Source organism: Pelodiscus sinensis, chromosome 23 (assembly GCF_052426305.1).
Source record: "Pelodiscus sinensis isolate ZL-2025 chromosome 23, ASM5242630v1, whole genome shotgun sequence".
Taxonomy (NCBI): domain Eukaryota; kingdom Metazoa; phylum Chordata; order Testudines; family Trionychidae; genus Pelodiscus; species Pelodiscus sinensis.
The window spans coordinates 14,100,025-14,383,658 of NC_143074.1; the positions used below are offsets into that span (position 1 = coordinate 14,100,025).

General features: G+C 48.2%; 5 protein-coding genes across 11 annotated transcripts; 3 read left to right on the forward strand and 2 right to left on the reverse strand.

Moving 5' to 3' along the window:
* The first annotated feature begins 1,225 nt into the window (after positions 1–1,225).
* Positions 1,226–20,339, forward strand: PRDM12 (PR/SET domain 12). Its single transcript, XM_006128361.5, has 5 exons — positions 1,226–1,571; positions 3,094–3,284; positions 6,955–7,110; positions 14,224–14,335; positions 18,447–20,339. The coding sequence occupies exons 1-5, from the start codon at positions 1,349–1,351 to the stop codon at positions 18,827–18,829; spliced, it is 1,065 nt and encodes a 354-aa protein (XP_006128423.2). The 5' UTR covers positions 1,226–1,348; the 3' UTR covers positions 18,830–20,339.
* Positions 20,340–25,096: 4,757 nt separating this feature from the next.
* On the forward strand, positions 25,097–37,027 carry EXOSC2 (exosome component 2). The gene is made up of 9 exons (XM_006128362.5): positions 25,097–25,329; positions 28,078–28,179; positions 28,747–28,792; positions 30,039–30,128; positions 31,588–31,653; positions 32,535–32,603; positions 33,945–34,121; positions 35,075–35,203; positions 36,162–37,027. The coding sequence occupies exons 1-9, from the start codon at positions 25,205–25,207 to the stop codon at positions 36,240–36,242; spliced, it is 885 nt and encodes a 294-aa protein (XP_006128424.1). The 5' UTR covers positions 25,097–25,204; the 3' UTR covers positions 36,243–37,027.
* Positions 37,028–46,658: 9,631 nt separating this feature from the next.
* ABL1 (ABL proto-oncogene 1, non-receptor tyrosine kinase) lies at positions 46,659–212,024 on the forward strand. 7 transcript variants are annotated; one of them, XM_006128367.5, is made up of 13 exons: positions 155,853–156,378; positions 179,152–179,284; positions 179,477–179,587; positions 181,338–181,511; positions 182,258–182,553; positions 192,900–193,172; positions 198,337–198,421; positions 198,779–198,956; positions 200,990–201,174; positions 203,351–203,503; positions 204,097–204,186; positions 204,529–204,693; positions 208,313–212,024. In XM_006128367.5, the coding sequence occupies exons 3-13, from the start codon at positions 179,557–179,559 to the stop codon at positions 210,010–210,012; spliced, it is 3,330 nt and encodes a 1,109-aa protein (XP_006128429.3). In that variant the 5' UTR covers positions 155,853–156,378; positions 179,152–179,284; positions 179,477–179,556; the 3' UTR covers positions 210,013–212,024. The 7 variants fall into 7 exon arrangements, with proteins under 7 accessions (XP_006128427.3, XP_075761869.2, XP_006128431.3 ...); XM_075905754.2 differs by lacking the exons at positions 155,853–156,378; positions 179,152–179,284 and adding an exon at positions 48,258–48,395; XM_006128369.5 differs by lacking the exons at positions 155,853–156,378; positions 179,152–179,284; positions 179,477–179,587 and adding exons at positions 48,264–48,395; positions 49,829–49,932.
* A 5,646-nt stretch (positions 212,025–217,670) lies between these two features.
* On the reverse strand, positions 217,671–218,805 carry QRFP (pyroglutamylated RFamide peptide). Its single transcript, XM_075905863.2, has one exon. The coding sequence runs from the start codon at positions 218,655–218,657 to the stop codon at positions 218,238–218,240; it is 420 nt and encodes a 139-aa protein (XP_075761978.2). The 5' UTR covers positions 218,658–218,805; the 3' UTR covers positions 217,671–218,237.
* Positions 218,806–225,595: 6,790 nt separating this feature from the next.
* On the reverse strand, positions 225,596–271,270 carry FIBCD1 (fibrinogen C domain containing 1). Its single transcript, XM_025187390.3, has 7 exons — positions 270,748–271,270; positions 256,939–257,415; positions 251,384–251,543; positions 246,979–247,115; positions 231,494–231,590; positions 229,510–229,689; positions 225,596–228,794 (listed from the first exon to the last, which is right to left on the reverse strand). The coding sequence occupies exons 1-7, from the start codon at positions 270,817–270,819 to the stop codon at positions 228,535–228,537; spliced, it is 1,383 nt and encodes a 460-aa protein (XP_025043175.3). The 5' UTR covers positions 270,820–271,270; the 3' UTR covers positions 225,596–228,534.
* Between the last annotated feature and the right edge of the window lie 12,364 nt (positions 271,271–283,634).

Consider the following 283,634-nt stretch of genomic DNA (forward strand, 5'->3'; position numbering starts at 1 on the left):
CCGACCTGCAAGTGGGAGACGGGAAAATGTCTGCGGCTTTGGCTTAGGTCTCGCTAATCAGAAACGCGGGGCTAACAACAAAAGCTTTGCCGGGGCTTGCCAGCTTTTCGGCCGGAAAGAGGAGAATCGAAAGGGGGAAAAAATCCCCCGTCCCCTGTTATAATATAAACCGCCCCCCACACACACCCCGCCGCCACCCATCTTCCGACCAGCCGGGTAAGATCGGCTTTGCAATGGAAGCTTTAAACCACGAGCCTGGGGCTACCATGTTAGCCCGAGCCCACGAGCCCCTGTCCGAGAACCCATGTGTCGGTCCCCATGCGGCTTTCCAAGGCCAGTCTAGGGCTTCGGGGCGCGGAATTGTTCCCGAGCTCGCTAAGCAAGGGGGAAGTTCGTTTGGGCTCGCCAGGAGGACACTGCTAGGCACAGCCGGGGCGGGGGGGCAGGGCAGGTTGTTTTCATGCCCCGGATGCTCTTGGGGAACCGGTTCCCCCCCCCCTCAGGGTTCGGCAGAACCAAACCAGTTCCCAGGACCCCGGATCCGTTTGGCCCGATTAGCGAAGGGACCCTGGCTCGCCCCGGGAGCGCAGGGCTGGGCTGTGATGTGGCCAATTGCGCTGCGAACCCTCCCGGACTGTTTCCCCCTGAAGGACGCTGGGCAGCGACCCGCTCGCAGAGCGCACCGCGTCCCGGGCCGCAGCGTCCCGAGCGGGGCGGGTTCGGCGCACAAGGGGCGTCGGGGCCACCCCGAGCCGTGTCTGGGGAGTGAAACTCCTTGGCTCGCCCCGGGCTTGGCCAGGTGAAGCCAGGTGGCTTCCCTCCGAAGCCGGGAGCCCAGCCCCTGCCCGGGTTCGCCTCTCTCCGCAGCACCCTCATTGCCTGGATGGGAAAGCAGCCCCGGCCGCCGGGTGGTGCATGTGAGGACTGTGGGGTTCCCTTTCCCCGCAGCCGGCTGGGCCGCGCTAGGGCTGGGCGGCGGCCGCAGGTGTCCCTCCGAGATGCGGCTCCCTCTCCCCACGGATGGGCTGCTAGTGGGATGTGAGTCGCTGCCTCCGCCTGTCTCTCCCTCCCTGCCTCTCCCCACCCTCTCCCCACCCCGGGGGAGGGAGGGGGGTCTCGGAAGGTTTGGCTCAGCCTGGCAGAACAAGTCTCTCTTACCACGTCGGGGGTCATTAATAACCAATTAGGAGGGTCACTGCCGCTCATATATAGCCCGGCGCCGCGGCTGTGCCAAGAGGAATCTGTCGGGGCTTTCGGCCGCCAGAGGCAAGGCGCCCACCGCCCCGGGCTACACAGCGCTCGGCCGCTCGACGTCCCCCGTGCCCGCCGCGCCCCCGGGTCTCCGCCCATGATGGGCTCCGTGCTCCCCGCCGAGGCGCTGGTGCTCAAGAGCGGGCTGAAGCCGCCGGGGCTGTCGCTGGCCGAGGTGATCACGTCGGACATCCTGCACAGCTTCCTCTACGGCCGCTGGCGGAACGTGCTGGGCGAGCAGCTCCTGGAGGAGAAGGGCAGCCACAGTAGCCCCAGGACGGCCTTCACGGCGGAGGTGCTGGCGCAGTCCTTCTCGGGGGGTGAGTCCCTGCGCTCCGGCGCGGCTGGGGAGGGACGGGGGCGGCCGGGACCCCCCCTCCAGGGAAGGAAGAAAGCGCCCGCCTGGTCCTGCTGCTGCGGGCATCACCCGCGCGGTCCCCGGGCCTCTGACACCCTGGTGGGGCCGCAGCCCCTCCGGGGCTCACACTGCAGACGCCAGGCTGGCTCGGAGGCCCGGCTGCGCCCACCCCCCGGAGGACAGTAGCCGGCTCTTTCCCAAGCCCCCCGGTCTCCTTCCCTGCCGCTCTTCTTGGCGTTTTGACTTTCCCACTCCTGCCTCCAGCCTTTCCCCACTAGGCTCCGCGTTTCCCCGCCGCCCATTGAAGCGCTAAGCCCCTGGCATTTAAGGTCTTATTAGGCGTGTAATAGCAGTTGACTGCGAAAGAAGAGGGGTTTAATTCATTTAGTTAACTTGGGCTTGACCTGAGAAAGTTCCCACTTAAACCAAGACCTTAAAAAGGGGGCAGGGGCGGGGACGGGGTGAAGTTTCCTTTCTTTAAGATGTCTCAAGTTCTTATGCCCCATTCATCAACTCGGGGACAAGCTATTTTCTCTCGCTTTTGGCATCTATGGGGCGTCCAGGCTCCCTTTCCCCCTCTAGGATTTCTGTTCCTCTCTTAATTTACCGTGAAGACTAATTCCATTGCCATTCACATTAGTCCAACCATCTAATCTCCCCATTTTGTAAGAGGAATTCCTGGGCCCTTTTAAACAAGCCCTCGCGCCTTTCAGGCGCAGTGTATCGCTACAGCATTCTTCGGGGGCTAATGAATTTAGAATTAGCCATTGCTTTCTAGTTGGGCGTAATGAATGCAGATCACTTTAACAGCGTGACAAATTGCTGGACCGGCTGCAATAGACACCATTTAACCTCCTTTCTCAGCCCGGCGCGCTCTCACATTGCTTTTCCCAGGTACCCCCCCATGCCTCATTGGGGGGGGGGGGCTTGTAAGGACTTGTAGGGTGCGAATGGGGCACTGCGGAGGCGCGGCGCTCGGAGCCGGCTTGCGCCGAAGTGGGGTTGCGATGTCCGAAGCAGGAGGGGAGGCGGGCGGGGAGGGAGCTGGTGAGTGCGGGAGAGGGGGGGTGTTGTGCGTTTAGCTGGGATCTTCACAGGGAGGGCGAGTGGGGCAATTCCTCGGCCATTTCCTCTGCCCCACAAAGCTCCCTCCCTGGCAGGAGGCCCTCTCCAGCCCCCATCGCCTCCCTGAAATGGACCGGGGAGAGGAGCTCAGCTTCGGAGCCCCTCGCTGGGCTGTGGTGCCTTGTCTCCAGGGAAGGGGAGCGCTCCTGCCTGCCCGCGGACGGGGGCGGATTCGGTCCCGAGCACAGACCCCTGGTGTCCGGCGCCGCTTGCGGGAAGGGGGGACGGCGGTGAGGGTTAGCGAGTGCGGGAGACGGTCACAGGTAGGGTCGGGGTTAGTTGGACGGGCGGGAGGGGCCAGAGGCGAGCCCGGATTCTCCCCCTTCTCCAACCCCCTCTTCTCTCTCCCCTCCCCGCAGAGGTGCAGAAGTTATCCAGCCTGGTCCTGCCCTCAGAAGTGATCATCGCCCAGAGCTCCATCCCCGGGGAAGGGCTGGGCATCTTCTCCAAGACCTGGATCAAAGCTGGCACCGAGATGGGCCCTTTCACCGGCAGGGTCATCTCGCCGGAGCACGTGGATCTGTGCAAGAACAACAACCTCATGTGGGAGGTAAAGAAGAGAGTGTGGGGGGGGGGGCGGGGGGGCACGAACGACCTCGCTCCTTCTGTGCGCTGCAGGGAGAAAAGCCCCTCCCCGCGAGGGAGAGCCCCTCGTGTCCAACTAGTCCCCGTCCTGCCCGCGCAATGTGTGCCTATGCGCGCAACTTGCCGCGCGCAAGCCTCGCTTCCCAGAACAATTCACCACCCTGCGGTGCGCTCCGGAACGCGGGGCAGGGAACCGGGACTCCCTGGCTCCTTGTGACCGAGTCATGTCCCTGTCCTTCGGCATGCCTCAGTTTCCCCACAGAATAAGGGGGGAGGGGCAATGGTGTGGATTTGGAGTGTCCCACAACGGCGCTGGCACTGCCCGTGAAGGGACAGGGTTTATTCCCAGCGGGGGGTGTTAAGTTCGCAGAATTCCCCTCGGAGGACAGACTCACATTTCCCTGTAGCCCTACTCAGGGCCCCGACGAGCGTGGGGAAAGGTTTCCTTGGAGCAACTTTCCCCGCACCAAGACAGGTAGCGGGAGCTGGAGGTGCCTCCCACGGGCCACGCCAGCCCCGGGCGCAGCGGCGACACAAGTCCCGCAACCGCTGGGCCTGAGTGAAAACCCGCAGTGAACGACGGCCCCGAAGGGAAAGCGGGTCTGTGGGCGCCTCTGGGCCAGCGGGAGGGAACTGAGCCGAACGGGCGCGCAGTTTGCAGCCCCCCCCCCCGACAGACGGTTTTCACCCCACGGGGGGTTTCAATCAAGCCTCAGCCGCTGCTGCAAAGCGCGCCAGGAACCGCTCCACGAACCCCCGTGAGAACAGCGGAGCCCTCGCGGCTCAGGCTGCGCTGGGCTCCGCCACATCGCTGTAGGTACGAGGCAGCTCGTGGGAACCCGCAGGGGCCGGGGCTGTAACTGCATAATTGGCTAGATAACCGTAGTCAGAGAGTGGTTGTTAACGGTTCTAAATCCTGCTGGAAAGGGATAACAAGTGGAGTTCCTCAAGGGTCTGTTTTGGGACCCGTACTGTTCAATATCTTCATCAATGATGTAGATATTGGGATAGAGAGTACGCTTATTAAGTTTGCAGATGATACCAAACTGGGTGGGGTTGCGACTTCTTTGGAGGATAGGGACATAATTCAGAATGACCTTAGCAAGTTAGAGAAATGGTCGGAGGTAAACAGGATGAGGTTTAATAGAGAGAAATGCAAAGTGCTCCACTTAGGAAGGAACAATCAGTTCCATACATACAAGATGGGAAGCGACTGTCTAGGAAGGAGCATGGCGGAAAGGGATCTAGGGGTCATAGTGGACCACAAGTTGAATATGAGTCAACAGTGTGATGCTGTTGCAAAAAAAGCAAATATGATTCTAGGTTGTATTAACAGGTGTGTTGTAAGCAAAACTCGTGAAGTCATTCTGCCGCTCTACTCTGCACTAGTTAGGCCTCAGCTGGAGTACTGTGTCCAGTTCTGGGCGCCACATTTCAAGAAAGATGTGGAAAAATTGGAAAGGGTACAGAGAAGAGCGACAAGAATGATTAAAGGTTTAGAGAACATGACCTATGAAGCCAGGCTTCATGAACTGGGCTTGTTTAGTTTGGAAAAAAGAAGATTAAGGGGGGACATGATAGCGGCTTTCAAATATCTAAAAGGGTGTCACAAGGAGGAAGGAGAAAATTTGTTCCTCTTGGTTTCTGAGGACAGGACAAGGAGTAATGGGCTTAAAGTGCAGCAGGGGAGGTTTAGATTGGACATTAGGAAAAAATTCCTAACTGTCAGGGTGGTCAAATATTGGAATAAATTGCCAAGGGAGGTGGTGGAATCTCCCTCTCTGGAGATATTTAAGAACAGGTTAGATAGACATCTGTCAGGGATGGTGTAGACGGAGCTTGATCCTGCCTTGAGGGCAGGGGGCTGGACTCGATGACCTCTCGAGGTCCCTTCCAGTCCTAGGATTCTATGATTCTATGATTCTAGGGGAATTACGGTAAGGGGAGAGGCGTGTTCATGCAGGATCCCCCTCCGCCTGGAACGGCCGGGCCCGATCCGACTCAGTGACTCCGATGAAGTTTTTCCATCAGTTTCGTTGGGAGCTGGGCGAGGCTCCAAATCCTCCTGCCCCGGCCCCAAACCTCTGCTGGCCTCTTTTTGTGCCTCTAGAGAGCTGGGGGGGGGGGGGGAAGGCAGATTTTGTTCCTGTTCCCAGGTAATCAGTGGAGCTCACCAGAGAGTTTGCCCATCTCCAGCACAGCCAGCTGATGTCCCTCCCCTTCTTCATGCCTCACTTTCCCCACAGTATAAGGCGGGGAGGATGCCCTGTGGTTCTGGGTTTTCCCTGCCAGGAATGCTGCTCAGGCCAGTTTGCTGCCTTTGTTGCACCTTCTTTACCCTCGGGTGGGTCTCCTAAGAGCACGGGGGCAGCCCTGGGTGTTGCAAGACCCACGGACAATAGACAAGAAGTTGACACATAACGTTGTCCCCTAGCAAAGTCTCCCGTCTCCCCCCCCCCCCCCCCCCGTTCCATCCTTCCAGCCTGCAAACTTCAGGCCTGGTGACTCTGGACGACTTGCTTGCCCAGTTTACATTGTGGCAGTGGGGCTGAGCCCAGAGGCTGCGGCAACAGAAACCGAGAATCATTCCTGTGAACGGACTTTAGGGCCGGGTACAAAGGACCCTGCTGTAAATCCGGAGTGACTCCGCTGAGGTCGTATGGGTGCAAAAGCAGCATGGGCGGGATCAGAATCAGGTGTCTTGATCCACACAGACAATATACCAGGCTGTGATTTGGTGTAGCCTGGGGCATTGCTGCTTCCCCAGGAGAGCCATGTGCTACAAGCGAGAGCCTTTGCTTAGATCCTGCTAATGTAGGACCTGGCCTTGGACCCATTGACACCAAAGGCCAATCTCCCACTGGCCTCCAAGACTCAGGACGTGCCACCCCCTCTGCTAGGTTTCCCCTTGGCATTAGGGTCATGTATTAAAGTTGAAATCCAAATGAGACAAGGGTCCCCTGATTCAGCTCCTCAGGTCCTGGCTGAGGTGGCTCCCTGGAGCAGAGGGAAGGAATAACAGGTCTTGAAGTGGAGCCGAGATGGCAGTTGCCATTCTCAGCTGGGCCACAGCCCATGGACTGTGGTGTTGCAGGGGAAGGCTGAGCCAAGGCAGGCTACCTCTGCTAGCCCGAGATGTGAGAGGGCCTTCTACGGCAGCCAGCAGCAGCCGGTGCCGGGCTCACTGCTTCCACTCTCCCCTGCCTACCCTAGCACACGGGGTTTCAGGACTACTTCCTGCCTCCTGCACTGGTCAGACACAGCTGTCTTGAGGAGGAGACTCCATGGGCCAGGTCTGCACTCAGCCCTGCCTGTCCATGCCCAGGATTTACCTTTCCTATGGCCCTCCCCGAGCCTCTCCACCTTGCAAGAGGAGCTACCGACACCTGACAACCTCTCCTAGCTATTGCCCCCTTAGCTAATTAACCCCATCCCCTGCCGTGACAAGTAACACACCCTCCCGCTGCTACAAACCTGCCACATTGCCCCAGGGTTGAGCATCTCCTGAGGCCTCTGACTTCTCCCAGCATCACACAAGACCCTGGGTCATCCCTGTGTGAGCTGGCTGGAAGGACTGGGGCAGTGCATTCAGCCACGAGGCTCTTCATGTACCACGCCCTTGCTCGTCACCCTAGGTCTTCAATGAAGACGGCACGGTTCGCTACTTCATCGACGCCAGCCAGGAAGACCACCGCAGCTGGATGACCTACATCAAGTGTGCCAGGAATGAGCAGGAGCAGAACTTGGAAGTGATCCAGATTGGGAACAGCATATTCTACAAGGCCATTGAGGTAAGTGAGGCTGGGGAGAAGCCGGGGAAGAGGAGCAGGGAAGTGGCATTCTCCATATCACGCGTCCTTCCTTGGTTGTCGGGACTCCGTCTTCCGGGGCTAGTTCAGGCAGCAGGGAAGAGGTTAGCGGCTTGCAGAGGGGGGATTTTGCCATCAGGGAGAAATGTTGGCATCAAGGCCTTCTGGAGAACAGCAGGGATCAATGTGGCATTGTTTGAGAATGACACGTGTGCCCGTGAGAACGGAGTTTGGCAGGCGGCTCGGTGCACTTGCCATTGCATGTGCTTGTGGGGGAGGGAGGGGGCGTTGGGATTTTTCTTTTCCTTCCATTTCAGTTCAGTCTTGATCCATAGTGCACGCGCGTATGTGTGCACACGTGTGTGAGAGTACATGTGGGTGTGCAGGAAATGCGGGGGAGAGAGAAAAGAAAGAAGACTTGGGCTTTCTTCCTGCTGGAGGACTGTGCCGAGGACTGAGATGTTAAACCTTAGGGGTCTGTTCCTTCTCCCACTAAAGTCCATGCGACTTTTGCCATTGCCTCTAATGGGGACACGATTCTGCCATTGCCTCTAATTGAGCCTGCTTCAGGGTCTGTGCCTGGGCCAATTCAGAATCAGGAAGGGTTAACCTAAAACGTATTGGTTACGTTCTTGTTAAAATTAAAGCATTGGGCATACAAGTTAACGAGGCAGATCTCTGCTCCTGCAAGTCCCGATTCAGCCAAAATACCCATTGACTTCAGTGGGCGTGTTGACTGGCTAAAGAGGTGCAGGATCAGGCTCCCAGAAGTGCAATTTACGGCATTGGGCAAGCCCAAATCTCTGGTTAGTGGAGGTCAGCCCTTTGAGGCAGGGATCGACTTTTCATCAGCAATAGTGCGGTGCCCAAAACAATGGGGCCCCGATCCTGCTTCCCGGAAGCACCACAATATACAGTGGCATGGAGAGATTAGGGCTATTCATCTTCTATCACAAAACCTGCCTGCAGGGTACAGCCTCACGAGCCAGGCTGCCCAAGCGACAGAACCAACCAGTGCTAGTGGGATGCACAGGCAGGCCTGTGAGCACTTAACAATATCAGAGCTGAAGGCAGCATGTCCCACACCCCCGGCCCAGTTTAGGTGCATTCCAAAGCCTTTGTAAGTCAGTTCCGCAAGCTGCTGGACTCCAAGGCTGCCACATTTAGGATGCTGGATGACGAAGAGCCCAATATGGGCCGTATTACAATTCAGATGGCAGAGCGGGGCAGAGGTGAGAATGTCTCTGAATCCACCTGCCCATCATGGCCAGATTGGCTCTGGCATGACTCTCCAGCTGTGGGTCTAGAAGAACAAATGCTCCAGGAACAGGAGTGCTGGCGCAGGAGACGAGGCTCTCTTAGCTGGGAGAGGAATATGAGCCTGCACTCACTGTGTTGCGCTTTGCCACATGTGGCCAACAAAGCCAGTGCCAGGGATCTGGGGTCGGACAGTCGCACGCTAGTGCAAGGGAACGTGCAAGGGGCTCCCTGTGTGCTGCCGAGCATTTTGGTTCCCAACCAGCAGAACACTTAAGTGCTATACGCCTGTGCACGGTACCTTTGAAGTTTTAGGGCCTTGAATGCTCCTAAAGTTGAGGCACATGCTTTGCTGGGTGGTGACCATCATCCCCAGCACCTTACAGATCATCCCCTGCAATGTGAAATAAAAAAAAATTATTGGGTCCCAATTCTGCACCCCATAGGCAGGTAAAACTCCCCCTGAGTTCTGATAGGAGTTCTGCCAACATAGGAATAGCACATTCTGGCCCGTAATTTGCCCAAGTCAAATAGGCTGGTACAGAAAGAGAAAAAATTGTTCCTTTTCTGTGGCAGGCACCTTGGGCATTTGTAACCCGCTTTCTGAAGTGAAGGCACTGCCCCATGCTAGGAACCGTACACAGCTCACCTGTGTAAATCCAGGACACATGAGTGCTAAGTGTTTTTATCACGTAACATTCCTTACACGAGGGTTTGTTTGCCTAATGGAAAAATTACAGATCAGGTTTTTACATAGAGCTGATCCAAAATTCCTTATTCCTCTGGACAAGCTGCAGGAAAGGTGGCTCACAGTAAAAGATATTTAATTGCTTTTAATCATTGTTTTTATACTGCAAGGTGAAATAGTATAATAGAATAATAATAATATAATACAGATAATCCTTAAAACAGAGATCTATTATATTTAGATTGTCTCTAATATGTTTGTGTGTGAATGAAGATAGTTACATGAGTATATAATGCCTAATACAGATATACAGTAAAACACAGTTCATGCTTCTCATATGTCTGAATCCATGATTCTACAAACATCAGAACGCTATTGTTCAGTTCTTTTAGATCACAAAAAAAAAAACCCTAAAAAACTAAGTTAAAATAATGGAAGAGTTTGTGATTCCAATTGACAAAGGAAATAAATGTCCCAGTTAAACCCAGCAGTCCATCCCACTGTGGCACCTGCCGGGATCCAGACATTGACTGGTATGTGAGGCAGGAGCTTGACATGAGTCTGTTCCTACTCCTAGTGAATTAAATAAAGCAGGATCACTAGGATCACTCAGCAGGGAGAGATGGAGATGGGGTTAATTATGAATTTTGTTTGGAGGGAGGGAAATCAAATATGTCCTGGAAATGTAAGAGAACAGATGTTAACAGCTGGGTCTTAGATCCCGATCCTGCATTCCTCCCTCACTCCAGCATCCCATGCCCAGTCACAATCCACACGCACAGCACCACAGGTGATCACGCTCTGAAATTGGCTCCTATTACTCTGTTTATTCTGCCTGAAATCATTAGGTGTTGGGGGGAAGGGTGTCACAAAGAATGTTGGATCAGCCTGCATTGGGGTCACTATTTACTGAGTATCGGTTTGTGGGAAGGGATATGAGAAATGGATTTTCACCCAGTGGGCCACATCTACTCTGATCTACTTATCTACATCCCTAGAATCCCTCTGAAGAACCCGCTAGAGGAGGGTGGATCTGCCATATCTTTTACAGCCATTGTCTCTATTCTGCCACCGTACCGAAGCCCATTTACTAAATATAGGTTATTTAGTGCAAACACTCTGTCCATGCATAGGTACTGAATGACCCTTGATACCTTGCCTGTTTTTTCCCCCTTTGAAATTCCAAATGCAGGTACAACTCACTCACCATACCCTTTACATCAAAGCTATGGTTGAGTTACTGAAGCACAAATAAAGTGTCTCAAAACAGTGACAAGTCTCAGAGGGGGTCGCTGGATTAGTCTGTACCTACAAAAACAACGAGGAGTCCTGCAGCACCTTAAAGATGAATGCAATCTGTATGCCTCTGATGAAGTGGGTTTCTGCTGAGCTTATGCTGAAATAAATCTATTTGCCTTTAAGGTGCCACAGGACTCCTTGTTTTTTCAGAGCAGTGAATCATTCGAACCCCTCTGGGAACATCACAAAATCCAATTGTGGGTTTAAAATAAAAATGAATTCCACGACTAAGGTTCTGAGTGATAATTTTCAGCACAGAGTGACTGTCTGGAGATGGTAGTAAGAGCCCAGTCTTGTAGATTTGACTCTCATGAATAGACCCTCGGGCTAATCCCATAAAGGCAGCAGGATTGGGCCCCTAATCCTTAATGATAGAGTTTCTGCTCTCTAAACGGTGATCTAATCTTTGCAATAGTACCATGGAGAGCAATGCTTTCATAGATGATTATGTGTCATTAAAAAAGAACATCCATTTCGCAGGAATCCAGCAGATGTGGGATGCGAGGCTAGAAAAAGCAGTGATATACTCAAAAATACAGCTAATTTCGCACACTGCATCTCTCTCATCTGTGTGCACGCATACTCTTTCCGTTCTCTCTCACCCCCACATCTTGTGCTCTTTCCATGGGTGTACACACACTAGGACACACTCGTGTTGTTGCTTTTTCCCAGCACACAGAGACATACAGTGTGTTTTCATGACAACTCCATTGCTGTATGCCTGAACATCTCCCACACAGTTAAACCAACTCCAGCAATGACCCAAAGCCTCTCTGTCCCTCCTCCTCTCTCCCAGGCAGGCTTATTGGTGGCATTTTTATAATTCATTACCTTTATTCTTAACATTTTTGTTTACCTCAGCTCCTGCTGCTTTTTCCCTTCCCCCGCCCTTTCTCATCCTTCATTATCTTCCTCAGCTGCAGAAACTGAGGCAGCACATTTTAACCTTCCAGCTGAAAGCTGTGAGATTCATGGGAGTGATCCTGATTGCCTCCGTGCACATATTTGCACACATTTCTCTGCACTAACACACACCTGTCAGCTCTCATCCACACCAGTGCATATGCACTGTGTAATACACACGCCCTTAAGTTCACCCCTTCTCTTTTATTTATTTTAATCTTCAATGGGATGGAAAATGATTGACTGCAAGCCAGAATGTGACACCTACACTTTATTTCCAAGTTCATACTATTCAACCCCTCTGAGAGACAGCTATTCATCATTAAGCAAGTGCATAAATTAAGGGCAACTCCCTTTATTTATAGAGTGATTCCTCATATGCTTAAAGTTAGAAGCCTGTTCAAGTACTTTGCTGAACTGGGGCCAATATGAGTAGGTCCCTGTGTATTCAGTGATTCTGTGGCTGCAAAATTGTGCTCCAGAATTAAATCTCTAACACACGATTTGCAAAGAAAACCTTAAAGCATGAAGCAGGTGCGATTCAGTGTAACAACGTCTGACAATCCGAACTAGCAGCTCTGACCAGTGTAAATTGCCTCATTCCACTCCGTTGGGTGTTGATTCTGAAACCTAACAACACCCCTATAAATGCCAAGCAGATTAATTAGTTCTTGATGGGTAATTTTAGCAGATTTGCTTACCCTACATTTTCAAACAGCTTCCCAGGTACAAAAATCCCCCATGGTCTCCTGAGCTCTACAATGCAGATTTACACTGTTCTCCCCCAAACCTGAGACACATTGGAAAAAATGAAGGATAAAGGAAAATAAACTGACGTAAACACCAAAATAAATAATGCAAGAAAGAAGCTTTCTAACCTTGCTTCTTAAATGTCCTTGTGGCTGCTGCCCAAGACTCCACTTGTTGCACTGACATGCTGTGGAAATCCAAGGCCTTGCTTTAGTGTTGTGTATTATTGCTGTAATGCCATGGTCCAGGAGCTCCTTGCGTTGGGTGCTGTATGAACATAGAACTAACAGCCTGCCCCTGTCCCCAAGAGTTTAGAATCTGAGGAGAATTTAGTCCAGGAGTGGGGAACCTAAGGCCTAGGGGCTGGATTTGGCCCCTGGCTTGCTTGGATCTGGCCCCCAAGACTCGGAATTCCTCCTCAGCATTGGGGAGCCCACGCTGGGGCTCCAAGCTGTCCCTGTGGGGCTGGAGCACACAAAATCTACTAGCCTGGGGCTGCCTAGGCTCCAGTGTCTGAGGGGAATGTGCGGAGCGTCTTTCTCCTTCTCAGTTGGGGCCCACGCCACTGAGGCTGTGTCTAGACTGCATCCCTTTTCCGTAAAAGGGATGCAAATCAGACACATCGCAATTGCAAATAAAGCAGGGATTTAAATCCCCCCCCCCGGTTCATTTGCATAAAAATGGCTGCCACTTTTTTCCGGCTCACAGCTTTGCCAAAAAAAAGCGCCAGTCTAGATGCGGCTCTTTCGGAAAATAAAGCCTTTTCCGAAAGATCCCTTATTCCTTATTTTAAAAGGGATGCAGTCTAGACACAGCCTGAGGGTTTGGTTTTTATTTTTATTTTTTTTGTTTCTCATTTGTGTGTGGCTCCCAACTGATTTTTCTGTGGGTCAGCGGCCCCTGACCCAAGAAAGGTTCCACCCCCCCGATTTAGACCCATCTTCCCACCAGACCTACTGCCCCTTAACAGATGCACAAGCCTTTTCTCTGGCCATGCCCTGGGCAGCCCAAGCACTTCCTATCTGAGCCACATCCTTGGTTAAAAAGCCCCAGCAGGTGTTTCTCTCCTCACCTCCCTCCCACCCACTGGCTCCTTTGGTGGTAGTTAGGGGGCTTGATGGGAGCAGAGAAGAGCTGTGCTCTGCCATAGCTCAGCTGATGTAAGATAGAGCAGCCCCTCAGCTCAGCCCAGCACAGAGCCAGACCTGATAGATCTCCCTCCTCCTCTCCCATAAGAGCAGATCTCAGCACGAGGGAGAATCTGGGGCAAAATGTTTAGGAGCAGCACTGGATCATGGCACCCTGCCTCAGTTTCCCCCCTCCGTTTGTGTTTCTTTCTCTATAGACTGTAAGCTCTTTGGGGCAAAGAGTGTCTTTTCTTTTGTGTAAGTACAGCACCTAGCACAATGGGGCTCTGGTCTCAGCCGAGGACACTAAGTTAAGGCCACCACTGTCCTGTTGCCAAAGCCAGAGGGAGGTGTCAGGTCAATGTGTCGCACTCAGTCTCGGTCTGTTTTGCTGTGGCTGCTGTCCAGTCTGTGGGCTGTGTGTCTGCCTCCACTAGGTGCACGGGCAGGATATTGGAACTAGGGATCTGAGTCACATACAGTTCCCATCATGTGCCATAATTCCTGTCTTTTACCTCTCAGTTCCAGGGATCCGCGTAGAGTCACTCTTGATTCCCCTGGTCAGATTCTCTTTGCTGTAACCCCCGAGTTACAGCAGAGATGAATTTTGCCCTAGTTGTCTAAGGGTACGTCTAGACTACCGCGTTTTGTCGACGGAAGTTTTGTTGACAGATACTGTCGACAAAATTTCCGTCGACAAAGAGCGTCCAGACACATTGAGTTCTGTCGACAAAGCGAGCTGCTTTGTCGACAGAACTCCGTAGTCTGGACGCAATGTTACAGGCAATAACACCTTCTGTCGACAGAGTTCTGTCGACAGAAGGTGTTATGCCTCGTAAAATGAGGTTTACCAGCATCGACAAAACTGCTGAGTTCTGTCGACGTTATGTCGACAGAACTCAGCGGTAGTGTAGACGCTGGTATAGTTTTGTCGACAAAAGTCCACTTTTGTCGACAAAACTAGGTAGTCTAGACACACCCTAAGGAAGCCTCTGGCCCCAGCATCATGGAGGCACCAAGCAGAACGATCTATTCTCACCCTCACCCTGTTTGTGTTTCTTTTCCCTGCAGATGATTCCACCAGACCAAGAACTGCTGGTCTGGTATGGGAACTCCCACAATACCTTCCTGGGGATTCCGGGTGTGCCGGGCTTGGAGGAGGAGCAGAAGAAGAACAAGCATGGTATGTAGCCCTTGATAGGACTATGACCTTCACAAATGCACATCTGCTGTCATTCCCTGGCCCGTCTATGCCCACCAGCTGAGCTGGCTGTCGCTTGGCTTGTGAGGGGGTGGGGGCTCACAAGACCTGGATCCTCTCCTGTTTGCCTCACCTGGGGGGCTGTGGGGAAGCTGGCACCTTTCTGTCCCCCCCCCTTTATTCCATGGAGGTCCTCAAAGCACCCACAGCGGACAGGGCGGGTGCTGTGCTTTTCTTCTTGGGATCCTCCTGAGCCCCACTATAGAATGAAGGCTTCTTAGCTCAGCAGGATCAAGAGGCTCCTCTGAAATTATGCCAGAGACATCAGTGAGTTTTAGCATTGCCTTCCCATGCTGACTTCCTAGGGCCATCACAGCTTTGCCTGCAGCGTTCCTAAGGCCAGCCATCCCGAATAGCCTGTGGCCCAAATCCAGCAGCAGGGCCTGCCTTACCCAGACACAGAATATGCAGCTGTGTGGGGCACCTTAAAACTGGGGGCACCATGGGGGTCATAGTGTCCATCCACCGGCCTCTTCCTATCCCTGTTCTGTGACTCTGCTTCCCCCCAGCGAGGATCTAGATAACTTAAAAGTAGCAAGGGGCTGCCAGAACTTGTGAAAGAGCCATTCAAGGGGCAACAAAGCCATTTAACGGGCATTTGCCAGCCCTGGGTACATACGGTCAGTTTCTGAAGTACTGTGTGTTGACAGGACCTTAGTTTAAAATTTGCTTTAAAAATATTTCCTTAGTGTGTTGCTGAAGATTATAAAATCACATCTCTAAAAAATCCCCCTCCCCCCGACTGCTATCCAGCATAGGGGCGTCTGTTTAATAGTACTGCATTGGGCCCCATAAAGCCGAAGGGCAGCCCCGTGCAGCAGTGAGAGAGGCCTTCGTTCATCGCTGCCATATGGGGGGGAGGCTCCCTGTCTGGGGAGTGGAGCAGCCAGGCAGCCGGGAAGAGAAAGTGCTGACTATAGCGGAGGCTCATTGCCAAGTCACTGATTTCCCAGAGCTATCCAGCCACCCCTTCGTTAATCCCACACAAACCCCTGTTCTCCCAAGATCCCGTGCCAGGGGGCCTTTAACTTGTCTGGGATTCCATTTCTACTTGTTCTGCCATTGCCTGTGGGACAGATGGAGAAGAGAACTGGAGCGAATGAACTAGAAATAAGGGATTTTAGAGTGCGTCTACACAGCGCCCTAAGGGTGTGTCTAAACTACATGGCTCCGTCGATGGAGCCATGTAGATTAGGCTGATCGGCAGAGGGAGATGAAGCTGCGATTTAAATAATCGTGGCTTCATTTAAATTTAAATGGCTGCTGCGCTGAGCCGACAAACAGCTGATCAGCTGTTTGTTGGCTCAGCGCGCTAGTCTGGACGCTCCCGCGCCGACCTGAAAGCCCTTTATCGACCTCCCCGTTATGCCTCGTAGGATGAGGTTTACCGGAGAGGTCGATGAAGGGCTTTTATGTCAATAGGGGAGCGTCCAGACTGCCCCGATCTGCCGACAAACAGCTGATTGGCAGAGTGGGGCAGCCATTTAAATTTAAATGAAGCTGCGATTATTTAAATCGCGGCTTCATTTCCCTTTGCCGAACAAACAAATCTACATGGCTCTGTCAACGGAGCCATGTAGTCTAGACGTACCCTTAGTGTGAAATAAGTTTTGCGATTTGCGCTATGTCGAGTGTATTTCGACATAGCTTCTTTTGTAATTTGGTGCCACATTTTGAAATAACTCTCTATTCTGAAATGCCCCTTAACCCGTGTGGAACGAGGGTTACCGGGACGCCAGAATAAGCCACCCGTTATTTCGAAATCTATTCCATGTTAAATCTATTTCGAAATAACGGGCTGCTTCAATAGACATGGAATAGCTATTTCGGGAGACTTCCAGTGTCCGGTAATAGCTCCGCAGTTTGGATGTACCCTTAGAGGTCCAGGTCCAACAGGCTGCAGAATGCAAGGGGTGGGAGGGCAACAGTTTCTAGAACATAGCACTGAGGAAAGGAGTGAGCTGCATGCAGCCTGCTCTGAGTGGCCTTAAAAAGGACGCTCCTGCCAGCTCTGCATTATAGATCCTGAGCAGAAGAGGCGGGTTTGCCCCACTTCCCCTCCTCACTCTCACCCTCCCATCCTGCAGCTCTGCTGCTTTTCACACCCTCCATATGTGCATGGGATCAGGGCTGCAGAAGAGCTCAGGCCACACAACCGCAACTTGATTGCCGATAGGGCTCAACCCGCACTGTGAGCCAGCCAGATTTTCCTAGAACCTCAGCTGCCTGTGTGCACCTAGCAGGAGCGTTTCTGAAAATCTGGCCCCAGCTGCAGGTGCAGAGCTCTTTAGACAGCCCTGGCCAGCATTGCTACGGTTCTGTGCAGTTTCCAGAGGAGGGGATGGCTGTGAATGATCTGAGTCCATGGGAGGAAGAGCAGGTCATGTGCAGCCATGGACTTGCTGTGAGGGAGAGCAGGGCTTGGATGGGCAGAGGAAGCGTTCTCCACCCATACAGAACGAGATCAAGGATTCCCCTAAGCTGGTGCGCTGGAAATTCCATGGGCAGCGGCTCCTTTCAAAGCCCTGCCCCCCAACAAGGCATTGGCATTGCTCTGTGAGTGTGGGAGGCTGGGGTGCACGCACCTTTGAAAGTGCTGCCAGGTGTGATGCAGGCTTGCTCCCTGCCCCCAGATCTGGCTTGCAACACCCGCTCCCTGCTGTTCTACCCGTGGACTCCTCCAGAGCAGCACCATGGAGGGGGCAGTGGCTCTGGGAAGTGAACAAACATCCTAAGAAGGGCGAGATGGAAACCACACATCTTATTTCCTTCTGACGCCCAGCCACGATTTGAATCTAAACTATTGTCTTAAGGCGTTGCCTGGCCCAGGCCTGGAGAGACAGCTTAGCACTGCACAGGCCCACGTCTCAAAGACAGGACACAGCTGCTTGCCTGCTTTGCTGACTCAACCCTCATGAAGGCAGGGCCAGATTAAGGGGGAGGCTAGGCGGGCAGCTGCCCAGGGCGCCAACCTGGGGGGCGCCTGATGGCAGCTGTAAGGGGCGCTGTGCGCCCGGGGCTGGGGTCTGCGCGGCGCCCCTTAAAACTGCTGTGCGCCCGATTGCAGCTGTAAGGTGTGCAGCGCGCCGGGAGGCGGGGCCACGCATGCGCCGTGCGCCCAGGGGCAGAGCCACGCATGAATCGTGCGCCCGCTGCCCGGGGTGCAGGAATGGCTCAAGCCGGCCCTGCATGAAGGAAGGCTTGTGGTTAAGACATTGGACACCTGGCTCCTATCCCCAAAGCACTCAGGGGGCTGAGAGATTTAACTGGTCAGTGCCTGCAAAGTGCTTGGCGATCTTTGGCTGGCAGATGCAGTGGGGTTGCACAGTGCTTGCTGTAACGATGGCTATTCATTATCAAGTCATTACCTGCTGCAGGGGCATTGCTACTGAGCTTGTCCCATCTTGCCACCATGCACCAAGGTGCCTCTCTCTTTATTGAAAGGCTATGTCTACACTACAGGGTTTTTGTTCAAAAACCCACAGAGCGCCCACACCTCAAGCACATTTTTGTGCAAGAAAATCTCCAATCAACAGAACAGAGGGCTTTTTGCGGTGTAGGTATACCTCCTTCTACGAGGCATACTCCTTTTAGTGTAAGAATTCTTGTGCAAAAAAGGTGTGTGTGGACACTCAACAGGGGTTTCTTGTGCAAAAAGAATCTATCACAAAAAGCACAGGGGCTCTGATGGCCATTTTGTGAATGGCCATCAGAACTTTCCTGTGCAAGCGTGTCCATGCAGTGTGGACGCTCTCTTGTGCAAAAGCACATCGCTTTTGCAATGCGCTTTTGAGGTGTGGACGTGCTTTTGCGCAAGAAGTTTTTGCAGAAGATCTCTTCCGCAAAAAGCTTCTTGCACAAAAACCCTGCAGTGTAGACAAAGCCATTGTGCCGTAACCATGAGAATGCCTAGTGCCATGAAGTCACCATACAGGCGCGAGGAAGGGGATGAATCACTCAGGCCAGGCAGTCCCATTCTGGCTGCAGAGCAGAGGGCAGTGGCTGACTGCTTGTGCCGCTCTTTGTTCCGCAGAGGACTTCCACACGGTGGAGACCGGCGCCAGCACGGCCGGCCGCATGCGGTGCGTGATCTGCCACCGCGGCTTCAACTCCCGCAGCAACCTGCGCTCCCACATGCGCATCCACACACTGGACAAACCCTTTGTCTGCCGCTTCTGCAACCGCCGCTTCAGTCAGTCCTCCACGCTCCGCAACCATGTGCGCCTGCACACCGGCGAGCGCCCCTACAAGTGCCAGGTGTGCCAAAGTGCTTACTCCCAGCTCGCTGGACTCCGGGCTCACCAGAAGAGCGCCAGGCACCGACCTCCCAACGCCTCCCTGCAGTCTCACTCCCCAGCCTTGCCCGGGCCCCACCCTGCCTCCCTGGCACATCACATACCTACCATGGTGCTGTGAGCTGCTCTTGAAATGCCAGCTCTCGGGCAGCCTTTTCCAGCTGTCAGAGACTGGCACTGATAACGCTGAGGAATTTGTTGGCTTCAGCCCTTCGGGAAGGGGGAGGGGGGCAGAGGCAGTGAGGGGGGCAGAGGCAGTGAGGACGGGGGTCAAGGCCAATTTCTTAATTAAACAGTTTGCTGACAAAGTGCCACCTCTGTTAGAGCATTGCCATTCCCTTGGGGCTTCGTGTGCGACATGGTCCCAGCCCCATGATCCATTCTCCCAGCTGATCAGTCTGGGGCAGGGAGCATCAGGGCTCCAGCCCTAGAGGAGGCTGTGTGATAAGCTTTGTTATCCCTGATGTTTGGCATCAGGCCATGAGTGGCATAAATGCATTTAGGAGGATAAACCCACCGAGAATTAAAAATAACATGAACTCTAATATGAAGACTCCAGTATATGCGGTGGGGGAGAAAGAGCCAAAATGCTGATTTGGGAAACATTTTCCAATGGATTTTGTGTTTCATTCAGTTGGATGGAGGGAACAAAAATGGCTTTCCTCTCTATTTAAGCTAGTACAGCTGGAAGGCTGGAGTCATTGCTTGTTGGGTGTGGGCACCATTCTGTTGAAGTCAATGCTGCTGTGCCTGCTTACACCAATGGAAATTTTGGCCTCCAAGCTGTGTCTGCACTGGGGAAATGTACAAACCCTATTCTGATGTAAGTGTTGGAGGAGGCAAAGTATGGATAAAGATCACGGGGCCAGGCTCCATTCTTGCCCCCATGTCTGTTTGGTTTGGCGTCCATGCTAGACCCCCAGCTGGTCCCCATGCCAGTTCAGCTGACCCACTATGTTCCATGCCCAGCTGGTCCACTGTGCCACAGTTAGCAGCACCAGTGGGCAGAATCTCTTGTAAATTTCCAGAGACTCAAGCAAATTAGTTCAAAATCTTCAAGAGGCTTCATCCCTGCCTGTAAAACCAAAGCCCCGGGTCTCATGGCTAAGCTGTGCACAAGTTTATTGCACACAGTCCACAGATCTGAGGTTCCGCCCAGGCAGCCATGTGGGCATGCAAAGTGGCAATTGCAGCATCAGGCTGTTGGTGAAAATTTGCCCCATTCTATGCTCGGGAAAGGGAGAATCAAGCAAGTCGCCAAGTGTCAACAAAAACAGTTTTCCAGGATACGTGTGAGTTGGGCTGGTTAGAAATGCCCCACACTCCGCTCACCCTGCCAAGGCCACCTTCCGCATTGCATGGATGGTCCTCCTCTGGATCTTCCGTATAGCCGTAGCTGTAGGGTCCATTAGACTCTTACCTCTACTGCCCTCTGGAGACCAGACAGAAGTAATTCCTTTGGTCAAACCCTACCCAGAATACAGTCCGGAGCGCCCCCTTGAGTCCTGTCACCATTATGAACCCAATAAGAGGGGTTTGTGAACTAAAATTTAAAAAGCCTATTATAATATTATTAATTATAAGTATAAGATGTATAGAGTTTTCACAAACCGTGTTTTACTTCCAGGAAACGATTGTCACTTTACCTTTGTAAATATTTATGTAAAATATTATTTACAAAACTTTGATATTATATATTATTTGATGGTATATGTACACAGCTGTAAATACATTTGTACCTCTCTCGCTTGTATTCTAAATAAAAATTACTTGGAACATTTATCATTTAGAAGGTTATTCGTTTGGGAGTTTTCTTTCTCTGTATGTGCTAGGAAAGAATAATGATGGTTTTGGGAAAGGGCTAGTGGAGCTTCTCCTAGTGGGTATAATTGATAATTTGCTTCTTTTACCCCTGTACGGTTTACAGGATCCTAGCTTGTAGCTGAGTGAAATGAACAAAAGATCCTGTTATACAGGAGGTCAGACTAGATGATCAAAATAGCCTCTCTCCTGGCCTTAAAATCTAGCATCGGTTTCATGCATTTTGGACAGAGCATACTGCTCAATCCAGATAAATTATTTTCAAGACCCATCATTGCATCTAGAAAGATGATGGTTTTAAAATATGGAAAAAACAATTTATGCATATGCATGTGCACAGAGCCAGAGACACAAGGCACTAATAGATATGCAAGCACAGTGTGTTGAACCCATTTTCTCCTTGCTTATGGTGTTGAATATGTGATAGGAGGGTGAGATCACCTGCGAAGATCAGGTCTTCAAGGGACGAGATGGGTGTCCATTTAATGCCTCTTGGCATATCTTCTGTTGTATGCTGCATTATCCAATTGTCTCCTCTTCAATTTTGTCTTCAGTAACAATATTGAAGGGAATTGCAGACATGACACATCCCAGATATAGTCCTGTTTTGATTTCAAACGGAGCTCTGTGATCAACATGTAACCCAGAGGCACTGAAATCATTGACCCGGGAGAGTGATGTCTGCTCTACAGCCTTCACTAAGCGCCAGATAGCTTTTTAGCTCATGTGGTCGAGCCCCAAGGCTTTAGCCCTTAATGTCTCTGGTTCAATCCTACAGACAACCTGGGCTCGTCAGCTCTACAAGCAGAGGCTCATCCGGGATTTGACTCGCCCTTCCCAGTGATCTCAGTGCTTCTGGGTTACATAAAGTTGGAACAGAAGTTTTTGATGATGTTGATTATATGGAGAGGGATTCCCTATGATTTTAGAATGCACCATAGGCTGGCCCTTTGCATTCCTTCAAGACGTGGACTTTGCAGATGATTTTGCTCTTTGATCGCATACCAACAAGAGAAAAACAACTCAACTCAACACATTCAGCCAGCAAATTGGACTGAAAATCAACTGCAATAAGACAAATATCATGACTTTTAATATTGCCACACCATCACCTGTACAGCTGGAGGATCATGTTCTCACCAATCTAGAATCATTCACATACTTGAGCAACACCATCAGCCAGGATGGTAGGAACAAGCCAGGGCATCTGAACAGACTCAGTTAAGCCAGGAACCCCTCCAGGAGTTTAAATACAGTCAGAAAATAATCAAAATGCCAACACCAAAATCAAACTCAAGAAGTGTCTACGCAGCGTCTTTTCACCATTACTTTAGCGGGAAGAATGCTGGGGGATGAGAAAGTATCACATGTCCAAACTGTCTTCATTCCATACAACCCACTGCCGAACAATCTTTCATATCTTCTGACCCAGAACAATCTCAAACCAAGGTCTATTCACACCGTGAAGCCAAGCACCATCATAGCCAGGAGGCTCTGGAGATGGATTGGCCATGTGCTTCAGATGGAAACTGATTCTATCACCAGAGTAGCAATAAGATGGACACTTGAAGGCAAGTGAAAATGTGGCTGTCTGAAAACAACATGGCAAAGGGCTGTGGAAGCTGAGCTGAAAAAAATGGGGCACAGCTTGGGAGCCATTGAAAGGCTTGCCAGAAACAGACAGGAGTGGAGGAGTTTTATCACTGCCCTAACTACCAGAGAGCTACGTCTACACTGGCATGATTTTCCAGAAATGCTTTTAACAGAAAAGTGTTCCGTTAAAAGCATTTTCGGAAAAGTGCGTCTAGATTGGCAGGACGCTTTTCTGGAAAAGCACTTTTTCCGGAAAAGTGTCCGTGGCCAATCTAGACGCGCTTTTCCGCAAAAAAGCCCTGATCGTCATTTTTGCGATCGGGGTTTTTTTGCGGAAAACACTACTGTGCTGTCTACACTGGCCCTTTTCCGGAACAGTTTTCCAGAAAAAGACTTTTGCCCGAACGGGAGCAGCATAGTTTTTCCGGAAAAGCACTGATGATTTTACATTAAATTGTCAGTGCTTTTCCGGAAATTCAAGCGGCCAGTTCAGACAGCTGGCAAGTTTTTCCAGAAAAGCGGCTGATTTTCCGGAATAACTTGCCAGTGTAGACACAGCCGAGGTGTAAAGGGAATATGACGATGAAGACAAATTCCTGCAGAGGTACACAGGACTATTCCCACCTCCTTCTGGAATTAACTAGCCTTTAAAGACAAACACAGCCATGGATCACAGATCAAGATTTGCTAGTGCCCTGCAATGCTGAACAGGGCCTGTTTGCAGCATACCATGTTCTAGAGGCAGTGCACAGCTGCTATCCTAATCAATTCCTGTCCACCGTGCTTAGGATACATGTGGGTATCACCAAATGGTTCTCTTTGCAAGATCAGGTCTACAAATCTTTTTAGCTTAACTTTGGAATGTGCGGACTTGATTCTTTCTCTCTAACAGCAGAGCTGTTAGGAGTAACACCGCTCTCAGGGTGAAAACAGAATCCCACTCTGTAATTCAGCACAGCAGCAGAATCGCAGAAAGAAATACCACAATCTCGTTCTTATGAACATGTACCAGTTTATGTTTACATAGTGCCTGGCCCCATGGTGACCTTATCCTGATTGGACCCTCGGGGTGCTATCACAGTGCAAATATTTAATCATAATAACAGCTGTTGTTTGATATAGCCCTCTACTCAAGTGGGGAAGATAATTTAGCTTACCAGATGGAAGCCTGTGCTGCATTTAAACTTAATGCAATGGGAAGCACTGGCTGATGACCATAGTATGATCTCTCTCTTAAATCCCTAAGGCCAGGTCTACACTTACCCTGAGATCGAGACTTTGGAGATGGATCTTCCAGGATTCAATTTAGCAAGTCTCCTAAGGACCTGCCTATTCAACTGCTGATAGCTTCCTTGTCGACCCCAGCACTCCACTGGGTCACAAGGAGTATGGGAAGTAAATGGGAGAGTTTCTCCCATCAACCATCTACACTGGGGATGCTGCAGAAATTTGACTTAAGGAATGTCAACTCCAGCTATGCTATTCTCGTAGCTGGAGTAGCGTATTTTAGGTTGACTTTCTGGAGTAGTGTAGACCTGGCCTAAGTGACAGTATGGCTAGGAAAATGAAAAGAGCTGATTTTTCTTAGTTGTAAAAATTAATTTCTTAATATTACATCCTTTTTCCTTTCTATATTATGTAGATAATACATTCTTGCAGTTTGAGTCAAACCAGTGGCGTTCACCCCATGGGCCACTTGCATCCCAATCTGTACACATCTGCCTCAAGGCCATACGGGTAGTATATACATCATGGATGTGGCTCATGTAGCACATGGAGAGCTGCATGTGTGGCCCACAATGGTAAATAGGTTGAGAACCACTGAGTCAGATACTTCCTGCCTTACATGGCCATTTAGCAGTGCTCTGAGCTGTTAAACAGCTGCTGTGTATCTGAGTAGACAGTGACAGCTCATGAAAGGGTTGTTGAGTGCTTGGGATCTGGTTTGAAGGAGCAGGGACTAGGGTTACCAGATGTCTACAAAAAAAATACCGGGCACACTTGATCTCAGATCGGAGGAGGGGATGGGACCAGCCGGGAAGGGGTGGGGGGGGAGCAGGGCTGGCTGGGGGAGCTGGGGGGTGGAGAACCGGCCAGCAGGAAGCAGGGCAGGCTGGGATGGGGGAGGAGGGGAAAGTGTGGGGGGGAGAGAATCGGCTGGCAGGGAGTGGGGCTGGCCCGGGCACATGCAGATCCCGGGGTGCTGCTCATCCCATGCACGGTCCCAGCGTGGTGCACGGGCGAGTTCGGCTCCGGAGATTCAACCCCGCTCCGGCCCTGACCCCTCTCTACTGCGTAGCTGCGTACTGCCTGGCTGCTAGACACACTCACGCAATGTGGACTCACGCAGTGTGAGTGTGTCGACCAGCCAGGCAGTACACAGCTACGTACTGATACTCATAATAATACAACTAACTTGATTAGAAAATACCGGACATTTATAGGTCTGGTATTTTCTCAATTTATTTACCAGACAGAAACCTCAAATTCTGGACTGTCCAGTTCAAAACCTGGCAACCCGAGCAGGGACTTTAAGGAAAACAATCATTAGCACGAGAATTGAGACGAGTGGCAAAAGCATGAGAGTTGGCAACACTGCTTTGCCGCTCCTCAAGGTTTGGCAGGCAGGCGCCTGCTTGCTGTTGGGCATGTGTATAGGGCCCGTGGGCTCCATAGGGATGTGGGGGGCGAATACACCCAATGCACAGAGTTCCTATGAAATACTGTCTCTGGGAAGTACCAACATGTGGCCTCTCTTAGGGGAGGAGGCATCTTCCTGTAGCCTTAACACCTCACCTCCAGCACTAGAGGGCACCACAGCCTAGGCAGCTTGCCAACACTAAACATGGCCCTACCCTCGTCCTGCCTACGCAGCGAAGACTATCCCCCCTCCCCTGCCAAGATCCAATATGGCCTCCCCAGCCTCATCGCTGCTGAGGCTCGTCCAGCCCTCATTCAAGATGGCGACGCCCCAAGCCAACAGGGCGGCTCCCCGCGCGGGCTGTTGCCAGTAACAGACATGGCGGAGGGCACGGCTGATTCGGACGGGCGCTGAAGCCGAAGGAAACGGCCAGGAGTTAAGATGGCGGCAATAGAGGTTCGGTTGCCGGTGGCCCGTAAGCTCGCGGGCCAGAGCCAGGCAAGAGGGAGCGACAAGCACCTGGTGGCTCCGGGGGACACGATCACCACAGACACGGGCTACATGAGGTGAGGGGCCTCCCCCAGGTTTCTTCTCCCTCCGGTGGGGCCCTTCCCTTATCTCAGAGACGGAGCCTATGGATGGGGCAGGGCCATAGGGTGTGGTACGCCCCCCCCCCCCCATTGCATGGGCTGTGGGGCAGAGCCCCTTATCCCCTCCCCGTGGTATGAGCTATGGGGCAGGGTCTCTTATCCCCCCGGACATGGGGCTGTGGCACGTCCCCCCCCCATTGCATGGGCTGTGGGGCAGAGCCCCTTATCCCCTCCCCGTGGTATGAGCTATGGGGCAGGGTCTCTTATCCCCCCGGACATGGGGCTGTGGCACGGCCCCCCCCCCCATTGCATGGGCTGTGGGGCAGAGCCCCTTATCCCCTCCCCGTGGTATGAGCTATGGGGCAGGGTCTCTTATCCCCCCGGACATGGGGCTGTGGCACAGCTCCCACCCCCATTGCATGGGCTGTGGGGCAGGGTCTCTTATCTCTCAACCAGGGGGCTAGGGTGCAGCCCGATCTCCGTCCTCAGGGTCTGGGGCAGGGTGTTTTGTCCCCCTGCATCCCTGTGGCAGCCCTTTGTCCCCACCCGTTCCAGCAGCTAAGGCTATGGGCATGGTCCCTGTATGATATGTGAACAAAAGTGGTTCTGAATCCCCAACATCCTGGACAAATGAGAGATTTCTGAACTCTGGGTTCTCTTGATCAAGTCATTTCACTTCTTTCTGCCTTAATTTCCTTACCTGTAAAAATGGGTTTTAGGAGAGGGTTTTTTTCCCTCACACCATCCTGGTGGCAGGGGTTGTTGGGAATTAACAGAGTTTTCCTTCAGTCCCAGGTTTTTTTTGAAGGGCTGCTCTTTCCAGTGCTGTAATTAGGTATTTTTGTGCCTGGGGCAAAATATTCATTATGCACCCCCCTCTTCCTTAAGTTAGCATGTGTTGCACTCTTTACTTTTGCAGTATATTATTTTTACGCTTTGTGCTAGGGATGTAAGCAACTAGTCGAATAGTTTACTACTTAGTAAGCCTAGGCTTCTCGGGTAGTCAAGTCATTAGTCACGTCTCTCTCCTCCCCCCCTTGCTGCCTCTATCAGTGGCAGCAAGGGGGGGAGCAGGAGCTAGCGCTGTGGAGGGGAGCCAGCTTAAAAGCTGGTTCCCCCAGCACCATCTCCGTGGAGGGCAGGGGAGGCAGAGATGCAGCGGGAGACCAGGCATGAGCCGGGACTCGGTTGTTCTGGCTTGTGCCCAGTCCCAGATGCTATGCCTCTGCCTCTTAAATGTAGTAAGAGCTGCAGCAGGCTAACCCTGCTGCAGCTCTGCAGTTTCCCCCTTATTGACCAATCAAGTAGTCGATGGAAATTCCATCAACTACTCTATTAACTGATTAAATGCAATTTAACATCCTTTCTTTGCGCTCTTGATTATGATGTGCCTGGGGTAAGCACCCTGCTTGCCCCATCTTTGTTATGGCTCTGGCTCTTTCTTCCCTGCCCCATTCTATCCCTAGGGTATGTCTACACTACATGCCTCTGTCGGCAGAGGCATGTAGATTTGTTTATTCAGCAAAGGTAAATGAAGCCGCGATTTAAATGATCGTGGCTTCATTTACATTTACATGGCTGCCACGCTGAACCGACAAACAGCTGATCAGCTGTTTGTCGGCTCGCCGCTAGTCTGGACGTTCCCCCTGTCGACATCAAAGCCCTTTGTCGGCAGCCCCGGTAAACCTCATTCCACGAGGAATAACGGGCTGCCGACAAAGGGCTTTGATGTCGACAGGGGGAATGTCCAGACTAGCGGCGAGCCGACAAACAGCTGATTAGCTGTTTGTCAGCTCAGCGCAGCAGCCATGTAAATGTAAATGAAGCCGCGATCATTTAAATTGCGGCTTCATTTACCTTTGCCTACAACCCTAATCTACATGCCTCTGCCGACAGAGGCATGTAGTGTAGACACAGCCCTAGAGTCCAGTTGCAGAAAATGACTTCTCCTCAGGGTTGGGGAATGGGGCCCCAAGGAAGAGTTCACACCGTGGGTCATTGTGGTTATTCTGGGGGGCCCTGAACAGTTGCTTGCCTTGCTAGGGTTTCCCCTCCAGTCCACCTGGCTGGTGAATGAAGCGTAGGGTTAGGCCAGGGCTAGACAATAAGCGGCTTGAGCATCTGCAGGTATGGCTGCTTGCAGCTTTTGTTGGCCACAGCACATTGTTCCCAGCCAATGGGAGCTGCAAGTGGCCTTACCCACGGACATGTAGGTAAATAAAGTGTCCGGCGACCTACCAGGGGTTAACCATGGTGAACTGCGCCTGGCTTGAGGGCCACTTATTGCCCACCCTGGATTAGGCCCTTTTAGACCTTAATGTAAACTTCTCAGTGTCCCAGACTGTTACTTGCCTTATGCTTAGAGCTGGTCCTAATCACTCTGTGTAGAGCTGTGTTGAGAACGGAACTGATCAGACTCACTAAAAGCTGCACCATTTGTGTACCTGAGGAAGGAGGCTAAGCGGTGTCACCACATGAAAGTATCTTTATTTCACAAACCCTTCACTGGGAATGGGGAAGAGAGAGACAGATCTCATCCCTCCCGTGGTGGAGAAATAGCTTCCTTTCTCTTTCCTGTTTTAATTTCAGAGAGCTTGGGAACTCTTTTCTCCTAATAACTCTGGGGCTACTTTAAGCCTGGGGTGTGAAAGCATGGATTGGCTAACCCCAGGGTGGTAGAGATGGCAGATGTGTGTGGATGTTTGATGTATCCTTTTACGGCAGGGGCCATGGCACGTATATGGGAGATGAGAAACTTATAGCATCTGTCGCAGGCGCTGTTGAGAGAGTGAACAAACTGATCTGTGTCAAAGCTCTGAAAACCAGGTGAGAACAGGCTTTGAGACCAAAGCCATTTTTTGAACCTATTTAAAAATCAAATGTTCCCTCTGTGTGGGATATTCCAATTCCTAGCAATGTGTTTCCCACTTAAAGACTTAGAGAAACAGGGCATAAGCCAACAGATGGTCTCAGTGTGTGTCCAACAGTGGGAGACATTTGGAAATGGGTTGGGGGTGAATGTAGAATTTGTCAAACTCTATCAGATCAATGCTTCTATCTACACCAGATCAGTGGATTGTGTAACCATATTATTCCTGGATTGTCAGACCAGAAGGGTCCATTGGACCATCTAATCTGACTTGTGTAACGTAGGTCAGAACATTTCATCCACTAACTCCTGTTTTGAGCCCAGTTATAAATAATAAATGTTAGTACTGGAAACGTTGATGCTGCAGTTTGCACAGACTCCAGTGCTGTGACTCTTGCCAGCTTGGCCCTGCTTGTGTTTTTAATCAGTGTCATGCTGATACGAGTACCCAAGTCAAGCAGTATCTGAGCTACTCCGGGAAGAGGTTTGCTTGAATAGAATTTCCCTTTTTCTCTTGCTCCCAGATATAACGGGGAAGTTGGTGACATTGTGGTTGGGAGAATCACAGAGGTAAGACGAAGGAGATCCTGGCTGCTGTTCCTTGTGGAAGACTCGTTTTCCCTGACAATGTACTAAAACTAGAATTACACTTGCCTGACATTTAAAACAAAAGAGGGTTAGTGAGAAGTACGGTTTCATAGTGACAACAGAGGACGGTCATTGGTGCATCTATATCTGATTTATGATGTTTCTAGTGCACCCAGCACTTTTGCATCCAGGCTTTTTAGGGCCTGCCACTGGGTATTGAGGGAATTTAGCACCGTACTGAATTGGGACTTTCCTATTTTAAGATCCTGATTTCTACTCCAGGCTGTGACATTCTGAGTTCTTAAGGCAGTCACTACCTATCTGTAGAATGGAGATGATACTAGCTTCTTTGACTAAAGGTGCACTGGTAATGTAACATTTAGTTGGAGTAGGGATGTTCAAATGCATTTATTTGTGTAAACACGTGTCTGCTGAAATTTTCAGTGAATACACATTTGCAGGCTGGGGCAGGGCAGGAGCCAGTTCCCCAGGGGCACCAGATCCCACATCCCCCCCTTCCTACCTCTGATACAGGCAGTAAGGGATGTGTGTGCATGTAGTCATTAGGATTAAACCGATAATCCTAGGTTTATCAGTTGTGTAAATGACTACACGCTAGCATCCCTAAGGGTGCATCTACATAGCACCCTAAACTCGAAATAAGATACGCAATTTGTGCTATGCAAATTGCGTATCTTATCTCGAATCTATTTTGAAATAGTTTATTTTGAAATTTGGTGCATCTACACAGCACCAGATTTCAAAATAATGCACTATTTTGAGCCATCCCTTAACCCTCGTGCAACAGGATGGTGAAAATTATGTGCCCGTTATTTTGAAAAAATATTTCAAAATAATGGGCAGCTTGTGTAGATGCGGGGTAGCTATTTTGGGATACCTCCAGTATCCTGAAATAGTCATGCAGTATAGACGTACCCTAAGTTGGGTCTAAAAATTAATTTAAAAGTGGTTTTATGTACTACATCTATGCTTGAGACTCCCTGTTAATGTTCTTAGTGGATGTATGTACCAGGTGCGGTATTCTCACTTAGAGAACAGAACAAATCTCATCACTTATACCCCTTCATTTCTCTATGAAGTTCTTTGGTTGGTGTGGATTGCTGGGGACTGTGGTCATACAGGCCATAGAAAGTCCTGCTCCACTGATCAGAACATGCTTGATGTTTCAAAATAACAAAGAGAGGAATTTCTCTCACCTCCGTCTCAGGTTCAACAGAAACGATGGAAGGTGGAGACCAATGCCCGGCTGGATTCAGTCTTGCTTCTCTCATCCATGAACCTACCAGGAGGGGAGCTAGTGAGTGAAATCCCAAGTAGTGTGCTTCTGGATCACTTTCTTGTTGCTCAGCAGCAGCAGAAGTGAGGAGCTAGGCACTGAGATGAGCTCCGAGGCTGTGTATCTCTTTCCACAGTTGCTGTTGCAAGAGTCCAGCTAATTCATTTATGCTTGCAAGTCTGCTGGTTAATTGCTGTACCCCTTTCCAGGACGTTCTGCACAGAGGCAGCTCATCCCATTAAGTGTCACATCTACATAACTGATACCCTCAGTGGGTTGGACTATGCTTTGAGCCAGAGGTGTAATTCCCAGCTAGAAGCCAGGGGGCCGACAATTGCCAGACCCCTGGGCAAGGTGGGGGGCTTGGCTCTGTGCTACTGGAAGGGGTGGGACCTCAGGCAGAAGGGGTAGACCTATGGGCAAGCCTTTCCCTGTGAGCCCTTCAGCACCACCTGGAGCACACTGCCCGGGGCTCCAGCAGCAATTTAAAGGGCCTGGAAATCAGTTGTTGCCACTGTCGCAGTAGCAGCTAGGCGTCCCAGGGCACTTGTCCCTTTTGCCCCCCCTTGGCAGGCCTGCTGGGAGGAGACCTACCCAGATTTGCCCTGATTGAGCTAGCATTCTAAAAATAGCGTGTAGCTGCAGCAGCGTTGAGTGCGTGCCTCCTAGAAGCAATAGCCATGTACTCAGCCAATTATTCCTGCTGCGTGAGCTGCATTTTTGGCATGCTAGCTCAATCAGTTCTAATATTGGTATGTCTGCTCAAGCTCAGGGTCCCGTTCCCAGCTTGGAGTGCAGACATACTCAGTGAAACCAACCACCTCAGATTGGTGCATCTGTTACTGTAGCTGCTGCATGTTGTGCACTTCTGGGTTATGGCACTCTGAGATAGAATGGGTGTCTGGCTGGTGAGTCTTGCCCACATGCTCAGGGTTTAGCTGATCGCCATATTTGGGGTCAGGAAGGAATTTTCCTCCAGGGTAGATTGGCAGAGGTCCTGGAGGTTTTTCGCCTTCCTCTGTAGCATGGGGTACAGATCACAGCTGGAGGATTCTCTGCATCTTGGGGTCTTCAAAGTATTTGAAGGCTTCAGTATCTGAGATATAGGTGAGAGGATTATTCTGGGAGGGGTGGGTGAGATTCTGTGGCCTGCACTGTGCAGGGGGTCAGACTAGATGATCACAATGGTCCCTTCTGACCTTAAAGTCTATGAGATGTGTTGGGTCCCGTCCAGGCAGATATCCTCATCCTTGCCAGGCAGGATCTTTCCTACAGCACATTCTCCAGTGCTTTATCCAATCAAAATGGAACAGCAGCAACGTATCCCTTAGAAGGCGGCAGGGCAGGTGCTCTTCGTGCTGATCTAATGAGGCTGTGCCCCATAGCTTGTGGTGGCAGAGCTTTGTGTGGTGGGCGGAAGAAAAATAGATGGGGTATCATTACTCTTTCACAGAACTTTTCCACCCTTTGTGCTTTTCAGAGGAGGAGATCAGCAGAGGATGAGCTTGCAATGAGGGACTATCTACAGGAAGGGGATCTTATCAGTGTATCCTTTCTTTGTTACCTGTTAGGCAGGAGATGCCTGTGGGTGTTGGGTGCATAGGCAGATGCCAGCAGATTAACACTCTGTGTTCATCAGAAAATGAGCCTTCCTTCTTCATATATTTGGCCTGATCCAAGAGTTCTCTCCACCACCACCGATTGCAATAGGTGGGACAGGGTTTTATACTCTCCTTCAGGGCTGCCAAGTTCTGTCTGACTTAAGGTCCCATTTTGCCTATAAAATAGGTGTATGATGGTCAGGGGCACTGGGCAGCCTCTTCATGAGGCTCACACCCTGTTCCGGGATGCTTGTTTGAAGAAGGCATCTGTCTTAGAATGGCTACCAGAGAGAAACAGCACGTACCCACCATCCCTGAAGGCAGAGATCATCTGCTGACCATTGTGGGAGACACTCAAACTTAGACTCCATATTTGTCTTTTGTGGCAGTCTCCCAGGCTGGTCTTACTCCTGGTCTGGATGCTGTTCCCTAAATCCTTCACCTGCAGTTTGCTTCTTCTGCACATTTGCCCTCCCTTCCCACTTTCTAGGGACTAATTGTTGGTGTACGAGCCAGGGGATGGACCTACGCTTGAGGGCTCGTGTTGTCTTAAGGGCAGAGATGCCGCTTTCTGACTCCATAGCCTGTATTGTACAGTCCTCTGTGAGGCCAAAAGAAAAGTTTGAGCTTTGAGCCCCTAATCTGGCCTAAAATGACAAGGAAAGTACCATCAGATGGCACTGCTGGGAATTGGTGGAGAGTTATGTGGTAAAGGGAAACTCCACATGAACATTTCATGTGTGGTTGCCCAGTGGAAGCAATGGGAGGTGGGGGAATGAAGGTTGGCCGGAGGCAGATGTCTCTTTTCCTCAAGCAGCCCTACCAGGCAGAAGTCCAGGCTGTATTTTCTGATGGGGCTGTGTCACTGCATACACGGAGCCTGAAATATGGGAAGGTGAGTTACCAAGCAGACTGCTGCTTTTCCTTGTCACCGCAATTTGTTTGGCTGTACACCAGTGTAAGTGAGAGCAGAGATGGCTCTCAAAGTGTTCTAGATAAGAACAGGATAATGTCATTAAACTATGTCTGCAGGCTGGGAAGATGAAGGGACCTGGGCCCAAAGTGAAACAAAATGCAGAGTCCCCTGGTGTGAAATGAATCTTGTCAATATGGCTTGTGACCGTCCCTAGCAGCAGTTAGTGTGAACTAAGGATGTTAATTTTCAGTCAGTTTACTAGTTGAATAGTAGATGGAATTTCCATCGACTAATCAATAGGCACTTCTGCATTCCTCTTTGAAATGTACAAGAGCCCCTGCTGGGGCTCTTGTACATTACAAAGGAGAAACGCGGTACAGCCCGAGGGCTAGCTGGAAGTCCTGCTGACTCCAGGCTGTACACAAGCGTGACAGCTTTGAAATGTACAAGAGTCCCCAGTCCATGTTGTGCTGCTGATTTGAAATGCCATGCGGAGCCCGGGGTCAGCTGGGGGCTCCAGAACCCGGGGTCAGTTGCGGAGTTCCCAGCTGACCCTGGGTTCCAGGCGGTGCTGCTGATCCTGGGTTCAGCTGGGAGCGCTGCCCCTTTGAAGTACCCTCTCTTCCCCCCCCTTTGCTGCCTCCATCTAGAGGCAGCAAGGTGGGGGGGAATCGACTAGTTGACTGACTATCCGATATGCTTCTGCTTATCGGATAGTTGACTAGTCTTTAACATACTTAGTGTGATCCCCCTGCTGGATATTGGACCCATGGGGAAAAAAAACACTCAGCTGAAACTTTTCAACAGCACTTCTTGTCCCAAGCTGCCTCTGACTTTTCCTTTTCTCTGTTGCCTTTCGGGAGGGTTGGGTGGCATGTCGGAATGATCAAGAACTTTCTCTCACTGAATGTTTCTATAGCACTCTGTCCTCAAAGCGCTGTTTGGGAATTAGTTCAATCTCCCATTAGGCTGTAGGCTGGCAGGGTTGATATCCCCATTTCCCAGATGGAGACAGTCAAACACCAGGCTGTATTTGGTTGGCTATTAGACAGGGCTGCTGGGTGGAGGGAGGAGTAAAAGAGGCAGCAATTTAAGAGGGGTGAGGGCTCCTGGCTGCTACTACCTCAACAGCAGCAGTGGACAGAGCCCCGGGCCCTTTTAAATCACCAGTGGAGCCCGCGCTTTATAGGCGCCTACCTTTCTTGGGGCCCTGAAGCCAGCTCCCCCTGGGGCACATTGTCAACCCTGCTCCCAAGCCACCAGTGGAATTGGTGTTGGTGGTCAGGCTGCACCCATCTCACATTGTGTCATGCTCTTCAGCTTGGCCAGGGTGTGCTGGTTCAGGTCTCCCCCTCCCTTGTGAAACGCCAGAAGACTCATTTCCATGATCTGCCCTGTGGCGCCTCCGTGATTCTTGGCAACAATGGCTTCATCTGGATCTACCCAACGCCTGAGCAGAAGGATGAAGAGGCAGGGGGCTTTGTCACCAATCTGGAGGTGAGGAGCCAGCATTTCAAAGGTGTTTGGGGTGGTTAGTTGCTCCTCAAAAGGCCACCTTCTCAAGCTGTGTTTCAGTAGCCTGGCACCAAGAAACAGGACCCTGGGTAAAGCAGGTGAAGCGCTTACCTAGGGGCTTGCAAACATGTGAATGAAATGTCACAGCAGCATCCCCCTCCTGTTCACGATTGCGGCATGTCCCGGGGGACACGGCAGCAGTTCCTTAAGTGGAACACGCGAAGGAAATATTTATATCTGTAGCTGTCTGCTAGTGTGAATTGGAAGTTGGAAACAAGGAAGGGAGCCAGCACCATGGGAGCAGGCAAGGCTCCAGGAACCGCCGTTAGACCACAGCTGGCTCAATAATCTCCTCCCCGCCTGTGATTTGTTCACATATCTAATGCACTGTGCACTGCAAGGTGATTTCCTCGCCCTTTTGACCAGTAAACCACATGCATCCTAGCAAAAACAATGACTGTTCCATTAGTACTGCCTATGTGGGGTGAATGGGCTTGTGTGTGGTGATTGCCAGGGACTTTTCCTTGCACAGAGACAGCTGCGTAGCTTCGTGGTGGGGGGTGGAGGAATCTTCAGACAAAGAATTGTCTGTTTGGACATCTAGGCTTCTTTTATAGTGGAGCATGTCATGGGCAGTAGAGTAGTTCTTTACCATAACTGATAGACCACATTCCTTCCCTGGCAGTGTGGAAAGAACCTAAGATTCCTGGCTTCCGGTCCTTGCTCTAATGACTATTATCCCCTGCCTCCTTAGACACTTGAATTCACTTTCTGGGACAAGTTATATGACATAGATGATACAAGTTACTGGATGTAGTTTTAGGCTTGGAGTGTGAAGCTTTCGTTGTCATAGATCTCTAGTGGTCCCCTGCAAATTCATCCCTTTCTTTTTCACATTCGGTCTCTTTTCCTTTTTGTCCTTGTTGCCCCCCTAGCCAGTCCCCTTACATGACCGGGAGGTAATCTCACGTCTTCGGAACTGTATCCTGGCTCTGGTTGCTCAGAAACTGATGCTCTACGATACCAGCATTGTGTACTGCTATGAGGCCTCCCTTCCCCATCAGGTATTGGGTCCAGTTGCTGCTTTCTTCACTCCCTTTCTTCACTTGCACAGACCACACATTTTATGGCAAAGGCAGTAGGCTAGTGCATGCCTTCATTTCCTGGGATGCAAGATCTTTGTCGGAAATCACAACATGATGTCTCCTGTCATGAACCAAATGGCTGTGGACGGATTGGGATGGGGATGGGTTGACGATTCCTGCATCTGGTAAGATTTATCATGAACTCCATAGAGACAGTTACCTCCTTCACTAGCAATGGCAAAGTTTTCTTTCCTGAGTGAAAGAGAAGCCCCTTCCTGTTTGATCCCTAGGTTTGGAATTGCACCAGGGTAGGGTGGGGTGAGGCGGAGATCACAGCCCTGTCTCTCATACAATGGATGGAAAGCCCAGAGTTTTGTTTTTTCTCTCCCATATTCATATCTCCTTCCAATATTGGAAGGTTGCTGGCTTTAGACTTTCTGTAGCTGGATGTGGTGCAGTCAACACCCCATGATTTGTTAATGATTTTCATGCCACATGCTATCACAACAATCTAATCAGCAAGCCTTTGTTGTTCTCCTGCCCTCCCTGAACAGACAAGAGACTTACCATGTCTCTTGCTTTCACGTCTGATGTCAGCCTCCCACCCCCAATAGGACATGCAGTCACGCTCCACTTCCAATACAATCCTCCCTCTTAAGTAATGAAGCATGTGGTGTCTCTGCCCTCAACTCCTCAGTAGGTATCTGACAAACCAGGCAAGACTCGCTGAGTTCCCTTCTTGTGCCCTTGAGTAAGTTGGCTGTCAGGACTTGGAGCATGTGTCATGATTGTTGCCAGTAGTCTACCTGGGCTACAGCCCCAGTGTTTCCATTAACATCTGTCTAAATGTCATTGCCCTTTGCACCTGGCATGTCCCTGTCCACTTCATTTGCAGGGGTTGCAACTGCAAACATTGCTCTTCTCCTTATCACTGCAGATCAAAGACATTCTCAAACCAGAGGTGATGCAGGAGATTGTGCTGGAGACTCGGCAGAGGCTGTTGGAACTGGAAGGATGAGGGAAGGAGCATTGACTCCCCAACTTTGTGCATTGCCCATATCCTCCAAACGTCATTCCAGAGCTCCCTTGTCCTGACTCCCCTTGTCTCACTTCCAGGATTCCTTCTGGCTTGTAGGGCGATGTAAACCCCTCAGCCTGCAGAATGGAGAAATGTGACGATTGGCTGTTATTGGGATGTCGCTCGCTAGATTATTTGCCCTGGTGGGGAATTGCCTCTCAAGTATCCCTAATATGGTCCACAGTGTTAGAGGACAGAAGAAACAGGGTATTTTGTTTTGCCTTATGGTCCTTTCCTTTCCTCCAGAAGTATCACATAGCCAGGCCTAGCAGTGTTTGATCTTGACAGTGATGGGAGCTCTACTAATATGTCCTTTATTCAAGAGATGCATTTTCCCCTGAAGACCCACATAGCAGCTACAGATCTGCAAAGGACAGGATTCATTGAATGGATATGTCAGCATGCTGCGTGGATCGCTCTGCCACCTTCCAAACACACACTGGAATTGAATGTTCAGTACTTGCATTTTCTGTGCTTACAATAGAGTGCACAGAATGGTACAAAAACCCACTGGTGACCGGTGGCCATCTCACTGCATATTGAGTGCTCATAGGACGCCTGTCTTGATCTTCTGAGTCCGGAGCAAAATGTATTTTTCCATCCCATGCACAGAAGGGATGATCCCAACATTTTATTTTGTAGGTCTGATACTTTGAGCTTCAGCTGTTGTTTCCCACTAGATTTATTTTTTAAAAAAATCAATAAAGAATTCTTTTGTCAGAGAATCTGTGAGTTGTTTGTAGGAGCTTGTCTCTCACTGTGATGTATGGGTCACGCTAACTATCCAGTCTCAATTCAAGTCCTCCCTGTACACAAGGACGTCAGTGGCCACAATCCATCCTGCTGGGTCCCATTTCCATCCTGCCTGTGCAGAAATGGCTGCAGCATCCCTTGCTAAGGTGTTGTTGACTGCCTTTCCCTCTCCTCCAACCCAGTCTCCATCATGAATTTCCCTCCAGCCACCTCTGGGGCCCTGCCCTTTGCCCTGAGTGCTGTTTGCATGCTCAGCATGGCATTGCGTGCAGTGATTCATACACAGTTGCCGCTTCCTTGAAAGTTCCCTGGGGGAATTAGGTGAGGTCAGCCTGTCCATGCTATCCCAAGAGAGGTGACGGAGATGGCAGGAGCCTGTCATGCCTTAAAGGTGGGTCCCCTCTGGAATTCACAAGAGAGTGTGATGTGAAGGGTTAGAGTAGGGATGTAATAATGTAGTCGATTAACTGATAAGCAAAAGCTTATAGATTAATGCTATACACTACACGCATCCCCACCAAAGTAAATTTTTTAGCAGGCTGACCAGCAACTTGGCTCAGTCCTGGCTAGCGACAGGTCCAGGACCTACCTCTGCTGCGGCTCTGCATTAAAAGTGTATTAAGAGCTAGGCTGGCAGGCAGCCCGGCTCAGTTTCAGCTCGCGCCAGGTCTGGGAGCACAAACCCCTCTTCCCCCAGATCGGGGCTGCTGCCACCTGTGTTGCTGCCTCTGTATCGGAGGCAGCAGCATGGGGCAGTAGGCAGCCAGGTACAGAGGCAGCAGCAAGGAGTGGCAAGGGGCTCCTTGGAAGTGGGGCCAGAGGCACTGGCTACCGGCCCTGCTCCTGGGTACTATAGAATAGTCAAGTAACCAATAAGAATTCATGAGGTTACTCAACTATTCCATTAACCGATATTTAACATCCTTAGATTAGAGCTGGTTTCCCTGAGTCAAGACTCTTGTTCTGGTTCCTGCTTGGCCACTGTCTGTGTCTCAGTTTTCTCCATCTGTAAAGTGGGGATGATGCCTGCTGTTTCAAAGGGGGGTCAGAGACTGAATTAACTGCCTTGAAAAAGTGCTTGGAAATACTTGTCAGTCCTTGTGACCCTTGTACAAGCACAGGGCTGGCTGCGATGGGTCCACTGCAATGTGAAAAGCCATTGCTAGAATCAAGACACTTGCCCTGTTTGTCGTTTAATATCTGACAGTGAAAATCATCTGTCAAATCCTTTTCTGCAGGAGCCTTTGCTCCAAGACTTTCTATGGGCAATAAGCCCCTCAGTTTTCTTTCCCTCTTCTGTTCCGCATCCCCTGCAGTTGCTTGTGTCTGAGCACTAGATGGCAGCTTCCACTCAAGTTTGCAGATTACAGCCTGCTGCACTAAACTTCCTCTTGCATTTTCCTACTCATACCTGTTAAACGAGTATGTTGCATGTTCAGTGTAATGCACTCCATGCTGCAAAGCCCAGGAGCCTTCAGTGACCAGACTTGTTATTTGCATCGGAGCTTTGAAGGCATTTCCTACTAAACTTGACAACACATCATCAAGCTGGGAGGGAATGTCTGTAGATGACACTAAAATAGCAAATAGGTCTGCAGCACAGGTTACCTCAGGGGTGGACAATAATTTTTGCCTGGGGGCCACTTCAAAGCCACCCTGGAAGGGGCGGGGCCTAAAGGGGAAGGGTTGGGATACCCCACCCCCAGACCATGATTGGTGGGGGAGTCCCTTTACCCCCCACTTCCCACTAGGTACCCATGCCCTGAAAGAGGCTAGGCGCACACCCCTACGCCAATCGGTCTGGGGGCGGGGGGACATGCGAAGCCTCCTCCCACCCTGCAAGGAGCACATGGCACTTTGAAGTGCCACGGGCTTCTTGCAGGGCTGGGGCAGGGCAGCGGAAGCTTCACGCAGCTCCCCCATCCCCAGGCCCTGATTGGCTTGGCGGTGGGGGAGCATGCGAAGCCTCCTCTGCTCTCCCCCCCTGCCCTGCAAGCAGTGTGCGGTGCTTCAAAGCGCCATGTGCTCCTGGCAGGGCGGGAGGAGGCTTTGCGCGCTCCCCTGCCCCCAGATCCTAATTGGCCTGGGGGCAGGAGAGCAGCAGGGCCTCCGTGGGCCGGATCCACCTGCTTGGTGGGCCGGATTTGGCCCATGAAGGCCCTTTTGCCCACCCCTGGGTTACCTCCTGCAGCCTGTGAATGATATAAGCACCTCTGCCATTCAAGTATTCATGGAGGAAAACACTGAAGAAGACTTAACCAGAGGGGTGTCCTTACACTGTTAGCCTGTGCTTGCTAGAGCTGGTTAGAAACATTTATTTTCCTTGTGAGAGAGCTGATTATACTTTTTTACCTGGGTCAATGACAGTCAAGCATTTGTTTGCTGCTGTGGATTTTTTTTGCAGAGCTTTAATATGTAGCTTTCAAATGCCATGGGGTGTGGAGCAATATAATTAGCAAGACAGTATTCAGCAATGGTTCCTGCTTTCCAAGCTTGTTGATTCAGCAAAAGGTGGCCAGGTGAATTACCCACATTCTACCCTGTATCCTTCTCTGACCTCTCCGCTTTTAAACCACTTTCAGTGCCTTAACCTGGTTTAAAAGTGGGCTGAGGGGTGAAATTACTGCTCTTCTCTGCCTCCCAGGGGGGCTTGGTCAGCTGCCATCCAGCAATAGCTTGATTTGAAAGTCGAATGTAAAAATATTGCCATATTTCTGTACCTCTGGCAGCATCACACTACAACCCATAATGGTTCTCAGAGGGAGGGGGTTTGGAGATGGGTTAAACCTTATTGAAAGTGGTTTAGCTAATGTGGTTTGAAGGCTGTGTGAGAAATCAATTTCCAAATGAGATTAGTGCCAGCTGAGACTGAGTTGCTTGGCTTGGCTTGAGAACCCAGGACCATTTTTCCTCCCAGCTCTCTTCTGTAACCATGGGATGACCTTTTGTCACCAGCAGGCTCAGGTTCAGGAATGAAGGAAACAAGGAGTGTGTGGGGTGTCTTGAGTGGATCTCTTATCAAAATGGCCAATTTTTAGGCTCTGTTTTTAGAGGAAGAAGAAAAGGTGCAATGGTCTTTGCCTGTATGGTGCTTCTGCTATAAGATGACCTTCCATGCCCCAGTTTGTCTTTCACAAGCCCCGACTTCCTCTCACACTCACATTTAGGCCACACCTACAGAGGCATAGTGAAGGGGCTGCAGGGGGGGGCAATTGCCCCCGGGCACCACGCTAGAGGGACGCCAGGCCGGGGTGAGAGCAAGTGCACGCTGCTCAGGCTCACCTGGCATGGGCGGCAAGTATATGGCCATCCCCCTGGCCCCGGGCCGTCCCTGCCATGCACAGCATTCAGTTGGCTTCTCCTTGCCCGTGCACGCTGCGTACGGCAGGGACAGTCCGGAGCCGGGAGGGATGGCCATAGAACTCGCCGCCCATGCCAGCATTGTCAGCTGCCCCTTGTCTGCGCATGCTGTGAAGCGTTTCCAGGTGACCAGGGAGACGCCCGGGCGTGACGTGACATCACGGTCTGGGACTTTAAAAGTGCTTGGTGCCGCGTGGTGCCAGCCTAGCTTCCGGTTTGGAGTCCGGGGACTTTTGGGGCCTGAGTGCAGACTCCAGCCCCACAAAGTGGAAGACAGAAGGTATGGTATGGTACGGTATGGCAGGGCAGGGGGAAAACTAGGGGAAAGGCGTGGGAGAGGAAGGGGCTTGTGGGGAGGGGAGGGGAGGAGCTTGTGCAGAGGGAGAGGGAAGATACAAATGGCAAGGGGCCAAGTTCAGACAATGAGGGAAAGGGCAGGAGGGGAGGTGTCAGTGGGAGGTGGGATAGGGTGATGCTGGGAGAGGAGAGGAGAGGGGAAGGGCATTATGGTCTAGAGGGGGAGGGAGAGGTGCTGGGAGAAGGCTTGAAAGGGGTGGGCATGAGAAAGGTGGGGATGGAGCAAGTCGTGTGAGGGCACAGGGGCATGAGGGGAATGGGGGCAGAGATTGGAGAGGGGGTGGGCATCAGGGAAAAAGAGGGCAAAAGGGGCAGGGGCAGTGAGGGAAGGGGGAGCACCAGGAGGGTGCAGGGCTAAGGGAAGGTGCAGGTGCCAGGGTATTCTGGGGGTGAAGCAGAAGGGCAGACACCTGCAGGGAAGGGACCAGCACCAGAGGAAAGGGGCAGGGCAGGTGTGTAGAGAGAGGTGTTAGAAGAGGGGATGAGGAGGGGTAGCTCACCTGATCAGAGTGGGGCTGCTGGAGGAGTGGGCACAGGAGGGAGAGAAGGGCTGGTGGAGGGGGAAAGGTCGTAGAAGGGCAGGAGTCAGGCCAGCAGAGGAGGGCGAGGAGTTGGTGGGCAGCAGGCACCAGGGGAGATGATGGAGCGAGGAGAGGAGACATGGCAGCAGAGAGAAAAGGTAAAGGTTTAAAAATATTTATTAATAATGCGGTATGCTGCCCATGGCCAGTTCGTTTGCGCCCCGCGGTGCAGTTTGGGTTTATGTGGGGATCAACACGTGGCTGGCAAGTGAGAGGCAAAACAAAAAAGTAGTCAGTGTAATGATCTTCTGTTGATGTGTGTTTTAGTAGTTAAATTCTTGGACTGTCATTGCTCATGAAAAGTGCTGTCACATGGGTAGAAATCAGGTAAATGTTGCATTTTATGAATATCAGCAGAGCTGACTTAAATGAGGCTTGTGTGTTGTGTAGTCTTGCCTTAATCTTTGTATTCATGCCTGTCAGTGTGAGAGAAGCTATTTGTATATATTTTCTTGCATATGCAACCACACTTAAGTTGAGACCCTCAACATGTTCTGTAAGTATCAGTGCGGCCCCTGGGGCTTCCAAAGTTTAGTTGCCCTAGCTCATCCCTGACAAGTTGCCCTACCTCATCCCTCATCAGTCTAACCTGGTCTTAAATATTTCCAGTGATGGAGATTCCGCAATCTCCCTAGGCAATTTATTCCAGTGTTTAACCACCCTGATGGGCAGGAAGTTTTTCCTAATGTCCAACTTAAACCTCCCTTGCTGCAATTTAAGCCCATTGCTTCTCATCCTAACCTCAGAGGCCAAGGAGAACAATTTTTCTTCCTCCTCCTCATGATACTCTTTTAGATACTTGAGAGCTGCTCTCATGTCCCTTTTCGGTCTTCTCTTTTCCAATGTAAACAAAGCCAATTCCTTCAGCCTTGCCTCATATCTCATGTTCTCTAGAACTTTCATCATTTGTGTTGATCTTCTCTGGACTTTCTCCAGTTTCTCCATGTTTCCTGAAATGTGGCGCCCAGAACTGAACATGATACTTCAGCTGGGGCCTAATGTAGATGGCTCAGTCCCTGCCTAGGGGACATGAGACTGGGCGGGTTAATTTCCAACCTCCTGTTTATTCTTTTCCTAAGCCAGGAGGCTTAGTTCTGATGGGGGCTCTGCAGGAAGGCAGCCTGCACTGATCCCTGCCTGAAACCTTGTGCAGGTGTTAAACAGCTGTCCAGCCCACCCTAGAGGTGACTGCATTTCAGCGTGCCTGAAGCAACACAGCACCAGCAGTGGACAGGAGAATGGCTCCCGGGCATGGCTTGCTCATGACTGCTTCGGTCCCATTGGATGGGCCTCAGCCTCTTTTCTTCCCCTCCGCTGCTTTGCAATGGGGCTGTAGACTCTGGGGGGAGAGGGGTGGAGGCAGGCAGAGGTGTCTCCCTGCAGCAGATGTAGACACGTCTCTGTATTAATCATTCTCTCATTGAAGTGTTTAGCTTTGTAGTGAGTCCTTTTACATATAAACTTTGTATTAAGTCTTGGTAGAATAGTCCCTAGGACTAGTGAGGCAGAGACTGTCCCTGTGGGGTGAATGAGGTGGGAATGTAGAAGGCGGAAGGTGAGCACCTCTGGGCAGTTGCAAAGGTTGGAGAGGGGATGGAAGCCAGATCCGAGATCAATGAGCCCTGGGAAGTGGGCCCATTGAAAGGAGACTGGACCTGTGGATGCTTTGAGGGTCAGTAGCAAGGGCCTGCTTTGGGAAGCCCCCTCTTTGGAGGTGAATGTGGCAGCATTGAGACATCACCCAGAAGCAGGCGCCACAGACACTAACTGCAGATTCATGGGACGGCTCTCACAGATCTTGCACATGCATCAGATGATAGATCTGCAGGAGGGGGGGCAGTGGCATAGCGAGGGGGCCGGAGAGGTCAGTTGCCCCTGGGCACCATGCTAGGGAGGCTCCAATTTAATCCCATTCTGCTCCCCTTCAGCTTACGTGCTCCTACTCTGCCTGCCACCGGCAGCTGGAGCCTCCTGCCTGCCTCTCTGCTCCAAGCCCGACCCCTCTTCCATCTCCACCGGCGGGTTAGTGCATGCGGGAGCCCGGCCCCAAACTGTAGTACAAGTTCCCCTCAGCTGTGCACCAGGTTCGGTGCTGTGCCACATGGCGGTGGGGGGGGGGGGGGGGGAGGGGGAGGGAGCGGCGCAAATTTTTCCTTTGCCCCCGGGCGCATAACACCCTCACTACGCCTCTGCACACCTATTTATCTGCAGGCACTGTCAGAAATGCACGAGAAGTTAGTTCAAAATCCAGCCCATCTGTTTCAGGTCCAAGTTTTTGTTTCCTTTTGGTTTTAGCATAGGAAGTTTCCACCTGTTAGGTTCCTTGTCAAATAGATGACAATGTGTGAACATGTTAATTGCTGTGAAGCTAAGTAATGAACCCACTGTTGTTGGGCAGGGGCCTCTGACCAGAAGCATCAGCAGGTAAGGGGTTCTTTCCTTTCAGGCGTTCGAATATTTTTCTAAATAGTCAGTAGAGGTCGCCAGTGGTCTATGCAAATCCTGCTAGTTCACTAAATCCACAACTAAATCCTGAAGGCCATTTGCAAAGGACATTTCTGGGTTCACTTACTCTCTTTATTCAATTCCTGAACCAACATATTCCTTTGTATGAGTAGGTTCCTTTGATTCCTACCCTTCCCTATCATTTGCACTGAGAGGGAAATGATCCTAGGCTACCATTTTCAAAGGAGTCTGTCTGAGAGTGTTAGGTGTCCAACTCCCATTAAAATGGGTACCTAACTCCCTTAGGTACAATTGAAATCCCAGCTTTTGTGAGAGGAGGATCCATCACTGCTGGAAAGAAAACCACTGTCTTTTCATGAAGGACCATGAGCCTTCCCTCTGAGCTACCCTAGGGATGGGCAGGCTCATGAGCCTTCATGAGTTTAAAACCTGGAACTGATTGTTTCAGAGACCTGGCAATCTTTAAGCACTGTCGCTGTGTTTGTCATTCTCTGAAACAGAGATGGAGCAGTTCCCAAGGAGCTGACAATCGAAATGTCTGCTATAGCCAACAACGGGATTTATAGACCCTGCAAACAGCATAGAAAAACAGATGTACTCGGGGGCTCAGCTGGATGGCTGCATTCAGAGAATGTGGGCAGGTTCCTGAACTCATGGTTTTGGAAAAGAAACATCAGGCTTGCAGCCCATGCTCTGGGAAGAGCAAATAAGCAGCAGTGAGACAAGAGAAATAATCCCCTGCAGGGCTTTCATTGGTACCTCTAAATCAAGTCAGGGAGTAAACCTTGTGTTGCCAGATGCCCAAGGCAAAATTATAGGGAACAATGGGTAGAGTGTGGTAGGATACAGTGGACTTTGTTGGTACATGGTAGACAACATAGATGAGGTTAGCCCCTAAACAGCCATAGAGTATTGTATAGCCAGTTGTAACCAAATGCGAGGTGAAGTTTATGGCTTGTCTACACAGGGAAGTTGTCCTGAAATGAAGTAGAGGGTGAATTTAAAGCATGATAGCTATTCTGGAATAACTCTCTATAGGGGCACTCTTTTTCTTGATATAAAAGTGTGCCTTTCCTGATTTAGCTTAATCTACTTTCAAAGCGGACTAGTTATTTTGGTCATTTTCCCTAGGTAGACAAGTCCTTGGAGAGGGTGCGTAAGATGGGTCAGGTGAGAGATCCAACCCGGGAAGCAACCTGAGGGAGGGTATGTCTCCTAAATGCATGATGTTGCCAGGACAGAGAGCACAGAGCGAGAACACGTGACCTGAACAACAAACCATCGGGACTGCTTGTGTTTTACTCACAGAAGCTCAAGGTTCTATATAGTTTTGATAGTCTCTAAGGCTATGTCTAGACTACGGAGTTTTTCTGGGATACCAACACATCCAGGGAACACGTCTGCTCTTCCGACATTTTTTTCGGAAGAGCAGACGCACTCTTTCGGAAGTCCTGTATTCCACATTTTATGAGGAATAAGGGCTCTTCCGGAAGAGGAGGTTTTCCAAAATTTGACCCCGTGTAGATGGACCTAATTTCGAAAAAGCCTCTTCCGAAAAATCAATCGGAAAAAGGTACGCAAGTTGCAGTGCGCAATTTGCGTACCTTTTTCCGAAAAAAAGCAGCAGTCTAGATGTAGCCTAAGGTGCTACAGGACCACTGGTTGTTTTTAAAGTTACAGACTAACATGGCCACCCCTTTGAGGTGGTGTAATTAGGGCTATGGTGGGCAATCCTGCTTGGTGGGCCTGATACTGTGCAGTGCATCAACATCTCTGCCAGGCCCCCTTTCCTTCCTCTGATCCCTCCCCTTCCCCCTTGGTGTCCCCTTTATTTCCTCCTTCCCCCTCTACCCCATTTCCCTCCTTCCTTCCCCCCTTTCTCCTCCTTCCCCCTCTACCCCATTTCCCTCCTTCCTTCCCCCTTTCTCCTCCTTCCCCCTCTACCCCATTTCCCTCCTTCCTTCCCCATTTCCCTCCTTCCCCCTCTACCCCATTTCCCTCCTTCCTTCCCCCTTTCTCCTCCTTCCCCCTCTACCCCATTTCCCTCCTTCCTTCCCCATTTCCCTCCTTCCTTCCCCCCTTTCTCCTCCTTCCCCCTCTACCCCATTTCCCTCCTTCCTTCCCCCCTTTCTCCTCCTTCCCCCTCTACCCCATTTCCCTCCTTCCTTCCCCCTTTCTCCTCCTTCCCCCTCTACCCCATTTCCCTCCTTCCTTCCCCATTTCCCTCCTTCCTTCCCCCCTTTCTCCTCCTTCCCCCTCTACCCCATTTCCCTCCTTCCTTCCCCCCTTTCTCCTCCTTCCCCCTCTACCCCATTTCCCTCCTTCCTTCCCCCCTTCCCCCTCTACCCCATTTCCCTCCTTCCTTCCCCCTTTCTCCTCCTTCCCCCTCTACCCCATTTCCCTCCTTCCTTCCCCCTTTCTCCTCCTTCCCCCTCTACCCCATTTCCCTCCTTCCTTCCCCCCTTTCTCCTCCTTCCCCCTCTACCCCATTTCCCTCCTTCCTTCCCCCCTTTCTCCTCTACCCCATTTCCCTCCTTCCTTCCCCCTTTCTCCTCCTTCCCCCTCTACCCCATTTCCCTCCTTCCTTCCCCCTTTCTCCTCCTTCCCCCTCTACCCCATTTCCCTCCTTCCTTCCCCCTTTCTCCTCCTTCCCCCTCTACCCCATTTCCCTCCTTCCTTCCCCCCTTTCTCCTCCTTCCCTCTCTACCCCATTTCCCTCCCCCCTCTGTCTCCCCTTTATTACCCCCTTCCTTTTCCCCCTCTCCTCTCCCCCTATTCCCTCGCCCCGCCCCCTCCAAGCCCCGCCCCCGCCCGCTGCGTGCCCCGCCCCTCGCAGCCTCGCTCGGGCGCTAGCAGGTTCCTGTCATGGCCGCCGTGTGCCGCGGGCTCCTCTCGCCCTGAGCGCGCCGGGAGCGGACCCCCTCGCCCCGCCCGGTGCCGGTGAGAGCCCCGCGGCGACAAGCCGGCAGGAGGCGGCGGCCGGCCGGGGATGTGACCGGCCGGGGGGAGCCGGGGACTCGCAGCCGCCCCCCGGGGTGGGGGGAATCGCCCCCGTCACCCGCCTGACCCGTCAGTGGCCCCGCTTCCCTGGCGGGCTTGTTCCCTGCCCCGCTGGGGCCCCCCCGACCGGGGCTTAATCCCGCCCCCGCCCACGGGACTTTCCCCCTCCTCGGAGTAGGCCTTAACACCCCCCCCCCCCCCGCTGTGTGTCCTCTTCCCTCACCGGGGGTGTTGGATCGTCCCTCCCCCCCACCAGAGCGAGCTTCATCCCCTTTGTCTCCTTTTGCTCCTTCTCCTCCACCCCAGACTGGGGTTCGACACCCCCTCCGGGGTTTCTGTCCCTTGTCCTATTGGAATCCTTGGCCCTTGGGGGCCATTCAGGGCCTGTGGGGATTAGGGTTCTTGGCCTCAGACTCTCTTGCCAAGCCTTAGGAGCCAGAGCCGTACTACATAATTCACCAAGTAGGCCTTTTGCAGTGCTAAGCTCCCAGTTGGGATGAAGCCAGCCCCGTCACCCCAACTTGACCTTTTCTGGCTGCTGTGCAGAAACCTTCCTCCTGGAGAGCATCACTGGACTAACGCCTCTTTCCTGCCACCAGCATCGACTGGACCAAGTAGAATGGCATTTGTATTTTCATGAACAATTAGGAACAAGCCCGGGTTGGCTTCTCTGCCTTATAAGCAGCAAGCTGGTGCAGATGGGTAGTTCATTACTTGTATTGTCACAATGATTGTTATTGTTTCTGCTCCAAAATGATCCCGAAGTGCCCATTCACTTTGTTCAGAGCATTGGAGAGGTAGCAGAAAACTTATCAGAGAAGGCAAACCTATTGGTCTTCAATGATTGCAAGTTCCTCTGAAATATCCCCCTTACTCAAAGGTCATTATGGATCCTCAAAGACTTTGAACTGTTTAATTGGAAATCTAAAATGACTTTGACACAGTTGATTCTCTCTCACTTTAATAATACTTGAAGCCAAATCACTGGCTTTTTGGCCTTTATTAACTAAGTGCTATGCAAAAGAAAAGGAAAAAAAGAAATCCTGACACTGATTGCAATGGGAATGACTATTTCCTGCCCTGGGTGGCCCTATATGTGGTTTTCTTATTGGTAAGATAAAGTAGCTCCCACTTACTCAGTGGAAGACTCATTACAAACAAGAAACTTTGATAACACTTGTAACTGCTAAATAAATGGAACATCTTATAACAGAGCTTTGCATAAAGGCACCAGAAGAATCTTGTTGCAGTTTCTAAAGTGTTGAAAGAATCTGTGCACCTGACTGAACTCTGCTTAATGTGAGCTGTTTGCTGATGTGATAAACACAACGAACGCACACACCTAAAATATTTTACTTGCAAACTCTCAGCCAACCTGGAAGATCAGGGATCTCAGTCCTTACACTGCTTGTTCTGGGGAAGATTGCCTATTGTTACTTTATGGGGCAGCAGCCTGGAAAAGTTCTTGGGGACCAGAGAAGGCCAAGTCTGCCTGCCCTGCATTTTATCAAAGGAGCAGGGAAGAAAGAATCATCTAGGCATGGAGGCCCACACTGCAATGTCTTCGTGGAACATGGTAGGTGTTTTGATTTGTGGTCCTTTTGCTTTTAGTTAGCATATTAGGATACAATATTAATTTATTAAATTGTATGAAATGGTTTTAAAAAGAAGGGTTTTAGCCTTTGCGTTTTCCCTTTTCTGCTCCCTAAGGTTTCTGGTGACCTCTCTGTATGGTCAGCTATTAAGGATTTTTTTTTGTCATGGTTAGATTGCCATTTCCCAGGTTTGTGAAACCCCAGTGGGATTTCTTGTATAGCTAATAGCAAGGAAAGCAACTTCTTCATAATGTTGCTTAGGACAGATATTTTAAAAATGTTTTTGGTTTTAGGTTTCAAATTTTTGAATCTTTTGAATTTTTTTAGTAAAGGATTTGGATGATTTGACTCTAGAATGTCATAATGAACCTTTTTGCATTTATTTGAAGGGCAACTGAAATATATCACACTTCCGTTGAAACACTTGGATTTACTATACTAGTAACACCTTAGATAAAGAGAATTGTTTTGATTTTACATTGTGTAGTTGACAACTTTTGTGGATGCTCAGTTTTTCTGGGCTTCAAGGTAGCCAGTGAGGTCTCAGTCCTTTATTATGACGCTCTTGGAGTGCTAGCTTGTGCAAAGCATCTTGCCGGACTGGAAGCAAGTACCACCACCACCTTACGTTTATGTCAGGGTGACCAGATGTCTTGATTTTATAGGGACAGTCTCTGCATTTGTTTTTTCCCCCCCTTATAGGGACCCTCCCCGTCCCCCCATTGCTTGTCCCAATTTTTCACACTCGCTGTCTAGTCACCCTAGTTTGTGGGGGTCTTGAACCGGTAATGGGGGACAGAGAAATATTATTTTTATTCCTCCCCCCAAAAAGAAAACAAGATAGTGAGCTTTTGTGGCTGGTTAAATGTTTTTTTACTGTACAGTTGATTAGATTTCAAGCTATGTTTTCCCATTAGAAGAGAGAGACAGAAAGAAAAATATGTTGCTGAAATGTTTTTACTAAATCTCTATCCTGCACATTTGAATTCAGAAGATCTTCTGAGACAGCATGGTACTAACTAAGCTAGAAAATATGATTCTGACAATGGTTATTTAGCATTTTTATGCTACTCAGAGTAACTTTGTTCAAGCATGAGACAGATCAATATTTGCCATTTTTGTACTTCAGATAACTCTGAAATATTTGCTTTCTCTGGGAACACAGTTAAATAGCAGGTGAAAAAGTTTCTCAAAATAAATGTGCCCGAGGCTTATTTTGTAAGGACATTTAGTTTGCGAAACTTCTTCACTGTGAATTTCCCAAGGCCACAAGATCCAGAAAATTCAATATCATTTTTAGGATTATTTACAGATAGATGCTGTGGAAATAGTAAGTGTGTTAAAATATTAAAATCATCAATGATTAAAAATGATTTGTATTTCTCCCCTCTTCCCATACAATGTGTCTATGCAGTGATTGTTTGAAAAGTGAACCTAATTCTTGGGAAGCTGGATGATAAAGCTACAACAGCTCTGATATCAGTGGCATGTTCCCATTGCAGAAACACTCCAAACCAAGTACTTTATTTTTTTTAATCAAATACACATATGTGTCCCATCTCTGTTGCCTCTCTGCTTCTCTAGACAGAGCTTCAAGCTCAGATGGCATGGAGCAAGAAACAAAGCACTAAACTGCAAGTAGCACAGTATTCCAATCATGTTTGGTGTTTGATCTGAGAGACAAGGCAGAAATCCTGAATTTTGATCATTTAACAAGAATAGATCAAAAGGTAACTTTTTGTCAGGAAGACATGAGGACAGAAGAACCCAGTGCGTTTACAAGAAAAAGTATTGTCTATAATGGCAATACTGCATATGTCCATAAGAAACCTCAATGTCTTGATTTAAAAAAAAGTACGTATCTTGAAAGGAAACCTCAAAATTCTTACATCGGTTAAGGGGCCTGCAAAAGTTCAGTCTTGCTTATCCGTATGAGAAAAGCATCTTCCCTTATAATACCTCTGACTGTGTCTACACTGGCACGATCTTGCGCAAATCGGACGCTCTTGCATGAAAACTTGCTGCCTGTGTACACTGGCTGCGTGTTCTTGCGCAAGTAAACTGGCGTTCTAATTTATGAAATCAGGGCTTCTTGCACCAGAACTCTGACGCTCCCATTCAGGAATAAGTCCTTTTGCGCAACTGTTTTTGCGCATGAGGCCAGTGTAGACAGGCAACATGAATTTCTTGCGCAAGAAAGCCCTATGGTTAAAATGGCCATCAGAGCTTTCTTGCGCAAGAGAGCATCTACACTGGCATGGATGCTCTTGCGCAAAAGCACATGCCAGTGTAGACGCTTTCTTCTGGAAGAGTTTTTGCACAAGAACTCTTCCGCAAAAGAGTTCTTGTGCAAGAAGCTGCCAGTGTAGATGTAGCCTCTGAGTATATGAAGAGGCTCTCAGTAGCATAGTAGTATTTAAGACTGCTGCTGTTTCTACAAAAAAAACAAGGAGACCTGTGTCCTCTTAGAGACTAACAGAATTATTAGGGCATAAGCTTTCATGGGTAAAGCCCACTTCATCTGATGAATTGGTGCCCCAGGACTCCTCATTTTTGCAGATACAAACTAACACAGCTACCCCCCTGAATCTTTTTCACTTTGCTGTGTCTAGTTACTCATTCCTTTTTTTTTGTTTTGGGGGAGAGGGGGGAGAACTGGGCATAAAACAGCTCCTGGCTGAAACCTTGCCTACAAAATCTTTTCTTGGGAATGAATTATATATAACTTTAAAAAAATAGTCTAGCTGTTTAGGTTGTAGAGAGGGGAAAAATAGTTTAGGTGCTCCCCATCTCTCTCAAATTTGGTATCAGTTTTCTTGCTGTGTAAAAGAAAATAGTCCATAATCTGTCTGTACTGCCTTTTTTGGTATATTGTGAGAGAATGATTCATTATTTCAAATCCTACCAGTAAAAGATTGTGGATCATATTGTATAAAAACATTGAGATCCTTTTTAGGATTTTAAAATAAAATTGTTTGATATAATTTCTCTTTGGTATTTTCATTACATGGTTTCCTGTAAGATCTAAATCAGTGTATACATGTTCTCTACCATATAGTGTGTGCACCATCTGGTCTCAGAAAGTTAAGCGTCTCATCTTCTATTGTATAAACACATTTAAAAAGAACCTGAAGGCTGCGTTACCCAAGGTAAGGTCTCAAACAAGGGACCTATGTCTTAGTCGATAGCTGAGAGAGGAGCAGTTGGAGTGGCTTATCAGCCTCAGCAAAGTATGTTTAAAAGAATATTATATTTGGCCTCTGCACAAAGGTGACCTACTGAACAATTTTTAATATTCTGTTTATAAATCTCTTAGCAAAGTCCATGTCAGTCTATGCCTTTTAAAAATGATTCTGTCAACCTTAAAGATACAAAGAACAGAGTACCATTGAGTGGATATTATGTATGGCACATTGGTCACTCTTACATCAAGTAGTGCCTTATTTAATAAGCTATCAAATTGATTTAAGCAGAACTACTTTCAGTGCTAAGTTCTATTTAATGTAAGACTGACAGAGTCATGTTTACAGGAATGCTTCACAACGTTTAAAATCTCAAATGCACTGTTAGTTACTTAGCAATGTGATTAAAGTATAAGTACTGTTGGATATCAGCAATGTACATCAAAACAATTTTAATAAGAGCAATTCCATTGTTTAGCTATTGTTCATTATATAATGCCAATAATGTCTTAGATGCTCTTGATGTTTAAAAGAGCAAGTGATCAGACCTTTGGCCCATCTAAAGTTCATCCATTCTACTGGAACGATACAAAAGGGACATTACATCTCTCTTAAATAGGCAGCTGAAGCTTTGTCCATGGTGAGGGACTTCTCAGCTGGTATACAGCCACCATAGCTTTTAAGAGGCACGCAATAAAAATGGAATGACACGTGGCTTATTTACTTATCTTATGCATGTAAGACAGTTGTATATAATACAGCCATTTTATATTAAATACAAATTACATTTCACGGAATGCTACAGAACTCATGTCAGGAAGTGCAAAATTGAAGTTTTCATAATAACTCTGACTTGTTCTTTTTGCACACATGGAGCCTTTGTTTACCCTTGGTCATCAGCTGCTCAGTTCCTTTACAAATGAACTGAAGTCCAAGTGCATACCTAAGAACAGAATTAGGTTTGCTGGATGTTAATATGTAGATTTGGGGTAGTAATAAAAAAGCCCATATGTCTGATGTGTGGCATTTAGCCTTCTTTATCAAGAGAGATTTAACCTTTTCATTGTTTGACTTCAGTGTTAGTATAGGAGTATTAATATTTTAACTAGTATAAATTTCTGGATTTAATTCCCTTTGTTTTTTCCATAGGCTAACACTATATACGTTCTTTATTGGTAAATGCTACAATACAAAGAGAAACTTCATTTTTATTAGGATCTTTACACCTTGCCCAGAAACTTACATTGAACAAGTGCTTTTGGGACACCCATGTTTTCCTGTTCATGCAATTACAGTAAAACCCTGATGGTCCGGCACTCCTGATGGTCCGGCACCATCAGGAACCTGAAAGTGCTCCGGGCAGCCGGACCATTGGAGCTGCTCTGCCCCCAGCTTCCCGGATTCAGCCGTTGCTAAAACTGACCAGCGGCTGAATTGGGGAAGCCGGGGGCAGAGCAGCTGGAGTGCTGCTGGGTAGGTACCCTAGCGCTGCCCCTCGGGACTGCGGGACCAACCCGGCAGCACCCTAGCTGTCCCCTTTTCAGCCGCTGCTGAAACTGATCAGCGGCTGACTCCAGGAAGCCCGAGGCAGAGCTGCTCTGCCCCGGCTTCCTGGAGTCAGCCGCTGGTCAGTTTCAGCAGCAGCTGACTTGGGTACACCTGGGACAGAGTGGCTGCGGTGCTGCGGGATTGGTCCAGTAGCGCCGCTCTTCGGCGCTGTGGGACCAACCCGGCAGCCCCCCAGCTGCTCTGCCCCAGGCGTCCCCAAGAGCAGCTGGGGTGCTGCCGGGTTGGTCTCGCTGCGCCAAGGGTCGGCGCTACTGCACCAACCCGGCAGCACCCTAGCTGCTCTGCTGCAGGCGTCCCGATTCAGCCGCTACTGAAACTGACCAGCAGCAGCTGAATCAGGAACGCCTGGGGCAGAGCCGGACTATCGGAAGGGGGGGCTATGAGGGATCTGGCCCCAGACTCCTCATAGCCCCCCCTTCCGATAGTCCGGCATATCTGATAATCCGGCACCCCCTGGGTCCTAAAGGTGCCGGATTATTGGAATTTTACTGTACACTGCAGACCAGTGGTCTCCAGCATTTTTAACTACAAGATCACTTTTTTAATTTAAATGCAATTTAAGATCTATCCCAGACCCAAACACCCTTGCCCCACTTCCCTCATGCTGCTTCTTTGAGGCCATATCCCTGCTCTGCTCTTTCTTGGAGGCCTCACCCTGCTCACTCCATCTCCCTTCCTCCCCGAATCTCATTCGCTTTCACCAGGCTGGGGTAACTGGTTGGGGAGCAGGAGGTTGGGGTGCAGGCTCTACTCTTCAGCCAAGGAGCTTGGCATGTGGGAGGGGCTCCGGGCTTAGCCCAGGTTGGGGGATTGGGGTGCAAGCTCTGGGAAGGAGTTTGGGTGCAGGGAGACTCATGTCTGGGGCAGGAAGTTCAGGGCTGGGACAGGAGTTCAGGAAGCAGGCTATGGCTGGGCACCATTTAACCATGAGATGGCTTCTGGGTGGTGGAGCAGTGGGGTTAAGGCAGGCTTACTCCTGACCCTGCACTGCTCCTGAAAGCAAGTAGCATGTACTGCAAAGACCCCATGACGCCATGTGCTGTTCCTCATCTACAGGCACTGAGCCCACAGCTTCTACTGGCCATGGTTCCCTGTTATTGATCAATTGAGCTGCAGGAGTGGTGTCTGCAGGCAAGGACAACATGTGGCGACCTCCTGCTCTACCTTTCTCAGGGGCTGCAGGGACATGCCAACCACTTCCAAGAGCAGAAATTACCATAGAGATAATTAATCCAACTGCAACAGGTTAGGCATTTTAGAACTCACTACTCAAAGAGTTAAATTTAAGCGTAAGAACAAAATGAAAATTATGAAATGCACAGACCAGTCAAAACCCAAAACTAACAAACTTTGTAAGCTGTAAAAGTAGTAACAAGCATCCCCCATGTATGTGCTGGGTTGGGAGATGAGTGAGGGACACTGTGTGTTTGTGAGAATGTCAGAGAGAGACACATTGTGTGAGTGACAGATTTGCACTGCCAAGCTCCCTTCATCCCCTTCTCTCTCTGTGGAGATAGGGTAAAAGAAGTGGGGGGAGGAGGAACATCTTGACATCAGTGCATCCCGTCTCCCTCCCGCACTCTGCACAGCAAGCAGGAGGCTCCCAAGAGGACAGCTCCAAGGTAGAGAGCAGCAGCAGCATGACAGTGGGTGGAGGGGCAACTAAAGTGCCAGCACTTTGATAGCTTCCTGGCCAAACCAGTTAGGATCACATGTCAGAGGTTCCAAGATCTACGCGTAGATCCTGATCTACTGGTTGGTGACCACTGCTGTAGATGGTTCCCATGCACTTCTGTAGCTTAAGAAGTCTCTTAGCAGCATGAAACCTTCTAGACTGATGAGATACTGTGGTACTTGATTTCCAACTGCTATTGAGAAGTCCTGCTGTGCAGTTATTCTGCATGGTTGTGCTGCATGAACTGCCTTTACTGCAAGGTTCATTTGGAAGCAATTGAAACTAAATGGGGGAGAGGGGATGTTGGGACCTTCCCAAAGAAGCCCTGAATATGAGACTATCTCTTCTGTTCTTCACCTCATTGTATGTGTATAAAGAAGACCGTCTTAGTAGTTAAGAATTAAACTTGGGCTCATGGTGTTTTCATTATCTTTGATGTTCTATATCTGTGATTTATCCTCATATGTCCTATAATTAATGCATACATGTTCTAAAAGAGAAACTGCCTGTTTAAACCCCTGGCCTGCTTTGAGGGAGAGGGTTTTATCTGAAAGGAGATGGGGGAGTGAGGGAAGAAACATTTTAATCAGTATTGCTCTATTGTCTTAAAAGGGCATTTCATCTCATTTTGTCTGTGAGCTTTTTTTCAAACATCTGGACTTAACTTGGTAAATTGAATGTGAAATGAGCGTATACAAGAATTGTTTCACACCTTCTGGTAGTGGCAAAATATGCTGCCTTGCCTTTTAGAAGATTGGACAATGAAAGTGTGGAAAGGTAATCTACAAGAGTTCTCCTGTATAAGGAGATGAGCTAATGCAACCTGTAGTTTTCCTTGTTTGCTGAAATTGTGGATACAGTAGGTGAGAAAGCAGTTAGAGAATCTTTGCTGTGGGGACTGGGCTTTTGTTATAGGAGAACACAGAGAATGTTTCCTGGTATTTTAATCAGGAAACCAGCCACACTACTAGCTTGACTCTTGACCTGTAGCAGTTATACACAGAAGGCATCCAGGGATCTGTCATGGAAAATTGCCATAAAAATTCATAAAACATTTCAAAAGAACGATACAAGTTTATACAAAATTCTTGTCTTACTGATAACATTGCTTGTATTTTTAATATTCTTTCAGCGTTAGTACTCTGACTTCTTTCACATCATTTATACAGTTTTCATTTTATATTTCACTCAGTGGTGGGCTATGAATATGAACTAGGGCTGTCAACGATTAAAAAAATTAATCATGATTAATCGAGCAATAAAAAAATTTAATTGCAATTAGTCACGTGCACTGCACCTTTGAAATGTTGTGGCAACATTTAAAAGGAGCAGTGCTGCAGAAGCCCGGAATCAGCTGGAGTCTCCAGCTGACCCCAGGCTCTGTGCAGCTGCGCCTTTGAAACGCTGCCATTGTGTTTCAAGGGGAAGCACTGTAGGAGTCCAGGATCATTTGGAGTACCCAGCTGATCCTGGGCTCAGCTAGTGCTGCCCCTTTGAAACACAGCGGTGGCATTTCCAAGGGGCAGCACCGCCAGAGCCTGGGATAAGCTGGAGTCCCCAGCTGACCCCTGCTCTGTGGAGCGCTGCCCCTTTGAGGCACCGAAGCAACACTTCAAAGAGGCAGTGCAAGGCAGAGCCACGGATCAGCTGGAGACCCTGGCTGACCCAGGGCTCCTTGCAGTGCTGCCTCTTTGAAGCACCGGGGCATCATTTCCAAAGGACAGCACAACACAGAGCCCAGGATCACCTGAGCACTTCAGCTGATCCCAGGCTCCATGTTGTGTTGCTCCTTTGAAATGCTGCTCCGGCGCCTCACAGGGGCAGTGGATTAGGAGCCTGGAATCAGCTGGAGTGCCTAGCTGATCCACGGCTCCATGTTGCGCTGCCCCTGTGACGTGCCGCTCCAGCATTTCAAAGGGGCAATGCTGCATGGAGCCTGGGGTCAGCTGGAAACCCCAGTTGATTCCAGGTTCCTAATGTGCTGCCCCTTCGAAGCGCTGGAGCAGCACTTCAAAGGGGCAGCTCAGCATTAATGCCTGTGATTAATGTGTTTAGTTACTAAAATGTTCCGGCTTCACTCTTGGGGCGCCCCCTGCCACTCCGTGCTGCTGCCTCTATATCTGTATCTGATAAAGAGACAGCAGTGCAGGGTGGAAGAAGCCTCCGTCCAAGGGGGCACAAGTTCCCTGTGGACAGAGGCTGCTCTGGCATCCCACCTGCCTCTCCCCCCCACTTCTGCCTCTGATACAGAGGCAGCAGCGCAGAGGGTTCGGGGCAGGTGGCTTCCGCCTGCCCTCCCCCCACTACTTCTGTGGAAGGCAACAAGAAAGGGCATGTGTGGAGAGCAGTCTTAAAAGCCAGCTCCCTGCGCCTATTGGTTCTCACCTCTCCCTTCCCTTCTCCCCTCTCCCTCCTGCCCCATGCTTCTGCCTCTGATAGAGAGGCAACAGCATGGGGGGCAGGTGGCTTGATATGTGTGGGGAAGCATCTTGAAAGCTGGCTTCCCACATGTACCAACTCCTGTCTACCTTCTTACCCTCTGCACTGCTGCGCCTCTATCACAGGCAGCAGTGCAGGGGTGGAGGGGCAGGTAGCTCTGCAGGATTCAGTACTTGTGGAGGGCTGGCTTTTAAGCTGACTCCAATTGAGCACCAATTTCCACCCTTCTCCCTGCGCTGCTGGCTCCGTGGAAACCAGCGTGCACAGGGAGCTGACTTTTAAGCCCCACAGGCACTAGCTCCCGCTTCCCCTGCTTTGTTGCCTCTGATACAGAGGCAGCAAGGAATGTGTGTCTGAGTATAGTCGTTTGGAGTAGTTGTTTGGGTTAACCGATATGCCCAGACTTATTGGTTAATAGTTTAAACGACTATACACTAACATCCCTAATATGCAGTGTACCTAGTTAGCTTATTATGCTATGCTACATTTAGAATCTGAATTGGTTATGTTTTGATTTTACTAGTGCTATATTATCATCCTTTTTCTGCTGTGTAGAAAAATGCATGATTTTGAGGTATACTGTTATTTTTGTCATAAAACTCATTAAAGTTAATATTGAGGTTATAGTAGAGAGAGAGTGAACTTTCAGAGGCCAGGTGGACCAGACCAGGCAGTGATCAAACAATTGTAAGTCCTTGGCAGTCCATTCTAGGCAGTACATCCTTCATCCTAATACTCTAGTGGGCTATAAGTGGGACCCTACCAAATCCCCAGCCATAAACGTGTCTCAGTCAGTGAAATCTGGTCTTTTGTGTGCTTTTGCCTCATAATATGCATATGTCACAGGGGAGACCTAAGTGTCTCAAATTTGGGATTTTGGCCTAAGACAGAGTTGCAGGGGGGTCACAGTATTGTCACCCTTACTCCTGTGCAGACTTCAGAACGGGGTGGCTGGAGAATGCTGGCTGTTGTCTGGATGCCCGGCTCTGAAGGTAGTGCCCTGCCAGCAGCACAGAAGTAAAGATGGCAAGACCATACATATCACAACATCCTTACTTCTGTGCTGCTGCTGGTGGTAGCTTTGTCTTCAGAGGTGTGGTCCCAGCCAGCAGCCATTACTCTCCAGCTGCTCAGCCCTGAAGGCAGTGCTGCTGCCAGCAGCAGTGCAGAAGTAAAGGTAGCAGTATCACAACCCCCCATACAATAACCTTGCAACATCCCCCCCCCATACACACACAGCTACTTTTTTGGTTCAGGACCCTACAGTTACAGCACCATGACATTTCAGATTTAAGTAGCTGAAATAATGAAATTTGATTATAAGAGCCTATGACTGAACCAAAATGAACCCTGAATTCGATAGAACCCTAATGATATGGAATGGCTTGTCTTTGATATACTATATCTATTGATATTACAAAGAGCCACTGTTTTGACCCATAACTTTTTTGTGATGTGGGTTTACTGTTGCTGCATTAGTAAGTGTTAAAAGTCTCCTTTCATGTGCATGCCAGATGCGTTACAATATCTTCAGAGAGTCACTGAGGAGTATTGTAAAAATAAAACAAATTTAAGCAGAAGTTACAAAGGGTTTTCTTGGATATTTTATCAAATCCTGTTTCTGTACTAGTGGAACTCAGACTTGAATTGTAGGAGTCAGTCTGCATATCAAAGTGCTTGCATTTCTAGTTTAAAGGAAGGTGAAGCACTAAATATTGGACAGAAATATTAATCACATATTCACTCTGCTGACACCATTATTGGGCCTAACCAAGTGAGTTATAAGACCAAGAATACATATTCCTGCGCATCCAGAAATATAATCTATGCTATCATGTGCCGAAAGTGTCCGTCAGCTATGTACATTGGACAAACGTCTCAGACACTTCGCCAAAGAATCAATGCCCACAAAACAGACATTAGACAGGATCACAAAGAAAAAACAGTTTCTTGCCATTTCAACCAGAACGGACACTGTCTCAATCACCTAATCACATGCATCGTACTTCAGAAGACATTCAAATCTGCACTTGAAAGGGAATCCTCTGAACTGGCATTCATGCTAAAATTCAACACTCTCCGCAGGGGGCTGAACAAGGACCCCAACTACCTTACCCACTACAAAGATAGCTTCCCCAGTTATCACCTCTAATACCATTAACTCACAGACATCTCCCCACCTCTACTATCATTAACTCACAGGCATTTACCTTCCTTCCCCCCCCCCCCGCATCCTCCCTCTGTTCTGAAATGTGATTTGTCCTTTTCATATGTGTTCATTTTTTTTAATTGTATCCTTTGGTATATATGGTTGTGACTATTTTCTTCCACTATTTGATCTGAGGAAGTGGGTCTGGCCCACGAAAGCTCATCATCTAATAAACCATCTTGTTAGTCTTTAAAGTGCTACATAGTCCTGTATTTTGTTATAGACACAATAAATCATCTGCCGGTCACTCTCCCACCAATTCTGGTACTCCACTTCAATGAGAAGCATAGGGGGCGTCAATGGGAGAGCATCTCCTGTCGATGCACTACTACAGCAAAGATGGCGAGGTCAGTAGTTCTAAGTATGGCAGCTTCAGCTACACTAGTCATGTAGATGAAGTTACATAATTTGGATCTTCTCTCTCCTGGTAGCGTAGACCTGCCCTAAGCAACTGTATTTTGTCCCAGTTCTGTTCTTAAATGCTCAGTGTGAATTTGTTGACATTGATAGGAGTTGCAGACAACAGAGGGCAAGATTTGGTACAAATCTAGAATGACGCTTCTTGCTGGGTGCTTAATAGTTCCAAATTTAAACTTCCTTGAGATTTAGCCTTCAGTGTTACCTAAAGTCTATGTACAAAGTCAGGTCTGCCCATACCTTGCTTTGCTGTTCTCTTTCCAGGATGTCTGTCTTTACATTCTCTTTTCCTGTGGGGAATGCATGCTCTCTGTTTTTACAACAGTTTAATTCCACTGATTTAATAAATTACTGATAGGCAAGATCAGAATTCACCCAGGGGTTTAAAAGCTAGCTGATCAGAATTGTAACATATCTCTGCTCTGTCATTTTTATTGAATGGTAGATTTTCTCTGTAGATCATTAATTATGAGGGCTTATTTTAATCACTTTTATTAAATAACTGTGTTGCTACATATGAATATTTTGAGTAATCTTTATCCATTAATGCTGCTGTGCTGATATACTACAATTCATTTATATTCTGGACTAACTTTTCTTCCTACGTTATGTTTGCTGTGTCAGTTAAAAGCATTCTCCATATGTATGTTCAGGGACATGAGTGTGTCCAGTCTGCCTCTTGAATAAACTTATCCTGTAAAATACAGCAAATCAAATCTTGTTAGCTCTGTTCTCTTAAAGCCTATCAAATAGTTTCTGTACTGAACATCATTGTATTCGGGTTTGTTGCATATTTTTATGAGGAATAAAAGAATGGACTCTGTGAGCATTACACGTAATTAAGACTGTGCTGGATTTCATGTGACTGTGGCCCTTTAATTATGCATGCTAAATATCTTTGGGATAGTGAAGTTTGATAAAATGCAGGAATTTCCCATTCCCTGACCTCCTGTACATTTCCTGTGTCAGATTTTCACAGCAGTTGGAAGTGTGAAGGAACTGCTGCACATGCTCCCTGTATTTCCTGTCATATAAATGCTGTACAAGGAGAAGCTGTATTTACTGTACCCATCCATCATCTGAGTTGCTGAAGGCAAAAACCAACTTGCTGCAGTACAATGTAACCAATAGTCTGATCAGTTCTGATTCACAAAGAGAGACATCGGTACAGCTGTTGTAGGAATTGCTAAAATTTTTAATCACTGGTAATTCCTTGTCTGTGTCTAGAAAAAATACTGCTATTTTTCAAGTGTTTGGGAGTGTCAGGGATAGAAGAATAAAGCGTAAAATAATTTGGAAGTTCAGGTTTCCTGAAAATATTTCCTTTTGCATTGTTTTGAAAATGCATGTTTTCAAAAGATCATCTCTGCTGACTGCTAGATATGTTTAATGACCCCCTAAGAGGCTGTGTGTTATGTTCTTGATCTCATCAGTTACTCTTATGACTGCAGCAGTTGTAAGTGAGGATATGCTGTAGTAAACTCAACTATAGGTGTGTGTTTTTTTTTTTAATTTAATCTTCCATTTTAAATGAACTATGAGAAATTAAAAAAAATCTAGCCACTTTTCTGGATGTTGTATAGTAAATAGACTATTTTCTGTTTTGATAAAAACAGTCTGTAGCTCTTTAATGAAAGGTATATGGCAAAGGTGGTATCAAAAACTAATGGCAAGATCTGGGGGCAGAAGTGACAACCATGAATTAGAAGATAGTGAGCAATCAGGTTTTTTAATAATAGCATTTGATTTAAAAGTTGCTGAAAGAATATTGTATAAGACCTTAAATTCAATAGTTCTCCAATAATTACTTTTAAAACCCGTAATCCTGTCTGGTTTGAGGCCTTTTTTTCTGATAATGCATCTCTTTGACATTGTTTGCACTAAGGGATTGAACTGCTGCTTTTTAGGTTGTAAAGTGATGGTGCTTTTTCACTTATAAGGTTTTTGCGGACAGGAGCATGGGAGCAACAACATACATTTCAGTTTACTCTTGCTTACTTTAAACAGTAGAAACACAATTTTAAAAATATTTTTTCTACACTGTCTTCAGTTTATTTCTGCCACCTGCTTATCATCTCCTCTCCCCATCCTATTTAATTATTACATGATTTGACTTTTAAAATATTTCAGTATTTGTTATATTTTACTTTTTTTGTACAGTACGCTGAGCCACTCCTTTGTGAACAGTGATTCTATAAACATTTTTGTAATAATAAGTATGCTTAAAGAGTTCAACAATACTGGAGACTTAAACTTGTGTTTAAGTGGGATTCATGGGTGTTATGGGGGAGGGCACAGTTCAACCCATCATGTTAGTATTGTTTTAAAGTCAGAAGTCTGATCACAGGTGAGTGAAGGTACAGTGAAGCTATTGTGGAGTTTTACTCTTATTCAGGGTGAATTGATTTAAATCAAGGCTATTTAAATCATTGATTTAAAACACCAAAAAAAGATTTGAATCAAATTTCTCACTGATAATTCTTCACATTTATTCAAACAATGTGCAAGTCTGATCACTAAAACATGTTAATTTACAGCTCAGTACAGCATTTTACAACATCTAAGAGAGTACGCTTCGTGTAATATTTTCAGATAATTTGATTTTTATTAATTTAGGAAATATACTATATATTTGAGAGAGTTGGTCTGTGCATGAGTTTGTCTTTCTATCTGTTCAAGAAGTCCTCCTCAACCAGGAGTGGGGAACCTTTTTTTGGTCAGGGGCTGCTGATCCTCCAAAAATCAGCCAGGTACAAGTGAGAACCACATACAAGTGAGTAGCAAAACCCCCCACAAAAACCAACCCCACCAAACCCTGACACTGACGTGGCCTCTAACTGAGAAGAGGAATGATGCTCCCCACATTCCTTTCACACACCATAACCTAGGAGGGCCCAGGCTAGTAGGTTTTGTGTGCGGGAGGATGGTAGGGAGGCTGGAGAATGGGGGAGCCCCGAGCCTTGCAGGCAGGATCCAGGCAAGCCAGGGTCCACATCTGGTCCCTGAGCCTTTAGGTTCCCCACCCCATCCTAAACAGTAAGAGCTAGGACTACCAAATTCAGTATGCAACTTCCAATATAGTAAATAGTTTGAGAATTTGCTTGTTAAATCACACTTATACTAAAAGACAAAGAGTATTGAAGAATGATATATTGCAGAATTGATCCACATTCTTCTTCAGACATGTCCACATCTTTGTTCACATCGTTTTCTCCTAATAAGCAGTTTTTCTCTTATGATGTTTCATTCTTCGAGGTAGGCCCTGCATTTTCTTTTTGCACTACTTACACTTGACATATTTTCCCTTTTTACCCAGGGAACAAATTTCTTAAAATTATTCCTAGATGAGGTCTTTTTTACGCCCATAAGCTATGACAGTTTTTTTGAGGCAAAAGTATAGGGGAATAGAGGCAGCAGCGTGGAGTGGCAGGGGGCTTCTTGGGAGTGGGGCCGGAGCATACTGGCTGCTGGCCCCACCCCTGGGGACTACAGAATAGTTGAGTAACCAATAAGAATTAATCAGCTATTCAATTAACCAATATTTAACATCCCTAGTGCTTGGCCCAAGTCCACTACCACATAAGTACAGAACACTAACCATCCTATCCAGCCTACATTTGCCTTGGGATTGGTCCTGCCTAGAGCAGGGGGCTGAACTTGATGACCTCCTGAGGTCTCTTTCAGCTCTATGGTTCTAGGATTCTGTGCCTTTGCACATGTAAGTTTGTTGAGAAACAGAAAGTGAAAGCCTGGAACATTCAAGAAGCAAGAGCTGGTTGTTAGGCTGGACAGACCAGAGCCATTCATTTATTTTTGAGACTGTAAATTTAGGTGTAGCATGTTTGTGATAAGATTTAATTATAACTGTTATTTTAAAATGAAATTTAGTATTTTATTGATTTTATTTAAATCTGATAAAAAATTAAAAACATTGATTTTTCAAAAATCTACTGTACTCTTATTAATGTCGTTTCATGGCCCTACAGAACTTGTGTAGCTTGGTAATTATCCATCTTACTGAATTCTCTCTTTAGGGAGGTAATAATTATGAAAAAGATTAATGTGTCTAGCAGTGTAGTTTGGACTAGAAATATGCACAGTCAGTGAATTTGTGTGTTGTTTTTATTAATTGTAAGCCTCCTGCTATCCTCTGTAAAACTGTACAGGTATAAAGTTGGCTTAAAACTATAGATTCCTGGTTATCCAGAATGATGGCAGTGGCCGTTGGAGAAAGAGGTGGTGTGTTATATCCGTGCGGGCTTAATATTTGCAAATAGTTTGGAATGTTCCAGTAGAAAGTACTAAATTAAATGGACAAATACTATTTTATTAAAATATTGATAATTTGATACAGACCTGTGAGTTAACTCAAGGTTCTCTCCATCTTAACTTTTATATATTGATGACTCTTAGTGGAGCCTACTACATGCAATTTCTATATGCTTTTTATGGTATTTCCTACTGTACTATTACCAAATGAACACTTCCTGAAGATCTCTAAGGTATCAAACCGATTTAAGGTGCCTTTTCTGGGGAGTTAATTGTAGGCAGTGAGAAAAGCTCCTTCAGGATTATGTGTCGTGCTGACATTTATGTAGCTTTGTAAGCTCTTTGGGCAAGGATCTTCTCTTATATGTTTGAACAATACTTAGCATAGTGGGGATGTGGCCTCTAGATGCTAGCGTAATTTAATAATTACCCCTACAATAGAAGACATGATCATATATCACTGTATATGTTGCTTATCTCTATATACTCCACATCTGTGAAGAAAAATGTTTATTGGTAGGGCCCGTAATGGTCCATTCCTGACCTCTTTTCAGATCCTTACATCCAGGCTATATCAATACCTTTCCAATTATTTCCATATAACATATATAGATATGACTCTCATCATCTTGCATCTTGATAATTGCTGCATCCTTCTCTAGCCTTGACAGATACAGTCTTGCTCCTCTAATATTCCTTCAGAATGCTATTGTAAAAATATTTTTCCTAACCCATTGCTTTGACCCTGTTACTTCTCTGAATCCCTCCACTGAATACTCTGTCTCTGTCACATCAAATATAGATAGAAATGCCCACAAAACAGATATTAGACAGGATCACAAAGAAAAAACAGTTTCTTGCCATTTCAACCAGAAAGGACATTGTCTCAACGACTTAATTACCTGCATCCTGCTTCAAAAGCCTTTTAAAACTGCACTTGAAAGGGAATCCTCTGAACTGTTATTCATGCTAAAATTCGACACTTTGCGCAGGAGTCTTAACAAAGACTCTAGTTATCTTACCCATTACAAAGATAGCTTCCCCAATTATCACCTCTAATATCATTAGCTCACAGATGTTTACCTCCTCCCCCCCCCCGCATTCCCCTTCTGAAATTTGATTTGTCCTTTTCATATGTGTTCATTTTTTTAATTGTATCCTTTGGTATATATGGTTGTGACAATTTTCTTCCACTATTTGATCTGAGGAAGTGGGTCTGGCCCACGAAAGCTCATCATCTAATAAACCATCTTGTTAGTCTTTAAAGTGCTACATAGTCCTGTATTTTGCTACCTCAAATATAAGCTGCTTATATTGGTTCACCACTTGTTACATTTTCATACTTCTTTGTCAAGTAGTGTCCCCAAGGCTGCTCCACTTGAGGTGCTGGGCTTATCCTGGCACCGCAAACCGGAGGATTTTCACTAGCAGTAGCCCCCACTGGACCGCGCATTCTCAACTGCTGCCTTGCTCCGCTCAGCTGAGTGAGGTCCAGTCTTGTCAGTTTCCTTCCAATCGTCCACGGCTGCAGACAGAGTTAGGTTACGCTCCCCCTCCTGTCTGAGGAGAAAGGGAGATTAGTTTAGTTCAGATTGTTCTTATTTTTCTTATAGTTATTAGTGTTAGTGTAGTTTTTCTCGCTAGTTGTTGTCCGGTTCAGTTTAAAAAAAAAAAAAGCCTTTTTTTCCCTTGTTGAGTTAAAATGCCTCTGACTGAAATTAAGGACTATGTCAGGATCATCTGGTTTTAAAAAGTGTACCCAGTGCCAGGATGCCATGCTGGCATCGAATGGGCACTCCCAGTGCGTTAAGTGTCTTGGGGACAGACATGTCCCGGTAAAGTGCAGCCACTGTGCTAAGCTGACGGCATGCGCCAGGCGAGACTGGGAGCTAAGATTGAGGGTCCTCTTATTTAACAAAGCCCTCCAGACACCAGAGATGCCCGAGTCACTCTCTGCTGGAGCACATAAGGATCGCCCCGCACAAGAGACCCCCTACAGGACTCCGAAGACGGTGATCAGACTGAGCAGCAGAGACAGACTGGGAACCTCTGGCTTTTCGCCGAGGTATCTCGTGGCGAAGACGGACAAGGGCCGTAGCTCCTCGGCCCCAACTTTAGCCCATGGCAAGGACTCTACCCCAGCACCTGCAAAAGGCTCATGGGCAGAGTCAGTGCTGGCAATGGCTCTAACAGCCATTCTGAAGCCAGCAATGGACACCCCGGCACCAGCTTTTCTCATGCATGTGCGGATGAGCACAGCTGTGCCGGCACCCGCAGCAGCGGTGCCAGCGTCGTCTTCTGCTGCTTCGCTCTCCCCGATGGCGGAAGCACCGGCACCAGAGTTGGCGCTGCAGGAGGGCACCCTTACTGTGCAGTCCTTGGCACCGACATTGCCTCCATCTGTCCTGCAGCCAGCTATTCCAGCGGCACCAAGCCTCCAGCCAATCATCAACCTGGCTATGGAGGCTGCTTTGTTGCCTGCCAGTACATTGCGGTCAGCACCGTTGTCTCCTCTCAACTGCTTGGTGCCGACCAAAGCGCAGCACAAGACAACACGGGTCTGAACACCATCTTTAACACTGGACCGTGTGATGTTTTCACTTGGACCTGTTTCACCTACCTCGTCTTACTCTGGTAGCCATAACCACGCTCACCGTTATGCCTCGGCCAGAGACCGTTACTACAAGTCACCTCATCGCCACGACGGTATTATCGAGAGTACTACTCTCAATCTCCCTCTCGCTATTCCAGGAGATCTTTTTCACCAAGATCTTCAAGACCCTCGGCATATTCTCGTCGATATGAGACACTGAGAAGGCACTCTCCGAGATGTTCCCCAAGCCCATACCACAGACGACAGTATGATCAATACTATCACAAGCACCCTTCTCTCCATAGAAGGTATTCGCATTCACGGTTGCCGCGGTCCAGTTGACCTGTGTTGCCACATGCTTCAGTAGAATCTCCACCTTCTGCTGTCCCACCAACCCCTGCGGAGGACATGACTTCAGTCTATCAGGAGGATGAACACAACCGCACTCCTCACCAGGAACACCAAAGCCCTGATTCTCCAGCTCATCACTCTTCTTCATCGCCGGATGATGCGGTAGTCCCCGGTAACTTGTGTCCCACGGAAGACCACAAGCAATTCCAGGAGCTCTTCAAGAGGGTTGCTCAATTCCAGGAGATTCAAACGACGGATGTGCAGCAAAAACAACATCGGCTGTTGAAAAATCTGCAACCTTCCCAGGAATCAAAGCTGGCATTCCCCTTTGATGAGGCTATCTTGGAGGTTGCCAATGACATCTGGCAGACTCTGGCCACGTCACTGCCAACCAATAAGAGGTCGGACAAGAAATATTTCATAAGCCAAAAGGGCATGGACTTTTTGTTTACACACCCTCAGCCCTACTCCTTTGTTATGGACGCTGCACAACAGAGAGCGAAGACGACTCAGGCCAAAAACACCTCAAGCAACAAGGAGGATAAGCACCTCAACATTTTAGGCAGGAAGGTATATTCTTCTGCTACTTCAGCTCTGAGGATGTGTAATTATGCGGCACAATTAGTGAATCACGATTTCGATAATTATTTGAAACTAGTCCCTCTATTCGAACTCTTGCTGGACTCTAAGTGTAAAATTTTGAAGGCGGTGATACAGTAGGGCTACACAGTTGCCAGAACAAACGTTGCAGATAGCGCTTGACATAAGTGATGCAGCTGCCCGAACCATAGCTACAGCCGTAGTTATGTGCCGGGCGTCTTGGTTACACCAGGCCACTGTCCCAAAAGAGCTACAATCCAAGGTGGAAAATTTGCCATTCGATCGCTAGTCACTCTTCGCTCAGTCCACCAATCAGGTCTTTCACTCGGGCAACGATACGCACACAACCTTGAGAACACTGGGGATGTACACGCCTCCATATAAGTATAAGAGATACATGCCCTATAACAAGCAAAGGCCCTTTTCTTACGCAACACCTTGGGCCAAACCATACGATCAGCAGAGACCAACGCAATGTCCACAAAAGCATCGACGACAACCTAGCAAGGCACCGGTCCAACAGCAGGGTCGGCAGCAGGTTTGACGTGTTGATCAATGGACTGTGTACCACCCCTTTGACAGAGGCTCCGAGCAATGTGCAAGGTCTATTCCATCATCACCTGAGGCCTTATCAACATCGGTGGTCTCTTATATCCACCGACCAGTGGGTCCACGACAGTCACTTCAGGATACGTTGTTCCCTTCAACTCTCTTCCTGCTCCCTCCTCCCCCCTTCCCCATCCCTTTTCAGGGACCTCTCTCACGAGACTCTTCTTCAACAAGAGGTCTCTCATCTGCTCACCATAGGGAGCAGTGGAGAGGGTGGCAATCCAGTTTCTAGGGAGAGGATTTTACTCTCATTACTTCCTCATCCAGAAGAAATCAGGGGGTTGGAGGCCTATACTGGACCTACGTCGGCTCAACCGTCATCTGCGAAAGCAAAAATTCAAAATGGTCACGTTATCTTCGATCATTCCAGCTCTCAATAAAGGGAATTGGTTCACATCCCTCGATCTACAGTACGTCTGTTTTCATATAATGATACATCCTGCTCTCAGAAGATTCCTTCGGTTCGTAGTGGGAACCGATCATTATCAATACCGAGTACTACCTTTTGGACTTTTGGTGGCTCCACAAGTTTTTTCCAAGACCCTCGTGGTAGTGGCGGCCTACCTTCGGCGCCTCAACATTACAATCTTCCCATACCTGGATGACTGCCTGCTAACGGCTCCCACTTTCGACGAAGCCACGTGGGCAGTTACCACTACCACCACTATATTCAAGGTCCTCAGACTCATAATCAATTTCAAGAAGTCCTTCCTCACACCAAATCACAACCTAGAGTTCATCGGGGCAAGACTCGAATCCCTGACTGCAAGGGTACATTTACCCATGAAGAGGTTCTAGCTAATCCAGGATTTGGTACAGGCTGTATCAATTTCTCCCAAATCCCGCATACTTACCTGTCTACAGCTGATGGGACATATGGCGGCTACCACATATGTGGTTCTCCATGCCAGGCTTCACCTGCGCAGTCTTCAGCATTGGCTATTCACTGTATACACACCCGGGATGCACAGCACAAACAGGACAGTTTCTATTCCCAAGCAGGTCCGGACTTCACTGGCATGGTGGGACGACCCCAACAACATGTTAATAGAGGTCCCTTTTCATGGCCAGAAGCCATCATTGCAGATCACGACAGATGCCTCCCTGCTCGGTTGGGGCACCCATCTGCAGGATCACCAAGCTCAGGGTCTCTGGACGCCCCAGGAATCGCTGCAACATATAAACTTCCTCGAGTTGCGAGCAGTCTTCAATGCTTGCAAGCATTTCCTCCACATCATTCCTCCACATTTCCTCTACACATCGCTCAATACGGATTCTCACCGACAACACATGCACGGTGTATTATGTCAACAGACAAGGAGGTGCACGTTCCCGCCCCCTTTGTGCAGAGGCCGTATGCCTGTGGAACTGGGCGATTAAGTAGGGTCTCATCCTGATGGCAGCATGCCTTCCCGGCAAGGACAATGTGATCGCCGATACCCTCAGCAGTCACTTCCTCTCCCAACATGAATGCGAGTTACACACCGAAGTCGTTCGCAACCTCTTCCAACTTCGGGGCTTCCCCAACGTAGATCTCTTCGCCACTCGCCACAACAGAAAGTACCATCAGTATTGCTCACAGGCGGGCGTCAGCACAGGCTCTTTGGGGGATTCCTTCCTGTTAGACTGGAATCGTCACCAATTTCTCTATCCCTTTCCTCCTCTCCCACTCATCCGAAGAGTGCTGGAGAAAATAGCGTCAGAAGGTGCAACAGTAATTTTGATAGTGCCCTTCTGGCCCCGACAGACCTGGCTAACACAATTATCGAGAGTGTCGGTTGCCAAACCACGATGACTACCGGAACTGTTGAGTTTACTATCTCAACAGCACAGCGCAATGATCCACCCAGCCATCGAGCGCATGCACCTCACAGCGTGGCTCCTAGCTGGCTCCAAGCGTCCGAGCTGATCTGTTCTCAGGAGGGTGAGGCACATGTTGATTATCAGTAGGCGACATACCACGTGCAAGACTTACCTCCAGAAGTGGTATTGCTTTCAGTCGTAGTGCTCGGCGAGAGATCTCGATCCTCTCTTGGTGTCTATCCAGCAGATGCTGGATTATATGATGCACCTAAAGACGGCGGGGTTGGCGATTTCTTCCCTCAGTGCAGTTAGCGGCAATTTCGGCTTTCCGTCTCCCTGTCAGCAGTTATTCAGTATACACACATTCTCTCACCAAAAGATTTTTGAAGGGGCTCGACAATCTATATCTGGCTCACAGGATCCCATCGGAGCCATGAGACTTGCCTTTAGTATTGGACACTCTGACTCCCTCTCCTCCCCCCCCCCCCGCCCTTTGAACCGCTTGCAATGTGTGATCTTCGGATGCTCACGATGAAGGTGGCGTTCCTACTTGTCATTACGTCGGCGTGCCGAGTAAGTGAATTAGCGGCTCTTTCGGCTGACCCGCTGTACACGCTCTTCTTCAACCATGGTGTGGTACTTCGTGTGCACCCAGCCTTTCTGCCAAAGGTCAACTCTGCTTTTCATATAAATGAACCCATACGCCTACCGCCATTCTATCCAAAACCTCATTCCTTGCTGCAAGAGTCACGCCTTCACACCCTAGATGTCAGACGAGCGCTGGCCTTTTACCTCAACAGAACACCGGTCTTTAGGAAGTCTCAGTGACTTTTCCTGTCCACAGCCGAGTGCTCCAAGGGCAAACAGCTCTCTGCACAGCTTGGTCATCGCTTGCATCACACGATGTTATGCCCTACACAACAAATCTCTTCCGAGCCGACCTCGTGCCCATTCTTCCAGAGGCATGGCGACATCCGCTGCCTACCTTCAGGGAGTACCGTTGCGGGACATATGGCGTGCAGCAACCTGGTCGTCTACTCTGACCTTTGCTAGACATTATGCCCTCGCGAACATACTGAAGTCCGATTCAGCAGTGGCCCAGGCTGTCTTGTCTACAGCACAGAGGCGATAAGTCCTGAAGCACAGGTGTAGCATTGGACCACTGCTGTGTACTCACCTCAAGTGACGCACCCTCAGGGACACTACTCGATGAAGAAGAGAGAGTTACTAACCCTGTGCAGTAATGTCTGTTCTTCAAGATGTGTGTCCCTATGGGTGCTCCACGTCCCACCCTCCTCCCTGCTTCGGAGCTTCTGTTTATCTCTTTTTAGATGCTTCCGGTTGGGAGGAAACCGACAAGACTGGACCACACTCAGCTAAGTGGCGTGAGGCAGCAGTCGCGCATGTGCGGTCTGGTGGGGGCTACTGCTAGTGAAAATCCTTCGGTTTGTGGTGCCGGGATGAGCCCAACACTTCGAGTGGAGCACCCATGGGGACACACATCTCGAAGAACAGACATTACTGCACAGGGTGAGTAACTCTCTCTTTTTCTCCATGCTGCCCAGCATGCTTGGGCATGTGCCTGCCATAAATATCTGCAAAGTTATCTCATTATCTGTCTTGAAATCCCAGAGACAAATGAGTATCATGCTCAGGACCTGAGCAGTCCCAAACAAGAGAGTTTGTGGTACCAGGAGCGGTCAGACCTCTGGGACGTTCCCCCCCCCTCCCCCGGGCCCAAATCTGCCTGCCAGGATCAGCTGCCCTGTCTGCTGGTGGGGTTCAGCTGCTGGGCACCCCTCATCCCCAGCTAGCTGGCTGGGTGCCATGGCTGCCAACCCGCTGGCTAGGCCCTGCTCCCAGCTGCTGGCCCCATGGGTAAGGGCCTCCCAGCCAAAGCCCGCCTCTGGTACCGCAGCCCCTCCTGCACTCCAACTCCCTCCCCCAGGTCACCATCCAAACCTGCTGCATCCTTCTGCCCCAGGTCACTACTCCCTTCCAGACCCTGTACCCCTTCAGCACTCTTCCCCCAGGCCAGAATCCTCTCCTGCACCCATACTCCTTCCCTGACCGTACACCCTAATCCCCTGACCCAGGTCACAACCCCCTCTTTCACCCAAACTCCCTCTCAGACCTCACATAATCTCCTGGACCCCAATCCTTTACCCTATGCACCCTTCTTCACTCAACCTCTATCCTAGACCCCACACCGCCTCCACAGAAAAGTACAACCCTTGACTACTTTCCAAAATCTTGGTGGCCCCTCGCCAAAAATTATTTCCCACCCCGATCTAGCACAATCTAGTCTGAGTGGGACTCCTAGGTGGTATAGTAATTCTACTACTGGAGCAAAATGCAGGACAATGTAGCACTTTAAAGACTAACAAGATGGTTTATTAGATGATGAGCTTTCGTGGGCCAGACCCACTTCCTCAGATCAAATAGTGGAAGAAAATAGTCACAACCATATATACCAAAGGATACAATTAAAAAAATGAACACCTATGAAAAGGACAAATCACATTTCAGAACAGGAGGGGGATGCAGGGGGTGGGGAAGGAAGGAAGGTAAGTGTCTGTGAATTGATGATATTACAGGTGGGGAGAGTGGGATGTCTGTGAGCTAATGGTATTAGAGATGATAATTGGGGAAGCTATCTTGGTAACGGGTAAGATAGTTTGAGTGTTTGTTCATTCCTTTTTGGAGAGTGTCGAATTTTAACATGAATGACAGTTCAGAGGATTCCCTTTCAAGTGCAGATGTAAAAGGTCTTTGTAGCAGGATGCAGGTGGTTAAGTCATTGAGAGCGTGTCCTGTCTGGTTATCTACTACTGGAGATATTAATGAAAGGTGATATGGAATTTTTTGACCAGCCAAGTTAGGTCCTTAGTAAAAAAGACCATACCTCATTTTGCCCTGCTCTGTCTTTGGATCAGTACAGAAGCAACAAGGTATTCTTTGTGGATTGGGGTGATGTAGTAGTTTCTTTGTTGTTTTCCCTGTGGCTTTCTGCATTTCAGTTCATAAATTTAATCTGTGGTTTCTGTCTGATCCTGCAACAAAAATATGTCTGAAGGAGGCCACAGAGTGCTAAAGCTTTTTGGATTGGTTAGCAAAATATACAGCATTAATGACATTTCTTATTTAAGTAGGTAATCTTCTGAGCCATGCAGAGGACAGATTAGAATAATAATGGTTGGATTTTGGAGGCAACTGCTAGCTTTAAACACTTTAATCATTTTGGTTGCTGTAATTAGCAATTGCTTCTGTAAAGTACAGGCACCATGCATTTCAGCTTGAATAACTGTTCTGGTGATAAGCAGACATCACTTGATGGACTTGGGAACTTCAAAGGGATAATGGCTTTGCCTAGTTCTGGGTATGAACACAGGACTTGAAGAACATTAAACTAAATAGTGTTAAGCTGACTTTTATGTCAGGTAAGGACTCGAAGCTAAAGGTGTAATAGTCAGTTTAATGTAGCAAACAATGGTTCTCACTTTACTTCAACAGATCAGTGCAAAACTATTTTGCTCAAGTTCATGTTATTTAGCCTTATCGAATAACAAAGGAACTAAGAGTGCACAGGTCAGGGTAAAGCCTACAGATGTTCTGTTGCTCAGACAGCCTTGCAAGGAGCACCATTTCCAAATTAGGAAGTGGTGGGCTGCAGCAGGACCTTCAAACGTGATGATCTGAAAGCCCTGGAATGATGCACATATCATGGCCACAGTTGGGTTTGAATCATCCGGTAGTAAGGATGTCTCATCATCCTAGTCTTAATGAGTCATGGAAGACATGGTGGAAAATTGTCTGTCTATTGGTAAATGGTAGACTTTGTGGCTGAAATGTTGAAACTATGGGTTATTTGGAGTGCATGGGTCTTGACTGAAATATTATAACCATTAAGCTGCTCTAAATTGTTCTTTGGGATGTCACTGGTTTTAAACTCAGGCAGCAAAAACATGATACCATTTGTATGGTTATGGTGCTTTCATCCATTGAAGTTATTTCTAAATATTGAGGCAGGCAGTGAAATGCTCCCCCTAGGCAAATGGAGCCCTTTGGGGAAAGGGACTAAGGACTATAGCAAATAGGGCAGGCATTTTAGGTTTCAATTATTAACAAGTACATTTTTATGACTCTAAAATTGAAATTGCTAGCAGCTAAATTTTAAAAATGCACTACTTTAGAAAATTTTAGAGGCAAAATTGACCTGTTTAAAGTAAAGGAGCACCTGGCCACCTTGGAAACCTTTTAATGCAATCTTACAGTGTGATTGTGTGGTTTGGGTTCACCTTCTGTTTACTTTGGCTTGTACGATGGTTCCATCCTGCAATCTAGTAAAAGTGCATGTACCCCAAGGTTGTGTTTCCAGAACAAGAGGTGCTGCGAAAGTATTGCAGCTTCCTTCCCAGCAGTGTACTGTTAGATGTATACTGAGCAAATAACTTGAGGTGATGCCTTGATGCTTAAGTCAAGAAGAACTAAGAATATGATTTTTTAAACTTTTTACAGAATGATGCTGAGTGGGAAGTTATAAAAATATGCCTTTTTGGACAAAAATATTAGAGGAGAGAATTCCATGTTTATTTAAAAACCCTTCCAACCCACCCCTATGGATTTGACACTTCATAAGAGAAGTACTGTTAGGCACAGTGAGAATGGTCTGACCAAGTACATTTTCTCCCCAACTCTCTGAATGCCCCTAAATCCTGATATGTTCCCCCCAGTTATAGTCTTGGGCTTGATTTTGCAGTGTGACCATGAGCACTGATTTCTGCCTAGATACAAAGGTTACTGAGTTTCTGCTTGGCTGTTAGTTTCTGCATGTGTGTATTTCACTGCAGAAACTAGCACATTGGACCTTTCCTGAATGGGTGAAGCCAAATGTGATTTGAGAGGCTAATGCATTTGATCCAGTTCACATCAAAACTTCTCTATTGAGAGATTTATTTAAATCATAGTCACATATGAGCTATTTAAAAAGTTTAGTTTAAGAACCTAATCCCTGATAGAACTTTGCATAGAGCTGTTTTATGAGATATACACATAAGTAAAAGTAGAGTGTAATGAGGGAAATGTTCAGCACTTTTCTGCAGAGCTGGCCTGTTGTTTCCTGCTGTGTGGGTGGTTGGTTATGAGCTATCCTGGATGATGGAGCCCCTGTTATTTTGATACATTGTGTTCCACAGATAAAAACAATGACAAGGTCCTTGATGCCTCCTTTTCCCTGTACTGCCTACGCTTTCTCTTCCATATCTGGTTCTTGCACACACTAAAATGGAAATTCCTGCTCTGGAAAGAAAATCACTTCCATGCTCAACTGTTTCTTTCTTCCTTCCTCTCACCTGAAGGGCTGCTGTAGAAATTGTGAGTGCTCTTTTCAGCTTTTCTCCTCTCCCCCCTCCTTCAGAAAAATTTTCTGTGAATAGGTAAAATGTGCATATTGGTGTTAAGAAGCTCCCATATTTTTGTAGTGCAAGGAACTCAGCAGTGCTCAGTTGTTTCTGAAGTGACTGAGATTCCATATTCCTACTTGTGGTGATAAGAAACAGCAATATGCCTCCCAGAAAGTTCATAAATAGCTCTGACACAGGGCTATAAATATTGATTTTTAAAAGTAGAAAAAAAATCCCTTTCTTTCTAATCACTCTTCAGAAGGACTACTTTTACAAACCCTGCAATTTTGATCCTTTGAACCATTATATGAAAGATGAAATATAGTATGGCAGGGTTGTGGGGAAGTACAGTCTTCCACGTTGAATCCTCTGTTCCTCCCAGTGCACTTCATGTTATGTCTTTATATTGGCAACTTCATGGGATATGCCTTTTATGAGGTTGAGCATGTTAACACATAATAAATAGCAACACGGACAGAAGTCAAGGGCAGGTCGTTTGGTTTTCATAAAGAAAGTGTTAGCTATGCCAGCCTGTAATGCTCTCTATAGGTGACCCCTGTGAGGGGTTGGGTCAGAGATCCCCTTGAAACTGTTACACGATGTGCTGAAATAGCACTGCGCCTGCCATGAAACTTCTGGGGTGCCCTACCAGCCTGTCCTGCTGAGCCTGACTCTCTGGTCTCCTCTAGCATTTTTACAGAGTTGGGGTCACAGCCCACAGCAGAATAATACAGACATTGAGATCAGCTCAGCTCTGGGAAGGCTCAGTGGGACTTGACACAGCATCCAGGTGCACATCCCCCAATGGAACTACAATCCTAGATAAATCCATCTTACTCTGTATAAAGTTTTATATAGAGCAAGCTCATAAAATGTTTGTCCCCCCATATCAATGAGAGAGATATGCACAGCTATTTCCCTCTCCTATGGTAACAATAGGATTTATTAATAAACAAAAGTATTTTTATTAAGTATAAATGGTAGGATTTACATGGTGGCAAGTAATCACAGACTGATCAAAGTAAGGCTACATCTAGACTGCACTCTTAAATCGGAAAAAGATATGCAATTTGCGCTACGCTACACAAATTGCATATCTTTTTTCGATTTAATTTCGAAAGAGGCTATTTCAAAATTGGCACATGTATGCAGTGCCAAATTTTGAAATAAAAAGCTCTTTCAAGCCATTCCTTATTTCTCGTAGAACGAGATTTACAGGGATGGGAAAAGAGTGCGTCTGATATTTGGAAATGTTCTTGGATGCGGCGTTGCTATTTCGGAATACTTCCGATATCCTGAAATAGCAATGCAGTCTAGATGTACTGTAAGGGAACGTCTAGACTACATGGCTCTGTCACCAGGGCCATGTAGATTAGTTTACCAGACATACCCAAATGAAGCAGCGATTTAAATAATCGCCGCTTCTTTTAAATTAAAATGGCTGCCGCGCTGCGCTGATCCACGGTTGATATCAAAGGCATTTGTCGACTGCCCCGTTATGCCTCGTGGGATGAGGTTTACCAGGGCGGTCGACAAATGCCTTTGATGACTACGGAGCGTCCAGACTAGCGTGCTGAGCCGACAAACAGCTGATCAGCTCAGCGCGGCAGCCATTTTAATTTAAATGAAGCGGCGATTATTTAAATCGCCGCTTCATTTGGGTATGTCTAGTAAACTAATCTACATGGCTCTGGCGACAGAGTCATGTAGTCTAGACATACCCTAAGTGACTAAGCAGAATAAAACAAAACATACCAGCTAAGCTTAATATTCTTCAGAAACTTGTTACACATGCAATTTCTTACCTTAACAGTAGCTAAGCCGCTTTTGCGCAAAAACTTGCCAGCTGTCTACACTGGCTGCTTGAATTTGCTCAAGAGCACTGACTTTGTAATGTACAAAATCAGTGCTTCTTGCGCAAATACTTTCATACTCCCACTCAGGAAAAAGCCCTCTTGCACAAGAATACTTGTGCAAGAGGACCGGTGTGGACAGGGAAGAACAGTTTTGCGCAAAAAAGCCCCAATGGCTAAAATGGTGATCGGGGCTTTCTTGCGCAAAATCGCATCTAGACTGGCCATGGATGCTTTTTCCGTTAAAAGTATTTCAGCAAAATCATGCCAGTCTAGACGTATCCTCAGGGTATGGCTACACTGCTGCTTTTTTCCCCCATTCTTCTGTAGGAAGAGGTTTTTCCAACATGTGGCCTGTCTAAACTGGGCCAACTGTCAGAAAACCCCCATCTTTTGGAAGCCCCCTTATTCCTCCTGAAACAAGGAATACAGGGGTTGCCGAAGGAGCATGTTTGCTCTTCTGCTAAAAAAAAGTGGAAAAACAAATGCATCCCTGGACGCATAAGAGTTTTTCCGGGATACCTCTGGTATCCCAGAAAAACTCTTGTAGTCTAGCCGTACCTTTACTGGGTCAAGACAGGATGTGTGGGCTCTGGGGTGGGAATGAGGGATTTGGATGTGGGAAAGGGTGAGAGGTACAGTGACTAAAGGAAAATCCCTGCAAGCTGCATAGACAGTTTTCAAAGACATCATAATAGAGGCCCAACTTAAATGTATACCCCAAATTGAAAACATAGTAGAAGATCTAAAGAGCCACCGTGTCTTAACAACCATGTAAAAGAAGCAGTGAGAGATAAAAGGGCATCTTTTAAAAAGTGGAAGTTAAATCCTAGTGAGGTAAATAGAAAGGAGCATAAACACTGCCAAATTAAGTGTAAAAATGTAATAAGAAAAGCCAAAAAGGAGTTTGAACAGCTAGCCAAAAACTCAAAAGGTAATAACAAAATGTTTAAGTACATCAGAAGCAGAAAGCCTGCTAAACAGCCATTGGGGCCCCTAGACGATCGAGATACAAGAGGAGCACTTAAAGATGATAAAATCATTGCGGAGAAACTAAATGAATTCTTTCTTCAGTCTTCACGGCTGAGGATGTTAGGGAGATTCCCAAACGTGACCCATCCTTTGTGGGTGACAAATCTGAGGACTTGTCACAGATTGAAGTGTCATTAGAGGAGGTTTTGAAATTAATTGATAAACTTAAAAGTAACAAGTCACTGGTACCAGATGGCATTCACCCAAGAGTTCTGAAAGAACTCAAATGTGAAATTGCAGCACTATTAACTCTGGTTTGTAACCTATCCTTTAAATCAGCTTTTGTACCCAATGACTGGAAGATAGCTAATGTAGCACCAATATTTAAAAAGGTCTCTAGAGGTGATCCCGGCAATTACAGACTGGTAATGTTAGTACGGGGCAAATTAGTTGAAACAATAGTAAAGAATAAAATTGAGGCACGTAGAAGAACATAATTTGTTGGGCAAAAGTCAACATGTTTTCTGTAAAGGGAAATCATGTCTTACTAATATATATGAGTTCTGTGAAGGGGTCAACAAACATGTGGACAAGGAGGATCCGTGTACTTAGATTTCCAAAAAGGCTTTGACAAGGTCCCTCACCAAAGGCTCTTACATAAATTAAGTTGTCATGGGATAAGAGGGAAGATCCTTTCATGGACTGAGAACTGGTTAAAAGACAGGAAACAAAGTGTAGGAATAAATGGTAAATTTTCAGAATGGAGAGGGGTAACTCTAGTGGTGTTCCCCAAGGGTCAGTCGTAGGACCAATCCTATTCAACATATTCATAAATGATCTGGAGAAAGGGGTAAACAGTGAGGTGGCAAAGTTTGCAGATGATACTAAACTGCTCAAGGTAGTTAAGACCAAAGCAGAGTGTGAAGAATGTAAAAAAGATCTCACCAAACTAAGTGACTGGGTAACAAAATGGAAAATGAAATTTAATGTGGATAAATGTAAAGTAATATATATTGGCAAAAATAACCTCAACTATACATATAATACGATGGGGGCTAATTTAGCTACAACTAATCGGGAAAGAGATCTTGGGAGTCATTGTGGATAGTTCTCTGAAGATGTCCACGCAGTGTGCAGTCACAAAAGCGAACAGGATGTTAGGAATCATTAAAAAAGGGATAGAGAATAAGATGGAGAATATCTTATTGCCCTTATATAAATCCATGGTATGCCCACATCTTGAATATCTTGAATACTGTGTACAGATGTGGTCTCCTCATCTCTAAAAGGATATACCGGCATTAGAAAAGGTTCAGAGAAGGGCAACTAAAATGATTAGGGGTTTGGAACGGGTCCCAAATGAGGAGAGATTAAAGAGACTGGGACTTTTCAGCGTGGAAAGAGGAGACTAAGGGGGGATATGGTCAAGGTATATAAAATCATGAGTGGTGTGAAGAGGGTGAATAAGAAAAAGTTATTTACTTGTTCCCATAATATAAGAACTAGGGGCCACCAAATGAAACTAATAGGCAGCAGGTTTAAAACAAAAGGAAGTTCTTCTTCACGCAGCGCATAATCAGTCTGTGGAACTCCTTGCCTGAGGAGGCTGTGAAGGCTAGGACTATAACAGGGTTTAAAAGAGAACTAGATACATTCATGGAGATTAAGTCCATTAATGGCTATTAGCCAGGGGGTAGGAATGGTGTCCCTAGCCTCTGTTTGTCAGAGGCTGGAGATGGATGGCAGGTGAGAGATCGCTTGATTTACCTGTTCGATTCACTCCCTCTGGGACACCTGGCATTGGCCACTGTCAGCAGACAGGGTACTAGGCTGGATGGACCTTTGGTCTGACCCAGTGTGGCCATTCTTATGTTCTCTGATAGGGAATTTAGATGCAGGAGGAGGTGTAGAAGGGGAAGACTTGAGCCTACCAACTTGTGCTCCCCAGGCAAATGCCCTATATCTCTTAGGCCACTGACCCACAGAAAAGACAATTGGGGCCACACAGGTGAGATGCAAAAAAACTCTTCCTCCAAAACCCCCCAAGTCTCACTAATGTGACCCCTACTGTGCTGATGGGAGCAGGGGACATGGTATTGGGAAAGGGTGTTTGTGGGTGCTGGGGCAGGGATAGGGTGCTGAAGCAGGGGACAAGGTATCAGTGGGTGCAGAACCAGGGGACAGGGTGTTGGTGGGGGAAGGGGACGGTGGGGGAAGGGGACACGATGACGGGGCAGGTGGCAGGCTGCCAATGGGTGCTGGGCCAGGGAACAGAGGGGTTTTGGGGGCAGGGAACAGGGAGTCCTCAGCATGCACCACCTCCTGGGACTCCCTGGCATGCCACAGACCTGGGTTCTGATACCATGCTGGCTGTTTGGGGGAGGGGAAGCAGCCAGCACACTTCCTGAAACCCTGGAAGTGGCGCGCATCTGCCAGACATCCTTCTACCCCGCAGGAAGCCAGTGCTACTTCCGTTGTCGCTGGGGGTTGGTAGTGGGGCTTCTTGGAGTTGGGGGGAAATGGGAGGGGCCCCGAATGCCTCACGATTAATTGGTCAAGCCCTCCCTATCGACCAGTCGATTGCGATTGATGGGTTGGTGACCACGGATTTAAAAGATAAATGGGGTGTATGTCTTTTTTGTGCTCTTTTGAGTTGCATAAGGCAGGCCTAAAGGTGTATTTTTTGTAATCTTCTCTTTGCCCTCCCTTTTTATATTTTACTTCAAAAATATCAGAAACTAGCAGGTGAGGCCCATTGTTGACCATGCAAAGTAATTTTGCGTAGATTACACTTACAGGAAACTTCAAGAAATTATATATATGCAATAGATTTTTTTTATTAATGTGCTTGCAAAAGGGAAGTAAAAGAACAGTTTTAAATTTGTAGGATTTCAACTTAAACATTATTAATTTTATTGAATTATAACCATACATAGTAAATTTGAATCAGAAACTCGTAAAGTTTCCATTTCTCTTTCCTTAACTAATTTGAATTATTTTGTGATTTGTAACAGTAAAAATTTTCTTTGCACTAAAATGACGGTTGAATGGGCGACTCAATTTTAATTTTGTTAGCAAATATTTCTATGTACTCCAATCATAATAGTCTTGACTTTTTTTCCAATGAAAAAGAAAGCTAATGATTTAAACCTTTCACCCAGCATATTCTGGTGTAAAAAGTAGTACATTCAACTAATTTAAGTGGCAGGATGTGAACTCTGATCTTTCCAGTTTTTTTCTGGAGGCCTGTGTCCCCAAAGATGTATATTGTTAGATCTGATATCTTCATCAAAGGGGTCAATGACATCGAATCTTTAACCGTACATGTTTCTCCAGAGCATTAGTAATTGAATTTAAACAGCTGTAAAGAAAAAAATATTTAAAATGGCTTGAATAAAAATCCATTCCCCTCTCAGTTGAGCATCTTTCATTGTCTTGACTCTTTTATTGTCAGTATTTCACAAAATAATGAGGAGGGCTGTGGTATCCTAAAGACTAACACATTTATTTGGGCATAAACTTTTGTGGGTCAGTGCCCATTTTGTCAGACACATTTTTTTCCCAAAGTTTTCCAGTTATGATATTGTTCAGGATACACAGGACCTGAATTTCTAATGTAAAAATGCCTCAATTTTTTTTAGAAAAACCAATCATAAAGCTTTACATCTATGATCAAGAAGATAACTTCCTTCCCCCAAAAAAGAGGCCCATTTCCCCCCTTTTGTTCATCTTTAAAGATCCTGGGTGAATGTATTGACTGCTGAATATAGGCAGTCCTCCACCCCATTTATTCTATGTTGTGACAGGAGAGCCAATGATTTGGCATTCCAATTGGCTACTTCTTCCTCTAGTTCCATTTAGCCATTTCTGCCCCACTGCATTCTGGAAAGGCTATGCAGGACTGCAAAAAGACTTCTTCTTCAAGTGGCCCCATGGGTGCTCCACTCTAGGTGTCAGGTTCTGTCCCAGCGCTGCGAATCGGAGAGCTATCAGAGCCATGGTCCGCCGGACCGCGCATGCGTGGCTGCCAGAGGCGGCGTTCACGCCTTTGATGTGTTGCGCACGGTCCAGCTTGCTCAGTTCCTCTTAGCCGCCCTCAATTGCGAATGAGAGCTTTCTTGTCAGTTTTATTTCCAACGGTTTTCTCTCAGAGCCTTCACATTTGTAAATAGTTTCAGAACTATATCCTTCCTTACTTCTTCGTTAAACTAATCAGTTTAAAAAAAAAAAACCCCAACAATTTTTCTACAGACTTTGGACAGTCTCTACAGCTATCTGTTAAAAAAAAAAAAAAAAAAAAAGCCCACCACGGCCTGAGTCTCAGCACCGGGGGGACGAGCATAGGAGAGATTGTACATAGTCAAATAGTCAATTTCTCTCTCCCCGCTGCTTCAGTATGCCGGTGTCCCCCAGTTTCAAGAAGTGCTCAGTCTGCCGGGAGCCCATGCTGGCATCTGATGGCCATGATTCTTGTGTCAAGTGCTTGGGTGAGATGCATGTCCCCCAAAAATGCACCCACTGCAGCAAACTAACGGCGAGGGAACTAAAGGATCGGGACTTGCGCCTGAAGCTGATTCTTTACGGAAAGGCGCTAGGGTCCAATGCCATCCCTGCCTCACGCACAGCAGCCCAGAAACACCGGGCAACGTCTCCCGGGACAGCAGTTATGAAAAAGACTAAAGCGTCCCCAGCTCGATTGCTGCCAGCCACCACCAAAATGTGATGCCCTGACAAGGCATCCAGGACAGCTGCCCCAGGACAGCAACAGGCTCCTAGAGCGAGGAGATCACCTGAGCCGGGATCACAAGGAGCAGGAGTACCGGCTCCAACAACCGCACAGAAGCCGGCATCGGCAAGAGCGCAAAAGCCGGCACCGCCAATGGCTGCCCAAGAGGCGCCGGCTGCGGCGTTTTTAAACCCCTCGGTGCCGAGCCGCCAAGTCTCCCAGGCAGCACTGCTGGCATTGTCTGATATGCCAGCACTGGGCTCTTCCTCGGCACCACCAACGCCGCCCCTATGTGGAGATACAGCGGCACTGCAGCCACGTTCAGCACCGAGCTCTCCACCAGAAGATGAAATTGACAGGGCTTCATTGCCTTGCAAAGCTGCGGGAAAAGAAACTTACAGGATGCTTTCCCCGTCACCTACCTTCTCTCCAGGACCATCTCCTTCTCCACCCAGGTACCGAAGGCACTGGGACCATAGCCTTTCTCCATCTTACCAAGTGCTTAGAAGACCTTCCCACAAGGACATGGTCTCTATAGAAACAAGACGCTCCCCATCGCGTTCTCGCTCCCCCAGGAGGTCACCAAGGCATAGATCACCTAGGCGGTCGCAGTTCAAGATCCTCCAGATACTCCTCGCCAGCACTGTCTGACCATTACTATGGGTGCTACCATAGGGCTGAATATGACCGCCCCCACCCTGGACACGCTACCCTATCTTATAGGGATTCTTCATGTACCCGTCCATCACCTTGTGCAACACTTACCTGAGCGTCCACAGCAATTGTTTTCATCGCCTCTGTCAGAAAACTTAACCATCCATCATGATTACTCAGAACCAGAAGAGGGCCAACTGTCTGAGGCAGAAGATCATCAGCCACACATTTCTCCAGCTGACTGTTCCTCGTCGTCACTGGATGAAGCATTGATTCCAGATGACGCTTCTCCCTTGGATGACTTGAAGCAGTTCCAGGATCTATTCAAAAGAGTTGCAAATACACAGGAAATACAATTAACGGATGTTCCCATGAAGAAACATCATCTTTTGAAGAATTTGCGGCAACAACAATGGGCAAAAATCGCCCTCCCTATCGATGAAGCCATCATGGAAGTGGCAGATGAAATATGGCAGATCCCTACATTGACTGCCCCAACTAGTAAGAGGGTTGATAGGAAGTATTTTGTACCTGCTAAAGGACTAGATTTCCTTTTCAACCACCCTCAACCCAACTCCCTTGTAGTTGATGCGGTACAGCAGAGGGCTAAGGCTCCTCAATATAAGAATACAATCCAAGACAAGGATAATAAAAAATTGGACGTTTTTGGAAGAAAGGTTTATTCTTCAGCTACGTTATTGTTACAAATCGCAAACTATATGGCCCACCTTTCTAACCACAATTTTGATAATTACTCCGCTTACGGAGCTACTACAATATCTTTATGATGCCAAGAAACCCTTACTGAAGGCCATAGTCCAAGAAGGATATGTAGCCTGTAATACTATTTTGCAGATGGCCGTGGATGTGGTTGACACGGCTGCATGGGCCATGGCTGCGGGGGTTGCAATGAGGTGGTCTTCCTGTTTATCATCCGCCGGAACCCCGCGGAAGCCTCAGAATAAAGTGGAAGACCTACCCTTTGATAAACAAAAGCTCTTCGCTAGTAACACCGACAAAGTTCTTCATTCTGGCAAAGACTCCCATACCACTTTACATACCTTGAGAATGTACACACCTCCCTATAAGCGTAAGCGCTACTATCCTTACCAACAGAGGTACGATTATGCGTTCAATAAGAATGTCACGTCCCCAAGACAATCAGCGTTTCCGGCAGCGTCCTCAACGTAAGAGATCTCAAACGAACTGTTCATCCAATCAACCTGCACCTAAGCAGCAAATTTGACTTTCCCGTTGAGGACGCAAGCACGATTCCCACGTTCAGCGTACCACAGAACTCTTTACACCTGTTTCACCATCGCTTAAAACAGTACCTCCTTCACTGGTCCAATATCACCATGGACAGGTGGGTACTGGAGGGGTACAATCTGGTCTCTCCATCCTCTTTCTCTCCATTCCCCCCACCACTCCTCCTACCCAGTCCCTTTTCAGGGACCCCTCTCACAAGCATTTGCTGAAGCAAGAAGTTCAGCGCCTTCTGAATATCGGTGCAGTAGAGAGCGTACCAAGTCAGTTTCTGGGGGAAAAGGATTTTATTCTCGGTACTTCCTTACCCCAAAGAAGACAGGAGGATGGAGACCCATTTTGGACCTACGCAAGTTAAACCACTACCTCAGGAAACATCGCTTCAAGATGGTGACCCTAAATTCCATCATTCCATCGTTGAACAAGGGGGACTGGTCTGCAGTCCTTGACCTGCAAGACGCCTACTTCCACATAGTGATCCATGTGGCACACAGGCATTTCCTCCGTTTCCAGCTAGGTCAAGAACATTTCCAGTACAGAGTACTACCTTTTGGCTTGGCATGCGCACCCAGAGTTTTCACCAAAACCTTAGCGGTGGTGGATGCCCACTTGTGCCGACTGGGAGTGACAGTTTTCCCATACTTGGACGATTGCCTCATAAGAGGCCTAACATATTCAGAGGCCAAACACATGGTGACAACAGCCTCTCAGGTTTTTCACACTCTGGGTCTACTCATAAACATGCAGAAAATCCTCGCCAGAATCTACACAAGATCTGATCTTCATAGGGGCGAGGCTCAACTCGAGAACAGCGCGCGCTTACTTACCTGCCAAATGTTTCGCCGCCATTCGAGATCTTGTTCACACGCTGACGTATGCCGCAACAATTCTCATCAGAGTGTCGTTACAACTACGGGGACACATGGCTGCCTCAAAAACTATTGTTCAAAACGCAAGGTTACATTTTTCGCTGCCTTCAACACTGGCTGACTCCAGTATACACTCTGGTGAGGGCCAGCATTCACAAGGTGGTGGTGATACCATCACATGTACAACAATCCCTCCAGTGGTGGACCAAGTTGACCAGTCTTATGGTGGGCATTCCTTTTCACCGTCCACAACTGTTGAAGCAAATAGATGCATCCCTTACTGGCTGGGGAGCGCATATGGACCACATGATGGTTCCAGGTCGCTAGTCTCTGTGGGAGATGCTCTTACATATCAACATTCTCGAGTTAAGAGCGGTGCGTCATGCATGTCAGCATTTTCAGTCCCATATAAGGAACACGACCGTCAGATCCTTACGGACAATATTGCCACCATGTACTACGTGAACAGACAGGGAGAGGCTCGATCCCGATCCCTCTGTATAGAAGCGATGCACTTGTGGAACTGGTGTATCTGCATCAATACCGTCCTGACAGCCACCTATTTGCCGGGCATCCAGAATACTATTGCGGACTCGTTCAGCAGGCTTTTTCCCCACGATCTCGAGTGGGAACTTTGCACAGACATTCTGCATGGTATTTTTGCCCAATGGGGGTTCCCCTCAATAGATCTGTTCGCTACTGCTGCTAATGCCAAGTGCCCCAATTATTGCTCCAGGACAGGGATCGGACGCCACTCCTTGGGAGATGCTTTTCTTCACAATTGGGGAATGTCACTACTATACGCCTTTCCCCCGATCGTCCTAGTTCCCAGGATCCTGGAAAAGATCACTATAGAAAGGGCTCGAGTAATCCTCATAGCCCCAGTTTGGCCACGGCAGCCTTGGTATTCAATACTCCACCAGATGTCCATCAGGACACCGAACACCCTTCCTCTGCTTCCGGACCTCTTGACTCAGGACAACGGCTCCCTTTCTCATCTGAAACATTACACCTCACGGCGTGGATGCTCACTGGTTCAATCCAGTCAAACGCTCATGCTCTCAGAGAGTCAAGCAAGTATTAGTACACAGCAGAAAAGACTCTACTCGAAAGACCTACCTCGCCAAGTGGGCCAGATTTGAAGCGTGGTGTGGCAGTGATGGCAGGGATGCTCACGTTGCAGGAATATCCCAGATACTTGATTACATTTTGCACCTCCATGACAAGGGGCTTGCAATAGCCTCGCTGAGAGTGCATGTAGCAGCAATTAGTGCTTTTCATCGGGGTCAGGATGGGTTCTCTGTATTTGCTCATCCCATCACAAAGAGGTTTCTGAAGGGACTTACGAACCTCAGCCCATCACGATGACCACCACCACCTTCTTGGAATTTAGACTTCGGTTTGGATTCTCTGACACGCCCACCCCCCCCTTTGAATCCTTAGCTATGATACCATTACAGCTTCTAACCACAAAATTGCTTTTTCTGCTTGCCATTATATCAACTCGCAGAGTGAGCAAAATAGCTGCATTCGTGTCATCACCTCCTTACACAGTGTTTACTAAGGAGTCAGTAACGTTGAGATCTCATCCAGCATTTGTTCCAAAAGTTTGTTCGGATTTCCACATCAGCGAGCCGGTTGTTCTTCCCTCTTTCTATCCCAAGCCTCATGCTTCGAGAGAAGACGCACTGTTGCACACGCTCGATGTGAGGAGGGCATTAGCTTATTATATCGAAAGAACGCAACACTTTAGGAAATCGGACCACCTAATAGTATCATTAGCGGATCGATCCAAGGAACAACTAGTCACTTCCCAATGGATTGCAAGATTAATAGTGTTGTGTATTACAACCTGTTACTCCATACGTAACAAACCTCTTCTCTGTTCACCTAAGGCCCATTCTACAAGAGTCATAGCCACGACTACAGCTTTTCTCAGAGGTGTTCCATTCCGAGACATTTGTCGAGCAGCAACATGGTCCTCACATTCTACCTTTATGAGGCATTACAATATAGTAAACCAATTTGCTGCCAATTCCTCAGTGGCTACGGATATTCAAAACCTTAATTCCAGAGCGCGCTAATGTTCGAGTACTGCTCCGAAGTCACCTAGAGTGGAGTACCCACGGGTCCACTCGAAGAAGAAGCAGTTACTCACCCTGTGAAGTAACGATTGTTCTTCGAGATGTGCCCCGTGGGTGCTCCATGACCCACCCTTCCTCCCCGCACTGGAATTTTTCATTTTTCTCGTTTCAGGGAGTGGCTGAGAGGAATTGAGTGAGCCGGACCGTGCGCAACACATCAAAGGCGTGAACGCCGCCACGGGTAGCCACACATGCACGGCCTGGTGGACCATGGCTCTGATAGCTCTCCGATTCACAGCACCAGGGTGGGACCCTACAACCAGAGTGGAGCACCCACGAGGCACATCTCGAAGAACAGTCGTTATTTCACAGGGTGAGTAACTTCTTCTTGTGTCGTCTTATTGCAAAATTGTAGATGAGATCTGGCTTGACTTTAAATAAGTCTGCATATATTTTCCCCATTGGTCTACATCTTTCAGGCTATTGCTCTGTGTGGGATGAAGGAGTTGTGCTCTCAACTTGCTGCTTCCTTAAGTAACACATAGCTCTTAACAAGTTCTTTGTTTCTGGCCAGTAGGCTGAGTTCTTATTGTGCATTTGGTACAATATGCAAGGTATATCACTTATTATTTACAGGAAGTAAATTCCAAAGCATATCTATGAAGCTAGTCTTCTGGTTCAGAGGTATTGATCAAAGTTTTCTTACCTTGACTTGTGTAGGGTTGGATTATAGTCTGTGTAAAGTTCAGAGTGAGTTAGATGGACTGAAAAATGTTGTGCTTCATAATCAAAAGCATAGTTTTGAAAACCTGTGTTTTTCTTTCAGATTGCAATTACACTGGATGAGTCTTTGATTTCCACTTTGTTCTTTCCAGTTGTTGAGACTTGACCTAGAGTTCACTGTAGGGATGACAGTATGATTGCAGCATTTTAATGTACAACAAACACTTAAAGTTCCAGGATAGACACTTCTTTTCTATTCAGTCTATTGATTTTTACCAACAATAACAGAAATTGAAGAAGTGGTAGCACACACATCCAACCTGCATTTACTCCCCTTTCTTCACCCACACAACCCAAAACAGTGGAGAATAGAACGGGTAATGGTGATGGGAAGGCACTGAATTGTAACTAATAAAATGTTAGGCAGCGATGTCAGAATATGATCCCGAGTATCATGGCTGTGCTTTTATGGGCCAGAAAGCGCTCTGGATGTCCTTGGACCTGTCCATCTTTGTGCTAATCTATAAAACACATTTTCATAAAATGCCATGTGTGTTAATGCTATCTGTTCTTCTTTCCTAGGTGAATGTTTATCCTTCCAGTGTCATAAAAAAATCCTTTTAGTTGAGATCAAGCTTATAAGTCAGAATCCATGTTCAAAAAAAAGTCTTAAACATCAAAAAATGTACTAGGAGGCCATCGTGTTCCTCTGGGCTTTGAGATCTTGGTTCATAGCAGTTGGTGTTTTTGTACCTCATATCTAGGGATTTTTTATCTTCCTCCTTCTTCCTGTTCCAAGCAATTACCATTTATTTTTTATCTTCAAGCAGCAGCCTGCGGCAATAAATTTTAGGAAATTCCTTCCCGCCCTTTATTAAGCTCTACATAATAGCTTCCGCTACTCACTCATACATTCATTAAGAAGAATTAAATGAGTGCTGGCGGCCATTAGCAGAGCTAATAACCTCTCCAAGGGAAGGTGCACCAGCTTGGAATAAATGAACAGGAGAAAAACCAAATGAAATAACTTTGTAGAATTACGCTAAACTAATTTTCTCCTTTTAAAAATGACGTATTTATGTGAATTTAGAGCTTGTGAAAGGAGCTAGATTGACCGTCCTCACAAACCAGTCACTCTTCATTGCATGGTCATGCAGCCAGGCAGCAGCACACATTTGCCCATGCACCCTATGTATAACGTCATGTATGGCCTGAAGCGACCATCTTTAGGGAACATTTCAGTTTGTTCCTACCCATTTGCCTTACTCCCAGCTGTCTCCGATAGGGTGATGGTTTATTTTGCGCGTGGATTTTTATGAAGACTAGGGATATCATTGTGTAGACAACTACACGATTAACCGATAAGCCTACGCTTATTGGTTAATCTTCTTAACTACACTGCTCTCCACGAGCACCGGATCCACCTGCTAGAAAGGCAAGCGGCGTGAGGGTGAGGGTAACAGGCTTTCAAGCCAGCTCCCCCTCATGTCAATTCCATGAACCTGCCTAGCTATCACCTTGCTGCCTCCTACAGATGCAGTGGGGCACAGGAGCTGATGCTAGGGGGGAGCCAGCTTAAAAGCCGGTTCCCCCCAGCACTGGTTCCGGGGTGCCACCTGCCCCTCCTTCTCTCTGCTGCCTCTATCAGAGGCAGCAAGGGGAGGGGCAGGTGAGACTGCTGTGAAGCAGCCCCTGTCCACAGGGGGTCAGAGCTCTCTGTGGAGAGAGGCTGCTCTGCTTCACGGCAGCATCCTTTGTCCATCCGGATCTCAGACTCCCCCCCCCCCACCATGGACAGGGGCAGCTGCCATCCCGCGCTGCTGCCTCTGTATCAGAGATAGCAGCATAGGAAGGTATGCAGCAGGTCCGCGAGGGGAGCTGATTTTTAAAGTGGCTCCCCTTGTGGACTAGCTCTGCCTGCCACCCCACTCTGCTACCTCTAATAGGGTGCCAGTCCTACCCCCAAGGACTGTCAAATAGTTGTGTAACCAAACTATTCAATTACACGACGTTGAACATCCCTAACAAAGACAGCTGTCTTTTAGGAACTGAACCATAATCCCCAGTTTGTTTCACATCTGCTACCAACCAGATTTCAGATTATAGTAATATTTGATCTCTACCAACCTGGGCTAGGTTCCAACTGATGAAAGTAGAGATGAAAGGCTGTGTATTCTATTATCAATCTATTCCCCCTCTCCTTTTTTTTTAAATTTTAAAGCATACTTGCTGTGAGCGCCACATACAAGGGATTGGAATACTTGAATTAAAAAAAGAAAGGGTTTAATTCATTTTGTAATGAGCATTTAAAAAAAAATCAGATATTGAAAAACAACTTATATAGCCTATTTCTAAACCAGCAAAGTATCTAAACCCATTCTACTATCTCTACTGACACACATTAAAATATTAAAAATATCTTTGGCTGGAAATTGTGACTCTGTAGTACCCACCGCTCACATTATAAGGCTTTGTCCATCACTCTGAACCATGCGGGTGGAGTATAGTCACTGGTGCTTTATGTGGATACAAAGGTCTCCCCTCTTGGATCCCATTACAGGATTGAAGTCCAAATGTGCATCAAATAAATGCAAAAATAGTCTTTAACACAGCTTCATTTTTCAGTCTTAATGCTATCATTGTCAGTTTGGTCTTGTTTGCCTATAAGGGTAGAGAAGAAACAATGTGTTACTGATGGTGGTGGTTAACAAACAGATTAGGGCTAGTGAATGCAACCTGAGGATGTTGGAGCCTCCTGTCAATTTCAACATTTAGGAATTCAACAAAGGGAGTTGAGCTGCTGAATCAGCTGGATTGTGATTGGATTATAGTGGGAAAAGTGTGGGCAGTTGCAGTTCCTCTCTCTCCTCCAAGCAAGCCACTTGCCAATGGTGCAGAAGTGCAACATACTATGTTTACAATGTGACTTTAACACTGTGGCAAAAAACGTTTGGAATTTCCTGCCTTTTGAGTGCCAGCTTTTCTAGAGTTAATACATAACCATTAATTCAATTAATATATATCAATAGTCTTAAACACTAACCTTATACTAGTGTCTATTGACCCCATTCAGGATTGAGTGTCCATTATTCTGGATGCTGTGCAGGGTAGAGAAGGTATCTGCGTTGGAGGCAATATCTCTGCATTGTTAAATTCCAGTGCACCTATAAGATGCATCCTTTTTTTGAGGCTACGGAGAAGAATAGAAAAATGAAGGTGCTGACTTTAAAAGCTTACAGCTTTACCTACTGAAATTAATTTCTTTAAACTTCTTCAGTTGTTTGTCTCTGGGAGAGTCTACAACACTAGATTCAGCTGTTTGTGTGATTGAGGGTGCAAACCAATGTTCTCTCTAATTTTTTCCAGCTGTGCGCAAGAATAAATTTTATGATGTTCACAGAGGCATGTTTGGATATGCACCACCAGTAGAAATACATGCTGCCCTCTGTGGGTGCTCTGCTAGTCAGGTGGGCGGCAATTAGCACTCAGCTTATAGGGGACACCTGGTTACCTTTTTCTTGGGATCTAGGAGTAAATCTGTGTATTCGGCATACCTAGCCACAAAATGATTGATGTTTTTAAACAAAAATCACTTGTGAATTGAGACCAAGCATAATAACTTTCATACTAATTTCATATTAAAAAGCTCAATGTAAAAGGCTCTACATGAAGCAGTTGTGGGCTACCAGGAAAGGGGGTTAGAATAAAGATGGAAATATTTTTGTTTGTTGTATTCTGCAGGCATAGGGGAGGACATTAGTTGCTGATCTGTTTCATGTGTTGTGTGATTGTGGGATATTTTGTTTGTTTGTTTTGCTGTTGAGGATAGTGGGTCCCAACTGCTTTAAAGGAGCCAAGCTTTTGCATCTTGCATTGATTTCACATGGAGTCATGGGTGTTCTTTTTCAAATACCTTAGCCTAACCCTTATTAAAATCAATGGGAAATTTTTCCTTTGACTTCATTAGGCCTTTTTGGTTATTTGTGAAGATGTTTAGAGCCTGGGGGATGCATTTTGTTTTGGCTTGTCCTGAAATAAACTCAACCTTCAGAAGTTTGGATGCTACCAATGATGATTATTTTACATGAATACAGCTGGGATCAGTCATGTGTGGAAGGCACTGAAGTTTAATCTGTAAATGACACATTGACACATTCATTTAAAAAGCCATGTATTGTATCAGTATTGGATTTCTGGTAGAATAATATTGATTTAATTTTACATTTGTTCAGGAGTCTATCATGAGGATCTAACTCTGCCATATTGTTTCAGTAAAATAATTCATAACTTTTGTACTAATCCTTATTTTAAAAATAAAAAGTCTAGTGAATTGGAAAATGCTAAGACTTTCCAAATGGTGGTTTTTATGACTGTTGTTCCATAATGGAAAAGCCGGCAGCCTTAATTCTATTTCATTGTTTCCTAGTTTTAGGAGTATAGATATCTTGATTCAGAAGTAATTCAGGTACTGAAGATGAGATTTTGTTGTTGTTGAGGTTTTGTGTTTTCCGCTATAATCATTTCTGATCTCATTTGGAGAAATCAGAAAGTTGAGAACAATGACACAATAATTGTTGCTGTGGAGGAAGAGATGCAGTTTGAGGTTTCTACCTGGATCGCTACATTTGATTGATATTTTAATTTGTTTTTTTGGCAGATGAAAGATAATGAAAATCATCTTGTAGTTGGAGCAGTTGCAGTAGAGAATACTTAATTTTTTTATTCCCTTCCACCCACTTCCGAGTACATACGGTTTCAAACCTGCCTTAACTGTCCTTTTACAGCATTTCAGTAATCTGTAGGACATTAATGTAGTTAACCTGAACAAGTAATTTCACTCTTCAATGCATTGTTAATATTTTCAAAGGTAGCTTACTCAGATCACTGTGCCAAAAGTATCTACAGATTTTCAGATCTCTTGTAAATTGAAGCGGAGAGATGGTAAAGATACTTACTTTTAATGTACAATTAGGCATGTGAGCTTGATCTTTTGTATCTCTTAAGTGACCTGATCACATTTAATTAAAAGGAGAAGGGTGACTGGGATTGAGGGTAGTTTCAGCTCGGAATGTCCTTTTGTGTGTTGCCATATTAATGTCACATACAAAGTAGCCTTCTAGGCCTGTATTAAAGAAGCCAGTATGTTGTTCAGCAGAGGAGTAGGCGTACATGGTAACAAACAGATGCCTTCAGACAGGAAGACGACTTTGTTCAGTGAATAGCAGTTTATCTAATTTTTGTGAGTTTATGAACTTTGCAGTCTAGACAGGTATTCAAGTTTTAGCTCCTGAATTTGAGAGAATAGCTCAGCTTCCATTAAAACCCAGACATTTTACCCTTCATTGTTGTGGAGAAAAGCTTCAATAACCTGAACCCTTAAGGCCCAGAAAGCAAGCAAACCCAAGAGTTGATTGTTTTTGTTTATTTATTACTTTAAAAATATATATATTTTTAATTCAAGTTGGCAATAATGAAGAACAATCCTTGCTTCTCTTTTGGTTTTGCTAGATGCCGCCTTTGCCCCAGAACTAATATGTTTAAGGGAGGAAGCGAATAGGGACTGGCTGCCTTCACACTTGTAAAATCTAAAAATTGTAATAGTATCTTATCCATTTGAAACAATTCCCCGATCCTCTTGTCCTTCTCATGTAATGTAACCCACTCGGCTCTCTGACATCTGATCTAGTGCTTAGGCAATGATGGAAGTAAGCACAGCTTGCTAATGGATTTCCGATTGTTCTCATGGTTCATTCTCATATTGACGAATGGTGTAGTGTCTGCTCCTACGGTCTGGGGAGTTGATAAAAACACTTTGCCATCATCATTACATTTTCTCAGGAGAGGAAAGGAGCACTTTTTGTGTGCTGTCCAAGTATTTTGTTGTTCTGAGACTAGCTAATATGCAGTCTCCCTCATCTGACCAGGAGAATCTCTCTCTTGAACAGGAGAGATTTTGAAAAAGCTTTCCTAGTTTTGTCTCACTTTGGATACGTCTAGACTACATGCCTCTGTCGCCAGAGGCATGTAGATTAGGCTACCAGACATAGGAAAATGAAGCGGCGATTTAAATAATCGCCGCTTCATTTAAATTTACATGGCTGCCGCGCTGAGCCGACAAACAGCTGATGAGCTGTTTGTCGGCTCAGCGCGATAGTCTGGACGCGCGAGTGTCGACATCAAAGGTATTTGTCGACCACCCAGGTATGCCTCCTAGGATAAGGTATACCTGGATGGTCGACAAATACCTTTGATGTCGACACCCGCGCATCCAGACTATCGCGCTGAGCCGACAAACAGCTGATCAGCTGTTTGTTGGCTCAGCGCGGCAGCCATGTAAATTTAAATGAAGCGGCGATTATTTAAATCGCCGCTTCATTTTCCTATGTCTGGTACCCTAATCTACATGCCTCTGGCGACAGAGGCATGTAGTCTAGACGTACCCTGTGTCTCAAAAGCAACAATTTCAGATAACTGGCTGCTGTTGTGTCAGTCATGGTAGAGAATGGGTGGAATTTTGGTGATTCTTCAGCTGCTGGATACCTGCTCCCCTAGTTCTGCCAAACTCTCTGGATACATCAACACTGAGGTAAAATAACTTGTGGCACAGAGTTGCAGAGTCCGAGTCAGTGTAGGTCTTTGGGCTGGAGCCCAGGTTTTCGAGACCCTCTTCCCACATGGGGTCTTAGAACCTATGCTCTGGCTTGACATGCCATCTGCCCTACAATTTTATAGCTCTGTAGCCCAAACCCCACGTGCCCAAGATTGCTACGTGGGCAGCCACTACTGTGCCATGGATCTTTTATTACAGTGTGGCTGTACCCTTCGGTTTCCACTCTGACCAGCCTGTGCTCCATTGTGTCACTACACAGGTCTCCCTAAGTTCTTGCTTGGACAAAGATGTCATGGAAGGGGCCACTGTGTGCTACAACTAATAATTGATTTGTTTACACTTCTACAAACTCTGTTGTTATCTCTAGGTGCATAATCCAGAGCCCATTGATGACAATTAAATAATTCCCTTTGATCTCAGTTTGAATTCAGTGGTTACAAGATCTACATAAAACATGACTTTTTAAAATAAAACAAGCTAACAAAATAACCCATGGACCTTAAAATGGGAAAAAAGGGAAACATTGTCCCGCTGAGCCTGTCTAACTCTCCTAAGCATTCTGTTCCCTTTCCCCAGGCCCCAGGATGAATTGGTAGAGTGAATTCAGTATTCAGCAATATTTTAAACCTTGGTTTAGTTCTGATTGGCCAACCTGATTGTGAAAGATGCTGTGCTTTATGGCTCCCTTCACCACAGTGTTCTTGTATATGCAGGCATTTCAGGGTACTGGAAACTTATCTTTATTGATATGAATCAGTAGTAATGGTATGCAAACCTTAGACTGCTGGATTAAAGCTACAACTTGAACCAGTAGGATTCCTTAAAGGCTGCACTCATGTGTGGGTTTTTTTTCCTGAAAAATTCCCACTTCATTTAGACATCAGCAGTGAATTTGTAGAAAATATCTAGTACTAGACTGCTGTTTAGCAGATAAACATAACTATTAATGATAGCATACTGCAATGCGTTTTACTCCCATGCTGTTGGAGAAATGGCTGTTGAGTTAGCATTGCTTTCTAAAATGTGATCTTTATCATTTTCCCACAAGTTTCCATAATAGCTTTTTCTAAATAGTTATCTTGGTGTGGTGGTGTTGGCCTTGAAGCTCAGATTATATTTTCTCTTTGTGCATTTACAATTTTACTATGATCAAGGACTGTCTCCATTTGCTTTTTTTCAGATGAATAGTGTTGGTTTATAATGTGAACTAGTTGCTGAAGGACTGTGCTGTTGTAAAAAAAAAAAAAAAATCATATGTGTAAAAAAAGCCAAAATTGAGAGTTGTGGTCAGGGTTATTGTATGTGCTGGGTATGTTGGTTTTGGTGTTTGAGTGGCTGGGCTGATGTGTGTGTCGTAGGGATGTGTTAGTAAAGTTTGATTAAACAATTAACTGATAAACAGGTGCTTATCAGTTAATGCTATTGATTGCACGCAACTCCCTACCCCTGTAGCACTGCAAGTAAATATTTTAGCAGGCTGACAGTCTGGCTCAGTCCCTGCTTGCACTGGGTCCCAGCATCAACTCCTGCTGCAGCTCTGCGCTAGAAGCAGTGAGCCAGCCAGCCTGCCTGCACGCCAGCGCTTAGCGCTCGTCTAGACTGCATCCCTATGTTCAAAGAAGGATGTAAATGAGCCACATTGAAAATGTAAATGAAGTGCTGATTTAAATACCTGTGCTTCATTTGCATATTCGCGTCCGATTGCTGTTTCGAAAAAGGGTGTTTCAAAAGTGCAATAGAAGGTCTGCTATTGCAATTAAATCATTTAGCCTGTTATTTTTTCCCCAGCGTATTTACATCCCTACCTCATATCAGCAACGAAATTGTTGCATACAAATTAGCCAGAGGGCAAGCGTGCTGCCTGGTTGAATTACTCCTGATCTCACAATGGTCTAGATCGGGATAATCAATTTTTTTTTGTCAGGGCCCGCATTTCTTGGTCAAGGGCCAGACTCCAGAGAAAACAATTGAATAATATCAATACCAATGATAAGTAAGTAAAAATTTTTTGGATCTGTTCAAAAGCATCTGGTGATTCAGATTTGGCCCATGGTCCACCTATTGACTACCCTGGTCTAGACACTTAGATACATGCATCACATAGATACATGTCTTACTGTAGCTGTACATTGTACTGACGTAATACGTAAAGTAGTGGTTGGGAACCTTTTTTGGCTCAGGGGCCACTGCTCCACAGAAAAAATCAGTCAGGGGTAGGGATGTAAAATCCCATTTGAAATCTTAACCGGTTAAATTATATGTTTAACATGTTAACTAGCCCACCATGTGCAGCAGGCCTGGCTGTGCTGACGCAGCCCTTCACCTGGGCCATATGCTGGTTAACCAGTTACCCCGTAAGCTTGCTGGTCAGGCAATGATTATCAGGTAATGCGTTAGCCCTTTTCATCTGTAGTCGGAGGCCACACACAAGTGAGAATCAAAGAAAAAAATCCTGAGAAATGTGCCCCCCAGCTAGGGCTCTAACAGTTCAACCGGTTAACTGATAAGTTAATGCTTATCATTTGTAGTTACTAGCTAAACTCCCATGACCCAGCAGCAGCTGGGAGCCCATAGGGCCAGGAGCATTTAACTACATAACTGATTGAATTGTAATTGGTTACATAGTTAGTGTTTTTTAAACTGATTTTACATACCTACCCCCAGCTGAGAAGCGGGGGGGGGGGGGAAACAGCTGGCGATTCCCTCTAGATACCTGTACCTCTGGCGCGGGAGAAGCCTTTGTGTGCTCCCCCCTGCTACCCTCAGGTCAGTCAAGGTCTGGGGAGGGGGAGCATGTGAAGTTTCTCACTCCCTGCAAGGGATTGCCACGCTTATAGTCAACTGCGAGCCGAGCAGCAGCTGGCAGTTGACTTTAAGTGCTGAGCCCCTTGCAGGGCAGGACTTCATGTGTTCCTCCTGCCTCCAGCCCCTGATTAGCTCCAGATCAACTTGCTTGGCGGGCCGAATGTGGCCCGCGGAGCCCCTTTTGCCCACCCCAATATAGACTGTGCTTGGTCCTGCTGTGAGGTCAGGGGACTGGACTTGATGATCTCTCAAGGTCCCTTCCAGTTCTAGTAGTCTATGATTCTGGGGACCTGAGGCTATTTGATTTTGTGCGCCCCCCCCCCTCCCCCAGGGCTATGGGACTGGGCCAAAAATCAGGTGTTCCATGTGTGGGAGGGTGGTGAGAGTGCAGGACCTGGGCAGGAGGTAGGGTGTAAGAGCAGGTTAGGGGTGGGGATTCCCGTCCAATGTGAATGACAGAGAGTGGTGCCTTCAGGGAACACTTCTCTGCAGTGCACATAGCTCTTCCTTCCCCTTGATTGACAGAACCCATGGGCTGGATCTGGGTTCTCCACCCCTGATGTAAAGGTAAAATGCTGAGAACTTAAAAATTGGGTCATTACTGACCATGAAACCCAGGGGTGACTCATCTTAGCGATACTGTGAACAAAGAAAGCGATCAGTCATGTTTGCAGTTGTTTCCATCACTTCTCGTTGATTCTATAGATATTCTAGGCTTGGGAGTGAAATTAAATGATATTCCTGGAAACTGACTATATAGAGGACTGGTATAGGATTGGACTTGATATTGTCAGTCGACAGAAGAAATTGAAACTTGGTTAAATCCTTCTATACAGCCAGCTGTCCCCATGACAGTGAATGTACAGTGTATTTGCAGGAACGGTATTAATGGTGACACTTGTCCTTGTGGTATGAATATTGTTTATTCAGCACATGATATCTTCTATTGTGTAGCTGAAATGATGCTTCTTTTAAAGTTTTCCAAATGAGAGAGCTTATAACTGCTGTAGTAAAACTGAAGTCCAGTTTATTCTCTTTTCTTTCTAGGTTAGACATTCATTGTGACAGGGATTCTTGATATTCCAATTTTTTCCTCTTCTCGTGATCTTCCTGCCACGTCGTTGTCACCTCCAGTAACAAAAAGAGCAAGTGATTTCTTGCATGTTGGCTTCAGCTGTTAGTGTGATCGTTCAGAACCACATTTTGAATGTGGATCCACTGAACTCTCTCACCATAGGAGAATTAGTGTTAAGCAGCAAGTCGATTAAGCCACATTGCCTAATTCAGTACGTCCTTGCTAGGACTCTAGGCTAAAATTCTCCATTCTGTTGTGTCATGTTTTACTTCTTTAATAGTGACTGTAGAGCTCTGTACTAGGTTTAAGCATCTCTGCATTTCTTGGTGCCAGAATTTTTTGGGGATTGTGGTTCTGTTTTCTGTAGTTCCCTATCACTTAGTTCTGGTTTAGTAATTTCACTTGGGTCACGGTCACAGTTTGGATCTTGCTGTTTGGTAATGGTTAGGTTCTATTTTGAAAGGCTGCCAGCAAAATGCACAATCAGATGTATCCAAACTTTCCCAATTAATCATCCTAAGAAATATAAACCACTGTGTCAGAATCACCAGGAATTTCTAACATCATACTGTAGAGCTACTCAACTTTGGAAGCCCTGGGGGCTACAATGATACTCACAACATATGCCTAGGGCCGCAACTTAAGTGTGGTTGCATATACATTCAGATATAAGCAAATATATGCAAATAGCTTCTTTCACACTGATGGGCATGAATACAGTGGGGAAGGTCAAGTTACAGTGGAGGAAGTCTAGGTTGGATATTAGGAAAAACTATTTCACTAGGAGGGTGGGGAAGCACTGGAATGGGTTCCCTAGGGAGGTGGTGGAATCTCCATCCCTAGAGGTTTTTAAGTCTCGGCTTGACAAAGCCCTGGCTGGGATGATTTAGTTGGGATTGGTCCTGCTTTGAGCAGGGGACTGGATTCGATGACCTACTGAGGTCTCTTCCAGCCCTAGGATTCTATGAATACAAAGATTAAGGCAAGGCTACACAACACATAGGCCCCATGTAAGTCAGTTCTGCTGATATTAATAAAATGCAATATTTACCCAATTTCCACCAATATTCCAGCACTTTTAATGAGCAATGACAGTCCAGGAATTTAACTAGTAAAACACATATCAACAGAAGACGATTATATTGACTATTTTTTTGTTTTGGCTCCCACCCATGGGCTGCAAACACCGTGTGTTAAGTAGCCCTGTCATACAGCCTTCTTCTTTTGATTACAATTTAGCTGAAGGAGTGTATTGTACCTTATGTAAACAGTCCACTTTATTTTTCCCAGAATTAAATGTCATTTTACATTAGATTTCAGCAGTCACTTAGTTTATCCTAATGTGCATTGGAATAGGTGGGACACAGCAGGTCATCTTGAGGAAATAATGTATAACTTTGTTTCTGTTTTTGAGTCCCTTAGGGAAATTATACCCTATTCCTTGCCTTGGAAGTGAAGACAATAAGACCTCTGAATATGGCAGAGGGAATATCTCTTCGAGTGTGTATAGTGTTCTGCTTGAATATTGGTCCCTGAGGTCTTAACATAATATAAATGAATGTCAATAAACTTGCCTCTTCAACACTAGGTAATGGTCAGTGATGCCAGGTATCTAAGTGTTAGATCCCTGCTAAGAGCAGCACAGGGGCTGACAAACTAGGACAGTATTTAGGCTAGGGATGTTAGCACGTAGTTGACTATTCAACTACTCGCTTCCTGCCCCTTGCTGCCTCTGTATTAGAGGCAGCAAGGGGTGGGGGGAAGACAAGAGACTGTGCTCCGTGCTCCCCACCACTGACTCTATCAGAGGCAGTATGGGGGAATAAGGGAGGCTGCTCTGGCGGTCTCGGCAGCTCTTAATACATTTAAAATGCAGAGCTGCCGCACGGGTGGCTTCTGGAGCCGACATGAGCTGGGGCTGCTGAGTCCCGGTTTGAGCCAGCTCCAGGAGTTACCCCTGCTGCAGCTCTGCAGATCTGTTCTTATCGTCTAATCATGTGGTCAATACAAATTGTATTAACTATGCAATTAGCCAGATAACTGCAATTTAACATCCCTAATTTAGGCATGCTGCCTAATTTTCCTGGGCAGCATCTTTGATGGGTTGGGTCACAGAGATGTCCTTGAGGCTGTCAACTGATGGGTTGATCATACCATTGAGCCTACCTACCCGCCCTCTGGGATGCCCTTCCCACTCTGATCTCCACCAGCAAAGGCACGGATTTGGGGAAACAGCCCCTATCAGAGTAACAGAAACTAAGAACAGCTCAGCTCTGCGAGAGCTCAGTTTCAGAGGCATGACAGCACCCAGGAGCACAGCTCCAATGGGACCAAACCCCCAAATAAAAGTTTTCCACAAAGAAAGCTCGTAAAGTTTGCTCCCTTTATCAGTGAAAAAGAGAGATGCCTAGCTATTGTCCCCTTCTTCCGCCCAGTAACAATTATTTACATTGGGTTTGATAACAAACAAAAGTGATTTTATTAAATAGGATTTAAATGGTTTCAAGTGCTTACAGATCAAAGTAAGTTACTAAGCTAGAATAAAACAAAACACACCAACTAATGTTACAAATCATAGTTTCTCACTCTGTTTTTCATTTCAGGTGAAGTTTTTTTCAGGCCAGAGCTGCTCTTTTCCACTGGGTCTAAAAGCTTTCCCCCTCTTTAGAGTTCTTTTCTTTCCAGATCCTTCTATATGTCCTCTTGTGAGGTGCACTCTGAAGCCAGCTGAAGTCAATCATAGTTTGTTCCCCGTTCCTTAATAGAATTTCCCCAGGGTGGGAACTCTTTGTTCCATTCCCCCAACCCCTTAGAAAAAATACCAAGTTCAAGATGGTTTCCAATGCCAGCTGGCATGGTCACATGTCTTTGTAGCACCAACCATAGTTTTGGCTTATAGGAAAAACGAGACTCTTCACTGATTCTTATCTTGAGCATTTGGCCATTAAGTTCCTTAAGTATCACTACTGGCTTTTACTAAAAGACCTAGATTAATAAACAGGTTTACACTTTATATTTCTAACTTCACATACAAGAAAGATATTTGCACACTAGAGATGTGAATGACTAGTCGACACACTATCAGAAAGAGGCAGCAAGGATGGGCAAGTGGAGGGGGCACTTCAAAGTGACAGCACCGCGTGGAGCCCCAGGGCCAGACCCTGGGCTCCACATGGTGCTGCTGCTTTGAAATGCCATGTGCAGCCCAGAGCCAGCTGGGGCTGTTGCTACACTTCAGAGGCGGAGGTGCCCTTCAGAGGCAAATTGCATCGACTGTTCGATTAGCCAATTAATCTGAATTGCACGTCCTTAGTGCACACAAATAGAATATACACATTCAGGGGATTACATGCTCTTAAATGATAGGATACCTGTCCTGTTTTGCAAAAAGCATATTAAAGTTATGCATTTTCATAAAAACGCATATTAAAACGCATTAGCATAAAAATATGGGGCACAGTATCACAGCATCTTTAATATCTTCATAAATGCATTTATTGCAATTGCAGATTACTTGTTGCCCATTGTAAGTAATTGGGTTGCACCATTGCTCAATAGATGGCTATCTTGTGGTAATGAGATTAGAATTCAGGTTTAGTGCTTGCTTAGTCTTCAGCTGTTTAATCTGTTTAATAAAATAAAAAAAAATAAAAACATTATATTTTCCCAAAAAATTCACATCTGAAATGACTGCAGTACATCTGCACACCAACAATGTGTATAAGGCTTAAAAGCCCCTCTTATTACATAGCAATTTTCTCATGTTGATACAAGACAAGCATAAAGTATAATGTTTTGCATGAAGCTGGAGCAATGGACAGAATTACATACCATCAGCAGAATTATTGAGAAAAATATCACTGAGGAGTCCCGTGGTAAGCTTGGTGCCAATCACAGTCATGTCACAAGTTGTTTTCTAGAAGACAGAGGGCACAGCAAAAAACTGACATAATTTATCCCATTGTATTTGGGATACACTAAGCATAATGAGGATCAAGTGGGTGCAGGTCATCGCCTACTGTGAGTTTCCCAGGATTTTGGAGAAACCTCCATCCAGGCTGGAACGTGTGGCATGTGCTGGTACCCGTTCTGGAATGTGACCCCTGCTGCATTCCACAAGCTAATTCCAGGCATAATTTGGCCTTTTTCTCCCCACCTCCTTTCTCTAGCTTGTTCATGGTCATGCTTGAGAACCATGGTAACCCAGCATGGCTGCTACATGAAAAAGCCCATTGCAAGTTAGACACGTTAACTGTTGGCTTCAAGAATAGAGATAATTTTCTTATCTGGGTATTTATAATAGTGCTGTAGAAATACTGTTATAAGGTGGGGTCCGTGATTATTTATGAAAGTCTATTGCAAGGGCAGTCAAACTGCAGCTCACAAGCCACATATGGCTTTTTTACAGTTAAAATATGGCTCTCAGAACCCCCTACGCCTCCCCATTCTTTACCTACCAAACTGGGGGCGAGCTTGGCTTCTGACCTATGTAGGGGGTAGGCTTTTGCCAGAGTCTGGTGTCTGCTGAGACTGGGGAGGCAAAATGTTAAGGTTTGACCACCTCAATAGTATGAGTAACATTCCCATAAAGATGCTCCCACTCCCACCTCAGCAGCCCCTCCTTGTAGCTTCCAGGTGCTTGTGGAGAAGCAATGACAAACTGCTGGGAGCCACAGGGAGGAGCCAGTGCTTTAGCTCAAGGGCGAGCAATAATTTTTGATGGGTGGGACACTCCCAAGATTTTGGCAAGTGGTCAAGGGCTGCACTTCTATAGATGGGGTGCAGGGTCTGGGATGGAGCTGGAGTGCAGAAGGGAGCTTGGGGTAGGGAATTGGGGTATGTGGGGGTGTGTGATCTAGGGCAGGGGCTTAGAGTGTGAGGTCCAAGAAGGGATATGGGTTCAGGAGAGGATTGTGGCCTGGGGGAGGGGCTCTAGATGGCTGTAAAACTAAGCAACCATCTAGATGAGTTGATGTTCTGCATGTGCTGACAGGGAAGCCTTTGGTTCTATTCACTCAGTTCAGGTCACTTTAGGATCTCATTGTGGTCTTCCACAAGCTTTAGCATGCGCTCAGTGGTTTGTGTTCTCACATCTCCATAGCTCTTCTTCACTCCCTTTTCTCTGTTTGAAGTGTAGAATGGCACAACACATCCTTGAACAGATCATCTTCAGTGGTTTTTTCCCTTAGTTGATGGAATCTGTCTCCTGGTGAACTTGCCTGACTTCTCAAGGTCTGGTCTGGAAAAGTAACCATTAACAATGCAGTGACTGTATTATTCATGATCAAGATTGTAACGTTTCACTAACATGCATGTCTCTGATCAGAACTTGCCACTTTCCTTGTTATCCTAGAGGCAAACACAGATCTCTCCAGACCCTCAGATCATGGTGTGTTTTCAAGGTGGGGAAGGAGTGTTGGGCATAGATCCCCAAGAAAGTACAGTCTGCACAAGTATCAGAGGGGTAGCTGTATTAGTCTGAATCTGCAAAAGTGACAAGGAGCCCTGTGGCACCTTATAGACCAACAGATTTATTGGAGCATAAGCTTTCGTGGGCAAAGACCTACTTTATCAGATGCATGTAGTGCATGCATCTGACAAAGTGGGTCTTTGCCCCCGAAAGCTTATGCTCCAATAAATCTGTTGGTCTATAAGGTGCCACAGGGCTCCTCATCGCTTTTGCAGTCTGCACAGTTAACACTGTGTAGACAAGCTCTCAGTAGACAGCAGGAACCTTGCTAAAAATCAGAAAAAGGAAAGCAGAATGAATTATTTTGCATTAGGATTAGATAAAGAATATACTTCTTGGATTTAGGGATGTAAGCGACTAATCAACTAGTTGATTTGTCGCTTCACCCCTCCCCCCTTTAAAAGCCGGTTCCCCCCAGCTCCAGCACTGTGGGAGGGGGCAGGGGTGCAGCAGCGGCCAACTTTGAAATGTACAAGAGGGCACAGCAAAAAACTGACATAATTTATCCCATTGTATTTGGGATACACTAAGCATAATGAGGCTCAAGTGGGTGCAGGTCATCGCCTACTGTGAGTTTCCCAGGATTTTGGAGAAACCTCCATCCAGACTGAAACGTGTGGCATGTGCTGGTACCCGTTCTGGAATGTGACCCCTGCTGCATTCCACAAGCTAAATCCAAGCAGGGATGTTAAATTTTGATTAATTAATTAATCAAATAGTCGATGGAATTTCCATGGACTATTCTATTCTATTAGTCAATAAGTACTTCCATGTTCCACCACTGAAATGTACAAGAGCCCCAGCTCTTGTACATTTCAATGCGGAAGCGCCCATGTGGAGCCCAGGGTCAGCCGGACTCCCTGCTGGTCCTGGGCTCCACGCAGCGTTTCAATCTTTGAAATGCACAAGATCTCCTGCTGGGGCTCTTGTACATTTCAGTGGTGGAACATGGAAGTACTTATTGACTAATAGAATAGTCCATGGAAATTCCATCGACTATTTGATTAATTAATTAATCAAAATTTAACATCCCTGCTTGGATTGGACATCATTAAAAAGTTTGTTGAGAAAATATCCCAAGCCCTTTTTACTTGATTTGGTTTGAAATAGTAAAGCCAGAGTGATTAGCCAGTTCTACTCTCTAGCAAAGAGAAATCTTTAACTGTGCTTGCACTATTTTTCTCTTAACCGAGTTTTTATTTACAGTGTCTGTATAATCCTAGTTAATCAATATTTCTTTTACAGACACATTTGGGCCTCATGTCACACTCAATCATTTTCAGACTCGTCAGTCTTGTATCATTTATGGAGAACATAGTGTCAGAAATGTTGGGGCTCTAAATATTTTATTTTGCTTTTGGTGCTTTTTCCAAAGGCCTGAACGCAATGTTACATTGTACCCCGAGGAACTCTCTCAGGGCTCCAAATCTGCTTTGGTAAAGGGATTTTCTTATTTTTTCTAAATTGCATAAAGGTTGGACGGTTCAAATGATTGGTTATTGCTTCTTGGTTGCTAATTTTAATCCAGGCTAGGTTAGTTAATGAGTGAAAATCCTTTCTCTGATGCTTCATGGTCTACGTGGAATGAATTGGTGGGTCTCTGTGCAAATCTTTGGCCTTGTCATGAATGTTGTTTTAGTCATCTGTGTAGCTGCCTTGGTGCAGATCTCTAATGTAGGCGCAGTGCTCCATTACAAACTGTGCCTTGCGCCTGTGAGATTTACTCCAGTTTGAAAATCATGGTTTACATTAGGGATGTGAACGTTTATTTGCAGCTGAGTCCAGAGTAGCGCCCGTCTGTGGCACTCCACGCCACCTAGGCTGGATCAGTATCTCACCCCGCCTGCACCGTTTAATCAGTTAACTGGTTAAACATAAAGTTTTACTGGTTAACTAATTAAATGGGATTTTACATAGGGCAGTGTGTCTATACTGTGGGTTTTTGTCAGTGCAGATACAGTAATGACTGAACTGAGCAGACAAGTCTGTAGTGTAGTGAAGCCTGTAACACAAGCACAACTGACTTTGTCCTAGGCAAGAACTCAGTTCAGTTTCCATGCCCTTTTAGTCCTTACTTTCATATTGCTCAAAGTTGTTATTTTGGGTCTGGGTTAAGGCACACTAGTATGGCAGCTTCTGGAAGCTTGCTTGCCAGTGTCTTTGCTGCTTTATTCTGTAGATAAATGAACATGGGTCTTGAGGACTATCTGTCTCACACCTTTCAGGAGACTTGAACTCACTTGTCTTGTAGAAAGTCCTTAAAGAGTCTACTGCTTATGCCTTTTCTAGGACAGGGACCTCAACCTGGAGAAAATGGAAAAACTCATTAGTATTCTCTAGCCCAGACAGTATTAAAGCCTGACCACAGTAACTAGCTTAGCATTATCCAATTTCACTCCTTAATGCTTTTTTATCTCCATTTTGGTGACAGTCCTCTTTTCTGGTTTTATCCAGGGTCACACACGACGCATGAGTGCCAATTCAGAATTGAAGGGATAGGGGGAGGTAACTTGAGCTGTAAACTCAGTTGGGTCCCTTTGTTCTTCAGCTCGGGGATGCCATGTATCAATCCTTTTTTTTCCCCACCCGATTCTCTAATTAGGCTCGTAATTATAAAAGCAGGTTTGGCACCCTCTGTCACTTGCCTTTTCCATTTCAGATTTTGTGACATACTTCTGCCTCTGTACTAGGCAGCACTGGAAGTTGTGCAGCTGCCCCCCACACAAGTAACACAAGGCTGAATTCTGTCATGCTTCTCCTTCAAGACCTCTAGTACATCTCCTGGGGAGCTCTGCTTATTGAGGAGCAGAAGACCCTATATAGCATGGGGTAGCATCTGAGCCTTAGATTGAGAAAGATGGTTTAGAACTGTGGTTCTCAACCTTTTCGGCTCAAGACTCATATGTAAATGCTGGTAGTTTGCAATGACCTGAACATGCCCTGAGACCTGATTTCCCCCCCCCCCAAACCTTGCTCACGGGTCCATTTGGGGTGTGTAGCTTGGAGCTAAAATTCCAGACACTTCAACCAGATAGGAACATTTGGGGAACTCTCCCACCGGCTACTAGGTGGAGGGGCTGCAATCCAAGACACCTATAAAATATGGAGCCCCTTCAGTGGGGTAGAGAAAATGAGAGGTGGGAGGATTTGGGATCCTGGGGGTAAAGGATGATGGGGGAGAAGGATATGGGGGTACATCGGATTATCCCCCAAGAGATTGGGGGATAGGATGGGTTGTATAGCAGTGGGGGAGTCTTCCCCCTATGGGTGACAGGTACATCAGGGGCCTAAGCTGGGAGGCAGGCTATGTAATATGGAACACGGGGCATCATTTATCTGAGGGGTGCAGTGTATGTTGGGGGGCTGGTACTTAATGCAGAGCATGACACTAAGCATTCCCTTCCTACAAAGGATATCAACATGTAGTCGACAACATGATTAACCGATGGCTTATTGGTTAATCCTTTCGATTACATGAACCCCCCTTGATGCCTCTGTATCCAGCACAGCCTCTGTCTAAGACGAGCCCAGGCCCACTGCAGACAGAGGCTGCTCTGCAACAACCTCTCCTGAATAGAGGCAGTAGCATGGGAGGGCCAAGCTAGCTCCATGGAGCCGGTGCTCGGGGGAGCCGGCTTTTAAATTGTCTCCCCTCACAGACCAGCTCTCGCTTGCCAGCCTGTGCTGCTGCTTTTGATACAGAGGCAGTAGGGCCGGGTGGCAGGGGGTTCCCCAAGAGTGGGGCCGGGAGCACACTGGCTGCTGGCCCCGCCCTGGGGACTATAGAATAAGAGTGTAACTGCTAATATTTGATGCGGTTATGCAATTATTCACTTACTTTATATCTAACATTCCTATCTTCTGTTCTGTGAGTTGGGCTTGACTTCTTGCCCTGGACTGAGGTTACAGCACTGTTCAGGTTTGACCATCCCCCCCCTGCTAATTTATGTGAGTAGGATTGATGCATTTAGTCTCAGATAGGGATGTAATAGTGTGGTCAGTTAACCGATTAGCAAAAGCGTATAGGTTAATGCTATAGGCTACATGGTAGAGAGGCAGCAGCTTGGAGTGGCAGGGGGCTCCTCCACACTGGCTGCTGGCCCCACCCCCAGGCACTATAGAATAGTCAAGTAACTGATAAGAATTCATGAGGTTACTCGACTATTCAATTAACCAATATTTAACATCCCTAGTCTGAGAGCCACTGAGGTTTGGCCCTGTCGTTGTGACAGAATGGCAGCTGGATCAACCCTGAGCAGTGCTGTGGCCTCCTATCAGATTGCTATGTCTGGAGCGTACAGCTGAGCTCAGCCAGCCACACAGCTTTTTAATGTATTTTAGTGAGCCCGTTTTAGGGTTGAGAAATTGTGGCTTAAAACAAATCTTCCACAGACCTTGCCAGCTGAAGAAATTGATTAGCGGTCCAGTCCAGAGGAGCTACCAAAGAGAACCAAAATAATTCCTTAGAAGTTAACCCACAGTTACCCTAGTCCTGAAACAATAATTGAGTCTTGAAATGTAGAACCCAAGGATCTAACAATACTTTCCAAAAAGCAAGTGTAGGTAGCCCAGTGTGTCCCTACAGGGTAACTTAGTGACTACTCAGAACTGATTAGCTAAATTAGCTTTTGCCATGTCATGCCTATGCTGTTCAGAACATTGCACCAATAAGGGAGTTAAGTATAAGCAGGCATGCACCATCACTTTCAGATGTAACTTGCAAAGACAATACTTACTTACACGCTCTTGGTGCAGTAGCACCATAGACCTTACTCATTGCTGGACATGTCCACACTGGAGTTTCACCGTTAATTGTAGTCCAGTGGAAATGTAGGGCTAGAAGGGACTTGGAGAGGCCATCAGTTCCAGCCCTTTGCAGTGAGCAGGACCAAGTAAACCTAGAATAGTGATAGAAATGTAGCCGTGTTAGTCTGGCGTAGCTGAAACAAAAAACAGGACTATGTAGCATTTTAAAGACTAACAAGATGGTTTATTAGGTGATGAGCTTTCGTGGGCCAGACCCACTTCCTCAGATCAAATAGTGGAAGAAAATTTGTGCCAATTTTCTTCCACTATTTGATCTGAGGAAGTGGGTTTGGCCCACTAAAGCTCATTACCTAACCATCTTGTTAGTCTTTAAAGTGCTACATAGTCCTGTTCTTTGTTTCAAGTAAACCTAGGCCATCTGCAACAGGTGTTTGTCCAACCTGTTATTAAAAACCACCAATGAAGGTTTCTCAGTCTCCCTTGGAAGCATATTTCAGAGCTTAACTACCCTTATAGTTAGAAATATTTTTCCATACTGCTGGGTTTGGGCCTTGATATGTGGGGTGGACATTGCTCAACACACTCAGTGCAAATGTATTATGAGAACTTGGAACTATGATGCTTCCTAAAGGAAAGCATGGTGTGTATGGTGGAACTGAGTAATCTTCCTCACTTTTGGGTTAGATGCTTCTTTTGGGAAGCCCTGTGTGGCAGTTGATCTGTTGTTAATTTCGGTACCAAGACTAAGCAATAATTTCTTTTAGTAAAAGAAAATTTTCAAGTTAAAAGCTGGTTTTGCCCACATGTCCTATGATAGAGAGAAGGCATAACAAGAAATAACTTCATTATTGCATGTTATATAAAGTAAATTGCATTTTGATTGGCATTGTGGGTTCAAATAGAAAGCTATTACTTTGCAAATTGATAACGACAACTAATGTTGCTCTGTTTGCCTTCTCAACAGAGTCCCAAAGTTACCTACGTTTCATACAAATGTCCTGTCTCTCACTTCAACTGTGGAAAACCATTTACATTGGAAGTAAATAATTATGAAACTGAGGTTAGAAGAGAATTTTTTACTTGACAAGACTGAATCCCACAACATGTTTCCTGCATGAATAATTGTTTTGCATTGCTTATTTTGTTTTTTGGTCATACATTGTGTTACACATCTAGGCCTTGGCCAGGGTGAGGGGAATGTCACAAGATTCAGACTTGCGTTAGTGCATATAACATGTTGAAATGTTGATTATTTTGATCTTTATGCTCCTGTTGGTGTCACGCAGAGTGGAATATTTATGCCTTTTTTGTTCCAAAGATGTAGAAAACACAGATGGAATTTTTGTATTGCTCATTTTATAGTGGCAGTTCATGATTTCTGCCAGTTGGTGGCATCCTTCAAAAATAAAAATAAAAATCACTACTTGAAAAGGTATTTTGAACAGTGCAATATTTACTATTAGCAGCATAAGCCTTCAGTTTGTACCTCATAGAAAACTAGAACTGGAAGGGACCTCAAGAGGTCAAGTCCAGTCCCCTGCCCTCATGGCAGGACCAAGCACCTACCCCCTTCCTAAACAATTCAGGTTCACAGTATGTGTGTATAAAGAGAGAGCAAAGGAGGAAAATTGAGTGTTGTAATGTTTTTACATAATGTAAAATATGTAAAAACCTTAGTCCTTGTTCATTTCTGTTGTCATCGCTAGCTCTTTTTGAAACAATCATAAGAAATAAGTTAAAGCCAGAGGAAATTTGAAGCTAAACTTATCTTTTTAAAATTGAAATACTAATGAATCCCTATGTAGAACAAATTAGTAGTATGTTTCTGTTATTGTTGGAGTGTTGCTTATAGGAATCCTCACTGACAGTAGGGATGTAATAGTGCAGTTGATTAACTGATAAACAAAAGCTTATAAGTTAATGCTATTACATGCATTCTCCTCTTCCCCTCCCCGTTAGTAAATTTTTTAGCAGGTTGGCCAGCAGCCTGGCTCAGTGCTGGCTCATACTGGGCATGGGACCTACTCCTGCTGCAGCTCTGCATTTAAAGTGTATTAGGAGCCAGGTGGGTGGACAGCCTGGCTCAGTTCCAGCTTGTACCATGTCCAGGAGCTCAGATTCCCCCCACCCCGGACAGGAGCTGCTGCCACCCCATGCTGCTGCCTCTGTATCAGAGGCAGCAGAACAGGGCAACAGGCAGCCAGTCCAGAAGGGGAGCTGGTTTTTAAACTGGCTGGAATTTGGGGGCAGGATCTGGGAGGAGGTATGGAGGCAGGAGATTCTGGTCCTGGGGAGTTGCAGAAGGGGGAGGGCAGGGGGTTGCTCCCTGTAGATCTTTGCTCTGGAGGCCTGAGGGAAGGGGAGGCTTTATGTGCTGCTCCCACCCCTTGCAAAAAATCTCAGCTCCCATTGGCTGGTTTCCCAGAAGACTCCCTCTCCCTCTGATAACTAGAGCAGTGAGTCGCAGAGAGCAGCCAGATGCTTAAACTGACACGGGGCTGCTCTGAAGTTGCTGGCAGCTCTGTGCTTCAGGGTCTCCGGAGGGTGGCCCATGGGCCAGATTGGGTAGGCCGTAACTTTCCTGCCCCGTTATACACCCTTCTGTTTATCTTCTGTTTGGTCCTTCTCTCTGCCATTTTGGTTTTGTCTCACTTCATCTTCCTTTCCCCAATATAGTTTCTCTCTCTTCCTGATCAGCCCAACAGTAGAATAAAATCAGTATGAGCAGTTAATTCATACCTGTGCTTCAGCTGTCTATCCCAGGATACATCAGACTATCTAGGATAGTGCTATTCTAGTTAATTTCATGCTGTTGGTGCCAGGAGAGCCCTACTAACAAATACAGTCCTGCAGCTAATCTGCAATGTCAGGAATTTAGGATCAGATTGCTTCAGATCCTACAATTGTGTGTGCTTAAGAATAGTTACCATACCAGAGGACTGGTGTCATGTCAATTACGGTCCATTATCCTGCAGCATGTCAGTAAAATCAGAAACCTGCAGAGCTCTCTGAAATGTGTATGTGCTTCATATTACTCTAGATGGCTAGAAACATTGTCTAAATATTAATTGTCTGAAATCTCAACTGATGTAAATCAGTATAATTCCTTTGAAATCCATGGATGGACAGTAAATAGCTGGGAGTCTCTTGGCCCCAAGATTTTAATTTATGTATGTCAGATTCTCAATTTTTTTAAACTTTCTCACACTCCCAGGACTGATGCCATTGAATGTCTGGAATGTCAGTGTAACTGTGGGGCTCCAGTTTTTGTAATCCCAAGATCCACTTCTCTTCTGCTGTATGATTGAGGAGCACAGATAACTTGCCATTGGTATGCTTCTAAGAAGTATTTTCTCACTTAGCTAGGGTCAGATTGCAGGAGGGTCTCCTGTGATTCTGCAGGAGCAACTCTCAAATTTCCATTCAATATGACTCCAGACAGAGAGTCTTCAGCACTAAAACTCCCAAGAATTTTCTTTCTGCACCTTAAGGTCCACACCAGCCTACCCTGATGAAGTCCATACCATGTTCTCTGATGATAGAGGATAGCAATCTTTAATGGTGGGATAATACACATGATTGGAATGTTTGTATAGAAGGGTGCAGCTTGCTCAGGAAGGATAGACAGGGAAAAAAGGGAGGAGGTGTTGCCTTATACATTAAAAACGAACACACTTGGAGTGAAGTGGTGGTGGGCATAGGAGACGGAAATGTTGAGAGTCTCTGGGTTCGGCTAAAAGGGATTAAAAACAAACGTGATGTCATGCTAGGAGTCTACTATGGGCCACCTACCCAGGTGGAAGAAGTGGATGAGGCTTTTTTTAAACAACTAACAAAATCATCCAAAGCCAAAGATTGGTTATGGGGGACTTCAACTATCCAGATATATGTTGGGAAAATAACACTGCGGGGCACAGACTATCCAATAAGTTCTTGGACTGCATTGGAGACAACTTTTTATTTCAGAAGGTTGAAAAAGCTACCAGGGAGAAAGCTGTTCTACACTTGATCCTAACAAATAGGGAGGAACTGGTTGAGAATTTGAAAGTGGAAGGCAGGTTGGGTAAACGTGATCATGAAATCATAGAGTGCACAATTCTAAGGAAATATAGGAGGGAGAACAGCAAAATAGAGACAATGGATTTCAGGAAGGCGGATTTTGGTAAGCTCAGAGAGCTGATAGGTAAGGTCCCATGGGAATTGAGACTAAGAGGAAAAACAACTGAGGAGAGTTGGAAGTTTTTCAAAGGGACATTAAGGGCCCAAAAGGAAGCTATTCCGATGTGTCGGAAAGATAGAAAATATGGCAAAAGGCCGTCTTGGCTTAACCACGAGCTCTTGAATAATCTAAAAATAAAAAAGTCATATAAAAAATGGAAAGTAGGATAAATTTACAAAGGATGAATATAAGCAAACAGCACAGGAATGCAGGGGCAAGATTAGAAAGGCAAAGGCACAGAATGAGCTCAAACTAGCTACGGGAATAAAGGGAAACAAGAAGACGTTTTATAAATGCATTAGAAGCAAGAGGAAGACCAAGGAGAGGGTAGGCCTATTGGTCAGTGAGGAGGGAGAAACAGTAACAGGAAACTTGGAAATGGCAGAGATACTCAATGACTTATTTGTTTCAGTCTTTACCGAGAAGTCTGTAGGAATGCCTAACATAGTGAATGCTAGTGGAAAGGGGGTAATTTTAGAAGGTAAAATAAAAAAAGAACAAGTTAAAAATCACCTAGAAAAGTTAGATGCCTGCAAGTCACCAGGGCCTGATGAAATGCATCCTAGAATACTCAAGGAGCTGATAGAGGAGGTATCTGAGCCTCTAGCTATCATCTTTGGAAAATCATGGGAGACAGGAGAGATTCCAGAGGACTGGAAAAGGGCAAATATAGTGCCCATCTATAAAAAGGGAAATAAGAACAACTCAGGAAACTACAGACCAGTTAGTTTAACTTCTGTGCCAGGGAAGATAATGGAGCAAGTAATTAAGGAAATCATCTGTAAACACTTGGAAAGTGGCAAGGTGATAGGGAACAGCTAGCATGGATATGTAAAGAACAAATCATGTCAAACCAATCTGATAGCTTTCTTTAATAGGATAACGAGTCTTGTGGATAAGGGAGAATTGGTGGATGTAGTATACCTAGACTTTAGTAAGGCGTTTGATATGGTCTCGCATAATATTCTTATCAATAAACTAGGTAAATACAACTTAGATGGGGCTACTATAAGGTGGGTGCATAACTGGCTGGATAACCGTACTCAGAGAGTAGTTATTAATTGTTCACAGTCCTGCTGGAAAGGCATAACAAGTGGGGTTCCGCAGGGGTCTGTTTTGGGACCGGCTCTGTTCAATATCTTCACCAGCGATCTAGATATTGGTATAGAAAGTACGCTTATTAAGTTTGCAGATGATACCAAGCTGGGAGGGGTTGCGACTAATCTGGAGGATAGGGTCATAATTCAAAATGACCCGGACAAATTGGACAAATGGTCTGAGATAAATAGGATGAAGTTTAATAAAGACAAATGCAAAGTGCTCCACTTAGGAAGGAACAATCATTTTCACACATACAGAATGGGAAGCGACGGTCTGGGAAGGAGTATGGCAGAAAGGGATCTAGGGGCTATAGTGGACCACAAGTTAAATATGAGTCAGCAGTGTGATGCTGTTGCAAAGAAAGCAAACATGATTCTGGGATGTATTAACAGTTATGTTGTGAGCAAGACACGAGAAGTCATTCTTCCGCTCTACTCTGCGCTGGTTAGGCCTCAATTGGAGTATTGTGTTCAGTTCTGGGCACCGCATTTCAAGAAAGATGTGGAAAAATTTGAGAGGGTTCAGAGAAGAGCAACGAGAATGATTAAAGGTCTAGAGAACATGGCCTATGAGGGAAGGCTGAAGGAATTGGGTTTGTTTAGTTTAGAAGAGAGAAGATTGAGGGGGGACATGATAGCAGTTTTCAGATATCTAAAAGGGTGTCATAAGGAAGAGGGAAAAAACTTGTTCATCTTGGCCTCTGAGGATAGAACAAGAGGCAATGGGCTTAAACTGCAGCAAGGGAGGTTTAGGTTGGACATTAGGAAAAAGTTCCTAACTGTCAGGGTAGTCAAACACTGGAATAAATTGCCCAGGGAGGTTGTGGAATCCCCATCTCTGGAGATATTTAAGAGTAGGTGAGATAAATGTCTATCAGGGATGGTCTAGACAGTATTTGGTCCTGCCATGAGGGCAGGGGACTGGACTCGATGACCTCTCGAGGTCCCTTCCAGTCCTAGTATTCTATGATTTGCCCCTCAGTCTCTAGCATCAGTATTATTCTATGTCTATGCAAAGACTGCTCTGTCTGCAGTGCCTCTTTTTCAGCCGCTGTTTGCCAACATAATCAGTTCTTTGCCCTTGCCTTAATATTATGGAGAGGACAAAAGAAGATGGGTAGACAGGGGAAGTCCTGTAACTGCTTACTACTCCTGATTTGGGACACACTTCATCTTTGCGGAGTTTCTAGTTTAGAGAGTGTTTTTCAGAAAATGGATCTTATCTGTACTGTTTCAGAAAATTCAGGTTGTCTCTGTTTTCCGACAGTGTTTGTGGTAAAGTTTCTCTGAGTTCTATATTGGTTAGCAACATCATGTTCACCAATCTGGAATACCCATCTCATGAGGTTTATTCTCAATTGGCAGGTGGTGTCTCATCCTTCTCACTACTTGGAATATATACTTGGGGTTGCTGGAATAGGACAATATGCTTTCCCCGTAGTAGAATGAGGTGATTTATAACTGGAAGAAAATTTTATTTTAGTTCTGTTCATCCAGTTTGCCCCAGATAGGCAAGTAAATAGCCCTTCAGTTTAAGATCAGTGCTGCTACATAAACGGGCTGAAAGTACAGACAATCATGCCATTGCACTGTCGTTAGAATCCAAGTAATACATGTCCACAGGATGTATGAATTTTCTTGTGTCTCTCCTTTTTTGCACTCTGTTACTGAGCTGTTCCCTTGAAGTATTAACAAGTCATCCTGATCTGGAATCAAAATCAGTTAATAATCACTGATGTCAATGAAGCAGTTCCTCATCGTTGGGGCATGATGACTTTGGCCTGCAGGGCTGCCAGGTGAGTGAAAGTTGATCTGGAGTTGTGGAATGAATGGAAATAGCGTGGCCCGGGACATGTGTATGCAATTTGTTCAGATGATTCAAGTGCAGCCATGGCAACTGAGATAAACAGAGGAAAAGATACTGGAAAAGCAGCAACAGCTTCATTTTAAATAGCATAGCCATTATTTCAAACTGTTCAGATGTTTACTAGGCAAGCTCAGTCTTCCTGCGAGGTCTCCTCCTCCCTCCAGCTTGCTTATAGTTAAAGTCTTGGGATTAGATGACTTTTTGAGTAAAGTGCTGAGCCAAATTCCTTTGTTCCTATTTCAGTGCAAACACCCTTTGACTTCAGATGATGTTTTTCTTAAGTCAGGCTTGCAGAATTTGGCTCTCTGCTTCCATCTTTGGAATCTAAAACTTCTTAATAAAATTCTCTTCTTCTCAGAATCCACTTTCTCAAACCATCACATGTAATTTTGCAGTTTGTTTTCTCTGGTTGGGTGAGACTTTAGACTATATAATTAATAGAGACAAAACCACCACCTAAGTTTGAAGTGTTTGCTATCTAAATGATATTGAACTGAATACGGTAAACCATACCACAATAGTACTCAGTGTTTGAATTCAGAAGGGACTTCATTTTCCATTGGTGGCAGTCCCTGGATCATCACAGTCACCTGTTAACACAGTTAATTTATATGGATATTCTGCTCAGACAGGAACTCAAAGGATTTTTTAAAATACCCCTTGAAATCATTATAGGATGACTGGTGTCCTCACAGCTTATGAAGGGGATTTCCTTTAGCTTAAGATATAACCAGTAGATGAAGAATAAAAAATGCGTTGACTTAAAATTGATCCTAAGTAACACAATTGGTAGTATATACTGAGGTTTATGGATTTTGTTTACTATTAAAGTACCAAATTGCAATCACAACTGGGGCTTTATAGTGTGTGTAGTGTGCACTTAATACATTTGAATACCTGTGTTGATTACAAAGATGACAGGGCTGAAACTTCACTAAAGCTGATTTGTTGTTTTTAAATTATGCCAGTCATCTTTCTCCTATCCTGGAGCTGAGGGGATTCACAGAGCTATCAAAGTTACTTTACAGCATTGATGTTCCTCTTCCTCCCCTTGACTCTGAGGAAGAAATTGTTCCACCATGTCAAGTTGTAAAGCTCCCAGAAGAACCTTATTTTATCCAAAAAACAACAAATAGTCTTGCAGCACCTTGGAGACTAACAAAATATGTAGATGGTATCACAAACTTTCATGGGCATAACCCACTTCTTCAAATGAATGGAATTATTAAAGGTCGAGTTTCTAAATAAATAGGGGATGTGGGAGGAGAAGGAAAAAGAGATTTTACGCAATCTCTTCATGTTTCTCTCCTGCCTTTGGTCCTTTTCTTAGAATGCTTGAGTGTTCCAGTCACTCTAGTTTAATAATTTATAGTACAGTAAACCCTAGAGATTGATGGCTCTGGCATTTAGGTGGTGTACAAACTCATAGTAAGAGGGCAAAATGGACAAAACTTGGGAAGGGAAATGAAGACAGAGGTTATGTGATTGTTGTTAGGTAACAGCTGGTTGGTGGCAAAGCTGGAAATAGAGCCCAGGTCTTTTGGCTTTCATTCCAGTTCCATGTACATCAGACCACACTACATCCTTATAAATTATCCTTGAGACTGCTCTGACTGATTGGAGTTAAATCATTTTATAAAGCTATGGTTGTGGTGCATACTCATACTAAATTCCTCCCAAGGGTGGTGGTGGTGGTGATCCACCTTCATGAATCATACTTTCCAATATTTTTCTCATCACTGTCCTCAGTAAGGCCTTGCTTTACAAACTAGATCTGAAAATGTCCCTTGAGTTTTTACTGGAAAAAATGTAAGTCTTCAAGCATTGAGAAAATCCATTACATTTTTGTTGTTTGACACCACCATGCTGTGCTCATGTCAAAGAGTTGCATGTGTATTTCTAATTGCATTTCTCCTCTCTGTTGCTTTAAAGGCGAGCAACAAAATTCCAAAGTAAATAACTACATAAATATATAAATACATAATACATAAATATATAAGTATCTTAGGAATCAGGATATGGGGAGGAGGATGTTGAGGATATAGATTTTAAACTTGACTTGGAAGTATATATATTTTGTTTCTAGGAAATGTGATACTTAGATTCAAGTTGGTTTGCCCAAGAATGCATCATTCTGGATTAGTGCTGATTCTGGGGAAATGTGTGGTTATGTGAAACTTTGAGGCTCTTACAGGTAGATAGTTTGCATTTTTCAGTTTCTACAAAGCCAACTTTCACTGGTATCCGCTGTTCGGAGCGCTGCTTTCTGGGGCACCAAACTCAGAACAAGGTAGCAGGTCTTATGGAAGATTAAGAAGAATTTTTAAAAAGCTGTGGTCATTTAAAATGTATTTATTCTGACTAAAAATTCTTCCTTTCTCCGTTGTTCGGTGCTCAATTTTTTGACACTTTTGTTACCGTTGTTTGCTAGTTATGCAGTCACCACAGAGTCTTCCAGTGTAGATGAGACCTGAAGTTCTTGTGTTTAAAAAAAAAAATCAGATTCTAAAACTTTTCAGGCCACCTTTATATATTTTAAAGCACAAACAAAAAGCACAAACCTAGGATTTTTCTGCCTTTGCTGTTCACTAGTTCCAGCAGAAATAATGTGGGCAAGAATTCTTACACCTGAGATACAGCGAGTAAAGGCAATAAGCATGAAAAGTTCAGTAAAAAGAAAGTGCATGGGATTTAGTCTTGCTCCACTGAAGATGCCACCTCCCTTCCACTGAATTCACTTCCTGAGGAGTTGGCAGTACGTCTACAGAACCCACACATTGATAAGTCTACCAGACAGGTGGTTATTGAGGGACACCAGGCACAGTGCTCTCTCCAGGAATAAGACCATCTACTTCCTCTCTCTACCTTTGCTGATGAGTAGAGTGAGAAGCTGGGAACCCGGCACTCACTCTGATGGAGAAAACTCAGGACAGGCTCTGTAAGTTTACAGCAGGATTTGAAGAGCAGATACAAATTGGAGAGACGGTACTCTGGGTATGGGAGAAGTGCAGCTGGAATGACAACATACTCAGCCCCCCTCAGAGACACTAGAGTATGAAAATGGATACAGGGGTGCTGGTTGGATGGCCAAGAGGGTTCGGTGTTTTGGGACTAGTAAAGCTGTTTAACAGGATTTGGGATTTCAGAATGAAAATGTGAACGTTCCTAGTAGTGTTTCCCTGGAGTAAAACTGCCACTGATCAATATGTTTTCAGTAAAGGAAGAAACTTGACTGCTCCCTGCTTTATAGCAACAATGCCTGCTCTACGAGATCACCCAGATTATCTTGCTCTTCAGCCGCCAACTTTTGCCTGGAAATGTTTGCAGCCTGTTTTGAAGTTGTGCAGAAAAGCACACTTGCGTCATCCAGAAAATGCAATGAGTCAGTGCAGTCCCAAGGGAGCTGTAACAATCCCAAACAGAAACTTGGAAAAGGAAACAAAGATGGAGTTTAAAGATACAGTATTTTTGATTACTGCTTCATTTAGAGGTGTTATACTGAATTCACAAAATATGCTGGTGACAAAGAAGTTTAATAGGGACTTTACCATTGTAAACATAATGGAAGCTTTTTAACATAGTGATCTACCTAGGACTAGGGTGTATGGCTGTAAGAGGGTGTTAAACTTGTTATACTTGCTACTATACTCAGTGTTTTGGCATTCAGGAAATCTCTGTGAAATTTTCTTATTCATTTTTCTGTCATCACATGACACACAGTCCCCTGAGTTCTCTGCCTGTGGAACATCATAATCTACTCCAGTGGTGGGCAACTTGCAGGTTGCACATGGCTTGTCAGGGTAAGCTGCTGGCAGTCCGCTAGACAAAGTTGTTTACCTTGCATCTGCAGGTACAGCTGCCCACAGCTCCCATTGGTCATGGTTCACCATTCCCAGCCAGTGGAAGCTTGTATCTGCAGATGCAAGGCAAACAACCTGTTTGGCAGCCCTGACAGTAGCTTTATGTCTCACACAGCTTGTCAGGGTGGGTCACAGGTTGCCCACCACTGTTCTAGTCCCCTGTGGGCTAGTGTGTACCCAGTTACATGATTAACCTATAAGCTTGCGCTCATTGGTTAATCTTAACAGTTACACATACTCCCTCCTTGCTGCCTCTGTAGGTGGAGAGGTGGGAGCTGGTACCCATGGGAAGCCACCTTTCCTCACTGCCTCCCACAGAGGGGACAGGCAGGATCCGGTACACACAGAAAGCTGGCTTTAAGAGGCAGGAGCCAGTACGCACCAGTTCTCCCCTTCCCTCCGCTGCCTCCCACAGAAACAGCAATGCGAGGGGAGGGGAGGGACGAGAGAAGCTGGTGCTATGGGGGAACTGGCTTAAAAGCTGGTTCCCCATGAGCACTGTCACCCACAGAGCCCCCCTGCCCCTCTGCACTACTGCCTCTGATAGAGAGGTAGCAGTGCAGAGTGGTGGGCGAAGAGGCAGCAGTGGAGGGAAGAGGGTGGGGAGTCAGGAACCAGCTTCCACCAGGAGCACTGGCTCCCTGTGAGCACCGGCTCCCGCCTGCCCCCCTGCATGTCAATGTGTAATTGCTAAAATATTCAACGGTTGCATGTTTACAAAAAACACATTTGTTAACATCTCTACTTTGGTCTAATTTCAATTGTTGGGTTTAGTGCGTGGTTACTAGGTGCTGTTGGTGGCCTGTGATATGCAGGCAGGCAGACTGGATGATCTGGAACTCTTTATAATGGGTTTTTTGTTATGTAAATGAATGGGGGTGAGGGCAGGGTAAGGGAGAAAGGAGCACAAATAGGCAGTGCTCCAGCCTTAATCAGTTTTTTTTCCACCGCCCCTCCTTAACCTTTTCCATCCACTTTCAAATTTGGAGCTATTTCTGCAATGCATATAACTATGCTGAGGCACAAGAGGGGGGCTAAGCTGTGTTTAATCATATTACAGAGCCATAGTATAGCTCTGCAAAGACTTAAATAATTGCATACCCTAGTTACAACAACAGATGAAGCTGTTGCTTGAGGCACCACTGTCCATGATGTATACAGCACAAGAACATTTGCTGTTTCCATGGGCTCTTGCTCCTCTTTATATCCTTCCTCCATGTAGCCAAAGGGGTTAGACACCACTTCCTTCAGAACTTACCAGTGTCTGCAGTTGCAAATGTTGGCTCATGAGAGCTCATTTAAGACATTTGGCCTTCAAGAGCTGACACGGCTCCTTAAGCACTCTCAGGTCCTGCAGCTAGTGAGGGTTAAGGATTCATGATTTTATCCTTCTTATGGTGTTCTCGGTGCATTATTTATAATACTTCATTTTATTTACAGGCTTTCTTACATTGCTCATCTCTAGTATCTGAATAGCACACAGATGTAAGCAAGTTTGTTCTTGCAACACCTCTGACGTAGACAAGTATGATCCTTATTATGTGTATGGGAAAACTGAAGCATGGAGAAGTTCAGTGAGTTACCTCAAGTCAAAGGTAGGAAGGAAGACTGGTGGAGCAAGGAACTGAACTCCGGTCTTTAGAGTCCCAGTCCGGTAGCCCAGCCACAAGATCATCCTGACTCTGCTCCTGCCTAGCATATATTAGCAAGCCTTCCGTAATTCACACAGCCTGGGGGACCTATTGTAAATTAGTAAGTAAATAAAGAAATGCTATAAAATTAGACAAGCATAATTTAGTTTAGTTTCTGGATTAAGATAGATTGGTTGCTGTAGTAAAGAACAAGAAGAGTCATAATTTTAGTTTTAAAAAGTCAGTGTTTATCTTTGGAAATTATCAGAAAAGTCAAATTATTTGTTTTATTAAAACAGTTTTTTAAATGTGTTTAATAATTTTAAATGCTTTTTTTTTAAATGCTCACTCCACTTTGGATACATGAAACAAATTTGTAAACATTTGTGGTGGTGTTCTCTGTTTCTCTCTTCTGGAGGATAGAAAAATCTGATTTGATTATAGAACACTCTCCAGAGAAGTGACATAGAGATTAGGGAAGTCATTGTCACGGCAAACTCATAGCCATTGTGATAAGTATTTTACATAGTTGTATACTAGTAAATGTGCTCTAGCATATTTTATAAATGTAATGAAGTTCTGGTAATATAAGACTTCAATCAGAGCACTGTTGCTGCCACTAAACCTTTGATGAAAAATGGAGAATGTATGCAGTCTTTCCAGGTGCAATGGTATCTGTTGATTAGCAAACTGTGGATCTGTGAGGTTCTCTTATGATAGGAGAGACCAGTGGTTCTTAACCTTATGGCAGCCTGCACCCCTTTGGTTCTCAACATATGTTCTCACACCCCTTATTAAAAATTGCTGAAGTAGGTCAGTTTTAAACCTAAGATATATCATAAAAATCTGGCATGCCTCGCACCCCCAGGGGGTGCATACACCCCAGGTAATAACCACTGGGAGAGACAAACACTTCGTAAATTGCTGGTATTCTGATCTCACCACTCACCCTGGACATCAGGTCACAGATTATTAAAAAGGAGCTAAACTTTCAGGCAGGTGTTCTACTTCTGTCTGTCTAAGGATACTCAGATTTCTCCTATAGAAAGGATGTTGTCTACACTTAGCGAAGAGACTAATTCTTTCCTTCTCACCTGAGAACTTTAACTCCTGTACTTCATGCTTTCATCAGCTTCAGGTTAATCTACTGCCCTCAGTTTACCTGTGTTTGACTGTAACCCTCATATGGGGATGTTGGCTGTTGTAACACGCAGGTTGCCTCCACCTAAACAACAAAAGCAGACGTCACATGTTGCTTGCCACCACCTGTGCTTAGCATGATATTTAAGTGATAGGAAATAAGAATACTGAACACACAAGAGAATCCCAGCAAACTTTCTCGAGCCTAAACTTAACTAGCAGGGTATTCACCTGGCATCTTCCAGATTCTTACATCACATACAGTGTTCTCAACCAGTTTGGCTAAGATCCTTTCTTTTTGAAGATCAAGTCTGCAGGAAGCTTCGCCTCACAGATTCTGGAATAACTGGGGGTTTGTCTGCCCCACAGATACAATTTCACAAGTTCATTTTCTTACTCCCAAACAGGATAACTCCTACTGTTTTTAAAAATGAGTAGTCCTGTGACACCTTAGAGACTAACAAAAAATATATATACAGGCAGTCCCCGGGTTACGTACAAGATAGGGACTGTAGGTCTGTTCTTAAGTTGAATCTGTATGTAAGTTGGAACTGGCATCCAGATTCAGCCGCTGCTGAAACTGATCAGTTTCAACAGCGGCTGAATCTGGACACCAGTTCCGACTTACATACAGATTCAACTTAAGAACAGACCTACAGTCCCTATCTTAAGTCAGCTGCTGCTGAAACTGATCAGCAGCTGATTCCAGGAAGCCTGGGGCAGAGCAACTCTGCCTCGGGCTTCCTGTAGTCAGCCGCTGGTCAGTTTCAGCAGCGGCTGACTTGGGGACGCCTGGGGCAGAGCAGCTCGGGTGCGGCTGGGTTGGTCCAGTAGCGCGGCCGCTCCTCGGCACTACTGGACCAACCCAGCAGCACCCCAGCTGCTCTGCCCCAGGCGTCCTGATTCAGCCACTGCTGAAACTGATCATCAGCAGCTGAATCAGGACTCCTGGGGCAGAGCAGCTGGGGTGCTGCCAGGTTGGTCCAGTAGCGCCAAGGAGCGGTGCTGCGGGACCAACCGGAAGCGCCCCACCTGCTCACAGGCCCCGGGCTTTGCTCCATGTCTCCCTGGTCTGCTGGGGGGGGCACTAGCTGCGTCCCCCCCCCCCCCCAGCAGACCAGGGAGACGCTGAGCAAAGCGGCGGAAGACCCGGACCCACGGCGCTTCCAGATCAGCGCCGCGGGTCCGGCCCGGGTCCTCCGCCGCCTTGCTCCCCGTCTCCCTGGTCTGCTGGCTCCCCCAGCAGACCAGGGAGACGGGGAGCAGCTTTTCTTGCCCCGGAGGAGGCGGGCGGCGGGACCAGGCGTCCCGCTGCTCCAGTCCTCCGGGGTGAGAAAATCCCCGTTCGTAACAGCGGATCCGATATAAGTCGGATCCGCGTAACTCGGGGACTGCCTGTAGTATCAAATATATATAGTTTCACTAGGGGGCTGCACCCCCTGCTTGCTTAATTCACCCCCCCCCCTTTCTGGGGGTAGGTGTCTGGCTGGGTGTGTGTGTGCAAGAGCAGGGGAGGGTGCAGGAGCAGGCTGGGGGTAGATGTCTGGCCAGGAGGGAGGGGGCAGGAGTGGGCTTGGGGTGTGGGGTCTCAGTAGAAGGGGTGAGGGGGCTGTGGGGTGGACTTGTATGATGGAGGGGACACGGGGTGGCTGTGGGGGGTGGAGGGGACTTGGCGCGGCCTGTGGGGGTTCAGGCTTAGATGGTGGAGGGGATGTGGGGTGGCTCGGGGGGCAGGAAGAAATCGGGCTCAGATGGCGGAGGGGACCTGGCACAGCCTGGGACAGACGGGAAATGTGCTTGGATGGCAGAGGGAACCCAGTGCGACCCTAGGAGGGTGGGGGGTGCACTCGTATGGCAGAGGGGACACGTGGCGTCCTGGGAACAGGGGGTTGGGCTCAGAGGGCACCCGGTGCAGCCTGGGGGGGAAGCTGGGGGTCTCAGATGGTAGAGGGGACCTGTCTTGGGCCAGAGGAGGGATGGGGGTGAGCTTGGATGGTGGAGGGGACCCAGCATGGCCCCATGTGGAGATCGGGTTAAGTAGGCAGAGGGGACCTGGCGTGGCCTGGGGGAGAGGGAGGGGCTCAGATTGGGGAGGAGATCCGCCTCGGGTCCAGGGTTGATGGGGGTGGGCTCAGATGGCAGACGGAACCCAGCCCCAGCAGCTGCTCCCAGGCGGTGCAGTCCCCCAGGGTGTGAAGTGGGAGCCAGAACTGGAGTAGCCCACGCCCAGAGGAAATAGCGCCCAGGCTGGCCATAGCAAGCGGCTGAGGACGGAGGTGGAGACGGGCAGTATGAGGATGCATGTGACATTACTCTGTTGTCCCACAGGAAAATTCTTTCTTTCTTTCTTTCTTTCTTTCTTTCTTTCTTTCTTTCTTTCTTTCTTTCTTTCTTTCTTTCTTTCTTTCTTTCTTTCTTTCTTTCTTTCTTTCTTTCTTTCTTTCTTTCTTTCTTTCTTTCTTTCTTTCTTGAGGGAGAGAAAAAATATATGAATGAGTGTTCATGGGGAAAACCCACTTCTTCAGATGAGATGATCTTGAGTGTTTGAAAAAAGGGGGACCTCAGAATAAGAAGGGAAAGGGAGGGGAAAGAATTACCTGTCAATTGTAGTCCTGGTGCTAATAAGGTTAATGGAGTGAGCTGGAAGTGCCCTGTTAGTTAGCATCAAGAGATTTTTCAGTCACATCAAAGTAAGGCTCTTTCACTGTTTGGAAATAACTTTCTTGATACAACTTCGACTTCATCATGTGAAATTTTGCTGGAGATCAGAATGAGACCAGGTCTGACTATTGAGATCAAAATATAAGGCCGCCTTGGAAATTTCCAAAACCTCCAACCCTCTGAGGAGGCTTTGGTCCTTGTTAAATAAGACTTAGAACTTCAGGCAGCTTAGAGGAGTTAAGTATGGGATTTGGGCTCCTAATTCTTGCAGGCACTTTTGAAAAGCCCATGTATATGGTGGACTCTTAATACTTAGCTAAGAGGGTGATATGCATTTCTTAGGGGCCTCATATCAACAGATATTTCTTCCCTGAACTCATCATCTTTTCTAACTTATTCCTTACATTGATCTGAAACTAGGCTAGAATTCTTTCTAAACCATATGGTTTGCCATAATCTCTCTGCCCTTAACTCATTTCAGATCTCATCTCTTTTGAATACCTGGCACATGACTTCTAACTCTCTCTGTAATAAACCAGTCCAAAGAGCTACTTGCTAGGCTCTATAGATTTTCTGTGCTGAATATTTGTCCATTTCACCAGTTTATCCCTGTCCTATCAAATATACAGAAACTCTCTTTTGGATGTACATTTGTGTAGCCTGTTCTTCTACTATGTTATCAACACTACAAATTAGAGATGTTAACTATGGTGAGGTTTTTTTTGTAAACCTGTAACTGCTTAAATTTTTAGCAGTTCCACACTTACACGTGCGGGGGGGGGGGGGGTGGGCAGGCGGGCACACACACACGCGGGAGCCAGTGCTCTGAGGAGCCAGCTTTTAAGCCGGCTCCCTGCAAGCACCAGCTCCTGCCTGGTCCCCTCCATGCTGCTACCTCTGATACAGAGGCAGCAATGTGTGGGGGTAGGGGGAGAGGTGGCTTACAGAGCCAGTGCTCCCCTTGCTGCTTCCCAGCTCTGCAGAGCTGGCATTCATGGAGAGCCAGCTTAAAAGCCAGCTCCCTGTTTGTATTAGCTCCTGCGCTCCACACACACACACACATGGCCTCTGTGGGAGCCAGCTCCCCATGGGCATTGGCTTCTACCTCCCCTTTCTCTTGCTGCCTCTGCTACAGAGGCAGCAAGGGCAGGGGGGAGTGTGTGTGCGTATAGTCATTGGGATTAACTGATAACCCAGTTTTATTAATTGTTTAAACAACCATACACTAGCATTCCAACTACAAATATTCACTATCAGTTTTGTGATTGTATCTTCATACTGTAGTACACGAAAGATTGGGTTTGACTAATGCGGAATTCAGATAATCATGCTGGCCTGATTACTCAGCTTTATTGAGGAGTGATCTGGAGTTCAGGAGTGTATATGCAGCACTATATGATTTTTTTGTATATTTTTTGAGTAAAAAATAAAAATGTATAACATTGAGATTTATATAAGTAGTTGATTTGTACTTTTGCACCTTCTATTAAAGGTTTTTCTTCAACCTAAAACCACATTTCAAATTTGACCTCATGCCCATAATCAAAGCTGTTTAATTACATCATAGCTGTGCAATTTGACTTTGATAGTTGGATTTATGTTGAAGCCATTACATACATCTCTGCTTAAAATTTTTCTGGCCTTAAGACACGTAGGCATGTAAATGTAAAAATACAGGTATTCTCCTGGCCTCCCCTTTGCAGGTGGTTTTGGTGAAAACAGAGGAGTCGCAGCTTTTACTTCCGTTGTCATCCCTTGGTTTCCAGAGTAAAACGATTAATGGTTCTCTCTTCACAGCTGCAGTATTTGATTAGAGTTTGACTACATTGATGAGCCATAGAGAAGTACTTTTCAAGTTAATTGGACATTATTTGCTCCTGATCACATGACTCAGAGCATGCTCAGATAAAGTTGCCAATAGGAAGCTCTGCCAAAATCGACAAGATCTTGGAGACCAGGCTCCCCTATGTATAGTAGCTTTGCCACTCTGCGATCAATGACACTTGGGTCACCAACAGCGTTCCCTCTGATCGTTTTCATCTATGTGCAGAGTAAATTATGTGCACCAACCCGTGGTCCATGTGCACCACCAGTAGAAACAAAAAACCCAGCTGTGGGTGCTCTGCTAATCACTTGGGCGACATTTGAATCTCTCCTGAGTGGCCACACAAGTGCACGACTTATAGGGAATATTGATCACCATGGCTACGTCTACACTGGCCCCTTCTCCAGAAGAGGCATTCTAATTTCGAACTTTGGAATAGGGAAATCCGCGGGGGATTTAAATAAACATGGCCGCCGCTTTTTTTCCGGCTTGGGGAAAAGCCAGTAAAGAGCGTCCAGACTGGTGCGATCCTCCGGAATAAAGCCCTTTTCCGGAGGATCTCTTATTCCTACTTAAATGCTTTAGCTTTCTCATGTTTATTACATTTCATTTTATGTCCTGCACAGAAGGTTTCAACATTGTCATAATTTATGGCAGGGGTGAGGAACCTTTTTAGGTCAGGGGCCACTGACCCACAGAAAAATCAATCAGCGACCACACAAGTGAGAAGCACAAAAAAAAAAAAAAAAACCCCAACCCTCATTGATGTGGCCTCCAGCTGAGACACCTCACTCCTCTGGCACTCCAGTCCTATGGTAGTAGGCAGGGACAGGGAGGACTGAGGTTCAGGGATTCCCATAGGCCAGATTAACTCTTCTGGGGTTAGTAGATTTTGTGGAACCCTTCCCCCCCAGGCTTTAGGGTGGGGCCAGAATGAGGGGTTCAGTGTGCAGGACAGGGCTGCCACCGAGTGGAATAGGAATGAGGGTGCAGTATCTGGCTAGGAGGTGGAGTGTAGGAGGGGGTTGGAGTGCAGGTGCAGGATCAGGCTAGGAGTAGGATGTCTGGGTAGGGGGGAAGGTGCAGAAGCAAGGGAGAGTCCAGTGTATGGCCAAGACTGAGGGTGCAGGAGCAGAGCCCAAGTAGGGTGTCTGGCCAGGAGCGTCAGTGCAGGAGCAAGTGAGAGTGCAGGAGTGGGCTGGGGGTACTGTCTCTCGCTGGGGAGGAGGGGAAAGGTGTAGGAGCAGATTGGGAGTATGTTGTCTGGGCCGGGGGAGAGTGCAGGAGCAGAGTGGAGGTAGGTTATCTGGCCAGGGGAAAGGGTACAGGAGTAGGCTGGGGGTACTGTGTTTGGCCCGAGAGGAGGGTGCAGGAGCAAGGTTGAGGTAGGGTGCCTAGCCAGGGGGGAGGGTGCAGGAACAAAAGGGGTTGGAGCACTAGCGCAGGCTCCCTGCTGCAGAGCGGGAGACGGGGACTGAGCTCGAGCCATGGACCACCTGCAAGGTGGATCTCAGTTTGAAAATGACTGCGGTGCGCCATTATGTAAATTGTTGATGAAGATATTGAACAGAACTGGTCCCAAAACTGATCCCTGCTGAAACCCACTTCTTTTGCCCTTCCAGCAAGACTGTGAACCATTGATGATTACTCTCTGAGAATGGTTATCCAACCAGTTATGCACCAGCTATCTAGCACACCAGCTCTTACCTTATAGTATTCCCATCTACAGTGTATTTCTTTAGTATATTGATAAGGTCATGCAAGACTGTATCAAATGCTTTACTAAAGTCTAGGTCCGTGGTCCCCAACGCGGTGCCCGCGGGCGCCATGGCGCCCGCCGAGGGATTTCTGGGCGCCCGCTGGAATATCTGGGTTGGCCCCGCCCCCGGCGCACGGCACACGCATGGTGCCGGCTCCAGGCCCGGGACGCATGGGCGGCCCCTCCCCTGGGCGCGCGGCACATGCGCAGGGCCAGCCCGGGGCGCGTGGGTGGCCCCGGCCCCAGGGCACATGTGTGGTGCCGGCCTGGGGCACGTGGCTCGTGGGCGGCCCCGGGCGCGCGGCCCATGCGCGGTGCCGGCCCGGGGTGCGTTGCCGGCCCCTGCCCCAGGCGCGCGGCTCGTGGGTGGCCCCGCCCCCAGGCGCCCGGCAGCCACGCAACGTTGGGGACCACTGGTCTAGGTGTACCATACCACTTCCCCCTTATCCACAAGGCTTGGTATCCTATGAAAGAGAGCTATCAGGTTGGTTTTACATGATTTGTTCTTTACAAATCTATGGTGATTGTTACTTATCACCTTTCAGATAGTTACAGTTGGATTTCTTAATTATTTACTCCACTGTCTTTCCTGGCACAGAAATTAAGCTGACTGGTCTAGTTTCCTGGGTTGTCCTTATTTTCCTATTTATAGAGGGGCACTGTATTTTCCCTTTTAAAAGTCTTCTGGACTCTCTCCTGTCTTCCATGACTTTTCAACGATGATAGCTAATGGCTAATAATATAGAAATTGCTGTGCTGGATGAGTGCAGTGGTCTGCCTTGTCCCTGATAGTGGCCATCATGCTCAGCTCTAGTGGTAACTGATTTTAGTGAAATTAGTATAAATACATTGTTGATTATTTTATGTCTCCACTTTTTAAAGTTTCAAACCAATCAACTTTCTACAGAGTTGCTATTTTAATTAGTCAAGTGCCTTTTTGCCATAAGCTCTTCTGAAAGCATAATCTCGTGTGTGCAGGTCAGCTGACTTTTGGGGAGGGTTTACTGATCCAGTCACTGGGGAGTGCCCCTGCCCTCCCATTGTGATGAGAGAGAGCCAGCAACTTTTGTATAACCCCTTTCTGACTACTTCTTGTACAGTAGTAGTGGATAGGATGGTTGGTGAATGGTAATGGGGAAAGCATTGTGCTTAGAGGAATGGTGTGGGTAATGACATTATTAATTCAGTTTTTTAACAATATGACAAACATTTTGATGGCATACACAATTGCCACAAATGCAAGCATTCATCATCCCTTTAGTAGTATCACCATGTTACGATTATTCATGTTAAAAACAAGGGATAATTACCCAAATGTTGTAATATGGCTAGTTTTCAGCATCCAGCCTCAGATGGCATTGACCCTTAATACAGCTGGTTTCACTTAATACGTTTTGTTTAAACAAACCCTATTCCTGGAAGTGGTTTCAGAATAAGCTGTTCCTCATAGTTGTCCTAGCTTCTTACACTATCATAAGAAAAAGCAATTATGAAGAGCAGACTCTGAAAAGGGCATTGTGAAATCAATATTGACAAGCGTTTGTGGACGCCTTTTGTATTTTCCAATTAACCAGTTGTCATTTAATTGACTTTCTAAAATCTTCACAAATACAGTAGACTAGAGCAATTGTCATTACAGTGCAACATTCTTTTTAGTCCTAAGCATATGTTTATAAAATTCAGACCTTGGGCAGCCCGAAACATTGATGTAGAACTGCTTGCTGTCTGAAATTGAATATATCTGCTTTCTGTTTGTTCCCATGACATTGTTTTTGAGGGTTCTTACCTATGAAAATCTTCACTTCCTCTTAGATACAAAAGAAGCATTTTCATGAGAGAGAAATAGGCAGTTATCCTTTGATTTCAGATCCTTTGATTGTTGCAACTTAAGTTACAACTTGCTCTTTGAAACTCATGCAAGTGTTTGTTTCAATATCACAATATCATTCATTTACGTTCTTATTCTTTATATCCAGTTTTGTGTCCTAGTCATGTAGCCATAGCAAGAAGTATGTAAACATTTTAAAAATAGAAATTCCATTTGAGAAGTAATGACACAGGTTTTTTTCAGCTGGAACCTGGCATGTAGTACAATACTTATTATGGCCTATTATCTTGTATCCAGAGATCTCAGAACATTCTAGCAGCTGTTAATGAAATACATATCTACATCACAAAGGTGTTGTATTATCCCTGTTTTATGTTTGGAGAAAAAGAGGCACAAAGAGTATTTTATTTACTTAAAGTTACGCAGGAAGTCTGTGGCAGAGCTGGAAATAAAACCTAGGTATTTGCACTCCTAGTTTTATGCTTAATCCTTAAATCCATTTTAAAAAAAAATATCCTATTTGGGGATTGACAGTTGATGTAACAAAGAACCAAAGTCTATCCAATTCTATACAAACAGATCTTCAACCGCTTTCATCAGCCCACACTAGGTGAAATGCTGGTCTCATCCCTCCTTGACTCCAGAGCTCCAAAAGTTTTCTAGTAAATTTCTATTCTCCATCCTCTCCTATTCCTTAGGGGGATGTTTTTGAAATGGGATAACCTGGCACCCTTAATAAATCTCCCTTAAGATTTACTCAATGTCACTCTATGAAAATCCTCTGGACATCTTCCAGTTGTACAGACTTATACAGGATTTGAGCTAAACCAACAAAAGCAAAGAAATCCAGACATGAAGCTTAACAGAGCAGTTGTCCTTAACTCTGGATTTCCTCACTTTTGGTGATTTAACTCAAAACCTTTATTTCTTCATAATGTTGTATTTTTTCCTCTTTCCAAAAATATCTTGAGACAATGTGCCCAATTGGGATTTGCAGGTAGTGAAACTGAAGTACAGTGAATCATTATACTATATCACTTAGTGTTAAATCTGTATTGTAACTTTGGGTTTTAAACGCCATATAAGACATGCAGACCATCTATACAAGACGGAATGTGTGACACTGGAGTAGGGATGTAATAGTATTGTCAATTAACCAATAAGCAAAAACGTATAAGTTAATGCAGGGGTTCTCAAACTTGTGATACCGCGACCCCCTTCTCCTTTGCTGCAACCACCTTCTCAGTTGCTCACGACCCACCTCTAAGTTTAGTGACCCCCCGGGGGATCGGGACCCACAGTTTGAGAAACGCTGGGTTAACGCTATAGACTACACCAGGGCTACTCAACTTTGGAAGCCCCAGGGGCCACAGTGATACTCATAGAACATGCTGAGGGCCGCAACTTAAGTGTGGTTGCATATGCATGCAAATATATATGCAAATAGCTTCTTTCACACTGACAGACACGAATACAAAGTACTTCCCACAATGCCTCAGCACTCCTGGCACCACCTCCCTGGGGGCTAGAAATGCCAACACCCAGTACCCATCTGTTTCATCCAGCCTGTCCGCTTGTTTCTTTCAAAGGAGCCCACCTGTGGGCCGCATATTGAGCCCTTTGTAAACCCAAACCACGCTGAAGGCCGCAAACAAATGACCCTAAGCTCAGACACACACACACCCCCTCCCCCCCACACTCCCAGACAGACAGCATGACAGGCAGCCAGTTCACGAGAGGAGCTGGTTTTTAAACTGACTCCCCTTGCATACCAGCTCCCACCAGGCATGCCACACTGCTGCCTCTGATACAGGCAGAGTATCAGCCATGTATCAGAGGCAGCAGTGCAGAGTGGCAGGGGCTCTTCGGGAGTGTGGCTGGAGTGCACTGGCTGCCGCCCCTGGGGATTGTAGAATAGTCAGTAACCAATAAGAATTCATGAAGTTAATCAATTATTCAATTAACTGATATTTAACCTCCCTACACTGGAGAGTAGGGGCCTATAAGCTAAGGCACTTGATCCAAAATAAGCAATTGAATTTGCAGTAAAGCCATGCCATTAAATCCAATATAGTAAAAATTGATGTGGAATTAGAAATTGCTTTGTAAGATCACATTACATTATTCTTTCATTTTTTTCAGACACCCACGAAAGTCATGATGATATAGATCCATCCTTTCGTAGCATATTGGCAACCCAGTACTGCTGAGGGTCTGATCTGTTGTGTGTTATGTCAATTTTTATCATGTTGCAGACTTAATTAGCTATTTAAAAAGCTAAGCATGCTTGATGCACAGTCTATCATACCAGTAGTTAAAATGTATAGGGTGATTTCTCCATATACCTGGATTTGATAGCCTTTTAAGGATGTAGTATAGGTGATACAGGGTAAGAACAGCAAGATAGCATTAATGAAAGCATACACTAATAGTTTATAGCCTTTCCAGAAATGTATTTCTGCAGTTTATCTGAAATTTGTCACTGGTATGAAAACTAGAATGAATATGTTGTATTTTGATCAGTGATGGGGAAAAGCCATGCATTTATTTGTAGGACTGTAGGATGTATATATATCATCATATACACAGACAGCACTTTATGCAACTTTTAGACAATATCTGCAAGGATAGTTGCAAGTGACACTCCTCATGTGAAAACAGGTCTCTCACATTTAAATGCTTTCAAAAAGGTTTTAATAAATAGCAGCCCTCTCACATATCTGGATTTCAGTCACATAGCTCTCTAGAAATTCAAGCAATTTCCTTCACCATACTTGGTTTGGAGCTATGCAGACATTAGATTCTAGTTGAACTTTGGATGCAGCTTCTTGTGATTCATATGAAAGTAGGCTGTATACATCACACATTTTGTGCCCTTAAAATTCTCTGAATGGTTGATAAAATGAGCCGTAATCCTTCTCGGTCCCTTCATATAGCAATGACTGTCAGTCTCATGTTTTTGTTGGATGCTGCAGCTGCATTCAAAGGTTTTATGCTTACCTCCTTCAGCTGCAGAAAAAACAATCCCTACTTTGAAGTTAAATATTTTTAAATATTGGTTAATCGATTAATTCAGTTCAAACTGGCAGAGAGGGGTAGTCCTACAAAGTAGTGATAAAGCTGTAGCTTCTTTGCCTTTCTGCTGCAGCAATCCCTAATGGGTCTTTTCCACTTTTAACTTTTGGAATGTCCAGCCATTCTGGATAAGTACAGTAGCTGGGATATAATAAACAACAGCAACAACATAGCTAATACTGTTTGCATATAATTGGTTGTTAAAAATCAACACCTCATCATCTAAGAGGAATAGATTTAGGGCACATATGTACGAGCTTTGGTTTGAAGAGACTGCCCACAAACTCAAGAAGATAGCATTGCACTCACTCATATTTGGAAGGTTAATTTCACAATCATAAAGACTAGATTATCTTTTTAAATAATGAATAACTTGCAGGCTGTGCCCTGTGCTTGCTAGGCTCACCATTCCCCCCTCTTTCTGGCTTTCGCCACCAGAGAGTATGAGAGCATGATGATGTAATTCTGTCCCCCAGCTGGAAAAACTATTTTTTTATATATATAGAGAGAGAGAGATTAAATGCCACCAAAATAGGTGTACCACAGTTGTACATTTTAATCTCAACGTCGTGACTTGTTTCCAAAAAATTAGATTTTTGAAATCTTACACAAGTAATTAGAAGTAAACTAGTTAGGTAAAATTCCAAGATGCATTATTCGGAATACTTGAATCAAGTATTCAGAACAATGCATGTACAAATCAGGTATTCAGAACAATGATTTAGGCATTTTACTTGACTAGTTTGTTTCTAATTACTTGTGTAAGATTTCGGAAATCTCTTTCTCTTGGAAACCAACCATTAAGTCACTCAGTTGAGTCTAAAATGTAAGAGTTGGAAACTGTGGAAATGTTCCAGCAGGGGAACAGTCAGGTAATCTCTGGGATGTCTGATGTTGCTATTTATTTATATTTCTATCCTTCACTTTATTTTCTGCGTACGATGTGGACGGGAAGAATCTACATTCTTCATTTATACCAACTGCTGTAACTCTCTGACCACATGTAAAGGATCTGCCATGTGAATGGGACTGATTAATGATGGACAGGTAGGGAAAAGCCAGAGGGTGAAAGGAAAGAATCTCATCTTCTTCACGAGCTGGAGTATAGAGTTTTGACTTTTCAAAGATCAGAATGTTGATTTTATTTTCAGGCTCTGTCCTTGCTTTTCTTATCCTTTCTTTCAATGCCATATTTTCTGAATAGTTAAGATCTGATATGGACCTACTGCTTGTCCTCATGCAATTTTTCGATACCTAAAATCAAAAGCTTAGCCACTTCCACAGAAGAAACTCACTCTGGAAGAAGATTAATTAAAGGACTTTTTTCAGTTATATCCGTGGACCTCTGTTTCATTTTTAACAATGTATCACGCAGAAAATAATGCTAGACAAGATCAGTATACTTCTGCACAAGACTACAATATTTAGAACCTGTATTTTTCTCCATTAAGGCTTTATTTAGAGATTTAAAGTATATTCTCTTGATTTTTATCTTTGTTGGTTCATTTTTCCACATTTGAACTGCTTTCCTTGTGCCAATTCGCTAAATAATAAGGGAGCATGATGAACAGTTCTTCTGCATCAGTTCCCCAATTTGCATGTGAACAAGAGTTGTCTATTTTTGCTGTTTGCCTTTGACAATAAAGTAGCTGCTATTTTTCTCAAATTTTCTTCTTTTAGCTACAGTCTCAATAACATTACCAGTCAAAGTGAAATACTGATCCTGCCCCATTGCGCATTTCCAGCATGAATACTATAACATTCATATTGTCTCCAGCCAACTAAATAAAATGCTGAAATATTTGAAGGAGAGCATTGCCACAGGCAGGCAGAATCTTTTTCCTCTAAGAAGTATTTATTCAGTTTCTCAAATTAGAAATAATAAATAATTAATACTTCAGGTAAACTGAAATTTTGTATGTAAATCTGTGAGAGTCTGAAACAAGATATGTACTCTGATTTTTTTTTTAAATATCAATGTAGTAAAAAAAAATCTTTAGTTTACAATCATCCTGATTTGATTTCACCTCCATTTTCTCATAGACTGTACACACACTTCAGTTAAAGGCTTAAGTAAGCCCTGAGTTTCTGCATGCAAAGCACTGACTTGTAAAGGAAGCCATTTTGCAAGCCTCTTAAAAAGTTAGCAAACATGTAAGTCCTTGTAATAGAGATGTAGCCGTGTTAGTCTAGTCTAGCTGAAACAAAAAACAGGACTATGTAGCACTTTAAAGACTAACAGGATGGTTTATTAGGTGATGAGCTTTTGTGGGCCAGACCCACTAGGAATATACAGTACATTATCAGTGGACAGATAGGAAGTGGGTCTGGCCCACGAAAGCTCATCACCTAGTAAACCATCTTGTTAGTCTTTAAAGTGCAACATAGTCCAGTTTTTTGTTTCATGTAAGTCCTTGGTCCTGAAAGGCTTCTGTCCACTGATAATGTACTGTACAGTATATCCAGGTGTGATCCTTTCCAGGATTGGGACCAAGAGAATGATGATCCATGTGATTTACTTTTTACCATAAAGTCTCCAAATACAGATGAGCTATGAACAGATTGTTTGTGGGATTTTTAAAGATAGATGAGAATTTGAAATTTGCTACAATTAGCTATATGTTTGCTTTTAATTCTTGTTGGACGTGCCAGCAAACATTGCATTAATATGTAAGGACTAGTTTGAGTGGACTATTGGCAAGGAGTGAACCTGTGCTTGGAGGTTGCTGTTAGCTTCTTGAGCTCATACTTTTGCTGTCATGAAATATAGATAAAATGTTCATATTGTATTTGGAGGTATAAAATTGTCTATTCCTATGTGACTTAATTTATCCTGAGAATCTTCAGGGCCAAAGCATTGTAACTGTTTCTAGTGTTGGTTCTTGCTTGGGGTAAGTGGAAATGTGTCAACTATTTTTATTTTTTTGTGTATTTGGGAACTTAGGCAATGAGGTCTCTCAGCAGTTGGTGAAGAAGAAAGTGCAACAGAAGTGTTCAGACTGAAACTATGCCCCTGATGGCTTATCATTGTGGTCAGAATCTTCTCAAACCTCACAGCTGTGCGTTTGCTTGCAAGCAACTGGCCACTGACCAGGTTGTTTTCTCCTGAAACAGCCAAAGGTTTAAATTAATGAGAAAGTGCCTAATGCTTTTCCAGGGTAGAACTTGTCTACCCCTGGAAAAGCATTAGGCACTTGGTATGCACCACTGATGACCAGGTCTGTATACGTTATCAATATGTATGTTCTCTTCGAACGCTTTTGCTTTTTTAAACTTGACTTTCTTGTGTGCGTACATGGTAATAGTGCTGTTGAGCAAACTAATAGCAGAGCACTCTGCTGGATTCATTTCCTCTTTAAGTGTTTGTTTTTTTAACCTTGAGGACAAAATGAATAGCAATTAAATGTGTATGCGAGGGTGGGGGGGAGAGGGTTGTGGAGATCCTCAACCATGCAAACAATTTTTAAAAAGTAATTTTTGTACAATAGTTGTCAATGCCAGCTACAGCCTCTGGTTCCTATACCTCTGAAAATATTTTAATAAGAAGAACAGCATATATGTTTACAGTCCATTTCAGCTGCCCTGGAGATAACTTGGATAAATATTGGCTCCTCCATGTTCCTCCTAATCCCTGCTGGGTCTAATACTGTGCAGAGGTTCAGAATACTTGTTTTCTTTCCTCATTCTCCCCTTCCACCCCCTCCTCAGATGTAATTTGATCTTTCAGGCCTGGTCGTCTGCTTTGGCAGGTTTTTCTGCCCTCGAATGGAAGAAATTAACTACTTCCTCACCACCAAGCCTCAACCACACTTTTACAATTCTGCTGCTTGTTGTGTGTGCTGTTGTACTATAAATCATGCAAGGTTAAACTATGATCCTTACATGAACCCATTAGTTTTGGACAACCCTATTTCAGTTTCAACCCCTTTGGTGTGTTTCATTTTAATTCTTCCTTTTCCTTCTCATTTTCTTTAAATTACAAGAAGTGTTTCTATTGTTACCAAAGAGTCAATGCTTAATTGGAAAAACTTATTTTTTCATTTTCTGCAAATGTTATAGCATGCACTTGAACAAAATCTCCAAACTAGCAACAATTATCCACATCACTCTCCCACTTCCTTCTTAACTATTTATTTGATGTGCTGACCAGATAAAGAAAGCAAAGTCAGTACAACAAAGGTGTGGTTTTGTGATTTATGCCTTTCAGAACTACTTCCAACTTGATGCTAGAAATTCCAAAAATCCTCTTTCCTTGCGTTGTCTGCAAATGTTTAAAAAGTCTTTTCAATGGAAGACACTAAAAGGCTTTTAGTGAACCTGAAAAGCCATGTCTGGTTTCGGTTTTAAAACCTTAAAGGCTTCAAACGCTGATACTGAAGGCAATTTTCTTTCTTACTGACAACCCATCCTTTCTAACTTCAGAGTATCATGAAATGGTGACTTAAGAACTTACGCTTCAGGCATAGCCCCTTTGCCACCACCTTGAAGACAAGGATTCTGGCATGTTACTTGAAAGGAATTTCAGAGTTAACAGCCCATGTCTATAATCCCACCATTTGTCAACTGACTCCTTCAGTTGTGAGAACTGCAAATAACAAACATCTGTTAGATGAAGGAGGTAAAAGCAACAAATACACATGCTGTATTGTAAAAGCTTTTCCTTTTTCAGTTGAACTGCTTGGTGTGCTTTATTTGCATGATTAGTAGCTCCGGATTCTTTTCTGAGCCTCACCTATTAGAATGCCTCCTGGAAAATTTAAGTCCAAAATTGTTAACATTTCATTATGATTGTGTGCTTTAACTTATTTTATGTCTTCCCAAAAGTACCCATGCAATTTCCAACAGCAAAGGAAGCATTGTCTTGCCCCATGGAGCTCACAGACTAAAGTACCTATGTGTAGAGTTGTTAGAGCAGAAGTAGGAGGTTATGTTCGCTAATAGACTGTATAAAGTATTCAGTATTACTCCTCACACTTCCTGTAAGTCATCTGTTTTTGGTAGTGGCTGCAGTCTAAGTGGATCTGTGAGGAGTGTGAAAGCAGCAAAGAGACAGTGGTCTGTGGATAAACTTAGGAAAGGCGTTTCATGCATGCAACTGCATACAGGTCACAGATGTCTGAATGAGAAGCTTGAAGGAAGGCAGATAACACTGGCATCAGGCAGAATAGACAAGACTTGTGAAACAAGACAAGGTTGCAGGGCCCCAGAACAGGAGGAGCCAGGAGCCATGGCCTCTCACTTTTTACTGGCTGTAAGGCCAAACAGTGTGGTGGACGGGGTGAAGAGGAGTAAACAGGGTGCAGGGGCTCAGAGGGAAGGAGTGATACACGGGGTTAAGGAGAAGGAGCGGGACCTCTGGGGGGGGAGCAATGTGGTATGGTATGGGGTGTGTGACCACAGTTCAGGTGTCTGTGTTTCCCCACTTTCCAGGTCCTTCTGCCTCTTGTGCAAGAATGGACAGGTAGGGAGAGGAAGAGTTATGTAGTGCTCTTAGAAGATGGTGGCAAGAAGCTTCAGTGGAGCAAGTTTTCATGGCGTGTTAGTAAAAACATCTGAGCCCTATCTACATTAGTGCATACACCCTCTCTACCAGTGATTCAGCTGCACTGTTACAAAAATTGTACAAATCTTTCTGTTATAAAGAAGGTCAGTGTGAACAGACCATAAGCATGGCAGTGAGAGAGTCCCATGTTTACCATTACGGGAAGAGATTGAAAAGAAGGGTTTTTCCATGTTGTTGATGAGGAATTCTTTAGTTAAATTAACAGGCCTGCAGTCCCTCTGCACTCTGCTGCTACTCAGCTTTAGAGTAAAACCTCTATCCTGAGTCTTCGTATTGTGGTTCATTTGTGACAGCATGGGGGTGTGAATTCCAGAAAAAGAAGTGGAATCTATGGAGTGTATAATGATTCCTCTACTCAGTTGTTAGTTGATGGGCCAGAACCAGCGAGGTAATGAGTTTGTATCTCCTGCTGAAGTCAGTGGATCTTGAGGGCACTTAGCACCTTGATGGATTGGGGCCCTGTTCTTGGACTTGCACTGCACTACACTACAGTTAGGTTAACGTAGGACAGCTTACATTAACCTAAATATGTCAGTGTACACACCAGAGCCCTGCTCCCACTGATGCGAGTGTCCTACTATACCAACATAACTCACCTTCACCAGAGGCATGGGATTTGTGTGGGGGGGGGGGGAGCGGGCAAGACAGTATCTGTGTAGAGCAGACACTGTTACTTATGTCAGCTGTTGGCTGTCATTCTTGTCAATTTAATGGCTCCATCATGAAACCTGTCTGGCCCCTGAACTCCCTGCTTCCAGCCCAGACTGCATGCCCTCATTTGAGCTAGGATGAGTCCTCTGGTACCTTAAAGACCAACACATTTGTTTCAGCATAAGCTTTCATGGACTGGCACTCACTTCGCCATGATTTCCAGCCCACAAAAGCTTATGCCCAAATCATATATGCTCCTGGTGAGGATATATACAGCTGACAGGAGGAGGACAGTGCGAACCCGGGTTTGTAAGTTGTCCTAAAATAGATCAACTTAACTTTCTAGTGTAGACATGCCCTACCTCTGTGAACAAACCCAAAAGGTTTGGCAAACTAATAGATACTTAGCATGTTAGAATGCCAAGAAAGCCTTTTCTCACAAACTATGGTTAGGTGGTAGGATATTAGAACTAAAACACTTTCTGCAAGCAAAATTACCTTTTACTGTAGGAAAAACTTAAAAAACAACAAATAGTCTAGTAGCTTGGTTGTGCCCACAAAAGCTCATGATACCATCTACATGTTTTGTTAGTCTTTAAGGTGCTGCTAGACTCGGCTACCCCACTGTTAGATGAGCATTAAGCAAGGAATGTTTGAGTATGCATTAAAACAGTAATCTCATGGGAAATGATTTGTGTGTTAACAGCGCATCAATGAGTAGTTATCAGGACTAGAAAGCAGTTAAGAGATACGGTTTAAATCTGAGATTGTCTGCCTTTAATTGGCAGGCTGTATAATGGGGGGAAGGGTGGGAACATAGTTTGCGTGCTGCTCTTCTACAGTGAAAGTGCTGCTTGGTGCCCCCCCCCCCCCCCCCCGACCCCATTCTCTGCCGACCAGACTGGGCAGAGGCAGTGTGTCGCTTCTACCCTGTGGCAGAAGAGTGCAGCTAAGGTAGTGGACCGACAATTTTTCAGGAGCTGGGGCCACAGCCAGGTGGAACTCTGCTCCTGCCCCCATACCTTGCTTGGGCCCCACAGTGAGAACGGAACTGCAGCCAGAGGTGAAGGCTGGAAGTGGGGTGGCAGGTGAGAGCCATGGCTGGAGACCAAGCCAGGCATGGGGGCAGGAGCCAGGGCAGGGGGAGGGGTTGACACACTGTGCCTTTCCAAACATTTCTCTGCACCCGTCTAGTAGGGTGCACCCCACAGTTTGGAAACCTCTGGGCTAAAGGCTTCTGCCCAGTGTGGAGAGGGAGGTGTTGGCGCTCCAGCCCCGTGCAGTGTTACTTGCTCTCAAACTTCTAAAAATTATCATATGCAGCTCAGAGGGTCAGTAAGTTTGGCCACCTCATATGATCTGTGCTAGCTTTTACTTCACTGATCATGGTGAGTCCAGTCTGAGACTTTTCCATATTCTCCTCGGCATATAAACGTGAAGTTCCTGTTACTTAATTATGCATAGTGTGCATTGACATTTTGTTCATTGCAAGCTGATTTAAATTTGGTCTGCCTCAGACAAAGAATTCTGTGCTGCATGGGACTGATCACGCTGCAAGACAGAGTTAATTCCACCACAGCTCCTGAGTTGCTAGTCCCCAGTATCAGAGACCGTAGTAGCTGCCAAAAAATGACAAAGGCAGACCAGCGCAGCAATTTGAGGAACGTTTAAAGTTTGAGATCCCCAGTTGAACCTTACAGTAAAATCAGTGTCTAAAAGAAGACTGGACTGGCTCATGAAGGAGAAGAAACACGTCAATTGTGTGTTAAAACATTAGTGGGTGCTCATAGATTTAGCATGGTTTCCATGATCAGAGTGGACAATGATTTTTTTTTTTTTTTTTGGTGTGTGGAGGGCTCCAGTGTTAAACTCTGTTGTAAATCCCTTTTTATCGGGTCCACCTGCTCTGTAAAACTTTCCATGTCAGAGCAGAGCAGTTTAATATGGTAATTCTTTGACTGTGCTATAAGGCAGTTTAGTCTTGTTTGTGTGGAGCGCAGCCCTGGAGCAGGGGCATATTAAGAGGTATATTTTTAATAAAGCTCTTCTAGTTCTGTTGCTCTGGCCTTCCAAGGATCACAGAGTGTTCGCCACTCAACAAATTAATCCTCCCTAATACTGCCTTGCACGGGGTCGGCAACATACGGCACGCGCAGTGAGAGTTCAGCCCCTCCACCCTCACCCGTGCAGCAGCTGGAGCCTTGTGGTCACCGTGCAACAACTGCATGATGGAGAACCAGCTCTGCCTTCCTGCTGGAGGGGAGAGAAGGGGAGAGGAGAGGAGGCATAGGGGCAAGGTTAGCCTGGCAAGCAGAGCGGGAGGCATGACCCTACACTGGGTTCCATGCCCCTGTGGAGCCCCCTAGAATAGCGCCTGCATGACAAGGTACTGTATATAGGGCTCTGCTGACCCTATGCCCCCTCAGTTCCTCCTTACCACTGGTGACACTCTTTGGAGCACTTGTTCTCTTGCTCTGCAAGACATCCCTAGCTGGTTTTCCCCCTCTTTTCTGTATGTGGTTGGTTAGTTGTTAATTGTTCCAGTAATAGTTAATAGTTTCTCACTGGGGGTTCTCCCCCATCCCTTATTCATTTTTTCTGTCAGGAGTGTTCTTCAAGACATGTCCCCATGGGTGCTCCACATTAGGTGGGTGCGCCACTACCGAGCTCAGAGTGGAGATTTCATAGCAGTGTCTCTGGGGCCGCGCAGACGTGTACCGGCAGTTGCGTGCTGTTAGGCTGCAGGCATTGCACATGCGCAAGCCCCTCCCTCCCACTTCTCAGTTCCTTTCCTACCGCCTCCGGCTACAGACGGACTCAGCAGTGCTCCTTAGCTTCTTTGCGTCTACATGATTATACTCCTTAAAACCAGTTAAATTCATTATAGTAGTTAATTAGTGAGTTTTAAATAGTTAATTACTTCATTAGTTACAAAAAACTAGATTAGTATAAGGGGTTTTTTTCTTTTTCTCCCAGTTAATCCCTTCCTGCAGTCTCTGACTGCTTCCATAGGCATGCCTAGATCATGAGGGTTTAAGCGCTGCACTTCATGTAAAGAGCCTATCCCGATATCGGACAGTCACTCACAATGCGTCCGATGGCTTGGAAAGCAGCATATCTCTCAGAAATGCCCTCATTGCACAAAGCTAAAATCGCAGGTGCAGAGAGACAAAGACCTCTACCTCAAGTTATTTTTGCTGGAAAACGCGCTTAGCCCAGCTTCTGATCTGGACCAAGGATTTCAAGTAATGGCGATCCAAAAAGCGAGCCGCCTCAGCACCTCAAGGGGCTACGGCGTCGAAGCAGTTCTCAGCATGTATGACGCTGGTGGCATCTCTGGAACCCCCAGCGGAAACAAACAGCACGCATGTGCTAAATCGCGCTCTACCTGCCTCATTAGCTGCAGCACTGTCCGGCACTGATACTATCTTGCCAATGCAGCACGAGAGCGCGGCGCCAATCACAGGCATCTCCGGTACCTCAGTGTCCACCACAGAGGTGCCTGATGTGGCACAACTGCTCGCGGCACCAAGGCATGATTCAGAGCCTCTGATAGCCTCCGTGCCTCCCACTACAGCAACTTCAGGATCTCTACCAAGCATTTATAAACCTCAACTACCCACCCGGAGAAATAAAAAAGCAAATTGAAAGAGCCAGACGAATACCTGGAAGCCATCTACTTCAAGACAGACCCAAGAAAACCAACAAAAGAACACCACTTGTCATCACCTACAGCCCCCAACTTAAACCTGTCCAACACATTATCAATAAACTACAGCCTATACTGGAACAGGATACTAAACTCCAAGAGGCTCTGGGAGACAGACCCATACTCTCCTACAGACAACCACCTAACCTCAAGATGATTCTTACCAACAACCACAGGACATACCACACTAATACCAACCCTGGTACCTTCCCTTGCAACAAACCCCGTTGCCAGCTTTGTCCACATATTCACTCTGCTGATACCATTATTGGACCTAACCAAGGGTATGTCTACACTACCACCCTAGTTCGAACTAGGGTGGTTAATGTAGGCAACCGGAGTTGCAAATGAAGCCCGGGATTTGAATATCCTGGGCTTCATTTGCATATTGCTGGGCGCCGCCATTTTTAAATGTCTGCTAGTTCAGACTCCGTGCCCGCGGCTACGTGCAGCACGAACTAGGTAGTTCGGATTAGGCTTCCTATTCCGAACTACCGTTACTCCTTGTGGCATGAGGTGTACCGGTAGTTCGGAATAGGAAGCCTAATCCGAACTACCTAGTTCGTGCCGAGTGTAGCCGCGGGCACGGAGTCCGAACTAGTGGACATTTAAAAATGGCGGTGCCCGGCAATATGCAAATGAAGCCCGGGAAATTCAAATCCTGGGCTTCATTTGCAACTCCGGTTGCCTACATTAACCACCCTAGTTCGAACTAGGGTGGTAATGTAGACATACCCCAAGTGAGTTATAAGATCAAGAACACATATTCCTGCGCATCCAGAAATATAATGTATGCTATCATGTGCCGAAAGTGTCCGTCTGCTATGTATATTGGACAAACGTCTCAGACACTTCGCCAAAGGATCAGTGCCCACAAAACAGATATTAGACAGGATCACAAAGAAAAAACAGTTTCTTGCCATTTCAACCAGAAAGGACATTGTCTCAACGACTTGATTACCTGCATCCTGCTTCAAAGGCCTTTTAAGACTACACTTGAAAGAGAATCCTCTGAACTGTCATTCATGCTTAAATCATCGGGGCGGAGACTGATCTTGAAGCACTTTACACAGAGGCCATAGCACTTAGGAGCTGGTGCCTAAAATACAACACATTTATCACCGCAGTGCATCTTCCTGGCGCCCTGAATACAATGGCAGATGCACTCAGCAGAGCCCTCCTGGTCGAACATGAGTGGCAAATGAAACCGTACATATTGGTAGACATCTTCTGCCTGTGGAATCACCCTACCATAGACCTATTTGCCATGCAGTCCAACAGCCAATCCCCCCTATTCTGTTGCAGGGTGGGAATAGTCAAGGAGTGAATGGAAGATGCCTTTCTCATTGCATGGACATCCCACCTATTCTATGCGTTTCCTCCTATGCCCCTATTGAACAGAGTAGTTCACAAGATAAGGAGGGACAGGGCTCTTCTCATGCTTATAGCACCAGCATGGCCATACCAGTCATGGTTTTCCTTCCTAGTGGCGATGTCCTGCACCCCACCGATCCACTTATCTTGCATCAGGCATCTCCTCCTTCACCCAGGCTCTCTCAATGGCCATCTGAACCTCCACTCACTATACTCAACTGTCTTCTACACCTTAAACAAGAGGGCCTCATGATAAGCTCCATTAAAGTTCACCTTGCAGTTACTATGTTCCACTCTAAGATAGACGATTCGTCCATATTTGCTCATCCACTCAGCAGGAGGTTCTTAAAGGGCCTGCAGGCCCTTTATCCAGGTATCATTCCACCAATGCAACCATGGTACCTGCATTTAGTATTGAATGCTCTAACTAGACCTCCTTTCGAACCATTGGTGACCACCTCATTTTTATACTTGTCCATGAAAACTGTTTTCCTCGTAGCTATTACCTCAGTCAGACAGGGTGGAGAGATCACAGCCCTATTGGCGGAGCCCCCATACATCACCTTTTTTAAAGACAAGTTAATATGTATCCCAAATTCCTCCCAAAAGTACACTCGTCCTTTCACATCAGACAGACAATACACCTCCCCACCTTCTTCCCCAAACTGTTACCCACACAGATTTCTGTATCCCTACTACACTGAAGGGACACACACCTTTACCCAGTTCCTAGGGCTCAAGGTGCAACCCTGTTAATTTACACACCCACCCTTACCCAGTTCCTAGGGCTTAGGGTGCAACCTTCTGCGGGTTTTGCAGGATCTTTAGCCACTGAAAGAGCCTCACACAGTAATATTCTTATCCTCTATTTATTGACAATTCCCAAACAAGTAGAATACACATGCTAAGCACACAGTGTTATGCTCACCACTTCTGGTACAGGCAGACTTCCTCTGTTGGCCAGGCAATATTAGTCTCTCTGGGCTTAGGCTGTCTCCCGGAGGTGAGTTCTTCTTCCAGGTCTTTCCCCTTCTTCTTGGTGTTCCTTGTCTCCCTTTGGTCTTCTTCCAGCCTTCTGCTTCTGTTACTTCTGATCTTCTTCCTGGTCTCCTTGGACCCCAGTTTATATAATGAAACCTGAGTCCTGCTTAGCTATACCTTAACCAATTATTTTAGTATAATTTTACTAACCAATCATACTCCACCACCTTAATTGATTTACACCTAGCAAAATTAATTATACAGCAGACAGAAACAGTTGCAAACCAGACAGAGCTCACGCAGACAAACAAATAGGAAAGTGTAATGACAATGATTATAGAATGAGGATTCCACAACCTCAAGTATTAATAAGCAGTTTTTTGCCAGACAGAATGGTGTTACTTAAATTTTCTTTATCCATCTTGAAATCTGTTTCTTTATCTGGTGACAGTGGGGGAGTTAACAGGACAAAATCCCCTTCTTACAACCTGGTGTGACACTTTTAATGCAATTTAGATGGAATGTGAGTATGTGACTAGGCCTTACAGCTAATGGCTGCTGCTTTTCAGTCTGGATGCAGAAGAAGGCTTTGGTTCAGGCCTACCACAGGCCTTCCAACATGGCTACAGAAAAACCATATTGTTACAAAACTACATGCCAACTCTTTTGAGATGAAAATGTACACCCTTGACCTGCGCAGAGCTCTTTCCTTTTACCTGCAGCGAACAAAACCATTCCGGGCATCCCCCAGACTTTGTTTCAGTAGCAAACTGCAATAAAGACCATGCCGTCTCATCACAGAGAGTCTTCCATTGGATCTCGGATTGCATCAAGCTTTGCTATGCACAGTCAGATGTGCCACCTCCAGATAGCATAAGGGCACACTCAACCAGAGCCATGGCTGCCTCAATAGCATTCCTCCATAAAGTACCCATAAAAGACACATATGCAGCTGCCACATGGTCCTTCGACCATGCAAAGCACTACGCACTTATGCAAGGACTTCTTTCCAACCTGTAACTAGCTAAGGCAGTTCTTTCCACCTCCTTTTTGCCGGATCCAAAGTCTCTACCTCCCTAAAGGGAAATCTCTTTGTAGTCACCTAATGTGGAGCACCCACGGGGACATCTCTCTCTCGAAGAGGAAGTTACTCACGGAGGTTCTTCGAGATGAGTGTCCCCATGGGTGCTCCACAACCCTCCCTTCCTCACCTCTACTTCAGGATCCTGTCCTTCTCAAGTGATGGTTTCAGGGTAGAGAAGGAATTGAGGAGTGGGGGGAGGAGGGCTCAGACCTGTGTGATGCCTGCAGACTAACAGCATGCGACTGCTGGTACATGCCTGCGCGGTCCCAGGGACACTGCTATGAAATCTCCACTCTGAGGCTCAGCAGCGACGCACCCACCTAATGTGGAGCATCCACGGAGACACTCATCTCGAAGAACATCAGTTACTATTGAGGTGAATAACCTCCTCTTTCCTCCTGGGAATGCAATGGGAGGTTAAGCACTGGGATGCCTGTGGCGAGCCTGTCCCCAGAGGGATCCCCCGTATTGCTTGCCTTAAGTGTTTAAGTGCAGGACACTTAACAGATAAGTGCAGTATTTGCCAGAGTTTCAAGCTGAGGACTAAGTGAGAGAGGGATCAGTGCTTGAAACTCATGCTTGTGGAGTTGGCACTCAGCCCCTTTATGCCAGACCCAACACTAGCCTCTTGGTGCATTGTGTGTTGGCCTTGGAGCAGGTTTCATTGGCACCACAGAAAGAGGGACATAAGGAATACTGGCATGGGTCCCAGACCTATAAGGCTGTTTCTTCAGTGTGACACCACTCCCAGTTCCCAGTGCCACACAAGAAGTTCGGGTCAGACAGAGGCAGATCAGCAGTCACCTCACTTCATTGCGTCCCTTGTCGGGACACCTTAAGAACAGGGCAGCATTCCTGGCACTGTTGACTGTCGAAGACGGGACCGTTGAGTCTAGGCTTGCTCTACTCCCATGTACGATTAGCTCTGGAGGAGGACCTGGACCTCCTCTCCACTCTGGATACTTTTGAGGTTGCCAAGCAGCTTATCTAAATGAAGGGGCATGTAGCATGGGCACAGATGCAGGCAGTGGCACCCACTGCGGGGCACCACTCGGCTCATACCCCTGTGTCTACCCAGCCAGCAGCACCGCCATCACTGCAGACCTCTCTACTGGCACTGACACTGCTGGTGCAGATTCCAGCTCATGCTGGTACCAGCTCCCCATCCCCATAGCGCCCTCAGGCACCAAACCATCTTGGTCTGTCTCTGCACGTCAGAGTCAGAGATGGAGTTATTTGTCTCCTGGTACCGCTCCTCTTCCTATTCTCGGCACCATTTCCAACACCGCCATTGGGAAGCTCCCCAGCACTGCAGGCATCCTGGCCCCCTAATGGCAGGCTCCTGTCAGCAGTGGCTGTTCAGGACACTCTGGGCCTACTATCAATGTCGGGGCCCAGTGTCGAGGGCAGCGGTTTCTTCGTCCCGTCAGCCACCTTTGGCTACATTGGTTGTTCTGGACCATCCTAAAGAGCCCAAGTGTGTTCTGGTGCAGGTGCTGCCAGAGCATCCAGCCACACCAGTCCCTTGTGTCACCAGCAACTCACGCACCCAAGGTCCCTGGGAACACCATAGTGCCTGAAGATCAGGAGGACCCAGTTCCCAAAGCAGTGTCATTCTCCTTGCTGGCCGAGGCTGTCATGGGCACTTTCTCCTCCCTTCCTGCCCCAGATGCTAAAGTACATCAGGACCTCCTGAGGTGAGTAGCCCACAACCTCAGTGTGCCAGTGGAGGAGGCGGTAGACAATACGGACCCAATCATAGATGACATGGCCCAGAGGGTCTGTCCAGTGTGGCATTGCTATTAATCAAAACTATACAGTCTTACAGCTAAGGTGCTGTGGCAGAGCCCAGCTTCTCTCCCACTGACTAAAGGGGTTGAGTCACACTACTTTGTTCCCCAGCAGGGGTACAAGCACTTGTTTACCTACCCTTCACCAGGGTCACTTGTGGTCGACACAGTCACAAGGAGAGGCAGGGACAGCCAGGACCAGCCCTCAGATAGAACGACTCCTACAAGCTGTACCTCTTTGTCCGTAAGGTATTCGACTGGCAGGCTCCAGCTTTGGATATCGAATTAATAGGCTCTGTTGAGATGAGTGCATACAGCTCCTAGAATATGTTATCAAAATTCCAGGAGCTCCTCCCCACAGGCTCATGCCACGAATTCACTGCAGTCTTGGAAGAGGACAAAACTGTGGCCCCCACCTCCCTCCAGGCGCTGCTAGACTTAGCTACTTGAACCATGGTGTAGTGCTGTGGTCCTCCATCCATGCCTTCACACAATGCGCTACAATGTATGACTCCAAGTATCTGAGCTCCCCCATGGAAGTCCAGAACACAATCCAGGATCTTCCATTCAAAGTGTGGGTCTGTTTTCCAACAAAACAGCATTTCAGCCTTCCACCCGGCAGTGGGGGACAGATCCCTCTTCGCCATGCCACAGTAGGACACTTTCTCAAAGATCTGGAAAGGTTATATCCACAGGTTAAATACCCATCCTTCAGTGGGATCTCAGCCTGGATCTGTCCTAGCTTATACCTCTCCCGTTGAAGTCCTTGCAACCTGTCCTATCTCTTTGAAGATAGCCTTCCTAATGGCGATAACCTCAGCCAAAAGGCTTTCAGAGCTACAAGCTTTTACCTCCGAATCCCCATCCACTGCCTTTTATAAGGATACAGTGCAACCCTGTGCCCACCTAGCTTTTCTGCCTAAGGTGATCTCACACTTCCATATCAACTAGGACGTTTTCCTACTTGTGGTCTTCCCAAGACTCCGCACCACATCTAAAGAGTGGGGCCTGTTATTAATAACTACATTTGCATTTTTGAATGTCTTCATTTGCATCCCTCTCTCGAAAGAGGGTGCAAGTGTAGACATACCCGAAGAAGCTAAGGGAAAGAAAGGTTGGCAGAGTCCTAGGGTACATCTTGTGTATGGACGCTAGGCACTTTGAGGTGAATGGACTATAATTATGCCAATGCAACATGGTAGGGAAAAAAAGGTTACTTACCTTTATAACTTTGTTCGAGATATTTTGCTCACATTCATTCCAATAGGTGTGTGCGTGCGTACGTGCGTGTTGCTTGCACAATTGCTGGAAGATTTTTTTTCCCTTAGCAGTATCCATTGGACTGGCTGTGGAGCCCCCTGGAATGGTGCTTGCACGGTGTGGTATCTAGGGGTACGTCTAGACTACATGTCTGTCACCAGAGGCATGTAGATTAGGGTACCAGACATAGTAAAATGAAGCGGTGATTTAAATAATCGCCGCTTCATTTAAATTTACATGGCTGCCGTGCGTCCAGACTATCGCGCTGAGCAGACAAACAGCTGATCAGAGGCATGTAGATTAGGGTACCAGACATAGTAAAATGAAGCAGTGATTTAAATAATCGCCGCTTCATTTAAATTTACATGGCTGCCGCGCTGAGCCGACAAACAGCTGATCAGCTGTTTGTCGGCTCAGCGCGATAGTCTGGACGCACGGCAGCCATGTAAATTTAAATGAAGCGGCGATTATTTAAATCACCGCTTCATTTTACTATGTCTGGTACCCTAATCTACATGCCTCTGGTGACAGAGCCATGTAGTCTAGACGTACCCCTAGATACCACACCGTGCAAGCACCATTCCAGGGGGCTCCACAGCCAGTCCAATGGATACTGCTAAGGGAAAAAAAATCTTCCAGCAATTGTGCAGGCAACACGCACGTACGCACGCACACACCTATTGGAATGAATGTGAGCAAAATATCTTGAACAAAGTTATAAAGGTAAGTAACCTTTTTTTCCCTACCATGTTGCATTGGCATAATTATAGTCCATTCACCTCAAAGTGCCTAGCGTCCATACACAATATGTTTTTTAAACCAAATTGTTTGGTGTATTATGTCCTGGCAATCTTGGAACAGAGGTAACTCCACTTTGAGTGTGTTCGTTCCTAACTATTTCACTTCTGGCAGCCGTCAGTTACTATTCCACACTGCATTGCTTCACACCTGGATTGACCTATCTGTGTTCTTCCATCCAATCATTGCTTTGGGGTCATCTTGACTTGATGTTATCTCTCCATTAAAAGGATGGCAGGCAATCATGAATAATCCTCTTGGATACCAGGTAGTGAATTCACATACTCATTATAGCTACCATGCCCACCCCCCATGCCTTTCTTGTAGACACCTTCAGAAGTCCTGGACTAAATTGCCCTCTTTGGAGAGCAGCACATTTAATCCATGGTGGAGAAACATCACCAGAATGAAGATATCTGCAAGATATTTCTGAGCTGGTCCCATTGCCAATTTAACTATTCCGTATGGAAGCACTTCGGGTTCCCTTGTTTTTCCAGTGTGCTTTCATTATTAACCAAATACATGTGCATCATCTCGTTTGTATTAGTGTCATGATCATGGTACACTGCAATGGGTCCTCCATGCTACCTGACAGAAGTTCAAAAATAGCAGTGGCAAAATTAATGGAAGCCAGAGACTAATCACAGGAATTTTATTTAGACCAGGGGTGGGCAAAGGGCCTCCCGCCAAGCGGGTTGAGCTTGCAGAGGCCCTGCCGCTCCCCTTAATTGGCCTGGGGGTTGGGGAGGCGCACGAAGTTTCCTCTGCCCTACCAGGAGCATGCAGCACTTTTGAAGGAGGACACTTCTCGCACTTCCCTGCCACCAAATCCTGATTGGCCTGGGGGCGGGAGGAGTGTGCGAAGTTTCCTCTGCCCTGCCCCTGTCCTGTGAGGAGCACGCGGCACTTAGAAGTGCTGCACACTTCTGGCAGTGCAGGAGGAGGCTTCGCGTGCTCCACCACCCCCAGGGCCTGATTGGCCTGGGGTTGTGGGGAGCATGGGAAGTCTCCTTTCACTGCCAGGGGCATGGTGCTTAGTGAGAAGGGAGAGCAAAGGGGCTCCTCCACCCCAGACTAATCATGGTCTGTGGGTGGGGAAGCCTGAAGCATTCTGGCTCCTCCTCTTCCTTTTGAGGCCCCACCCCTTCTGATGCAACAATTTTTTGAAGTGGGCCCCAGCAAAAAATTATTGCCCACCCCTGAAGTAGACCCTGCCCCTATCAGTCACAAAACTCCTAATTTCCAATACTCATCCCACAATGCCCTGTGAAAAGGATCACAGAGCTGAGCCAATGAACATTGCACCATGGGGTATCTGCTGTTAATTTGAACAAGGGCACAGCTGTGTGGATGCAATGATTAACAAGGAAAGTGCTTTAAAGGAACAAAACAAAGAAGTTTAGATTAATTTCAGTTTAATATAGTTAAATTACTGCATCTAGAGCAAGCAAACTAGAGCTATGTAATAATATTGTGTCAGTATGGTCTCAATCTTCATTTGTTAAATGCATAGTAAGAATGAAATGTCAGGAATTGAAATTACATTAGTTAACATCCAAATATCCATGTATGTACTCCACTCAACAACTAAAATTACTACACTAGATGGAAATATCTGTGATCTTGAAAAAGAAACTTAAACTATTCAGAAATCATTAATAAACCCACCCATTTTAAATTTTCAGATTTTAATAATAGGGAATTGAATGTGCTCTCTTCAGAAGTGTGTTTAGGTGTTGATATAAGGAAGAGAAGAAAGAGAATTTGAAACCTGGCTTTAGTGCATTGAACACAAACCACTTCACTTCAAATAAGTGTAATCCTTATTTATTCCATTGGCATTGCTTGCATTACCTTATTCATAATGAGGATGATGAGTGTTAATGAGGGCTGTCTTGGTAATTGCACTAGAAGTCTGCATTTCTTTAGCTGCATTTGAAAGAGTAGGATGTTAGAGAAGATTCATGACATGGAAAAGTAGAATAGGTCAGTTTAAGTAAGCATAACAACAGGAGATTGTGTTGCTACTCCATAGCAGTTCCCTAAACATGATACTCCTAGCATCAGCATGTGATGACTGGGTCACTTGTGTGTCTTACATAATCCTTCTCCGCATCTCATGGTTTAACCCTTCTCACAGTTCAATAGCATACAGCTTTCAAAAGTGTAAACCCTCTGTGTATATGATGTCCATTTGGAAAAAAAGGGATCTGAATAAGTAGATAGACCTCAGTTCATTTTGCATCTTTGCTAAGTTCATATATTTCCACAAAGCTCAAGCAGAGCCTTAAGTGAGTTGTAATACTTTTTTCCCCTTTTTGAAGGGAGATAGCACTATTCAGTGGACTGGGCTCCAATTTTGATGTGAACAGATTAGTGTTTTATCCTTGTCTCTACCACTGACGGAGTGGCTAAACTAGGGATGTTAACTGGTTAAACACTGTTTAACCGGTTAACTGTGGAGTAGCTCCCTGCCCACAGTGCAATGTGGTGGGTCCGGCTGGGCCAGAGCAGTCCCCTGCCCATTGTGTGCTTTGGGCTGCTCCTGCCACTGGTGCTGCTTGTGTCAGGCCTGCTGCAAAACAGTGTAGCGTGGGGGTCCTTCTCCAGCCCAGCTGAGCCACCAGTTAACCAGTTACTGGTAAGCATAACTCAGTTAGCTGATTGTCCTTTTACATCTCTAAACTGAATTTGAGGAAGTCGCTTTAGGAAACTGAGTCACGGAGAACTTATTTATAAAACAGGGATAATAGTACTCACCCATCTTTTCTTTTTTTTAAACCATGTCTTGAGATCTGTGGGTAAACCCAGAAACGAGTGCAAAGTGATTTATGCTATAGAAATAATGCCACAGGTGGTATATTCAGTAAGTGTTTCTTACAGTTTTAGAAATGTTATACTCTGAGGGACTGGTATTGTCTTTCCAAGCTGTGCTCTTTGAGAATGCATCTCCACAGATCAGAACTGTAGCAAAACAATGTTGTAAAATAACATATATGGAGAATCTGGGCTGTATTTTAGCTGTGTTGGATACATGCTTCTCCAATGCTGGAGCCATGCAGAGTTTCCCTTGAAATATTCAGTGTTTGAAAACTTTAGAGGGAAGGGAGAAGTGCAATAGTTCAGTTTATTTTGGCATGATTACTGACTAAAACAATACAGAGAGAAGCTTTCAGGGCAGGGAACACATGGAGGCAAAAAGTGAAATCATGCTGGGGTTGGTCTGCTTGGTGGTTCCCAAGAGCTCTAATCATGTTTGCAACAGCCGTGCTCCACACATTGTGATGGTGTTTACCCCTGTGAACTGTTGAAATATTTTTTTAAGAATTAGAGAAAAGACAGTGTTATGCATATTCCATTTTGTATCTTCTGTGTAGAGCAGTGGTTTTCAAGGTGTGGTCCCCGAACTCATGTGGGTCCACAGGCTAAGGGGTCTGCGAAAGAGCGTTGTCCCGGCGGAACAGTGGTTTTCAGCCTGTGGTCTGTGGATGGAAGAGGTGGTGGTGGTCAGCAGATTATCTCTCAGATTTCCAAAGGGGTCTGCACCTCCACTCAAAAATTTTTAGGAGTCCACAGATGAAAACAGTTTGAAACCCAATGGTGCAGAATGATGTAAAAGTATGTATGTATTTAAAGAAAGAGATGTTGATCAGTGTAGACAACAGAGGAGCCGAGCCACAGGTTGATTGGAAATACTACAAATACAAAACTGGGGAGCAACAAGCAGGACCATACCTTGTACAAACTTGCAAAGCAAGGCAATGTTAAGGGTGGGTGAGATCCTTAGAAGTGTTTCTCCTCTAAGTACGTAATCAGTACTCAAAAAGTAGAATTACTTCATGTCTAGGTGTGTGAGTCTATACAAAGGTAAATATTACAGTGGTGTCACAATTCTCTGTTCTGGGGAATGCCTATTCCTCTCCTGCATTCTACTTACACTGTGGTGAATGGGAACGACTGTCAGGATTGCTTCTCTGGATAGGAGTAAAATTCAAACTGTCATACAAAGGATAATTGCTCTCTGGTGCTAGGACATTGTCTGTCTTCTGTCAGTCAGTGCATTCTTACTACTGTGAATTCCCAGATATTCCAAGGGAGCTACATAAATAATAATAATTAGCCCTTTGTTTGGAGTTTCTGGGCTGTAAGGAAATGCCTCAGATGCTGCTGTCATTGATCCCAGGGCAAGGAAGACTTGCTGATTTGTTCTTTGGAAATGATTGAAGAAGTTCTTTGGAAATGACTGCTGTCGACCTGAATCATAAGCAAGTTGGAACAATGAGGGGTTAAGTGTGCTGTGGGCGTTACTAGCCTATCTGATGTCACAAAGTCAGACAGCCAGAGCCTGAAGGGGGCCCTTTGTTGGCAGTTTAACGTAAGCAGTTCTGCCTGCACGAAGTGCCTAACGGAGTCAGAGTATAAGGGGAGGAATGGCAGAGTCTTGGAGCTGCCGCAAGTAACTGCTTCCAACTTAGTAGGATTTTTCCCCCTCTCCCGCCAAAAGAGTTAACAAGAGGGGAGCAAAACTTGAGTTAAAAGTTCCTGGGACAGGTACTATGGGCCCTCTCTGGATTATCTGCCTCTCTGGCTTATTCTTTTCATGGTTTTAAAAGTGCTGGATTTTTAGACTTCTTAACGGGAAAACTCTCTTTTGTGTATGTGAAACCTAAGGGGGAGGGGAGAGAACACACAAGCCGAAGCCAAACTAACAAATGAAAATGTTGGAGATTTGCTTGAAATTGGTGGGTTGTAAATCGAAAAAAGGACTTTCCTCTTCCTCCAGCTGCTATTTGGAAGGTAAGTTCAAAACTGTTGCTGTTTGAAGTGGATTCTGGGGGAAGTCTTGGCTCCTTGAGGCCTAACAGCTGGATTCCTGAAGGCTGGAATCCCTTTGCTTAGGCCTCTGGTATATTGTGTAGCTCTGCCTTGTGAAAGAAGAAGCCAGATTGTGTGGTTGTGGACATTAACGCAGAAGTCCTTCCTCCACTTTAAAGTTGGTGCTAGAATGGAGAGATTTTTTTTTTTAATTTTCAAAGTTAGATTGAGCTAATTAATTCTTATTTGTGAGGATGAGGGGAATTTTAACGATATTTGTGGCTCCATGTATTTTCAAAACCAGGTGATTTTCATTAACTACAGTATACAAAAGGAACATGGTTCTGCCATTTATGGTTGTAAATTTTCAAGGGATCTTACTGCTGATACAATAAACACAGCCATATCTGCAGGCCTTGATTTTAGTTTTGCCTGCAGAAAGGACCTATGGCACTAGTTGATCCCCTTATTTTGGGGAAAGAGAGGCCAGGAAAGAAGCTGCTATTGAAGTTAGGAATGAAATATAAATTAGCCTAGATGCTTGGAAGGTGTCTTACATTTAATCAGCAGAGCTGGATGAATACTGAAAAATATTTTCTCCCAATATTCGGTTGAATTGTTTTAGTTCATTTTGGTCAGACTCGTATGCCTTTTGTTTGCTTTCCTCAAAGAGTTTATGCAACTGAGTTTCACTTCCCTGAATGCTTATGGAAAGCAAATTTCCAAGTAACATGCATTTATGGAAACTGAATTTTTAAATTTGTATTCATGTTTTGATAGACAGAATTGGCCTTGTGGTTAAGGTACTGGACTGGGAATTAAAAGATTTGGTTTCTTAGCTCTGCCACAGACTTCCTGGGTGACCTTAACCAAATTACTTAATAACATCTATAAAACAGGGATATTTCTTTTCTCCCATTTTTGTTTGTCTTATTTCCATTATAAACTCTTCAGAACAGCCATTGTCTTTATTACATATTTATAAAGAAACTAGAGCATGGGTCCCTGATCATCTCTGAAGTCTCCCAAGTGCTACTGAAGTTCAAATGTTATGAATTCCGGAAGTATGTTCATTTATCAAATCAGGGAATGAAAACCAAACCATGTGTCTTAAATTGACCAACCATAACCAACTGTTGCTCAAGATTCAAAGATTCACCAGAGAGATATTCTCAATTTAAAGATGAAAAAACCATGAATAATTTCTGTTAAGAAATCAAATTGAAATATTATTTACTTGCACATATCTAAATAAGTCTGAATATGTAAGATATGTTGTTTGGTTCTGAATTACTCATTCAGCTCTATCAACAAGAACAAATGGCAGAAGCATTTCTCCTCTTCTCCTCCATCACTTCTAATCTCACTTTCCCCGGCTTCTTTCTTTTTCCATTCCTAATAAGATATTTTCTGTGTTAATTAAAAACTATCATGTTAAGAGATCTAGTAATGGATAGACTTGGATATAAAAGTTTCATTTGGCCCATGTAGACAGGGCCGAACTATTCTGTAGAACTACTAATTCTAGCAATCCAGGTATACAGCACCCTTCTTTAAAACTGTTCTCATAGATTCCAAGGCGGAGGGGACCATTTTGATCATCTAGTCTGACCAATGTAACACAGGCCAGAGAACTTCTCCAAAAACTCCGTGAACATATTTTAGAAACAATACATTATTGATTAAAAATTGTCAGTGGCAGAGAATCCAGAACAATCCATGGTAAATTGTTCCAATAGTTAATTACCCCCACTGTCAAAAATATGTGCTTTATTTCCAGTCTGCATTTGTCTGAATTCAGTTTCTATCTATTGGATCATGTTATGTCTTTCAATGCCAGATTGAAGAGTCCATTGTTAAATATTTGTTCCCCATGTAGGTACTTACAGACTTTCATTAAGTCACCCCTGAACTTTAAGTTAAATACATGGAGCTCTTTGAGTCTATCACCCATAAGACCTGTTTTCTAATCCTTTAATCACTCTCATGGGTCTTCTCTAAACCTTTTCAAATTTATCAACATCCTTCTTGAATTATGGCATCAGTGCTGGTCACAGTGTTCCTGCAGTGCTCACACTGGTGCCAAATACTGAGGAAAAATAATTCTCTGTTCTCCAAATTACCCTGTTTATGCATCCCAGGACTTCATTATCTCTCTTGGCCACAGCATCACACCGGGAGCTCATATTCAGCTCATTATTCACCAAGACCCCACATTTTTTCAGACTTACTGCTTCCTGGGACAGAGTCCACATCCTGTAAGGCCTCTTTGTTCCTAGATGTATATTTTTCCAAGCGATCTAGATCCTCTGAATCAGTGACTTGTCTTCATTATTTTCCACTTTCCAAATTTTTATGTCCTCTGTGAACTTTATAAGGGATAATTTTGTTTTCTTCCAGATTGATACAAATATTAAATAGGATATGGCAAGAACTGAACCCTGCAGCACCCAAATGGAAACACACCTCCTTGATAATTCCCTGTTCACAGTTGCACTTTGAGATGTATTAGACAGTTTTTAACTAATGTAATATACGCCTTATTAATTTTGAATTCCAGTTTTATAATCAAACTGTTGTGTAGTAACAAGTTAAATGCTCTACAGAAATATAAATATGTTACATCAACAGTATTACCTTTACCAAAAAAATCAGTTCAGTTTGACGGGATCTATTTTCAATAGACCCATGTTGATTTGTATTAATAACATTACCCTCCTTTTAATATTTGAGATATATCAGCTGTTTTATTATCTTAACTGGGATTAATGTCAGACAGACAGACAGCTATAGTTTCCCAGGCTAACCCATTTTACCCTTTTTAAAAAATAGCACATTAGCTTTCTTCCCTTCTTCTGGACCTTCCCCAGTGCTCCAAGGCTTACAAAAAATTAGTATTGATGATTCAGTGAATGCTTTGGCCAGCTCTTTAAAAGCTATTGGATTCAAGTTATTTGGACCTACTGATTTAAAAGTTGTAAAGTAGTTGACCTCCAGAGATACTAGTGGGATGAAAAGAGAATTATCATTATCATATAATTATGCTGTGTCATCCTTTTTCCTCAAATACAAAACAGAAATATTTATTGAACACTTTTGCATTTTCTGCATTATTTGATAATTCTATTGTTTCCATCTAGTAATGAATTGGTGCCACTGTTCCAAATATATATATATATAAACAATATAAATAAAACCTCCCTCTGCTCCTTAACAATGCTGAGTATAGATTTCTTCTTGTATCTCTTTACTTCCCTTATCTATTTTCTGCAATTCCCAACTATTAATTACTAACAGTTTCCTGGTTTTCCATTTGTTTTATTTATATATAAAATTTATTTTTTTATAGATGCCTTCCTCAGTTGTGACTTTTTGGATATCTTTCTTAAATGATTCCCAATTATTATATACATTTTTCTGATTAAATTCTTCTTCCCAGCTCAGTTTGCTCATAATTGTTTTCAGTTTTGTGAAACTGAGCCTATTAAAGCTGTGTGTGTGTGTGTGTGTGTGTGTGTGTTGTTGGTTTGTATTTTATTCTGCTTGGACAGTATAAATATGATCAAGTCATGAACACTATTAACTTTTCGTTTTGTGATTAGCTCCTTTTTATCTATTAGGACATGGTCTAGTAAAGAGTTGTTAGCACACCTTTTGACATAGGAGATTGTCATCTATATTGTTTAAAAAAACCAAGCATGCTTTAGTACTGACAGGATGAGACCTCCAATATGATCGAAGTCCCCCCCCCCCCCCCCCGATCACACAGGTTTTTTCCTATACATAGGTACATAGGGAGATGCTCATCTATAGCAGACACTGATACCCTATCTTGTGCTTTATTTGTTAGGACAGTGATCCCTAAGCATTCAAGATAACTTCGATGAAAATTATCAATGATTCAGAAACTGGTAATGTCATTTTTTATGTAGAGCGCCACTCCCTTGCCCTTTTTGCCCACTCAATCTTCCTAAATAGATTATAACCATTGATTTTAACATTGCAATCGTGTGACTCATCCACTGGGTTTCATTAGATTGAACTAGATTGAATTTATGCTCGTAAATGAGCAATTCTAGTTCCTTTAATTTGTTATCCGGGCTTCTAGCTTTGGCAGTTAAGGATTTTTTGAGTCCTTTGGTTCCTTGATTAATTTTGTTCTCAACATCTTGATTTTTGTGATGAGATCTTCCCTCTTTTTACACTCCTCTTTTTGCTATTATTTTAACTGTTCCCTACTACGTTAGCCAGCTTCTTCCTGAAGAGAGAGGTCCCACATCTGCTCAGCTGGAGGCCACCCAAACAATACAGCCCCTTCTCTCTAAAGAAGGTAAACTAATGTTACACAGAACCAAAGCCCTCCACCCTACCTACTTAGCCAGCATCACTTTCAGTATCTTTTCACTTCTGTCTTCCTTTGCTTGTGGGACAGGAAGGATCTCGTAGCAAATCTCTTGGCCATTCTTCTTTAGCATGCTTCCGAGTTCCCTGAAGTCATCTAATATCTGTGAGAGATCCTATGATGTAGTGTTATTAGTGCTAATATGAGCAATCACCATTGGATTCTTGCCTGTTGCCGTCAGATGCCTATAGAATGATGTCTCATGTCTTGGCTTCAGGAAGGCATCTTGCTATTTTGCTGTCTACCTGTCCCTTACAAAATATTCTTTCAGTGTTAAAGCATAGAATCATAGAACCATAGAGCTGGAAGAGACATCAGAGGGTCATCAAGTCCAGCTCCCTGCTCTAGGCAGGACCAATCCCAACTAAATCAACCTGGCCAGGGCTTTGGCAAGCCGAGACTTAAACACCTCTAGGGATGGAGATTCCACTACTTCCCTAGGTAACCCATTCCAGTGCTTCACTACCCTCTTAGTGAAATAGTTTTTCCTAATATCCAACCTGGACCTCTCCCACCACAACTTGAGACCATTGCTCCTTGTTCTGCCATCTGTCAATACTGAGAACAGCCTCTTTTCAACCTCCCTTCAGGAAGTTGAAGGCTGCTCTCAAATCCCCCCTCACTCTTCGCCTCTGCAGACTAAACAGACCCAACTCCCTCAGCCTCTCCTCATAAGTCATATGCTCCAGCCCCCTAATCATTTTGGTTGCCCTCCGCTGGACCCTCTCCAATGCATCTACATCCTTTTTGTAGTGGGGGGCCCAGAACTGGACACAGTACTCCAGATGTGGCCTCACCAAAGCCGAATAAAGGGGAATAATGACATCCCTGGATCTGCTGGCAGTGCTCCTCTTAATGCAACCTAATATACCATTAGCCTTCTTGGCTATAAGGGCACACTGTTGACTCATATCCAGCTTCTCATCCACTGTAACCCTCAGGTCCTTTTCTGCAGAACTACTACTTAACTGGTTGGTTCCCAGCTTGTAACTATGCTAGGGATTCTTCCGTCCCAAGTGCAGGACTCTGCACTTGTCCTTGTTGAACCTCATCAGATTTCTTGTGGCCCAATCCTCCAATTTGTCTGTGTCACTCTGGACCCTATCTCTGCCCTCAAGTGTATCTACCTTTCTCCCTAGCTTAGTGTCATCCGCAAACTTGCTGAGGGTGCAATCCATCCCCTCATCCAGGTCATTAATAAAGATATTGAACAAAACCAGTCCTAGAACCGAACGTTGGGGCACTCCACTGGAAACCGACCGTCGTCCTGACATCGAGCCGTTGATCACTACCCACTGGGCCCGGCCTTCTAGCCATCTTTCTATCCACCTTACTGTCCATTTATCCAATCCACATTCCCTTAACTTGCTGGCAAGAATATTGTGGGAGACTGTATCAAAAGCCTTGCTAAAGTCAAGGTATATCACATCCACTGACTTTTCCACGTCCACAGAGCCAGTTACCTCATCATAGAAGCTAATCATAGACTCATGACTTTCCCTTTGTGAATCCATGCTGACTATTCCTAATCACTTTCCTCTCTTCCAAGTGCCTCAAAATGAATTCCTTAAGGATCCCTTCCATGATTTTTCCAGGAACCGAGGTAAGACTGACCGGCCTATAGTTCCCTGGATCGTCCTTCTTCCCTTTTTTGAAGATGGGCACTACATTTGCCTTTTTCCAATCATCCGGGATTTCTCCCGATCTCCATGACTTTTCAAAGATAATGGCCAAACGCTCCTCAATGACATTTGCCAACTCCCTCAGTATCCTCGGATGCATTAAGTCCGGACCCATGGATTTGTGTACGTTTAGCTTTTCTAAATAGTTCCTAACCTGTTCTTTACCCACCACGGGCTGTCCATCTTCATCCCATCTTGAGTCACTTAGCGCATTAGTCTGGAAGCCCACCTTGTCCGTGAACACAGAGGCAAAGAAAGCATTGAGTACTTCAGCTTTCCCCACATCATCAGTCACTAGGTTACCTCCTTCATCCAGTCGGGGCCGCACACCCTCTGATCACCTTCTTCTTGTTAACATGCCTGTAAAAACCTTTCTTGATATCCTTCACATCCTTAGCCAGTCGCAATTCCATTTGCGCTTTCGCCTTCCTGATAACCCCCTGGCATTCTTGAGCTATACATTTAAACCCATCCCTGGTCATTTGTCCAAGTTTCCACTTTTTGTAAGCTTCCTTTTTGTGCTTAAGTTCACCAAGGATTTCCCCTGTAAGCCAATCCGGTCTCCTACTATGTTTGCCTCTCTTGCTACACATCGGGATGGTATCTTTCTGTGCCTTCAATAAGGCTTCTTTAAAATAGTGCCAGCTGTCCTGGACTCCTTTCCTCTTCATGTTAGCATCCCAGGGGATTCTGCTCATCAGGTCTCTGAGGGAGTCAAAATCTGCTCTTTTGAAGTTCAAGGTGTGTATTTTACTACTCTCTTTTCTTCCTTTGGTCAGGATCCTGAAATCTACCATCTCAGGATCACTGCTTTCCATTTTGTCACCCACCTCCACTTCCCCTATTAGTTCCTCCCTGTTTGTGAGCAGAAGGTCAAGCTGCGCACGGCCCCTGGTTGGATCCTTCAGCACTTGTGTCAAGAAGTTATCCCCAACATTCTCCAAAATTTCCTGGATTGCCTGTGTACTGCTGTATTGGTTTTCCAACAGATATCAGGGTGATTAAAGTCCCCCACGAGAACCAGGGCCTTCGATTTGGAAGCTTCTCTCAGTTGTCTGAAGAAAGCCTCATCCACCTGATTCGGTGGCCTGTAGCAGACACCAACCACATCACTACTGTTGTTTGCTCCTTTAAACTTAACCCATAGACTCTCAACAGGTTTTTCTCCCTCTTTATACTGGAGTTCAGAGCAATAGTAGTGCTCTCTTACATATAGTGCAACTCCTCCTCCTTTTCTCCCCTGCCTGTTCTTCCTGAACAGTCTATATCCTTCCATGACAGCACTCCAGTCATGCAAGTCATCCCACCAAGTCTCTGTTATCCCAATTAAATCATATTTCTTGGACTGGGCCAGGGCCTCCAGTTCTTCCTGTTTGTTGCCCAGGCTTCTCGCATTACACCTCAGGTAACCAGTTGAGCGCCCTATCTTCTCCATTCAAATCAGGGGTCCTCCTTTCTTGCTCGTTCCTCTCTGCATTTCTTCCCAGTATCCGACTTTCCCACTCCCCTCAGGGTTTTGGTCACCATCCCCTGGCGAACCTAGTTTAAAGCCCTCCTCACTAGGCTTGCAGGCCTGCCTGCAAAGATGCTCCTTCCTCTCTTTGTTAGGTGGATCCCATCTCTTCCTAACAATCCTTGTGCCCGGAACAGAGTCCCAAAGCCCTCTCTGCGACACCACCTGCGCAACCACGCATTTACGTCTTCAATTCGACGATCCCTACCCAGTCCTTTCCTTTCAACAGGGAGGATGGACGAGAACACCACTTGCACTCCGAATTCTTGGCTCCTTCTTCCCAGTGCTACATAATCCGCAGTAACCCGCTCAAGGTCATTATTGGCCGTATCGTTAGTTCCCACGTGGAGAAGCAGGAAGGGGTATCGATCCGAAAGTTTGATCAGTTTGGTAAGCCTCTCAGTCACATCCTGAATGTGAGCTCCCGGTAAGCAGCACCCCTCTCGAGATTCCAGGTCCAGATGGCAGATGGATGGCTCAGTCCCTCTTACAAGGGAGTCCCCGACCACCACCACCTGTTGTTTTCTTTTCGGGGTGGTGGCCGTGGAACCCCCATCCCTAGGACTACGCATCCCATGCCTTCCAGTAGATAGTGTTCCCTTCTGGTTTCTTCCTTGTGAGGTCCCTTCCAAAGCATTCAGCACTGTAGAGCCTGTGGAGAGAGCCTGAAAGTGATTACTTACCTCTATAGCATTGCGGGATTCCCATGCTGGCCTTTTCCCCCTTCTAGAAGTTACATGCTGCCAGTTCTCTTCCTGGTCACGTACTGCCCTCTCTGGCTCCTCTGCCTGCCATGCTTGAAGGATTAAATGCTGCCTTCTATCGAGGAAGTCTTCATCCTCTCTGATCGAGCGTAGGGTTGACACTTGGGCCTCCAGTCCTCTAATTTTTTCTTCCAAAATGGCGACCAGCTTGCACTTTGTGCAGATGAAATCTGTTCTTTCTTCCGGGAGGAAGACAAACATGGCGCACGCTGTGCAGGTAACAACAGCACACCTATCGCCATCCATTGCTGCTGTCCTGGAGAAGGGATTTAAAAAGAAAGGCAAGAGAACCTCGCCTCCTTCCAAACTCCCTCTCTAAACTCCCTGTTAGCACTCACCTGTTCGCATGGTTAGGCCCTGTTTCTATGGGAAGACTTGAACCACATTGGGCTACAACTGTAGTACAGCTGAATCCTTCCATATAGTTTTTATAGTGTGGGTAAGATGTTAGGGCCTATTTTCCCAGCAAAAAGTTAACCACTGAGGGATGGTGTTACATGCTCAAATTACACTGTTGTACAATGTGATCTTGCATGTGTAGATACAATCAAATCATGTTAAAAAGATGATATAGACATTTACTACCGCCTTTGTCTTTATCATTCCAAATGGAGTTACGTTGCTGTTTGGCTTGGTGCACACACACAAGACCAAATTATTATGAGGTGGTCTCCTGACACTATAAATTATGTCCTTCCTTCAGTTTCTCTAAAGCTGCATCTATATATTCATTTTGTACAGCGGACTGGGAAATGAGTTTGGAAACAGTGTTTAAACACTCTTCCAGAAAACTGATATCTAGACCAAATTTATTTCCCAGTCCAGCCTGAGATGAAGCTGAAGTCAGCATGGACATGAATAAGCATTTCAATTGACATTTTAATAATATTTACTCTCTTGCTGGGATGGAGAAGTTGGGGAATACAGATAGCAACATAATCCTGATCAGTTCTGCATTGCTTTTGGGATGGGGATTAAAGAGTGGAAATATAAGAGCCTGATGGGGGAGGGGGGGGAGAGTAGGATTCCTGCCATCCATTTCTGAAGCTTAAAGCCTTGATCAAGTGTTTTAAGAAGAAAGTTATCTAAAATTGCAATAGAATTGAAAGGTATCTGTTTCTGTATGGTTCCATTTCTGTCTTATGGACTCATTGGAGTACCAGGTGGGATATCCAAACCACAAATTCCAGAGAGACAGGTGCAAACCATATGCTTGTATTACACAAAGAATGAGGCCATCTGTTCTATTCAAGGATTTGATCATTTTGATAGAAACAGCAGGTCCTCACCTGAGCCTATAGTCTAGTAAGACTGTCTTTATGAAGAGAGCCAGGAGAGGAATATATCTCAAGGGCCATAAATTATGAACTGTTGCTCTTGATTCCTTGCAAGCTGGGTGCCATCTTCTATCATTCCCCACTTACATTGCAAAAAAGTGCCACAGGACATACACCCTCCACCCCAATCAGGGTTCCTCTGCTATCCCTATCTTAACATATGGAATTATATGGGGGGAGGAGAGGTGAAGAGCAGTTGGTAAGCTTGTGCTTTCTTGGCTTATATTTGTTGAATGGGAAAACAATTGCAGCTACACCTGGCGATGCATTTCCTACTGCACTGTCTTGTAGAGTTCGTTGCACTTTCTTGCCAACCTATCTGCCTAGGATGAGATGCTAATACAGAACTGCTCAGTGAGCAGGGCTGGTGTGATTATTTGCAGGGCCTACTTTGAATGGGGCATTGTGGCCCGGGCCCAGGGCCCCAACTCTGCCTGTGCCACCAACATTTGCAGAAGCCTCCTTCTCTTCTCCTGTGGGCTAGAAGGGTTGGGAAGGGGGAGGGTCACCATCACCATGCACTGCCCACAGCTTCAGGACCCACCGTCTGTGCAAGTTTGGCCAAGAATAAAGCATGGGGCCACATGCAGGGATCAACTACACATGCCTCACACCAGCCCTGTCTGTGAGCTCACCCAGAAGGATGGGCTTTGATTTGATCATCAAATGACCATTGCTGATGGTTGAACCTGCTGAAATAATTGCGATAGTGCCGTCACTGGCAACCCCATTTTGTTGTGCGCTCTAACATTACCAGATGCTCAGCAAAAAAGAGAAGCAATGTAATTGTGTTATCCTTGTATTGTAGGTCATGTGACTCTGAAATAGCTGTTTTTATACCACTGAACTTCATCTTAAACGTCATGTTTTCCCTAAATCTACATTGAGTTTGAAGCAGTGTTTGTCAAAACTTTTTTTTATAGACCACTTGAAAATTGCCGAGGGTCTCAGCAGACCACTTAATGATGTTTCCAGATTTTGTTTCTACCATTAGCTAACTATTGTAAAGCACTTTGGATAAAAGTGCTATATTAAAAAAAAAATTTAATGTTTTCGTCCTACAAGTAAAAGTATACAAGTGGTATTTTAATATTAGTAGTCTTACCTTTCTAATGCGATGGATATGCCTGTTTTTGTGAGCATAGTTCAAGGAAGTCAGGTGTAATGTTTGTCAGCTGTAGCCTTAGATCATGTTCAACATTCATTCTGCTTCTGTATTGGACTTGAGTGATGAAAATCCTGTCTTGCATAGGTACATAGTAGCAGGTGCATCATAAAACATACTGCTTTGTCTGCAAGTTCCTGGGTACTCTCTCTAGTTCTGTGAATCCAAAAATGAATTAGGAAATGTCTTTCAAATTCTAATCATAATGTTTCATTGTGACAAAGCTCCAACAAGCACTTTTGTGCCTCATTGGACAAGCTAGAGGGCAGTTGGCTGATTCCAATTCTGAAAGGATTATGTATCCAGTGGTTTAGTTCAGCTTCTACTGGAAAGTTATCTACAAACTGTTGCTTAAGAGCAACAAGATGCTCTTCTGTGTCTCTTTTAGGGACATAAACTCCCATTTAATTAGTTAACCGGTTAAACATAAAGTTTAACCAATTAACTGTTAAATGAGAATAGGTGGAGATGGCTGCTCTGGCCAGCCTGGAGCCCCCCTGCCCTACAGCGACGGGGGCTGCTCTGCCCCTGCCGGTTAACTGTAACCAGGTAATCATTCACGTACCTAGTCTTTCTTTTTTATTCTCAATAATCGATTCATTTTCAGACAGAAAACCTTCCATAATTGGGGACCTTAGAGGGGACTTTCTGTGAACCACCAATGACCTATAACCATAGAGCTCACAGACCTCTGGTGATCCTCTGAGCTCAGTTTGAGAACCTCTTTTTGAAGCATAGTCAAACAAAACTGCTTGGTTTTGGGTTTTTTAAGGGACTTTGGTTGAATATCATATCTAAAATGAAGGAAAGCAGTTATTGCTCATCTGTGTCACTAAGAATGCCTGAAAAATATGACTTAGGGTACGCCTAGACTACAAAACTCTTTTGAAAGAGGCTTTTTTGAAAGAGCATCTAGACTACAATCAGTACTTGAGAAAAAGCAAGCTGCTTTTTCAAAAGAGAGCACCCAGACAGTCTGGATGCTGTCTTTCGAAAAAGCACAGTTTGCATTACATAGTACCTTTTTTTGAAAGAGCACTTTCAAAAAAAGGCGTTCTTCCTCGTAAAATGAGGTTTACTATGATCGAAAAAACTGCCGCATTCTTTCAATTTACTTTCGAAAGAATGCGCCAGCAGTCTAGACTCAGGTAAAGATTTTTTGAAAAAAGGCAACTCATTTTTCTGTACTGATGCTATTTACTGTCTGTATTTCTTTCAGATAGGGTAATGAAAATGCTATAGTGTGTGGCTTGAGAGTACTACAGGAGAATATAACAGAATGAACCTGTCTTCATTTAAATTATTAACAAATTCATGAAAATATTTTATAAAAACCTAATAGTCATAATTTTTTTGTATTAAAAAAAAACAACTTAATCTAAGACATAATACTGTTAGGTATTTACTATACTAAGTTGGAACCACTATAATTCTTGTTGTTCTCTGTGTGCATGTTTGTCTGTTCATGTGTCAGTAAATAATCAGAAATGTTGCATAATGGCCTTGAAGTTGTAGGAGACTTCTCTGTTGATCTTTTAATTACTAGGAATGGAGATCATTATGAGTCCCCTTTGCATATTTGTGGGTAGTTAGAAAGGATTGGATATTGCTTCAAAGTGCACTGCTATGTAGGAGTGGGCTTACATGTATTTAGATTCAATACTAGAGGATGATGGTGAATTCTACAATGAACTTGTATGTACAACTCGAAAGACATAAACTAAATGGAGAGAAATGAGTGGAGTGATCTGATAGGATCCCTATCAAACTGAAAAAGTCAGATCTACAAGACCGTAAACAGATCTTGAATAGAGAGGAAATTAAAATGTTAATATTCATACTTGGAGTTACAAGGATAGATCATGTTCAAAACAAATGAATGAGAAGTGTTAATTGTATTAACTGTAAAAGTATTAATTGTAAAAAAGCTAAGGTAATTCAGGCATAGCTCTGAAGAATGCATAGGAAGCAGGATGTTAAATTTAGGAAGTGGAGGATCAGAGAAGGTTTGGAAGACCCAAAATTAGACAGGTGGATGTCATTCAAAAGCATTTAATTATCAGAGGAGATGCTGAATAACTGTTTCAGGATAGACTGTAATGAAGGAGGATTCAAAGTGCTGACCCCATGTAGATGATGGTAAGGCTAAAAGACGACATTATTCCCACTAGGAAATATTATTTTAAAGTGTGTGTGAAAGATACATTTGTCATCTGCTTCACCTCCCCTCCCTGACCAAATCTTTGCCAATTTACAGAGGCATAGTGAGTACTGGTGTCAATCTGATTTGAAAAATGGAGTGTGTCTGTGTCCCAAATAGGGGCTAAAATATTCTTTCTTCCTTTTTTGGAAGGCTTCTGGTTGTAGTGCTAAAAAGCAGAAACCTTACTTACAACCCAAAAACATTCTCTATAACCGGGATAACTATTTTGTGCATTCTGGTAAAATCCTTTGTTTTCTAAGGTAGCCGAAGAAGTGATTTCTAAACTCCCAAACATCAGATTATATGGATCTTCTTTTTAGTCAGATGTCTTATTTGGAGCAAACAGTACAGGTTGCATTTCTAAAACCCGGGACACTCTGGATATTGCTGAACCAGAGAGCCTGGGCTGGTGGTGGGGAGCGCAGTCCCAGCGGCAGCAGGGCTGGCATAGCAGGGAGCGTGGCCCTGCCCAGCTGGAGACAGCAGAGCTGGCTGGGGCTGGCAACACAGTCCTGGACGGGCCGGCATACTGAGGAGCGTAGCCACACCCAAGCCAGAGGCAGCAGGACTAGCGCTTGGGAGCGTAGCCCAGTCTGGAGCCCAGGAATGCAGCCTGTGCTGGCAGTGAGAGCACTGCCAGGGTGAGTGCCCCAGCCAGGGTGAGTGCGCTGGGGACCGTAGCCATGGCCCTGGGCAGGAAGCACAGCCCCAGCAGGGCTGGAGGCAGCAAGCCTGCAGCGGGAAGCCTTGACCTTCCCTGGTCTGGAAAACTGTCATTAGGTGGTGGACTAGGGCGGTCCCACCTGCAGTAGGGATGTAAAATCCCATTTAGTTAACTGGTTAAATGTTATGTTTAACCGGTTAACAGATTAAACTGGGGCAGGTGCAGGGGGTGTTCCAGCCCACTGGGCTGGAGCAGCCTCCCCATCCACCACAGCCAGGCTGGAGCGGCCCCCCACGCTATGGGAAGGGGTTGCTCCAGCCCGATGGGATCTTACACTGGAATAACTCAGAACAAAGTCTGGCTTTGTGGTGAATATATTTGGAACAAATAAAGTGTATTACGTGGCCACTGCTGTCCACTGAAGTGCTTTCATTTGGCTTTATCCAATCAAATAATTTTGGTTGCAAACCAGTACAGCATGTGTCTGTCTCCTCCTTTCCCATTCTATCCCCTGACCTCTCTGCTCCCCCCACCAGTATGGTTCTGATATGTGTCTCTCATATTGTTATGGCCAGTAGATATCCACTAACTCCAGTGGCACTAGTCTTGTCACATCTTTATTACATAACTGGATGCTGCTTGCTACCCTTCCACATTGGGCTGGTATGAGGAAGGTATTATAATGCCATGGGGAGAATTATATTTTATTTCAGATATAAAACTGATCTTCCAGGGGCTGGTCATGCATATCCACTCTGTCTAGGATGTACGTTAAATGCAAAAGGAGGAATAAAAATTGCCATTCTGCTTTGCTCTTACATAGTGCTCTTCTCTGTAGCTCAGATGTGAGTGAGCATCATTGGTCTTCATCTTAACAGAGGTGGATAAAAATATTTGGAAATGCCAAGTCCCATTGACGTCCATTAAGACTTGGGCACTTCTTAATTTTTTACCCTTAGTGATTTATCCAAGATCACATGATAAGTTTGTTGCAGAGATAGGAATAAAACCCAGGTCTCCCATGTGGTGTCTTAAGTCCTAGCCTCTGTGTCATATTGCCTGTCTAAAATTATTTCATGCCAAGAGTCAAGAATTCTTTGTCATGGTATCAAGGGGCTATAAGCAGAATTAATATGATGAAATTAGAAAGGGGAAAATGCCAGAATCATCCTGATGATGAATCCTATAAAAACTATGGAATTGTCTCCCAGAGGAAATGGTTGGAAACCATATCACTGGGAAGACACTTAAGTTTGACTGGAAAGAAGACTAGAAAATACATTTCTGGCTCATTCCTGTGCTGTTGGGGATGGGAGAAGGTTGGAGTTAAAAACCCAATAGGACTTTTTCGCCAGTGTGTGTGTATGCTTTCACATTTCTCAGAAGATGACTGCAGTTAAACCCATTCATAGGTGTGGAGATGTGGCTTTTTTCCCTTGGAACTCATTCTGTCACCCATTTGGTTAGTAGGGCATGCTGTGCTATGTAAAATACTTACTGAAACTTATAAATTGTGTGTGTTCTGTGGAAGCTCATTTTTAAATCTCTAGAGTAGAGGTGGACAAGATGTGGCCAGCAGGCCAGATCAGGCCCGTCAAACATCCGGATCCAGCCCATGGCTGCTTCACAGGCAGTGTTCCCACTAAGATTTTCCATCCATGAGTGGAGTGAGTTTTGTCTTGTGCACCAATATTGGGGTCATGTGCACTTGTTCGGATGAGTGCCACCATGGCACCCATGTTATTAAAATGTTATGGAAGAAAGAATACTAAACCAAGGGATAATTAACAAGGTACATGACTTTAAATGTTAATTTAATATGAAGTCAAATAAAAAGAAAATGAATGCTGCCAAGTTTTCACTATGTTAGATTAATCTCAAGGCTACCCTAAATCTTCACTGTCCATAGTTCTATAGAGGTCATAGGAGGCCAAGAATAAGCACATTGCAGCACTACTCATACTGTGGCAGCCGTGGCTAGCACCCCAAGTCCTTTAGAATCACTGAGTTCCAGGAAACTGATGTTTCCACACACACCAACGGGCCGATGGGGCACTAGCTCCTGGGATCGACGGCAACACATGCATGCCAGTAAAAGTCGGACAGTGTAGCTGTTGTCGATTGCTCTTTAGCTGAAAAAACACTTCCACCCCTAATGAGTGGAATTCACATTGTTTGTCAGGAGAGCACTCCTGCACACCACATACTGATGACACTGGTACCTGCCACCACAAAACTTTTGTTGTGGAAGGTGTGGGGTAACACCTCTCAATGACATAAGCTTGTTGTTCAGTTGCCAGTGCAGACGCAGCCAAGCCTGTTGACAGACAGCTGAGCTGCAACAGCCTAAAATTGCAGAGAACCCTGTGCGACACGCTGACAATAACAGAGTCACATGTACCTGAGCCATCATTGGGCCAATTCATGTTTAGTATTTAGACAGATGTCTTCAGTGTATAGTTAAAGACACCACCAGCTGGGGAGAACTATTTATTCTACAGTCTACAGTTAATTCATTGGGTCTTCCAAAGGAACACGCAGACTCAAAATTACACTAATGTAATACAGGACTTGTTTTACTTTCGATAGCTATAGAGGAAAGTGGAATATGTCTTTTGGATTGTATTGGGAAGAGTAACCAGAAATGAGCACTATTGTGACACACATAATTTATGTCAAAAGCACAAGAATCTTATGGTAAACTGGTAAATAATGTTTGTACCAGTACTGGGAGATGAAGAATGCATTTGACAACAGTTTTAGTTGCATTTAGTAGTAAAAATGTCACTGTCAATAGTTTCAAGGAGAGCACCAAGCAAGCAGTAATTTCAGATGAATAATGTTTCAAGGAAGAGTTGCACAGCATTCCTCCTACCTGCGCTGTTACTGTTACTATTAGAAGCACAACTAGCAATTTCTAATTTCTGATTTAAAGTCAAACAGCCTTTATCCTCACCCAAACACTACATTTAAAGCTAAGAGTAATACAGAGATGTATATTTGAGATGGACCGTGGCTTTGCTTTGTGCAATATTGAAGAATATTTAGATTTTCCATATTCCACTGCTTATGATTACTACAGTAAATCTCAATTTCCTTCTATTTTTAAAGATTCTTTTATTTCAGTACAACTATTGGAGAATGAAGTCTAGTATCAAGTGCATTAAGCATACCATCCACAGCTGTTAAAAACTAAGGATGTTAAATTGCGGTTAATTTAGTAGTCGATGGAATTTCCATTGACTCTTCAACTAGTTGATATGCACTTCTGCATTTCTCCTTTGAAATGTACAAGAGCCCCAGAAGGGGCTCTTGTACATTTCAAAGGAGGAATGTGGAACACCATGTGCAATCTGGAGCCAGCGGGAAGTCCTGCTTACTTTGGGTTGCCCACGGGCATGCCAGCTTTGAAATGTCCCTGCTGGGGACTCTTGTACATTTCAAAGTGAAAGCGCACTCATGGAGCCCAGGGCCAGCAGGGGACTCCCCAGCTGATCCCAGGCTCCGTGCCACATTTCAGTGGAACCCAGGATCAGCTGGGGACTCTCCAGCTGACCATGGGTTCCAAACCGCATTTCTGCAGAATCTGGGGTCAGCTGGGGACTTCCCAACTGATTCTGGGTTCCATGGAAATGCCTCATGGAGCCTGGGATCAGCTGGGGAGTCCCCAGCTGACCCCAGGATCCAAGCAGAAGCGGGCTTTGAAATGCCACCTTGGCATTTCAAAGGAGCAGCACCTCACAGCTGAGCCAGGCTTAGTTTTGCGGCATTGCCCTTTGAAGTACCCCTCCTCACACCCCCCCCCTTTGCTGCTTCTATTTGATAGAGGCAGTAAGGGAGGGGAATCGATTAGTCGACTGACTATCTGATAAGCATTTGCTTATTGGATAATTGACTAGTCTTTAACATCCTTCGTAAAAACCCTATATTTTAGTCTGCAAAGACCATTAAAAACAGTGTGATTCCATTTCTAATGCATCAGAATATAAATTTACCAACAGAGTAAATTACTACTCCAAAACTAGCGCTGTAGTAAAACAGCTCCCAAAATGTTATTTTGTGTTTTTTTTTAAAGAAGTATAAACATTTATTCACATACCTATCATGTTGCTGATTTACAGATGTGAGAGCAGAATCAGTCCCACTCAAGAATGAAGAAACGATGATTTTGCTCTCGCTTTATTTGATGCTGTCTTTTCTGTCCCTCACCCCGACTCCAGTGTTTGAGCCACACAGCTCTGGCACCGGAGCAGCTGCCCGCCTGCCATGCAGCCACTTCCTCAAGCCCTGGGCAGCAACCGTCGGCAGCACCCCGCTCTCCATGGCACCAAACCCCGGCGGCAGACACCAACCCACTCATAGCCCCCAATACAACCCCAGCCAGAGTAGTGGCCTGGACTCACCTGCCATGTGGCCCCGGCTGTGGGAGCAGCCACACCACTCACCTTCCAGGTCCAGCAGGAAGGTGAGGGCTGGTATGTGAAAGAGGTGGTCAGGCTTAAAATTTTGTGTCCGTGGCCATGCAGGTGCACACCTTAGAAGAAACACTGTTCACTGGGATCCTTACTACAAAGCAGCCCGTGCCACTTCAAACAGCTGGATGAGGGATGGGATGGGATGGGAGGAAGGAGACTTCATGCACTGCCTCTGCCCCCTAGCAAAGTCCTTCAGTTCCCATTGGCCAGTGTCATAGAATCATGGGAATCCTAAGGCTGGAAGAGCCCAAAGCAGGACCAACCCTAACTAAATCTTCCCAGCCAGGGCTTTGTCAAACCCAGCCTTAAACACCTCTAGGGATGGAGATTCCACCACCTTCCTAGGGAACCCATCCCAGTGCTTCCCCACCCTCCTAGTGAAATAGTTTTTCCTAATATCCAACCTAGACCTCCCCCACTGTAACTTGATCCATCACTACTGAGAACAGCCTTTCTCCATCCTCTTTGGAATCTCTCTTCAGGAAGTTGAAGGCTGCTATCAAATCCCCTCTCACTCTTCTCTTCTGTAGACTAAATAAGCCCAAATCCCGCAGCCTCTCCTCGTAGGTCATGTGCTTCTGCCCCCTAATCATTTTGGTTGCCCTCCACTGGACCCTCTCCAATGCGTTGACATCCTTTTTGTAGTGGGGGGCCCAGAATTGGACACAGTACTCCAGATGTAGCCTCATCAGTGCCAAATAAAGGGGAACATAGTTTAAGAAACACTGCTTGAGATTATCCACTCCTTTTTTCTGACTGTGCCTAGCAGTGCAGACTGTCTCACCTTCCCCCAGTGGAAAAAAAGGGAATGACTTTTTAAAGATATATAGCTCAACCAGTGTAGTTACAATGGTGCAGATATGGAAGAGTGTGACTAAATGTAAATAAAATTGTTTAAGTTCAGAAAGTTTGGATCTACCCTTCTATTCATTTAGAATTAGGTGACATTTCAGGTGAACAACTGTTGTATTGACAATATTACACCGGACTAGCAAAATGTTAACTGGCAGCACACTTTATGGTAGAAGCCTTTGTTACAGCAGGTTATATGAGATTGTGCTAAAAACTAGTTGACAGGATAGGCTGAGTGTGAACTCACTGAATGTGTTGGGTTATGAAATAAAACATGAAATTTCCCTTGTCTGTGGAAGGATCTATTTTACAGACTTTTTAAAAAAAGATTCCAGGAAGCAGAGAGAATCTGTGAGTGACCACTAAGGAAATAGTGGGGAATAAAGAAGCAGCTATTCAAACAGCCATCAAGTACGCACAAAACTCAGTAGTATTTAATCTTATTCAGTCTGTGTGTCATTGATCATAGATGTTTTTGGGGAGTCAAGAAGAGGGGGAACCATTCAGATTAACAGTCTAACACAAGGAGATAAGTAACTACTCTTCCACTCACATGATCATGTGAAAAAGTGTTAGTGGTGTTTGGAAGTCCATGGGAGTGAGTTTGTTGGAAGATGTGAGATCTCTTCCTTCCCAAAGGGGCACCCCAGCTGTCAGCTTTGAAAGGCTGTTATAATGCTGTGCTTCCGTTTTTATTTCCTGACTCCATTCTTACTTAAGGAAATCTGCTCACTTTGGTCTAGACCAGAATTCTTTGCATCCAAGAATTCTTTTTATACATGGTCTCTGAAAGTGACTTGCTACCTGAAGTTAGCAGTAAATGAGACTGCTAAGACTACTAGATCTTTTAGTGCATTAACGTAAATGCTGAGAGAGGCTTCTTTTAGAAGAAATGAAGAAAATGTTGTAGCAAATACCTGACTGAAGAGAACTGCCACAGTTGTTAAAATGTATTTATTTAGTCTGTATGTGGGCATCTATCCCAGCAAAAGGGTGCTATAAAGAATCAATCATGTTGTTGGTCACAGTGGAGATTTGTACTACAGTAGAACCTTGGGCCCCACACTGTATAGGTAGGTAGCAACAAAAGATAGTTCCTAACCCAGAGAACTTACAGGTCTGTGACAGGACACATCAATGAAAGAAATAGAAAACCAGGAGGGCTTGGAGCACTGGGACAACAAAGTAGTAATAAGGTGAGTTCTTGCAGAATAAGCAGTAGTCTCAATTCACCGATTCCTTTGTCATTGGTAGCTGATATCATTCAATTGGCATCACAGCAGAGTTAAGGAGGGATCTGCCTGGCTGAACGGCTTGATATACTGCCTTATAAAGTTTTTCATCTCCCATCTTTGGTTCCAGCCCAGGATGTTTGTAACTGAAGAGAGTGCTTGGTGCTTTACAGATACAGGCAGTCCCCGAGTTACGCGGATCCGACTTATGTCGGATCCGCAGTTACGAACGGGGATTTTCTCGCCCCGGACGACTGGAGCGGCGGGACACCTGGTCCCGCCGCCCGCCTCCTCCGGGGCGAGAAAAGCTGCTCCCCGTCTCCCTGGTCTGCTGGGGGAGCCAGCAGACCAGGGAGACGGGGAGCAAAGCCGTGGAGGACCTGGGGCCGGATCTGCGGCCGCTTCCAGCTGATCTGGAAGTGCCGCGGTCCGGCCCGGGTCCTCCGCTGCTTTGCTCCGCGTCTCCCTGGTCTGCTGGGGGGGGGGACGCAGCTAGTGCCCCTCCCCCCCCCAGCAGACCAGGGAGACGTGGAACAAAGCCTGGGGCCTGTGGTAGAGCAGGTGGGGCGCTGCCGGTTGGTCCCGCAGCACCGCTCCTTGGCGCTACTGGAACAACCTGGCAGCACCCCAGCTGCTCTGCCCCAGGAGTCCTGATTCAGCCGCTGCTGATCAGTTTCAGCAGTGGCTGAATCAGGACGCCTGGGGCAGAGCAGCTGGGGTGCTGCTGGGTTGGTCCAGTAGCGCCGAGAAGCGGCCGCGCTACTGGACCAACCCAGCAGCACCCGAGCTGCTCTGCCCCAGGCGTCCCCAAGTTAGCCGCTGCTGAAACTGACCAGCGGCTGACTACAGGAAGCCCGAGGCAGAGTTGCTCTGCCCCGGGCTTCCTGGAATCAGCTGCTGATCAGTTTTAGCAGCAGCTGACTTGGGGATGCCTGGGGTTCTTAAGTTGAATCTGTATGTAAGTCAGAACTGGTGTCCAGATTCAGCCGCTGTTGAAACTGATCAGTTTCAGCAGCGGCTGAATCTGGATGCCAGTTCCGACTTACATACAGATTCAACTTAAGAACAAACCTACAGTCCCTATCTTGTACGTAACCCGGGGACTGCCTGTACAACGAGATGTAGTCCGTGCTCCAAATTATCTCATTTGAAAAGGTACTTTGGGCTATTGAAGGGATTTTGTTATAAAGTTGGAGTGGTATTTCCAAGAGGTGGAAACCAAAGTAAAAAGTTGATTGGTCCAAGGGTAGGGAGCAGCAAGCAAGAGAGGTTGAAGGCCACAGCCAGCAGGCGAGAACATGAACAGGTCTATGCTACCCTGAAAATCACAACATAATATTGTCTTGCAGAGAGTTTTTAGACATTCAGAATTCCAGACAGGATATGTCTATCTCTGTGTCAGATATGGACTGTTGAAGCCTGTCAGCTTTATCTTGTATTATTTTCCATTGTTCCTTAATAAGTTAGTCCCAGTGTTCTGAATAGGGGTTTCATTTGTGTTCTGTGTGACTCCCACTGCGAAGTTCTGATAGTTAATGAGTCAAGAAGATACCAAGGGAGTGGGGCTTTATCCATCTTGTTATATATATGTAAGTGGAACCTCTCTAGTCCAGTGCCCTCAGGATCTGACCAGTGTTGAACCAGAGAATTTTCTGGACCACAGGAGGTCAATATTGTCTAGCAGGATTACCAATGCTTCCATTACTTACTGGCCTGTTAGAGGACATTTAGGGGCAGATTTGTGCTAAATAACAGCACAGAACACTGAGGCTATGTCTAGACAGCATCCCTCTGCCGACAGAGGGATGCAAATCAAGCACTTTGGAAGTGCAAATGAGCCTAGGATTTAAATATCCCAGGCTTCATTTGCATACTCGCGTTCCGAGTTCATTAGCTCACAGACATTTACCTCCCCCCCTTCCCCCTCTCCATCCCCCTTCTGTTCTGAAATTTGATTTGTCCTTTTCATATGTGTTCATTTTTTTAATTGTATTCTTTGGTATATATGGTTGTGACAATTTTCTTCCACTATTTGATCTGAGGAAGTGGGTCTGGCCCACAAAAGCTCATCACCTAATAAATCATCTTGTTAGTCTTTAAAGTGCTACACAGTCCTGTTTTTTGTTTCCTATAATTATATGGTGAGGGAGACTTTTTGAATGTTTCTATTCTAATACTGTCCCAGTTTAAAAGAAAATAATTGAAAATGCCCAGCCAGCAATTTACAGATTGTTCAGTAATCCTTTTCTAACCAGTCCCCAGGCTAGTGGAAAGTTATAGAAGGTTTGAGGCTTACTCCACAGAAAAACTTCTCACAGATGGTGCTTACAAAAATGTAGTATTAAAAAACTCTAGTTTTTAGACTTTAGCATTGTAAGTTACTGTTAGTTGCTTTTAAGCTTTTAGTGTTTTGACACTGTCTGATGGTCTGAAATGAAACATGTAACTTGGTATCTGTACATAAAGAATCAGCTTTGACATCACTGTGGACTGGGGGTGAGAAGAGGATTTGGGGCACTCTGCCATCACTCCAGCATCCTGATTTATGGGCAAGCACAAGCAAATCCCCTGCTAGGCCTCAGTCACATTCTAATTGAAGGTGAGACTATCTTGGATTTCCTGCCTTCCTGTTGAACAGGAGGCATTTTCCTTCCTATCTGAGGTTATCCCTCAGCATAAGTAATACTGCTTGCACTGTATGGGGGGAGGAGCAACTCTTTCATCACAGAACCACTTCTTACTTCTGTTGTGTATCAGTCACCTCCAGCTGTTTGCCATCTGTTTATTCCAGGTGTTTACCAGTCTGATGATGTAACTCACTTTGGAGTAACTCCAATCAGAGCAGCACCCTGAATTTGATAAGGGAGCTTAATGGGCTTGACAAGATCAAAGTGTTTTCATGGTAAAATTATAGTTTAATTTTCTGAAAGTGAATTTTCTGTTTCTTCCTTTATTGTCCCTATTAAAGCAGGCCAAAACATTAAACTATGTATCAGCATTGCACAAAAAGGAAGGAAAAACAGAGCTTCACATATGCTTTTTCAAAATCATTTTTTTTACCTTTCAGCATTTTATGTTTTTCCTTTTGTAAAGCAATATTATTTGACTTCTTGATCTGCTACATGGATTTACTTCCCAACTGAAAGTATTTGTCTAAGAAAACAGGCTTAATTATGTGTATAGATACCTTTGAACTTACCCAGTCCAAATGATTACTATAAACTCTAATACTATAGACTCTAAGCATATATGTATCTATCTTGCTGACATGCACCAACATGCTGAAGTTACTGAATTTGTCAGTTGGTGAATAATAACATTTTTACCTCCACGTACTTAAAGCAAGCAGGCCATACTGGAAGCCTTGATTTTAGCCATTTTGTGATGTCTTAACACTTACTGCACATGCACTCCACTAGTATGTCTGATCCTCCCTTTCACCAGTTTTGGTTCACTTTGTAAATAGCTCCTAGGGTGCTTCAAAATCATGTTTCCAAAACTCCAGCTGGCTGTAATAGCAATGGTTATAACTGAGGAAGGAAGGAGACCCGAACAAAAGATTTCTGGGAGCTCCATCCAGCATAAAAGGGAGGCAGGGAGGATGAGAGAACTGGTATTTTCTTGGAAATGTTGAACAGTTTTCTTCAGATCCAAGGGCATTCCATTCCCCATCCTTGTCTTGGGCATCTCCCAGTTGGAGCTTGACTCTGAGGCTCAATCTACCCTTGAAAGGGTTTCCCAGAATAGTTTATACAAGCTCCTCAACCAAAATAAGCAATACTGTCAAAGGACTTTCTCACTGTATCACTGCATCTGTACTACGGCTTTTTGCTTGTGTAAACATGTCATGGAGAATCACATTCCTCTTTGACATTATTGTACTGGCAAAAGTGTGTAGTAGACTCCTTGCTGGAGACACCCCCTCTAAATTGCTGTCATGTGAACTAATTTGTGGAAGGAGGGTGGGATTTGGGTGTATGCTGAACTAATCCACTCTGATAGGTGGTTTGCCACTTCAGGTTCAAGGTTCTCTGCTGTGATTGGATGGGCTTGAAGTTTTGGGTTGCTCCTGCAGTATAAAGTGCCACTTTGTACAGGGAGCCTTAAAAACAGTTTTAACGGTGAAGACCAGCTAGGAAGAAGTATTTGTGATGATAACTTATGTATACTTGTGTCCCATAATCATCGTCCTGTGTGTGATATTTGGGATTGTTGATGTTTTATTTTTGAGGAAAAATTAGCAGATTTACTTTTGTTTAAAAATAAATAAGTCTGGCATCTTGTAGCTGTTTGAGCCAATTGACTCGCAAAGCAGCAGACAGGCAATGTGATCAGAAAGTTATTGAGGGAGGAAAGATGCCTTCTCTCTTCACCATGGCTTGGGAGAGGCAGGGAAATTGCATGTTACTGTAAAGAATGTGGGGACCCTATGGCATAAAGCTTTGGAATGAGAGTGCTTCATATGCTCCATAAGATTTGTATTAAGGTAGTGACCATTTTTGCCCTCTGCCCATTTATGCATAAGGACCACAGATGTTTAAGAAATGAAATAAACAAGAAACTCATGGGTGAAAAAAACAGATGGCTTTTTATCAGCAAGAATGAACCTATTTTTTCTTTTTCCCCTCCCTTTTCCCTCCCTTTTATTCTAGAAGCCCTTCAGAGGCCAGTAGTATCAGATTTTGAACCCCAGGGTCTGAGTGAAGCGGCCCGTTGGAACTCCAAGGAAAATCTCCTGTCTGGTCCTGGTGAAAATGACCCCAATCTTTTTGTTGCACTGTATGATTTTGTGGCGAGTGGAGACAACACTCTCAGCATAACTAAAGGTAAGATATCTCCAGAGGGTGCTTTAGAGCATCTGTGAGAAGGAATAAGAAAATCAAGTCAGTCAGGAATATCTGAGTTTATAATCCCTATGAAACACATCAGTGTAATCATTGTAGTGGAAATTGTCCTAAAACAAATGAAAACCTTTCACAAAGAGCCTTTGAAACAAGATAGTCTGCTTAAAGTATGTATTGAGGGAGGAAAATTGTATACAAAAATTAAACCCTTCAAAGGAAGCAAGGATTTAAAGATGGATTAAACCTTAATGGTTTTTTAGTTCTTTTTAGAGTATGGTCTGTAGCTTTATAACTGTTTCATTAAAATGAGCTCTTCTCTGAAAAGTGACAATATAAAAATATCTGCTTCTTACTCAGAGGTTTTGCTCTGTGTGTACTTGAAACCATATCTCCTTGCCTTGCTAATCTCCTATTTCTCCCATCTGTTAGCCCTGCAGAGCCAATGTAGCTCAGGCAGAGTTTGCTGGGTTCTGTTCTGGTTCATGCATTAACTTTAGGCCTTTGAGTCTAGCAAGGCATGTAAGCGCATGTGTAACTTTAAACATGCAAGTAGTCCCAATGACTTTGATGCATATGCTTGAGCATGTACATGCCTAAGTCTCTTGTGGATCAGTACTTCTGTTCTGATTGCAGAATCTTGGACGATGATGTGAGAGCCAGAAGGAATACAGCTTTACACTCGGATCCCAGATTTGCCATGTCTAATTATGTTTTGTTTTTATGTGAAGGTGAAAAGCTCCGTGTCTTGGGCTACAATCATAACGGGGAATGGTGTGAGGCCCAAACGAAGAATGGGCAGGGCTGGGTGCCAAGTAACTACATCACCCCAGTGAATAGTTTGGAGAAACATTCCTGGTACCATGGACCAGTGTCACGCAATGCCGCTGAGTACCTCCTGAGCAGCGGAATCAATGGCAGCTTTCTGGTGCGCGAGAGCGAGAGCAGCCCAGGACAAAGGTCTATATCACTAAGATATGAGGGAAGGGTGTACCACTACAGGATAAACACTGCTTCTGATGGAAAGGTACGAGTTAAGCCTCACAAACTGAAACAAAAAACCCATTATGGTCCACTTCAGCTGCCAGCTGTAGAAAGGGCCCAGTACAGCCTCCACAGAATCAACTGAAGGGTTTGCCATTGACTTTAGCAGGAGTAAAATCAGGTCCTACATACTGACCTACAACATCTAAACAAGGAGCACATCAGATAATGATATAACCATTTGGCAGCAGAGCTTTGAGAAAACCTTCTCCCTTTAACAAACTCCTAAAAAATATGAGTATGTCTCAGTCGTGAAAACCATGGGCCATGTAACTCCATTAATGTTTTGAGTGGAGTTGTATCAGAGATGAATTTTGTTCCATTGATTCTAATACTGCAAGTTGGGCTTAAAAGACACTGTCAAGTTTAAAGATAATGTATTTTAAAAATAGTCTCATCTTTGTAACCACTTCAGGTTATTGGAACCAAAATAATTGTAAAACTATCATGTTCTATCATTACAGAGGTAAGGTAATCTTTTATTGGTTCAACTTCTGTTGGTGAGAGACACAAGCTTTAGATCCACACAGAGCTCTTCTTTGGGTCTGGAAATCCCTGTTAAATGACACTTTTAAACAAACTTGGAATCCCAGACCTAGAGAAGAGCTCTTTGTCAATTCAAAAGTTTGCGTCTCACCAATAAAAGTTGTTCCAGTACCCCACTGCGTCTTTCTAATATTCCAGGTCCAATGCAGCCACAGAGTTCTTATTTCATATACTCATTTTTTGCTTTTAGTCTTCTGCATTTCATCTTACATAATGAAAGGAAGGTTAAGCACTGTAATTTCACTTTTGTTTATGGTCAGGTTCTTGTCTCTTTCACTTTCAGGTTCTTGTGCATTTGCAAGTGCTGCTGTAATCAGCTTGTTTTGGAAAATATTGTTTTGAATTAATCTAAATGTGAGGTCAAATTGCATCATGCAGTATTTCTTTAAATCCATTCTAAATTGGATGTTGCAGTATAACTTGGGGGGTCTAGCTGTTGCTGTTCTCCGAGGCCCTTGCTGTCAGCATCTAGTTCTAGTAGCTGAAAGATCCTTTGCCATTTAAAAATAAATTCATTTAAAAAAAAAATCAGCAGCAAGAGATTCTGTGGTCCTGGTCGAGGCCAACTTTCCTTTGCCCAGTAAGGGCCTGCGCCTTTTGATATCAATGACAAAACTTTATTTGATTTTCACTGATGCAGGATCAGGTCAGCAAAACAAACTAGTTTCTGCAGTGAGTGTGTAATGGCTTCTCTATTTGTCTAACTCATCACAGTGCAAAACAAAATATGAAAGAAGCTTTTAGAAAAGCAAATGTTCTTTAAAGAAAATGCTGTTTGTCTGCTTTAATGAAAGCTTTGTAATTAGGGTAATGTGATAAGGTTTGCAAGGTAATGTGTGGGTACTGCGTTTTTTTCCTTTTTCCTCTCCTCTTCTCTCATCATTCAGCATGCAGCCAGGCTCCACATGATTGAAATTAGCAAAGTGAAATGGTCTATGCTATATACTTAGAGCATATATAGGTAACACTTAGTTTGTGGCAAGCTGGGGTTTCACACTAGTCTGTATGTACCTCACACTAGCCTACTGCTACTATGTGTTCATGTGGGCCCTTGCTGCCACGCTCTAAGTAGCACTCTTTGATGTACCATGCTTTAACCCAAATCTCTCAGCCCTGATAATGTATCCATACTGTACTTCAGACCATCTATCTGCAGCTTGAACTGTGTCCACACTAGGGATAGAATCATATAACACTAGAACTGGAACTTGAGAAATCGTCAAGTCCATTCCCCTGCCCTCGTGTCAGGATCAAGCACCGTTTGATCATCCCTGATAGATGTCTATCAAAACTGCTTTTAAATATCTCCAGTTATGGAGTCACAGCTTCCCAAAGCAATTTATTCCATTGTTTAACCACCCTGACAGCTAGGATGTTTTTCCTGCTGTCTAACCTAAGCCTCCCTTGCTTCTTATCCTATCATCAGAGGCCAAGGAGAACAATTTTTTTCCCTCCTCCTTGTAACACCCTTTATGATGCTTGAAAACTGCTGTCATATCCCCTTTCAGTCTTCTCTCTTCTAAACTAAACATGCCCAATTCTTTCAGTCTTCCCTCGTAGCTCATGTTCTCTAGACCTTTAATCATTTTTTTGTTGTTTTTTGGACCTTCACCAATATCTCCACATCTTTCTTGAAATATGGTGCCCAGAACTGGAAACTGTACTCCAACTGAGGCCTAATCAGTGCAGAGTAGAGTGGAAGAATCGCTTCTCGAGTCTTACTCACAAAATAGTGATAGTGTAAACACGTACACGGTTAACCAATGATCTGGGCTCACCAGTAAACCTTCACAGTTATAGGCAGTCCCCTCTTCCCCCCCCCCCCATTCCTCTGTGCACACTGATACAGAGGCAGCAGCCAGGGGGTGTAAACCCGTGGTCACCAACCCATCAATCGCGATCGACTGGTCAATAGGGAAGGTTCGACCAGATGATTGCGAGGTGTTCGGTGCCCCACCCCCATTTCCCCCCACCCCCAAGAAGCCCCACTAATGCTACCCCAGTGACAATGGAGGTGGCGCCAGCTTCCTGTGGGGTGGATGGAAGTCCTGCAGCTGCGCGCCACTCCCAGGGTTTCAGGAAGTGTGCTGGCTGTTCCCCCTCCCTCAAACAGCCGGCATGTCACAAGAACCCAGGTCTGTGGCATGCTAGGGACATCCTGCACGGGGGGAGGGGAGGTGGTAGGAGTCCGCAGAGAAGGCAAACGCTGCAACTTCCTTCCCCTGCGGAGGAGAGAGGGGATAGGAGCCCCAGGAGGAGGCACGTACCAGGGGCTGCCTTCTCCTGCACATGGGGGGAGGAAGGGAAATAAGAGTCCCAAGAGGAGGCACTGGGCCCCGCTCCCACCAACATCCTGTCCCCCTGCTGCAGCACCTTGTTCCCTGCCCCAGCACCCACCGGCACCCTGCCACGTGCCCCAGTACCCTGTCCCCTGCTTCAACACCCACAGGCATCCTGTCCCCAGCCCCCACCAACACCCTGTCTCCTGCCGCAGCACCCTGTCATCTGCCTTAGCACCCACCAGCACCCTGCCACCTGCCCCAGTGTCCACTAGCACCCTTCCCCGGTACCTTGTCCCCTGCCCCTACCAGCACAGTTGGGGCCACATTAGTGAGGCTTGGGAGGTTTTGGATTTTTTTGCATCTTACTTTTGTGGCCCCAACTGACTTTTCTGTGGGTTAGTGGCCCCTGGCTCATAACAGGATCCCTGCCCCTCTCATAAATAAAGACAATGCTGAAACTTTTTGTGTTTGACATAATATTTTATTTAAAAATAAAACCTGGCGAACAAACCCCCAATTGGGGCCAAGCCCTCATCTGACTGCAGCATCATTACGCTCCTATACTGCCCCTCCAAGCCCAAATCTGAGCCTGTCATCCACTGGAACCCCCTGTCCTGAGCCTCTCACATCCCCAAACTCCTGCACCCCCACATCCCCAGTCTTCTGCCACAACACTTTTGCACCATCCACACACCGCAAATCTGTGTCCTGAGCCCATTATACTCCCACTCTCCCTGCCCTGAGCCCCTCACACACCCCAACCCAAACTTCTGCACCCTCACAGCCACAAGCCTGTGGCTTGCTCATCACCCCAGCACTGCACCTGACCCCAACATTCCCCGCCTTGAGCCCCCTCCCTGAGCCAGCATCCCCTTCTCCACATCCCCCTGCATCCAAATTCCCTCCCAGAGCTTGCACCTCTCACCCCTTTCCACACACAAATCCCTTATTCCCACACCTCCTATCTCAACCCAGTGAGGGTGTGCTAGACTACGAGTTTTTCTGGGATACCAGAGGTATCCCGGAAAAACTCTTCCATATCCAGGGACACATTTGTTCTTTTGCTTATTTTAGTGGAAGAGCAAACATGCTCTTTTAGCAACCCCTGTATTCCTCACTCCACGAGGAATAAGGGGGCTTCCGAAAGAAGGGGGTTTTCTGACATTTGACCCAGTGTAGACAGGGCCTACAGAGGAATAAAAAAAAAAGTGGCAGTGTAGCCGTTCCCTGAGAGTATATAAGGGCTGGGGATAGCAAGTGATGGAGAGGAGGAGCACAGAGAGGGCAGGGCTTCAAGGAAGGAGTGGGGTCTTGGGGAAGGGATGGGGTAGATATTGGCTTGTTCTGACATTTAAAATATGATCTTGGGCGTAAAAAGTGTGGAGACCACTGGGGTAAACGCATTTTAACTTCCCTGCAAAATGATGGATCCAGATCACAGAAGGACTCGGGTCTTTCTTTCCCCGACCCCCTGCTTCTTTCAATAGTGTTCTAGAATCCGGGTCCTTACTGCTTGCTTACCAAAGTCAGACCATTTGAGTTTTGACAGAAATGGAGCTTGGACTCCAAACTGAATCTGAGCCAGTAGTTAGCGTGCAGTAAAGACTTATCCTAAGTAGGGATGTTAAAATGCATTTATTTGTGTATACGTTGAAATTTTCAGCAATTACACGTTTACACACAGGCGGGAGACAGGAGCCAGTGCTCACAGGGAGCCAGCTGTTAAACCAGTTCCCCATGAGCACCAACTCCCCCATGCTGCTGCTGTTGTACCAGCATACTCCCCATGGGCACCAGCTCCAACCTCTCCCGCACTCCTACCTGCTGCCTATGATACAAAGGTAGCAGCGGAGGGGAGGGAGTGCTGCTACGTGTAACCGTGAGGGTTAATCAGTGAGCTCAGGCTCATCAGTTAACCATATACTCGGGTACACATTCACATCCCTAATCCTAAGTGTTCACATAGACAAGCTCTGTGAAAGAAGTTTAAAGGACGGTTGGGAATAGGAATGTGAATGGGTAACTGTTTAACCAATAAGCCTCAGTCTTAATGGATGAATCTTACCAGGTTTTCTGACATTTGGCCCAGTGTAGACAGGGCCTACAGAGGAATAAAAAAAAAAAGTGGCAGTGTATCCAGTTAATCCATAGGAGCTGGAACAACTCCCTGCCAACCACAGGCAGGGGTTGTTCCACCCAGCTCATAGGAGCAGCCCATGTCTGTGGCGGGCCCAGCCCACCACCATAGGCAGGGGCTGCTTCCACCAGCCAGCTGGAGCAGCCCTTACACTTGGCGGGTGGGGGTGAGGGGAGCACTTCAACCCAGGCATGGCCGGGGGAAGCCGCTCCAGCCCAGCTGCAGCAGGTCATAGGTAATGTTCCAGCCCACTGGGAACATGGCGGGGTGGCAGCCGCCCTACTCCCTGCTTTAATCAATAAACTGGTTAAACATAATGTTTAACTGATTAACCAATTAAACAGTATTTACCTCCCTAGTTGGGAATATTGTCTTACTTCTGTGTCTAGAAGTTTTTTGTTGCTTCTTTCCAAGTTGGTACTTGGGATGTGTGTTGCTCATTTATGAAGGTATTGAACCAGATCTTCATATGTTGCAAATAAGCATAGCTCCATGCTTAGTTAAATACAAGATGTCATGCCACATGATCCCCATGGTGGCTTTTTCAGGGCTTAGTGTTTGGAAGTTTGCATCTTGACAGTGCTATTTATCCCAAGAAATAGTCAAGCAGAGCTCAGGTAATCAGCTTAGATCTATACTAAGCAGGTTAATGGTTTCTTTTCCCCAGAGTTGTTCTAATTGACATTGTTGAGAATAGGCATCGGCAAGCAGAAGTCAATAAAACAAACCTATCCCTGAAAGTCATGTGAAATCCAAAAGCTATGGCAGGAGAGGGGGGAAGGTAAGGTGGTATGTGTGATACTGAACTGTGACAGACCAGACACTTTCACACTGAACTACTGGGTATCAAATTGTATTTACTACTTGGCAGTAAATCATCTCTCACCAAAAGAAAAGCAAATGGCAAAGGCCTTCCCCTCAGCTCTCTGGGTATCTGGAGCCTTCTCATCTTGCTGTATGTATTATTAGTCAGCCTATCTGAGGAATTTAATATTGCAAGCACTACAGTTAGGATGAATGGGTTTGGTGGGATCATATCCTGTGACTGAGTGAACACAGTATCAGGAGAAGGAGGTATTACAAAAATGTGTGGAACTACTGTTGCTTGGCATAAAAATGTGCCTTCTATATAGCACAGCTTTTATTCAACTTTTTTCAAAGGAAAATGGAAGAGTATGGAAAGGTTCAGACTACTTTTTAAGTTTAGCACCATTTAAATCAAATCCAGTGGGGTTAACAACTTAGAAAATAAGATCTTCAAGGAGTTTTGTCTTTGCTTCCCACTTCACTGGCTCATCTTCACTCAGCCCATATTTGCTTTACATTAAGGTCCCTTCCTGAGCGGTTGGCTCAGGGAAACTAGGCTTAGCATAAGCCACATCCATGCGCCAGTGAGTTTGGTTTTGCTGAATTTGGTTGTGCTTGAGGCCAAGTCTCCTATTCAGTACCCAAATCAAACAAATGCCATTGTCGATCTAGCTTTAAAATCTTGTCATTCTCAGTATATAGGGTCACAGGACTGTGTCTCTTATATGGTTCTCTCTGATTCTTATTGGATTTCCAGTGCGTGAACCTGATGGGAAACCTATGGTGGCTTTTATCATGGCTACCTGTGCACTTTTCCTTCTGTGGTGATTTTTATATATTTTAATTTTGTTTTTGCTGTTGTGAGTAATGAAATGTATTGTGGTTAAGTATGCATCAGAAGGCAGGATGGCTCTGCCCTGAAATCCACTGAGACTTTCCTGGGAGTGGGTGAACATTAAGCCATAGCAAAGAAGGTAATGTAGGTTAGTGACAGAAGTTGCAGAGGGGTAGATAATCTGTGCAAGCAGAAGCAGGGCCAGCGTTAGTGTTTTTCTGAGGATATACAAGATTGCCTGATCAGCGTATCAGCAGTGCAGCCAGTAAACAATTTATATGAACATTCCATGTGACCCCACACAACGCAGATGCCTAAAATCCATTATGTGTATACAAGGGCTGCTATCAGCAGCAACAGTGGGTCCCTGGTGCAATTTCTTTGACAGACAGGTTGGGTGAATATTTGCGGGGAGAGCTCTGAGGAAGAGAGAGGTAGCAGCGAATACTTGGTCAGAATGTTTATGTGGCTTATTGCATAGCATAGCTATTTGTAGCTGCTGTTCATTTTCTTCTGATGCATGCCACAAATTCCAGATGTAGATTTGAACACATCAGCATAATTCTTGTTTCCATTAGTGCTGATGGAAAGTAAAGCATTCAGAATTGAATTTAGGACTTGAACATCCAGAGGTTAGAAAAGCCCTCTGTACAGAACAGTTGTACAGTGAGTTTTTATTTGGATCCACTCATGAATAGTAAATTTTGTACAAGCTAAAAGTGTGGCCTTGAGGTCTGAGCTGAGGGTGAAGGAATCTGGAAATCTGTTTCCTGCTTTGTCTTGGACTCTCCATTTAACCTTTGGGAAATGATTTTAACTTCTGTTTTTCACTTTTCTCATGTGTAAAATTGGCATATCTGCCACACAGGAATATTGTGAAGTTTAATTCCTGCATATAAAGTGCTTTGAAGCTCTAAAATGAAAGCCAACATGTAAGACCAAGAGCACAGGTTTTTTTAATGTAAAGGGCTGTCGGCACACTGCATGCCGGATGGATTTTGAACTATAGTCTATTTACTTTCTTTGTTGCACCCATTAGTGTGGTATCTGAATGGTTAAGATCAGGGGAGATGTTGTTTTTATACACATACTATCTGCTTAATAAGGTGGCTGTAGGATCTGGGTTGTTCGTAAAGGAGTCCTAGTCCAGCCTGAGGCTGCTCCACTACCAGCTGGCTGTTTCTTGCTATGCTGCTATGCATGGTTTATGTTGTTTCATTTTTCTATATGTGCTAAAAGTGCTTTCACCTCGTCTGTTATGAAGGTTTTTTCACACTACACTGAAGAATATTCTCTTGACTTTTGTAGAGGGTTAGAAAATGTCCCCTTTTAGCCTACTCCACCTTCTGTAGAAGCAGACTTCTTAGTAATGACAAAGGCAGCTAACGAAAAGGAAGAATAAGGAAATGTAGATCTCCGTGGTTCACTATGCAAAACTCCCCAGCTCTGAATGTCTAAGTGTATCCATTAGTCATCGTGTTATCCCCTGAACAGTTAATTTTGTGGCTTCCGTTCAAGTGGTTTTCTGGAAAGAATAGCAGTTATATATGTACTTATGCCCCTCTCCTCTTGTCCAGGAGTTCAAAGGATATTTCCTCAGTGGAAGTACCATTTTAGACAAAGATTATGGCCTCATATCAGTGCAGGAGACTGTCCTTACAGCACAGTTACCTTCTAGGTATCAAATGTTGCGTAGATGTTCACATTTCCCAGAAACTTTACAGAGGACAAGGCTCCTGTTACTCCGGTTTAGCCTGAAAGATAATAGCCACAAAGGACTGCAACAGCAAAACCTGTTTGTGACTCATGCGGCTGTAAAGAGACAGAAGGAGAACTTGGGGCCATCACTGCAGATTACACGTTTCAGTTTTACCCTCTGGGGTTATGCGATGTCTGGTTGAGCTTTTGCCTTTTTTTTTTTTGCATTGTTGCAAATAAGTCCCTAAAGCACTGGTAGATGCAGATTGGCAGTTTCTGCCCCTTGTGGCTTATTACTTTAAGAATCACTATATGTATTTAATCATTTGAATGACTTGTTTGTGTGTTTTATGGGGGGAGAGTGGGGAAGGAGAGAGGGAAATGCCTTTATTGTACCATAAGGCTTCCTCATTTTATGCAACTGCTGTCTGGTTTCCCCTTCTCCTTATTCCCAGTCTCTTCCCTCTCACACCTTCTCTAACTCACTCAGGGTATGTCTACACTGCAGCGTTTTTCCAGGAAAACCTTACTTACATCCACACTGCAATTGCGTTCTTTCGACAGAAAGTTGAAAGAACGGAGGGGGTGTTTTCCAACAGCGGTAGACCTCTTTCTAAGAGAGAGAAGCATTTTTCTGAAAAAGCTTTTTTGGAAAAAGGGGTACTTGGATGCAGAAGAGGCCTCCAGGAAATAACACAAGTGCCCAGGTGGCCACTTCTGTCCATACTAATCACAACTTAAATGCGAGATAGTGTCCAATCAGTGTGGATGCTATCTTTAGAAAAACCAGATCACTTTTTCCTTGCACTTTTGCTGTGTGGATGCTCTCTTTCGAAATAAGCTTTTCCGGAAAAGCTTCTTCTGAGAGAAGCTTGCAGTCTAGACATAGCCTCAGAGAGACATTGTCAAGCCCAGTGCCTCCCCTACTGAGGTTCACTGTCCTAAACACAGATCCAGAAAGCCAGAGCCTGCCCAGTAGGATTGGTGGGGTTTAAACTAGAGATATGCCAGATCTCACTATCCATCTGATTCCCTTCAGCTTCCCAGCGCCTGATGCATCTCCCCTTTCTGATAGGCTCCTCCTCCTGCAAGGCTGGGTTTTTGAATTGGCTCCATGACGAGGCTTCGTCTGTCAGTTAAACTCTGCCACTTTCAGCATGCTGCTTCCAGCCCAGCCTAGCCCAGAATGCTGGTGGAGTGAATTGTTCCCCTTCAGCATCATTTTCCTATGTTACTAGCTTCCATGAGCCCTGGAAGCAGAGTTGGGTTGGAATTGGAATACTGGGAATGCAGTGTGTTACTCTTCTGTCAACATTTGTAAAGGATTTTAAATTTTAAAATACATCAGGCTTGCTAAATGTGTAAGAGACCTAGCAAGAGGCATTCACAGCATTCCACAGGAGGCTCATGTTCGGTGGTGATCGTCTCACATCTGTGTTGCACCTCTCATCGAGAAAAATCTCTCAGCGTAGTGTTCCTCTGCAGTCGTCACTGGATTGGAACAGCCCCGCTGTTTAATGCTCACAGCAGCACTATCCAATTACATAGTGCAAGAGTGAGGAGGAATATGATGTTCTCCTGAAACTTCAAAGGGAATTTAGGCAGGTGGAATGTCATTGCCCCAGTAGAAATTTGGCCAGGACATCGGGGCTAAAAGTCCCATTTTTCAGAAAAGCACATAGGATTTTAAATGACTCCAAGTGACCAGGGACTCCTTCGAAAGAGAGCACTTCCAGTAGCAGTAGGGTATTTGAGGTTATTGAATCCATATTGACTCAGAGGAAAGGTTATTGCCTGCTTGGTCACCTTCATCAGAGGTTTTCCCATCTGAATGTTTGTCATTCTCAACTCTGCTTAGTTTGTGAAATCTAACCAGATGTGGCAGCTTAAGATGGTGTGTCCGCAGGCCTGCCGTAAGCAACTGTAATAGGAAAGCAAAATATAATGTGCTTGCATGTGAAAGCAGTTTTATCAGCACCTTATTTGTGTTGTGTGAACAAACCTCTCCTGTGGTTGCTTTTCAGCTGTATGTCTCCTCAGAGAGCCGCTTCAACACTTTGGCAGAGTTGGTCCATCACCATTCAACTGTAGCAGACGGGCTCATCACCACTCTACACTACCCAGCACCCAAACGCAACAAGCCCACTATCTATGGAGTGTCGCCAAACTATGACAAGTGGGAGATTGAGCGAACTGACATCACCATGAAGCACAAACTTGGAGGTGGCCAGTATGGAGAAGTTTATGAAGGAGTCTGGAAGAAATATAACCTTACAGTGGCTGTGAAAACATTAAAGGTAGAAACTAAAACATTCATAGCCTTTTAATTAGAATGCAAGTCTTATGCCACCCATTCATAAGCCTGGCTCTTTGACAGCACTCTGTCTGTCTTTCTCCATCAGGGTCAGATGATGCAAATTGTTGGAAATCCTTTCTTTGTTTACATCTGGTCTAGAACATCTGTGGCTATTTAATTAACTGCATTTGTCAGCCTCTTCTAATTATTTTATACTTATGTGAGTGCTGGACTATTTGTATATTAGAGTCTGATGATCTGTGGATATTGCTTTATGTGCACAGAGTCCTGTGTGGATACAAAATTTGGTCTATATTGTTTTCCAAGGATCCAATTAAATAATTTCTAAGATTACACAATAATTACAACTAAGTCAGACTTATAATAATGTTGTTCAGGCTTGTAATATAGGCAAAACCTTATTGTGTCCAATAACCAGGCTAAAGTATTGGATGTGTGTGTTTCTCACATTTTTGGGAATGAGAGCTTCAAAGGTGAGCTGTGACATAACTGACATTGACTTGTAAAGATTATTGTGGGATGTAAAACAGGTGATGTAATTAGAGATCATGCTTCACTGATACTTCACATCATGTGCTTTTCCCAAGAGATGAGTTCCTTGTACACTTAAGAATTGCGTATTCACTGTTAAAAGATTTAGGATGAGGGGAAAGAACTTCCTATACTAAGTAAAATAGATTAAATTGTTAGTGCGTTGGACTAGAAGTAAGAGAATCAGGATTCTGTTCCTGCCTCTGCTTCTTAGTCTCTCTATGCATTGGTTTCCCATCAGTGCATTGCAGATACTACTTACCTAACTCAGAGGCACTAAGATTTGATTTTTGTCATTTATAAAAGCATGCGGGGATCCCGTAGTGTCTTCCATCTACCTAGCGTAAACTCTTAGGAATTCAGATGCAAGATGAACACCTTGCCATCCTTCCTAGATTTGCCGTGTGGAGTGGTGCTACAGAAGCAATAACAAATGAAAGCTATCATGTTAGAAATATGAAATGGAGAGAAATGTGAATACATGTCTATGAAAAAAATGCTTCCTGGACCTCGGAAAAGTGATTTTTTAACCCCTTGAATTCTGGCTATCAGCGCGTTCCTGGGTTGTTATGGTTTCAGAAGGTGATCATTTGGGTGGTTGGTTGGTTTTGAAGATTCTTGTTAGAAGTGTTACTGTCTCCACTTGGTTTCATCAAGAGAACTAATACTTTGTAAGTCTCCTTTCTGGTTTATATGTGGAGAGAGTGACACCTAGTGTTAAAGTGTGATTATATCTCATTTGCACAGGAGAATGCTGAGAAGAGCCTTTCCTTGCATCCCATAGTCCTGCTAGAATAGGGATTTGACAAGCAGAATTAAATGTCTATTTAGAGGAATAATGAGACACCAATTGTTTTCCTGAAACACTGAGTTTATTGTAGCCTTCCCCAATCTTCTTGATGTTTGGTATTTGAGAGTAAAGGGACGTTTTCAGATTTTCCCCCCCCTTACCTCAAATAATTTTGCATTCCTTTCTAGTTTGCTTTGATGAAAACCTCCAGCAACAAAGGCACAGTTTGTTATCCCGTAAAATCTCCCATGTCTGTGAGCCAGAAACAGTTACCTTAATAAGGACTGTGACTGTTTCAAATATGCCAAGTAAATACTTAATGACTGAAAATGGTTCATAATGTAATCCAGAGCTGCATTCTCCCCTGGGAAATGTTACAACACCCTAAAAGAGACTGAAGAAACATGGTAATCTGAAATTATGCACACTAAACCTTACTTAAAAGCAAATTCATAATCCACCTTCCTTAAATCCATCAGTCTACCTCAGACAGATAGGATTATGACTATCTTCAAAGTTTCAGGGAATATTTAATACCTCACATTTATATTCCAACTCCTGCAGGAGGAGACATGTGTTCAGTGGCTTCTTTAGAGAAAACCAAATCATTCATTTTATTGTCTTTTAAGAGCATATTTCCCAAACCTCTTTGGCCTTTCTTTGTCTCCCTCCCTGCCCCAGATCCGCATAGTAGAAATCATAATGAAAAGAAAAACGAGGGGAAAAAACATCATTGCTTCTTCTGATATCCTTAGTGCTTGATGAATTATTTCCTTGCATCTTACTACATCCTGTTTGTAACCCAGTCTTCTTTAAAGTGGTTAGAAGTAGCTCAGAGCCTGATTAACCAAGAAGTTTATGTAGAAAGAAAATAAGAACCCAAAGTGACATGTCCTCTGCTTCTAGCATGTATAATTGCATGATGCTAGAGAATCTGTTAGTGCTTGTGCACTGCCCCCTAGCATAGTCCATTGGAAAATCAAGAATCCTGTGCAGAATAGGATTGAGTATTTTAAGATGCCAAGAGAAACCAGTGTAGTTTGGGGTTGAAAGAATATTCACTAGTGGCTGGCTATTCCAGTTTGCAATCTGATTTAAAGCCATGAGCGGAATGGCATATCCCTTGCATGGAGAACTAACTCACTTACTAGGCTTAGTTCTTACAGAGCAGCCTCTCAGTCAGTCACTGAACTGACAGGGCACTTTGCCGTTGATCAGAAAGGGTTCTGATTGTAAGCCAAGGTCATAGCTTTGATGGCACATGCTCACTAAAACAAGAAAATTCTTTGTTAAGGCTGAGACACCTTCCTTATTTCCTGAACTTGGGAATGGTGGTGTGTCACACAGATCTGAGATCGTAGAAAAGCAATGTAATTGGTGGAGGATGATAGCTTGGGGAATGGATTGGCAATTGGAGATAAAGCTTCCAAAACTCCAGGCCATTAGTTTGAAGCCAATCAGCTGCTGCTAAGGACCAAAATGCCCTTATTGCCATGTAAAGGCATTTTCATTGCCCATGGTAAAATGAGATGATCATCTCTGTCCTTTTCGTAGTGCAGAGATGTCTATTCTACATCTATCACGACTGACATAGTTAAACCCTTGTTCATTTTTTCAGCAAAGAGGCCAGTGAGTTGATGGTCATGCAGCCTTAGCTACCCTATGCCCCTGGGTTTCTCCAGGTCAGGGTTGAGCATAGGCGACACACCCCAAATGCCATAGGCAGTAGAGGCAAGGGGCCAGCTGGTAGCTGGTGGGAAAAACTAGTGGGTGGGCTTGGCACCAGCAGTAGGGGGTCACTCTTTTTCCCCATGCACTCATCGGCAGCAGCAGGGCAAGCGAAGCAATGGCCCCAGCTCACTCTGGACGTGTCACCAGGGGGAGGGGCAGAACCACCCCCACACTCACAGTAGGAAGCAGAGCAATGCGGCTGAGGAGCAGAGCAAGCTGGAGCCGCCTTGCTCTGCTTCCCGCCCAGCTTCTGGTGAGTGCAGGAGGGGGGTGAACCTCTGCTACTGATGCCAGCTCTGCTAGTCCCGTGGGCCGCACTGCTTGGCAAGGGGAAGGTTAGGGCCAGGAGCGAGGAGAGAGCAGAGTGGGGTTATCCTGGCCCTTCCCCAGGATTTGGGGGGGTGTCACATGGCTGATGGCCCCCTTTTACCAGTCGCCTCTGAAGCTGAGACATTGCTGTGGTGTGCTAAGGAAGCATGTCCTGCTGGTGACACTGCTATACCTGATCTGTGGCTTGAGATAATTGGAAATTGAAATTGGATACATCTGGTACCTTTCATGAGCACTAGTCTTCAAACAAATAATTGTTACAATAATTTAACACACAGGAATAGTTATTGTCTATGCAGAATGATCTTGGTGGAATTTATGCATCAGAGAAACATAGTTAGGATCATTCTGAAACTCTGATTATTAACTAGGGATGTAAAATTTCAGTTAAAAAATTAATCGGTTAAGCATTATGTTTAACCAGGCCAGGCGGGCTGCTCTAGTCTGGCTGGGCCCACAGCATCACCTCACAGGCTGTTCGGGCTGGGCTGAGCCAACTGTACCCTGGGTGGGGGCTACTCCTGCCAGGCCAAGCTCACCACAGTGCAGGCAGGGGTCTGCTCGGCCCGGACCAGGCATCATTTTACCAGTTACCCAAGTAAGCATTCCGGTTCACTGGCCCAGCCAACTGGACCCTGCCCATGGAAGGCCCCGCCAGACTGGAGCAGCCACCTCCTATGGCCAGTGGTTAACTGGTTAAACGAGTTGTTTAACCGATTAACCATTGTAGGTTCTTTTAACGTCCCTAGAAACTACAGCTGCCAATCAAACAGTACCAATTTGTAACAAACAGTAAATGAAGGAGTAAAGCTGTTTTAATACCTCTATCAGCGCTAACAACGAAATTGAGTACCAGCTAGGTCTACAGCAGCAGCCATGCCCAGTGTTATCAACCTTGCCAGCAGCAGCAAATCCCTTTGCAATCCCTCTTTCAGACACTTCTTCTGTGAAGCCTATCAGCATTAATCCACCATTGAAAGAAACATTGATATAGAAAGAAGAGTTGTATTCAAAAATATATTTTTGAACCACTTTGAAATGGACTTTTGGCCTTCCAATGCACATTTGTTTTGGAAATATATATGGCATCAAACAGAGACAGTCTTCCTTTGTTTTGTGTAATTGCGAGCAAGTTAATGACACTCAACAAATAATAAGCAATAGCATCTAGCCAGAGTATTTACATCACAGATTAGACTCTAAAAGCTAGGAACAAATTCATGAGCCATAAAACCTGCACTCTTCACTTGTGCAGCAACCGCCGTCAGTTGTCACTGACCCAATCAATGGAGACTCTGAGTAATTGAAATGGTGGTCCATAATGGATGCAAGATACTTGCCTCAGGCATCTGTGTATGCAGCATTTTTCCTTTTCTTTTCATCTGTCGTCTTGCCTCATTTGCCTTTTGTCATCCTAGTTCTATTTCTTCTGGCATGAGCAAGTGCTGTCAGTCTTTCTCTTAAGATATGAACTCGAAATGGGCTTCTCTAAGCGGCTTATTTCCCTGCAAGAGAGGGGCCCACCACAAACGGGGAAATAGCTTTTTGTACCAAAAGCCACTGATGGTATAAGAATGACAGTAGACCGGTTAAAAAAAATATTGGTCCACACCCAGCAACATGATGCAGCTGCAGTAAGGAACAGTTTGGGGATAGTCACAGCCTACACTTACAGTTGGCAGTGACTCTTCAGTCCACATGTTAAAATCTGTTTCCACATTGTGCATATTATCCTTGCTGAAGCTTTTCTTTTCCTATTCAGGAGGACACCATGGAGGTAGAGGAGTTCTTAAAAGAAGCTGCAGTAATGAAAGAGATCAAGCATCCTAACTTAGTGCAATTATTAGGTAAGTGATAGAAATACCAACCAAAGGGAGTTGAATTAAACCCTTGTGTAGTGATATGGATGTTAAGGAGCAGATAAGCTTCTTTTACTATACCAAGACTTCAGCTGCAGACGCTTATTCTCTGGCAAAATTCACAGTTTGTAAAAGTAGCACTTGATTATATTTATCTCTTCATCCTTTCATGTAAGATGCAAGAGCCTAAAGCAGGAAATATAAACCAGACTACTAACCAGTTAAGAAACTCTCTTCTCCTTCACTCTCCCCCCATCCACACACTTATAAATTGCCCAAAGGATAAAATCTGTAGACATACACATTCCAGAAGGAACTCAGTGTGTTCCAAACTGTGTCCCATAGGCGTGTGTACACGGGAACCTCCATTCTACATCATCACAGAGTTCATGACTTATGGGAATCTGTTGGATTATCTGCGTGAGTGTAACCGGCAAGAGGTAAATGCTGTGGTGCTGTTGTACATGGCAACTCAGATCTCCTCAGCCATGGAATACCTGGAGAAGAAGAACTTCATTCACAGGTAAGAATGATACTGAATGTTCACCAACTTCTCAAGCTCCAGAAAGCCCTTGAATTTCAGAGTATAGCCATATGGGATCTGGGTGCAATATGTCTTATAACTTAAGTAACACCGTGATGTGTTGCATTTCGAGATGCACGGTAGAAAACCGCTACAAGAGGCAGTCTCAAGACTGCCATTCTTCCATGGTGGTTGTTCTTACCTACCCATACTGTAAAGATATCAATACAGATATTGGCCCATCTGTCATTTAAAGGTAAGGCTCATACAGAGATTCCTAAAAATCATGACTCTTTGTGAAATAAATCATCTCGTTCCTGTTAAATTAACGGTCAGCTTAATGACCTCTTCTCCAAAACTGTTGACATTCTATCCTCATACTGGGGTTCCCAGCAAAGCTACCTTGCTGCCTTTTCATAGGGCTTTTATTTGTCCCTTCTCCCTGTTTTCATCTGCTTTGCAATACTTTTCTATTATTGCATCAATAACGTGTATCTCTGTATTAAGCATCTGTGCAGTCTTTAAGTCTGGAGATTTTGACCTTTAAGTGAGCTACAATTATGGTTAGTGCTTTGCATTCTTTGTCTGAAGAAATGGCCTCCTAGCAATGTAATGACATAGCCTGGATGGAGGCATGAAAGTCTTTGCTGTTTTATTGAATACAGTACAAGATCTTCTCCATGCCACAGTTGTGACTTTTCCTACCCAATTAACTGGAATATAAAATCTGTACATATAACTTCATAAAGACGAATATGAGGATCATGTGTGAAATGCTAGAGGTTCCTTGTACAACAAACATTTCATATGCTGCATGAGAGCGAGGGTCACGTGCATGTCAATCAAAGTTAACCCCTATTTGCGGCATCTGAGTTTCTGGCTTTTGATTTATGCTGTTGTAATATTGTAGTTCTCTCAGAATGTAGCAAGTGAACTACAAAATGTTTTGCAGAATCCTGTTTGCATGCTTGTGCGCTTCATTTCCCATTATTGCTGTTAACCCAAATACCTTAAGAAAATAGTAGCTTTCTTCCTTAAAATCTGCCACACCCGCAGTCTTCTGCCCAGATATTTCAAGGGTGTCATCACAGTTCCCATCCATGGACTCAGATGCTGGACTATGACCTTATTGAATGAATCAGGCAGGAGTAGGAATGAGATTATAAAGAGGAGTTTTTATTTACACCCACATTGTAGAAATCAACACTGATATGGGGATATTCAGATCTTGACCTGACAGCTTAACGAACCTTTGGTAAAATGTACTTTTTTTTAATGAGTTCTGAAAATGATGTTTTAAAGAGTAAATAGAGTGGATCTTGCTTAGATATAAAGTAGACTTGTTAGCTAATGGAATCACTTTCTAACAATATGTGATAAAATCTGGTGGGTTTTACAAAATGCATTACTAGCAGAAATGCTTTCATGTACTTTCACAATTTTAAATACGTAATGCATTTTGACCATATTAACATTATACAAAAGCTAGTGACCTGCAGTCAGTGTGTCCCTCTCACACTGGTACATAAATAGAAGGAAGATTTCAGTTGATTGTTGCCCACTGTTCTGCAAATCAGAATCCTATATATGAGGCACAGAGAGTATTCCATTATCAGATTTTCCTAGATTGATTGTCTTTGTTGACCACCTTTGACTATCCAGGCCCTCAGGATATACATTTTGTAGTTGGTGTCAAAGCCTTTGCCAGAGGTTGTAGAATTGTACCTCATCATCATATACCTAGTGATTATTTTTATTCTGACAACAGCAACTTTCAATAAAAGTCAGGGTTTTTTGTTTGTTTGTTTTTTCTAAAAAAGGGTTTGTTTTCTGGACCCTTGCCGAAGTATTATTTGCTTATATTCTCTCTTTGCAAAGTTAAGAGAACAAATAATCTCCTCCTTTGTACATCTCTAATACAAAAAAATGCATACAACATTTTGGATTTCTTCAATAGTAAGCAAAGTCCTCTCTGCTGCTAAATGTGTTGTATTGTGAAGACCTCATGGTTTATTTCTTGTCTATTTTCTTAGGGATCTTGCAGCCAGAAACTGCCTTGTAGGGGAGAACCACTTAGTGAAGGTGGCAGATTTTGGTCTGAGTAGGCTGATGACGGGTGATACATATACTGCTCATGCTGGAGCCAAGTTCCCAATCAAGTGGACTGCACCAGAAAGTCTGGCTTACAACAAATTCTCCATTAAGTCTGATGTCTGGGGTAAGAATTTACATACATACATGCACATGACAGATGACAGCTTTTTTCTTTTCTGGCTATAAAATCAGGACATTAAAAACTCTTTCTTCAAGTATATCCCAAAATGAGGGTGGCTGGTGGCTGAAACTCTTTGGTGTGTGATCTTGTCAGATCTCACAAGCTACTCAGATGTGGGCTGCTTCAGTGTTTCAGTTTGAGGCCTAGAAGGAAAACCCAGGTACCATGCACTTTTAGTAGGTTAGGACTTTTCCTTCTGAGATTTCAGTCCTGCAAATACTTAAATTCATACTTAACTTCATGCACAAAAGGTTAATCCTCACATGTAAAAATTAAGCAGATGCGTGTTAGCAGGATAGATGCTCGAGCCAGCGCTGAATCTTGCCTTTGCACAGTACTTTGGGGTATTATGCTGTTGAAAGTTACAGGCTTTGTAAGCTACTTTTAAAATGAGACTAAGAGCCTGAGCTGTTTAAACATAAACTTTATGCGCCTAGTGATAGCCCTGAGCTCATTTTCATACATTTTTTAAAGGATTCTTTGAATGAGTTGAGAAGCAGAGAGAAAACTTGAAGACATGTTGATTCACTTGAAGAGTCTGGAGTACTTTCGATAAAAATAGACAGCCTGTATGATATAGCCTAAGTCCATCCATTTTGACTCGCTAAATTCCCAGTGCTCTTTCAGTCTATCTTGAAGTTTTATTCTGCTGCTGATCATCCCAGTATCTAAGGGGCAAATTTTCAATGTCTAAGTGACTTAGGAGTCCAAGACCTGTTTGCATAAGTGATTTAGGGATTTTGGAGTCAGTGGCACTCAAGTACTTCTGAGGATTTGACCCCATGTGCCTTCCACGTAACATCAATTTGGCAGCAGTGAAGTGCCCAGTGGCCTTCTGGCTGGTCTCCCTTTTCATCTTCCAGAGAGCTCTGCTTGGAGAGGGTTGTATTCTTTGGCTGTTGGAAGGGGATTGTTGATGTGAATGTTCGGGTGATGGTGGCAGAGCTCTGGGTACAGTACTATTGGATAAGGTATTGATTTTTGTTTTTGCTGCCTGTGTACTGTTGCTATGAACCACTCTGCAGCTATGGTCCATCAAAGATTCTACTGTACTTTGCGGGTGGTTGGAGGGATTCCCGTGTACATTTAAATAATGTGAGAAAAGGTACTATAAAAATATAAGGTGACTTTGAATTCATAATGGGCTGAATCCTACTCAGTAGTAGTTAGGGCCTTGTGATCTGGCTCAAAATAAAGCGAGCCCTTGCCGAGTCACTCACAGCAATGACAATGGGTGCAGGAATTTGCAAACTTCCATTCCGCTGCCTGAGGACACAATTCAGAGATGCTCATGGAAGTGCCTGGCTTAAATTGCCTTTGGTTGTTTATCATGTAATAAGATGTGATTTCTGTACTTACGCAGGAGTGTAATTGCCTTCTCTTCGGGCTAAAAACAGAATACAATGACGGAACTAATTACATGCAGGTTGTTGAATTGGTGCTGGGTCTATCCAGTTGTACTCTGAATCGCAGTTTAGTTGTCTAACCATGGGGCGCTTTCATATCCTCATCACAGTCCAATACAGATCAGACACCCAGGGCATGGACCTTAGTTTTATTTGGCTATGGTACCTTCTGTTACTTTCCTTGTAACCAAACTGTCTCACTTAGTACTTGCCTAGCTGGAAATTATCACAGTGAATTCCATCACAATGTTGGGTCTGCAGCTTCTTGCTCCATATGTCTTGATGCTTCTAGAATGGGGGCAGCGCATAAACAGTGAACTAAGTGAATGTGGGAGCCCTAAAAAGAAAAATGGGGGACAAAGATGAGTAGAGCTCTCAGATTTACAGAGAGTCTGCAGAGCAGCAGAGAAGGCATTTCAGTTAATCCACAATGGCGCCTCTTAATTGTGCCTTTAACAGGACTTGAAGGATATCAAGGCATTCAGGTTCAAGATAGCTGATACATAAAAAATTAGTCTAATTCTGTCTTGTTGTTTTGCAGGAGACTTGTCTGTGTTGATGATAAAGCTGGTTAGATTACGTTCATTTCCAAGCTGCAGTTGAGCGTGGAATCTGAGCTTGTTTACGTGCCAGAGAACAGAAAACAAGCTTGCAAGATTTTTGGTTTGTTTGTTTCTCTTTAAAAAGAAAGTCTTTTTGCTTCTCTATTGCAGCCTTTGGTGTCCTGCTATGGGAAATCGCAACGTACGGCATGTCCCCTTACCCTGGAATTGACCTGTCTCAGGTGTATGAACTGTTGGAGAAAGACTATCGCATGGAGCGACCTGAAGGTTGTCCTGAGAAAGTCTATGAGCTCATGAGAGCATGTAAGTCTTCAAAGCTGTAGTAGCACTATACAAGGGTATGGTTAAACACAGTGTGGCACAAGGAGCCCGTCTTAGTTTCCCATTTAACATACAGCACTTGGTTACAATCTTAAACTCTGCTGACCCAGGAAGATGTAAATGTTTTGAAGTCACCCATTCTTGGCTTGGGAGCATTTCTTCTCTACTTGGAATGGAAATTGTGCTGATCTTGGGGGAAATGGCGTTAAGTCATTTCTTTGGCCCGTCTTTCCTGGGAATCTAAATTAAGGTTTGTGCCTCCATGTTTGGCCCTAGGATGGGGAAGAGGGTCTTGTTAATTGTCTAGGGGACAACTTTTCTTAGTCCCCTTGGCCATCAGGATGTCTTTTATGGTTGATTATTTGGAGGTGTTGTGTAGGCATAGCTCCCATTGGTGTCTGTGTGAGCTGAGCATGCCCAGTGGCCTTCAAATCGGGTTGCTAACATCTAAATCTCAGCTCCCCAGTCTGTAAAAAGGGGGCTGATGACATTGCACTAGCTTCACAGCCACACTGTGAGGCTTAATATATATTTGTAAGGCTTGTAAGAAATTCTGAGGAGTAATATTCTTTCAGGCTGGCAGTGGAGCCCTTCCGATAGGCCCTCGTTTGCTGAAATCCACCAAGCATTTGAAACGATGTTTCAAGAATCCAGCATATCAGACGGTAAGACCACTTGCTCCATTCATCACACTGTGTCTAGCAATGGGAGAGATGGGCTAAGTGCATTGCAACTTAGAGCAATACGCTATCTGAACATCCTCATGCATTTGCTTTGCAGTGATGCATTGTAACCTTGTACGTTCCCAGTGTACAAAAGCTTGAGCGGGCACGGAGCTGCTTGTTGTATTATTTTTGTTATCCACAGGCCATCCCCCTGGCTGAGTCCTCTTCCCCCGGGTGCTGCCAGCTTGTCTTTTCCCCTGTTATCCCTTTAGAGCTTAGTATTTTTACTTTTTATTGCCATCCCTCACTTTCCTTGTGACCGTTCTTTTCTTTGCCTTTCAGAGGTGGAGAAGGAGTTGGGGAAAAAGGGAATGAGAAGCGTAATGGGTGCCGTCCTCCAGGCTCCAGAACTGCCGACCAAAACCAGATCGTTCAGGAGAGCTGCTGAAAGCAAAGATGCCAGTGAGAGTGTGGAGATGGGGCACCCCAAAGGACAGGCAGAAAGTGGTATGTGCTAGCTACAGCTGTTCTTCTCCCAGGAGACAGACTGAAATAAAATGGAAGCCCAAATCCAGAGAGAACATGGGGAAAGATGTGCCTAGTGATAGGTACCAGCTCTCTGGCTATGTCCTCTGCAGTCAGGCACTTCTCTTCCTAGGTTCACTATGGGTTTGGGACTCAATTCTCTAGCTCAGTGGTCATCAACCAGTAGATCGGGAAGCCTCCAGCAGGTGATCCTGACTGGTTTGGCCAAGAGGCTGTCAAGTGCTGGCACTTCAGCTGCCCTTCCTCACACTGCTGCGCATCTCCTGCCCTTTGCCTTGGACCTGCCCCTTCCCCTGGGGAGCCTTCTGCTTTCTGCGCAGGGCAGGGAGGGAGAGGAGGATGCTGATGTCAAGGTGCCCCCTCCCATTCTGTATCCTTTCTCCGCGGAGCAGAGAGGGAGCACAACAGGACTTGGGATGGAGAACATTTGCTGGTTGCTTTTGAGAGTGGTACAAGGCCAGGGCAGGGGTGAGCCTGCCTTAGCCCCACTGCACCACCACCCAGGAGCTGAGATAGGCAGGGCCCTGCTGGAGCCCCCAGCTTGAACTCTTACCCCAGTCATTAACCCCCTCCTGCACTCCGGGCACCCATGCATCCAAACACTGTCCCAGAGCCTGCCCCTAGGACCCCCCTCCTACATCCCAACTGCTTGCCCCAAGAGCAGCTCAGAGCCCCTCTCACACTCCAGATCCCTTAATCCAAGACCAGAGCCTGCACCCCAACCCTCTGCCCTAGCCTGATGAAAGTGAGAGAGGATGGAGTGAGCAGGGGTGGGGCTTCGGAGAAGGGACAGGAGGGAGGCGGGACAAGAGTATTTATATTTGAGGTAGAACTTGGATTGCACTTAAATTGAAAAAGTGATCTCGTGCTTAAAAAGGTTGGAGACCAATGCTCTATCTGCTAGCGCTTCTTGTAGCCTGCTAGCACTCAGTAGTGCCCTGGGGAATTCTGAAGTGCATACTGCAACCCAGGAAGGGGGAGAGCTCCTCTTTGTGTTAGATCTGTATCTCCTAGTTTTCTAGTTGGTTCAGGGTCTGATGCAGCCTCTGCCGTAAGTTAGAGCAGCCCGGAGGGCTGTTTTAGCTTACAGCTGCTGCCCAGCAGAGCAGGGCCAGAGCACAGAATACTCTTGACCACACCCTCTTCTTCACCCTGGTATCTCCCTAGGCCAGGAGCTATCAGAAGAATAGGGTAGGACTCCCTGTACTGTCCTGAAGTTGCTCTGTGCCGGGGGAATTCCCAGCAGACAGGAATTGACCTGGGAGCTAGCCCTTTTACATCCCCAGGGTGGTCTAAAGAGGCTGGATCACTGCTCAGGATCAAAGCTCTGGTATGTGCAGTACAGACTTGCTTGTGGGAAGTATTTCTCCGCCATACCAAGTATCTGGTTTGAAACACTGACGGGTATTACTTTTGGCAGAGATCAAATATAGTTTCAGCAAGGGACACTGAGGTATTTACAGAATCTACCATGACATTAAACAACCTTTCAGTCAGTTTCTCAAAGCGTGCAGTTTCCATTTTGAGACAGCTGAAACAATGACAAAACACCAAGCATAGGCAGCTAATTTGTATCCAGAGCATTTTAAAATGCAAAGCTTAAAAAATAAAGAACTCAATAAACATTTGATCTCTTGGTCCTTGACAGCTCCTGTTAAATGTGCCAGTTCAGCTGTCCCGTCGGGAGTGAGCAGCCTGTTCTGTGTACTTGGATCTCAGAGATCTTTAATACACCTCCAAGAGAAGAGGTGCATATGCACATGTGCTACATGCATGAGAGAGGCCACCTCTGAAATTCCTCTTTGGGGCGGCTTTTAATTTAATGCAGGCGCTTGGTGGTTCTTCTGGAGAAGAGGAGTCTTGGTGCTATCTCTGAGCCTACACGCTGTGTTTACTGTGCATCCTTTTTACAGTAGGTACCTAGAGTACCTCACTTCCCATCAGTAGCAAGTGCACCGTGAAAAACATTGAGTTTAAGTCTTTGATTATTGAGGTGTTTGCCCCTGGGAGGGGATGTTAGAAACCTGAGTCCTAAAAAGTCTGTTCTGAAGACACGTCTTTCATGTTTGTAATGCTGTGAGCAGAGGAGCTCACATGCCCGTATCTGCTCTCAGGAAGGGGTGTCCACTTCCAAGTAATTTTAAAAGCCCTTTTTGCTAACCTCTCTCCAGGTTAGTTCGGATATGAATGGTTTAAATACACACATCCCAAAAGTGTGACATCGCAATCCTGAAATTAACCTTTTTTCCAAGAATTCCTCCTGTCTCTCCAGCAGGGTCTGACCCCCCCAGGATAATTTCCAGTATATGACTATGCAACATCCTCTTCAGTCCTGCTCCATCTCCCCCCCTCTTGCTGCCTACTCAAGCTGTAACTGCATACAACCCCTGAAAGCTCCCGCCCTGAATTGGGGTGCTGTCTGAGCACCCCTAGTCTAATGCCTGGCCTGTGACCGAGACACCCTGTTGTTCAAATACTGGGACCTTCAGGGCTCCCAACCAATGGATTAACCCCCTAGTCGTTTTCAGGTATGTCTCCTGTGAGTGGGAAACGCGTCTCCCTACTCCTTTACAAGCAGCTCCATGGGAGCCAGCTCTTTCTCCGTTGTGCAAGGCGGCCTGTCTTCACAGCGACATGGGGCCCAGCTGCTGCAGTGACCTTGACTTCTCCAAGTGCCATGAATGCTTGCGCTCTCCCGAGCAGGCTACCAGAGGGGGCGTTATGGGCACTGTAGGGTGACCAAGCAGGGAGAGGAGTATATGGGTACACACTGAGGTGGCCAGATTGTGAACCATGAGCTGAGCCACATTTTACCATTAAAGCAGAGGTTGCGGCGGCCTCCTGCCTCCATTCTCCTCCCACCAGACTGCAGGCGGGGGGCGGGAGGGGGAAAGGGGGCGAGAGAAGGGAGGGGAGAGCTCAGGACCTCAGCCTTACAGCCAAGAGGGGGGGTAGTGGAGTACATCCACCAGGGCTTGGGGCTTTAGCACAAGTGGAGCGGAAGCCCCGAGCACCAGCCCACAGCAGATGTGCTGCGCCTCTCGAACTGCTGTAGATCCTCGCCTGTGGCTCGGGGGGCCAACCAGTTTAGCCACCCAGTACAGACAAACCCTTCAGTCACATGGGAGAAAACAGCAAAGGGACCACAAAGGAAAAGCTGACCCTAGTGTTCACTTACCCTCTCCAAGGCAGCAGGGCTAGAGAAAGACCCTGGGTTAACGTCAGGAATATGAGGGTTAATGTGTGTGCGTCTGAATTTCAAGTGTAAATTCTTGTCTGTTTGACTTAGTCAGAGGCCTGCTGGGGAAAACGCGGGGTGAGGTATTCTGGCAGCGCTTCCCATAAGCACTCCCCACCCCAAGAGTTAGAGTGCAGAGCTTCTGCACCAAATCCAGCCATGGCTTCTTCTGAGGTCTCTTCCAGTTCTATGATTCTATGATTCTGCTTGCACCAGGGCTGAACTTGGCCCTCTGTTTTCAGGGCTTGCACCTGCCCGAAGGTGCTGCACTGTGACCCCCAAGGAGAGCAGGCCATTGTATTTCTGTACGCAAAGCTGAGACCAATCTTTTGTTCCTTGCAGACCCTCCGGAGCACGAACCTGCTGTTTCTCCCTTGCTCCCGCGGAAAGAAAGAATTGCCCTGGAGAGCAGTTTAAACGAAGATGAGCGGTTGCTTCCAAAAGACAAAAAGACCAACCTCTTCAGTGCCCTTATCAAGAAGAAGAAGAAGACGGCCCCTGCCCCTCCGAAACGGAGCAGCTCCTTCCGGGAGATGGACGGCCCCTCGGACCGCAAGGGTGGGGGCGAGGATGAAAGCAGGGATGCCAGCAATGGAGCCTTCATCGCACCCACTGCAGACGCCATCGAGGCCTCCAAGTGCCAAGGCCCGAGCAATGGGGCTGGTGTCACTAACGGAGCTATCGCTGGGAACTCGGTCTTTTTGTCCCCCCACCTGTGGAAGAAAACCAGCAGCATGACGGGCAGCCGGCCGGCAACGGGGGAAGAGGAGTGTAGTTCTAATGCCAGCAAGCGCTTCCTGAGGTCCTGCTCAGCATCCTGCATGCCCCATGGAGCCAAGGACACGGAGTGGAGATCCGTGACGCTGCCCAGGGATTTGCAGTCCACGGGGCGGCAGTTTGATTCCTCCACCTTTGGCGGGCACAGGAGCGAAAAGCCAGCCCTGCCACGGAAGCGGGCGAATGAAAACAAGGCGGATCTTGCCGTCAGGGGGACGGTGACGCCCCCTCCACGGCTGCTGAAGAAAAACGAAGAGGCAACTGACGATGTGTTCAAAGACCCAGAATCCAGCCCTGGCTCCAGCCCGCCCTCTCTGACACCAAAACTTGTCCGCAGGCAACCTGTGAGCGCTCCTTCCTCCAGCCAGGCCCACAAGGACGATGGCAGCAAAGCCAGTGCCTTAGGTTCCACTGTGCAGCCAGAGCAAGGTCCTGCTGTCAGACCCAGCCCTGCTGGGGTTGTGGGTGCGAGCAAGGCTTCCACCGAGGAGCCAAGGCTCAGGCGGCTCAAGCAGACTTCTGAGTCATCGGGGAAGGACAAGGGGAAGGTGTCAAAACTGAAACCGGCCCCTCCACCTCCCCTCTCCTCAGCTTCCATTGGGAAGCCTGGAAAACCATCCCACAACCCCACCCATGATGCAGCAGCAGAGGCAGGGGCTGGTACTAAATCTAAACTGTTGACTCAGGTTGCAGACCCCACTAGCAGTGATGCCGCCAAGGCAAACCAGCTAGGGGAAGGGGCAAAAAAGCCTGTGATCCCCTCCGTACCAAAGCCACAGTCCTCCACGAAGCTGCTGCTGACCACTGCCGCCCCAGCCCCCTCTTCTGCACCTGCACCATCTGCCCCAAGCGGGGACCAGCTGACCTCCACAGCCTTCATCCCCCTCATCACCACCAGAGTCTCCTTGCGCAAAACCCGCCAGCCTCCAGAGAGGATAGCCAGTGGCACCATCACCAAGGGTGTGGTACTAGAAAGCACCGAGGCCCTGCGCATCGCCATCAGCAAGAACTCTGAACAAATGGCAAGCCACAGCGCCGTTCTGGAGGCCGGCAAAAACCTCTACACATTCTGCGTGAGCTACGTGGACTCCATCCAGCAGATGCGGAACAAATTTGCCTTCCGCGAGGCCATCAACAAGCTGGAAAACAACCTTCGGGAGCTCCAGATCTGTCCAGCCACTGCTAGCAGTGGCCCTGCGGCCACGCAGGACTTTAGCAAACTTCTCAGCTCAGTGAAAGAAATCAGCGATATTGTTCAGAGGTAGCAGGAGCCAAGAAATGCTTCTCTCTCTCTCTCTGTCTCTCTCTCTTCTATAACGGACCAAAGCCAACTGCAAAGAGGACAGCTGAAGCGCAATGGCAAACTGACAGAGAACCCAGGGGCCTTCAGTACACGGATGTGCAAAAGGCCCAGCCCTACTGCCTCAAGTCGGGTGTTCCCCAAGGTGCACTTTTCTGCCGTTCACCGACGTGCCCTGCATCTCTCCTACTCAAAACCCTCTGCTCTGTGGAGTTCTTGCCCTGTGGACTACAGGGCTAAATGTGGAGATCACCACAGGCCTTTTTCTAGTGTTTTATTCTTTTGGACAGAGCTTTAGGTGGAACCCGGACTGATGGCTGTTAATATTCTGCCTTCCTCCCTGGAGAATTCTTGTTGCAGTTTCATTCCCTCCCCTGCCCCCATTGTGCATGAGGATGAGTGTGTAAATAGCAAGATATGCCCGGCTTTCCTGGGGGCACAACGTCCCCTCCCCCACGGACAACGTCCCTGACACTAGCCCCACAGATTTGGGGGTAGGGAGAGTTAATGAAACGGACCGTTCTGAGATATGTTTACAAAGGCCCCTCTGTGGTTCTGTTGGTGACCTTTAGCTGCTGGCCAAGGGCGCCATGTTTCCTCATGCCAGACTTTAGAGCCCTGATGAACGGCTGTGGGCTCAGACGGACACAGATGGTCCCTGTTAGCGCAGGGGTGCACAAGCCCATTTGTGGATCTCTTTTGGTAACCGTAAAGGACTGGTGCTTGACGGCGTCTGCTTTAGAGGAGGGGCACAGCTGTGCATTGCAGAAACACGGCCCTGCAGGGCCCTGCTTGGGGGCAGGGCAGGCCCTTTGTGAGCGCAAGGAGCTGACGCTGAGGCTGCATTGCTGAGAGAGGCGGCAGCGGGGAGGGGGAGGAGGGTGAATTGGAAGACACCACTGTGCCTCCGGGAGTGGCTTTAGTTGAGTTTGTGCATCCCAAAGGGGCACAAGCTGCTGCCTCAGTAGCGCTGGTACTTGACTAGGTAAATTTCCAGCCACGTCACTTAGGAGAGCCACGTGGGAGCCATGAGCTCTGAGAAGGGCTGCGCCACTCCTGGCTGCTCTCCCGCAGGCCCTGTTGGAAGAGGAAGGTGGGACATGACGAGCCCTTCCTTTCAGCCTTAGCACTAAGTCCCACGGCAGAGCGGAGCGTCTCTGCCTAGGGCTTGGAGTTGTTCATTTCATTCCAGGAGAAACATTATTGGTTCTGTCCAGGGTTCAGCAAAGCGCAGAGAAGCCTGTGGACACCTGTTGCCTTGGGTGCACTTCCCAAAGGGGTTGTCTAAGGAGGCCACAACGTTCTGACACAGTAACTCCTAGGCAGCCTTTCCCACTTCACTTTGCCCTTCCCAACTAATCCAATGGATTTGGGGACTAACTGTGACTCGCTGTCTTATTGAAAGGACATGACTTTAAGATGATTAACAGTGCAATTTAACTCCTTTTAACTCTGGACAAGAGAAGAAAGCAATCTCTTCCCCTCCTCCTCCCCCATTCTCCCAGTCTTGCCTGTGAAACCCTACCATGTGTATCTTGAACACTAATCGCTTCGGATTATATTTTATTTTTCTCTTCTGAACTGTTTTGTAGATGATTTTGATCTTTTCTATGTTCACACCATTCTGCTCTCACAGATCTCTATGGCTTAGCATGTGACACTCAATACACACACAAAAATACCACAGGCTGCCTTTACAAAATGCAAAAATACATGCAACAAAACAGTCACAATCAAAGTAAAACAAAAAAAAAAAACACAAAAAACCCATCCCTTGGACTATCTCTTTTCTGAGGTACTGTTTTAACTTTGTTGATAACATATTGTGCCACTATATTATACATTTGTATCTCAGTATTACACACTTTTGTAGACTCTTGTCTTTTTTACTATGTGTAAATAGCTCTGTCCTTCCTTTCTGTAATACCAAAGGGGCTGTTTCCCCTTTATTTTGGTCCAATACAGATTGTTTCTGTACGTGGCGGCGCTCTCTTGTTTTTCTTTTGGGGGGGGGGGGGTTATTTTTTAATTCCAGTCGCTCTTACATAGTCTATTTAAAATGTATTTAAAAAATCTGTGTCAAGAGAAAACACTGGTGCATTGGTCCATTGACAGGGCTCTCTCAACCTGGATGACCTCTCTCTGGCACATGGTGCGAGCTCTCACGGCACCCTCTGTGTGTGAAATATATCACAAAGGCCTTTCTGCTCACCGTGCTGATCAGAACTAGGGATGTGAAGGACTAGTCAACTAGCCAATGAGCAAATGTTTATTGGGTAGTCTACTAGTCACTTCTCTCTCTCTCCCCTCCTCCCCCCCGCTGTCTCTATCAGAAAGAGGCAGCAAGGGGGGAAGAGGAAGGGGTACTTCAAAGCAGCAGCACCACTTGAAGCCTGGGGCCAGACCCTGGGCTCCACGCACCGCTGCCACTTTGAAACACCATGGGGACCCCGGCATCAGGCTCCTTGCTGCATTTCAAAGCGGCAGCGCCACATGGAGCCTGGGATCAGCTGGGGACTCCTTCACTGACCCTGGGCTCTGTGCTGCGCTGCCCCATTGAAACGCCACGAGGAGCCCAGCGTCAGGCTCCCCGCAGCGTTTCCAAGAGGCAGTGCTGACCCCAGGCTCCACATGGCGCTTTCGCCCCTTCAGAGGCGGAGCCGCCCTATTGACTAACCGAATAGTCAATACAAAAAATGCATCGACTGTTCGATTTAGTCGGTTAGTCAATACTTAACATCCTTAATCAGAACCAGAGGGCAGTGAGTCACCAGGGTCTTTCGAACTAGCTCTGAAAATCATACGCAGAAAAAAATGGACAGAAGAAAGATCTGAACGTGGTTCCTTCTTGAAGTCAGGGTTTTGCCTTAGGACTTGACCCTAGAGTTTGGTTCCTCTGCCATGTGCCTTTCATTCCAGACCTGGTCTCTGCTCTCTCTTCCCCTTTGATGGAGAGTGGCCTGTGTCTCCATTCTTCTAAAATAATTTCTGGCTACTCCATAGTGATTTCCGGTTGATGTACTGACTTTGAGGCAGCTACAGTTTGGTGGCCTGAATCCAAAACGGGAAGCAAGGAACTTCTGGCTCCTAAGCCCAGTTTTAACCCTAATTCACTGTGATGTTTTCTCTCTGCTAATTGGGGATGCTGCTGCTCCAGAGAACAGCTGCCAGGGTTCTCCCTCCTGGGTTTCAGATTCTTGGGGTGAGATTTGCAAAAGTTCCCACACCCCTAAAGGCCATTGGTTGTGGTCTGACAGATGAGCCAAGGTCTCTTTTGGCCATTGTGTGCTACCCCCGAGCTTAACTGTGGATGGAACAGACCAATGGATTCCTCCTTCACCAGTCTGCAAATCTCAGAAGACTGGTCATATCCTTATGCCTATTGTATTAGGAGGCATGCAGACACAGAGATAGCCCCTGCCCCAGCTAGTTTATACTTTGACAGACCAGATCTGAGAGAGAGGGCAAAGAGAGGTGAAGTGACTTGCCCAAACTCACATAACGCATCAGTAGCAGAGCTCAATAAAGGACCAGAGAGATCTAACATGCATAATAAAGGGAAAACTTGATATGGGACGTAGGGGTTCATCTGCGTGTTTGTCCAGCTGCTGTCACTGATGTGCAGGTGAGATTGGACCATGATGTTCTTTAATTAGCAGAAAGGTATTAAAAACAACAACAAAGCAGGGATGTGCAATGGGTAAGTATAAATTTTATTAGTGGCAAAATTGGAGCCACTATTCGCTTGTCCTGGATGGATTCTTTAATAGATAATACACATGAAAGAACAAGACGGTCACAATTATGACAATATCCCTTGGAGAGCTCAACACGAGAATGTTTTAGATTTTCACCGCAGACATAAAGAGGTGGATGCAGTTAATAGCTATCCACTGTGTGTAGATGCTGCTTTGGATCAGGGTAGGAAGGATTGGAGAGCAAGGAAGCAGTAATTGGGCTTAGCGCTACATGAAATTATTCCTGAAAATCCTTCTCTCACTGTGGACTATACTCTTTGGGAGAGGGGAGGTCAGTGAGTGGGTGGAGAAGGCACCAGGAAATACAAGATTGGAAGGGGGGAAAGGAAGTTAACACTCAGGCCTGGTCTGCACTAGGAAACTGGATCATCTTAACTATATCACTTACGGTTGTAGAACGTCCACACCCCTAAGCAGTGTCTAAGTTGATGGAAGAATCCCTCCTGTGGTTATAAGTGATGTCTACACAGAAGCTCTCCAGTTGCTCTGCTGTAGGGTTTTGTGTGTAGACCAGCACTAAATGTAGCATGACGTGGGAACCGATTTAACAAATTGTTACATTTAACAGATTGATTGCTTCAATTTTCAGGATTATTGAACCTGAAAGTGTGTGAATGCTCAGGGGAGCAAATACTTTGATTTAGTTTGACATAACGCTCCCTGTCAGGTTTTCCTCAAATGCATCCTGCCCTTTTAGCAGCAGCTTTGCTCAGGAAATCACTTGTGGCAAGATTCTGAACATGGTCAATGTCCATTTCCAAAAATAAATACATGTCCCTTTGCCCACACCAAGCACCCTCTCCTGCATAGATGCTGCTAGACAATCCTCTCTCCCAATGGGGGAAATTACTGCCGGCTACAGGGGCATCTGGATATGGAGTTTGCTGTCAATGCTTCTCTGCCCCACGTTGTTTGAGTGCATTCTCCGCTGATCAGAGCATGTTCCTGAGCCTCTCTTGTTCCCTTTCCAGCAGGGGCTTTAGCTGCCAGCCCAGTGAATCCTGGCCCTGGGGGTTGGCATTCTTGCTCAGACACATGCTGGTCTTCGCCTGATCTTCAGAGGGGCTTGGTGCTTCTCCGTCACCTTTGCTCCTGAGAGGTGGCGGGAGTCCAAGCTGCGCCCACTGCTGGGGCAGAGCCCCAGCTGTGAGCCCTTGAGCTCTAGCGCCATCTAGTGGTCTACACCAGGAGCAAAGCTCCTATCAGAGGTAAGGAGCCACCATGAAGGACTTGGGGGGACTGATGTCCCCAGACTGAGCAGGACTGGGAGGAGAACTGGCAGCCCAAAGTGCAGTGGCTTTTCAGGATGAGGGGTAGTGGAGATTTGTTCTTGCACTGGCCTAGGAATTGGTCACAGAGAGAGAAATAAAAAGTTCCCAGCAAATACAAAGCTTTTACATTTTCCATTCCACTGCCCTTGCCCTCCCCAGAGGGCCCTCCTTCAGCATCTCGCAAAAACTCTTTAATGTGGAGCAAAAATGACCTGCCCGGTGCGTCCCTTTGACTCCCGGCCGGCGTGACACGGGCCTGTCCCCCTCCAAGGAAGCACGGCTCAACCAGCCAATCCCAGCCAGCATGTGGCAGCTCACAGCCCGGCAGGCGGCTCTTTCCTTTCTGCTGCAGCTGACAAAGCAGCCTGCCGCCCTGACGGCATAAAGCTGTGTTGGAACCAAGCTTGGTCACACCTGGGGCTGCTCCACTCACCTGGGAAGCCAAACGCCAAGAAATTCCCCTCATGGAAGGCAGTTTTGTCCCTTTATAGCAGCCTGTATAGACGATGCACAAAGCCCCGTTTGAACCCCACCCTCAGCTTACCTCCCCGAGCTGGGGATATACCCCCAGAGTCCTGGCTTCCAGCTCCTGCGCTAATCCCGAGACTTGTCCTCTCCCAGAGTGGGCAAAACTGCTTTTCACTGCCAGGCATCCTGCTGCCGAGTGCTGCCCCCGCCCAACCATAAGGTTCCGAGGGTACTCTGGAAGGCCACCCGGCCTAGCTGAGCTGTGTGCAAAACCAGCTGTTCTCCCCCTCCCTGCCTGTAAAATTGGCTGGTGGCTGTTTGCTGAGGGTTTGAACATTCACCAAGGAAACAGCGAGCAGGGTTGCCATAGGAACATCAATAACAGCTCCCCAGCTCGGCTGTGCAATCAGACCAGTTCTCTGAACGCGGGGCCTTCCCAGGGACGGGATGTGAGAAGGACCAAAAGGGCATTTCTAAATGTATTGGACTCCTGTCCCCCAGCTGAGTCCATCCCAGCTTGGACGTGCTGAGCGCTGCCGGCTGCCTTTCTCTTTGCAATGCTGCTTGCAGTGAGAGCTGTTCCCATAATGGGAAGAGAGAGGAAGAGCGCCCTGCCCTGCCCTGCCTTGCCCTGCCCTGCCTCTCCCCGTCAAATAGCAGCCTTGCAAGCTGCCAGCCCAGTGAATCCTTAGGGTGACCTGGCTGCACTTAATGTGCATGTGGAACAGGGGCAGGAGGGAGACTTCTGCTCTCGTGTCTCTGTAAATACCAGATAACTCCCTTGCAAAAGGCAGTTTCACATCCGCTGAATTCAGAATCAGGGCTGCTGGCCTGCCCAGAGCCACCTGCAGTGAGCCGTAGCCAGGTCTCCGGCCGCCGCTGGAAGTGTCCTCACACTCTGCCTGGCCTAGCTCAAGTCACGCCAGGAGCGCTGGCTGGGGGAGGTCTGCCTATGTGATGTGCCCATTCTGGAGCTTGGCTTTGCAGCCAGATCTTGACCTGCTTTCTGCTTTTCAGGTGCAGTTTAGTGCCTGCTACATCTGCTGTGCCTGGGTGAAGTATTAGGAGCCATGAGCCCCTTAGTACCTACAAGCCAGGTAACTGGACCCTGGATTATTTGTGCCGGCCATTGAGGGTGCAGAAAAGTAGGCGCGGTAGGTTGCAGTTGCAAAACGGTGTCTGCCAAAGAGGCCAGCTCTGAGAATCAGGCTCAGGCTGCAGGGCTGGGTTTTACCCTGTGCTGTGCAGAGCCCTACCAGTGGTGAGGCGTCACCCGTGACAGAGCTGGTGGCAGTGCTAGTGTGCACCAGCCACTGGGGTCTCCACCCCAGAAGCAGGGTGGGGTGAGGGGTGTAGATGAAGCTGCGCTTAGAATTTCAGCCACTAAGCTGCATGTCGTGCCCCCCCCCCCCAGTACTGGGAGCCTTTAACCCACACGGGCGGGTCAGCAAAGTGCTCACAGCTTGGGTTGACAGATACTTTCACAAAAAGTACCGAATGTCGCGGGGAAAAAAATTGGTTGAGCAAAAAAAAAACGGAGGACCAAAGTTGAGAAAAAAAAAAAAAATCACTGCCCCCCCCCCCGCTCCTCTCACCCCCGCCAAACAGGGGAAGAATGTCCCAAGCGGCCTTCCGTCTGAGAGAAACAGAAAATAACAGACATTTTACATGTCTGCTATTTTCTGGGAGGGGATTTTACCAGACAGAGGTGGCAAATATCAGACTGTCCAGGCGGATTCCGGACACCTGGCAACCCGACTTGCAGCTGGCCCAGTTCAGCAGCCGGCAAAGGTCTGGGCTTGCCCTGCATTGCTACTGCCTGTCAGCCCTGCCTGCTCTTCCAAAGCTGCCCGAATCAGATCTGGGAGCCAGCAACGCTCTGGCCCCTCCTCTGGCTGGTCGGCATGGCCGCTCTGGGGGAGTCCAAAGGATGACCCCTGGGTGCCTGGCCCCGGTGTGCACAGGAGCCCTCCTGCTGTAAATGGCATTTTGAGACAGCGGAGTTTGCTGCCGGTCGGCGTGGGCGTGTGTGTTAATGAGCAAGCGAGCAGGAACTTTTAGAACGGCCCATGGTGCCCGAGGGAACCTGTTCTTCATTCACAGCCATAGTCTGGATGTCAGCTCCAGGCAGTCCCTATGGAGACTGTCGACACTTTGATTATCCCCCTATAATCATTCAGTCTCTTCACCTTCCACTTCCTCGTATGGTGGTGCCGGCCCGGCCTATTCTTATTCACGGCATCGCCCCCCTCTCGGCGCGCTGACACCCGAGCGGGCGGCCGCACAGAACAATCAGGGACAGCCGGCGCTTGGGGGAGGGGCAGGGCTGCTTTTAGTGAGTTCGGCAAAAGCAGCATTTTGAAAAGACAGCGCTATTTGCAGGCGGGTTACATCCATCTTTTATAAACACCCACCTGCCATCCCATCCTCCCCCCTCCTCTCCATGCGACCCCAATCAGAGGCGGGCCTGGCAGGGACAAGGACAGTCAGGTAGGGATGTGCAATCTGTGTCAGAAGTGAAAGTGATGGGGAGCGCATGGGAGCGAAGAACAGCATCCTCCCCCAGCCTTCTTCTCCGAGGGAAACTAGCTGGCAGGGTAGAAAAGGGTGAGACCTGGAGCACTTCTGTGGCGGGAGTTGGGAAGGGCAGAGTAAAGGGTAAGATCCCCAGGAGGTGACTGAAGTTCAGTCTTTCATCTTCTGCCAAAGCGGAAGCTGAATCCCCCTTTCTTCCTGTTGTAGCCGTTGAGCTCCTCCGCCAGGTTCCCCAGGGTGCCGCTGCGCTTCTCGCCGTCCCCCCACAGGAAACCGACCTCTTCGCCTTCCCGGCTCTCCTCCTGCCTCCCGAACCGGAACCTGAAGCCGGCCCTCTCCTTGCCAAAGCCCTGGAGCTCCTTGGCCACGCTGAACAGGGAGCGGAGGTCTTCAGAGCTCCTCCGCCTCAGCCCTTCCTTCCACAGGCTGGCCTGAGAGGTGTCGTCTGCAGTGCCCCGCCAGCTGGTCTCCAGCCAGAGCGGTTCCCCTGGCTCTCCCCTCTCTGGTCTGTCGTCAGGAGGGAAGCAGGCACCCAAGCTCAGGAGGAGGAGGCAGGAGAAGGAGTAACGCGCTTTCATCTGCGTGGTGGGAACGGAAGAGAGTCACGGAGACGTGTCTGTAAATGGGGCTCTCCCTGGATCTCGGTACCGCCTCTGACAGCTGCCGCAGCGTAATGAGGCTGCCAGTGCAGAGGAAACCCACCCTCAGCCAGCCAGGCCCTTCTTGGTGCAGGACGGCAGCAGCCCCACAGGGGAGGTGCCCTACCTTCTCCAAAGCAGCCGGGCCTGCTGTGTCTGAGCCGAGACACCTGCCCGTGGCACCTGGCACGGCCCATTTGAAATGACTCGTGCAGCAAGTTCCCCACCAAGCCCCTTGGCGAGGGCCTCTGGGGTCGGATGTGGGAGCTGGTGCCCTTCTCTGCTACACTCGTGTTCCCTCTGGTCAGCGGTGGGCTGCCTGCAGCCCACGGGCCACGTGATCCCCCCGGGGCTCCGTGAGGCCCACGAGACATCAGGTTGCCGTTGCCCACATGCAGCGTTGCAGGTGCCCTCAGCAAAACTGCCCGATCCCAGGAGCCCGTCTTGGCTGCGAGGGGGAAGGGCCGCTCGTGGGGCCCATCCCTAGCCTGGGTTGCCCGTCGCTGCTCCAGGTGCTTTGGCCTCTCTCAGATTGACCACGCTGCAGCTGGGAGCCAGACCCACCTAGCAGCCCTTGAGCCGGGGGCTCCAAATCACTGCGGCTGGGCTGGGCTGGGGCAGGTCTGTGTAGACACAGCCGGTGTGTGGCAATGCGAGTCCTGCTGCACGGGCCTGGTTTGCAGCACGGGGAGAGCTCGGCTCTGCCCGGGCGCAGCTTGACTTGGCCAGCAGCCTTTTATTTCAGCCCTGGGCTCTCCAGCTGCGTCGCCTCTCAGGGGCCCTGCACGGAAGCTCAAGTGCACCCCCTGGTTTCCCAGCAAAGGGCTCAGGCCTGCAGCGCGCCGGCGAACGGCGTTTGCTAAAGATGTCTGTTGTCGCTTTGTGAGGCTCGGAAGCCGCCTGCTGACATGGAGGCAGCCTGGTCTAATGATCAATGCAGGGAACTGGGGAGGGACTGAGATTGCATTCTTAGCTCTTCCACTGTGTGACCCTGGGCCAGTCACAGGTTTGCTCTGTGCCTCAGTTTCCCTCTCTGTAAAAGAGGGCCGGGTTGGCCTTGGCAGTTCGACTCCCTGCACCCCAAGCCAGGCGAGGAAGCTGCAGCTGGCTGGGGCCCCGTGGCACATGAACAGCCCATCTCCTTTGCGGGTGGGTCCGTGCCACAGACGCTGAACTCCCATGTCTGCTGGTACCGGCAGCCAGTGGGAAACGAACGCGCCAGGCTGCTGTAAGGTTTGGGCCGGCTTGGAGCGCTTCTCCCCCTCCTCCCTGGGGATGCCGCAGTGGGCATGGCAGCACCTCAGCCAGGGCTGGGTGGAGCTGCGAGAGGACCTGGGCGCGCTCTGCTCCTCAGCCAGCACGGTGCCAAAGGCGTGGGCCCAGCCGTCTTGCAGCGCCGTTGGGGGCAGAGGTTGCTCCGGGCCCCCAGGGCTGAGCCCGGGGGAAGGGCAAACCCTGGGGCACATCCCCTCTCCCAGTGGCCGGTCCCCGCTTACCTTGCTCTTGCTGCTGGGGCAGCCCGTCTCTGCAGAGCCGCGCTGGAGGCCAGGCTGAGCCAGGCTGTCCGGCTTCGCCCCCTTTAAATAAGCAGCCGCGTTAATGACCCAGCTGTCCCCAGGGAGGCCGGCTCCGTGGGCTTTATTGCTGCACATTCCAGAGGCGGGGATCCCATTGGGAAGCCGGGTGGAGATGGAGAGCGGGGCCGCTGACTGATTGGGCCTGTCTGAGCCGCACAATGGGAGCCGCGAGCTGGCTCTGACGAGGGCCCTTCACGCTCCTTTCATTGCCCACCTCGTTGGGAGAGAGCAACGTGCGCCGCCTTGTTAACGCCAACGTGAGTCACCCCCAGCGGACACGGGCGGCCCGGCCAGCGGAGCCCCTGCCCCGCTCTCGGGGAGCAGAGCGTTACTCCTGGACTGCACCTGCCTGCGCCTGTCGCCAGCTCTCTGAAGGGGCTGCTTGCCCCTGGCCAGTGCACCAGTGGGACCTGAAAGTGCCTGCTCCTGGCAAGAGCGTTCCCCTCAACAGCTGCCCAGCTGGGACCCCCTGGAAAAGCCCCTGTGTCTGCTTGGACCGGAGGTGCCCCGATGGCAGATCAACTGCTGGGCCAAGGAGGGAGAGTTGTGGGTTGGGGCCTGTCCGCTCTGCAGCCCAGAGTGAGGCCGTCTCTCCAGGGCACATGGCACCTAAGCCACGACGGGGTTGCAGCTTGGGTTAAATCACTGCCAGGAATTGCACTGGCTGGGCTGGGCCCAGGGGTGAGGTACCATGTTCAGCCACGAGGCACCACGGGCTGGGCGAGCCGCTGTGCTCTGTGCTGGCTGATGCTGCCATGCAGAGGGCCCAGGCAGTGGGCGCACGGCAGGAGGGGCGCCACGGCCTTGCCACATGAAGATGACAAAGGCTCCTACCACTGCTGGTCTCTGGACAGCTTGGGGGCTCCCTGGCTGACATGCTCCTACCTTGCTGGCATGGAGGATGCTGCGGGGAGCGGGGGGAATGTCTCTCATGCAGGAGCCCTCCAGTCCACCCTTCCAGGTCTGTGTCTCACGGGCAAACTCGTTGACGTCCCTCCTGGCAGCTGGGCTGGGATTCACCCTTCCCAGCAGCCCAAGGAAAATAGTCCAAGTCCCTCCCTCCCCTCTCTCCTCCCCCATCCAGTGTCAGTGCAGGATTCCCCGCAGTAGCCCCACCCCAGCTGGGAAGGGCTGCAGGGGGAGATGCTGAGCGGCAGGGGCAGCCCTGGCCCCAAGTGGGCACGTCTCTGCTCACCTGACACGGCTGCTGTGCGCCTTGGGGGGTGGGGGGCGAGCTGGGGCTGGCAGATGCACATCCTGAACCTGACACTGGATGCGGGTGTTGGGCGGGGAGGGGTGAAGAAGGACGTGGACAATTTTCTGTGGGCTCCCTGGTCTCTTGGGCTATTTCCTGCTTTTCCCACCTGGCTCAGCCAAGCAAACCAAGGCTGGTTTATATATTTCTTTCCCCAAGTCTGTGGGGCAGGGTGGGAGTTACCAGCCACTCTTCTGGCAGCATCGTCTAGTGCACAGGTTCCCAAAGTGCGGGGGCGCGAGGTGACCCAGCTCCACCCCCCCATCAATCCCACCCCAACTTTTGCTGCTATTTTTGGAGAAGAGGGTGTGAAAGTTTCTCAAAAATCAAAAAGGGGGTGTGATGCCGAAAAGTTTGGAAACCTCTTGGACCAGGCACAAACGTGGGCCTGGAAGCCAGGAACCCCTGAGCTTTGTTCCCCCGTCTGCCACTGGCTCTTCGTGCCTCGGTTTCCCCTGCTGTAGCGCAGGGATGTTAACATTGACCAGTGCATCAGAGGGGCTTGTTTTGGTGATGGGTTGGAAATCCTCCCATGAGGGCTAAGCCTAAGGGTGGTATCGAATTCAGAGCCAGCCGCTTAGCTGCTACGTGACGCTGTATCGGCTTCAGCTGTGCTCAGCGGGAGGAGGGGCGCTCCCTCAACGCGAACCTCCCCCTCTGAAGGACAGGGGCTTCGATAGTCACAAAAGCAAATGCGCTGGTGCAGCCACCTCTGTGAGGCTGCTCCTCTCCCCAAGCAGCCGGTGGGTCCCAGCAAGTTCAATGCCAGGGCCGTATGGGGGAAGGACTTCAGGCGTGCTAGCTAGGCGCAGGGCCCTGGGGGACACTGGTTGTGGGCAGCAGAAAGCTACCTCGGTGCAGCCCTTGCTGGGGCTGGCATGAAGGGGGCAGGTAGGCAGCAGCTGGTACTGTGAGCGCTGCTCGGCAAACCCATTTCTCCTTAACGCGAGCAGCGTTCCCTGCCGGCGGCTGCACTGAGCACAGGAGGCGCCGGCTCCCAAGGGTCCCGGGGGAGTAGCCTAGGCCAGGCCCAGGGGCTCGATGGGAGGAGGATGGAGACCCAGACGCAGGACAGACGGCGTGACGAGTTCCTTTTATTAAGGAGTTTTAGAAAGTCCACACGTACAGCATTGGACACGGATCACACACGCGCTACACTGCATTGGACGGCTAAACACCACAACCGGTCCACTAGCTCAGGCCTGACCGTCCATCACCGTGGCCCCTGCTCCGCCACAGCTCCCAGGGGCAAAGGGCTGGCCCGGCTGTGTGAAATCCAGCTCAGGAAACTGCTCTGCCCCCCTGCCCATGCTTTCAGCCCCTCGAAGAGCAGGCACAGATGTGGGACCTGCCTAGAAACCCCTCCTTGTCCTCTGGCTACCCGAAGCCAGCACCCTGCCCTATGGAAAACCCCTCCAAAGTCCATGGGTTGGAGAGAGGTGCTGTTAGCCGACAGCCATCCTACAGGTGTCTGCTAAAGGGGCTCCCAGCTAACCTGAGCCCTGTGCCAGCCAGCCCCTTGTTCAGCCCACCAGGCACTGCTCCAGATGAGCCAGGGGCCTGGGCCTTCCTACACTGCAGGTTTGGCAGCTACGTGGTCAGGGGCCACACCCTCAAGAAGCTTCTTGGAGGGACAGTGCCGAGCCGGCCATCTGTCTCCTTCCAGCACCCCGGGTCTGGTTGCATTTCTCCTGCCCTCACCCCACTCCTGCATCTCTCCCGGGGAGGTGTCATCGTAGGCAGGTTTAGTCTAATCCTGGGCTGTGGGTTGATATGTGCCCTCTTAGAGCTAATCCCTGGAAATCTGGGGGCCTCCGACTGTATTAAATACCGCTAATGCCATTCAAAACAAACTCATTAAGGAGTCCTGGGTGACACGGGGTCAGTTACGCAGTGTCCAGTCACTCTCTGCGCACACAACTTTCACTCTCCCTGCTCCCCCCCCCCCCCGAACACTGGCCCCAGGAGGACGTGCGGAAAGCCAAGCTATCTTCCTCCACTGAGCGAGGTCCTTCGAGTGCCACCACGTTACAAGCAGGTGGCTGGCTGGAGCTGAGTTCCCGTCCGTTCTGAAGGCAAATGCTATAAAAACGATGTACAGTTTGTCCAGGGGGAATGAAACCCCAACTGAGCAATGGTCACAGTGTTCTTCACTGGGACAAGCCCTTCGCTAATGGGGCTCCCCAGGAATAACTGGCCTCCCCCTCCAGCACCGAGTGTAGGGGGAGAGGGGAGTGTAGCTAACCCTTAGGTAGCTCGTTCAGGCCTTTCCTTGTCCGATAAAAGTCATCCTGGGGCCCGCACTGAAGTCACGGGGCTTAATTCATCTAACCCAGCCAGTGCGCAGCTCTGTGCAGCAAGTGCATCGCTAGGCTTGGCAGGATTAGCGGTTTGTATCTGTACATGTCAATTTCACGGTACCCACACAAACTGGGGAGGACATATTTCCATTGATGATCATTGACGTTTACAGATACACGACGTACGAAAAAACGCTGCCTGAGCCGTTATTGGAGTAGAGGGCTCTGTCCCGTGTGGATTTAAGGGATGCTGTTGAGCGCTTGTGTTTTAATGGTTGTAACTTTTTTGAATGTCGTCTGTCATTCAAGAATTGGCTCATTCGCGCCCTCCTGCTCCACCTCATCTCCCGCAACTGTGAACATTTTAAATTGATCATGTAAATGAGAACATAATAAACGGTGAGATTAGAAATGAAGTTGAATTCCACCACACCTGTGTCCCGTGCTGAGTGGAAAGAAAAGGCTTAGTTCAGCAACAGACATGGACCCAGACAGGTTTCAGATGTTCAGCATGGAAACTTGGGACACCACGGGAGGGAAAACCACAATAATCCCCAACATATAATAATGCACCCTGCCCTCTCCACACCTCTCCAACACACACCACTCAAGACCTCACTGTGAAAAAAAAACCTTCCCCAAATACTCCCTGTTAGTTCACATACAAATTTAGAGTTGTTTTTTTTTATGTGGAGAACACTCAAGCTCTGCTTCATTAATGCTGCTTGTCTGGTGGGTAGGATCCTCTAGCGATAGGTGCTGGAACTGCCACACACACCCCAGCTTGACGTGGTTTCCACTATAAACAGGGTTTACAGTTTGGGCCGAGGGTTCTCAACACTCCCACTGCAAAAATTGTACCAGCCCCCCCCCCCCCAACAGCCCAAAACACAATCACTTTGCTTCAGCTCCTCCTCTGCACAAGGGGGTTGATTCCTCAGATTTCCCTACCCCCATTCCCCAGTTTTGTGAACTATGGTGCCATACAGCCCACCTTCACCCACACGGTCTCACCCCTCATTGGCCCTGGCACCCCTCCATGTAAATTCAAACACCCCCCCCCCCCCCCAATTTCAATTCCCGGGGAGGTTACTGCGTTTCACCCATTGGTTGGCTGGTCTAGACTGTGAGCTTGTCAGGACAGGGCCACTGTGTGTGCAGCACCTGGCACGGTGGGGCCTCAATCTACTGCAACAGACACGGCAAACTATAACTTAGTGCATTTCATTATCCTTTCAATTGCTCCTTTCCACCCGCTCCCCCCAGTCCCAGCACAAAGTGCTCGGAGCCTGTAGCCTTTGAATCGTGGTGGGCAACTCCACATGCGGCCCATTGGGGAGCTATGTGTGGCCCATGAGCCATTTTTGGTTCCTGGTGCTAGATTCTGCTGGTTTCAGTCCACATAGCTTTTTCCCTACGGCTGCGTCTAGACTGGCATGATTTTCCGGAAATGCTTTTAACGGAAAAGTTTTCCGTTAAAAGCATTTTCGGACCAGAGCGTCTAGATTGACACGGACGCTTTTCTGCAAAAGCACTTTTTGCGGAAAAGCGTTCCGTGCCAATCTAGACGCGCTTTTCCGCAAAAAAAGCCCCGATCGCCATTTTCGCGATCGGGGCTTTTTTGCGGAAAACAAATCTGAGCTGTCTACACTGGCCCTTTTGCGCAAAAGGGACTTTTGCCCGAACGGGAGCAGAATAGTATTTCCGCGAGAAGCACTGATTTCTTACAGTAGGAAGTCAGTGCTTTTGCGGAAATTCAAGCAGCCAGTGTAGACAGCTGGCAAGTTTTTCTGGAAAAGCGGCTGATTTTCCAGAAAAACTGGCCAGTCTAGACACAGCCTACTAGTATGACTAACGTGGCAGGCCCGTAAAGCAAGGGCACAGGAAGGGCGGTGCGTCCTGATTGCACACAGCTTTGGTTGTGAGAGCTGGATGCTCCCTCTGCATCCAATCCAAGTGCTGCTACAGTTCAATTGGCCCCGCCCTGTGAATTCTAGCGATGCAAGCACAGGTAGAACTACCCCGTCCTGGGAGACCATCTTGGTTACAATCTTATGGCTCCCGGCTCTGAGGAAAGGCCTCTCATGCGGCCTGCTCGCTCGCTTAGGGTGCCCATCGCTGCTTTCAATCAGAGTAGTTTGCAGAGGGGGAGGAAGGGCTACGGGCAGTTTGTTCTCAAGGCCCATTTAAAAATGCAGCCCCTGGAGCTGTTCAAAGGCCAACAGCAGCGCCCCGCTCGCTCGTTTTGAAAGCTCTGCTCCATCCCAAGGCTGGGGGAGAATCAGCCCCAGAGGAGGTAATGAAATGCCCTTCTGGCTTCAATTAAAGCAGGGGTAAGAACTCTGATTTGGGTGCCTGCTTAACAGCCCTCGTTCCCCTGTAAATCAAGCTGTCGTCTTGCCTGTGGGAGTGTCCTACACAGATGCACCAACTGCCTTTAGGCCAGACTTACACCAGCGCCCACCCCTGGTTCTGTATAAATCCCTCAGATCGCTGGTCAGGTAACTGCTGGTCCGTGGCAGAAGAGCAGTAAGACGCGCACAGCCAGGACATGGCAATGCCACTCAGCAAATGCAAAGGCGTGTGAAGCCGGAACAAAGCAGGCGCCTGGCATTCTTGTAAATGGTGCTGCCAAGGGCCACCAGCAGGGGGCGCTGGCGCCCCTGAGTTCCAGAGATGGCGTCTCCAGCCGGAGCTGGCGACCCCAACGAGACGGCCTTGAGCACTTCGTGTGGGTTTGGCCTGGAACAAAATCCAGTTGAGTTCCTAACCGAGACGCCCGTCTCTAGCTCAGGGCTGGCACTAAGGGCATGGGGGAGAGGGGGGTTTTCCTCATGCACCTTTTAACCCTTCCTACCGCCAGGTCCTAGGACAGGACACAGCCCCGTTGTCAGAGCAGATGGGGACGGAGCAGGCAGGGCGCTTCACTGGCATCTCGTTCAGGAGCAGCAGCGTCCCTCCTCTTTCCTTGTGAGCAGCTGGCAGCTACCTGCACCGCGGCTTCTGTCGACTGCTACCCGCCAAGCCCAGCCCTGCATGCTGGGGCATCGGTCCCGGACAGACCTGGGCAAGGATTCGGAGGCTGAACAGCTTGGGCTGCGACGTGCCTCCTTGACAGAGAAGAGAGCGAACTGGCTGACACTTCCGCACGATGGCTCCTCTCGATCCTCCTTGCTCTTCCCTGTTCTCCGTGACGTCCAGAGGGGGAGGATTCCTGGAGTCGCTCCATCCCACGCTGCCTGGGCTGGTCAGTGTCGGGATTTGGGGGAATTTTAGCGAGATTTTCTTTCATGGGATCTGAAGAAATGAAAGGCTCGGCTCGCTGCAGGTGCACACGCCAGAGCAAGGTTCGTGTGGGCTGGAAGTGAAGGCCAGTGCCCCACCCGCTGCACCTAGAGGACAGGGGCTGGCGGAGAACCAGCTGTTTCCCTGCAGCCAGCCGCTGAAGGAGCTCGGGGCGGTCACAGCTACGGTAGGATTAAGGTCACGTTTCCACAAAGGTGGTCGAGGTTTGCCTCAGTCCGAGTGGGCGTGGCCAGCAAAACGCCCCCGTGAAATGCATCGCCTGGGAGCTGGCTACCTGCTTGGAGCCCTCCCACATGCAGTCACGAGCCTTGCCCCATGCAGGGGAGACAGGACACCGCCACCCCTCCCTTCAGAGGGCTCCAGCCAATGCTCTTGGGGTGTCTCAGCTCCAGGGCCGGGTGGTGCACAAGCCACATGCACCACGTGGGGTGTAGCAATAGAGCGAGCTCCGAAAGGCAGGGAGAGCTGGTGGACAAGGCTTGACTGTCTGGGGTCACCTCCAAGGCTGAATTGTCACCCCCCCCCCCCCGGCCGGACAGCAGATGGAGGGAGGGTGTGAAAGTCGTTGGTGGCCATGGGAACGTCACAGGGCGAGAGGCAGCAGCAGCAGCAATCGGATTTGGGATGCTGCCGGGAAGTGGGATTGCTCACAAGCCCCTGCCCTGGACAGAGACACCCTCCTTCCTGCTGGAGACATGGATGCCCCATCACCATTGGAGCCAGACTGTGGCTGGGGGGGGAGGCGGTGAACTGCAGGTGGGTGGGAAGAATTGTGCAGGATCTGCACTGCCCCTTTTGCGCCCGTCTTGTGCCATCTGCTGAGCCCCACCCGGACATGCCGCCCTTACCGCTCGCTGGCTGTGCTAGGAGGCCAGCGAGGAGCTCAGCGTGGTGCAGGGAATAAACCCACAGAATGGTGTTTGCTACGGGGCCGGCTGAGTGCAGGGGCGGGAGGCTGGGCCTCTGGGTTCTGTCTCCAGCTCTCCCGTGACTCAGTCCCCATGGCTTTCCCTTCCTGGAGCCTGCTGCACCCCCTTGGCAAAGCCCCTTGGGGCGACAGGCCAGCCGCTCCCGCCTGGGCTGCGTGCTGCACAAGGGGGGGGGCGCAAACGCAGGCGGGGTGACTCCACGCCGGGGGGTGCGTGTCCTTGGAAGTGCTATGGGCAAGGAGGCTGCAGCAACGACCTCTCCTGAGACATGCCCTTTGGGGCTGCCTTTGCCGCTGGGCCCCCTGTCCCGATGCTGACGGCGTGGCCCAGAACGGTGCATTATTGGGGGGGGCTTTTCAGCCTGGCTGCCCCCCGACTCACAGACAAGACAACACGGAGCTGTGGGGGAGGGGTCGGCGGAGTGGGCGGGGGAGGGGTCGGGCCCCTGGGCTAATTCTCATCTCTGACAGGCCGGGTCTTCATCTCGGTGAACTTGAGGGAGTACTGCCAGCCGGTCCAGGAGGACCACTCGACGCCGTCGGCGTAGGAGCTGTGGTGGCCCTTGAGGTACTGCCCGTTGAGGTTGGACGTGTGGCAGTTGCGGTACCACCAGGCCCCGTGGTAGAAGGCGGCGCAGTTGTTCTCTGAATGGTCGTTGTCCAGGTCTTTGGTGGTGAACTTCATGCCGTTGTGCTTCAGGAAGGAGTCTCCTGTGGGGCGAGGAGACAGCGCCCGTCAGCAAGGCCCCTGCCAGTCGCGGCTGGGCCCCGCTCGCTCCCTGGGCTCTGCTTTTCGGTCCCTTGCGTTTCCCAGATTCAGGTTCTCTTGCATGAGGGATACGGGAGCGGGCGCAGCTCAGGTCAGGCCTCGGCTCTATTCCAGCCACCAGGCTAGGGGTGCCAGCAGTGCCAGGCTCAATCGCAGTTTGCACCAGCGCGGGGAGCGGCTCTGGTGCAAACAGCGGCGTGTCCTGGCTTTGCCTCTCCATGCCCCGGTCAGGCCAGGACGTGCGAGAAGAGAGCTGAGCAGACTCAGGAATAACAAGATGTGCAAGCTCCCCTTGCTGCTCCAGTGCTGCAAATGCACCTCAGGGCCAAGCAGCGGCTCCCGCTCATCCCCTTTCAGGCTCCCAAATGCTTTGCTGATGTGCCTCACATCTGACCCACTTCCCTCTCCTCGCCCCCCCCCATCCCAGCCTCCCTGTGGCTGGTATGACCTTGCCCTGCTCCCTGTGGCCATAAGGAATTAATGGCAATGTTCGGGGCTCCTCAAAAGCAACAGGTTGGGCTCTGCGCAGCGGCTGCGGGCAGCTCTGACAGCCCCATGGAAACGAGGCCTCCTCTCCCCTTCCCGCCCCGTTCTCCACAAGCAGTCGGCTCTGCGGGATGGGGACCGGGCAGCCGCCCTTCAGCAGCGCAGACCGACCTGCTGTTCCGGAGTAGCCGGCGATGGTGACTGGGTAGCCATCCTCTTCCGGGTCCACGGAGAAGAGCCCCACGCTGAAGGTGCTGTAGTGGGCGAAGGCCGTGCCGTTGTCGAAGTCCTCCAGGTCGATGCGCAACTCGTAGCTGGCCTGCGTGGTCAAGGCGTGGATCCGCGCCAGCCCTGCAGGGGCAAAGCAGGGGAGTCAGGCAGAGGCACCTGAGGTAAGGAATGAGTCAGCAGATGGCAGGTCTCCACTGCGGCCATCGTCCTGCGTGGGGTGGCCAGACTTTGGGAGACCCCTCCTGAAAAGGAGTGTGCGGTACCATAGCAGATGGAGGGAGGGTGTGAGAGTCGTTGGTGGGAGGAGGACTTGGGGGGAGCACGGGAGCAAACACGGGGCGCTCCCAAACTGGCACCCTCTGTCCAGCTGAGTTCAGCCTGTCAGGTTAGCACTCAACCTCAGTGAAGCAATTCCCCCCACGCCTCCGGCAGGCGGTGAGGGACGGGACTTTTGCCGCATGTCCGCCCTGGCTTGGCCTGGGAGGAGCGCTCAGCACGGACCGCAGCGGGGGGCTGTGCCCAGGAGCTGGGGGATGCAACAGGCGCGCCTGAGGGGTGGCCTGACCGTGCCCTTTGGAGATTTCACTCCTGTGGGGGAGGCGTGTGGGGGGAGGCTCTTGAAAGACAAACTGCAGCTGCTGTTGGCAGGAGCTGGTCTTAAAAGATCAAACAATTGCAGTCGTCTTGGGAACCGTAACCTCTTCCCGTCAGGCAGCGGCGACTGTCCCTCCCCGCCCCCGGCCTGGCTCTGAGCAGGCGCCTCCTTTCCACAGGTGCCGTGTCCCCCTCTGGCTTGTTGTCCCCCATCAGCCTGCTCCGCCTGCCCCTTCTCCCCCAGCAGCCCCGCCCCAGCCCTTCACCCATCAGCTGTTATTACTCCCCCCCCCCACAGACGCAGACAAGCCCCGTTAAAGGCACATGCAGGCTTTAGCCAGGCCTCTGCACAGCAGCTGCCCTGTCCTGCCTTTGCAGGACGCCAGCTACGTCTGGGTGCCCGTGAGGCAGGGTCGGCCAGGAAGGGGCTGGGCTGATGGGCGGGTTGCTGAGCCGCTCTCCTCACCTTAGTGTGGGTTTCGGCATCCAGCCCCCCTAACGGAGAGCCAAGGGTCCCCAGAGACCTCAGCTGGGCTGTCTTCCTCCTGCGGCCCAGGGAGTGGGGCCCCGGTTTCCCATCCCTCCAGGCCCCTGCCCGCAGTTGGTGAGCTCCTGGGGGTCAGTCCATTGGATGGGGCTCTTGTAGGGCATGGCGGGAGGTGCTGCCAGCAGGGGTGGCTCTTCTCCTCTCTGCTGGGCCACAACCTCAAGGCCCCCAGGAGCCAGACTCTGCCCCACCCTGAGGTAATGCGGGGACTTTGGGAGTTACCCCAGGGATGGATTTGGCCCTGACGGTTTTCCGGCTGGATTTCTGTGTTGGAGCCTGGACTGCGTCCCAGACCCGGTCCTGCTAACAGGGACCCTGTAGCTCAAGAGGCCGGGGGCCTGTGCTTCTGAGTAGGAAGCTCTGGGTTTTGTCTGTTGAGCAGCTTGTGACAGCCCCACAGTATCTAGCAGCACCTCATGCGGCGTCCCCGTGTCTGCAGCTCCCTCTGCTCCCTGGCCTTCCTAGCTGCAGAAAGGGGAGTGGGCTCCTATTAGCCATAGCACACACCCCCTCCGTCCGGATTGGGCCCAGGACTCGGCTGTCCTTTCCCTCCCCCACTGCTCTCCGGCACTGTGCATCCCAGTGGGTCCAGCCTACATGTGCAACCCCCATTCTGCTCCCCAGCAGCTGGTGTGATACATCCAAGGACTTTTCTGTTCTTCTCCCCAGATTAAGTACCAGGCCCAAGAAAAGCAACGCCCCCCATGCCAAGGAGAATTGAAAAGGAGGAGCACTAGGCCGCTGTCTTTGCTAGCCCCTATGGGGAGAGTTGGAGCCGCATACCTAGCCAGTGCTCTCCCGTCAGCTTCCCAAATCCATCCCGGTAGGCTTCCCAGCCACGGAAAAAATTCACCGAGCCGTCCTCTCGCCGCTGGAAAACCTGGGGAAACAAAAGACACAGCCAGGGCTGGATTTAGGGGCAGGCGACCAGCTGACTGCCTAGGGCGCCCGGCCCGGGGAGGCTGTAAGGTACCCTAAAGCTCGACAAACAGAAGGGAGGGTGCTGAAGACGCTCCTTGCTTGGGGCGCCATTGGGTGACGGGCTGGTCCTCGGCCCATCAGCGGGAATGTGAGAGATCTGATCCTGCCTGCCCCGCTGCCAGCAATTCCCGTGAGGAGCCAGGCCTTCTGCTGCCTTCTCTCCTTTCCCTGGTGTGGGGCTTTGCAGAGCCCTCTCGCTCCAGGGGTGTTTCTCAGACCCGGGTGCACCTCAAACCCTTTAAACTGGCCAATGGTACTGGAACCATGGTGCATAGTGGGAGGTCATTGTTGCCTGCTTCCCAGGGACCCCGGGCAATCCGCTCCGAGCAAAGGACTCACTTGATCTCTTGCCTGGAACTCCAGCTTTTATTGGTATCTGAAAACCCCAGGTGAACATCAATGAAAACAGGTCCTGCAGCCTGTGCATTGCCACCCAGTGCCCATGACTGCATAGTCAGTGGCTAGGCAGTTGCCTGTGTCCCAGCAAACGCCACCAAGATCTGGTTCTCCTGTGCTAGATGCTGCGCGCACACGCACACACACTAAGAGACCGTCCCTGCCCTAAAAAACGTACACACAAAGCAGACGTGACAGTCCAAGATGGAGCAAAGGGAAAATGTTGTTCTCGTGTTACAGGTGTGGAACTGGGACACCAAGGCTGTGTCTACACTGGCACGATCTTGCACCAATGTGGCTGCTCTTGTGCAAAAACTTGCTGCCTGTCTACACTGGCCGTGTGTTCTTGTGCAAGTAAACTGACGTTCTACTGTATGAAATCAGGTCTTCTTGGTCAAGAACTATGATGCTCCCGCTCAGGAATAAGCCCTTTTGTGCAACTGTTCTTGCGCAAGAGGTCAGTGTAGACAGGCAACATGAATTTCTTTGGCAAGAAAGCCCTGTGCTTAAAATGGCCATCGGAGCTTTCTTGTGCAAGAGATCGTCTACACTGGCATGGATGCTCTTGTGCAAAGGCACATGCCAGTGTAGACACTCTCTTCTGGAAGCATTTTTGCGTGAGAACAAGCCAGTGTAGACATAACCCAAGAGCTCAAGAGAGTTTCCCAACGTCATGCAGCTAGTCTGAGGTCCAGCCATGAATTGAAGGCCTGTCCCCTGAGTGCCAAGAGCCCTAGCCTATGCACTGGTCAGGTAAGTCCTTCAGAGCTGCTTTAATTTACTCCCCTACATGGAGCCAGAGTTAAGTATCCTGGAAAATCCAACTGTTAAGCAATTGTCCCTGACACAGAGTCTCTGTTCTGTGTTCGGTAGCTGCCTCGTGATCAGGGTGCAATTCCTGGAGCCTGATTAAAGTATTGATTCCAAAGAAACTCACCTTGGCATTTTGCCCTGCTGTGTGTGTGCCAAGCTGGATTTCTAATGTGTAATTATCCACCAGCCAGTGCAGATGAACAGTTCTCAATCTGTGGGTTTTCCTCTCTAGCTCCACCTGCGTGTGTGGGTTTTTTGGTTGGCAAACACATTCAGTCTATGTAAGATCCTCATAGGGTTCCTGGTACCACAGTGTCTGAGAGCCTCGCACAGTCTTTAATGTATTTATCCCAACACCCCTTCTGTGGGGAAACTGAGGCACAAAGCAAACCCTGGCAGGAAGCTGGTTGCAGAGTAGAGAATTGAACCTAGGTCCTTTAAGGGCCATTCGAAAGCCCTAACCACTGTTCATTCTTCCTCACTTTCAGAAAGAGCTGCAGCCATGTAGGCTACGTCTACACTACAGCTATGTCTACACTGGCACCCTTTTCCGGAAATGCTTAAAACGGAACAGTTTTCCATTATAAGTATTTCCGGAAAAAGCGCGTCTACATTGGCAGGATGCTTTTCCGGAAAAGCACTTTTTCCGGAAAAGCGTCTGTGCCAATGTAGACGCGCTTTTCCACAAAAAAGCCCCGATCATCATTTTCGCGATCGGGGCTTTTTTGCGGGAAACACTACTGTGCTGTCTACACTGGCCCTTTTCCAGAATAGTTTTCCAGAAAAGGACTTTTGTCCAAACGAGAGCAGCATAGTTTTTCTGGAAAAACACTGACAATTTTACATTAGATTGTCAGTGCTTTTCCGGAAATTCAAGGGGCCAGTGTAGACAGCTGGCAAGTTATTCCGGAAAAGAGGCTGATTTTTCCGGAATAAGTGGCCAGTGTAGACACAGCCTACATGTTTTGTTGGCAAATGCAGTGCAACCGAAGTGCTGATTAGCATTTTCTTGTGCTTCATTTGCATAATCTATTCCATTCTGGTTTTGCACAAGAGGTTTTTGCACAAAAACAAGCAGTGTGGACGTGTCCATTGTTGTGCAAGATCCTTATGCCCCTCTGGGAGATGGCTTCATTTGCATTGCTTTTTCCAACAAAACACGTAGTGCAGACATAGCCTACATGGCTGCAGCCGTAGAGATTTCCCTTCTTATGTGTCTCTGGGGAGCTGTTCCCACAGCTTCCAAGCAGGCAAAGACCCATCTGCATGAATGTCCGTCAGTGAGGCGCACTGATCCATACTCGGCTCAAAGAGATGATACCCAGCAACACTGTGATGCTGAGAATTGGCAACAGAAGCAACCCAATGCAACAGCAGTGCCCCCTCCCGTCACCCTCTCAGAGCCAGGACTGCGAGCTGGGGTTGACTCTTCTGATATGGCCCCCAAGGAACTGAAGTCAGATGGTGCCAAGATGCCCGTATAGAAAAGCTTGGTGGCTGGCTTGGGTGCCTGTGATCTATGGCTGATGAACCTTCAGTCTCTCACGTTATCAATATACAGTTGACTTCCGATAATCCGGAACCTATGGGACCTAGGTGGTGCCAGACTATCAGATATGCCGGACTATCAGGAGGTACTATAGTGATAGAAATGTAGCCGTGTTAGTCTGGGGTAGCTGAAGCAAAATGCAGGACAATGTAGCACCTTAAAGACTAACAAGATGGTTTATTAGGTGATGAGCTTTCGTGGGCCAGACCCACTTCCTCAGATCAAATAGTGGAAGAAAGTAGTCACAACCATATATACCAAAGGAGGTACTATAAGCTGGTTATATATATACTGTATACATTATATACTGTATAGAAAGTGTTCTTAACCCTTTTCATTGTACATACTGTATACAGTATACTGTAATGTTTTAGTTTTTTTAAGCCTTTTTTACCCTTTTTGCTCAGTTCAGCTGATGTCGCTGTTACCTTGTGACTCATTTTTTGCCGAAGCTCACTCACTAGGCTCTTGCCATTTTGATGCCGGACTATCAGGAGTGCTGGACTATTGGATGCCGGACTATTGGAGTTTTACTGTACTTTGGACTCAAGCAGGGGTGGGAACCTTTTTTGGGTCAGTGCCCCCCACACTGAAAAATCAGTCGGGGGCCGCACACACCAGTGAGAAGCGAAAACAAAACAAACCGAAACAAAAAAATCCCCACCCTTCACTGAAACCCACCCCTCCCTAGAAAGACTCTCCCCACATCCCCTCGCACACCAGAGCTTAGGGGGGCCCAGGCTAGTAGATTTTGTGTGCTCCAGTGGGGATGGAGCATCAGCACGGGCTCCCCAATTCTGTGGGGGAGCCCTGAATCTCGGGAGCCAGATCCAGGGGCCGCAGGTTTCCCCTCCACCAGACTAAAGCTTCGGCTATTGACCAGGATCCAGAAAATGCTGCTTCTTCTCTGACCACTGCATTTAATTAAGCTTCCAGTCCCTAATCAACTGTATTCAGTGTAGCCAGCTCAGTCTGCCTGGAGGAGAACCAAGGCAGGCCTGACTTCTGAACGTGCCCGGGACGTCAGCCGAGGTCTGCAAATCTGGCCTAGCTGTGGTGAGGTCTGGGAGTCTGGATCTCTGGGTTGGCTTCCTGGGTGATTTCAAGCAAGTCCGTGAAACTCTGCGCATTCCAGTTCTCTGTGGGTGCATCAGGGTTGAGGCGTGGAGTGGGAGGTGGGGAGGCACAAAGGGGAACAGGCACAGGCCCAGCATGTCAGTTACAGCAGACTTGGGGTTGCTCTAACTTAGGATACGTCTAAACTGCCAACGGAGGGGTGAAGTTTAGACGTACCCTTAGGCTTTGCTTCCTGTGACGCTCTGTAGCAGTGCGCTCTGGCAGTACCTCCCACTCCCTCCCCAGGGCCTGTACTGTCCTGGATGCTGGGAGCAGGGCTAGCAAAGGGTTTGCTCCAGTAATCGAACACCAGCAAGCAAACCCCTTTATGCGGGAGGGGAGGGGTCTCCATCAACATGACCTAAAGGGGGCTCAGCACAATGGTGAGCTGGGCCGTACTCTCTCTAAATGCACCAGAGGGATAAATACCAGGCAGGGAAGGCAGAATTATTGAAGTTCATGTAGAGGAGCCTCGCCTTGCCAATAAATGGAGCTCTGCCTTGTCCACAGTGCACAGGGCTCGACAATCTATTGAATCTACTCTCCCGTGGCGAGTAGATTTCAGCCCGGTGCCCCGTGTACCGGGGGCACGCGCATGCGCAATGCAGCTCTAGCACATGCGCAGTGCGGGGCTAGCAAGCGGCTTTTGCCGCCGTTCATCAAGCCCTGACAGTGCAGATCCCTAAAACGCAAAACCCAGGCCTGTCTCGAGCCTGGTGCATGTAAGCAGGTTTAAAACGAATAAAAGAAAGTTCTTCTTCACACAGCGTGTAGTCAACCTGTGGAACTCCTTGCCAGAGGAGGCTGTGAAGGCTAGGACTATAATGGAGTTTAAAGAGAAGCTAGATAATTTCATGGAGGTTAGGTCCATAAAAGGCTATTAGCCAGGGGATAAAATGGTGTCCTTGGTCTCTGTCTGTCAGAGGCTGGAGAGGGATGGCAGGAGACAAATCGCTTGATCATTGTCTTCGGTCCACCCTCTCTGGGGCACCTGGTGCTGGCCACTGTCGGCAGACAGGCTACTGGGCTAGATGGACCTTTGGTCTGACCCAGTACGGCTGTTCTTATGTTCTTATGTAAGCAAGGTTTGGGAGGCAGGAATGTTTTGAATAACAATGCAGATTAAGTGTGGTACGCGAGACCACCTCAAGAACACACGACAAGCAACCTTGCACTGGTACTTCTGTTTCTGATAAGCAACAATTACAGATGCAGCCATTCAACTGTTAAATACGCACCTAGCGGCAACATCCTGAGCAGAATGTACTCCAAATAGGGCACTGGGCATTTTACGTATCTTACACAATACGTAATCAATTGGTAAATATTATTAGAACAACCAAGTCTCGCTTTGCTATAAAATGGGCTTAGTAAGAACAATCATAGAATCCTAGGACTGGAAGGGACCTCGAGAGGTCATCGAGTCCAGTCCCCTGCCCTCATGGCAGGACCAAGTACTGCCTAGACCATCCCTGATAGACATTTATCTCACCGACTCTTAAATATCTCCAGAGATGGGGATTCCGCAACCTCCCTGGGCAATTTATTCTAGTGTTTAGCCACCCTGACAGGTAGGAACTTTTTTCTGACGTCCAACCTAAACCTCGATGGGAGGGAATGGGCAGGACTGACACACGTGTCCTGCTCCAAGTAACTAGAAGTAAATAAACCCTTCACACCAGCGACCCAGTGCGTGGTGTTCCAATGCGTGGGAAGAAAAGGAACCACGACCTCTTGCCTGGTTCGGTAGGTATCATACGGGTGAAGTGTAAGTGAACTAGGCTTTATTATTGTATATAGTAGATCTTCTAGTAATTGTTTTTGCATTGCTTTGTGCTATATTAATTGCTTTAGAACTTATAGTATTTAAGGTTTCAATTGTACAGTCATTGTTTTTAAGGCTTGTAAAACTTAAACAACAATGTTAATTGCTTAACGCTTGCAATAAATAAAAAAGTGGTTGTTTCCCTGGAGTGTCCTGGTTTCCCTTGGATCTAAAATAAATCAAACTACACAACAGTTCAGAATAAATGGACGTACGCTGGCTCTCCGCATGGTTAGGCGTGCAATTAGGCAAAGGTTTCTAACCATCAGAGGAGCTAAGTTCTGTTACCGCCTCATAGGGCCAAAACCCCTAACTGGCTGCAAGCCTGAGCTTGCTAAGTTTATGGAAGGGACGGTCTGATTAAGCTGCGTCTCGTGCCACGGAGCGGATCTGTGACTGCCGGCAGCAAATGTCTCGAACAGCTGGAGCTGGGCCACGAGATGGGGTGGCCTCTGAGTTACTACAGGGAATTCCTTCCCAGTGTCTGGCTAGTGGGACCTGCTCACATGCTCGGGGCCTAACTGCTTGCCCTATTGGGGTCAGGACACAATTTCCCCCAGGTCAGAATGTTAGAGATGCTGGGGCAGGGTGGGGCAGGGCGGGGGGAGTTTGCTTTCTTCTGCAGCAAGGGGCCCCAGTCACTCGTTGCTTTAAATTAGTGAAAAAGGTGGAGTCCCTGTAACGTGAAGTCTTTAAGCCATGATTTGAGGACGCCAGGGCCAGGAGCCTCTTACAAGAGGGCTGGGAAAAGTTCTCTGGCCTGCGACATGCAGGGGGTCAGATTAGATGACGATGCTTCCTTCTGGCCTTACAATCTAGAGTGCAGATCAGGGCGACTCAACTTTGGAAGCCCCGGGGGCCACAATGATACTCACAGCACATGCCGAGGGCCGCAACTTAAGTGTGGTTGCTTATACATGCAAATATATATGCAAATATATGCAAACAGCTTCTTTCACACTGACGGGCATGAATACAAAGATTAAGCCGCGGCGCCGGACCCAGACGTGGCCAGTGGGAGCCAGGCAGCACCTCTTAGGCTCTGCCCACAAGGCTAAGCAGCCAGCACTTCCCACAACACCCCGGCGCTCCCAGCATCCTCCCTGGGGACTAGAAATGCCAACACCCTGCACCCGTCTGTTCCAGCCAGTCTGTCCGCTTGCGTCTTTCAGTGCTCACCCCGCCTGGGCGGCGCCTCGCCTTTGTGGAGCGTGTGCCCCGTGGAGGCTATGTTCAAAGGACCCCCCCCCCCGTGGGCCGCCTGTTGAATAGCCCTGGCTTAGAGCTCCCACATCAGTTGAATGGGGCTATCGCTGCCCTTCCTTATTGGGTAGGTTGAGATGCGAGACCGCATTGTACCCTGGCATGCTGGTGTAAATCCAGAGTCACTCGGCTGGCCATCGGGGTCGCTGGGCTGGGAGTCTGGTCTTTGGACGTGCCTGCTGATTGGGTTAATACTGGGCATTTCTGACATTAGCTGCACACCCAGCTCCCGTACAGACAGGGAACTTCAGGCCAGCTGATCTGGCCGTATTGATGGCAGCGGTGATACAGCATCACTATGGTGCATCGCACGCCACAGCCCCTTGCACGGGCTTCTCCGGCAAGACCTGTCGAATGTTTGCTGGAGGTCTGCAGGCCTGACTTCAGGGTGGCGTGTGGCAGGCAGGCGTGGGGGGGCTGCATGGAAGAGGCAGCCAGCGCTCCCTCTGATCCATGCTGTACTTACCTTCTAGAATTAGAGCCTTAATTTTTATCCTTGCATTGAGCACTTGAGAAGCTGCAGTTAAGCCCTTTTAAAAGGGCTTTCGTTGGGCTTGGCTGACGGGCGGAGGCCGCTTGGCTGGAAAGGGACCCAAAGCTGATTTCCAGGAGGGATGTGGGCTCCGATTGGCTGCCAGGATCCTGTGCTTGGAGGGAGGGAGCAGGGCAGAGGCAGCCGTGAGGCCCCCCCCCTTAATCTGCTTTGACCTTAGCTTGTAACTAGGCCAATTGCCTGTGCGCTGGTGTGAGGGGTCCGTCGTCACCAGCTCAGGGCCCCAGAAGGGTCTGGCGATTAGAGAGATGCTTTGGCAGCTTAGCGACACACACAGCTTTCTCAAGAAACACCCTGGGGGGAGTCAACAAACCCTCCTGATCCTCAAGAATCCTGAGCAGGGTTCACCACCGCTGTCGGACAGCTGGTGCTGTGGCCTAGTGGCCAGAGCAAGGGACTAGCAGCAGGAACGCCTGGGTTCTCTTGTGGATCAGAGCAGGACTCGCAGCTGGTCGGCGCAGCGGAGTCAGGATCCTATTTCCACTCCAGGAGGCAGTTTCTAATCGTTAAAATGGGGGAAAGGAAATGAGGGTTTGGCCATTGGCTACATCCCCCCTCAGTGCCTCAGTTTCCCACACACACTCTGAGATCCTTAGATGACAGAGGCTACTTGAGTGTAGACTGGTCTTAGTGCAGGGCACTGCTTGTGATTGGGTCCAAGCTGGCTGCTAGAGTTGCCAGGTGGTTTCAACAACAATACCGGACACACTTGACATTACATCACAATCGACATGACATCTTACTTGGAAAAGACCGGACCTTTCTATTGTCTCACTCTGTTTCCCAAACAGAAAGCTCAAATACTGGACTGTCCAGTTCAAAACCGGACACCTGGCAACCCTACAGTGGCCACTGCCGTGCCACCGCCACGAGCCTTCTCAGGCAGGGTGCATGCAGGGCACGGGACAGGGCACAGAGCAAGGAGCACTGGGCCCTGTCCCCGAGAGAAGGATTCCTGTGTCTGAATGCAGGGACTGAGATGCCTTGTCCTCCTTGCTGGCGAGCGCAAGGTCCAACTACCTGCTGCAGCCAGGGCTGGCCTTACTATGAGGAGAACTGAGGTGGCTGCCTCAGGTGCCAGACGGAGGAGCAGATGGGGGGAGCCCCACTAGGACCCAGAGAATGGAGACCTTTCAAAGTTTTGGCCCAAGCGAGCGGGTATGGGGGCATCATTCGAGCTCCCCGCCTCAGGTGCCAAAATGTTGTGGGCCAGCCCTGGCTGCAGCCAGAGCCGACACCCAGCGAGAGGGGTGGATATCCAGCCAGGGAGAGGGGAGACAGCAGGCCGTGGCATGCGGGAGACCGGGAGCTGGTGTGGGCGGATGCTGTTGCTCTGGGTCTCTCCAGCCTGAAGCAGGCAGGCGGCAAACAGGCTGAGCGAACGCAGGACGTGCTGGAGTTGCAGCAACTCCACCGCTGCGCGTCTCCTCATAAAATATGGATCGCCCCCTCTGAAGCGAAAAGGATTTGTTCTCCCTTCCTGTGAAAGTCAGAGCTGAAATATTTATCTTTCCTGGCTACCGGCGCCCTCTCTGCCTGGAGTGGCTCGCCTCTCGATTGTCACTGCAGAGCTACTGGTGCGCAAAGCGCCATCACTGGGGGCTACAGCAGGGCCTGGAGGAAGGGCAGGGAGATAAATACATCACCAAGCCTAGAGCGGTTGGCAGCGCCGCGATGTCCAGCACCCCTGGGTGGGGGACTCCCCTTCCAGCCAAATTGGGTCGCCCTCATCGTGTCAAGGTGGGGAGGGGGTGGATTAGCTGTGGCCGCTGCCCAGCACCCTGGGGACGGCGGGTGGTGTGACAGTGCACTCGAAACGGGACGCTTCGTCACCCCCACCTCGCACGCCGTCGCTCTGGTGCCTTCCCAGGAGCACTGTGTGAATGAGGCTCTGACACCAGCCTCCTTTTGTTTGCTTTGGGGGTACAGAACAATTCTGGGGCGCAGGCTCTGAAGGCCCTTGCTCGAGGGGACCTCGTGCTGAGAACGTGCAAAGGCTTGGAGGCAGGAAGGCAGGAAAAGGCCTGCTTGGAAAAGGCCTGCTTGGGTACATCCCTAAGTTGCACACTTGTTACTCCCCTAAATGACTCAAAGGACGGGGGAATCACCTGTCCCGGCAGCAGGATTTGGGTCAGTCTGGTATCATATTTCCTGCCTGGTGCAGTTGTTAAATGCAGCTGAGGGCAATGCTACCTGGCAGGGAGCGTGAATACATAGAACCCTGCAGGGTTACAAAATTGGTGTCTGCATCTGGGTATGCAGCTGCAAAAATGATCCATGGATATAAAGCTGTTATCTGCCTATTTGCTGGGTTCTAGATACAAAATAGGTATCTGCAGCCGCAAAAATTAACCGTGGGGATCCGCAATTTGCAGGGCTCTATGACTATGATTAAACTCCACACTCAGATAAGAAATCTCACATCCCAATTCCCGTTTGCATCAGCCAGCGAGGAGAGTTCTGTGCCTGGCACACAATGGGCGCTGATGGATACAATTAACGAGCGAACAACATGGAATCCACCTGAATCTGAGATTTGTAAATACCTGGCACCTACTGCAGCTGGATGATTTTTGAGCCTTTCCCCTTCCCTTTTAGAATATATTGCAACTTTGTTGCTAACTCTTATTACAGCGGCACCCCGATGCCGCAGCCAATGTTGGAACCACGCTGTGCTAGGGGATGGATGTACCTGGCCCAAGGGGAGTATAAACCACACAGGCAAGATGGAGAAACTGAGGCCCAGGGAGGGGGAATGACTTGCCCAAGGTCATCGACAAAGCCAGGACTAGAACCCAGGTCTCCCAAATCGCAGGCTAGCACTCTACCCACTAGGCCACTCTGCCTCAAAATTAGGAAAGCTCCTGCAGCAGGTGTTCTCCTTCATGCTGTAAATGAGCAACCATGCTTCAGCTGAGAGTTATTTGACCTCCAAGCCCTATCCATCTAATCAGATACATGTCAGAGGGCAGCAGGGGAAACCTCATTCTCCAGCCAGACACCGGCTCAGCACTGGCATTGAGTGGGCTGTAGCAGGTAAGGAGCCCATGGAGGGAAGTGAGAATGGTTGAGAGCCCTTAGCTTGGACTAGTGGACTGGGATCTGTTCCCCCTCTAGTCTGGCCTGCCCCCTGCCGTGCTGTGCTTGAGATGTGCTGGGCGGGGGCCTGGGAGGACTCTGACTTCTTTCCTGGCCTGGTCTTTGCTGTCTCTGAGCTTCCCAGGCAACCCAGGACTTAGCGCGGCAGCTCTCCAGTGAAACTGGTTCAAGGGCTGCCATCATGTCCACCCACCCGCATGCAAATATCCCCGCATGTCAAAGGGAAGAGCTTAAAAAAGTCAGTCCCAGGCTCCACGACTCCAAGCAATGCCTGTAACTTTACTGCAGCCTCCGTGACTCAGCCCCCTGAGGACCCAACACCCCCGCACATCGCCCCCCTTCCCCCCCCCGCGCTTCTGGCTGAGACTGACAATGCTTCCATCCCTGAGTCACAGCAGTGCACAAAGCTCAGTAACCTTCAATAGCTAAGTAGGGATAGCCCCTGATGGGGAAACTGAGGCAGAGAGCGGGGACGTGCCTTGCTCAAGGCCACCCAGCACATCACTGGAAGAGCCAAGCATAGTGAACCCTAGAGTCATGTGAACCCCAGTCCCTTGCTCTAACTGCTAGCCAAAACTTCCACCCAGGGTGGTGAATGCTCTCCTCTCGCACTAACGGCATGGACCACGGTGGCGTTCTGTGCCAGGGCAGGTCCGGATGGGATTCTAATTGCAGGATCAGGGCCTTCCAGCTCCCACAGCTTGCTTTGTCTGAGCCACTCTCCCCACAGCAGGGATGTTTAGGGAGCGCTGCGCCTCTGGTCGTAAGGCAGGGTCGTGCTGTCTCGCTGCTGACCTGCCCCGCAAAGTACTCGGCCCAGGCACAGAAGCTCTTGCGCAGCCTGATGCTAAATCGTTTTCTTCAGCTCCCTCAGCACTGAGTATCCAATTCAGCCCCAGTGCCGCTGACCGGGGCGGCTCTGGAGATAGTATTTGGCTAATTCCCTCATCCCACCCGACAGGCAGCAGCTTGTACAGGAGCCAGGGCTGGCAGACGGATTCGGGGAGGCCTCCTGCACCGTGCTCCTTAGGGAATGCCCCTGTCTCTTCATGCCTTCCCAAGCCTTCTCTCTCCATGGTGGGGAGGCCGAGGAGTTTCCCTTTGCCCACCAGGCAGACGCACCTCGTGTTTAATGGAACACGGACCCTGCCAAACCCGAGCACTGCCGGAGTCTGACTCCCAGCAGGGCACTGCGGCTGTGGCGGGCAGGAATGCGGAGCTCAGGTGCAAGGTGGGTGCTGAGCGCTCCTTGAGACGCTGGCCCTCAGCTGTCCCTTCCGAGTCGGGGTTCTACCACCAGGCAGGGCGGTTCCGTTAGGGCAGGGCTCCTGGGTTCTCTTCCCGGCTGTGTGAGGTCGGGTGAGGCCCTTGGGCCTGAGCCCACAGAGGTGGAGCACTTGCAGCTCCCCTGACTTTGTGAGGCACCTCTGAGCGGCGGCCTCACCTGCCCCGTGCCCCCGTTTCACCGTCGCTACCGATGGCAGGAGGACGGAGGCCCTCTTCTGTGATCTGAACTAAGAGCCAGCGCTGGCGGCCACTCTACGGCCCAGGCTTCCCAGAGGGGCCAGACAGCGCTGTGCAAAGCGCATTGCTCTCCTCACGGCCCAGCAGCTAAGCTCCTTCCCCTCCCCCACTGCGGAAAGCTGCTTACAGCCATCAGAGCCTGGGGTTTATTTCATCCAGCACCCAGCTGAAGGGGCATCCCCGCACGGCCCCGACTCAGTTCTCCCACTGCCTGAGGCCAGCCCCCACAGCCCAACCTGGGGTGCTCCCTGCTGCAGTGTTGCCCTCCCCCCGCAGTCCACCGCTGAGGCAGATCTCCTGGCCCCGGCATGCCGCCCCCGAGTGGCCTTAAGCTTGCCTGGAGTAATGCATCTTCTTGGGCAGGTGCCACTTCACACCTGGGGAAGCCCTGGCTGTCCTCACAGCCGGGGTGAGGAGGCCCTTGGGGAAGGCCAGGCCAGGCCAGGCTTCTCAGGCTCAGCCTGGAGACTCTGTTGTGGTGTCTCCCCTACTGGCTGCCTTCCTCACCTCGCTGCCAGGGGTGAGAGCAGCCTCGGCTGACCCTGCCTGAGGCTCCCAGCCTTCCCCTCGAGTGCCCTTTCCTACTGACTCCTGGGGCTGGCCGGCTCCGTGACACTGGCAGCTGCAAGCTGTTGGCATTAGGTGGCCTTGGTGTCACACTCCATAAAGACAATAAGACAGCGCACGGGGCGAGGAGTCTTCAGCAGTTAGGGCAGGGCCAGCTGTGCCGTGGGGTTGCCAGGAGCCTGCCTCAGCCAACTGTGCTGCCACCAAGGGGCTTATTGGCCCACACGGGCTCTGAGGGGAACCTCACCCTGTCCGAAAGCCAAGCAGGCCACCCATCCCTCGGCACCCCCATCAAACAGCCTGCCGGGGCCGGGCGGATCAAGCATTCTTGGCCCCCTTCATGTGTTCAGGTCAGGGGAGCGGGGTGTCCGCTCTGGGACATGTGCATGGCCCCCTCAACGTGATGGGGAATGTGGGGCTAGCTTAGGGTAGAGTCACTGGCCTCTTGAGGTGTCAGGAAAGGGAGGACTCAGAATGGGGGGGCTATGAGGCAAAGCCCCTCACCAAGACAGAGAAGGTGGGGCCAGCTCTGGGCACGAGGCCTGGCCCCCTCAGCATGCCAGAGAGCAGCGGGGATGCTGCAGCGGGGAGTCGAACTAGGAGTGATGAGACCACGTGAGCACTAGGGCCTGACTTTCTCCAGCCTCCTCTTCCAGAGCAGGGGAAAGAAGCCCGGGAGCGAGTCTCCCACCAATTCTTATTGGCAGGTCTCTGATCTCGACTGGTGCCAGGATGCCGCTGAGGCAGATTGGATCTGACGGGGGGAGAGCGGCGGTTCGCACTCAGCCGTCACGGGCTCTTGCAACAGGCTCTGCTGCAAATTCCTCCTGATGCTTTATGGAACTGAGGCCTCGGCTCCATCGATCGGAAGGAAAGAGGGAATCCAATCAGGATTCCTCGCTGGCTCCTGCTGTGGCTGGTGCCTAGCCTGTCCCACCTTTTTGCCTCAGGCTGTACCTCCCATTTTCTCCCCCAGCCCTGTCTGCATCTCTTCTTCCCAGGCCACTCTGCCTTCCACACCCAATCGCTGCCTCTCGCCCCCTCTTCTGCCTGTGCTCTCTCGGAACAGTGCGGAGCCTTAAAAGTAAGGGGGCTCTGGCCCCCCCTCGCTGCAAGCTGGATGCATGAACTACAGGAGTGCTCAATGGTGCTTGTTAAGCAAGAGCATCCCTTCCGTCTCTCCTCCCCTCACCCTTCCCTCTTCCACCCCTCCTGAACCTACATTGCTTTGCCAGTCGTCTCAATCCCGCCACGGGAGCGTGCTCCCTGCACCACCTGTTCCTCTGCCGGCTGGCACAGTCCCAGCCCTGCCGCTTTGGGTGGGGGGGGGAGGGTGGGCAGAGGAGAAGGGACTATTCAAGCTGCTCTATTGTGTCTCGGCAGAGCCTGCTTTGTGCCGCCCATCTGAACTTGGCAAAGAGCTTTTCCAGGTGAACTGCCAGGGCCCTGTCACAGCTGGACAGACGAGGCACAGACACGGGAAGGTATTGCGCCCGCCCGGGAATGGAGCCCAGGAGTCGTGCCCCCGTTGTCTGGTCTGGCCGTTCCATGCCCAGTCTTCTCCTGCTGCCCTTTGTCTTTATGCAGATACGGGGTGGAATAGAATGCCCAATCTGTGCAGTTCACTGCGGATGCTGCTGCCATCACTGTCCAGCTGCTTCCTTTCTTTCCTTCCCTCCCCCCAGTGCTGCCGCGCTGATTTCTCACTGCACTAGTCCCATTGGAGATCAGGACTCCACTTTACTGTCTACAGTGGAATTAAAAGCCCAGGGCTGGCCCATGCTGGCCCGCTCAGACTCGGAGAAGCTCAGGCGAAAGGGCTGTTCAATTCCAGTGGATACTGCTCTAGGACCCTCTGAGATGGGAGAGTCACGGTGCTCGGGCTGCAGCCATAGCTGGAATGTCTACACCACACCGCAAGCTGGCACGGCCCAGACATGGGTGTTCAGCTGCAGTGTTGACATACCCTGCCCTGAAGAGCCTCCAACAACAACACAGAGGCAGACTGGCAGGGAGGAAATGTGGCCCTCCTCTCGCTGACAGGGCAGCAAGGGTACAGCGGGATGACATGACTTTCCCCAGACCCAGAAGCAGTCTGGTACAGAGCCCAGGTCTCAAGAGCAGGGGGGAGCTGGGTTTGGCTGACGGAGGGCAGGAGATACCAGATGTGCCTTGATTCTTCTACTGAGCTGCTCAGCCCTACGGGGTAGGTGGAATAGAGATGCATATGGCTGGGCTGCCTACCTTCACCGAGCCCAACACTCCCCCCTGGGAGCAGAATAACAGGGCTGGTTGGTGTACAGCTGAACCTCAGCAAGCCTGATCAGCACCATCTAGCTACCTTGGGCACTGTGGCCCCCATACACTGCCAGCCCACGTCTAGCTGCAAACAGGGAATCACCTTCTCGGTTCCCCTCCGGGCACCGCCCTTGGATCTGTTCTGGGCCGTGGCTCCCGCCCCACCATGCAAGGCGGTCAAGGGCTGCCATGTGTCAGGGTCTCTGTAAGGCGGGCAGGGCCATGCCTTAACAAGTGATGTTCCCCATGTCAGCGCGACTCCGCAACGCAGGCAACTGACTTACCGTCCACCCCCCTCCGTCCGTCGTCATGTCGCAATAGACCTGGAAGCCCGAGGGGTAATGAGTGGGGAAGATGGAGTAAACACCGTCCTCTTGTTGTCCGCTCGCGTAGATGTCAAAGCAGTCCCGGGGCCGCGAGCCTGCAGCGTCGCACGGGAGGGAAGGGAGAGCAACGCAGGGCTAATTAATTGTTTAAATTAGAGCCTCCCCGTTTGTTTCTTGCTCTCACCCCCGCTGCCTGATATAATTGACTGCTCCCACTCAACCTCCTCTCCTCTCATTCTCTTTCCTCTGAGGCTCGGGGCAAGCAGCGTCCTAGCTGAGGTCTCAGTGGCTTCCAGAGGACTGTTTGCGGCACTAATAAGGCACCGAGAGGGAGCCTGCTGGCCTCCTTGCTTGAAAGCTTTCGCCAACACCCCACATGCACTCACCCCTCTCCCAGCACCACGCAACCAGGGCCTTCTGCCAGGCAGATGTGTGCAATGAAAAGGGCTGCTTGCTCCCATGGTTAGTGAGGGTGTATGTATTGCACTGGCAAGTGGGGCCTGCGGGGAGTACAGTGTAGCTAGAGAGGGATGTATGCTCTGTGCGTGTGTGTGTAGCGCACACAGTACTGGTGTGTTTTGTTGGCACAGACGCAATTACAATCTGTATACAATTAAATTTAAAATTTAAATGTGAAACATTTTGATAAACTCAAATTGAATTTTTTGGGGGAAGTGGGAGGCGGAATTTACCTTCGAGGAGTTCAAAATTTTGCCTGATTCAGAACAAAGCCAAAGTTCAAATTCTCAAAATCCTTCCTGCAACAGACCTGTATCATACAGGTCAACCAAGCGGCAGAACAAACCCTACGAAGGTTGCAATAATCAAGTGCTACAGCGTTAGGAAACACCAGAATTAAAGCTGCCTGGGTGTCCTTAATTTTTGTCCCCCTTGTGCATACGCAGAATGGTGTGGTCTTTAATTATATGAGCCCATATTTTTTCCACAGGACCTCTCTGCCTCATTACGTGTGCAGAATGGATGGCACTCCCTTAATGAGAAGTTATTCAATATTTCTTCATGTTCTTCAGCGTCTGGCCTGGGCCTAATTTATCACACACTATTCACCCTGATGTGAAGACAAAATATATTTCCTTGTGGGCTTTTCTGTGGTGCTCATCACCATGGTATCCAGGTGCTTCACAAGTATTTGCTGGCTTTCACATCATCTCTCTGAGGGAAGCAGTGGCATTATGCCCATTTTACAGATGGGGCACTGAGGCACAAGAGCGTGCACTGATTTTGGGAGCCCAGTGTCAGCCATTGCATGGGTAACCCTAATGGTGGGCTTTCCTAATGTCTGAATGCTTGATACTGCAGCCTTAATATTGGTCATTTAATTAAGTACATTGGGTGTAATTTCCTAGGTGGTAGTTTATTTTTAATTAAAGCAAACTTGAAAGTCAAATTCCATCTTGTGGCATCATACTGACACTAATATGTTTCCTCAGCAGAGTTAAAATCTTTAATGGTAGTAAAAGATAGCAGTAGTAGACTGTTACCTTCTATGTGGACCTACAGTAGAGCAGCAATTGCAGGGAGAATTTATTATGGAGCATGCTCAGTGTGGACAGATGCTTTGGAGAATTTAGCTGCTGCATTCTAAGGCGTTTGGACAAAACAGGTGTAAACTTATGTTTCAGAAGATTATAACCTGGATACATTTGGCAGCTTTTTAGGGAACCAGCAAAAGGCACATCCCTGACCCAAAGGTCTAAAACCCCTGCCAGATTTCATGTTGCTGCTCCAAAGCATGAGGATGCCAGAACTGTTCAAAGAAAAGCGCAAGAGGATCTCTTTTAACACAGGCAAAACAGTGCGCATTTCATTGAGATTCCTCAAAAACGTTGGTCAACATCAGTTGACTTTTTCAGAACAATACAGCCTGAGGCCGAGGTCTGGTGTGGAAAATTCTGGCCCCAAGAGTTAAAGTTTGGCAAAGTTGTAAGCAACTGAAAACCGGATCTCGTCGGGGAAGCACCAAGCAACCTTAATAACAAACCATGCCTCCAGTACAGGTGCACGGATGATGGGTTTGGGGCACGTCCCAGCCATGATACACGCCACATCTCAGTGCCCTCATAAAGGGAAGTGGCCTTGGCCTTTACAGCAGGACAGAAGGGATCCAGGAATAACCCCACTGCAGGCAGCAGACATTTCGGTCCCTCTGGTGCTCGATTTGCTACAGGTGATTATACCATCAGCAAAGGGACAAGTGCCTCGCAGCAAGAGGGGGTGGAGTGGGGGGAGAAGCCGTCTTCCACTCCCTTAGGAGGTTGGGTAATTTCTGGACAACTATATGACTGTTTGTGGAGCTGGCCAAGATGCCTGGGGGTATGTCTACACTACCCTCCTAGTTCGAACTAGGAGGGTAATGTATGCATACCGCACTTGCTAATGAAGCCCGGGATTTGAATTTCCCGGGCTTCATTAGCATAAGCGGGGAGCCGCCATTTTTAAATCCCCGCTGCTTCGAACCCCGTGTAGCGCGGCTACACGGGGCTCGAACTAGGTAGTTCGGACTAGGGTGCCTATTCCGAACTACCGGTACTCCTCGTTTCACGAGGAGTACCGGTAGTTCGGAATAGGGACCCTAGTCCGAACTACCTAGTTCGAGCCCCGTGTAGCCGCGCTACACGGGGTTCGAAGCAGCGGGGATTTAAAAATGGCGGCTCCCCGCTTATGCTAATGAAGCCCGGGAAATTCAAATCCCGGGCTTCATTAGCAAGTGCGGTATGCATACATTACCCTCCTAGTTCGAACTAGGAGGGTAGTGTAGACATACCCAGGGGGATTTGAAGTCACAGCCTTGGTTTTGCCATCTCTGAGGAGGAACGCTTCTGAGAACCCTTGATGCCCCTGATGATCTGGGGCCAGCGTGACCCATATTTCTCTAAAGCAGAGGTAGGGAACCTCAGGCCCAGGAGCTGGATGCTGCTCCTGGCTTGCCTGGATCCCACCCCCGAAGCTCAGGGCCCTTTCCCCCATTAGTTGGGGGTGGAGCACACAAAATCTAGACTGAGCCCCCCTAGGCTCTGGTGTACAAGGGGAATGTGGCGAGTGTCTTTCTCCTCAGTCAGGGGCCACCTCAGTGAGGGTTTGTTTGGGGGGGTTTGTTCTTTCTTGTGTGCAGGCCCCCAACTAATTTTGCTGTGGGTCAGCAGCCCCCGCCCCTAAAAAGATTCCCCACCTCTGCTCCAAGGGGAAAATGGGACACCGCATGGAGCTTGCCTCAGGACTGCCCCCTCCCCCGCACAGCTGCTCACCCGAGCCCTGCCCCTTTCTCCCCCTAGCTGGTGTTGCTGCTGCTCCCCCATACCCTGCTTGCCCCTTCTGTGAGGCTGAGGCTGGCATCACTGCTCTCGTGAGCCCTGCCTTTCCCGATCCAGTTGGCAACACAAAGGGCATGTCTACACTCGCCCCCTAGTTCGAACGAGGGAGGCTAACGTAGGCATTCGAAGTTGCAAAGGAAGCTGGGATTTAAATAGCCGAGGCTTTATTTGCATCTTCCTGTCCGGGCGCTTTTTTAAATCCCCTTAATCAAACGTTAACTTGAACTAAGTCCTTAGTTTGAGTTAATTGTTACACCTCATTCCGCAGGCAGTTAGTTCGGACTAAGGGGATTTAAAAATGGCGCCCGGACAGGAAGATGCAAATAAAGCCCAGGATATTTAAATCCCAGCTTCCTCTGCAACTTCGAATGCCTAGTTCAAAATAGGGGGCTAGTGTAGACATACCCAAACAGGACAAATATCCAGGCTTTTTGGCAAAAGTGGGCATGGTTTAAAAAAGCGGCTCTCCTGGCTATAATAGGACTTATGGTCAGGCAGGGCTGGGCTGGGCAGTAGGACTGTGCATGTCGCTGAATCAAACTGGGTATGAGCATCCAGGCCAGCTAGTGCAGACACAGTAAAGAACCACCCAGTGGTCTGCTGGGTGGAGCGCTCCACGTGGGAGCAGTAGGGGAGACGCACTGCCCGAGGGGCACGGGACAGGCGAGATCCAGGCCCATCCAGTTCACCAGCCTCTAGGCTCCAGAGCTGCAGTGATGGGTGGAGGCTCTGGGGTTGGATTGGTCCCTAGAAGACGGATTATGGGCTTGCTCCTTGTGCTGTGCCCCTGGGGCCTCCACTGCACAGCAGAGCAGGGTCACGGAGCCAGAGAAGCTCTCTAGGAAATGCCAGGCATTGCTGGACCACTGTGAATCTGGGTCAGTCTCTGTACTGCCCTGGCCACACTGTGGGTCCCAGCTTGCATGGTCTGGGCCTTGTTGTGAGGAAGCCCAGAGTAATGGCGCTGCTCTTCCCCCTGCCTAGGGTTATTGGACTGAAGCGCAGGAAAGGAGAGGAGGAGGCTCTCTCACCATTGGAACAGCCCCGGGGCCGGGCCCCCCGGGCTGGAGGTCTCTGCAAGTCGGCCTTGAGCCGAGGCCTGGCCAGGCCTCGATCCTTCTGCAGGGCATCTAGGACGTCGCTGACGGAGCTCACCAGCCGGGCCATGTTGGTCTGGCTCTCTGAGAGCAGCTGGGAGGGGAGAAGACAAACGATTTCAGTGAGTCACTGGTTACTGGATTTACTCCTTACCGACATTGTGGGCAGCAGCCCTGAATGCATCCCTCACAGGCCGGTGCTGAGCCTGGCTGCATAGAGCGGGCTGATCCCCCTCACATCATGCCCTTAGGCTTCTACATACAGCACCTTCTGTCTCTATGCGCTTCTCTCCAGAGCAAGCCCTTCACCGACTGTCCCCCAGAGATTCTGCCGCCAATAGGGTGCGGCCCTCTTGGGAACAGGGACACAGACCCCATTCCACTGCCAGTATGGAGAGTCCTCATCACGAATGCCAGGCTAAGAGGAGTGGGGCTACTCCTGAGTGTGGGCAGAATGACATTCACCGAGGTTCCATCTCCATCCTCTGGACTTTGGTGTCCCAGTCCAGATTATATTTCCTATACATAGTAACAGTGGCCTGGTGGCTAGTCAGGCCTTTTTCATTCTACATTCAGCTCAAACTCGCTGTGTAAGTTAGGGACACGTCATGTAGCACTGTGCCTCAGTTTTCCCAACTGTAGAATGGGGATAATGAAACTCCCCCTGACTCTGTGTTTGAACTAGGGATGTGAACGTTCAACAGTGTAAATGATTAACCAAAAACCCTGGGCTTATTGGTTAACATTCATGGGTTACATGCAGGCTCCTGGGGAGCCGACTGCCACCTCTTGTATAATCATATAACAGCTGAAAACTTCAGCCATTACACAGATACTTAATTACAAACATTTGAACATCCATAGTTTGGACCAATGTTTCTCAATCGGTGGTACAAGCACCCTTAGGGGTACTTGAGAGAAATCTGTGGGGGGTACGTCAACACAACTGAAATTTGAAGAAAACTAAATTTTTGTTTTAAGTTTTACAGCGCTTTATTATTTTTGTACTTTTTACACCCAAAAATTGAATTGCCCGCCTGGCTACGATAAAGTTGTTTAAACAAATCGGTTGCAATGGTAGGGAAAAAAATATGTTTCTGAAAACTGTAGGTACTGTTTTTTGGGGGTTTTTTTTCGAAAAGGGTACTGAGATACACTGGGGCTGTGTCTAGACTGGCCAGTTTTTCCGGAAAATCAGCCGCTTTTCTGGAAAAACTTGCCAGCTGTCTACACTGGCCGCTTGAATTTCTGCAAAAGCACTGACTTCCTACTGTAAGAAATCAGTGCTTCTTGCGGAAATACTATGCTGCTCCCGTTCGGGCAAAAGTCCTTTTTGCGCAAAACTTTTGCACAAAAGGGCCAGTGTAGACAGCTGAGATTTGTTTTGTGCAAAAAAGCCCCAATCGCGAAAATGGCGATCGGGGCTTTTTTGTGCAAAAGTGCATCTAGATTGGCACAGATGCTTTTCCGCAAAAACTGCTTTTGCAGAAAAGCGTCCGTGCCAATCTAGATGCTCTTTTCCAAAAATGCTTTTAACGGAAAACTTTTCCGTTAAAAGCATTTCTGGAAAATCATGCCAGTCTAGACGTAGCCTGGGAGAAAAAGGCTGAGAAACACTGATTTGCACAATGCTTTGAACATGACTCCTGGATGAAAAGAGCTGCAGAAAAGACAGTGATGTGCTCGCATCACATTTCAGTGCAAACTCGGTTTGAACGTGGCTGACGTTGAACTCAAACATTGCCTTAAAATGCACCTAGTGCAGAGCCGGGTTCAGGCAGAGATCTGGGAGCCAAACCCCAGCAAACTCATGGCATATCTTTAGTCGGGAGCTGGACTGGGCACCACTGATGCTATCAAACAGAATTATTCTGTCTTTACCCAGTGGGGCCTGGCCTTTGCCAAATGAGGAGGACAAATCCCAGCCGAGCCCACAGCACATCTGACAGATTAACCCTGACCTGCTGTAGCCCCTGACCTCGTATTTGCCATTTGGGGGATAAAAGGCATTTTACAGAGAGAGAGGATTCCCCATCAGTTTAAAAATATCTATGTCCTGCTGCAGCCAGATTGCAGAATGTTTGGCCTCCCCTGAAAAGACACTCAAGAGCACAAGACAGTCAGGCTCCAGCTGAGAAGCAGGGGGCAGTAGGAAGCCAGGGGACAGATCAGATGGTGGAAGAAATGCATGCACACGGTGTGACAAACTTCCAAATCGGGGCTCCAGAAACAGGGATAACTGCCCACTCCAGCATCTGGCCACCAGCTGGAAGAAACAGCCTTCCCAATAGGATGTGTGGATGCATTTCGTTTTTAGGATGCAGTGTTGGCCATTTCATTTTTAGGACGCATGGGTCATATCTTTGCATGTGCAGTTACCTACTGTCCTACTGGGAATTAATGTTGGATTTCTTTGATCTCCCATCCCATCCCGCCATGCTTGAGGGTGGAACTGTAGCCATTCATTGAAGTTAATAATTGAAGTGGAACCAGGCAACAGGAAGCACAACTGTGAAGAAGAGGTTTGGGGAAATGAAGGGCAGACATCTCTGGAAGGAGCAGTGACCGCCCCTTTGCAACTTTCAGCCATCGATCTCAAAGCCTTTTACGAGGTAAGATTCTCTTTCACAGGGGGAAACTGAGATACAAAATGGTGACTGTGCCCAAGCTCACTGTGACCCAGGGAGTCTCCTCAATGCTAGCTGTCAGAAGGCACCCTACGCCATAACTCAGATCAGGTGCGACACACTCACTGTCGCAACACACGGTTGTCATAATCTGAGTCTAAACGGCGTCGTGAGGTATCCTATGCAAACCACTAACATGCTGGTCATTGTGTGAGGTGTGGATGGGTGATGTCTAAAAAAATTACAGCTGTGTTCTGGAAACATGTCTTTGAGTGGAGTTTTACAAACGGTGCATAAAGCCCATTGTAACAGGGCAGCTGCCCTGTACTGGCCCCTTTAAGAGCCAAACCCCAGCCTGGAGCAGGCCCGGGGAGTTCAGCCCAGCTGGGCAGTGTTGGCCCATTAAGGCCCAGCTGGGGGCTATAAAAGGGAAGGGCTGCTTCAGCAAAGGCAGTGTGAGCCTGGCTGCTGAGGGAGCAGGACGCTCTCTGGAGCTAGGGCAGGGCTAGAGAGTCAGGCTGGGCCAGGGCGCTTGGACAGACAGCCAGCCAGCCAGCCAGCCAGCCAGCCTGCTAGGCCTACGGCAAGGCCTGCCGGAGAGACACCAAACCCCCGGAAGGGGGGCTCAGAGCGAGTGACTTGAGCACTGCCGGAGGGCAGTGTGGCGAAGAGAGCAGCGCGACCGGAAGATTCCAGAGGGGAAACGCCACATGAGCGGAGGCCTGTGCGGGCGGAATGGACTGATTCCGGGGACAGACGATGGACCCCTGCTACGGTGGTGAGTGACCCCCTCACACCCATCCTGTCTCAGGTGTTGTTTTGCCAGTTTTCCTACACCTGCAATATAAACTGAGCAAGGCAATACCTCCAAGGAGAAGTACGGTTACTTATAAGGCCAAAAAAAAAAAAAAAGCCATCAAGTTAAATGGGCTGAGGGAAAGTTTCATTGGCAATTTCACCTGAAAGAGCAAACGGGCCACAGGGAGGGAGCTGACATGCTCAGGAAACCTTCCTGGCTCTGACACAGAAACAATAGACTTTGGGAAACAGAAGCAAAGACAGATGGCCATTTTGGCATCCATCATCCAGAGGGCAAAGGGGGAGCAAAGCCCTTTGAGCTCAAGCGAAATGGATCCTTCTGGCCTGAAAACCAAGAGTATCTGGAACGGACACTGGGGGAGACACGTGCTTAGACAAAGATTGTAACACACCGAAAAGACGTTTTAGCCACTAGAGAGCCTCTTGTGTTTTCTTTTACTTGTAACCACATATGTGTCTTCTCGTCTTACCCGCTCTCGCGTCTCTGTTCTTTGTTCATCGACTTATTCTTGTTTTGTTAGAGAATTATCTCGGTGCTGTGCTTAAACGAAGGATGCGAGTAGCAGCATAAGCGTATTGGGTAGTCGAGAGAAGTACTCAACTACCCCCACCCCACTGCCTCTGTATGAGAGGCAGCAAGGTGGGGGGGAGGGGTGGTGTGTGAGAGACAGAGAGAGAGAGAAACAGGCTTAATAGCTGGTTCCCCCAGCACCATCTCCATGGTGCCACCTCCCCCCCGGGGTGGGGGGAATAGGGGAGGCTGCTGTGAAACAGCTTCTGCCTGGGAGAGGCTGAGGTTTGCTGCAGGCAGAGGCTGTTCCAGCAGCAGCCTGTCCGCGGCAGTCCCAGAGGGAAGCTGCCCCCCTCCTCCCATGGACAGGGGTTGCTGCTGCAAAGCAGCCCGTTCACGGTGGCCTGGGCTGATTGCAGGCGGGGGCTGCTCCGGCAGCAGCCCCTGTCCATGGCCAGCCCCAGCCACCACGAACAGCAGCTGCTGGACCCAGTGCGAGCTGGGACCAAGCAGTCCTGGCTTGTGTGGGTCCAGGACTGCTGCACCTCTGCATTTTAAATGTAGTAAGAGCTGCCGGGCTTTTACTATATATAAAATGCAGAGGCGCAGTGGTCCCAGAGCAAACCTCCCCTTGTCGACTACTCATATAGTCCATACAAATTGTATGAATTACCCGATTAGCAAAATACCCGATCCTTAACATCCTTAGTTTAAACCAGTGGTTTTCAACCCTCTCTCATTTGTGGACTCCTAAAAATTTTGTATGGTGTGTAGACCGCTTTGAAAAACCTTAACACTGCCCCCAGAGGCTACAGGCTGAAACCGTGTTAAATTTAATCCCGGTCAGCAGCAAAGCCGGGATTAAAACCCAGCTCTAGGGAGTCCCGGGCCATGAGGACAAAAAGCAGCCACCAGCTACATAACTGTGGAAAGTGGGGATGTGACGGAGAGAAGAGCAGAGGGGTCGGGTGTTTCTGGGAGCTGGCGAGGACAGACGGGGATGTGAGAGGCTGTAGCTGGAGAAATGTTACAGCCGGCTGCCCCAGGAGGATGTGAAGCCACTGTTTGTCTAGGAGGAGAGCCGTAGCGAGAGTGGAATCAGTCCTGTGGGACTGGCCCTCCGAACATAATGAGTCTTTTAATCACCCAGTTCCCTTATGCGCCTTTCTCCCTCCCTGCTTGCCCCGCGGCCTCACCAGCAGCACACAGAACTGGACCTACAACGGGGTGGGTGGCTGCTTCCTCTGCAGCTGATCTCCAGGGGGCGAGAGCGGTACCAGGGGTCACCCTCGCATTCCCCGCCTTCACCGCGTGCCCCTGGGCAGGAGGACGGTGAACCTGGAGGTTATAGGAATGGGAGCCCTGTGGGCAGCCCAGGGAGGGGTCCTGTCTCCAGCCCAGCATCTCCAGGAATGTTATTTAGGCTGGACCATCCTGCAAACCGAGCCTCCTCGCTCCCTCTCCAGCGCCCGAAGGGCTCAGCCAGCACGGGCAACGCCTGGGGACCTCAGCCAGCGACCTCCCGTGCTCACCTGTATCAGCTGCCCCTGCTCGTTCTGCAGGGCGTTGAGCTCCTGCCCCATGGCGTTGTGCCCCTTCTTCAGGCTGTCGCAGTCGGCTCTCAGCTGGGTGGCGTGGGTCAGGAGTTTGGCCACCTCATCTGCGACAGTGACCAGCAGGGCCCGCTCCTGCCCCTTGGACGACTTCACCTCAGCATCATGGTCCGTCATGGCCCGCAGCAGGGAGGACTGGAAGCCTTCCAGGCGGGTGAAGCTGCCGGCCTGGTCGGGACAGTTGGGGTCAATGAAGATGTTGATGCGGGAGCTGTCCACCTTCTCGATGGTGACCAGGGCGTGGGCCTCCTCGGGGTTGGTGCTGATGATGGGCGGAGTCTCCGTGATGGGGGTGTGATAGTGGTTCATGAAGAGGATGGCGCCGGTGACAGTAACAGCCAGGACGACAGCCACAGACAGAAGGACGGTGCACAAAATGTAGCCGCAGCTCATTCTCTGGGGACACAGAGAGCGTCAGTGGAGCTCTTGGCCCCAGTGGCAGAGAGACGGTTTTAAGCTTCATGCATAGCAGAGACCCACGCCTGATCGCAGGCACCCTTCCCTCTTCCCACCCCATCCCATTGCATCCCCATCAAGCTACTTCCTTGCCCTCCTGGGTCTAATGAGATCTCTAATCGACCCTGCCCTGCCATCTCCCAGGGTAACGCCTCTTCGCTTGAGTCTGAGAACCAACCTACAGCCCTTGAGCTGCAGCCTGAGTCTTCGTGGCCTAGAGTTCGCTGGGCCTGCAGTGGGACGCTAGCGGTCAGCCACGGAGGAGGAGTGCCCGTGGCGAATTCTCTCTCCAGGTCTACGCATAGCAGCAGGCACAACGGATTCCATGCTGCAGCTAAAGGAGCCACAACGTGGATGCAAGTGGAGTTTGAGCCTTTCTTAAGTGCTCTCGACGTACTAACATAGCCCAAGGGACCCGGGGAGAGAAATGTCATTCTAAACAGCTGCTTCTGCCCTACCAGCTCCAGTTAGCAACCCAAGTACAGGAAGCAACCCTTCATGGGCACAGTTCTCCTGGCTCTCCAGATATTACCCTCTGGGAAGGAGCCATGCACCTCTGTTTTGGATTCCCACTCGTACACCGTCAGATTCCCATCAGCCAGCCCGCCCTGCCAGCTCTGCATCTCGGCACTGGCCAGCACCAGGTGCCCCTCTTATCTCGAACGGAGGGCACGATCCTCATTGAGCTCAGCCCCCCACTGGCCCCGGGCACGAGGGACTGGCAGCAGGACTCTACACGAATGTCCTTTGGCTGAGAGATGGGACTGATGCCCTCTGGGTTTGGGGGAAGTTGGACTCTGGGTTGAGACCAGAGGCTTGTGCCCATCTCTGGTGAGTGCTAAATGACTCCCTTTGGGCAGGGCTGCCTTTTCCTCCACTCCCTCTTTTGATGGCCTCTGATGAGCTTTGTCCTGCCTCTGACTTATGCCTGGGATCCTTACGCAGGTGGCAAGGCTGGGAAATGTCTCTTTGAAGCTGACCCCTAACCAGGCAGCAAAGGAAGGTGGCGAGCCTAGCCTGGCCCTAGCTAAGAGGTTAGCTGGGGGCGAGGTGATGTATATTGATGCCTTGTGCAGGACAGACTCTCACCTGCTTGTGTGTCCGGCAGCACTGCCCGCCCGAGGCAGGAGGCCTATCATGAGCCTATGGGACCTCCGAGCATGGAAGAGCTAAGTGAGTGTACAGCTCAATCCGGCGGGAGCTGGGAGATCTACAATGAGCGTGATGGCCAGTGTTTGCTGCAAATTTAGTCAACAAGCTCCACGCACATGTGCCTAAAGAGTTTGTGCAATTCAGTTCTCCAGACAAGAGCAGCAGCTGCTACGTGGCTAGCGCTGGGGGAGAGGGCACTGCGGCCGGGCCAAAGGGGCGGGGGTGGTTCGAATCCAGTCATACGACACCCAGCACTGTGGCATCTGTACCCCTTAGTGGATGGACTGGGGGAGGGGTGCAAAGGCAACTTACGGTCCTGGGCTGAGTGGATACACCGGTCACTGGAAGCTAGTGGTGTGAGTAATGAAAAGGGAGACACCCACCTCATCCAGTGGAGGCCAGTGAACCAGAAACAGGGGGAAGGAAAATGAGCATGTAAAGATGGATTCAGGCAAGAGTCATAATGCACCTGGCCTGGACCAGAGTTGGCCCGGCCTGCCCTCTGGAGCTTCCAGCCCTCATTTGCAAAAGCCAAAGCCAAGGTGGACATGGGGCATGCTGAAGTGAACGTAGCAGGGATCAAGCTTTGAGCGGGAGGGACGATGTGTGTTCTCTCCTCAGACTGCTCCGTGTTTGCTCCAGAATGGCTCCAAATGCTGAACAGAGAGATGCTCAGCACGAGGCTTCAGGGTCAACACTCCATTTAGAGGAAGAGATCGTTCCCCCTTTCTTCTGGGCCAAATGCTCCGTTTCCCCACCTGGAGCAACGCCTGCATCACTGCACCTTGCACCAGGAGGCTAAGATGGCTGAAGACTGTTCAGGAATTTTCCCATGTGCCTTTTGCCCCCTGGCAACTTGTTCAGCCTATGGGCAAAGAACTGCCCCCTCCCAACAAACATCTGTCTCTTCCTGAGCTGTCTCTTCCCCTCTGTCAGTGTAATGCTGACAGCTGGAACTGAACCTAGGACCGCTGAAGCTTAGTGCATGAGCCTCTACAGCAGGGGTGGGGAACTTTTTTGTGGTTGAGGGCTGCTGACCCACAGAAGAAAAAAATCAGGCAGGGACTGCACACAAGTGAGAAGCCAAAAAAAAAAAAAACACCAGGAAAAAAAAAAAAAACAACCCCAAAAATCCCAAACCAAACCCTCACTGACGTGGCCCCTGACTGAGGAGAAAGATGCTCCCCACATTCCCCTCGCACTCCAGAGCCTAGTGAGGCCCAGGTTAGTAGATTGTGTGTGCTCCAGTCTCTCTGTAGGTGCAGGATTCCTGCCCTGGACCGGCTGGCTCCAGCATTAGGAAGGCAGAATAAGGGACCTGCTGAAGACACTGTGTTGGGATGGGTTCTGGCATGGCCTAGGGGCACAGGCACTCACCTGGGGAGCTCAGGGTCATGGGCTCAATTCCTGCCCACTCCAGCAATAGATCCTCAAGGGCCAGATCCAGGCAAGCAAGGGGGCCTGAGGTCCCCCCACCCCTGCTCTACAGTTTGAGCTAAACACCAGCTAGCTCTGAGCTCAGGCTGTAGAGAAAGCCCCCCCCACTGACTGAGGGAAAGAATGAGTTAAGTGCCACTACATGGGACAAGCCTCAGAGGGGTAGCAGTGTTAGTCTGTAACTTTAAAGCAATAAGTAGTCCTGGGGCACCTTGGAGATTAGCAAATATCTATCTATAGTCTCAAGCAAAACCCACTTCCTCAGATGTGTAGAGTGGGGGAGTGCACCACAGCCAGCAGGTGTGTGGGTTATATAAGTTCTATGCATTATACCTGTTGGATTCACAGAGAGACTTTTGGTCCTGGCAAACTGCCCCTTCAAGACAGCAGGGAGGTTTTATCTCTCACCAGGCCCAAAGACCTGATCCCCATTAGCTCCAGCTCCCTTCTGCCCTACCGTCAGCTGGCTGACACCTTGCAACTGCATTAGCTCCCCATTTTCCTGCTGGCTGCCTCCCCCTTCCATTACACCTGCAAGACTAAGGCTATAATTTTCCTCTGACCCCAGCTGCAGCTGTCACAAGGAATTGAGGGCTGGGAAAGTGTTGCATATTCAAAGAGACAAAAGCGACTTTCTCTAAGAACGAGACAAAAATTGCTGCATCTGCAAAGATTTTCCGGGCCCTGTCCCCTCCTGCACGTCTATCTGGAATGACACCTTCTTTCAACCACAGTCCCACAGCCATTAGCTTTAAGGTGACTCAAGCTGTGGGCTGCATGGGTACATAGAAGACAGAGCGGAGGCCCTCCCAGTACCCCCAGCCAAAAATAACTCCTTTCCTATCAGAGACACGCAACAGAATTCAGGATGGATTTATGCGCCCAGAGGGGAGCAAAGCAGCAGACATGAAACACACCAGCACTTGGCTGTGTGGGAAGCCAGTCTGCAGGGACCACCTTAAAGAGGCAGCCAGGCGCTTGTCACAGACTCCAGCTTTCTGTGCATTAAAAAGAAATGTGTCAAAGACAGTAAGGCAGGCTCTCCGTGAGCAAATAGTTCACCACGTTTGTTCTGTGTGTGTAACACATTAATCCAGACCTGCACACGGGTCTGTTGGTTAAGGAGGACAGTTTCAGGTTCAGTTGACAAACTGAGGCATATTTTGGATTATGTGAGATTTGGGTGCACTGGGAGAGGGATTTGGGATCATTTTCCATTGCTTAGAGTTGGAGGAGCACGGGATCTGACCCATTATATCTAAAACTGTGGTCACCAACCAGGAGCTTGGGATCTACTGGTAGATCTTGGAGCCTCTGACAGGTGATCCTAACAGGTTTGGCCAGGAGGCTATCAAGGGTCAGCTCTTCAACTGCTCCTCCCCCCACTGCTGCACATCTCTTGCCCTTTGCCTTAGAGCTCGCTCTGCCTCAGTGCCTCCCACTTGCCAAGCAGAGTAGGGAAGGGAGAGGAGGGGGCGCTGATGCCAGGGTGCCCCCTCTCACACCCTGTATTCTGTCTCCACAGAACAGCAGCGGGGGGGGAACAGGGCTTGGGATGGAGGGAGTTTGCTGGCTGCTTTTGAGAGTAGTGCAGGGCTAGGACAGAGGTAAACCTGCCTTAGCCCCACTGCACCACCACCCAGGAGCCATCTGAGGCAAGCAGTGCCCAGCTAGAGCCAGCTCTGAACCCCTGCCCTAGTCATAAACCCCATCCTGCACCCCAAACTCCTGTCTAGCCCTGAGCCCCCTGGACCCAGACTCCCTTACACAGCCTGTACCCTGAACTCCCTCCTCCAGGCTCTGCTCAGAGCCCCTCTCACACTCCAAATCCCTTAGCTCAAGACCACAGCCTGTGCCCCAACCTCCTGCCCTGTCTGGGGAAAGGGAGGGAAGACAGGGGAGGGAGGGATGATGGAGTGCGCAGGGGCAGGGCCTCAGAGAAGGGGCACAAAGGAGGTGGGGTAAGTGTATTTGGATTAAAGTAGATCCTGGATTGTATTTAAATTCAAAAAGTGATCTTGGGCTTGAAAAGGTTGGGGACCACTGGTCTAGAACAGTGGTCCCCAACCTTTTGAGGTTGTCGGGCGCCAGGGGGCGTGGCCGTTCGCCCGCCGGGCACCAGGGGGTGGGGACACTTGCGCGCCCGGGGGCACCCCCCCATAGCCGCATGCCCGGGGGCGGGCCCCCCCATAGCCGCGCGCCCGGGGCCGCTGCTCCGCCCCCCTTCCCCCACAAGCGCCGCGTGCCCGGGGCCGGGGCCGGCGCTTCCCCCTTTCCCCCCCGCAAGCGCCGCGCCATGTGCCCGGGGCCAGGCCAGCCCCGAGCACCTGGTGGGTGCATGCAAATGCCCCCGTGGGCGCCATGGCGCCCGCAGGCACCGTGTTGGGGACCACGGGTCTAGAAGATAGCTCTTTAGAAACAGGGTACCACAGAGAAATGGAAGTCCAAGATGGAAAGTACAGAATCCAGATTATAAACCCTTCCCCAGTGTTTGACGATCGAATCCAGGGTTTTAGTTCACCCTCTCCTGAAATCACTACCCGAGACCTCCAAAGAGCTCAACAAGATCCAAGGGAGGAAGGGCAGGCCTGATATTTCCAATGTAAAAGCCACAGAGAGTGACTTGGAGGCCATCTCTACTTGCAAGGTGGAATTTTACATTCATCCCTCCGTAGAACCTCATTTAAGCACTCAGTGCTCCTAGCCAAGAAACACTGGCCAAATGCATGAGCAAGGACTGGCACACTAGAACGGACTCAGTTATCACCGTTCCGTCTGGACTGACAACCACCTCTTGCAGACGGGCAAGGCAGAGGCCTCATGAACAAGTGCCCGTCCCAAGGCCTGCTCAGAGCAGCAGTGGGCTGTGTGAGTGGTGCGGGTGGGGAACGGGAGATGCGCTGCTTCATCCGCTCCCCTTGTCTAGCTCTCTCCTTGAAGGAACCGAGTGTTGCTTTGACTGACAGTTCACATTCTGGGAACGAAAGAGGCTGCGAGAAGAAAGCCGCTCTCGCCGCTCCGGGACTGAGCGCTGCGGAAAGAAGCTGTTTCACCAAAGGGGAAAACAGACGAGGTTTTGATACAAGTGCTGTGTCTCATCCCCCTGGCTTCCCGGGAACACAAAAGCAAGAAGGCGAAACAAGGCAAATCCCTGGTAGGTTTTGATCTGGCGGGCTAGCAGACAGCATGAATGTCACCGGGGGAGCTGCCTGCGAGGGACCCGCCTGGGACACATTGACATCATGGGGGCTATAAAAGAGTCTTTCTGGCATGCCAGGGACTGGGAGACGAGGGGGTACATGCGATTCCATGCCTCCTCCTATCTGCCAGTGCGTTCACATTATCCTCACCAGGCCCTAATTCACTCCACGCTCCTCTCAGCTATTAACCAAGTTGGCAATGGCAGAGTGACTGGCCCATACACCTGGGGTGCCGATAAAGCAAACCCTGAGTACTAACAAGCCTAGTTCGCCCTTGGGCAAACACGAGAACTCCTGCACTGGCAAACCAATGGACTGCTTTGTCCAGCACTATTCTTATTTCCAGCCTGCTCTGGGGACACCCTGAAGCCACACACCAGCTCCCCAGCCCGGTGTGGAAGGGAGTGGTCGAGGGGAGGGGAAGAAGAGATCCCCCTTCACAGATGAGGACTTGCTCATCTGAAGACCACAGAAAGGCCAGATCTGAGTTCAAGACAGTTTTCAAAGTCCAACAGAATGTGTCTCACGTGGGCACTGTTCCCTAGCAACGTGATCTTAGATTCAGGGGAATAAAATCCACCAAGACAACATCAAGAAATCTCTTAAACTGGGAAATTTTATATAGGTCAACCAAACCCAATGTGCACTGCTCCCCCTGCTGGCCGGGCAGCAGGCTTGTGCTTCAACCTGCGCGCCAACACAGATCAGCCTCTGCAACAGGCAATACACGGGCCATGAATGTCTCCCGTGAGCACGGCATCCCTCCCGCCCCTTCCATGTCCCCATCCTTCCGTGTCACTGAGCTGTTGGCACATCCCATGGAACCGAGCAGTGGCCAGTTCCAAGGATGCGGTCAGGCACCTGGTCTGCCAGGCAAATCCAAGGGGTTACAGTCTTCATTTAAATAGTTGCTAGTAAGCTGTGCAGCTTCTTCCTGCGAGGGCCCCATGAGAGCTGCCAAGATAACAGCTTTGTTCGAGCACAAATACAAATGACTGACACAGCACACCCTGAAATATCGACAGCAATACTGAGCAGCCGTCGCTGCTGTTCCTTTGACACTGCCAAAGGAGGCTGAAGGAGGAAAGAAGACCTCACTCTGCAAACAGGCAACCTGGGATCCATCTTCCCTGGGTTTGTCTCCTTGTCTACATCCACATCTCCCAAGCCACCCACCTCCCACACCACTTCTCCCAAGACATTTGTCTCCCTTTCTCTGCATCAGTAACCCTCAGGCCCTTCTCTTCAACCCCAGACCTGTGCCGTCTTATCTTATTTAGACTGAAGCTGGCATCTGCCAAGCAGCCTAAGGGATTTAGAGGTCAAATTCCCATTACGTTGTAATGGGGACTGAGTGTCCAAATCCCTCAGGCTGAGGTTTTCAGAGCTGCCCAAGTTCTTCATGGCAGGGAGTGAGTCTTAGCTCTTATGAACAGAATTTCACTTTCACAAAATGTTCTGTGAACCCCCCTTACTCTAAAGCTGTAGGAGCTGGCCACGGGCTGAGACAAAATACCAGACTAGCAACAGTGCAGGTCTGTCCTGATAGAACAATTCCTTGTGTCAAAGAAAGACAAAAAGCAGCAAAATTCCAAGTCACTGTGACACGTACAAGCAAGTTCTCTCTCTCCTCTGCTACGGCTGCTGCTCCCATGAACTGCACGAGCAAAGAAAGTCAAGTACATTTCAAACTTTTTTGAAATGGAGAAGGGGGGAAAAAAACCAGTCACCATTTGCCCACTGGAGGAACTAGTGGAGAGGCTGGCTTTTGAGCTAATGACCAGAGCACTAGAAGTTACGGTAAGGGGCTGGCCAGCATACAACCCCTCAAACTGCTCAAAAAAGCTGGTCGCCACAGCAGTTGTGCATATGATCCTCTGCATTCTCTCAAGCTCTGCCTTGTAAGCTGCTGTGGGTGAATACACAGAGACGACAGCGCAGGCATTCACCAGGGCAGTAAAGGGGACAGCCCAAGAGCTCAGCTGGCAGATGCACCCAGGAGACACCGGGTGTGACATAGGACTGCCTTTGAAGAGCAGGGGGTTTCCCTGCCTCCCCTCCCCCCCCCGGCTCTTTTTGTGTCTGACACCGACCCTCGGGTCAGAGATGATTCTGAAGAGACCAGCTAAAAGGGCCACATGGTGCCATGGAGCCTAGATTAGCCAAATAATGTGACTGCCAGGGCCTGATCCCAGGACCTCACTACAGAGTCTGTCTCTGCAAAGGACTGTGCTCCAGCAATTCAGTGAAGGCTTGTGCAGCCTATATCTATTGCCTAAGCCCACCACCACCACACACACCCTGCCGATCAGCTGTGCAACACGTCTGCTTGCGCGGAGAGTGTCAGGGGCTCAGACACCAGACCGTTAATCAGATCACAGCTTGCCGAGACACATTCCCAGCTGCAGGATGAAAAATGCACTTGGGACCTATGGCTGGGGAGCACCCAGAGTCCTCCAGGCAGCCCTGTGAAACAGCCCAGCCCCCTGCCCCCTCAGCTGGTGGGCCATGTGAGCTGGCCAGCATGTGCCAGAAGCGGGTAGCAGTGCCTCACGGCGTGCATGCTCGTACTCACACGTGCACACATTCCAGAGCTGCCTGGCTGGAGGAGGAAGCCAGAGGCGCTTGCTGGCTGGGGAGCTGCAGCTGCTCTTCTCTGGCCTCGTCAGCAGGTGTATCTGCGCCCTCTGGGAGCGACAATGGAGAGCCGCTGGAACCAGGCGGAGAGCAAAGAAGATGCTCAGAAGTGTCCTTAGAAGACAGGTCCTCTAGTGGGGGCCAGCAATGCCAGCATGGGGGGGGAGGGCTGTCCTTCCTCTTTAATTTATCAGTCACCAGGGCGATGGGACAGACCCCATCAATCTGGTCCTTACCACGCGCACACACGGATCACACCAGCATCACACAGCATGAACCCCTGTTCCATCCTCAGCCAAATGCACTGAGTTCTGCCTTGGGCAACTGCTCACCTGCCTAATGCTCACTCATTCCCCTTCCCATTACACCCTCCCTCCTCTCACCCACACTCCTGCACCTTGTCCCAGGCAGCCCTTCCTGCTCCTGTATAGACATAGCTTCATAGTCCTGTGCCACATCTCCCCTTCATGCCACAACAAAGCAGTGCTCAGGGCCAGAGCAATCGTCCAGCCTCCACCTATTACAGCTGCTAGCACTGTGTGTGTGTGTGTGGCTAGAACCAGCCACTCTCCACTGTCCCCATAACTTCATTCTGGGCATGGGGCTATCCTCTCTCTCCATAGCCCCACCAGATCGCTTGGAGGGCAAACAATTCAGTGCAGAGACTAGGGCTTTATTCTCTTTGAGGCAGATTCATCCTGTATTCCCGGCAGGAGTTAGTCCAGCCCCCAGCATAGCTAACTGGCACCCCTGAATAGCTAGGATACAGGTTTCTCTTGTCCAGGCCCACCCCCAAATGATGCCTGAACCTAGGACCACCACAAGCGGACTTTGCACCATGGCAGCAGGATCCCCTGCAGCAATGGGTCCTTCTCCTGCCCCTGTGTGGGTTGTTCTAGCAACCGACAAGGACTAGGGTGTATTCGGCGTTGGGCCTCATGGTGCTATATGCCATTGTGTTTGTGTTCAGCCAAACAAAGCAGCCTGGAAGGTGAATGACATGCACCACCCATGCTCAGTCCAGGGTCATCTTCCATGGCCCAGACAGCAGTGGCGGATATAGGGCAAGGCGAGCGGTGTGGCTGTCCCGGGCCCCGCGCTTCAATAGGCCCCACGCCAGCCCCGCTCGCCCTGCCCTATATCTGCCGCTGCTGCCCTCACCTGCTGGAGCTGCCTACGCCGCTGCCTTTCGCTGCAAGTCCACAAGCGGCTGTTAGCCAGTGGCATGCGCGCGGCGGCGGCTCGTTGCCATGGAGCCGAAGGGCGACACCTGGTCCTCCCTATGGCCCATCTGTGTGCCATCCTCCACATCGCCACACCCTGCCTGCCCCCCAACCCGAGTAACCACACGCTGCCTGTCCCCCCCAAATCCCAGCACCCACACACTGCCTGTCCCCCACAAATCCCAGCACTTAATGCTGCCAAGTCCTAACAGCCACATGCTGCCTCTTCCCAACACCGCCTGCTCCCCAAGCCCCAACACCCACACGCCCCCTGTCCCCCCCAAAGTCTCAACACCCACACTCCACCTGGCCCCCGCAAGTCCCAATGCTGCCTGGCTGCCGAATACCCAACGCTGCCTGGCAAATACCAGCCATGGGCAGCCAGAGAGAATCTACTGTGACCCAGGAGTGTTTTGTAGGTCTTTCAATTATATCGATTGAAAACGACCTGTGTTAAGAAATGGACTTTACTGACATAATTGAAGAATGCGCTACCAAAAGAGCTAGACAGCTATAATAGACTTAAATACAAATGAAAATTGTTAATTATTAATGCAGAATTTTGTTTAAGAATGAATTACAATATAATTAAAATAAAAATTAGCCAGCTAAATCAAGTTTCTATCAAATTTACCCAATTCACATTTAATATGAAAAATAGCCTTCAATTTGCGCATTTGATGCCTTTTTTCTATTTTGTCTCCAACGGGGGGGGGGGGGGGGGGGCGTGAAATTGTGCTGCTCTGGGCCTCACAAAACTCTCATCTGCCCCTGCCAGACAGTCTGGGCCAACAAGCAAGACCCCTGTCAGCCCCCCTCCAAACAGCTCCGCTGCTCACTTCAGGAGCTACTTCAGCTTTAGGGTTTGGTGCTTTCGACCCTCTGTGGATGTGCCCCGCAGCTGAGCTCACAAACCTTTTCTCTCCTTCCACCCCCACCACTGCTGCTTCTTTCCTTTCCCACAACCTTTGTCCCCCAAGCCTTCCCTGCAGCAGCCTTTTCCTTCTGCAAACCACCTCTCCATGGGACCTGGTTGCCTAACCAGGTTTCAAATACTCTCTTGTTTGACACTGGATTGACAACAGAGGCTTGGAGTGGTGCAGCTACATCTATTGCCCCCTCCTTGCCCCCCTCACTGCTGACAACACCTCTGAAACCCCTCCCCATCTCATCTCACAATTTCATCTTGAACCAGATCTTCATTTCAGCACCCCTCTGGGATGGGCCTATCCATGATTAATTTAGCCACTCGATCTCTTTATACTGTTCTCCTCCGTAATCCAGTATAAGCCAGAGCCTGCCTGGTCGTGCTTACACACTGTAAAGCTCTTTTGGGAGTTGGGGAGGTGCTGCATATGGCAGGAGACCTGCTCTATACAGCAGCCAGCTTGGGTTTAAATGAGTAAGATCCAAGCTCTGGCTTCCAAAGGACTCTAAGGCAGCTAAAGCCCCGTTCCTCTTGAATCTCTGTGAGAGCTGGACACGTGACTCCCTTGGGGTTCTTTAAAAAGCCCAGCTTTAATTCATACTCCCCCGATTGTTCAGTTACACCATCAATACGCTGGGTGTTGCGGTCACAGCCTGGGCAGGAAACTGGGCCAGTTCTCTGTCCCCCACATACATGCGGAGCATTCAACGTGACTTAGGGGAAACCGCATTTATTGCCATCAGGGGAAGCCCCAGACCATAACGCTTCTGCTTACTTTGCAAGGAGGGTGCTAGGGAGTGGGGAACAATGGGAGGGGAGCCTGTGCACAGAGTTTTGCCCCCTCCTGGCTGCAAGGCTGGTAGACAGCTCCCTGTGGCACTCCCGGAGCATATGCACGGTGAACTTCTGATGGGGAAGTGGAGCCCTCGGGTCTCAGCTCAGGCAGAACTGCTGCTCTGGCATCTGGGGAAATGGGGAGCTACTGCCTGGATGTTTAAATGTAGAAGGTGAAGAAGAAAAAAGCAACAGTCCCTAGGGAACCTCTTCCCCCTAGCTTCAGACAGCTCACGGTCATATCTGGGTTGACCAAGTGGCCAACGGCAGCTGGAAGAAGGCGGGGGAAGAGGTTGTGTTGGGGGTGACTGAGGACTGGGATCCCTTGGTTCATTTGGAAAGGCCAGGTACTAACTGCCACACGGCCCTGACTCCATGAGTTCCATGGTTCTTCATTGAGATTTCTCAGTCCAGTATGCTGGGAGCTGGAAACGCTGTAGGAACATCAGTCTCTTCGCACCCTCTCCATCTGAGCCGCCCCCACTCTTCCTCTTTGCGCCTTTCCCTTCCCTCTAAAGCAGGGCTGGGGAATCTAAAGCCTGGGGGCCAAATGCGGACCCCCAGCATGCCTGAATCAGGCCCCCAAGGCTTAGGGTCCCCCCCAGCATTGGAGAGGATGCGGACCTGGAGCACCCAAAAACCCACTAGGGTCCCACTAGGTTCTGGTGAGTGAGTGGGATGTGGGGAGCATCTTTCTTCTTCTCCATCAGGGGCCACATCAGTGAGGGTTTGTTTTTGGTTTATTTCCCTTCTCACTTGTGGGCTGCCCCCGACTGATTTTTCTGCGGGTCAGTGGCCCCCGACCCAAAAAAGGTTCCCCACCCCTGCTCTCAAGGATCAGTTGGAGGCTTGTTTCTTGCTGGGTTCTAGCCCTTTGCAGATGCCTAGTGTGAGAAGCAGACTCCCCTACCAGGTACAGGCAAAAGCACACATTCCTACACAGACTCAGGCCATCTTGCAGGCATGTTTAGGCCCATGCACCCTTGGATAGGGGGCAGAACATGCATTGACACATGCACCCATAGGCCACGTCCCTGACTTGAACGTGGATTTGCATGTACATGTGCACACACATGTACAGCTATGCACATTGCTCTTGCACACTGCTGCAGGGAGATGCCAGTGCCCTTCAGCACAATCTGTGCAGTGCCAAAATGCTGAATGAACCCCCTTCTCCCCAGTCACCGACCCCCAAAGCCCTCCTCACCCTCGGTTCCTCTAACTCACCAGGCAAGGTCGGGAAGTTGGTGGGAGGGTCAGAAAATTAACAGGGCCAGGTCTGACCCCAGCATAGCCTCAACCATGCAAAAACCCTCTTTCTAAAGCCAGGGTAGCCTCTGAAACGTGCAGCAGTTAGTTAAAGGGAGGAAGCTGGGACAGCCGGGCGCAGTCCCCTACTGACTCTCTAACCTCCCTTGCTTTCCTGGAGCGTGATGTGACATTCACTGTACACCAATAGCCTAAATAATTCAGCCAGGGACACCGGTTCCTGCCCGTTCCCCAGGGTGCCAGTCATGCAGCCGGCCACCCAAAACTAAGCCCGGGCAGCCCTGCAAGGAGCTGCCAGCCCAGCGCAGTCCAGCCATGGGCAGCTTTCTCCAGGCAGCACCCCAGCCAAGCCCACTGCAGCCAGCACGCCCATCCCCACTTGGCAGATGGGGGGCAAGGTAACGGGGTGTTTCTCTAGGCAGGCAAAAGGGGGGTTGGCTAAGGGTGAGTGCCCGCCCCCCAGAGCGGTAGAAAGTTTTGGGGGCGCTGTGTCTCCCCCTGCTTGGACAGATCGCTGCTGCCCCAAGAGGCGGAGGGGAGGGAACCCCCAATCCCGCCGTTCTCGCTCTTCCCCGTCTCTCCCGCTCCTTACCTGGGATTTCTCCTGCTGCCCGTCCTCAAGTTGCGACGCGCCCCCCATGTTTTTCCACCGCTCATTGACCATCTTCTGGGCCAGGGAGCGAGACGCGAACGAGGCCGGCTCGCGGGGGAACCCACATCGGCGCCGGGCCGCCTCGCCCCGGAGCTCGCTCCGCGCTGCGTCGGGCAAACTTTGCGGCGCGCTCGGGGCTGGGTCCGCGCCCGTCCAGCACCCGCCTCCCTTCCCCGGCTGCTCCCCTCGGACTCCGGCTGGCGGCGCCTCCCTCCTGCAGCTCCCTGCCGGAGCCGGGGGGCTGGCCCCGAACTTCGCCTCCCCCTCCCTCTGCTGCTTTGATCTGCCCAGGGCAGCCCCAGCCGGCACGGGCACAGCCGGGGCTAGAGAGCCGAGCGGCCGGGGGGAGGTTTGAATCTACCCCCCCCCTCCTCCTCCTCCCTGCCCTAAATCTGCTGGACTAGCCCCGCTGTACCCCGTCCCGGTGTCCTCCCTCGTCTCTCTCCCGTCCCCTTCTGCCCTGCCCCTCCCCCCGCTTGCACCCTCCCCCTCTACCCTGGCGCCTCTGCCCCCCCCCCCGTTTTTACCCTTCTGCCCTCCTCCCCCTCTCAGCCCCTCCCCCCAACTGTCACCCCTCTACCCTGGCGCCCCTACCCCTCTGCCCTGCCCCTCCCCCCGTTTTTACCCTTCTGCCCTCCTCCCCCTCTCTGCCCCTCCCCCCAACTGTCACCCCTCTACCCTGGCGCCCCTACCCCTCTGCCCTGCCCCTCCCCCCGTTTTTACCCTTCTGCCCTCCTCCCCCTCTCTACCCCCCCTACTGTCACCCCTCTACCCTGGCGCCTCTGTCCGCTTTTACCCTTCTGCCCTCCCCCCTACTGCCAACCCTCCACGCAGCCCCTCTCCTCCCTGCCCCTCGCTTCTCCCCCTGAGCAGCCCGCACCAGGGCAGGCAGCGCACGAAGTAGCCCCCTCGCTCTCCCTCCCCTTTTTCGTTGGGCAGGAGCCGCAGCGGGGAGCGGGCTCGGTCCAGTCCGGCCCGGCTCGGGTGCCGCCGGCTGGGAGGTGCCCGGGGCCGGCGAGGCAGCCGCAAAGCTCCGGCGGCTTAAGCAGCCGGCGAGCCCCGTGGAGCAGGGCGGTGTCAATCACAGCCCCTCCTCCGCCCGCCAGACCCGCGTCCCACCCTCTCACCTGCCCCTGCCCCGCCAGCGCTCGGTGCCGCCGCCGGGCCAGGGGCAGCCGGCAGCCGCAGGTCACAGCCCCGAGCCGCTGTTGCCAGAGCGATGAAAGGCTCCGGCAACTCACCGGCCTCCCGCCGCAGGGGGCTCGGAGCAGGCAGGTCCCTCCCGGGGCTGGGAGCCAGCATCTCCCACCCGCCGCCGCCGCTGCTCCCCAGAGGTGGCTGCATGTCCGCGGGTGCCGGCCGGGGTTCCTGTCGCTAGGGGCCGCCACCCAGCCAGAAGGCTCCAGAGGCAGAGCTCCGCGGAGTGGCGCTAGGGGGCGCTGTGCTACTGGGAGGAGTGGGATCGACTCAGTTGGGGGCACTAACCCCCCACCCCAGTGTCCCTGCACAGTGCCAGGGGGCAGGGGGTGACAGCAGGTGCACCCCCACCCCAACCTTCCCGCCCTCTGATGCACAGGGTGGAGGCATCAGCAGGGACCAGGGACCACCGGAGCTTTCAGGCTTACTGGCCTGGCTGCATCTGTGCAGTTCACCTGCCTTTTCCTCCGCGCTGTTCTGTCTGAATGGTACAGACACCTCCCCCAGCTCCAGGCTGGCTCCCGATGGCTCCTTGGCTGATGTCCATGCGGGGACCTCGGCATCAGGCCTGCGGAAAGGTGTGACTCTCCTGCCCTCTACTGGCTGCAGCGTGAAGCGTTGACAAGCCCGGCTAGCCCCTCGGCTGATGGCGGTTCAGCCTGAGTTCCAGTAGGGAGGTAGGGGACAGGCTGCCTTCCGGCCTCACTGCCAGCCGCTCACAATAGCTGATGAGCCTGAGATGCATGTGGACATGGGCTGTGGGATATGCAAGGCACCCTCTAAGCAGGGGCTCTAGGCAGAAAGGGGCCCAGGCTGTAAAATTTCTCTCTTGAGCCAGTCAACTAAGGTTCAGAAGTGTTGGGAAGCAACTCTACACACTCCCAGGCAGCAGCAGGGCCGCTGTGCCGTCATGGAGAGCTTGCTGGATGGAGAGCCCTGCGAGCATGGCTGAGTGTCCAGAGCAGCAGCACTTTCCGCTTCTCACCGAGCCAGCGGGACAGAGCCAGGTAATCTACGGGATATAATTTTCTTTCCATTTCCCCCTTTGCATCCTTCCCACCATGCAGCTCTGTGCAGAATAATAATGTTTTGCCCTTCTAGAGCCCCGCTCCCCCACCCCTGTCCAGCATCTCAATGAGCTTCATACATGCTATTTAAGCCATGAGATCTCCTGCCAAGAAGATAAATATATTATCCTTACAGATGGGAAAATGGAAGGGAACAAGAGAGGCCTTAAGGCAGGGGTGGGCAAGATAAGTCTGAATCTGTCCCGCCAAGTCTTTTAATCTGCCCCACGACCCACCCCACTGGACCCACAGGCCGGGAGCACACCCAAGGCTCAGAGCAGCTGGCTGCTCCATCTGCATCTCTGTGCCGGGGGGAAGCTTTGACACTGCAAACCCCCTCCTTCATCTAAACTCCCTCTCAGACCCCAAACTGTCTTCTTCATCCCAGTCCTCTACCTCGAGCTCCTTTCTGCACCCAACCTACGTCCCAGACCTCACAACCCTTCCGAAGAAAAGTGCGGCCCTTGACCACATACCAAACTTTTGGAGTGCCTCCCCCCACGAAAAATTATTGCCCACTCTGGCTTAGGGTCACAGAACAAGTTGATGGTCAGGGTAAGACACAAATCCTAGTGTTCTGAACCCCAGACCTGTGTTTTTAGCACTAAACCACATTTCCAAAGCTCTGAAAGTAAGTGGGGGGCTGGTATGGAAATTCAGCTCTCCAGTGCACTACAGCGTATAAACCCACGGGCACTAATTCTGATTTCACTCCAGATATACTCCAGGGGGAGATGCCACTGGCCTCTCACTTATTTACGCTAGCGTAAGTGAGCTCAGAAGCAGGCCTGTGGTGTTCAGCCAGAACCGAAGAGTGGGGATTGGGGGATGGAAAAGGGATGCGTGGAGGTGTCGAAGAGTAACAAAGAAACCTCTCCAGTTTCATTCACCAAGTGTTTAACTTGAACGTCAGCACAGAAACCAGATTCCAGGTGGGTTTACAGAGAGAAGAAGGCAAGTTGCCCAGCTGCTCTACTCTCTCCTCAGCAGTTCTCAGTCTGTCTTTCTGCACGTGCCATGCTAATCAGTTACGCACATGTGCAGACTGAGAGCATTAGTTGCAACAATGTCATATTTTGCCTGGTCCTAGACTCTTCTAGCTAATAGAAGCAAGGCTGTCACCTGGAGGTCTAATTAATTCACTTGCAATAAACACATCAATGACAGAGCATCTAGCCATGGGTTTCCATGGCCCTCATTAGTACAGGATCTCAGGGCTTTCATTAATGCCTGTGTCACTGAACCAACATGCTGTGTAGAAGAGCATTTCTAACCAAATGCCTGGAGACCACCAGCTACAGGACAATCTGTATGATGAAGAGAGTTGGTTTCTCTCCCTCCACTTTGAGAAGCCTCAGCTAGAGGACTATTCTCCAGCATAGTTCCACTCTATGCACCAGGTGGCATTAGGAAACTAAGCAGAGCTGTCCCGAGAGTCCCCCAGGATAATGAGCTTGGACATCTGTACAGTCCAAGCCCCCAGACCTCAGCATGAGATGTGTGCAGACTATCTGTAATACCGGGGCAGGAATGGGGGAGGAGGAGGAGGAACCACATCCCCAGAAATCTGGGCTCAAAACAACTAAAAACAAAAACCAGGCGTGGGAGTAACATTACAAATAAAAAATCAGGGATCAAGGGGAACGTGGAGCAGAGCTTGCTTTCTTCATCACCATGACTGCACCCGCTGCTCCTCAAAGGTGTCTAGGAAGCCAGGAATTCTGTTCCAGGGACATGACTAAACAAGGGGTCAGAAAAAGGCCCCGGAGTTGCAGAGAACCATTCCATCCAGCTTCCTCCTCCTGAAGCTGATGCCTGGGGGTGGCAGGAGGGGCTTCCAACTGAGGAAACCTCAGCCCTATAAAAATAGGATTTTCCCTCTTGCATGGAAAAGACAGAAACGCTTAGGAGCGCAGGCTGGCGAAAAGATGTTCCATGCTAGCAAATCCACCATTCTCCAGTAGAGGGCAGTAGTGCATACACACACAGCTGTGCTAAGGAGGGTTTTTTTAAGGAGTTTGGCAAACACCTGTCAAGGATGGTCTAGATATATTTGGTCCTACCTCAGCACAGGGAGCTGGTCTGCCTCTTGAGGTCCCTCCCCCCAGCCTACAATTTGCACCACACAGACTTTTCATGAGCTCCAGGTAGGATCTAATTCCCCAGGATGGGAACGTTTCCCTCTACACTTGGCTTTCTTGACCAAGGGCTCTTGTGCTTATAGACTACAATGGGAGTTTGGCTGTTTACGACAGTGCATTTCAAAATGGGCTCTGTGGCTTGACGAATTCCACCTTCTCTTGCTATCCGTTCAGTTTGAGGTCCGATCCTGCAAGGTGCTGAGCGCTCTCAATTCTGATGTCAAATAGATGAAAGGAGCTTGGCGCCTCACAGGATTAGGACCTCAAATGACAGTGGTCTGGCTGCTCTCTCTTCTACCACCGACTTGTCCAGCCACTGCATGGCACTGCAGAACTGTGGGCACATGGCCATTTGTTTGGCTGTCACAATGGGGGTGTAATCCGCAGACAACTCTTCTTGTACCCCTCCATCTTTGTTCACCCCCTGGGGCCCAGCCCTGGTGAATGGCAAATTGTACCCTGTTTATGTAACCCAAGCTGGGAACATGCAGGGCTTTGTCTCCCTCTAGTGGCTAGTTCACACAAGGGGTTTCAGAGTAATGGGGACGAGGAACCAGAATCTCACCCAGTAGAGGCCAGGATTTCAGCCATGCTCAGCACCCAGCGGGTTCCATGCTGACACGTCCCGTCAGAGCACAGTGATGTGCTGAAAACCTGGTGACTTGTTTAAATGCCTACACGGCAGCTGAGGTCTTCTGACAATTGTGGCCTTCGTCCTTCCGCGCCAGCGGGCAAAGTTCCCATTGAACTGCCCGGGTCCCAAATTTCAGTCTTGCCCAGCTTACATCTACACTTCTCATGGTTTTCTTGGTGGCCCTTACGTCAGTGTTGAGTTCCTCCAAGTCATTTCACCAGTGGTGTGTCCCTCAGCCCCCGGTGCCGGCAGCTCTGACCCTGTGGCTTATAAGCCTTTGGAAGCAGCCAGCCTCTGCACGTCAAGGCTGTTTCAACTTAACTCTGATCATAACATTTATCATTAAAAATAAATTTATCTTGGCTTCATGTGGCCTGGAAATCTACCGAGAAGTGATTCAATGGGCTTGTCATACCTCAGTGTTAGCCACGCTGAGCTGAACAACTGGATATTCTCCAAGTCCAGCAACTCATTTGCTGCAGCTGGAGCCGGGAATGTACAGTGGCTCTGACATTTAATTTAGAATCCAACATACCTTGACATAAACCCTTAATACAATAGCAGGGGTGGGGGCCACTGTGTGTGTGTGGGGGGGGGGGGGGAGTAAGGCCAATCGACAGAATGGATTTTTTTCACTTGTGCTTTGTCAACAGTTACTGAGTATGACAGGCTGCAGTGAAAGAGGGATGGGCAAAGGACAGTGTAAGAGGGTGGTGTGCACGTGCACATTTAGCTTTGCAGGTGGGTGTGCGAGGCTGCTCAGGGTGGGCATTTGTGCCCTATGCAGCTTAAGACAAGAGCCATGTCAGTGCACTGCATATGGGCTTGCACTGTGTGGTTTGGGGATTATGCACTCATGACTGGGGGAAGGGGGAACTGTGCAGTTGTGTCTGCAGAAAAGACTCCCTGAGCCAAGCTGTTGGTCTGCAAATGACATTAATTGGTGTAAATGAGGCCGCCTGTGCCTGGAGTTGTGTGTTTATGTTGAGAATATTTAATGTACTTTTTATGCATATGTACACACAATGTCACACCATTTGGGCATATCTCGGTATGGTTCTGTGCTGTGGTAGTGTGCGTGTTTATGAAAGATCCTTGTGTCATGCCCATTTGTCCATAAAGCAATGCTTACTGGTGCAAGTGTTTGGTGTTTCCTGTGTGGCATGTGCCTGGTGCTGAGCATATGTTGTTGTGATGATGGTGTGCCCTGTCTTTCTCCTTCCAATGTGTGTGTTTGCACAGGGATCCAGGGTGCTTTGGCTCTACTGCTGCTGGGCTGAGTGCAGACATTGCTGTGCACAGCAATGCAGAGAGGGCGGTTATGGGGTCCAAAGATCATCCCAAAGCAATGTTCCCTCTAATCTTTTCCATCCACATGTGGAATATTTTTTTATGTGCACTGAGGCATGTGAGAGTGTGCACCAAGAGTAGAAACCATACCTAGCTGTGGGCGTTCTGCTAATCAGATAGGCAGCATTTGAATTTCTCCTGAGCAGCCCCACAAACACCCAACTTACAGGGAACACTGTCCCAAACTCAGATTAGATTTTCCCTTGGGCTTCAAACAGCTCTGGGTCGTCCCCCTCCGCCCCTCCCGCACCATTGCTTTCCTTGTAAGTTGCCCCCTGTGCATCCCTGTAATACCCCAAGGCAGGTTCATTCCAGCAGGCCAGAAATCTCATATGCACAGGCTCTTTAAAGGACAGCTTGCAAACCCAGCACAGTCCTCCATACACCAGAGCTTCTTGTCTCATCTTCCGATTGCAAGGCCTTCCAGGCAGGGACCATCTTGTCATTGCTTGTTTGTGCAGTGTCCGGTGTCTCAGCCACCTCCTAACTGCAGCCGAATCTGCAAGGCCACACGCAAGGCAAGGCCATCACAGCCCACCGCAGGGGCTGCTAACAATCATCTCTCTATTTACACCCCCATCCCCTTTTATGCAGCGCTGGTTGAAATGCTTGTTAGTCTTGGCTGCTCCCTGGTACCGCATTGGGGGCTGACCAACCCAGCCCGTCTTCGCAGTAGCCTCTGCATGGAGCTAGCTATTAAACAGATTCATGGGGAGGCAGAAGTGTGAGGTTAATTGCTGCAAACCCCATTGTCCTTGGGCAGATGGCTTGCCCCAGCTAATAAACACCCGGCTATGGCAGGGCGCTTGCAGTCGGAGATCGGCCTGCTGGGACCCGGCTGTGTTATATTCTTTCAACATTACTGTTTAAATGCCCCTTCCCCAAGGTGGGCAGTGAGAAGGCTCTCAGCGTGCCACTGACATGAGACAGCCTCGACCCGCCTGGCGATGGCGCCTAATGGATAATTTATAAAGCTCACACGCTCTCGCCCAGAGTTGTATTGAAGCTGCTGAGGCAGGCAAGGCCGTGTGAAAGGAACCCAACGGTGGAGGAGGGAGTTGGAATTTCCCGCCCCCCCTCCAGGCTCTGCACCCAGCTGTCTGCCCCTCCCTGCTTATCCTCCCTGGTGAAATGTAGCTCCACCAAATGATCCCAGCCCTGTTGGCCTCAGCGTCCCCTGCATCCCGCCTGCCTGAGCCCCTCCACGGAGCTGCTGTCCTGGCCACCACGGCACGTGGCTTGTGTTGGGTCAGCATGGCATACAGAGAGGGGGAATCTTTTTTGGGTCGGGGCCTACTGGGCCACACAAACATCGGTTAGGGGGCCGCACACAAGTGATGTGACCCCCCCAACTGAGAAGCAGAAAGGCGACATTCCCCTCGCACACCAGAGCGTGGAGGGGTTCAGGCTAGTCAATTTTGTGTGCTCCAGTCCTGTGGCAGGGGAGGGAGGCTGGGCGGGGGAGCCCTGAGTCTTGGGGGCCAGATCCAGACAAGCTGGGGGCTGCATCCGGCCCCTAGGCCGTAGGTTCCCTGCCACTGTAGGAATGGCCTAGCTCCTCAGCTCTCTGTCCCAGGATTGGGAGCTCCACCGGGCCGCCCCTGAGTGTCACAGAGCGGGTCCTACTGTAAACACATCGGATATTATAACCATCAAAGGCCAGTGCTTGCTTTTAGCTCAAGAGGTCAAGCAGACTCATTATTCTTTCTGTCAGTGGTCTCGGTGCCAGGTGTCCGGTTTTGAACCGGTCAGTCCGGTATTTGAGCTTGCTGTCTGGGAAACAAATTGAGAAAATACCGGACATATGAATGTCCGGTATTTTCTAATTAAGTTTTTATTATTATCGTGAGTATCAGTACGTAGCTGCGTGAGCGTGTCTACCAGCCAGGCAGTACGCAGCTACGCAGTAGGGAGGAGGGGGCGGGAGTGGGGAGGAATGGACTCCCCAGGGCCAGACTCGCCCATGTTCCCCGCCGGGACCATGTGCAGGACGGGCAGCATCCTGGGATCTATGTGCGCCTGAGCCAGCCCCCTCCCCTGCCCAGCTGTCCCCCACCTCGGCCAGCCTCACTCCCCCCAACCCTCTCCCGGCCAGCCCTGCTTCCCGCCAGCTGGTTCCCCCCCCCCCCGCCAGCCTTGCTCCCCCCAACCCTCTCCCAGCCAGCCCTGCTCCCTGCCAGCTGGTTTCCCCCCCCCCCCCCCCATCAGCTCTGCTCCCCCCAACCCTTTCCCAGCCAGCCAGCCTCCCCCCCCCCCCCTTTCCTTGCAGCTCCCCCTGCTCCTCCCCCCAACCCTTTCCCAGCCAGCCCTGCTTCCTGCCAGCTGGTTCCCCCCCCCCCCCGCCAGCCTTGCTTCCCCCAACCCTCTCCCAGCTGGCCCCACTCCCTGCCAGCTGGTTTCCCCCCTTCCCTTTCCCCCCCATCAGCTCTGCTCCCCCCAACCCTTTCCCAGCTAGCCCTGCTTCCCGCCGGCTGGTTCCCCCCCCCCTTCCCCCAGATCTCCTTTGGCCAGCCCTGCTCCTCCCCAACCCCCTCCCGGCCAGCCCCACTCCCCTCCCAGCCAGACCCCCCCCCCCCCATCTGAGATCAAGTGTATCCGGTATTTTTTTTAAACCATCTGGTAACCCTACCAGCAGGTGTGGGAGTAACACGAGAACTTCCCCTGCCTATGCCACAGCAAAGCCCCGACTTGGTGACATGCGTTGGCAGAATCTGGCTCCCTGTCTGGTAGCAATACAGCCTAACACAGAGAGCCCAGCAGTCAGGCAGCGGTGGGTATATGGCCCCTCACCGTATAAAGGGCCAACCCCGTCCTGGCTGCTGACTGTATTCTTGTCTCCTCGGCTTCGTTAGCGACTCGCAGCCAGGCTGGCGTTGCTCTCCTGAGTCACTCATCCTGGCTGGCTGGAATGGAGCTTGTGGCACGTCACGTCATGTTAGACACCACAGGCCCAGCCTGCGCGAGCCCGGGCGGGAACCCGGATGGCCGGCTCTGCATGGCGCTCTGCCAGGTTTGGTAAAGGGCTCAGGCCTCTGTCAGGAGGAGCAGGGTGAAGGCAGAATGACCCTCTCAGTAGCAAGAGCCCGAGCGCCTTCCTTAACCCAGAGACTTGGCCCAGAGTTTGGCCAGAGACAGGCCTGGCTGTGGCCTGCTTGTCAGAGGGGCAGCGCGACCCCAAGCCCCACAGAAGGCAGCTGGTGCAGCAGGCACCCAGCTCAGGCATTAGCCCCAAAGGCGGGACGGGACCTAACGCGCTCAGGCCCCAGTGGAGCTATGTGCTGAACTGCTGTCGGGTGGGGCCAGGTGTGTGCAGCTGGAGCTCCAGCCTGTGCACTTTGCTGGACCCCTCCTCGCTGCAGGAGTTGCCTCCAAAGAGCAGCACAGACCATCTTGGCTGCCAGGAGGCTAGAAATGGGTTGTTGGAGGCCTTCAGCCAGCCAGCACTGCTGGATTAGTCCTATGAGGCAACCTGTGGTGTAGCTAGGACAGGAAAAATGGGTGGGCCCAGCTTTCTGGTGGGCAGGTAATATGGGGAGCAGGGGGAAGGGATGGCGAGCTTTGGGGCGGGGGGGGGGGGGGGGGGGGGCAGAAGGTGCTGGTACCCTGGGAAGAAGGGCAGAAAGTGGGTGGGGGTGGGAGGGATCCAGTGCTCTGGGGGTGGGGAGAAAGGGGATGGGTGCAGGAAGGATACAGTGCCTTGGCAAGAGGGGGCAGGAAGGGTGGGAGACCTGTCCCCCCCCATTACCGCTCAGCAGGCTGCAGGGGGCCCACATAGAGCATAGGGTTGCCAGATGGTTTCACAAAAAATACCAAACCACCCCACAAAAAAAAAAACCTCCAGGAAAAAATTCTGTTGAGCAAAAACAAAACAAAAATTCCTTCTGTCGGGCATGTCCGGTATTTGCTGAATTTTTTTAATTTAGGGAAGGCACAAATACTGGGCTGTCCGGTTTAATATCGGACACCTGGCACAAACACCTGGCAACCCTAATGGAGCAGGAGTGGCCCAGCCAGGACTAGAGCTCCACCCACCCCTGCTCAATGTCTGCCAGCCGGGCCGTGTCCTCCCTCCAGCTGGCACTGTGTGCTTCTGCCCCTATCTCCAGCCCCAGGGCTAGCCCTGCCCAGACCTGCCCCAGGAGGCCTGTGGGGCGAGTGCTGGGGCCAGAGATGGGGGCAGCAGCGTGTGGAACCGGCAGGAGAGCCATGTGGCCAGGCTGATGGGCACCCAGCCAGGATCAGGAGTCCCAGACTGAGAATACAGAGGGCCCCAGTCCGATTTGGGCAGGCCTGGTTGCTACGTGGGCGGGCCACAGCTCACTCAGGCCCGCCCTAGCTACGCCCCTGGAGGCAACTCGTCAGGTGTAGGCTGGATCCAGAGCCTACCCAGTCTCCTTGTATCAGATGGGGATGAGAAACCCCATTTAATTGGCTAACCGGTTAAATAGTGTTTAACTGTTTAAGAGATTAAAGGGGGCAAGTGGGGGCTCCCTGCCTGCTGCTAGACAGGAGAACCCCCCCCCCCTCGCCACAGGCCGGGGTTGCTCTAGGCTGGCCAAAGCAGCCTCCTACCCGCAGCAGGCAGGGACTCCTCCAGCCCCCACCAGTTAACGTTAATTGGTGAGCCTTACCCATTCAGGGTGAGGCTCATGGGTGACCTGTATGGGGGGGGGGGGGGGGAAGGCATTGTGTTCCCAAACCACCAGCCTGGTTCCCCCCCCACTCTGCCCCCCAGGGCCCACCTCCCCGTGCTCTGAGGGGGGGGCTGGAGCTGTGCGCCACCCTCCCTTCCCGATGCTTGGTGCCGGGGAGGGTCGGGCCGCACCCCGGTCCCCCTCTCCATGGTGGGGGGGGCAGGGAGATGGCTTGGCTCCCGTGGGGGCAGGGTTAACCGGTTAAACCTTCACATCCCTAGTATCAGGCGGGCCAGGCTGAGGTCTCTGGGGCAGGGTGTCCCTTACTGAGTGATTCCAAGGGGGCTAGTCCGGGGAAAGGGAGGAAAATAACCTAAGTGATTCTGACACAGTTTGAAGTGAAGGAAGCTTGCCAGCCTGTCCTCCTATGGGGTCAGAGTGAGCATGGGATGTCCCCACCTACCGATCACTGGTGCAAGGGGGGCAAACAGCCAACAGCGAGGGAGGGGGTTCCAAAGGGGATGCACCCCTTCCCTCCTGCAGCAGAGGAGAGGTTAGATTGGGATTCCACAGTTCCCCAGACTGGCCCTGGTCCATTGCGGTCAGGTAGGGCCGAATCCGGCCCCTTCTCGGACTCACGCCCAGGGCTGGGGGGGAGCAGCTCAGAAACGATCAGCGCATGTGCCGCGCGAGCTTGCCCCATCAGTAGGTACCTTCCACTCCCATCCAGACTTTCTTCCTGCAGCCATCTATATATAGTCTCCTCTCTTCTTGGAAAACACCCCCAAAGGCAAAGGAGGCAGCTGGCCCTGTTAATATTATCAACCCCTCGGAGAGTATTGCTGAGAGACTCCAGTTGTTCCCCTCTCAGCTGTGCAGAAGCCAGCCCCACATCACACTGCACCGCTGCGACAGCCACGCGGTGAGGGGTTCGGCACCCGGCCCCTGGCAGGCTGTATGTGGGGGGGAGGTTCCATTCACGGGGATCACTCACCTCCCCAAGGCCTCGCCCCGCACCCTGGGATCCCTCTCGCCTCCCCATTAGCATCTCCTCGCTCTCTGGGAACGGGGTGGAAACTGCTCGATTCATTCCTGCCGAGCGCCTAGTGTTAGCTCAGTGCGCAGCACTGCAAAGCCGGGCCCCTCTCTCTGTTCTGTAATTGTCCACCAGGGACTTGAGCCTGGAGCCTTTGAGGTAAAAGCCCAGCAAAAGGGTTTGATTTTTATCTTTTTTTTTTTATTTTTTTAAATCTCCTGCTCAATCTGGGCAGCACTTCCCTTCTCTGGAGGAAAATCCCAATAAAGCCACAGGGAAGGTTAGGCAAACAGCCAGCCAAGCCCAGGGAGGATTCAGTGGTGCCAAGGCAGGCGGTGAGAATTGACTTTGGTCCAGCGTGAGAGGCACATCCAGACCCCACTAGCAAGTCAGGAGCCCCCGCACTTGCAGAACAGCCTCTTCTCCCCCCACCTGCCCTGCTCCGCCTCCACGCTAGCTGTGGGAGGGTGGATTTCACACCCCAAGTAGGTGTGTCAGGGAGGGGGGTCGTAGGGCTGGCGTGGGGGGGCACAAGGATGGGGTACATGGAGAAGCATTCTGATTGTCCATTGGCAGCCCAGGTTTATTATGGGCCCAGGTCTCTAAGCCAGCACGATACAGCTTGTGGCACTGGAGTGTAGGCGACACCCAGGACAGGTGCTGCTGCAGCTTGAACCCCGAAGCAGTGGGTGCTCCCTCAGGTAGGGGCCTGGCACAGAACATGGCATGATGCCACATGGTATGGCCTGGGTTGCCACTTAGCTGGCA

What these genes read in the sequence shown, in the direction of transcription:
- PRDM12 (XM_006128361.5), top strand. Translation starts at nt 1,349, where the DNA reads ATGATGGGCTCCGTGCTCCCCGCCGAGGCGCTGGTGCTCAAGAGCGGG. An exon ending in TATTCTACAAGGCCATTGAG is followed by an intron (nt 7,111 to 14,223) that starts GTAAGTGAGGCT and finishes TTTTCCCTGCAG; the next exon opens with ATGATTCCACCAGACCAAGA. An exon ending in GCAGAAGAAGAACAAGCATG is followed by an intron (nt 14,336 to 18,446) that starts GTATGTAGCCCT and finishes TTTGTTCCGCAG; the next exon opens with AGGACTTCCACACGGTGGAG.
- ABL1 (XM_006128365.5), top strand. Translation starts at nt 48,260, where the DNA reads ATGGGGCAGCAGCCTGGAAAAGTTCTTGGGGACCAGAGAAGGCCAAGT. An exon ending in ACACTGCTTCTGATGGAAAG is followed by an intron (nt 182,554 to 192,899) that starts GTACGAGTTAAG and finishes GTTGCTTTTCAG; the next exon opens with CTGTATGTCTCCTCAGAGAG. An exon ending in AGAATCCAGCATATCAGACG is followed by an intron (nt 204,187 to 204,528) that starts GTAAGACCACTT and finishes TTTGCCTTTCAG; the next exon opens with AGGTGGAGAAGGAGTTGGGG.
- EXOSC2 (XM_006128362.5), top strand. Translation starts at nt 25,205, where the DNA reads ATGGCGGCAATAGAGGTTCGGTTGCCGGTGGCCCGTAAGCTCGCGGGC. An exon ending in AGGAAGGGGATCTTATCAGT is followed by an intron (nt 31,654 to 32,534) that starts GTATCCTTTCTT and finishes CAGCCCTACCAG; the next exon opens with GCAGAAGTCCAGGCTGTATT. An exon ending in GGAGCCTGAAATATGGGAAG is followed by an intron (nt 32,604 to 33,944) that starts GTGAGTTACCAA and finishes CATGCTCTTCAG; the next exon opens with CTTGGCCAGGGTGTGCTGGT.
- FIBCD1 (XM_025187390.3), bottom strand. Translation starts at nt 270,819, where the DNA reads ATGGTCAATGAGCGGTGGAAAAACATGGGGGGCGCGTCGCAACTTGAG. An exon ending in GGCAGCAGGAGAAATCCCAG is followed by an intron (nt 257,416 to 270,747) that starts GTAAGGAGCGGG and finishes CTGTGTCCCCAG; the next exon opens with AGAATGAGCTGCGGCTACAT. An exon ending in GCCCCGGGGCTGTTCCAATG is followed by an intron (nt 247,116 to 251,383) that starts GTGAGAGAGCCT and finishes GCGACGCTGCAG; the next exon opens with GCTCGCGGCCCCGGGACTGC.
- QRFP (XM_075905863.2), bottom strand. Translation starts at nt 218,657, where the DNA reads ATGAAAGCGCGTTACTCCTTCTCCTGCCTCCTCCTCCTGAGCTTGGGT.